This window comes from Accipiter gentilis, chromosome 15, assembly GCF_929443795.1.
Source record: "Accipiter gentilis chromosome 15, bAccGen1.1, whole genome shotgun sequence".
Lineage (NCBI taxonomy): Eukaryota > Metazoa > Chordata > Aves > Accipitriformes > Accipitridae > Astur > Astur gentilis.
Genome location: NC_064894.1, coordinates 12030559 through 12290542, shown reverse-complemented (window position 1 = coordinate 12290542; position 259984 = coordinate 12030559). Strand labels below are relative to the sequence as shown.

Below are 259984 nucleotides of genomic sequence, written 5' to 3'. Positions count from 1 at the left end.
AAGCCCACATATTTTTTCTTCCTAAGTACCTGGTTCCTCGAGGCACTACTGTTCACTATATAGTTTCGTATTTCTTCAACAAAAAGACAGGGTCCTGCTCAGCCTGCTGTACCTTTCACACAGATTCATCCTGTATGCTGTATATTTATATGCCTGATCAATAGTTTTGCACCCAAAAGTGGGTGCTTGCAGTATTTTTTAAATCTGTAAGCTGGAAAAATAAATGCTCCATGATATGACATTTAAGTGGCGTGCACATGATTCTTCAGGAGGATTGAATCTACTGCACAGACCTCATCCATTTGCTCTAACAAAGCAAGAGCAACATTGCAGGTCATGGTGTTCTGAGGAGGAGTACCATGGAGGGAGCCCTGCATTAGGTTTCATAGATATTTGCTGACAGTGGGGAAAAGGTGGGAGTCAGATGGGAACTCTTGGGCTCCATTTCAGTGCAGAGCACAAATTCTTTCGCCCCTCCTTCCCCAGCCGTCACCTCCTTGCACTAATGCCCTCCCAGTCTCTTTGCCCCATCCCTCAGTGCTTGCTACAGCCCCACTTACCACATCCAGACAGTTCTAGCCTTCACTCCTCAGCATCACCCAGAAAGTGCTACCTTGCCCCTCTAGGCTCCAAGTCAGTGTTTGCAGTCCCATTCTCCTCACCTAATGGATCCTAATTCTGTCCTGCTCCCTCCTCCTAGCTGTATTCCCTGCCTCCACTAGGCACCATTCTCCCCCTCTCAGCTCTTTCAGTCCTTGCTGAAGACAATCCCAGTTTGTTGCCCAGCCAGCCCAGGTCACCTCTCCACTTGTTTCCTGTCCCAGTCTCCCTAAACCCTATTTTCTTTACAGCTTTCAAAGTCTGCTCTTCTGTTTTTCCTCCTTGCTCCTACCTCTCCTGTACTTTTTGTGCAGTCCCTATCTGCATCTGATGCAGAGAATGCCCCACATGACCCGCCACGCAGCCTGGGGTTTGAGAATTGAAAACGAGGGGCTTTTTGACCGAGTTAGTTTTCTGCCAGACCACTGAAATGGCTTTGCAGGGGGTCAGATGAGAGCAGTCAGCGCAGTGTGCTGCAGAGGACATGCCAACGCATGGCCAAAGTGACCGTGACATGAAAGGCAAAGGCAAAGGCAAAGCAGCCAGCGCACTGACTGGTTCTAGTCTAGGACTGGCTTAGGCTGCTTTGGCATTACAGCTGAGGATGTCGAGTCTTGGAGCCACAGCTGAGCCCGAGCTAACGGGCACAGAAATGGCGAGGCTTGGCCACGGAGCAAATTGCACTGTGGCAGCTGCCTCCAAACAAACCGGTTGCTCGTTTGAAGTGCTGAAGAAGGAGCAGGGAGCGCACAGGAATGCGGGCATCTGAAAGTGAGACAAACTTAGCTCTGGCTCATCCAGGGAAAATTTACCACTCATGGGGAGTGGCTAAATTACTTTTAGGGATTAGGTTATCTGCTCGCAGCTTGCAGTTTTCTTTTCCAATGGAGATATCTCAGATAATCGGAGGGTTGAATTACTCATGTGACCACAGTCTTGATCGCTTGAAATTAACCTTTAGGATATACTTAAAATCCTCTTTGTCTGCCATGAGGACTTGTGAAGCATGCACCGGCAAGATATCCAATAATTTTAAAAAATTAACCATGACAGGATTCATGCCAGCTTGACAGTTCTGACATGCCTGTTTGCAAACTGATAATATGTATCATAATTATTGTTAACAACAGTTAATATAATAGTGGTTATGTTATTTTGGTATGTTCCACTTCACAATCCCAGATAATTTGCATGCTCCGTGTACAACAGTTTCCTATTGTTACTATTGTATATCTATTTGTGCTAGGTCCCAATTTTCCACCTGCATACAATGGATCTTTCCGAACCACAATATTTTGTGTTGGTTCACAATTATGTCGGGCATCTTGACATCACAGCAATTAATTGAAGAGACGCTTCAAGGGGCCTGGGTATCCTTTAAAGTAGGGAAACCACAGCACGGCTGGAAAACTCTTCTCCCTCCGCAAGGCACGTGAAGAGGCCGGGCAGAGCGGACCCGCAAGTGCGGTTCCTGGAGCGGGACGTGCTGAGCGGGAGAGCCTCCCTCCGGTCCTCCCGCTCCGTGCTCCGGCTGCTGCTTCTCTTGTGTGGGTCTGGCAGCCGTGTTGTCTTCAATGAGCCGATTCAGCCAGTAAAAATCAGCTCAGAGAAGAAAATGGATATTTTTCAGCTGGGTGAAGTTTCGCAAGACACATGATAGCTCTCTGCTTCCAAAAGGGTATTGCCCAGCTCCACCATGATTTTCCGTCTCCCAGCCAGAAACTCCTGCCACTCGCTATGCTGTCTTTGGTATTTGTTGGACCTTTACCTGAGCTGATGCAATTCACTAAAATGGCACAAAAATACCTTCAGCAAAAAGTTGGGTGATTTCCTGCTGGTTTAGTGAGTTAAATTGGGCAAAGGTCCAAAAAGTGCCGGGGCAAGGAGGGTGTAGCGAGACTAGCTGTGTGGAAGCAGCGAGCTGCTCAGTCAGCTAAACTGCTCTGGTAGATTCCATCCTGACAGAGCTGCTGGGAGCATCACTGCCGAGGACATCCCACAAGGAAAAATCACACTTCACTTCCAGCTGCAGCACGTTATCAGAGCAGATAGGGGGTCTTGGCTGCAGGCAAAGCAAGGGAACAGCTTCCCGTAGGCTGAAGACTAAGCGAGGCCACAAGAATTGTTTTCTCTGTCGCAATAAAAACAGTGCTGTGACTCCTGAAATCAGACTGATTTAGGAAAGACAAAGGAAAAAGTGTAAAGTATTTTGATTTATAAGCAACGGATGCATGCTAAATGAGGCTTCTATTCCTTTTATACAAAGTCCTTGCCTTCCTAGTCTTGTTCCTATTCTATCTCCTCCTCTGTATGTGTTAATTGTTTGTGTGGAAGAACTATTGGATATTTACCCCAGAGATGGGACGGTACCTATGAAATCAAGCCATAATTTTCTTTCTCCTTATATTAGAAAGCTTCAGTTCACAGTTATTAGGCTATCATGTTTTTTCTCCTGTTCTAAGAGAAGGCACCAGTCTTTCAACATTTTATGCCCATTTGCAAATTCATTGAATGTCACCAGTAGGAAGAAAACATTTATATTTAGTACCTTCATTTTTTTATAGGTTGTGCCTTGGGTTATGATTATGAGAATGTTGTATTATAGTCAATCTAAATTATAAATCTACAAAATGCAAAACATATATCCAAAACATGTTGTTCTGGTCTTTTTTTAAAAACAAGGTCAAAAATACTGTGCTGATATTTTTATTATGCTAAACAGATTATAATGCAGTGTTAGACTGTTAAAAATACTGTTACTATATGAAGGAAATACAATCCAGACAACATCATGGTTCTTTGGGAAGAGTGAGAATTGTGCATATATTTACTTGTAAGTAAACAAGAACAAACTTCGCAGCTGCTAATTCAATTCATATTCCTGGAATCAAGCTGTAAACAAATGCTTGTATTTTTGTTTTAGAGGGTGGATGAGGTTCGGTAGCTTTCCATTGGTCTACAAGAAGGAACATCTGTTGTGGCCATAAAAAACTTGATGATCAAATTTACCACATCCCACATTAGCAACATTAGGCATTTAGGTTGAAATCCCGATCAGACTGAACTCGGTGAAAAGTTTTGCTGTTACATTCAGGGTGGCCTGGATTTCAAGCCAAAATCCAAAGCTTTAAAAACAATAGCACAGTGAGTATTAAAAACAAAAGTAGGCTGTTGCTGTGTGTAGGAGCTGTACACTGACTTGCTTCAAGTAACATGCCAGTCTGGTTTACAAATAGCTTTATATTGGGAAGTATGTATCAAGACATACAATGCTGCGAAAGTGGACTGTGTGTTTAAAAACAAAGCGTGATAAGGGTCTCTTTGGTCAGATCACAGTATCAGTATCACCACATTGAAGAATTTTAAAGAGCTCAGGAAGAGAAATGGCTTAAGTCACTGAAGCATATTGTCTTCTTTAACCATTAATGGATCACGGATGCCGCTACGTCTTACCCATTTCTTATCAAGGGAAAAGAAATGCAGGTAATAGGTGGATTCAGAAAAGTAAGGCCTTCTCCCTATAGACATATTGTTCCCGCCACTGAAGAGTTAATCACAGAGCGGTCAACGTTTCGTTGTCCAGAGCAGACTGGACGGACTGCTGCTTCACCTTCCCTTCCCAGGCACCTGCGCGCCAGCTATTTGACTTAATGGTTAAGTCCAAATGCTGTGAACCTGCGCCCCAAAGGGCAAGGTGAAGGCCATGCGTAGAGCTCGGACACGCGCACCGAGAAGGCAGCTGTGGCTATTTGAGACGCCGCTGCCCCCAGCCCTTTGTACCTGCCAGCGCTGCCTGCCCCAGCTCTGGCGGCGGAGGGGACACAAGCGTCTCTGAGCTCTTTCCGCGCAAAGTCCAAGACCTCAACTCAAGCTGCCCCCACCCCTTTGGCATTCTATACTTCAAATACTGGACTTTATCCTGCAGCAGCTTAGAATTATCTGTGTTTTCAGTCTGCTGGCTCCGCTGTGTGGGTGGTATCCTCTGGGGGAGAGGCAGTAATATTTTAAACCGACATTGTTATTTTCAAAACAATCACTTTCATGCACCATTAGCCACAGAGGCTGGTATGAGCTTTGCTAGCATTGGACTGGTTTAACAAAACAGTACTTTTCTATCTGGTGCAGATTTTCGTTCGCACTCTGTAAGCTGCAAGAATGCAGAGAGGGCTTAGTTGTATGCTGTATTTTTGCTTTTTTCTTTTTCCAGCTGGGGTGAGATATTTTAACAAGAAACATCAATCAACTCCAAGAAAAATTTGAAAATTGCCTGACTTCAGCATTGCCAATTAGGGCAGGTAGCTGCTTAAAAGACAGGGCTAGATAAACTCGCATTTCTTTCTGTGGTTTGGCTCTCTGAAGAGTTAAATAAAACTTATCAGCTATTATGGGGCTCCTTGAAGTTTGCACAGCAGAATGTAAACAGGGAATTAAATCTCTGGTGTTACTGATATCCAATACTCTTAATACGCAAAACTTACTGACTGCTTGCTCTCTCTTTCATGCTCAAATTTCTCTAGTTTTGTAAGAGCAAGAAGTGTCAAATATCAGAGATTTTACCTTGGAGAAAAATGTCTTGAACCCCTCCCACTCCTCCAATAAAAAAATCCTGCCTCAATTATGCCCTTTCATTCCTTACACCATTAAATTTACGTATGTATTTTAACCTCTAATATGGTCAGGTATTTCACATTATACTATGGTCAACTCTTATATTTGTATCCTATCTGTAGTAGCAGCATCATTACTCATAGCTCATAATGCTATCCCAGCTTAAAAAGATTTGTGATGGAAAAGGCCTGATCACATAGATGTCCCATCAAGATACTTGATGCTAAAACAGGTCCATTACTGACACTATGAGCCTTTATTTGTTATATTTGTTTAATTATTATATTATTTGTTATATTTGGTTGTGTCTTGGATGCCTAGTTCCTTTCTCCCTCTAAAAGGCAGATTTTGCTTATTTAAAGGCGGATAAATTCAGCAATTGTTTTCATAGCATGACTTACTAGCTGGGCAATAAACACAAACAGCCCAGAGTGAAAGGAAAAAGTGATTGTAAGATGCGAATGGCTTGAGTCTCTATTACTCCCAACTCTTCTCTATAGCCTGAGCAACAAGCTACCTCACCTTTGGGAAGGACAGGAGCGTGCCCATCAACAGTTACTGCTGCCTTTCCTGCTGTACATTCACTGGCAGACTCGTAGACCACTTGTGTTGTGGACAGCACAGTAAAACGCACAGAAAACAGGCAGGCGTATAATGGTGAAAAACTGTGGGCACTTTGCCCATCGTTGTTAACTTCCCCCCCTACTGCCTGCAAAAGAGGGCTAATCCATCTCTGTACTCATGAGAACAAGTGGTTTCCCTGTTAAATCTCTATAGAGCTAAGGAGAAAGTTGAAAATTGTTACACAAATGTCCAAACATTTAATTGCTTCTCTCCTCTGCCAATTTTAAAAATGGTTGGTAATATTTTTAATATTCATGACAATGCAAATGTAAGTGAAAAATGAAATCTAGACTGCTAAGCTTTTCAAAGCAATGAAAAAAAATCTGATCTTTCCTGATGTTAAAATGCCCCTTTACTATCGTATGTATGCCACTAGCTATTTACAATGACATCCTCTGCTGTTAGAAACAAAGTTTAATTCTGCTATTGATTCAAACAGAACCACTGTCAGGGCCCAGCTCTTTTATTCTCTTGGAGGAAGAAAGTATTTTGCAGCTCTTACAGATCTTTATTTTTAATCCATTGACTCTTTGAAGTATTACAGCTGTTTGTTCATCGACAGTATCTGTTTGTGGGTTAAACAGACAGAAGATGACTACTCAAGTCAAACAATTCAATATTCAATTTTCTGGTTTTAAATTTTAATTTAAATATAGATGGAGATTTTTATCTCATTAAAAATTATGTGAAAGCCTCTAGTTTGTTTCATATTTGCAGATAGACAGCAAAATTATGATATATTTACAATCCACAGGAATCTTAAATGGATTACTTCTGTTAGGCATCACAAATTACTATTAAGTACTTTGTTGTGGATTTAGTGGTACTGAGGAGCTATTAAGGCAGCAAACCAGTCACTTACTGTGTCTAATTGCAAATCTCTTTACCCCCAAAGCTTTTGTTGTTATTAATTTTTTTAAATCTGAAGTATGATACATTGCATAATCGTAAATACACTTGTACTAAGTGTTGAAATTTTCCATAATACCTTAGGAAATTACATTAAGAGTCATCATTTTTGCTCCCATTACCAAACAGATTTGTACCAATCATGCAAATATGAATGCAACATGCCTTATGGGTGTTCAGTAATAAGGATTATTTGCTTAAGAAATTAATTTCAAAATAAATATTTGCAAAACCATAATTCATCTATTCACAGTGGGAATATACAAAGCAGTAACACGCTGGCAGTAGCCATTGTAACACACAATGGGTTTTTTTTAGTCTTTATTTAATTTATGTGATATCACAAACTTAAATAAACACTTACAGAGTATGTTTGCACTCACTGCATATACTCCTGGGTTTACTGCTGACAACAGCAGGTTTACAGGTACAGTGAATTTGCAGATTTGTTTGAGTTTATATCAGTTTTCTGGAAAAAATAAGCAGATAAGTGAAAAAGGAAAAAATATATTTGTTTGCAGAGCTATTAAAAAGAATCATATTTCTAATTTACATTACTATGAACTTTGCTGACCTTGTATATATGAAGAAGTCATGAGAATGCAGTTGGATTTTTTCAGGTCAATGTAACACACATGCAGAACTTTGCCAGAGTTTTATGGTCATTTGAACTTGTGCAGTCATCATTGTGAAATGAAACAAGTATGTTATTCTATTTTTAAAATCCAAGGGAACTAGGACATCCAGTATATCCAGACACCTGTGAACAAGTACTGAAAATTGCAAACAGTTGTGGTCAGACTGTATTACTGAGCAAGCTAGTCCAATCCATTTTGGTTTCAACTAATGGTTAAAATGATTTTGAGGTGAAGTCAGGCATTGCCCAATGACATCTGGCAAACTTAGGTAATGTGTTCTAGTTATTTCTAGTCCAAGAAATCTTGATCTTTAGTTACCTGAGCCTGTTCCTCGTTGCCTAGAGTTAAGCTATTTCTTTTGGGTTTAAGCACATCACAGAGACTCTGAGTTGCAGTTTGATCAGGTACTTAATAACTTTATTGCCTTTTCATAGTTTATTATAAATCTCAGATCTGGTCTGTGCATTTATACTTTATAGACATCTGACTCTCCTTCTACTGTCCCAAAGAAGGAGGTGGCTCAACATTACCAGGCGGAAGATGGGTATGCCTCAAACAGCATCTAGTTAGTAGCAAGGTGGTCAGGCTCAGTTCCTGTAACTAAAAAGTTCATCTCTTACATTCTCATGCACAATGTTCATGCACCAACAGGTATTTGTGTGCTCTGTAGTATGTTTTATGGATGTTTTGTATCACTAGCATGTGACCTCCCCTCTCCTTATCAGTGCTGCTTACTGTATCACATACTAAAAGCACTTGTTAGGACTGGTGCGTGATGCCAGTGATGCATCTCCTATTTACTCCAGTGGAGAGGTGCCTTTCCAGAAATCTGCCTGTGGATAGCTTGAATGCCGTCATTTCAAATCAAGAGCAGTATTAAAAAAAAAATCATCCTTGCAGTGTGTGGGTAATCCATATGGAACAGGTACGTGGGAGAGAGCTGAGGGTACTGTGAGAGGAAGGTAGAGAACTGTGGACATGAAATGCTCTTTATTTCACATGCTCACCATTAGAGAACAAGAGAAGCAAATTGAACTGGAGCCTGACAAGACCCATTGTATACCTAACCGGGACTGATGGCTTCCCTAAGCTTCCCTAAGCTTTCAACAAGGCTGCCGGAGCAGCAGAAAGCAGACGAACGTGAGCGCGTCTTTGCTGAAAGCAGTGTTGCCCAGGATTCACCATTAGCAAAAAAATCAGGCCCTTCTTGTTGCATTCCCTCCCCATTCACTTATACTCCCCTCTAGGATGTAACTCCAAGACCTGCACTCAGTTGCTAAACATTATCTGACTGAATGAGCTCTTGTGATTAGTAGTCTGGCTACGTACAACAGCTAGGTAGAGCAAAAGCGTTTTAAAAATATATGTTAAACTGCAGGATACTATAGGGAATCTGGAAACTTCTGTGGCTCTTAAGTGTCAACAGATGGCACAGAGTGACCTACTTTGGAATAAATAAATAAAAAAAGAGAGGCTAAAGTTGCTCTGGCAAGGAGTGCCTGTGTTGGTACTGGGAAGCTGCAGCGACTGCCGAGCGCAGGGGACTGACAATGGGGTGCCTTGAGGCTGCCAGCTGACTTCCCAGCCCAGGCATCATTAGTATGTGCTGGCTGATCTGTAGCCTACTCAATATGTGCCAGTAATATTAATCTCGGTTCCCTAGCAGCAGGTGCCTCTATCATAAGACTCTCTAGCATGATTACTTTGCAGATTGGCAGAAAGTCCGAGGTTTGAGTGACTCGAAAGAGCGAAATTAAAATTCCAACCCTAGCGATGTCTTTTCTGGAATCAGGCTGGCTATTGATTCTACACTATCACATTTTACTTCTAATAGATACTTCAGAAAAAATGACTTCATTCTCCAAAGAAAAAATATGGTCCAGTACTTCCAATCAGCACCGCAGACACAAAAGGATCTCCTCTTAGCGTTGCTTTAAGGTATACACCATATATTAGTACTACTGCTAATTTCAATAGGAAAATCTCTGAACTGTGTTGTTCCTATAACATCAAGTGTCCTCATTGTCCTCACCAGCTATTTTGTAAATTCCACCTATTTTCACTATTGTATCTGGCCTTTTTCAGAACTTCCCTTAAACAAAGAGCACATAAATCCTTCCAAAAGTATAAAGGAAAATTAAACTTGGATAAAATTTTATACTGTGAGACTCAATGTACAGACAGGTCAGGTACTTCACCCAGCTCTGTTTGTTGAGTAACACGGTTGTGAAACTCACGGTACCAGCATGTATTCACTTCATTTTATGGACAGCTAATGCAAAACTACTATTTGCCACCTGGTGAGCTGAACGAGATATCTCAGACCTGCTGAGCATCCTTTTTGTAGAACAATATAACAAATTAACTATCCAGTATGGATCATTTAGTTTTTCTCATCTGTTCAAATTTTTACAATTCAAATCCATATAAACATTCAGTTCAGTTATGAGTACAGTGTATGTGCTTGGCTGTCTGTGTGTAACATAAGGATATTCTTTCCCACCAATCTGGGACAAATCCTCTCAAGGGACACTAGGCTAAATACCCATTTGTTTTTAGATGACAGTTGCAGACTTAAAATACTTTACACAAGATCCATTATGATTTTTTAATCCCTCCTGCTCATTCTTAAACATTTTATACCTTTCAGGCCCTTTGACTCAAGATGCAGAAAACAGGGACAGATTGATGTCAAAGCTTTCCCAAACCGTTAGCATTATGGAGCTACATTTAAACTCTCTGACAGGGAGAATCCTGTATGACGAGAAGAGGCTGTCCAACCCTCTGCCAGGCTCCATCTCAGATGGTCAGAATTGGCCCTGAGTAACCTGGTCTGGCCCAGTAGCTGACCCTGCTGTGAGCAGGAGGATGGACGTGAGGACTCCTGAGGTCCCTTCCAGCCTGAATTACCTTATGGTCAGGTATTGGGAACTACTGTTTGCATTAGGCTTTAATATGGCGAGCCTTAGCAAAATGATTTTTCTGGAGTGCCCAAGGCACTTTCCAAACCTCCAAACACTGCATAAACAGTGCGGATGGAGATCAGCAAATATATCTGCAGCTCTCCCCATGGCATTGGTATTCAGCTTACACGAGAAACATCTCAGATATCCCACCTTGAAACCACATGCCTGCCTGGAAGGAGAAGAAGAGATTATTTCCTCGAGTAATTCATAGATATCCTCAAAATATACATCTCATTTCCTACAACAGCCATGACATCTCTTTCTGCTCTCCCATCAAGCAGACACAAATCCTCACTGCCCACCCACAGTAGCAGCACTGACGTCACCTCCTTGGCTGGGGAGGGTTAGAGACCGTGAAGAGTTCGGAACTAGATGGCCTGCAGCACACGACATCTTTCCTCCTGCCTTGAAAGACCGTCAGCCCTTTGCGTGAGTGAGTACCGCGTTGAGGTGATGGTGGAGGAACAACACACCCTGCTCACAGGGCAGGTCTTGCCCTAGTCCGTGGGGTGACCATCGTCTGTCACGTTTGTCTCCTTAGTGCCCTTTGGGGGATGCAAACTATAGGTGGGGGGAACCAAGATGATGAAGGTGTAGACAGAGAATCCCTCCATAAGGAGAAATTATTAGTAACTTCATGGTTAACGTGCAAACGTGGATCTTTGGTGAGGCCCTGAGCATGAAGACAGGTTCAGCATGTGCTTGATTTTGTTATGAATTGTCACATCAGTAAGTCCACTCACTAACAGAAAAAATAAGGATGTGTGAAAGTGTCCATAGAGTTAGGCCTTAGACTTTACGGTGACATTTTCTGAAATGGATTGCACGTGGTATGCAATTTTTGCACTTGCTTTCTCTTGGCAATGCCTCTCCCAGCACTTCGCGTGCCCCCTCCTGGGTGCTGCAGAAGCCCTGCTGGCTGGACAGGAGACCCACGCTCACTTAAGTGGCCAGGGCAGGAGAACTGTCTGGAGTCAAGGTCCCAGGGTGAGGGGCATTTTATCTCATTCAGTATTATAAGGGATTAAATCATTAATGAAGCTCTATTTAGCTCCATGGCTAAGGTGGCCTTAAGTTTTCATTTGTTACATATCTCTTTTGCTTTTAGCTCCTGCAGATTCTGTGCTCGTACAGAATATTCAGTTTGCATGCAGGATGTAAAAAAGGTCTTATGAAATTACTTTGAACAGAGGCCTAGATTCACAAAAATATGTCAGTAGCTAATTTATTCTGAGGAGATGGTGGGGGTAATACAGTCTCTTAAAAGTTTTCTTATATTTATTCTGCTGATGATATCACTTGACTCACAGTAATATTTTTTATTCTTCATGTGACTAATTTTGTAGCACAAATCCAGAGTTGTCAGACTGCAGAAATTTGAATGCAAAGAAACTATTGTTCAATAGGAAAAATGGTGGTGTGGTACGTAGATATGAGACCAAGCTACTTAAAAACTTCAAGAGATTTCAAAATGGAAAGCAATAAATATGAACACTCTTCACAGAATTGACAAGATAGTCTAAGGCTGCATGCCTAAGATGTCATTTCTGCAATTAAAACCACTGCAGTTTTACTGAAGAAGTGCTGTAATAATACTGTGTCTGTTTCCCCTGTCAGAGTATAGATGACGCTCTCAGAGCCAGTCTCAGTTCCACACCAGATCACTTCCAAGATGCTGTCTGTAGATCAAGAGAGTGATCAAGGACAAAGCCACAGTCAGAGTCACTAAGGGAAAGGTCAAAGTCTATGGAAAAATCAGGGTCAAGCTCAGAACAAAGGTCCTCCAGTTCAGGAACAAAATTAAGATTTTATTCTTCAATGCTGAGACCTCCGTCCCAATCTCCCCAGAGAAACACATGGACATTCAAACTAAAGCACAATGTAAGGAAACATTACAACATCCAAATTCTCTCTTACGCTGCAGCTCTCAGAGTGTCTGTCATGAAACTGGTTACTGACTGGCATTTGAAGATGATTGACACCTATTTCAAATGGTTAAATTTCTCAGAAGTATAGAACATCATAGATTATAGAGGTGTTTGAGACTTAGTAACCTTATGATAACCCATTCGCTGTCTTGAAATGAATACAATGAAGAATCTCACTTAGATTTGGTAGTTCATTTGAAGGGGATGTCCTCTTCTCAGAACTCTAAATTTGGGCTTACACTTAAGTCTTTCCACTGGCAAGAGAAAATTTGGCCTGACCCAGTGATGCTACAAGAGCTCCATTGAATGAGAATGACTGTTCACGTGAGGAAGCAGAGTACAAGGAGGACTTCAGGTTCTGATGTCCTGTACCTAGATGATGTTTAGGTGCCTATGACATTGAAGCGATGTCACGAGGGCCTCCAGAAGAGAGCTGAGGCTAAACTGTCAAGTCTTGCAAAACCTGTCAAAAGCTTTGCCAATTCCAAAAAATAGCTAGCTCGCAAAAGGCCAGGCTGAGTAAGTCTGAAATGTGATTTGTGCTCTGAACTTCAATTACCTCATCCAGGTTAGATGAACAGTCAGGCTAGTTTCACAGGGTATTGTTAAAAAGCTTGTGTTAAGCACAGTGAAAGGTGATGCACAGGTAAACCAGACATGGTATCCATCTGGCACCTTGTGTAGAAACTCTATTTAAAAAGTCAAAATTAACTAAGAAGTGTATTTACGCATATAAAGTAAAGTTTTTCTGTAATGAAACCTCACATGTGTCTGAGCACATCACTTTTACATATTGCTGAATAATGTCTTCATTATATTATAACCGTATTTTGAAAGTATGTTGTGTTAGAAGGCAAACATCTATACACTGGGAAAGAATTTGTCCCAGTGGCAGATTTTATACTTAACCTCACCTTGGTTTTGACTAACTGCATAATTATTTTTGGAGAAAATGAGGCACATTGGACTCTTCTTCAGTTAAAATTATTAAGGACGTTTTGATAAGCTATAATATTTTTTGGTTTTTTTCTACGTAAAGGAGGATTTTCAGGTGTGATAATGAATGGCTTTTAACTGAAATGTGTTGATCAAGATGGTGTTCACGATACAGTGTGGGCACAGTCCAAGAATACAATTTGATTAGTTCTAACTTCATATAGAGTAAGATGGCATGTTAAAAGTAACTTGATTTCAGCAGTTAGGATGCTTTTAATAAAAAAGGGACTTTGAAAGGACTCATTCTTTTTTCTTCAATATTTTTGCCAGTCAAGTCATGGCTTTCTTTATGCCATATAGGTTGCCTCTATATTCATGTAGCAGTTAATCTTTTTTAAAATGAATTTGTCACTTTATGGACATCTAGTCTATGGAATGTACTGTTGCAAAATATCACTGAAGCTGAAATCCACCGGGCCTGAAAAGTATTGCAATTTATTTATATTTATGAATACCATAATTAACCAAATTTATTGCAAATATTGCAAAAAAAGAAGAGTTTGAAGGAGAGATGAAAAAGCATCAGATTTTATACCATTCTCTAAGAGCTTAGAGGAGATTTCTTTGGAGGTAGATGACCTGATACCCATCTCCTCTATGCTGTGACTAGGTTAGTACTGAAGATGACAGGTACCAGCCTAAATAAACTAGTGACATTCTGAGAAACAGAATTATTTAAAGTGTCCTCCAAACATGTAAAAATAGTTGCTGGAACTGAATGTGCCCCTTTCCGTTTGCTGACTGTTAAGTTGAGGCTGAGGTTAGACATTGATGTCTAACTTTTAGGGCCTCCATTTATGGCATATTCCACACTGTGTATCCTATGATAAAAACACAGGACAGAGAACAACAACGTGCAGTTTTACTCCTAGTTATTGCAACTTCCTCCAAAGTTCATGAGTTCACAGTAGGAAATATGTTCTTTTATATTTTTAAAACCCCAGGGACACAGTAATTAATATGTCGTAAGTTTGTGTTTTACGAAATAGACTATCTGCCAAAAGCACACCGGATGTTTTCTTTTAGAAATTGAGGTTTCCTGCCTAATCCATTTTGTCTTACTCTTCCAGCTGCCTTTTTGTTAAAAGACAAGCTGAAGAAAAACAAAAACATTAACTTTTAAAATTTTCTTCTATTCTCTCGTTTGCTATCTTTTCCGTGTTCTAACGCAACAGTACAACAAATAATTCAACAATATTTTGACCTAATAAATTACTGCCTGATGTTCACTTAAAACTTACACTGAGCCACGAATACAGATTCAGCTGCTGCTGGCTGTGTTTTCCGTCCGCAGAGCCTTTCCCCAAAACTGCCTGACGACATCCCATAGATGATTTTGACTCACTGGGATCTCACAACGCCTCTGCCTAATGCAGGTATTACCAACAGCAGGTATTAGCAGTGGACATCAATTCAGTGAAGCAGCAGAGTAAAGCAGATGGGGAATTTTTAAGAGTGGTTGCGTCTGCGTGCGAACTAATGAAAAATAAACACAGGGAAGGATTGATTTAATCTGTTTATGTAACTCACTTCAAATTCACGTGCAGTTAGGCCCTCACCAGGAATTACTCGAAGATTACACCCTCCAGCTACCTAGCACAAGCATGGGTTCTGGGCAAGGCTGCAGTGCGGAGTGATGGGTGCTGCTCCCCAAAGGGGACCTGTCGGGCCCCCCCTGCGAAATGCCAGAGCAAGCCACTAGAGGGAACTCGGCCTGTTCCCTACGAGGCCTTGGCTCTGGACATCCCCTACTACTCCCTTACTCCGACCTTTACTTTTCAGCTCTGTGCAGGTGCCTGCTTAAAGCCGTATGCCTACGCTTTAAGGACACCTGCCACAGTAACTCCACCTGTTAAAGCAACGTACCAGCCTTCTGCTGTACCGCACACGCACATAATGCGTTTCATCTTTTATATTAGCGGTAGCGTAGGTTTTTAACTTTTTTAATTCTTTTCTTTCCTCACCATTTCTTTGTCTATGTGGTGTCAACGCTCCCTGGACGTGCACCAAAAAGTTACGGAGTGTGCTCCGGTTACTAGTGGGTGGGTGAAACACATTCCTTGCATTTCTGGCAAGAAAGGGACCTGGGAGTAGGAAACTAAGGAAGGGTGGAGACTTGCTAGAGGTCCTTAAAAGGTGAGATCGGGGGGGCCAGCTATAACTGAGGAAGACAATATGGAGAAAGGCTTCTAAGTGAGCAAAGAGCTCCTTCCTTCCTTCCTTCCTTCGGTCACCACGTACCAGCTTTCTGCTCCTTCACCTTCTTCGCTGCCTTATGCCTGCCCCGAGGGAAAGCACCGTCCTTCACCGTCCTTCGGCCTCAGCCCACGTAACCACCTCAGTGATGATGAAAGTAAGCAAAGCCCTTCCTAAGAAAATTGTGACTAAGCTGGCATTTGGATCCAGACTGCAAGACTGGATCAAGATTACTTTTACCCCCGCCCCCATCTCCACACTGTGTCCCTACAGTATTTGAAAAGTAGGGCACGTTTGTGTTAAAAATGATATAAAAATGCGACAGTTTGGAAGAGTGCAAGTAATCAGTTACAACAGCAATACAGGTTAACTCTTCAGTGTTGCCACAGGGGGAAGGAATGAAAACAGGCTGTCTTTGCCTGTACGGAAGTTTCTGTTTCATTTCAGGGATATTTAGATGGGGAGGCTGGCCTCTCACAGGGTGCTACTTCTGGGGCAGTGAAAGGAAAACCCCTTTTTGTTTCTTCTGAATGGCCTGAAATATGCTGACATTGCCATCAAATCCGGCACGTTTCACAGAATTACAGAGGGTGGTGACTGTGTGATCCAGATGGGGGGTCACCAGAAGTGGGGATTCTCGCCTGACCCCTCCCTTCACCCCAACACTTCCTAAAGGCAGAAATATCAATGCTACTCGGTCATTTTTGTGTACCCGGTTATGGCTTTCCAGAGCTTCAACATTTATCCTAAACAGCATGGCAGTCAGAAAAATAAAGAAAAATAAAAGAAATTAAAATTCATTACTGAAAAATAAAGAGTGAAAAATGAAAAGTCTTGAAAATAGGAGTTTATTTCTGCACAGGCATAGTTAGTTGATCACAGTTACCTGTGTGGACAAAGTAATGTCACCTGTGTTGCCATTTTCTCTTTATGGCAAGTTAACTTACATGCAGCAAGCACTCATGGCTGCTGTTGAATTTAATTTCTTTTACCATAAATTTGAAATTCTACCCTTTGCCAAAATGGGAGAAAACTCTACAGGTTCCATGTTAAAGCCTTTGGCATATTTGTTTTCATTTCTGCAGAGAAAATGTAGTTTCAGCACAAGAGCTCAGAGGACATTGGAAATAATTTTGAAATCGATCAAATGCATGTAGATAGACATGTGGTAGAAAAGCAGCAGAATAGTAAGGTATTATGAGAGAACGATTTATTTCAGTGAGGGAGGAAGGGCTATAATTTGCCATAAATGAGGACTATGGATGGGGACTGGGGGGGAAGGCCAAAGAAATAGGTGACGCAGGTCAGGAGGAATATAACAAAGGGATGGGGGCACTGGCAGCAGCAATTTTAGGGCCCGGGGTATGGAGAGTAAGTGGGCTGACACCTTTCTCTCACCTGTATCTGGCTTTTAGATGCATCCATCTCCCCTGCTCTGCATATATAGTGGGGTCTGTCTTGAACAGGTCTGAACCTTTCCCCTTGGAAGTCGGTTATGATAGCTGTCTCGGGGACTAAAAGATTTTTTTACCAACATATGACAGAAGATGTAGATAAATATTAAAGCAAACAGAATCTTACCTGTGATCTACTTTGTGGGAAGGTGGACGGGTAATTAACTAAACTGCCATGCGGGTAAGTAAACTTAGGGAACCTTTCCCTGAAAAGGCAAGTCCCTTACCATTAAATTGGTGAAGGAGACTGGGAAATGAAGAAAGGAAATTGATACAAATGGTACAGAGCATCACCCTGCAGATGTGAACAGACCTTGCAGGCTTTGGGATCTGTAGATGTTGAAGATCATAAACAGTATGCTTAGTGCATATGTGGCCCGTATAATACTTTTTTTCTTTCTGTCCTAAAATATATGACTCAGTGCTTTGGGGAAGGCACTTACTAACTCTGCCATGGTACCTGAGGGAAAGCAGACCTTGTAGGTACTGAACCGATCGGGTACGTGGTAATGAATTAAAAAAGGAATATAAACTGTAAGATCCTCTCAAAGGAGTGGTGTAAACTCTTACCTTAAATCGCCTAGGACACAAGGAGGTCGGAAACGTACAGCTAACCACTGAACTATCACTGAACATGCAGAAAGGCACCGTCCTGCAAGCAGGAGGCTGAGGACTTTTGGAAGCACGCAGCAAGCAGGCTGCACTTGTGTCAGGCTCTCGAACAGTAGACCTGGCCTGGCAAATTAGATAAAGAGCCTCGGTTCATGAGTCTCAGAGCTGCAGACTGCGTTTTTTTATCTTCCTGGCACGTCCTCCTGGCAGCAACCAGCCCAGGTCAGACCTCTCAGCCTTCCTGACCTCTGAGGAAACAATCCTTCAACTCTTAATTGTTTGGGTTTTTTGAGTTCTGTTTGGCAGATGAATTCCGTGGTATCTGTGCAGACCAGCTTATCAGAGTCGTTTTTAGTCCTCCAGGATATCGAGTGGGGTATGTTATGGTTATTGAAGCTTGTGCTATGTGCTTGCCAGGTCAATTCGTACCATGTTGACAGAAGAAATCTCAAGAGAATTATTGCATCTTGTAAACATCTAGCTGTCCTTTAGAAAAAAATAGATTCTATCTTGGAGGAAATGTACCCTGAACACCGCACATAAATGTGGCATACTCAAATTAATTTTTCAGGTGAACAAAATTGTATGTATGAACATTTGCAGGGAACTGAGGGAAACTGAGAATGATGAAATGCATTTAGGGGGAAATACAAGAAAAGAGAAACTTGCAGCTGCAGTGAAAAGTAAAGAAAACAGATAGTCGGGGCAGGTGATGGGAGGGCTTGAGGTCTTAAGGACTGACTGGTGGTAGAGAGAGACTGGGTCACTCATAAACTTCTCCTTCTGTCCTCCTGTAGGAAGATCCTCTCTCTTGGGAAAGACTGGGCCTCTTTCCATCTTCCAGGATCTAAGGACAGCCTAAAGATAAAGCAAATGTAAACTCCAGAACCTATGAGGATACTGTGGACGCCTGTGGCCCTCAGCCAGCTGCTGGCTGCAGCACATTTGCACAGCAGTGGAGAGCAGCAGCCGACAAGCAGAAACTTTTGACTTATCATCAGCCTTCCCGCTGCTGGCTGTGGGTAGAGGACAGAGAGGATGAGCTGAAAATGACAGTGGTGTGTATAATTATGTATTGTATCAAAGGGTCAAAAGCAGGGGTGGAGAAAAGTATAATAGTCATATCTCGTGTGCAAGTTACTACAGCTATTGTGTAATAAAACCGTACACAACACAAAATGTAAATGCAGCCTGATTTATCTCCCCAGCCCTATCAATGACCACAAATGCCAAACACTTCAAAGCAGAACATTATATTCTTTGCGTTTTACATACTACACAGTGGGATGAGGAAGACTTGCAGATCACACAGCAGCCATGTGTTCTAGCAAAGGAAAAACCTGGCTGGAGCTCCAGAAACTGTGGTTCTCTCCCTGGGTTAGTGAACAACCTGCTAGTTCGCTTCTGTGTGCCTGTTCTTCCAGCTGTAAAACATGAAGGCTGCTACCATGCACGTACATACTTTATCCGACCACTTCGAAAAACCTGTGGAAACCTGAAAGCGGTAGGCACTTGTCCAGCATTTTGTGACACCTAAAGTAGTGTTAGCCATTAAGAATGCTGTGCCAAAGGGCAATTTCTAGTAATTAATAGGTACTGATCAGACAGAGAAAAAGTCAGTTACAAGACTTGCCAGCTCCTATTGTCTTTCTCTAGATGGTCCCAGTCAAGAATTGGTAGCAAATTGCATTTCATCTAGTCACTAAAATTCCCTAAATTTGCAGCAACATCAGAGACTTTGGGAGATAGTTGTTTCCTGCACTATCTCTCCTTCCCACATGATTCAGTGGCAAGGTCTATGTTGCTTCTTATGTCTTAGCTGACCTTGATTTTCAGGTTTTTTTTTCTACCTCTCTCATCAATTATTTTTTCCTTATCACTCCTAGTACAGGGCACAAAAATGTATCAGCACTTTCTTTAGTGCTTGCATAAAAGTAGTGTCTAAAATTTGCACAAGGTCTATCAATTTACTACTCCATTAATTCCTACAATGACCTATCAATATTCTAAATATGACAACATGCAATTTCTGAATATTCTGATGCTAGGAATGCAACTTACAAAAGCTTCATGCTATATATATATATATAGGCAAATTACAGATCTCAAGCTATATATTAAGTAAGGGCACACCTTATTCTTTCTTGTGCAGCTATGTCACCAGGCAGTGAAGAACACAAGATTCAGGTGAGGAAAGAAAACAGGAGAAAGGCCTGACTCTATATGCTAAGACCTTTACTGAATGTAGCTCTAGGTCTTGTTTCAGGGAATAAAAACCAAAGTAAATTGTATTTTGATGGCCACTGCCATCACCACTTACAAGGACATTTGCAAATTAAGGTTCTTCATAGACCTACCTGATGAAAGCACACTGCTCCATTAAAGGAGTAAATGACATCTTCCGTAGAAATAGTATGTCCTCAAAACTTCATGCTTCATGACCTTAAGAATGGCAAAACAGCAATGATGGTTACACCACTTCTTGAAATATATACAGCCATATACTGAACTACAACTAAAGAGTTAGCAAGAAGTCCTATAAATACAAGAACAGTCCTTGATCCGCAAATACTTCCTCTTTCAGGTATAAACTACAGAAATCACACCAGTTTGCTCACCAGTGGCAACCTACAGTGTAAGTACCCATAACCAGTGTAATTCTCAAGCTGAAGACAAGGGTTTATGAACCACTTGGACTAAATGACCGCATCTGCCACACGCAAGCCTCAATAAGTGTAACTTGTAGTAATGTCACTGGACTAATGTTAAACAAAAGTACCCATGCAGCGCTTCCAGCAGCGAGGGCTTTGTAAAATCTAAAGGCCTATTTTCTGGGAGTTGAAAAAATGAGATTTTATCACCTCATGGAAAAAAAGTTAAGAGAGGAATGCTGACTTCAACACAGAGGAAGAGGTACCTCTGCTAGGACCTGTTTGCTGTCCAAATTAATTCCTGAGGGGTTTTTTTTCAAATTCAGCTGCATTCTTGACCTTCCATCTTAGCTCCGATACCGGTCTTCTACACCCTCAATGCAAAACAAAAGGTTCACAGCCTCCACATTGCTGGTAACATTCTGTTGCTCAACTTCAGTAGTTAGGTCCTTTTACTGGATAATGTATTTCTCCTTAATTGATGGGTGTTCCCTTCATGAATCTTTTCCATTTAATCAGCAACTAAACATTTCCTGCTATCACAAATATTTAACACTCTTGTTCCTGTTCAACAAGGTAGCATCAGTTTTTCACAGTAAATGTTAAGATTTTACAATCTGTTATCTCTTACTCGCTTACCTCCTAGCCCCTGTAGGGTAAGAACTTACCTATTCATAACATAAAACATTCTTAGAAATTACAGCAGAAAATAATTCCCCTTACCTAGTTCAGTCAGGCATATAGTATGAAAAAAATAAAATTAAAGAATGCATTGTGAAATCAAAATTCAAAGAGTACAAGTGGTTGTGGAAGAAAATAAGGAATGTGTTTAACTGCATAATGGAAGTGTCAAGACTTTCTATGCAGAAATAAAGGTAAACTTACTTCCAAAATTACAATGAAACCAATCTATATCAGGCTTCATATAATTTACAGCCTTTGTATTTGATCTCAAAACTGGGTAAAGCAGAAAAAAAATCCTTAAGTGCAGCAGCTATCAAATGCTTTATAATGCAAAAGCTTAAAAGATACCCTCTGAAAATAGTTACAAGAACTGCTTAAAATGACACTACTTGGATAAAATATTGATCAGCTGAAATAAAATTCAATTTATGGAAAAAGTTACAGCCTCATATACAGACTACTTAAAAATTTAGCAGCTTCTCTGAAGAGATACTGGTGTAACGGAGTTCAAATGCACACGGGATTTCTAGCTCCTGTTGCATTAGGACCCAGAAGCATTTCAGCTTCAGTAGAGCACCAAGCCAGCCATTGTTAATGAAGCTGTCTAATGGGCTGAAACTTAGCCACGCATGAAAACCCAACAACAGATACTTCAACAGCAGATACTTCTGCGCTCCATGAAAGCTGATTTTTCGGGACCATCATCACATAACATTTAACTATTTAAAAGTAAGCTGATAGTTAACTCGCAGTTGATTCCCCTGCAGCTCTGCACAGTATTGCATTAAGATTTTCTGTTCAAGAGATTTTCATTATCTAACCAAAATGCAGTATGATCAGTTTCCTTACTCTGAAGATTTAATAAGCAATTCATTTAATTCCTGTATAGCAGACACATGACCAGCTGATGATAACACATCCACTAAGTTTGTTCATTTTCTTCCTTAAAGGCTGTTCATTTCAAAGGACTTTATATTACATGGCAAAGAAGTCCTCCAAACATGACATTAATGTTTATCTTTCATTTACTGGCTCTAAAACAATAGTACGTTCATGTAAAACAATGCCTCGCCTTCAGGGAACTGAGATGAGAAATCTGTCAAAGTGAAGGAAATGCTGAAAGTGAAAAATCCCTGTAAGAAAATACAGTAGAAAGATAAAGGAAAAAAGTGGGAAAATGGCAAATTAAGTGCAGAATACAGTCCTAAGAGATGACGATGCCGATTTTTCAGGCGATCTTGCTGAAGTATATACTGCACGTACGCCAAGTTTTCAAATCCATTAGCCAGGAAGGGACTCAACCCAAAGATCTTAACAAGACAGAAACATGAAGTGTCGCAACACTTCTGCCAGAAGCTAAATTAAGGTTTTTCCTGTGCTGTTTGGAAAGACCAGATGAAACACTATCTTGCCCTGAAAACCTTTATGGTCCAAGGAGGTATCAAAAGTTTTAAATTTTCAAGACTTCACAAGTCTCAACAGCTTTAAAAGAACTGGCTGAGGAGCCAAGGACTATTGGCACTTAACACTTAATGGATTTTGTAATCCCCAGGGATGTGTCAGCAAATCAGGGTAGAAACAAAGAGGTATGTTACCTTGGCAAATTTTATGTAGGATCAGATTTAGCATTCAAACTACGTAATGTGATGTCAGCTCCAGGGAGCAGGGAAGGAAAGAAGGTGATGGTAACAGATAACAATCAGGGAAAAAAAGGATACCTCCTTTTAAATAATGCCAACCTGCATGGCTGATGGAAACTAGCTCTTGTCAAGCTAGTTAATCAAGATTCAAGACAATCACAAGTTCAGCTGACAAAATTAACCGTTGCCTAAAGCTATGGGGAACAGCTAAAGGCATTTTCCTTTGCACTTGATGACATTCAGGCAAAAGAAAAAAGGAAGGGGAAAAAAAGAAAAAGCACAACATCAGGTCAATATAGCATATACCAAATATAGCAAATGGGGACTTACAGTCTAATTGAGTCATCCTTAGTGAGATTCCACTAGAATTTTTCTTTGCCCCAATACCATTTATTAAAAAATTAAAAAACCGAGGATTTTTGTTCATTTTTAGAAGGCCAGCTAGGACACACTGAATATTTAGATTAGGCAGCAAACCGGGCTGCTGAAGCCATACGTTACCTTGAGCATGTCCCATCATTAATCAAGCAATCCAAGTCTATCTTGCAAGGCAGCGAACCTGCAAGTCTTTGGGGTGGACCAAAAATTTTGTGTTAACTCTTCGTTAGAACATACATAGTTAAATATCCTAGTAGCATTATAATGAAAAATTTTGCAACTATATAACTAACTCCTATAAACAAAGCAAAGAAATTCTCCCTTAAGTTTTTGACCAATCTCAGTTCAGGGCTATGTTAATGGGTACTGCCAATTGCCACACAGGAACAAAGTGACGCTATCAGAAGCGGTAGTGCACATGGTACAAATTCCTATGTATCCTTCCTAGGACACTAGTGCCCAGATAATTGGTTTGGGTTTTTTTCCAGTGGATCCAAAAACTTATAAATGCTTCTCTATCTTATGTAAATTTCACACTATTCCCCACTTTATTAATCTTAATACTAGATTAGCAAAGTAACTGCGAATCTGTTATCTCCTCAACATACCTCTGAGGCTAATCTATAATACCTTAAGAATTCTGGATCAGAAGAATACCATTTCCAGCATAGCTCTCAGCAAGAGACCAATCTGGTAAAAAATATGAAGTTTAACTTCCCCACCGATACCTTTCTGCTGCTGCTACTTTTCAGTATCAGCTAGTTTAATAACCACTTACTATGAAAATAGTTAATGAGCATTGCAGCATGAATGAGTGTGTAATTGCCCAACTTCCTTGAAATCTGAATTTTCCAGAAATGGAAGGATAAAGGAAAGACAAGGATTTCTTAATGAGCGATGGAATCTCTTAAGTATTTGGATAGTTAAAGGCTGAGAAGGACAAAATATTCCTACTGATGTACGAAAAAAGTTCACATACTTGACACACACACACACACACAAAAGAAAAAACAGAGACATTATTAAGGGGAGGCCAAATTGTTTTATTTAATTTTTCAGTGACCAATTGGATTTTTGGCAGAAAGCTCTGCTCTTTTCTTTTTTTTTTTTATTTTTTTTATTTTTTTTTTAAATTTTTATTTTTTCTTTAAAGAAATTAGCAGTGCTCAAATTGATGGGTTGGAATTTTACTCAAATTCCAGTTAATTTTAAAAAACAAACAGATGAACAGGAATTCCAGATACTGTTTCCAGAGCAGAGAGCAAAACTTCACATTTGTATGAAAATTCCATGTTTATAATCGATTGGGACACAGAATGTAAAACTATTGTCAGTAGTGCATGAATAAAACATTCACATTTGATCTGGAACCTTAAAATCAGAAAGCTGTACTCTCCTTCCAAAATTTTCATTACCTTGTGCAAATGAAGTCAAGTCTTCATGTGTCAAGCACACACTTAAAATTGTCCGTATTTTATATACAAGACATCTACCATTCAGGCAGTGCAAAATACATCCTTTCATAACAAAACTAAAATGTACCTCTCAAAGTATGAACAAGAATATACACATAATACATGATGTACACTATTTACACAACCATAAAAAATATAATACAAGGATTTTTTAATGAGATTATAAGACTTGACAGTCTTTTGCTATTTTTGTTGCAACAAGGCATGTTTAAGTTTCCTGGATGGAGTTTTCTTTGCCAATTACTCGGGAGATCTTGGAAACTACGCTTGAACTTTTAGGAGAGTTTTCAAATGGACTGCCATCAACTCCCTGTTTTGGTCAGACGGTTCAGCTGTGCCGCCTACCCAGTGGCTGGGAGGCTTCGGAAGGACGCTAGGAGATGGTGGGTCGCTAAATTTTGCCCCAGCGTAATTTTCTTTTTGGCTCGCTTGAGTTAGGGTGACAGGTTTCTTGGACTTGGCATTTCTGAAGTTCTCTGTGTTTTTAAGTGGCTTTTTCTCCTGCTTCTGAGTTACCTCTGGCGATACGGAATCTTGCCAAAAGTTCTCTACCTTTTTTGCCGAGGTGATCTTTGTCAGCGGCATGTTACATTTACTCTTCTGTCTGTTGATCTTTGGTTGTTCACACAGGTGTAAACCGTGAACAGGCTGGCCGTAGGGGATGGCAGCCTTCTCAGTTTTTCCCATCTTGTTCTTTAAGAACTGCAGAGACAAAGAATCCACGTCAACACACGACCCCTCTCCTCAAGTTGCCTCCGGCAGCGCACAGGCACGGAACCGCCGCCGGGGCGTCCGCTCGCCGGCCTCAACACCCGTTCCCTCGCCGCCCCTCCGCCGGGCTCCCGAAGCACCGCACCGAGCCGCTGGGGGCCGCCTCACGCAGCCTAACGCCCCGACCCGATCCGATCCGACCCCCTCCTAGCTATCCCACGTCTTCCTCAACTCCTCCGTGACCAGGTACGCGCTCGCTGCCGGCGCCCGCCAGCCGCAGGGCGGGCAGCACAGCCCTCTCGGCCGGCGGGGGGCTCACCGCCTCCACAGCCGCCGCCGCCGCCGCCATGGGGCGCTGCGCCCCCGGCACGTCCCGCCTGCGCGCGCAGGGACGGCTGGCCGGCGGCCAGCAGGCTAAATCCGGCTGTTGCTGGGCGCAGCGGCGGGCGCCCATTGGTGGCGCCGAGCAGCCAATCGCCGCCCGCGGTTTCTCTCTTTCTACGCCCACCCCCCCCTCCGCCCCGCCCCGTCCGAGCCGGCGTAACGGAAACTCTCCCCCCCCACACCCCCCCGCCCGTCCACAGGCACGCAGGAGGCGAAGGGAGGGGGCGAGCCGCTCGCTGCCCCCCTCCCGCGGAGGGAAGGGGGGGGCATCGGCTTGGCGGCTCCCGGAGCGCGGGAGAAGGGGATTTGGGGGGGGGGGGGGGGGGGGGGGCAAAAAGTGAGCAGAAGTGGCGGAGCCCCCTCTTTACCTCCTTCCTGAGGGGTTTGCCGGGCGCGGGTCTCGAGGGGACGGGCGCGGGGGGCTCCTCCGGGGGGGTCGTTACCATGCCGGGGGCGGCTGAGGCCGTCGGCGCGGGGTGAGCGCGAAGTTCGCCCGGGCCGTGCGTTCCCAGCGGGGTCCTTCTCCCCAGGCCGGCGCGATGCTGTTGGTACTGCTGGTAGCGGCTGGGCAGGAGCCCGGCGGCGCTGGGCCGGATCTTTCCCTTCTTCCGCCGGACTCTCTTCACCGCGGGCCGCGCGCTGCCCCCCGGGCCCGCCGTGCAGCAGCTGGGCTGGTTCTCACAGTTGCTGTCCCCTCGCCGGAGGCGCTGGAGAAGAGCGGAGGGCAGCCGCCGGGGGTCTTCGGTGCCTGCCGAGATCCGAGCCAGGAAGGGCGGCGGCGCCGTGGTGGTGACCATGGTGGGACGTGGGTACCCAGAGCTGTAGCGGGGAGAGGGGTCGAGCCCAGGCGGGGGTGAGCGGGTCGGGTCGCTGGCGAGTGTCTGCCCGGGCTTTGTGGGCTGAGATGGTGGCGCAATCGGATCCGCTGCTAGGAGAACATGGCGGGGGAGTGAAAGGAGCAGCCAGCGGCACCCCGGTGTTGTTACCCGAGCGGGGCACGCCCCCTTCCGCCCCCGCGCCAATCGCCGTGCGAGGATGGCGCGGCCGGCACGCCCCTTCACCTGGCGCCGCCAATCTCGGCGAAACGGTGGCCTCTCTGGCCCCGCCCCGGCCAATCGGAAGCGACACAAACACTTGAGGCCGCGCCCGCTCCCGCGGGCCGCCCAATGCGGGCGGACGCGAGCAGCGGGCCCGCCCCCGTCTCCGAGTCACGGGCCCGCAGTGCGAAGCGAACGGACGGGACGGGCGGTTCTCCTTGCGAGAGCCGCCGGCCAATCGGGCGGCGCACAAACAGCGGCGGCCACGCCCCCGCCCGCTCCGCAGCCAATCGAAGGAGACGTAAACAGGCGGCGGCGCGCCCCCTGCTGGGCGGCGGAGCGCCGGCGGGCACGCACGCACGCACGCACGCGTCGCCCGCCATGGAGGTCCCGGCGCTGCGGCCCGCGGCGGCCGCCGGGCCCCCGGCAGTGGCGGCGGCGGCGGAGGAAGAGGAGGAGGAGGAGGAGGGACCCGGCCGTGAGGCGGCGGGGCGGAGGCGGGACGAGCGGAGCCTGGAGGCGCTGAGCCTGGCCGCCGGCGGCGGTGGCGGGGCGGCGGCGGCGGCGGCAGCGGCGGGGCGGCAGCTGCCGGAGGGGCGGCGGGCGACGCTGGCGAGCGCCCTGGAGCTGGAGGGGACGGTGCTGCGCGAGGGGCGCCTCACCCAGTTCGTAGCCAACAACCTGGAGCGGCGGATCCGGCTGAGCGGCGCCCCGCGGGGCGAGCCGCCGGCGGCGGCGGCGGCGGGGGGCGGCGGCGGCGGCGGGGGCGGGGGCGGCGGCTCCATCCCCGCCATCGACCCCGGGGCGCTGCAGGACGTGGTGGCCCTGGCCGGGCAGGTGGCGGCGCAGGTGGACGAGCTGCTGCGCAACGTGCACTGCGGGCTGCAGGCCCTGACGGCCCTCAGCGTGGGCTGCATCCAGACCTACCGCGACGGGGTGGAGAGCCTGGGCGAGGCGGCCGACCTCAGCATCCGCGCCATGTACGCGCTGGTGGCTCGCTGCGAGGAGCTGGACCGCGCCATGCAGCCCGTGCCCGCCCTGGCCAAGCGCATCCGCGACATGAAGGGCACCCTGGAGCGGCTGGAGGGGCTCTGCAAGTAGCGCCGACCCGACCCGACCCGGCCGGGGGCCGGGGGTTGGGGGGGTGTGTGTGTGGGGGCGGTGGTGGTCGCCGCCCCGCCGCTCTGGCCGCTGCCGCCGGCCTGCCGAGCGAGGAGCTCGCCGGGGATGGGAAAGCGGGGACCCCCCCCCCCGCCCTGGCTGTGCCAGCAGCGGGCCCGCTGGGCCTTCGCCGGGGGGGGGGGCTCGGCCGCTCCGAGGAGCCCCGGCCCGGCGGCTGCCCGCCTCAGGCCTCTCCGGTAGCCCCGCCGGCGGGCCCGCACAGGGCGGCTTCGGCTCTTCGCCTGGACGCTCCCCCTCCTTCCCTCCTTCCCTCTGTGCGTGTGTGTGTGTGCCCCTGTACGTGAGCAGCCGACAGCTGTGGCCAGTCCGCTGGCCTTCGTCTAGAGGAAGCGAAGTTTTTGCAACCGATGAAGGAAAAAAGGCCCCGGTTGAAATCGCGGGGTACACGGCAGGCGGTGCTTTTTAGCTTCAGCTCCATTAAAGAATTTGGATCCCACATGCCTTATGCTTTCTATTTATTGAGGGCTAGGAAAAACTAACCAATCTTAACTAAAAGCAGCCGTCAGTATTATTTCTTTTTTTTTTTTTTACCAAATTTGAAATTGTTGTGAACACTTGCTTGATGCTTAAAGGCATACGTGCTTACTTGTAGTTGACTTAGTGCCTGACAAGTAATTCTTACTTCTGCCGTTACAGCAAATAAACACGCAGAACGCTGCTGTCTCTTACAGGGCACAGTTGTAAGAGAAGACAAAATTTAATATATATAGCAAAGACACTTGCTTTCTGCGAGGAATATAGAATCCATGGAATATAATTGAGATTCAGATACGAACAAATCTATATGCAAAGTTCTAAATAAAAGCCTTCGGATAAAATAAATACGCTTTGCCTCTATTAGTTTCTACAGTTTTCACAGTGTAGAAGTTTAAATGGCCTCGCTGTGAAATAATCCTGTGATTTTGTGTGGGTCTTTTTTTTCAATTGGGAAAGCACCTACTTAATTAGATGAGGAACATCAATATGTGATGACATTACATGGGTGTATGACTGACATAAAATGGGTGCTCTGGGAGAATTTGTTTGTATAACTTGAAGCTTTTGTATATGCATCACTGTATGCAGAAGTGATTTTGCTGTATCAGTAAGTACTTCCTCTGAGGCCTGAGAGTAGCCGAATTCTCTGCTCGCTATGGTTCCTATGCAACTAGCCTCTTAGGTGATGCTCTTAGCAATCCCATTTAGGTCACGAATGTGTCTGTAACAAGCTTTCAGCAGAGAAATGATCACTGTGATCTTATGTATACGTGTATAGCGCTTTCCGTGACCAGCGGCTCCTAAAAGCCTTGGAGCAAAGGTAGCTTGAAATACTACGCAAGTCCTGTAACTTTTGGTTGAAGAGCAGATGGGTTTATGATGGGTGCAGCTGCTACCCCACCATAATCTCATTAAAAACACCGAGAGAGCGGCGGACGCTCTGATACGCTGTGCTTCTGCGTGCAGGCAATACTGAATTGTAACAAAATGATTTGGTTTTATGCCACCCTGGTTTGCATAATACCAGTCTCTGGCCTGTTTTGGGCTTCTGAACATGGCCATGTCTTTCCCTCAGCGCAGGGATGTATTTCACCTGTGGCCTTGAAGCCCGGGCACTGGGAGAAGGCTGAAAGTGGGCTGTGCCCAGGTCACGCTCTTTGTGGCCAGAGCTCTCGTGGTACTGTCTTCTGGGAAACAGCTGTGGCTCCAGAAAGGGACCAGAGGTCTAACGGACGTTAGCGGAGAGAAAAAGAACTTAACGGCCCCTGCCCATGGGCCTGGAAGACACTAAAGGTTTCTTAACACCACCGCAACAGCTGTGCTCTTAATATTTGGGGTGTTACTCTTGGGAGAGTTTGAACTTCTCTGTCACGGGGATGCAGGAGTTTTGCTAAGTATGTTTTGTATATGTCAAGAGTGAAAACCAAAGTTTGACCTTGCTTAACTTGTGAGTATTGTTGAAATGTACAGGAACGACCTGCAAGCTTATTTGTATAGCCACATATGTACAGCTGCATATGTACCTTCGTTCATACAGGCTAAGGTGAAGCCTTTAAAGCATATGTGTTTCAGCATGCTGTTGGTTTTAGATAGCATTTCATTTGCAGTCCCCTACATTGAATGCTAATTCCCTGCTAAAATTGTCAAGTCTGTAGAATAAAATGTTTACTTTCATATTTTTGCTAGTGATTAGTTGTTGTTGAAGTGTTTCAGTTCCTAATTATTATTGCCTTTCTTATTTGGTAAAATAATTTGAAAGCTAATTTAAACTCTGCTCCCGCATCTGCACAGAGACCCATTAATGTGATTGCAGAGCCAGTTTCAGTCTAGGACCTCGGGTAGTAATTTCTGACAATGATGTCATTCATGTGATGAAAAGGGGATGACTAGTGAATTACAGGCATGAAGGAAGCAGTAATTACACTGTTTGGTTTTGGTTTTTACTGTCTGTCTGAAAGCTTCAGCTTGTTTGAAGGGCAGACTTAGCCGAGCTAGGTGAAGTAGCTCCAGTTACCAGGTGTCTCTGCCTTGTACATTTGCCGTCCTGGGGCAGGCATGGCCGAAACGATGCAAGCCTGTTCTGTGCCACCACGGTCGATGTTGCTGTCATCGCATGGCTGCTGTGGTTTCCAGCCCCCTGTCCATACCGGCCTCCATTGGTGCAGGAATGGCGACACTTGCCAGCGTCTGTGTGCCAGCCCTGCCATCGGAGTCCCATGGGAACCGCTTGTGAGCTACGTGCAGCTCAGTAGTAGCCTCTGGTCAGCCTGGTCCTTCTGCAGCCAGAGACTTCTGTACTGCCTTTTTGATCCCAGTCCAGGCTTTCTTCTGCATATCCTGTGGTAATTCTGGCACTTTCAAACTTGGGGACGTTGAGCGTGAAAGCTTTCAGGTTCTTTTAGCCTTTTTTTTGCTTAACTGATCAGTGAGCAGAGTAAAAACATGTTTGGATTTTCCAAGACCTTTGAATGGGTTTGCATATATTTTCTTGCTTAGTCACTCAGCTTTACAGTTGGTCTTGTTTTCCTTTCCTCGTCAACTGCCAAGTGAACTTTTGTTGTAACGAGACGGACAAGGTCAAAGAAGAAAACTAACAAAATAAAATGACGTGCAGAGTACTAAGCAAAGCCAGATACAGAATTAGCCGTGCGCCAGGAATGACTTCCCTGCCTTGATAACCGCCAGTGACTCTGTTAGGATTTAGGTTACTCTGTTAGGAATTAGGTTAGTTTGGTAATTTTTTTTTCCTTCAGGACAAGTGTCAGATCTGACTATAGAAACCCTTTTTCTGATGAAGTTGTTGGTTCTGCTTCATTCCAGGCTTTTTCTTCCTTCCTCCCTGGGGTTTTATATTCCCTGACTCTGAACTGATTCCATATCCATGCTATTTAAAGGACCTTTGCCAGATAAAAGCTTGTTACAGCTGAAAACAAGAACCAGTCACCCAAAGCAGGAATGAACATCACAGACATTTTACCTTTAAGGCTTCTTTTCCGTGTTATTTAATTGCATCAGTTATTCAGTAAGTAAATATATCAACTTTTTGTGTGTCTTGCTGCTAGCCAGACACTAAAATACATAAGTCTTTTGGCTGGAATGTCCAGATTTATGGCAGTACTTACTCCCATGAGTAAGGTCTTCACTGAGTTGCCAGCATAGGGAACAGCACGTGAGTTGAATCCAAGAGCATACCTCTTAGCATTAAAGAGGGAGCTATTTTAAAATGGTTTCAAATAGCATGGCTGTGCTACCAGAAGACAATAAACTTAATTTTAAAGCTTCAAAATTAGCAGCAGCTTTCCAGAGGAGTTAGTAGTTCAGCTCTTGTAGCAAACTGTGTGAGCTGAAACTGAAAAGTCTTAAAGATAGAGGCCTCTTGCAATAGGTGTCATCCAACGTTAAGACAGGTTCTTGCTGTCAGATGCCACATACCTCATCCTCATCAATGCTGGTGTGTACACCTGAAAAAAACCCTTTAAAAGATCAGCAGATTGTGTCTATGTTGCTGTCACAACCTGCTTTTATTGCTAGGAAATTGCTTTGAGAAAAGGACATTCTTATAAAAATCGTCTTATAAAAAACATCAATTAGTACGTTTTTGTGAATATTGTCTCCACTTCTGTCCCTACCTTGGCCCCATTCAGGAAACATTTCCTGGATCCTCCTGCCATGCATGTAAGAGCACACATGGAAGAGAGAGATTTGTGACATTTCTCTTTTAGAAAGCTTAACACAGTTATTGCATCAGATGCAGGAACTGAAACTCAGCTGGGTTTCACATTTGCTGCTCCAGCTTAGTGCCCCGGGGAAAGCTTTTGTCATCATTATTCTTTGCTGTTCAAAGCTCCAGAAGTAGAGACGTGATCAATGGACTTGGGCCCCAAGCTTCCACCTGAGAAGTCAAGATCCTCCTGCCCCCTGTTACGACAATAGTAGCATTACACCCTTATCTTGTAACAGGAAAAATGATAAAGAATTGAAATTCCAAACCTTCCTGCAGTTCTGGTTCCTTCCTACTATTTATACACATTAGAAGCAATGCAAAACCCAAACCTAAATAAAAAAACATACCCCCCCGCCACCCCAAGACTGCTAATTGATGCTCTTAGGCAGTTTCATAAATAATAATAGTTGTGGCTGTGAAGGGTAACATGCTTGAGATGTCTCTTGCAGTAGTGTTGAATCCTGGTAAGACTTAAGAGAACCCGAGTTTAAAGAAAATAAAATACTACATTTTAATTATAATATTGATAGGGGTGGAGATGGGGCAGTCTACACAACACTTGCAAAACCAGCATCTGTTGTTCGTTAGCAGGGTTGGACTGCTGTGTACATCGGTCATGATGCAGCAACATTCATTAATTGGGAGAGCAGAAAAGCAGAGTTAAAACTATCTTGATTATTTTCCTAGATTACAGCTAGAAAGCGCTGTCACTGTAATTGGTTCCAGAATTTGAGTTAATGTCGCTGTTCACAGTAATGAAGTACCTTTGTTAAAAGTTGATTTTTTTTTCAGAGAAGGGTGATAATTTATGTCAATATTTCTATTTTCATGAATGCTAGTTAGAGAGGGAAGAATCCGAGAATTTTGTCCAACAGTGTATTTCTTGTCTCAGTGTGACCAGCCATGGTTTTTCCTTGTTTACTTTATGGACAGTGCTGGAGAAATTCCCAGCACTGAACTTGCTTGTAAGACAGAGAGCCATGCCCAGTGAATTGTTAGAAGCGCTTTGTTAAGGACAGCTTCCTTGTCTGGAGGTACATGTAAATGAAGGGGAAGAAAATGCCACAAACTTGCCAGGCAATAATTTCTAATTTTACAGCAATGTAATAATCCTGGGTATCTGGCTTGTCACTGGGATCGTTTGACTACACTCGGTAGCAGAAAATCCAAAAAATCCCAAGTTGAAATCTTAGCTTTTTAATAAATGAGCTTGCTTTCTATGGCCTAATATCAGCAGTGACATTTACCAGCCATTTTCACTCTAATGAGATTTTTCTTGTCTGAACTTGAACTGTTGCCATTCAAGGGAATGCTAACATGAAAATAAAACTCCTTTAAAATCAAAGTATCATTTGACCTTGTTCCTCTTTCTGTTTTCACTGCCTACGCGATTTGTTTACTCGGTGGATTTTTTTTTCAGGCTGGGACTTTCCAGTGACGTGTCCTCAGCTGGAAGGAGAGGGGAGTTTCTCACTGCTGAGCAAGATTGGGATTTTCCATTTTCCAAAACTTCCCGTGTGCCATTTCTGGTTGATGACATGGATCTAGTTTGGTTTTGTTTCCCTCTTTAAAGAAAGAGATGTGCAACTGCAAGTCTTTCATCTCTCCTGCTCCGATGTCATCGGCTTTCTTCCGTCTGCTGAGAGCATTTGGATAGTTAGAACAGCCCCTGTCCCTACCCCGTTCACCATTTTCCACAGCCACCAGTTGTGCTGCATGTGCCCCCTGGCAAAACCTTGTTCTGGGCCTCATCAGTTCTCAGCGTTGTTATTTCATCCCACTTATCTTCCGTCTTCAGTTGCATGACTTACTACATCAGTGTTGTTATCGTACTACCAAGGCACTACCCTTCTTATTTAGCTCAGTTACATCCTCCTTCAGCTGCCCTTCTTGTTTTTCATTCATATTCTGCCTCAAATTCAAAATGTTTACCCGCAAGTTCTTGGCTGCCTGTTCTCTTTTGATGTCACTCATTCCTTTATTCTTTACAATCTCTTAGTAAATTACCTTACCCTTGCTTTCACGGTGCCTGCCTTGTTGCAGTCTTCTGCAAAGCTCCTTGTATCCAGAATACCAACTCTTGTTTTTAAATCAACAAGTTGCCTTGGGACTTGGCAACTCAGAAACTACATAGATAGTGGATTTCTACTTGCTACACTAATCAGAAGTCATTACAGAAAAATTCAACATCTGTAACAGAAGAGAGCTAGGTCTTATTACTCGTTTCTGATTTCCTTTAGTAATATGCCAACAAATGCAAATCAAACTGAACAAACTACTTGCAAAATAATACTGGTGTAACTGTGTGTGCTGTGATGTATCTGCTAAGAGATAACTGCTGCTTGCATAGGCTCTTAAGGATGTGCTTATAGGATACCAAATGCCATGTGACGTGGAGAGGTGATGCAATATTTATAAAATACATGCAAGCCCCCAAAGCAAACTATGTTGTTTTTCCTTTTAATCATAGTTTAAGTAAATACTGGAGTGAGACTACTGCTAAATGGAATTCTGGTCTCCCTGCCTTCCTTTTTTTGGCATGCACACACACAGGGCTCTCACTGACTTTACCAAGAGCTGTATGTATTTATGTGGAAGTTATAAAACTTAGTAGGATGTGTTATATTTATTGCTTGCAACAAACCTTGGAAAGGAACAGTGGTAAAGAAGGATGGGCTTGCACATTAGGAGTACAGGATATGCCAAACCAGATCCTCCCATTTGTTCACCAAGATTCACGTGTACGTACTTTAGTATGGCAAATAAATTCCTTCTTAACAAGATTATTCTTCCCTTACTTTCAGTGATGCACAGTCAAATGCAAGTCATAACCAAATTCTACATGTGTGATAATGTCATTTTAAAACAAAAAATAATACTGAGCTGTACTGAGTTGATGAGCTATAAAAAGCCAAGCTTAAACGCTGTTAAAATTCAAGTTTTAATAAAGGTCAACTAGGCAGTTCTTGATAAGTATGTACAACCTTTTTATTAAACTACCTATCAGCGATGATTGCAAAGACTTCAGTCCAACCAAACACCAGGGGCTGTTTCTTACACTTTAACTGACCCGTAAGTGAGCTAACTGATTTGGACATTCAGTAAAGTAGGAGTCATGGAACACGTTTCCCCTATGTGTTAATATTAACCAGAAAAATTGTGTAACTTGTTGATGACTACGGGAATATACATAGCATTGCAGAAATTTTTGGTTGCAGCATTCATTCATCAGCTTTTACGGTTGTGAAATCACATGCACTGAAGTCTTTGTCTTTGGTTATTTATGAGCTATGCTTGGAGATAGGGATGAGTACTTTGTCTCAGAAATAGACAAAACAAAGACTGGGACAGAATGACATTTGTTTCTCTGCGAATCTGCAGGTGAGACTTTGATTTAAATGTCTTGCTGATAACCGTTTGCACAAAACTTTGGAAACAAAAGTTTGCTGGGCTGAACATAGACAATCAACTTCTCGTTACACAATGTACCTTCAGCAGCATGACTTGTCACGGCCGCCTGCTAGGTAGTATATCTTTAACATAATGTATTACTTCTGTCAAAAGGCAGCTGGATGATGTAAACACAGGGGAGTCATATGAAAAAGTTTCTCTGCTATACCGTTTTATTTATTAGGATTTTTTTCTTTGGATCCTTTTTCAGTTATTAGTTACCTCGGGGAACGGCACAACCGAGCTCTTTTTTCCATTCCCAGCTTTCCTTCTGGTCAGTGGATCATTTTTCTAGATTGCACTGCTGTTTCAAACTACCTCCAGGAAAAGTACATCAACAAATACACTTTGTGCCTACATTGTGTTGGCACAGCCAGTGTGCTCGTAGGCTGAAATACTTGTATTTTGGAAACCTATTCAATAGCAGGCACAGTTGAAGGTGAATCCTCACTGCAGAAGAGCGTTTTTTTGTGAGTTGCTGCAGAAGTGGCATGCCCGTAGGGCAGAAAAGGATCAGAGATCCCACAGGGGGATCTGCAGGTCTGGCTCCTAGTTGCTTCTCTAGAAGGAAGAAGAAAGAATAAATAGGTCAGGTGGTGGGTTGCATGTATCACCGTGAGTCTGCAGGGCTGACAAGTACCCACTGCAGCCACTATCTCCTTCAATGACATAAATTACTTTACCTCTGAGGTGATTAATGCTGTCGAAACAGGATACACATTTATTTGTCGTGCTTTCGGATGCCATGGTTCATGTAGAAGAAAATAACATTTAACATAAAAGAGATGATGAAAGTAATTGAACCATCCTTTGTAGCCCACACCCCATAAAAAAGAGAAAGCAATTGCCAGTTTTTGTACATGTGGTTTTGCCACCCAAAGGTAAAAAAAGCTTCTTTATGGTGACGGTGGGTGTCAGTAACAGATGGAAAAGAACATAGCTAGATCAGGAACAACAGTGGATGTCACCATAGTTTGCTGACTATGGTTATCCCAGACCCGTCCTGAGTTTTAACTTTGTCTTTTCCACACTGGAAGTCTTAAAAGGTACAGCAATAAAATTCACACATGGTTTTTCTGTTACAAGTATGAGTGAAATGTTTGTTTCAAGGTCTGGGTTAATAAGGTCAGTTGTGTACTTTTATTGGTTCAGCTTCACACAGTAAGCTGACCCAAATTTGCTTCAGATCCTTGGTAGATCACAAATCTAAGAGAAACTGAGGCCATGTTTTGATATTTGCCGGCAATGCCAGGCGTGCGTTAAAGCAGCCCGAACAGCCCCTTCCCTGCCCATCTGCTCCTGACCATGGACTGCATTTCCCTCCGAGTTTATCTGTACTGCTCAGGCAGCCACAAAATGAACCAGAGCGAGGAACTTGACCCAGCTGAGCCCAGCAAAGAGGGAGGGGAGGCTTGTTTGCTTTTCGTCCGCACCGATTCCCCGCCTTGTTTCACTGCACGGACGGACGGTTGCTCAGCGCAAGGGAGGAATCGAGGAGAAGAAAGGGTGTGCGAGCCTGATGCTCACAGCTTGAGATAAGCGCAGTGCTCGGGGAGGGCTTGCAGCTGCTCCCACTCAAATCTTGTTGACCTACAGCCCACAAATCTGTGTTGCTTGTGCTGGTAGTTGGGCTGCTCCCAGGAAAGGGGCCCATAGCTAGAAGCAGGGTTGTACTGGAAATAGTCATTAAACCATGCCTTGGATTTTAATTTTATGCTGTTAGATGGATAAAAATTCTTTTCTGCCTGGCTGAAACTTCAGCTACTGAGTGGGTAAAGCAGATAACCTAGCAACAGCTCTACCCGTTTCGAAGCTGGTACAAGCTGCAGTGTAGAGAATAACAGAAAATAATGAAGTGGGTTGTGTTTCAGGACAAAATGCCTTGTCTTTTCATTCTAGCTGTTCCCTCTGTGGTAATCAAACTTTGCATCTGAGATACAAACAAAACAGGCTTCCTTTTTCAAACCAGCATACCCTTGTGTATAACCAGCATCGCGTCCATACTCTTTATACTCATTTGAGACTATCTCTGTGCCATCGTTCAATAATTTACATTTAATAAATCACTTTAGTTCTGTTCATGACTCTCTCCTGTTGTGTACCAACATTTGCTGGCACGTTTTTCTAATTCTCTGTTAGAGAAAATGTATAGGTAGGGCCTGAGTTACAGTCCACTGTAACGACAGACGACTGATAAAAGTTTCACTGAAGTTTAGAAAGCTTAGAGTGTGTCATGTAGCAGTTCTCTGACAAAACATCCAATTATAGTAAAAAATACAATACTAAACTAATTGTAGCAGATCTAACTCTGAGTTCATAGAAAGATACGTGGAGATTTTTCTCCCCAAAGGGATTTTTGAAAAGCAGTTTCTGTAGAGCAGAGGTAGATACAGGAATTCACAAAGTGACTTCTCTGAAGAAGCAGCGTTAACATTTTCCAGTAACAGCCTGCACCCTTACAGTGCTTAAAGATTGTTAGCCAAACCCCAACAAACTAGTCATAAGTGTAGGAAATTCATTTCAGGCAAGTACAGAGTCATCTTCATACCTCCTTCCCTCTCTCAAGGACCTAATCTCTCTGAACAACTCCCTAAAAGTCCATCTGGACAAGGACAGTTTTATACCCATACTGAGCTGTATTGGCAAGGTTTTGGTAGTGGGGGGGCTAACGGGGCTTCTTCTGTGAGAAGCTGCTGGAAGCTTCCCCCGTGTCCGACAGAGCCAATGCCAGCCAGCTCCAAGATGGACCCTCTGCTGGCCAAGGCTGAGCCCATCAGCGATGGTGGTAGCGCCTCTGGGAGAACAGATTTAAGAAGGGGAAAAAGTTGCTGCGCAACAACAAATGCAGCCTAAGAAAAGAGTGAGAAGATGCGAGAGCACCAGCCCTGCAGCCCCCCAGGTCAGTGCAGCAGGAGGGGGAGGAGATGCTCCAGGCGCCGGAGCAGAGATTCCCCTGCAGCCCGTGGGGATGAAGACCCTGGTGAGGCAGGCTGTCCCCCTGCAGCCCAGGGAGCTCCACGGGGGAGCAGATCTCCACCTGCAGCCCGGGCAGAGAGGACCCCACGCTGGAGCAGGGGGATGCCCGAAGGAGGCTCTGACCCTGTGGGAAGCCCACACTGGTGCAGGCTCCTGGCAGGACCTGCGGCCCCATGGAGAGAGGAGGCCACGCTGGAGCATGTTTTCTGGCAGGACTTGTGACCCCGTGGGGGACCCATGCTGGAGCAGTCTGTGCCTGAAGGACTGCAGCCCGTGGAAGAGACCCACGCTGGAGCAGTTTGTGAAGGACTGCAGCCTGTGGGAAGGACCCACGTTGGAGAAGTTCATGGAGGACTGTCTCCCATGGGAGGGAGGGACCCCACGCTGGGGGAGGGGAAGAGCGAGGAGTCCTCCCCCTGAGGAGGAAGGAGCGGCAGAGACAACGTGTGATGAACTGAACCCAACCACCATTCCCCGTCCCCCTGCACTGCTGGAGGTAGAGAAAATTGGAGTCCAGCTGTGCTCGGGAAGAAGGGAGGGGTGGGGGTAAGGTGTTTTAAGATTTGGTTGTATTTCTCATTACCCTACTCTGATTTGATTGGTAACAAATTCAACCAATTTCCCCAAGTCAAGTCTGTTTTGCCCATGACAGTAATTGATGAGTCATCTCTCCCTGCTCTTACCTTGACCCACAAGAGCCTTTTGTTATATTTTCTCTTCCCTGTCCAGCTGAGGCAGGGAGTGATAGAGCGGCTTTAGTGGGCACCTGGCACCCAACCAGGGTCGACACACCACATGAGCGAAGGCTTGAGTACAAGGATAATAGCTTTTTTTGTGTTAATCTTAACCTAGTTACAGCAGGTAAAACCAGCAGTGGAAAGAAGTGGCATGGACTTCAACTGGAGCTGTATGAACAGCAACGGACCACAGGCACTATGTTTGCTGAAGCAAAGTCCATTCCGTAATGTCCATCATGAGTTCTCACTGTGCTATGAAGCCTAAAATGGTGAGAATGTGAAAAAGAGTATTTCAAGGGAATGACAAACATATTCCAAATAAAAAAATAAAAAAATCTTTTTCTTTCTCTGAGGAATGCTTGGAAGACCTGAATTTACAAACTATACAGTGTCATTGTCTAAAATGACATTTCCCAACTTATTCTCAAGGTTCCCTTAGATCGGTGATGCTGTAGATGTATATGCTAGGATATTCATCTTGCTCTCTAGTTCTTTTTGAGTGAGGCTTTTTTGGGAAAGAGTAGCACGTGTTCTTGTACAGCTTGTTCCAAAATGCATATGGAGAGAAAGCAAAACTACTTCACAAGGGCAACGTTTGAGCATCTGATTTTATATATATATATATGCATACATATATTTTACCATAACTTAATTTGTATACAATATAAACATATATTCAGATTTGATTTTAAAGAAGCCTGTGTGGCTGCCAGGCTGATCCCTTTGCTTTAGTCGGTATTCCTTTCCTTTGCCTTTGGCCGGTTTCTTGGGGTATTTTCAGGACTGCAAACACCTCAAGAGAGACACTGTGGTCTTCATTTACATTTGTACAGTATGTTACGCATATTTTGTATAATAAAGCCATATAAATAAAAACAGGTCTGTATGTATTTTCTCAGGTACTATATTACAGTTCATACATGTATTATTCTTCACAGACTTTATATTCACGCATATACATAGTATACATATCTGTAGGCACAAACTTACGATGCAGAAGATCTGAGAGAGTGGCTGTGGGTAATAATCTTTTCTTTGCGTGACTGATCACATGAGAAAAAGATTTCTGCCAGTATAGCGACCCAGAACTTGATCATCACGTATGCAGGTTTGTAGGCTAAACCACTGACCCTTTCTTGGCTATTTCAGGCAGTAGAGGAGCGATAACCCTCTAGCAGCTACTGACTGCCCTAGTCTGCCTCCCGCACTAGCCAGGACCTCAGTTACTGCACTAGTTTTAACCACAGCCTCCATTCAGGGCAAGATTTTTACTAAGGTGTCCACATTCAGGCAGTAGAGAAACTAGAAAGTGTAGCAACAGAAGGCTGTTTCACTTTGTGGAATCCAGTCACTCTCCAGCCCAGCTCCAAAGACTATGAGTCATGCTTTCCACTTACATAAATTGGATTGAGTTTCTTGTATATTATGCCATACTTACTTCTCCCTACTGCTAGTCATCTTCCATCATGAAATTTCAGTTGGTTGATTACTTTATCCACACTCAAAGCATACTACTACCATATGATTTAATTTTATGTAGTAGATGATATATTCTTAAATGTTACATACGTGTTACTACATGGGTATTTTTTACAGTGCAGAGTTCCATTGAAAATCAGCCTTCACAGCTGATGCAAGTAAGGCCTTGGGCGTCTCGGTCAAGCTGTAAGAACTCTAGGGAGACCGGTGCTAGTCTCCCAGGAATGACAGGCATCTCGCTTATAAGCTTGCTGTCCAGCTGCTTATCCGTTACACCAAGCACACCGTGATTTCAGCTGCAGAGGAACAGCAGCAAGGCACCTTGTCTTTCAGGCCTGCAAGTCAGTGCTTGAAGTCACAGCTGTCGTCCCTCTTCAAGAACAGCAACCCCCCTGGACAGACAGACACCTTCTTCCCTTTGCGCAGACACACATCCTTCCGATTCCTTCCCAGAGAGATCTGCTGAGTAAATCACCTGCTAAGTAAATCATCTGCCGTATCTGCACGTCAGAGCTAAGACTGTTCACGTCCCCTGTAGCGGTGTGAGATTTACACGTCATCGTTACGGCACACACCTGTGGTGGTGTAGTCCGATAGCTTATGGTGACTGCCCCAAGCATGATGATACCCAACTCGGGGACCTGGATTTAAAGCAGCTCCATCGCAAGCTTACTGAGTGCTCCCTGCCTACACAGAGGTTTACTCTACAGGTTGAACTAATGCTTCAATACCGTAGAGGCTTGAGATGAAAATGTTGTATTCCCAGAATGAAGCTCTGAAGGAAAATTTAAGATTTAAAGAAAGACTTGAAAGCAAGATGCTTACATTGCATCCATTAGTCTGTTAGTTTTATTACTCTTAAAGAAAGAAGGGTGTAGTCTATATTCTACTGAATGTCTGGGCTGTATTCTCTTGGAAATTTTATTAAGCACTGTATCATAACCTCGCACTAGGGAATGACTATAGGAGTTGATTTTGCTATTCCATGCTGTTTCCTGTTTACTTTGGACAGGAAAAGCAACTGTACTTGAACTTACATCATTTGGAGTCTGTGAGGGCATGGTGCCCCCTAATGTCTTGAAGACTAAAGACCGGTAATTTTGTTGCTGACTTTCTCTCAAAGCTCTCTATAGGAAGAACGCTGTAAACGACATTTTATTTTCTCAAATATATTGCAGCACTTAAAACGTTGCTTCAACATCCCTTTTTGGTATTGTATACACATAAGGAATAAAATAACTTTCTTTTTAAATCTTGTTTTCATTTTCAAACCCGGAAAAATAACTTGTCTCAGAAGTTAGGTTCTTAATTATTTGTTGACATCAAACCAATAGGCATGAATTAAAAAACGTTGAGCTCCTAGCATTTATTTTTGATTTGAGTCAGTGCATATTCAGCATTTTTAAATGCAGAAGCCTACACATATATTAGAGAACTTAACCATAAGCAACCATAATATTAACTTTCACTTAAAATGTTTTCATTGTACTGTTTTTTAGTTGTTTTTTTTTTTATTCTGATACTAATAATCTAAGTACTATTGGCACAAAATACGACTACAGTAACAAAAAAGTTAAAATATTTATTCAGATTTAGACCGTACTCACTCCTCCCCACAAAAGCTTCATGCATGCTGAAAGTAAATCAGTCATAAAGGAACACTGTACTAGCCATCCATTTTGTCGTAAGTCAGTTTGCCGTCAACATTAAAACCAGTAAGCAAGGAATGAATTAACTGAATCAGTAAATAAAAAATAAAAATATATTTTGCTATGTGCAATATACGATAGCTTACAAGTTTATGGCATCAAGTTTCTTTCCAGATGAACACCTATTCCATGAAGTGGAAAAACAATACTGTATGAATCATGTTTGCATACAGTTAACTTCTTTCACAATTACTTTCCCTTAAATAAATCCTGTCGTAGTCTCAGTTTAGCAAATAATCCGTTTGATCTGTTTTTTTTAAGAAAATGTATTTCCTAGATAGAGTTGGAAATGTCTGTTTCATAGAACATCCTGAAGGATGTTTTTATTTTCTTATTACATTCATTATTACTTTACAAACGCATGGAAAATAATGTTATACTGAAACAGAACAGTTGTTGACCTATACAAAGATAGAAGAGGGCAACACCACGCGTTCTTCTTTTAGGCAAAACACCTAATTTATCCATTTCGTGTAGAACAAGTAAATTAACTAGCTACTTACAATATTAATATATGACATTAAAAGTGTAAAATTATTAATCAGAAAAAATTTGGGTAAACGTTCAGTCTGTAATTAGGAAAAAGAGTTAAAGAGTGCATGGGGGCTTTGGTGTGTGGGTTTTTTTTTTTTATGGTTTTAAGTCAAGGGAGAACACAAATGCAGCTCTCCACTACCTAAAACAATGTGGCTGAGCTGAAACCAAAGAAGTCAAAATACCCATGGCACAGAGGATGAGCCACATCCTGGGAGAACAACTTCATGATCGTAGTGTCCACTCTGCCAGCAGAAAGATTTACATTGGTGAGCAGAAACCTCAGTAAGGATACAGGTATCTGAATACCTCTAGGTAAAAGAGAATCAGTATACGGAAAAGAGAAAATGTTATTGTTGCAAATGAGATTTTGTTACACGGCTTTGGTTTAGCAGCAATTTAGGATTTATTAATATTTTTGAGATAGATCACAACATTAGGTTGCATGACTTGTAACAGTACTTAATTATGAGCCAATTTAGCAGAAAGATTCAATGGAATTTGTTACAACCAAATTTGAGAACTTAGTTAAAGATTCGAAAACAGCAAGGATCACCCAAAACTTACAAGAGGGTTGGAGGTTAAATCAAATCACGCACATGCACAGACAGATAAAACAGTTCTGAATGACACAGGCAGACAAAATAGCTCCAAACTAAATCACACAAAGACAGGCAAAATACTTCCAAACCAAACTGTAAATCCTCGTGAAATCTACCCTGAGAGCCATCTCAGCTCAAGGGGGAGATACTGGGTCACACAGCCTGCTGTGGTCTCAGTCTCTGGGGGGGGTCTCTCCTTGGATGGCTATTTATAGGGTCTTGAGATGATTGGCTTTGGTCATTGTTTCACATTCTGGCCACAGTCATCCTGATACACCATTCAGGGAGCAGATGGCCGGGGTGTGGCCAGGGGGTGCCTGGCACCCATAAATCTCTGCACTTGCAACCCAGATAACAGCACAATGGGAGGTTTTCCCAAAGCATGCATGGCTTATCCTGAGATCTCAGAGTGGCTCGAGGGGCTGCACCACCACAGTTATATCATAGACTATTAAACCACTTGCAGTTGCTTTCTCAAAGCAATCCTTGAAAACAATGACTACAGCCACCCACATGTTCCTTGTTCAAACACAGCATGTTGGCTTTTGACAGTCACATGAAGACTCGAGGAACCGGGTGTCCTCTGCTGGTACATCAGGAAAAAGTCATCTTAATGTCACAAAGTCAAGCAGGAAAGTATGTCCAGTCACAAAGACTGTTTGATGTCACACACAAACCATCATCCTATCACTGCGTAAATTGTCTTTAAGTGTCTAACAAGGCAAAGTCCAGTGCAAACTATATATGCATAACACATAACGTCAGCTGTAAATAACCAAGTTCTCCAGACCAGGAGGACACCTCACCAAGGCAGCACCAGAGCCAAGTTAAGAGTAAACAGTCACTTGCAATCTGCATTGTATCTGTGAGAGGCAATGTAACAACACGTTCTTAAACGTGAATACTCTACTATTCTGCCGGAGAATACTGGTCTTTTGGGTGACTGAGTTTTCCCCATGTAAAATTTCCTAAGGAATACAATGAACAATGATGACAGAAACAGGGATTATTCCCTGCTTCTATATTCCCTGTCCTATATTCCACCTCTTAATGTCATATTTAGAGCATACTTACTCCTAAAATCTAGATGAAAACCACCATGACGCTGTCACCATCAACTGATCAACAGAACACCGCTCATCTTGCTCAATAGCAGCTGTGACACTGTTTTCTTAGGAAAAAAAAAAAAAGGAACCACCTGCTTCAGCATTTCTCACTCAGCAACTGGCTTCAAACTATCATCGTGTTTGGTACTTTATGTGGAGCAAGATGGTATGTGGCAAACAGACCTAAGTGTCACAACTTCGTGTGAACTCCAGTGTGAAGGTGCTCTGCTGAATGGCTACTCACATTGCGCTGGTTTGCCAGAGGGACTTCCTCAACCCTGCTCAGCCAACCCCAGAACTGCCAAAAGGCTGAACTATGGATGATGCCTGGCTAAGCTCATTTTGGCTGTATGCTTCATTGTAACTCCCTACCTTGTATTTAGAATTCCAAATATTTTATTTGCCTTGTGCATTGCTAAATAAAAACAGATGTGCATATCCTCCCAGTTTAACTATACATCTTTACACAGTATTTTTGCTCTCTGTTGTTTTAAAAACATATTAAAATCTTAGAGCTAGATGACCAGAACAGAGATTATTGCTCATTCATGATTTATTTTTGTACTCTTCTTCACCTCTGCAAACGGTTTCATTCCTAATTTTGCCATCCTGCTGATGTTACTGTACGTTGCTCCTAATTTATTGAAATCAGAAACTGAGTATCTTGCAGTTGTTCTTTACTTCTTGCTCTTTCTGAACACTCCCTGCACTGGTTTCACTTTCTTTTCTAGCTGGTCTTCGGCACCACCTGGTGTCTGACTGTCGCTTGTTTGTTCTGAAAAGCAAAAATCAGCACCTTATTTCAAACATCAGAGAGTAACGTTTTAATGGAAGTGTATTTAACAGTTAGGGAAAATGACATAAATAGTCTTTCACTGTAGCATGACATTTAATTTTAGCTAGAATGAGAAGATTAATATCTGATGATGACAAAAGCCTTAAGAGGACAAAACTCAGAAACTTCTAATGTAGTATGAGAACCTAATGACTCAGATATGCAAACTACTTAACTGACTACCTCAATGAGAGGATATGCTAGAGAAGAAACTGTGTCTAATAAAATCTAGAGTGATAAAATGCAGCAGGAAACATAGTCACTGTATAACGAAGTTTGCCATAAATTCTAAACAGATCAAATTACTTCCCTTGTATTCACCTACTGACTTACAAAGGCAGCACACCTGGCCTATGGAAAAACAGAAAATCCAGACAGAACAGTACTGAAATGTAATTAACTGGAAAATAAGCTAAAAAAAAATTACAATCTCCTGCTGTTGTTTCCTCATGCTTCACTGAAGCCACCTGTACTGGTTTTGGCTGGGATAGTTCATTTTCTTCATAGTTGCTCACAGGGTGCTTGCATTTTACATTTGTGATGAAAACAGTGCTGATAACACAGGAATGTCTTAGCTGATGCTGAACAGTGCTTGAACAGCATCAAGGCCTTCTCTGCTTCTCACATCACCCCACCAGTGAGTAGGCTGGGGGTGCACTAGAATTTGGGAGGGGACACAGCCGGGACAGTGACCCAAACTGACCAAAGGGATATTCATAACATATGATGTCATGCTCAGCAATAAAAACTGGGAGGAGGAGGAAGAGGGGACATTTGGAGTTACTGCATAACCACTGTGAGTGATGAAGCCCTGCTTTCCTGGAAATGGCTGAACACATGCCTGCCAATGGGAAGTAGTGGATGAATTCCTTATTTTTCCTTATCTTTATCTCAACCCACGAATTTTCTCACTTTTACCCTTCCGATTCTCTCCCCCGTCCCGCTGGAGGGAAGAGTGAGCAAGTGGCTGTGTGGAGCTTAGCTGCCTACTGGTGATAAACCATACCACCACCTTAGGTATTTCTTTCACGTAGGCAAACAGTGCCAGGCTACAACTTTTCAACCGAGTCCACATAAGCAGACCACTTTAAGCCCACAGAGAATTTTCACAGGGATTCCGTACAGAAACACAGTTTTTGTTACGTGAACCTATCTGCAAGCCTAATCTTTCCGGCCATGCCTTTTTACAAAAGAAAGAGAAGGCCCAGCGCAGAGGCATCTCTGCTACACTAGCAAACCTCTTACACACAGACTACGTCAGTTGTGCTATTAGCTGTAGCAGGGATCCATCTATTTCCACCTCCAGTCCTGGCTATAAGGGAACACCCAGGGAAAACTAAAAGTGGGGCAAGCACGCCTGTCCAAGCCTCCAGCTGTTTTCAGCTCAGGACGTTTCCCCGCTACTTCGGTAGCCTTCAGCTGCCTTCTCTTCCAAGTACCTGCCCAGTCTCCCCTGCAGCCCTCGCAAACTCTCCACATGCGTGGGAGCCTTTGCCAGCAAGCCCCCCAGCTCCGGCTCCTGCCGCACAAGCGGTCCCTCCACCTGCTTCCAAGCCAGCGCCAGCGCCAGGCCTCGCTCGGCGGAGCCGGCGGCAGTCCAGTCGGTGACCACCTCTCCTTCCAGGCTGAGGAGCCCCCGTCTCGGCTGGCCTCTCGGAGGGAAAAGCCCTCCTCGCTTTGCACCGGGAATCTTTTCCCGCCCCAACAGGCCTGGCGTCGGAGGGGAGGGAAACGCAGCTCAGCCGACACCTCGGGCTCGTACAACGAGCCGCACAGCCCGGCACCGCCAAGCACTCCCTCTCCCGCACTCCCCCAACGAGCGACGGGCCCCTCGGCCTCACACCCGCCGCGGAGTCCTCTCCCCTCACCCCCCTCCCGGGCCCCACGCCGCCAGCGGCCTTCCCCGGGGCAGCCGCTGGGCCCCCCCGCCCCCGGCACGGCTCAGCCCCGGGGCCCGGGCCCCGGCCCGGAAGCGGAAGCGGCCGCCGCGGTGCGCTGTGGGCCGGCGGCGGCTGAGGCGGAGCTGGGTCTGAATGAAGGCGCCGCGGGCGAGGGGCCGCCGGCGCCGCTGAGCGCCCCGGGGCCGCGCCCGCCCCGCACCCCGCGCCCCCTCCCTCCCCTTCCCCCCCACTCCCCGCCGGCGGGCAGCGGCCGCCCGGGCCCCGCCATGTCCTACAACAAGATCCCGCCGCGCTGGCTCCACTGCCCCAGGAGGGGGCAGCCCGTGGCAGGTGAGCGCCCGGTCCGGTCCGGTCCGGTCCGGCCCGGCCCGGTCCTGCCCTGCCCCGCGGCGGCAGCGGGGAGGGTCCCCTCCGCTCCGCTCCGCTCCCCTGCCCGCCGGTCCCGGCCCGCCACCCCCTGCTCCGCTCCTCCTCAGCGCCGTGGGGCGGGCGGGGGCCTCCTCCGGGCCGGCCGGGGCTCTTTGTCCCGCGGCCGCGGGGGGCGCCGGGCGGCCCTTCCCGCCCCCCTCCCGAGCTCCCTGGGCCCGGTGTTCGTCCCGGAGCTGACTCGCCGTAGGGCGGTTGTTTTCCCTAAAGCCCGGCCCGCAGCGGGGCTTTGCTTTCAGCGCGGGGGCTCGCCCGCCCGCTCTTCGGCTGGTGCAGCCCATTAAACCGATTCGTCCCGGCTCCCTTGCAGGGGTACAGGCCCCCTCCTGCTCTTGGGAGTCTTCATGCTGGGTTCTTGCTTCGCACCGGTTAGGTTTAGGACTGAAAACTTGCCGTCCGTCACGTCTGATGAGAGAGACGGCAGCTGGACGTGCAGAAGCTGCCGTACTGGAACGTACCTCAGCCCTGACGAGTCCCTTGTGCAGCCTCTTCCTTGTTGTTGTTTTTTTCTTTTTTTTTCCCTGAAGGCTCTGGTGTTTATTATCAGTGTTGATGTTGGCCGACTGACGGTGATCTGTCAGTCACTGGCGTGTTCCTAAGCTGTTTAGCTGGAGGATGAGTTCAAGTGTTGTACTCCGAGGTTTCATGTGTATTTCAGGTTTTGTCAGTGATTGCTGTCATCTTGGATGCTCTTACTCGTAACATGCTGTCTGTCTCGATTGTTGCTAGGTATCTAGCCTTGCTGGCATCTAGTGGCAGCGAATTAGGTATCATGTAAACACATGCTTTTTGATTGTGAGTTAACTACCATACTGACCTCAGATGCATGTTTCCCCTGCTGCCTGGTTTGAGATACAGTAAACAAACTTTGCTCTTTGCAGTTTTCTCAAGTTCTTCTTTCCCTTATAAGGTAAGCTAAGGTAAGCAATTCCAACCCCCAGGGTTTTTTTCAACAATATTTTCTAGTTTTCACTCCTTTCATCTTTCTTTCTGTGATAATTTAAAGGTATTTTTTTTTCAAAATAGAGCACTTGCTGCTCAGCATGCTATTCTAGATGGCACTGTGCCATGATTTGCTTAGTAGTTACAACTCCTGTGTTTTCTATCCCACGTTTCCACATCGTATTACGTTTTTTTGGCGGCAGTTGGTTATGGAACTGAAGACACTGATGACTGCTTACAGGTTTACTTAGAACCTGGTGAGACATCTCAGTAGGCTTAATCTTCCCATCAGTATGCGTTTTTTGGCATTTATCAGTATTTAATTTCAGTTGTTCATTTTGTGGGTTACTGCTTTCCCTCAGGTTCCTTATATTTCTCTGAACTTGACTCAATTAAATAACAGCATTGTATTGCTCATCTCCATTATCTCTTTTTCCTGATCGCTGGCAAATGCATTGCTTTGTATCTAATAAGAGATTTGATAGCCTAAGTTGTTAGTCTTTGACCATGACAAAAGTAGACTAATCACTCTTTATTCTTTGTTTTTCTTCTCAGCAAGTTCTTGATCTCTAGAAGTTGTCGCTTTGTGTTTGTTTGTCTTTTAAGCAGTGGCTTCTCAAAAATAGCAATATAGAGTAGGCAAGAATGCAGGTCATCAGCATGTCATCTGCTGTGCCATCACTGCGTGTGTGTTTGTTTATTCAGTAACTGCAAGGTAATTCTTTTCCATTCTGTGCGATCATGCACAAGAAGTTACTGCACAAAAAAAAAAAAAGGAAAGCGTGTGGTTCATTTCTTTGCCTGCTTTATCTTAATGTATTATTACATTAGTTCACCTGATTTTTAGTTTTTTAGTGTGTACAACTTACCAAAAGTCATAGTACGCCATCAGGCTTCTCTCCTTTTTTGCTGTTTTACATTCAAAGACATCTAACAGTTTTGTTGAGAGATAATTTTTAGTGTATTGATGTTGGCACTGTCTCCGAGATGTATTATATTCTAGTTTTTATTAGCATTTCAGTCAAATTTCTAAGCATCTGTGTATAACTTTATTCCTATCTGATAGTGTAATAGTAATGTCGCTGAACAAGGTTTGCCTGGCTTCTATTGACTAATATTCATCAAGTGTTTGGTCATGACCCTCTTGTCTTATGGTTGTGGCATCTAGAATTTCTAGGTGACCTCAAATACAAGTACTAACGAGGCCTGGAGCTCTTTTGTTGGTGAGATTGGCTTCATTCAGGTTAACAGTAGCCTTCATTCTGAACAAGGTGCATTGATCTATGTCTCCCATTATTTTCCAGTTTACTTCTTTAAATACTGGTGTTTTTCTGCCACTTTCTGGTTCTGGCAGTTCTTCAGGATGGCACATTTTTACATTTATTGCATTGTGGTAGCACCTCAGTCATGTACTTGATGAAAAGAGCTTTCTCTGAACTCTTAGATCTGAAGTGATCAGGTTGCTTCAGCCTTACTGCCTTGGTATCACCATCTCTGCAGGTACCTACGTTTTATAACCGCTGAAAACCCAGTCCGTTTTGGTTTTGCCATGGAAAGTGTTAGCAAGATACTGAAGAAAAGACATGAGAAGTGTCTTTCAGTCTCCTTCTGTTGATCTATGTCAGTTAATCCAGTTCTAGACATACCTGCAGCATGCAGAACAGTGAGAGATTATTAAAAACATCCATATTGCCTATGGTTGTAGAGTTAGCACCTTAAATAGAAGAGCAGTGCCCCTGGTTCAGGAAGTTGCTCAGCTATAGCTTGTTGCAGTTGGGGAGTATAATCTGATGATGGATTGTCATTGTCATTGTTTTACACTCTTTCTTAGGCAACTGGCATTGGCCTGTTTTGGTGATGAGATACTAGGTGAAATGGATGCTTTGACTCAGCATAGCTGTTCTTGAAACGCAAGACTCTTACTTTTTAGGGTGTTGGTTTTTTGTGTTTTTTTTTTAATTGTGGATTTTACTTTTTATTTTGTTCAAATTTCCCTTTCTTAACCTTGGTCACTTTACACAGTCTAGCTTTCCTAATCAATGCTCAGTCTAAACATACCATGGTCATACACAATTAGTGGCTACTGTTACTTACTGAGTTGATAGCTTCATGTCACAGAAAATTAGACTAAATTAAAGGTAACTTTTCCACTGGTATGCTGTAGAATTTTGAGATGAAAAATGTGCCAAAATTAGAGCATGTATATGTAGGAAATGTGACATCTTATGTTGTTTACTTTGATTTCTCTCAGATTTATCCACTTGATGTTTATGTTCTGACATACTGGGCTCTTATTTTTAGATTTTTTTTAACATATTTTTCAGCCTAAGGAAATGCCATCTGTTATACAGGTAACTAATTTGGAAAATGGTTTTTAATACCCACTTTCTGAAACTATTTGACAAATTTGAACTTAATTGTGGAAGTCAAGTGTCAAGGTTCCAGTAACATTTTGAAGTTAATTTGAAAATACGATTGAGGAGTTCCAATTATTATCCTAATCTAGTTTAGATACACTAATGACTTGGGATGCTTTGATGCCCATGTAAAATATCACCTTGTTACTGTCAGATCATCTAGTTCAACATAAAGAATTGATTATTTAATCTTCAAATACTTATGCATGGAGGCTTAAGTTGAGTTGCAATCAGTTTTTACTACATCACTTCTTCAGCATAAGATGTAGGGCAAAACTCTTGCAGAGATTGTAGCTACTGCTTCATTTATACTCGTGCATATTACTCAGGTTAGAAATCTTTCTTAGAATCAAAGCTTAGATTTTCTGTAGCTTAATGACACTTGCTTGAAGGGGACTTACATGCATGTGGGGAAGGATTTTCAAGCTTCTGTACAAAGACCAAATAGCAAATTTGCCAGGTAGGGCAATTTGGTTTTCTGTTGTAAGAGGAACACAATATGAGTTCGCATCCAAGATCTTTAATACCTGTGTAGCAGTCACAATTTAGAAAAAAACAAGAATGTAAACTAGGGCGATAGTGCTTACTGCGTAGGTATAATGTGAAATTATATTGCAGAGAAATGTAATTTATTTAAAAAATCCAAAACAAAACCCAAAGGGAAAAAACCCCCCACCAACAAACCAAACAAGATCCCAGAGCCATTGTTTTCATAATCTGATTACAAAATGTTCCTAAATCGGAACCAAATTACATGAATTCAGCTGCTCTCTTCTAACCTTGGCAGGCAGCTTGTTTGCTGCCATATAAGCTCTGTTTCTCAATGATACCACCAAACTGGAATTTGTAGAAGTTGGGTACCTAAATACTTCCAGAGATCTGGATTTGATCTTTGGAAGTGATAGTAAATGGGGTCTATTAAACTACTCATCATTTCCACAGCTGTGTAAAGGTGTTCAAATGCTGCAGGGGATGCTGACTAGACTACTTTGTCTGTCTTTTCTTGGTGGTGAACAGGAATGTATTATGGTTGCTCAGGATGAAATCAGAGTGAAAATCAGACACTAAATCAAGGTCCACTACTGAGAAGAGAATGAACATGTTTGTTCTCTGTTCTAGAAGATGGAGAACAGGAGAGTCTTCGGTGCGATTGTACTGTCTCTAATCGAATGCTAGAGGAAACGATCTTAACCTCCAGGCACTGTTTTCCAACTCTACTCTCTTTTCCCAGCTTCTTGTAAAGGATGGTAGTTTTTTATGTATCCATTGACTCTTTTGTCAGTCGAGCTCCTTTTCTTGAATGCCTTGGCTAAAAAAAGTTCAGTTACATTCTTCATGTTCTGTAATGGATGAATGGCTGTATTGGGATAGGTGTGGCAAATGGCAAAGTTAAAAATTTTCAAGCATTCTTGGTGTTTTGCAAAACGTATGGTGAGGATAGATTTTTGCATTAAAATAATCCAAAATTAGGATTTGCCTAATCAGTCTGTACAGAGGAAGGTTACAAGTTAATGTGGAAGGGTTAATAGTGAGCGAGAGAAGCTGAATGATAGTGTTGAAGGTGACAAGGAACACAAAGAAGCAAGAAAATTAAAGTAGATGGATCAAGAAATGGGGAAATGGAGGGGAGGTAGCCAACCCAACAGCCATGACCAGGGAGGAAGATATATAACTGGTGGAATGAAAAGGCAAAGGGAAGTAAAGTGAAGTTAGGAGTTTTTCTAATGGTCAAATAAGTTGAAGGGACTATAAATTTATTACTGTTTAATGTGTATGTTGACTATATGACTGAATAACTAAAAGGATTAGCTGTAAAGCTTGGAATGGTTTCAGACAAGTGTAACAGTGAGGGTGTTCCTCATGGTGTTCATTAATGTCAAACCTGAGCTAACAAGTTGCGTAAAGCTTCTCAGTTTCTGTAACTATCTGTCTTCTGTGGTTTATAATGTCTCTTTCCTAGAAGTTGAATGCTTATTTCAGACTATATAAGATGTTTTAATAGAAGTTAAGGCTACAAAGAACTCTACAAACTTTGACTTATTGAATAGAGAAACCTCTCAGCAGCATTCATTTAATAAAAATGGTATGCATTTTTCTATTTTTACAAAGATTAGTGAGCTTCTCTCTCAAAACTTGATTTCTAGCTGGATACAATGGGTGTTTTAGTGTCTCTTCATTCCGTGTGGTTTTGTTTTGCTGAAAACAAGACTATTTTGTTTCTTTTATTATGAGGAAATGTTCTGTCTTGATGAGAAAGCAGTATTTTCCTGAGTAGTTTAGAAGAATTTTTTAGGATTAGTGCTGGGTGTGCTGGTTCACTTGAGGATCTGAAACTGAACATTTAAATACTGCGTAAAGAGTAGTGGATTGTGGCTGTTACTCTGCATTACACAGCTGAACAGATGCATCAGACAGTTTAAGGAATAGTATAGAAAGGTGTTATGTTTTCTCTTAGTTCAAAATATCTTGTGGGTATTTGTGTTTCTAAATAGGAAAAGCTTTTTAGAAGTTACTGAAGTTTAAAAAAAAAAAAAAAAAATCGTGTATAGAATGAACTGGTTCCCCCCCCCCCCCCCCAGGAAATAGGTAAGTTAAGTGCAATTAGAAGCATCTTAGAAATATTATTCAACAACATCAGGATCTAGCAGTACTTTTTTTCCTGGAAGATTTATGTCTGGTGCTCTAATTTGGAGTTCTTCCTGCATTGAAAAAAAACATTTCTGCTGCTCTTCTGTGCTATACAACTACATGGTTGCATTTCCTTTGGTTTTAGAAGGGCTATCTTTTTAACAGCACGGGAACAGTTTTATTAAAAAAAAAAAAAGGGGGAGAAAAGTTCTGGGGCGCTATTTTTTTTTTCTATTTTCTTGGGGGAGGGTTTATTTGATTGGTCTTGGGATATAATTCATTTACATATTTTCAGAGCTGTTTGGAAATGCTGAGGTTCTCCCAGTTTTACTCCCTGCCTGTATCATTAACCTTGGTGTGGCTGGGCAGTTACGCCAGGTCTCTTTCTTACTGTTGCTTTGCATTCATTTTCCACAACTAACTGCGCTGCAGGATCCCAGGTACGTGTGGGAGGAGGTGTGCTGCTTCCCAGGCAGATGTGGTGGCAGTGACCTGGGCTCTAGGTTTTTCTCTGTTTAGAAGCACAGGAAGAGCTGTTGGGTCAGTACATGCTGCTCAAATACCTGTTCCTGCTGCACTTGGAGGGAAGGGCTTGCCTGTAGCTTGCTGGGGGTCAGAAAGAGCGAGCTAGAGATCTCTGATGAGATTATTTCAGATATTCTGTGGTGGATGTGATGGATGAAAAATAAAATAAATACTAAAAAATATTCTGTGTTTCTAGGGAGGGATGGATGTAGTCCAGGAAGTACTAATTCTGGTCAAGTGTTTGTTGTGGTTTTGTAACTTCCCCGATGTCTGAATAGCACATAGGTGTTGTGTTTCGGAGGGAAGGTTGACACTGCCGCAGAACTCTTCCAACAAGCCTTAAGGAGCATGTCAGAAGGATCTGTTGTGCGTAGGTGTTCTGGATCAAATGCAATTTTTTTTGCAGTGATCTTTACTCTGTTTTATGTTTGCAGGTAGTCAAAGCTGATATTTACATGGTTGGGTAACAAACTGTCATTTAAAATGCTATTTTCATGTTTTTAACTGTAACGAGTTTAAATTTTCTCTGTTCTGTTGTGCACTATGACTTGGCAGCTTAAACCACATTAAAAGCCAGCTAAAAATGTTAAATTACATTGTTTTAGATAAGCTGACCTGACCTGTATTTCCTTTAAACTTCTAAACTTACTTGTGAATTCTGAGAACTCATAACTAAAGAATATTCCAATTCAACTGTTGCTGATGCTTTTCCTGTGATTGTTTTTCATTGAAGGTGAACCTCTAAATCTGCTCAGCAAGTTGCTTTGAAATTGCTAAGTTCTAAGTGTACATATAGATGAGTATATGTAAAATACTGCAAATTTGATTATCTTTCATAGGGAAGTTTTTACCTTTGAAGACAATGTTAGGACCAAGATATGATGAGCAGGTTGCTGAAGAAAATCGTTTTCACCCGAGTATGTTATCCAACTACTTAAAGAGTCTGAAGGTAAAGTTAAATTTTCTAGTAATTGAAACATTACTTTCATTGTTAATGTTTATTCAAATGTTACTTTTCAGATTTAAGAAAAGTGGTTGATGGCTTCCTTTGAGACATCTGTACAGAAAAGTTATTTTTTTGTTTACATTTTCAGGTTTTCTCTGCAACTTCTAAATTTCCAAAAGTACTTTCTTATAGGTAAGAATTGTGCAAAATCTGCCAGCTCATTCACCGTATTAGCAGCAAGAATCTCACTCTTCTCTGTTATTACTGTTGCGTCTTGGAGAGATGTCATTGTAAAATTCAGATAGTCAATGAGTTTGTAGTTTTACAAATGTCTCTTGTGTATGGATATGTTAAGTTGCAATTTCGTTTATAGGAGTGAAAGCATTTAAAAGTGAAAGGAGAATTTCATAGAACTCTTCTGTAGTTTCAATGCATAATTTTCTTCTTTTGATGCATAGAATGCTTTATGGTATCTAACCAGTCATACCCAAGTATGGAAGAAATTGATTTATGGATTTTATCCAGTAACTTCTTAGTGGAAAAAAATGCATTAAATAGACAAAAATTTTAGGAGGATGGACTGGGACCCAGGAAGGTGGGTGGATGCCTTTATCATTAGGTTACAGAGTTGTGTTTCTGGCTTATTTCTTCATTCTCTGTTTCACTCATTTCTGTCTGTCCATTTCAACTTGCATGTTGTTCTGCACTGTAGCACAGCTTTGACAATAAAGGTGGGGAACAGGACCTTTCCAGCCTTTCATATAGGTCTGTGAAGTGTTGTGCCGAGTCCAGTGCATCTGGAGATGTGGGAAATGGGATTTTGAGCCTCCTAGGCAAAGGGAGGCCTACAAACTAATTCTTTTAATCTGTTTATTAAACTGTTATATAAAAGGTTAGCACCACTTTTTTTTTCTCACTGTTTCATGAAACTAATTATGCTAGTGATATTTTTTCCTGTGGTTTCTTTTTTGTTGTTTTTGCTGTTGATCTAAGTTAAATTAATTCTGAATTTGTTTAACAATATCAGAGCTTAAACATCAGAAGAGTCAGGTGACTAAAATATGGGAATCTTCATTTTATGAATCTTATTTAGGCTTATTTAGGTATGAACTAGATGGTGAGCTACTCAGTGTAGCAGTGATAGAAGTACCTGTGGGCTAATGTGATAAGAAGGTACTGTCAGTGAGGCATATGTGCCTGTTCTCAGGTGCTTGAATTGGTAGGATTTTTCTTGTTTGAATTCTTGGATCTATGCATAGAAATTCTACTCGAGTTCCTCTTTTATGCATTATGTTGGTTTTGACTCTGACCGGCTTTAATGGGCATACCCAGAAATTTTCCAAAACCAGTCTTATTCATGGTTTAAAGTAATTTAAAATTCTGTATATATTTTGAAGTTAGAGAACTTCAGAGACTTACTCAGAATTTTTATTTGCTTGTTAGTGGTTTGTCACCAAAAAAGAAATCATGGTGAGCCTTCATAGCCTTTCCACTAGGCACATCAGTCAGTTCTGTTGCAATACTACAAATTCGTAACGTCTTGAGTGACATCAGATGATTAGAATCTGATAGTACAATTACTATCAAGACAATCCCCACTTACATTTCGGTAATTTTGGTTAACAAGCAGAACTCATAATTTCTTTCAAACTCCCTGCTCTCATCATATCTATTATATTGTCTTGAACCCTGATATTGTTGCTAAATGTTTCCTATTTGAAAACACAGTTTTTTATTTGCCGAGATATGCAGTGGATCACTGAAGTGCTATATTTGTAGAACAGCAGTTTACCAACAATCTGGCAATGAGATGAATGTGCAATTGAGGAGAACTTGGATTTTCCCAAGGCAAAAGTACCTCACTGTGAATGGTTCTAATCATTTTACTGCAGTGTGTTTTACTGCTAGTACTTTGCAGAATGAATCACTTCTGAAACCTCGTTATTACTTAAGTCCATATAATTTATCTCCCAAATAAGAGACTTCAGCAGAAACTTTTACATCTGGAATTTGGTAATAGTAAGATATTGATGGTACCACAGGTTTTTGAATGTACCAGTTCAGCATTTAAGACAGTATCTGTCTGGGAGGAACTTTCTTGAACAAACTTCCTGTGTGATTTCTTTTTCTTATGGAGCTGGTTGCTGAAAATCTGAATGGTAGAAACTGATGTGATAAGGGATAGCAACCCCATTTTTCTGATTGCCAATATTGACATAGTATCTTAATGGTCTCATAAAAAATTTGCAGGAGCAATTGGTGACAGTGTGAATAATTTTATTTTTTTTGTTTCTTTCTTGAGTAGGTAGGTTAGTACTGTTTATAAAAGGCAGTTTTATTTCTGTTATGAAGAGCTAGGACATCAGTTGACTCAAAAGAATGTTTGGGCAATTAGTATGCTCAAGTTACAATATTCCTATTAGGAAAACTAGTTTTCAGCCACATTATTGTTTTCACAGATAAATTCAATCACTAGTTTAAACTATTTTCCTCAAATAAGAAATGCAAGGAAAAAAATCCTGGCATTTGAGAGAATTCAGTGTATTGTAGTATGCCCTCTCCCTCCTGGGGAGGATGTTTTCAAGTTCCAGCTTCTAATGAGAAACTTCTGGGGTTATACAAGGGGAACCTAGCTAAGCCCATTTAATTGCACAGCAGCAGAAGAGCACATGCATAAGGCATTAATAGCTGGATATGTGAGAAAGTGAGGAGGAAGGCTTTTCTAACTGTAGGAGGACATGGAGGGCCTGGCCAAAATAAGTATGAGTAGAATGGAGGTGGTATGAAGATCTTGGTATTATTGTATGTAGAACATGAGCATTTCAAGCTATCGATGAGCTTTTTTTCCTTCTATCCGGTCATCTTTTACAATTAGAAGCAAGAAAAATAACTACTTTCAATTGTGTTTCAATGTGGTGTCTAAGATTGTAGTGTTGTAACAGTTCTTGTAAGAAATAAATGTATGTTTTAGTGAGAAGTTGCTCAACAACTGAAAATTAGTCTTTCTTCCAAAGCTGTGTCATTCAGTGGGTGTGGTGGACTGAAAGATGTGATTCATGCAAAACATTGGCCAGAAAGACATTTTTTCCAGTGGGTAACTATCTATTTTAGCTTAGATAGTCTTTAAAAAAATCACCTTCTATTAAGAACTTTCTAGGAGCCAACTTAGGAGAGCATGACTGAGAGGATGACTGTAATGACTGGTGTCATGTCAGGGTTTCAAGCAGAGCAAAGCCCCTACGTGATGAATGTGTATGTACTAGAATCTATTCTATAGGTGAGAATTGTCATCATCAGGACAAGCGTAGTATAACCCCAGTTCAGTGACTGAAATGTTTCGATTCCTGTGGTACCAGTATTTTTTTGCATGGATTTTTGGAACATCATAATTGTATACTTGATTATGTTACATAATCCCCTGGCTGTTTAAAAATTTCTTTATCTTCTTCTTTTGCCTTGCACTCTCTAAATTGTAGTGTGTTACACGCAGCTAATCCCATGAATTGAGAGCGCAAATGTTTATGCTTTCTGTAAAGCAAGGAAACTGCTTTCAGGCCTTATATGCTTTATATGCCCTACATGCTTTTATAGCTTTGGCTAAATTATATCGGATGCCTGTTTGGTTTACTGCTCCATGAAATGTGTGAGGAACAGTGTCACTTCACAAGATCTTCACTTATATATGATTGAAATGATTCGTAACAATGGCAAAGGAATAGCAGGCCAGAAATCCTGGAGTCCTGTAGTTCAGAACTTCCTCTCTAGTAGACACTTTGCTATATTTCACTCTCCTATTCAGATTAAATGCAACATTTCAAATGCTTGGTGACACTTCGGGTCTGAAGTACGTTTTAGTGTTCTTGTGGTTTAACCCCAGCCGGTAACTGAGCACCATGCAGCCGCTCACTCGCTTCCCCCCCCACCCAGTGGGATGGGGGAGAGAATTGGGGAAAAAAAAAAAAAGGTAAAACTCGTGGGTTGAGATAGGGACAGTTTAATAGAACAGAAAGGAAGAAAATAATAATAACAGTAAAAAATGACAATAATAATAATGAAAGAAATGAAATATACAAAACAAGTGATGCACAATGCAATTGCTTACCACTCGCCAAACAATGCCCAGTTGGTTCCCGAGCAGTGATGCCCCCAGGCCAGCTCCCCCCAGTTTATATGCTGGGCATGACGTCACATGGTATGGAATACCCCTTTGGCCAGTTTGGGTCGGCTGTCCTGGCTGTGTCCCCTCGCAGCTTCTTGTGCTCCTCCAGCCTTCTTGCTGGCTGGGCATGAGAAGCTGAAAAATCCTTGACTTAGTATAAACACTACTTAACAACAACTGAAAACATCAGTGTGTTATCAACATTCTTCTCATACTGAATCAACTGTTCTAATGGCTTCTACATGTCAGTCAGGAAACTGAAATCTGTAAGCGAGTATGTTCAAAAGAGTAATTTCTAAAAGTTGAGAGAAAACCATGTTGAGTATTCTTTGAGCTTAAAAGCTTTGCCATAAAATTAAATTTTTGTGCTTTCAAACATCTCAGTGATAATTCTTCATTGTAGCAGGAGTTTGGGGAAGTTTGGAGGCTTCTGGTGGGAACATTTGAAGCTGCTGGTATTCGAGAACACTGGGGTTGGGAACTGGCTTTGACTTCTTAACACTAAAATGGAATGGTATCTCTTCTACTTTTGGATGGGAGGATGTGAAACTATGTTATGCAAATCACTTGAATTTATTCTTGCAGCTCGCCTTTAACAATTCGATATATAAAAGTGTTACCTTTTAATCTGTCTTCAGGCTATTACTAAAGGTTGTTTTCCTCACAGTTTTTTTTCCCTTTCTCCAGATTGTTGGATGATACAGTATTTTTTTCAAGAGTAATTCACATTTTGGAATGTCTTCTTTCTTACTAGACTGGAACTGAATGCAAAAACCTTTACTTTAAAATGATGTTTTCATTAAATCTTAATCTTACTTTGAAAATATTTTTCCCCTTAGCTGAGGACATCTTGGAAGCGTTAACACCTAACCCCGTATTGTACATAAAAGAATAGGTTATCAAGCTGAGCTATGTAGAAGTTGGGGAGAAGGGTAGTTAGGCTGCCATTTATGTGGCTTCATAGTCTAGAGCCCTCTGGTGAAAACACACCTGATTCTCATATCAGTCTTTTTTTTGCCAACTCTAAGCACACTGCTGATAGGGTGCAGAACACAGAGGCAGATTCTTATGTTTCTTGGGGGGCATGGCATGTTACTGGAAGATACTCTGTGGATTCCTGTACAATCACCTAGAAGTACTGGTGTTGGCATATGTCATTCTCTGAACAGTTATTTTGAACTGGTTTATGTCAGTGTCATAGTGTTACGGACCTACAGTGTATAGCACCTGGAAATTCTGGGTTGTCTTACTTGTGAATTAAGTAGTCTTTGAGATATTTGCTAAATACTGTTGAGAATGGAGGGGGAGGAAAGTAATCATTGAATTAATTGCCTTTCATATACTTCCTACAGCATTAATCACTGGCTAGTATGCTGTCAGTCTGTATGTTTAACAGCTCGGTTGACACTAAATATTTGAAGTTTCGGGTGATGTAACATTGTTTTCAGGTGGACCCCTACTGAAGTAGATTGTATTTCTGCAAAAACACACTAATAAAAGGAAATAAGGCATTCTGAATACAATAGACAAAGTTGAAGTAAACAAGGAGAAATTCAGAACTGATTTGGGTATTACACTACAAATGCTTAACACTGCTGATATAACATGATGCTTTTTAATATCTGATAAAGTATTATGAAAGTATAGAAGTATTATAAAAGTATTATGAAAGTATATAATCAGCACTTGGAATACCATGGATAACTACCTCTGTAGATAATTGGAAATCTGTCTTTGGGGTCTACTGAACCAAATATCCATGTGAAGCAGCTGTTTCTGAACTGTATTCCAGTTATAATTGGAATTTATCTTTTCTGAATTGTCTGGAAACAGTGTTTTAATTTGTAATTCTTCCAACTGCACTGCTAAATTATTGCCAGTCTGTTGACCTTAAGGTGGATAAAACCTAATCAAAATCCCGTTTATGAGTTTGTGCTGGAGTATTATATATATTGAAGATGAAGTGTTCTTCTGTGGTTTTGCATGCATAACATGCTTCAGTGTTAATGTATTTTTAAGGGCACTATTGATGTATCTTTAAAAAAGACAAAGCTATAAAACAAGAATTTTGCTAAACTACCACTCTTAAAATGCCTTTTAAAAAGACATCTGGTTTCATGGTGAGGATCCTACTTGAAAGCATGACATTCAGCATTTTGACCAAAAGCAATTACTTGCACTTATAAGGCAGGAAACCAGGAACAGCTTCAGTACACAGGTGTGTTAGTGAGCTGGTTTTGCACAGTAATACTGGGAGGTTTATGGTTGGTGGAAATTTTGTTTAGACCAAGGATCAGTAGGATGCACTTTGCTGATGTTCTCTGTGTTGGATGCCACCTAGTGGTATTTCTGCTTTCCATCTTGCTTTTTAAAAACAATAACTTCCACAAGGCTGCTTTAAAAGACCTATTTTACAGCTATAAAAATCAAAGACTAAAAAAGTAAGTTCCTGCACAAGGGGACGCATTAGGGTAGAGTGGGCAAGGGAGCCTGAATTAGGTGCATCCTAACATCTGAGTGGTTGACACTGCCAGCTTACTTACTGACAGCATCTTTGAAGATCTCAAGTTGTTTCACTTAGTAGCTTTGAATAAAATGTTTCTGAGAATTTAAAGGAATTTTGGTTTAAATTTGAAAATGTGTTCATTTGGTTTGCATTCTAATGGATGGGTAAATTGAGTTATTTTTTCTGAGAGTATACTTACATATAAGTCTCAGTAGTTAATTTTTCTTATGGTACTTCCTCTGTGCCAGTGTTTAATATTGTTCTACCTAAAGTGTAAGAGCACCTGATTTTACCTTATTTGTCTTTTAACATGTTAAAAGAATTCTTTATCAGATACTTTCCTGCTGTTAGCAGCTCTTTCCTATTTAGAAACATTGATAGGAACAAACTGAAGTTTTTGAATTGATGGCTAGTGCTTATCAGACACCAGCTTTCACAGAGAAACACAGATGGCTGTGATGGTGGTAAAATATAGATTTTTGTGAACAAATGCAATATTTAAGAATTTTTGAACTTGCAACTGTAGATTGCTTTTAATTTGGATATTGTTAGCCATTGAGTGTTTATGCACTGATATTTGAACCATATATATGTTTACTTTTTTTTTTTTTTTTTTTTTTTTAAGGTTAAAATGGGTTTACTGGTAGACTTGACCAACACCACTAGATTCTATGACAGGAATGATATAGAGAAAGAGGGGATTAAATATATAAAGCTCCAGTGTAAAGGGTAAGTTGCCTGCACTTTTTTAATATTTAGCTTTTAATTTGAAAGATCACACTGAAGTAATTAATCTTTTTCTTTATCTCTTCTCTTTGCCCTGGCTGTCTCCTAATCTGTGTGTTCTTGTGTTTTTCAGGCATGGTGAGTGCCCTACACCTGAGAATACAGAAACATTTATCCGTGTATGTGAACACTTCAGTGATAAGAACCCCTCAGAGCTTATAGGTATGTCTTCTTATATCCATTATATCCATCTTATATCTATCATTAGTTTTTACTGTTAATTTATTTCATATTTACTCATAACTGCAGCCTCTTATTCTTAAAAATCTAAGCAAAGGAATTTTCTCAGTATTGTTGATGACTGATCCCACTCACTCTCATTTAGCAGTTCCTCATTTTTCACTCTCCTTTTGCAGTTCCTCTACTTGGTCCACCAACAGTATTTCAGAACCTGAAATATTGTTATGGTCAGCAATTTATATGGTGCATGGATAGCATGGTGATACCCTATAAATAGCAGACCCATTTAACTGGTATTTCATCTTTTAAAATGCCATTTTTAGTGTTGAGTCACTTTTTGACTTCTATGAATTTTGGAATGTTCTTCCATTATTTAGATTGTTTCACCTCTATTAGGAAAAAAAAGCCAATTAGAAAGAGTCAGGAAGAAAGTAATGTGTTGACCACATGTTTAGGCTTTCATAGTAAAAGAAATATTGAGATTTTCCATTTCATTTCCATGAATTGCTGAAAAGTTGTTTCTGGTTCTGGACACTCGTTTCCTCTGACAGAGTATCAGAGGGACTGGTGTGGACGATGTTTTTATCAAAAGTGAAAGCAGTCTGCAGCAGTGATAGTACTGCACCCTGTGTGATCTTTCCCTTCCAAGCTGTTGGTCTCATTGCTGAAATGCTTCTTATCTTTGTCTTGTGTATAAAATTATTGACTTAACCTTCTTGGTAGCAGTAACAGCTGCAGGACTTATCAATAACGATTGTGTGCAATTTCATTTCCAATGTCAAGATTAGATATGAAAAGAGACTGAAATGTGAATAAGTGAACAAAATTTTCTATTCGGCTAGAACAGTATAGGATGGAAACTAGTTCTGCAACTTGAAGGACTGGAGTATGCCTGCCAACCTTAAGGAAACAAAATGCAAAAATTTTCTTAAGCAGAAAACAAAGGAGAAATGATTGCTGGGAACAAATTCTGTAAGAAAGCTAAAATTAATTTCATTTGATAAAGTTACACTGTTTTTAATATTATTAAAAGGTTAGAATGGATGAATCTAAGAAATTCGTGGTAGTTTTTGCCTTGCTTTATTAAGAATGGAAGCTTGGTGGGGCGGCCGACCCTGATACAGTTGATACATATTTCTGTTTACCCATATAAAGTTTCTGGTTTTTATCAGAAGTATCAAAGTCTACTCTTTGTAGGCATTTTTTGGATCTCCAGTAAAAAAATATAAAATACTTGTAGTGGGAGCATATAGAAAAAAAGATAGATATTCACGTTTTGTCTGAAAAAGCATCAAGTGAATTGTTGCTAAACTTACTTTAAGTAAGTTTAAGAAGTAAGGAAATCAGTAAAAGCTTAAGTGACTTGCTTCATGGTGTCAGGTGCCAGGTCTTGCACTTGGGTCACAACAACCCCGTGCGGCGCTGCAGGCTTGGGGAGGAGTGGCTGGAAAAGGACCTGGGGGTGCTGGTCGACAGCCGGCTGGATACGAGCCGGCAGCGTGCCCAGGTGGGCAAGGCGGCCAACGGCATCCTGGCCTGTGTCAGACATAGTGTGGCCAGCAGGAGCAGGGAGGTGATCGTCCCCCTGTACGGGGCACCGGTGAGGCCGCCCCTCGAGTCCTGCGTTCGGTTTTGGGCCCCTCACTGCAGGAGAGACATGGAGGTGCTGGAGCGTGTCCAGAGAAGGGCGACCGAGCTGGTGAGGGGCCTGGAGCACAAGTCCTGTGAGGAGCGGCTGAGGGAGCTGGGGCTGGTTAGTCGGGAGAAAAGGAGGCTGAGGGGAGACCTTATCGCGCCCTTCAACTACCTGAAAGGAGGGTGTAGCGAGGTGGGTGCTGGTCTCTTCTGTCAAGTCACAAGCGATAGGATGAGAGGAAACGGCCTCAAGTTGCACCAGGGGAGGTTTAGATTGGATACTGGGAAAAATTCCTTCACCGAAAGTGTTGTCAAGCATCGGAACAGGCTGCCCAGGGAAGTGGTGGAGTCACCATCCCTGGAGGTATTTAAAAGACGTGTAGATGTGGCGCTTAGGGACATGGTTTAGTGGTGGACTTGGCAGTGCTAGGTTAGCGCTTGGACTCAGTGATCTTAAAGGTCTTTTCCAACCTAAACGATGCTGTGATTCTATGGTCACAACTGAAAAATATGTTACTAATAAGCATAACTGTGTTTGGTGTTAGTGGAAACTTTAATACTCGGAGATTTATAATTTAAAATGCAGTATGAGGAAGAGGCAACATCCTGCCTGAATCCGTGACATTTTTAATAGCACAAATTTTGAGACCATCCACTAGATGGTGCTGTTGCCTTGAGAGAAAGAAGTTCCAATGCATTTGACTCTTCCCTCCTTTCACTGGGGATGAAATCAGTAAAATAGAGGCTGAAGACTTAATTCTTTTTTTCTTACATTGAAAAGATAAGTAATTCAAGGTGATTACACTGTTATATACTTTTCTTTTTGTAGTTTGTTGGGTTTTTTTGTTTGGTTGGTTTTTTTCCAAAATTTGTGTCTGGTCTTAGCACGATAACAGCAAATTTGAAATGGAATTGTGGTCTGTTGACACCACTTTCAAGTTTGTGGTAAGGTAATCTGGATATGATTTTTGTGCCTGATGGTGTGAAATGAATGTAGTGCTTGCTAAATCCGCTAAAAGTACGAGTATTGAAATTGATTGTATTGTCTCCTGATAAGCATTTCAGCAGTCATAAAAAAATACTTTGAATCTTATCTGTATTAGCCTTTATGTCAGTTGCATTAAGTTAGTGCTCTTGAGTTGGGATGAACTGAAGCATCCTGTCCTCCTGTTGCTAATAATTTGCAGATATAATGTAATAAATTGCTTTTTAGGCTTATGTGCCTTATGTGACCTGGGCTGCCTTGATGGGAAGGGAGATAACTCTTCAATGTTAATGATGAAGGTAGAAGGATCCAAACACACACATGTGAAACTAAAACATGTTTGTTAAAACTACTTGGAAATGATGATGTCCTTTTCTTGTCTTGTCTAGGTGTCCATTGCACACATGGTTTCAATAGAACTGGATTTCTGATCTGTGCCTTTTTGGTCGAGAAGTTGGACTGGAGGTAACTTTGAATGTTAATACCTAGGGATTTGTGGAGAGTGACCAAAGGCCTCTTCAGTATGTTTCATTCATGGTCCTGACAGCTATCCTACTGTATTCACTGTTTGTTATTTTAAAACTGCCTACTAATCTTGACCAAACAACCAATATTAACATTATTCATATCACCCCTTGGTAGCTTAGCTTGTTTCAGTCAAGCTTTCCAGAAGTCAGCTGTACCTGCTGTGTGTGGGCTTTTAGGAGTGTATATATTGTACTGTGTCCCTTCCCCGTGACACAGCCCACATTTTGAGTAAGAATGTAGAGCTCAGAGATGCCTGAAAGGTTTATTTCCCTTACTCTTTCATCTTTTTCATGTAGGTTTGCATGTAGGCTTTTTCTGGCTTTTTTTTGAGTTCTGAAGTGATTAGCTAGAGCAAAGCAGAGTGACATACTTGCTTTTGAAGGGTTGAGGGGAGACAAAGTCCTTGTTTCCAACTTGTTTGACTAAAGTCTACAGCATGCTTCTATACAGACTCACTGGGTTTTCTGTGATTTAAAAATGCTGGTGCCTTCATAAAGAGTAGTGATCTTTTTCAAATAACGTTAGTGTACAAAAAAAATTGCCTGTACCATGCTGGTGGGCATGACTTTTGCATGTTTGGTAGTGTTCACGAAACACTATTTTCTTGCTGATGGGGTCCCATGCAATGCCTTAAGCATTCTGATGATATTTCTTTTATGGTCCTGTAAGTGAAGAAAATTCTACTCCTTTTGCAGGATTTTCTTATGTCTGGATGTAAAAGTTATTTGGTGCTTAGCATGTATGTGCAAACTGTTTGCAAAGAACTAGGTCATAGTTGTCTGGAATAAAGACATTGGCGTAATGGAGACAGAACACCATTAGTAGTGGGTGGCTGAGTCTTGGCAGAATCTTAGCTGAGCATAGGAAGTAGACATGGATACAAGTATCTTTATAGTATGATTCTGGTTGTTCCTATGAAATAGCAAATTTGTATGCTTTTAATCTAACAATTTAAAAGCAGCATGCAATAATTAGACTCAGAATTGGTCCTTTGTTCTGAAGAGGAAATGCACTTGAATCTTATTTGAATCTCCTGCTTTTATGCAATGTTTCTTTATTTTCAAACCTCTGTGGGAAAAGCCTTAAAACTTAACAGCCATGTCTTTTTTTTTTTTTTCTTTCTTCATTCAGGTAGTTAATTTTATCAAGTGTGTTCATCTCTGTCAGATTTTTTAACAGAGCACCCAGATATCGCCTGGTAGGGAAAAATGTCCACAGCTAAAGAATGAATTTTGGCAAGGTGCTAGTTAATGCTAAGCATTGTATCAAGATAAATCCAATTTGCTGTATCATTCCTTAAAATAAGGCACTGTTATTTGCTGATGAGAAAATAAGATTTTCCTGATGGAAAAATCCATCCATATTCATTCCTTAAGCATATGATATAGGAGTGCTGCTGATGTATTTTGAACACTGAGATGTATTTTATAGTTAGTTTAAAGAAGGGTCATCCAGACTAAAAGCTCTCCAGCTAGTGATCAGAAACCTTACTTGACTCGCTTTTTCACAACTAATTTTTCTCAAAGACTGCTATGATTCTAGAACTTGCAAAATATGTTTTCTTTCAGCTAGATTTCTGTGCTTGAAGTCTGTGCTGCCTCTTCTGGTTTTCATTGCCATCTATTCCAGAATAGTATAGAGTTCTTCTAATCTCATCAGAGACAAATTTGAGTGTCTTTCAGGCCCCATCCCTTTTGGTTTGTTTTGTCCTTTCACTGGCATTGATTACAGAAGATGTGAAACAATTTAAGAAAGATACCAAAATAAAAAATGTCTTGTGAGGAAGAAATCAGGAGTCTTAGAAAACAGAATGGGGAAGAAAGCTCCTTCCAAATAACTCAGTTTCTTAAACTGTCATTTCTGAGATCTGATGACTGACCATCTGATAGTCTCACTCTGGAAAATGTTTTGTTTTCTTCTCTTACCAAAGATCAGAAGAGAGAACCAAACTTGCTGGTTCTTAGGAAGTGTTTCTGTCTATTCTGGGAAACGTGCCTCAAAGTTCTCAGGCTCCTTCCCATACTGTACAGATCAGACAAAAAAATGCCTTTTGTATTTAAATTCTTTTTTCCATTTTAGCTATATGTTTTCCTTGTTCCAGTGACAGGCTATTTTCTTATCTGAAAAAAATTCTTTTCACAGCATGTAATATGTGCTTTTGTTCCAGCTTTAAGGTAAGTGCTTGTCGAGAAGCCTAACAGGGATATGTACCTTTTGTGATTTCTCCTCTCTTTTGCATAGCAAGATTTCTAAATGTTGGTGCATGGAGCATTACTGCTCCACCACAGTCATGATAAATTGAAGACAGAATTATTAACAGAATAATTTCTGTTAAACATTTTCATAGGACCTATGAAAACAGCAACAATAAAAACCCTTGTGCTGTGCTTGCTGTTGTATATTTTGGGGTGCTTTCCAGTTGGCTAGTAAAGGTGCATGACTGTTAGTTTTGGTTTCTAATTTTTTTGTGATCCAATCTCCAGTTTATTAAAGCACTTAAGATTAAGTGTTAGCTGCATAGTAAAAGGCTTCTGAATTACAGTTTTTTATGAGAAACTTCTGGAAAGAGAAGTAATTGCAAAAGATTAGGATGCTTTTTCCCCACTGTGATGGCAAAACCTACAATGAAAGGAAAGATAATTCTCAGGGGAAAAACGTAGCCATATTTGAATTTCAACCCTTGCATTTTTCTTCATTGAATTTGTTCATCTTTTTCTTTGTTTTTTTTTTGGTCTTAATTCAGTCTTTAAGTACTTACCTACATGTCAGCCATTCCTTTTCTGTAGGAATAATAAAGTTTTACTTAGGTGACCAGCAGACCACTATTAGCTACAATAAGGAGATGAAGCTGTGCAAGCTGCAGTTACTTCTGAGAACGTACGCAGTACTTACATAATTATGCACACTCTTGTGCAAGAGCAACTGTTGCCAGGCTGATCTAAGCGTGATGTTTCAAATATAATTAATGTTTTTGTAATTACTGGTTTGGAATTTGTTTTAATTCTCCATCCCAATAAATCTTATGTTTGGTAAGGTACAATATGACTAAACCATGTAAATTAAGCATCCAGAGTAATTTTAAATTTTTATTTGACAGTATTGAGGCTGCTGTGGCTACTTTTGCTCAGGCTAGACCACCAGGTATTTATAAAGGTGACTATCTGAAGGAATTATTTCGTCGTTACGGAGATGAAGATGATGCACCATCACCACCTGAGCTACCAGAATGGTGCTTTGATGATGATGAAGAGGAGGACGATGATAATGGTAAAACAGGAGGCCAAGAATCAGAACCTGGATCATCAAGCTCTTCCTTTGGCAAGAGGAGAAAAGAACGCCTAAAACTGGTATTTTTGATTAAGAACTTAATATTCTAATTGGTAAACTTAATTTCATAAACTGATAGTCATCAGTTACTACATAATACATGCTATAGAAGTGTCAGTGCTCTTGCAAGTGAGGACTAGTAGTATTGTCTCTAACCAGGAAAAACTGGTATATTCATTGCAAGCTTTCTTATGTTTCCTATATGAACCTTGAAGTTTTAACATTCAACACCTCAACTATTCCAGTTGTAAAAATGATTTTAAATTTTTCTAATCTAACTTTTTTTTAAAGTTTGAGTTGAGATAGTAAAGTGCTCTTTAATATTCACTCTGTCTTTAGAGCTGAAATGTTATAGGGGGTGTCTGTAAACAATTTTTACTTTTTTTTTTTTTGTAGCCATGTGGATGAAATTCAGAGTTAAAAAAATTCAGTGCTCATTTTGGTAAATATTCTTAATTTTGGAAATTTTGGAGAGTTGAGAATTGAATTACAAAAAGTAATAGAAGCTTAGAAATTCCAAGACAGCTTTGAAGTTATATTTTGTTCAAAGCTGTTTTAACTGTATAATGTTAATAAATATGGTTGATCACTTATCATGATTATTTTGACATACATCTGCATAATTCTGATGAAATAAGTTACTGTAGTTACCATAGTACAGAACTAATACTCAAGTACAAAGAATATACTTGTATCATCTGAAGACTAATGGCTCGGTTCTCTCCAAATTCCTGACTCTTTTTTTTTTTTTTTATTTGTAGATAAAGTAAGGGAGAATGTTGCTGAGTGCAAAAATAGATTCAGTTCTTTTTGCATAATACTGAATTATTTTACTTGTGTGCTGAGGTGTGTTTGTTTGCAAACACTTGGAAATCCTCATATGAAATATGCTGCAAAAATGTATTTTGTTGTTACTGCAGCGGCTCAACATGGTTTACAGATGGAAGAAGTTAGCCTGAAAGGAATACAAAATCTAGTCCAAAGAAGCAAGATGAACTTTGAAAACTTTCAAATAGCCCATCAGCTGGAATAAAAAATTGCCCACACTGTAAAAATCCATAGTAAAAATATACTCAGGGTTATGACCACTACCTCCGTTAGCCTTGCAGTAAAACGTTGATAACTAAAAAAAATTTATTTGGGCTGGAACCTCAAAACTGTTTTTTTGACTTGCCTTTTGATGCATTAGCAAATTTGGTGTGATGGTGAGGTCCAATGACAGCCTCTTTTCAGCAAGTATAAAACTAAACTGCTCTGTTTAACAGGTATCATGATACTGGCTTCCCTGGCTTTTTCTTATCTGCCGCCATAGTTTTTTTGAAAGCTGGAAGCTAAATTATACGAATAAGCATATTAATAACTAAAAGTTAATTATGAGTTAAAGAATTTATGAAAGAAAGAATCATCTAGTTAATATGCATATTCGTATAATTCAGTTTTGCAGCTCTGGAGGAACATTCTTTGACATGAAGAGGAGGAACGGGGAGAATTCTTTACCATGGTTCTTGGCTGGCAGATTGGACTGCTTCTTAACTCAGTAGAGATGGATACAATCTATTTGTGATTCCTTGTAAATATGCCATCTACAGGGGGAATGATTATCAGGTAAATACCTCTTGCTCAGATTTTCTTATTTTACTGTCTAAAGGGCTAAATTTTTAGCATTATGTTGATTTCCTGCAGCAGATGTTTTCAGCCTTCTAATTGGACTCCTTCTCTAAACACCTAGGTGTAGACAGGATCAAACTAGAGGTGGCAGTGGTGATAGTGGTGTTCTGAAACGTTTTCATTTTGATCCAAATCTTTGTGAGGACAGAAGAAAAGTTTAGGGATAGAGGAGGAGACACTTTCTAGGCATCTCGCTAGGGTAATGAATAGTCAGAAGCAGCTGCCAAGCTAGCCTGTGAAGTGAAGTTAGCTTGCTGTCCATTTCAGAAATTCTTTCTTGGATGTGAGAAACTTCACTGCAACACCTTTCACTAAAAATTCTGTATTTTGATGTCAGAAAGTCTTGACTGCCTGTCTTTTCTACACTACAGAAACTGTGGGAACCGTTAGAACATAATGCCATTACAGTTTTCTTTGTCATCATCCGAATGTAGTTGACAGGTAACAGCAAATCTGTTTGCTGTACTCTCAGATGCTACACAGGAAATCCAAACATGTTTTGACTTTGTCAGTGCATGCCATGATAACTGTAGCATCGAAGCAACATTATTAATTGACACTTAGAATCTCACTTCAGGAAAAAAAATCTTCAGGAAAGAAATACTTGCTTTTGCAGATAGGACAAAAAGTTACAATTCTGAGCCAGAACCTTCAAACTTTTCATGGGTCAGTTGAATCTTTTGCTGTTTATTAAGGAATGCCATCTGTTTTAGTCCCATGTAAGCTGCATATTTCACAGGCATTACAGGGCGTAATACGTAGTGCTTCTAAAATGGATGGTTACGTCTCAAACAGTCTGGAAGAGATGCTAGCTGTTTATGATTTTCTCTGTGATTTTGAGTGCAAGTGTCTTGTGGTCATCTGTGAGACAGAGGTGTCCTGGTTTCAGCTGGGATAGAGTTAACTGTCTTCCTAGTAGCTGGTACAGTGCTATGTTTTGAGTTCAGCATGCGAAGAATGTTGATAACACACTGATGTTTTCAGTTGGTGCTCAGTAGTGTTTAGACTAAAGTCAAGGATTTTTCAGCTTCTCATGCCCAGCCAGGGCACAAGAAGTTGGCACAGGACACAACCAGGGCAGCTGACCCAAACTGGCCAACGGTGTATTCCATACCATGGGACATCCCATCTAGTTTAGGAACTGGGAAGTGGGGGCGGGGAATTGCCGCTGGCGGGGTGTCGGTCGGCAGGTGGTGAGCGATTGCCCTGCGCATCATTTGTACATTCCAATCCTTTTATTACTACTGTTGTCATTTTATTAGTGTTATCATTATCATTACTAGTTTCTTCTGTTCTATTAAACCGTTCTTATCTCAACACAGGAGTTTTACTTTTTTTTTTTCCTGATTTCCTCCCCGATCCCACTGGATGGGGGGGAGTGAGTGAGCGGCTGCGTGGTGCTTAGTTGCTGGCTGGGGTTAAACCACGACAAGAGGGAAACTATTAAACCTAATGGTTGACATAGTTAGCAAGGATAATATTAATTATTTAACTGTCAAAGTACATTGATTCCAAATATTAGTGACTTTGTGTTTTTCTGCCTAACTCCTGTACTTATTGTTCCGCCCATGGGCGTCTTGGTGGATACAAGAAAAAGATATTTTCTGATTTTGCAGTAGTATTTTATGTAATTAAATACAGGTGTAATTTCATTTTAGCTTTCTCTTTCTCCACATTAAATGCCAATTTTTCACTTTTTCCCTGTACTCCATATTTTCTATACTTCTGACAATTCTTGTCATTCTTTGTATTCTGTCATGTTGACTCATGTTTTTCTAAGACTGTGGTGTCTGTACTTGAACACAAGCCTCTAGCTGAGGCCATCCTAGTGCTTAATAGGGAGGAATTAATTTCACATGTCTTAAGGCTAATACTTCTGTTTATATATCTCAATATAATTGAGTTTTACAAGACAGAATAATACTAATTCAGCTTTTGGTCTCTTGCTGCCTCCGTATCTTTTCCTCTAATTATCTACCAGTGTGTGTTTGTATAATTGCTTATTCCTTATTAGGTGTAGAACTTTTTTTATACTGAATTGCACAGTATTTTTTCCAGCCCGTTCTTAAAATTAAGGATAACACTGAATTCTACATCACAGTTTGTATCCCTGTTACTAAATTCACAGATGTCACCAAAATAAGAATATGCTAATAGAAAATTTAGGGAGAATAAATTAATTCTCTTGTACCTAAACCAGACCCCGCAGATCCTCCTCAATATATTCTTCCATTTTGTTAGTGAAACACTAACTCCTCTGGACCTGGTTTTGAAACAGGTCGCTCTTCTGTTTTGTAGAAGTTATATCTACCCCATGTTTTCTGAGTTCCTCTATGAGAACAAGACAAGCAAATAAAAGACAAGCCAAGACAAATGCCAGCATCGAAAGATGTGATATTTCCTGCTTTTCCCAATTCCGTGAAGCCTGTTTCATCACCAAATCCAAATGTTTAGTTGAACACCGTTGTTACTGAGTGACAGTCAGCATGATTTTGTTGTATCTTTTTTGCTTGTACATGCCTAGAGGCAGTTCTTGTGATTTGGTCCTGTATATATCTAGGTATTAAATCTAAGCTGATAAGTTGAACTCCCTGGCTTTCCTGTCATCTCTTTTAGAAGATGCGGACTCTCTCTCTTCCTGACACATTTTGGAATGTTTCTTGTCCTCTGGAAGGCGGTCTTTGAGCATATTGGCACTCAGTCAAGTCTGAGTAGCTGAAGATGGCTATCGCCCAGGCCTGGTGATAGCCGCTGGGGTCAGGGAGGTGTGTGTTTGGGGCTGTTCCCACTCACCGACTCCTTCAGATGGTGTTCAGGATCTAAGCCAACACAAGATAATACACATTGCCGCTTCTCCTTCAGCCGAAGTGATGGGGGGAGGGATACAGTGGCAAGTGGGGAGAGCTTGATTAGTACAGGTGGTGTGAAGATTGTGCAGAGTGTAGATACTAAGTGCATGTAGTTACCTTGGATCCATTAGGGCTTCTAACTCTTGCTTTAGTAGCAGCACTGAGGACTTGAGGTGCTCCTGCTGAGCTGAGTGCTCTGGCATCTCAGCACTGTGTTCTCTAATGTCCTGTTTCCATGCTGGGGTTGTTAGCTCAACAGTGGTGTAGAAAGAGCATGGATCTAGCTCGGTTTTGCCACCTTATCCAAGAAAGTGTCCTCATGAAACTTGGAGTGTTGAGTTAGCCAAGCATGGATGGCCAAGTGACTTGCCTTGTTTTTATAGTGCTGTGCCTTGGCTAGTGAGTATATTTGAGTCAGATAATCCGCAAGAGACACTTTCAAATGGCAGGCACCAAATTAATGTTTATGACTTTCTTTTCTGGAAAATCTTTCCTGTTGCCTGGCTTTTGCTTTAATCTTAGCAGTTGTACTGCCATCACATTCTGCCATTATCCTGAGAAGCAAGGCAAAACCATTTTCCTTTATTTCGTGGTGCTCTTAGCCACTTACTTGGTATTCAGACAACATGCTGGCCAGACATGTGTAGCTGTCTGCCTCCCTTGCCCAGTCACCTGTGTGCTGTTGCACCTGCTGGTGCCCACATAAGTAATATAGGATAAGTGCTGCACCAAAAGGCTGTGGAGCTTGAGGTAATTAAGGTTATGAACTAGTGTATTTCTTTAGGATGTACTGTTCTCAGCATACGATTTGGCGATGCAACTGAGCCAATCTTAACTAAATGCAGGCTGTACTGAAAACTGCAGTCCTGCTTTCCCTGCACTCCTTGTGTTCCTTCTGCTTCCCTTGTGCTGGCACTAGTGCTGACTTATCCTATGGTGAGCTAGTTTAGGATGCTAATTTGGCAGAAAATTACTAATTTATGTTGTTATTTTTGCCAGCTTAGTTCCTAGACTTGCTCAAGAGTAGAACAGTTGAGTGCCATGGTGTGTGGAAAGGGAAGGGAGCGAAAAGGCTCCTTTCATCAGTAGTATGCAGCTAGATTTGTTAAGGCAAATTTCAAGCATTTTAGAGAACAGGTATGAAACACTTTTATCTTCATTTGCAGGATTCATAGCTCAACAGATGAAACTTCATGCTTTGATCTTCTTAGTCTGCATTGAGAAATTATTTGAGATGCTGTTGAAATAAGTCTGGTAAATTTGGGATCTCTATAGAAATCTTCAGTTATGTAGCTTTGTGGATCTGATGGCTTTAATGTGTTCTGTTGTGTGGAATTTGTTTTTATTCCACTTGACATCAAACTTTTTCTGGAATATACAAGTTATTTTAGAGTTTTATTTTCAGTATTGGTTTACTGATCTTTACAGGCTTTTCTGTAGCATTCAGGGTAGCGCCTCCACTTTAGTAAACTGTTTTAGATTGAGAATAAAATTATGCAAGTATATTTTTACACAAATATTTTGTTACAAACCAGCTGTTTGTGTTTTCTCTTTTGTTAAGAAGTTTGTCTTAGATCAACTGAGAACCCTTGCAGTCTGCTGCTGCATAAGTATGTTCATTCTTTCAATTGTTTTTCCTGCAGTGTAAGTTTAAGTTTTGAGACATATAACATGGTAGATCACCTAGGTGGAGGTGAAATCCATGTAATTGAACTTCTTGTACTGGAATTACCATCTAGGTCTGATAAAATTAACATATTTAATAGAAAACATACATCTCAAAGATTTGGAGGGAGAAAAGTAGGACTTGATGTCTTCATCTGCTGAGATTTATGTTTAAAAAAACCCCCACCAAACACCAAAAAACTTGTGTCTAAAGATGTTTCCTAGTGACTTTAGTTCACTAATTACCAAGCTACTTGTTTTATCTCACACGTTAGATCTCTACTGTTAGTGAACAGCTCTTACTTTCCATGAATCAAGGAAAGCACGGAATTGTTGGTCGAGAAATACTATATATGTATTTAAAATTTTTATTTAACACTTCATAGGTCAATTTTGCCCTTAGTTTCCAGTTTACTTATTTTGAGGCCATACTTTCTGGCACACTTAAAAATGGTGTCACAAAGAGTTTTGTGACCTTTAATGCACAGTGATTTGCTCCAGGCTTACAATACTGTTTAGGTTCAGATTCTCATTCACAAATAGATGTCTTACACTTCCTTATTATTGTATAATATTTTGGGTACTAAGGATGATTAATTTGATCCCTGCAAATTCCATATGTGACCAATTTACTATTAAATACTTGATACTGATGTACTTTCTTTTTAAATAAAAAAAATTGTAGTCACAAATGAAAAAGAATGACTCAAACTGATGCTGTAGCTTGACGTGGGAATTTTCTTGAGAGTACTAGCTAAACAGTGCCTATCTCTTACCATTCACCTCCTTTTTAATTTTTTTTTTTTTTTTTCTCCCCCTAAATAACTCATTTCAGTTCCTGGGTTCATACTATGGCTCATCAGTGAGTTTGCTGACAAAGCTGAGCTGATGTATCGTGGTATTTGAGGGTAAATCTTTAAGGAATATTTAAGCTAGTATTGCTCTTGAGGGTCAAGTTGTAAAACCAGACTTAATCTTGTATTGTCATGTTCTGATCTGCTTTTATGAGGGCTTAAATACTAATTTTTAATTTTTTTTTTTATTTAGGGTGCAATTTTCTTGGAAGGAATAACAGTTAAATGTGTGACCCAGGTGACAACACAACCAAAGTTAGGAGGAATACAGCAAAAATGTCAGCAGTTCTGTGGATGGGAAGGGTATGAGAACATTTAGAACTTGTTTATTTATACTGTCTAGAAGTAAGTGTTATGTTTCTAGTTCTGCAGAAGGAAACAACTCGTTATAAAAATGGAAAAAAGGTGACTATTTTTGGATGAATTGTTTAAAAAAAAAAAAAAGCAAGCCTCAAAAACATTCGAAAGTGAAGCAGATGGGGATCTTGCATTGTACTGTGAAACGGAATGATCAACTGTTGATATTAAGAAACAAGGTTCTAGAACTGCTTTTCCATTGAGATAACAAAATGTTTTCAGATGAGTTGTTGCTGTTCAAATTCCAGATGTAGTCTACTCCAGGTATTTGTGTAAAATTTAGTGCTTGCTTAAGCCATAGACTTATTTATACAGTTGCTATGACACTTCAGTATTGAGGTATAATACTTGTTTTTATAGCCAACTTGGATTTGTGTCCAGTGTTAATGAGAACATTGATTTTAATGTCTCAGATTCTGAACTCCTCCTTTCCAAAGTTCATGATACAGGGAGTTGCTCACAATGCTTCCTAACTTGCTGATGCTTATAGTTCTTCTAGTGCTTGTAATTTTGAATTCAAATATCTCTTCCTCCAAAGTTAAAAATTTCAAGTTCCACATAATTTAGTGTTTTGTCATAAACAAATACCCTTCTTCGTATCAGATAGGCATTTGGTTCCTCTTGCAAAATACTTTATTGGAGAAGATGTTCTAACTCAAAGTTAACCTTGCAGCAAGTCTGGTACAACATGTGACCTCAGTCTAATGTAAAAAATGCATTGCCTTGTGTGACTATTTATTGCAGAACATTAATAAACATCGTTCAGGTTTTTTTTGTTTTTTTTTTTTAGGTCTGGATTCCCTGGAGCACAGCCTGTTTCCATGGACAAGCAAAATATTAAATTTTTGGAGCAGAAGCCATACAAAGTTAGCTGGAAAGCAGACGGCACTCGGTAAGTTCATTTTAAATGAAAAAGAAACACACAGTAAATTGGGTAGATGGTTTGTATTTTCTCAGGAAAGTGAATTCACTTGTACAAAGGACAAAGCATGTTCTAACAACAAAACTGACTCCAGAGATTAATTTTTTTGCTGCCTAGTTACCCAACATTAGCTGAAGTTCGTGGCCAAGTTTCTTTTTAGCAGCTGTTCTTGCAGACTGACTGTTAAATGCATGTACTTTTATTCTTCTCCATAACCCTTGCCTGTCTGTCAGCCAAGACTTGCCACCAAGGTCTTAGAATAATCTTAGATAACAGTAAGAGTTTGTTAAGCTAAAGAATTTGTTTATAAAAGCTAAATTAAAACTTCTAGTTGATCCTTCAGAAGCTGGCTAGTATTGGAAATTTCATAGTTGTTTTTTTTTTATTTGTACTGTGATCCTTTGTTCAAGCTTGTAGTTCTGGTCAGCCAAAGAGTCAATAGTTTCATCTTTCCTCACCAGTTCTCTCACGTTCATTGCAGGGGTGACTTTTTTTTCTAACAGACTACAACCTGATGGGATTGATGTGTTGAACCTCTTCAGTGTTGTTATTTCTGGTTTGAAATGCATCCTTGTATTTTATTTCTCCAGTATTCTCATGCTAGCATTTCAAAGTAGGAGAAATACCATACATCATCAAATAGAGAATGGCAAAACACTTTCTTTTCTCTGATCGTAACTGGTTATAGATCAGTCTTAACTCCATGAAACTCATTTGTCTAAAGATGTGCACCTGCTATCATTGGGTATCCTTTCATTGCTTTGTCTTGTATGAAAAAGCCATGTCCCACAGGGTCTCTTGCCTCTACACCCAGCAGCGAGGATGAGATATAGAAAGTATTTGCTATTCACATTGAAATAAACCCCTAAATGTTAGGTGCCCCATTTCCTTGTACTCTTGCAAAAGATACACTGTGGCTCTTCATGCAAACAAATCTTTCCTGAGTAAAATTCCAAACCTCCAAAATCATACTTTTTTTCATAGGACTGAATATTTTTAATAGGTTGGAACATTTGTGAAATTACAACCATTTTTTGAGGTTTTAAAGTCATCGTCAATGGGGATTGATACTATAACCTTCTGTTTGTCTTCAATATTTCTGGTTTCAAAACTAAAAACAAGAATCCCAGATATTAGTGGAAATGGTTTTAACCTATACTACTCACAGCATTCAAATCACAATCTTCTATTTTGTTGTGGGCACTATCTTGAGGTAATTAATAATGTAATTTCTTACATCATAGTCAATAGTGTCTCAGTACCAGGAAGAATTTAAATTGTGTGACACGTTCATTTCAATAGCTTGATTTTTATTTCTAAAAGATGTTCTTTACATACAGTAGTATTTAAGCAATTGTAATCTGTGCTAAGTGGAATGACTTTAGTTTTTATTCACTTAGAGCAAATGAATATATTTTTAACCTGCTTTAACTTGATCAGAAAAAGTGCAATTACAATGAACGTACACATGATAAGAGGAGGACTGTTATGCTCATTTGTGCATGGCGCTTTAGACTAGTGAAAGAGTGCAGTGTTCACGTGTACAAGTTAGAAGGCATCAGTTGTGTGGATGAAATGTACGCTTTCAAAAACAGGAGGTAAGAATTTTTGTTTTCAGACTGGAGAAGTTAAAATACTGGTTTTGTGTATAGATATGGGCAAAAGAAGTTCTGTTTTAGCAGTGCAATGGAAAGAATTCTCCCTTCCATGTGCTGAGATAACAAAGTTTTGATACTAAATAAACAAGCAGTGTAGACTGTCTTCTAAAGTTTGCCTTGCATTCTTTATTTTGTTAGGTTTGTTATCTTTAGTAGTAGAAGGGAGTATCTTAGATAATGAAAAGCCTGGAAAATATGGGGAATTGGGTGTCTTATGAGAATTACCAAGTGGCTCCACATGGAGTCAGTCAGGATTCAGCACAATTCAGCCAGAACTAAGCTGACTCCTCTAAAAAAAACCAAAACAAACAACCTTCAGGTGTCTCTCATCTCTGGAATTTGTACTTCAAGGGTTTACTAGCTCAGGCAGGGCAGGGTGTGAAAACAAAGTAAGCTTGCACTCAGTATGGCATGCAAGCATTAAGAAATGGGTGGGAATATTTGGCTTATTAACGTTGGCTGGCTGTATGCACAAGCACTCGGGTAACGCGATGCAGGCGTTCTCAGGGTGCGAGGTTACAGAAACATGGTGTTGGGAGATCCAGGCTTATTCTCAGAGCAGTACAGCACACTCAAAAGCTGCCCAGCCTAAACAAGTAAACTCAGCCAACCTAAACTGACCATGCAGAGAGCCAAATGGGAGTCTTTGCATTTATTATGCCTTTAATCCACATTCCAGATATATTGCCCATGGACTTGACTTGTATAACTATGAAAATATGTCTACAAAGTATTAATGTCCTGTGCAGCTCAGATACTGGTAATCCTTGCCTTTTTTCACAGCTTAGTCCTTGAGGAAGCCTTTGTTTTAGGGATTGGTTTACACTAGTATTTTAGTATGTATTAAAGGCAGTTTATGGAAATGTTTTCATATAATTTAAGCCTATTGCTTCAAGAAATAGTAATAGCAGAAAGTAATCCTGTTATTAAAATAATTTCTTTACAGAAGGCCATTTGATATTAAAAGAAAAAATTGTTTCATCTGCAGTGTCCCTAGTGTGCATTGCTGCTGAAGAATAATCTGTTCAAAACTGTGGGTCATTAGCTAGTACAGATTGGTATGTCTTAGAACAAATACTAAGATGCTGTAAAATTACAATTAGTGCTATTCCATAGGGTTATAAGCTATTTTTCCACATTTCTTTTTTTGTTTGTATTCTCAATATGAAGAGTCTTTCTTTGTCATATCTTATATTACCCATTTGGAAAATTGAAGTCTTATGGAATATTCTTATTTTCTTACTCAAATGCACAGGATGCATACATTCTGAATACTAGAATAATTACATAGAAAATAGTAGTGCACGTGGAAGACTGCCTTTAGTGAAAGAAATTAAAGTGCACATGTAATTTCTTGTAGGAATTTTCAGTATTTTGGACATCCTATCCTGTGTTTTTAGAGTTCTAGAATGGTGACAAAACAGAATGGATGAAGAATAAAACTGAGGGAACTAAACAGTTCTCTTAAATTTTCTCAAAACATAATAACTTGTAGTTGATGATGGAGATACGCAGACTGATAGGTATATTCAGGGAAGAAAATGGTGCTACAAAGATCCAGTGTTAATGAAATTTGGCTGAAGGAATCTTGTGAAAGGGAGATTAAAGATGAAAACCTGAGCTATCATTTGGACATTTGGACACTGTGCATGATAGCTACCCTAATCAACAATGAAAAATGACTATGGCAGTTTTTACATTGGATATGCTTCTAATTATTTTGTTGTTTTCCAACGATCTGGACTCCATATGCAATTAAACAAATTATCATTAATTATTCTGAATGCTTGTGTTGACAGGCATGACCTTCCTGAATTTAATATTAAGACATCAGGTAATGGCGATCCATTTATGGGTCCCCTGTTTACTTTATCTGGAGATGAAACCCCTGTCATCAAATATCTCTGAAGTGTGGTTTAGATGCAGCAGTCTAGGGTTTGCCTATTACAAAATTACTTGGCTTGCATGCATTTGTTTTTTTTTGTTTTGTTCTCTCTCTTTGCTTAAAAAAGCACTGCTGTTTCATCGACCCAATCAGACTTACAGAAAAGCAGATGCTTAACTAATAACTTTATATTATACTTTCTCACTTAAATAAAACACTCTTATCTCAGTTAATGGCAGTATTTGCTCAACTTAGCCGAACTTCTTAAATTTCACCGTTGTTAAATACCTGCATTTTATTCCTGCAGTTCTCTAGAGGTTCCATAGCTGAAGCCTTTATTTGTAGATTGTCTTAACTGACATGTAGCATCAGTAATTTCATTGAGGACTTTTACTTTTCTCCAAAAGCATTTGCTACTCCTAGGTTTTAACTGGAGCTGAATTTTCACTCTTCTGGTTTAAGAGCTGTGGTGTTGGTGGGGTTTTGTTTTTCAGTGGTAGAAGAGTGCATGTTTTCTTGCTTTCTTAGTGTTGTTATATTTTTCTACCTGTAACTTCAAAAAAAAATATTTCCCATCTTGTGTTGACTAAATAATGTGAAATTGATTTTTTAAATTATTTGACAGTGATTCTATAAAATGCTTTGGGAAAATTTACTGGAGTAGTATCTTACTTCTGCAAATACGTGGGTTCTGAGTCTGCTTGGGGTCAAAATTCATCCTTCTCCATTCTCTTGCAGCTCCGAGTTCAAAATCTTTTGACTTATCCTTGCTTAGTCTGTCCTGATTCGCAGAGTTTGTGCCTACACCATGGTCTTGCTTGTTCTGTGCCTGGTTTCCAGAGCCCTTGTTCGTGAGCATCATCAAGGCACAACTCCTTGTTCTCTCTCCAGCTTTCCTTGTGGAGAATGTTTGCTCCAAAGGAAAATGCAATGTGAACAAATACTTCTCCCCTCCTGTTTATAAGTGCCTATGTGTAAAGATGTGTACGTTTGCATTTCAGGTTTACACAAATGAACTTTAAATTAAAAGAGCTTTGAGGCTCACTTAGCATTGGCTCCCTTTGGAAAATTTTTTCCTTTGTGCCAGCTATTTGTGTGTATGTAAATATTAGATGCAATTCACTCCATTTTGGGGGAAAAATCACCTCTAAAATCATATTGCTTTAAATTATTATTACAAAAAAAAATATCACTGAATTCTGCAGCTATTCTTACTGCTTTGGTGTGAATTCTATTCTGGATATTTATTGGAACAGTTGTCAAACCTCTGGTGTCTTAAAAATAATTTTAATGCTAACCTATTCCTAAGACACAGAAGTCCAAAGGGCAGATTTCTCACTACTAAAAATCATGCCTTTTGGCTTTGTTGAGATGAAATATACCTTGTGTGTTAACAGTAGCTACAAGGTATGTACTGCTTTACAAATGTATCCAGTTTTGTAGTGCTGTGTTTCTGAAATAGTAGTTGCTATCTGAGTAAGCTAATTGTAACAGTATGTTCAAGGCGTACTGTATGACTCTGTGTTATCAACTTTGTACTGTAAAGTGATTAACCCAGGTGGTTAGCTGCTTGCTGTATCCCTTGATATGTATCTCATTAATACTGTTTGTAGCAGATGTTTGTTCTAATGAGTGGAGCTGAATGTTCAGACAGGAGTAGGGTTGGTGAAGTAATGAGACACCAGTTTTGAAAAAAAAGACTATTACCACTAAGAATAATAAAAAGCTTTAAAACGTCTGTGGAATAATTCAAATTAATACAATCAAACAGGACTAGGTTTTATAATGGTAAAATGTGACCTGAACCAAATGCAAGCTATTAAGGGGCGTAAGTTATTTTCCTACATTTGTATGAGTACCTTTTTATTTTTCACATCTGTACACATGCAGTTTTAGTAAAAAATAATAAATATGATCATAATACTATGGCTGTTCAATTATGGTAAGGCAGCTATTTACAAAAATGCAGAACAGGTAGTTCTTGCCAAAGGCTATTATATTTGAAAAATATTCATGCAAATTTGATGGCTTGCAGATATCTAAATGCTAACAAATAGATACAGAATGTAAAGCAGCTCTTTGAGAATTGCTGCTAATTATCTAAAAGGTGTTTGTAACAAAATAGCTAGGAACATCTATGAAGTTAGGGGTTTTTTTTAATGATTAGCAAATTACATTTTAGAAAAAAGGCTGGTTGCCTAAATAATTCTCATTTTGTTGGTAACATAATACAAAATAAAAATAGTAAAGCTACATTTAACTGTATGATAAAACTGGTGGCCAAATTTTTTGGATTGTTTTTATGAATCAAATAATGTTGATTCATTCAAAGCATGTACGTTACTATCTTATCAAACTTATGATAGCTTCCTAGGTTTCTTTACTTTAGCTTTTTGTACAAATGGAAGAGAATTTTAAAATTACTGGCAGTTGCAGTATCTTCAGAAACTTATTTGTGACCATTACTTGAAGGAAGTCTACTGGGTGTGTTTTAAGATAACTTTTCATGCATGTTATTAAAATGTAAAGAAGATGAGGTAGAAGTTTCTTCCTGAATTTGCATGGCTAAATACTTTTTCCTTTCCCTATTCTTTGATCTTTTACATGATGAGATGAAGCTTACATGCATAACTGAGAAATTGCAGATTCCTAATATGAAGTTATCTAAAAGTCATTTGTGACAAGAGTAATTGTGAAAAGGTGATCATTGCTAAAGAACAGCTCTAAAAAATGGACACAACTGAGAAACAGATTTTTTGTTTTATAAATTAAGAGGTAAAAGAAACTAGCCCAAAATCAGGTGGCAAGGAAGAAAAAAGGTAGCCTGTCTGCAAAGGATTAAAGAAGAGACAGTTGAATGGGTTCATGGAAAAACCATTATCCTTGAGAGACAGGAGGAGGTTAGAGAGAAAGTTGGGATAATAATGAGAATGAAGGAGGACAGAGAAGATCGGAGGGTAGTGCTAATCCAATTGAAAAGCAGATCTATGCATTTGAGAACTCATTATTAAGAACAAGAGACTGGCTTGTCATGAAAGCAGATCTAGAGAATGGAAAGATTGTCTCCTGGGAGCAAAGATATTAATGTGGAGTCAAACTTGTAGCAGACTCTGTTGGGAATGAGAAAGAAGCCATAGATTAATTTTCAGATTGGTACAAATGACATGACCAGATTCTCATGGATGTGGAATTTTATGTGCAGTAGTGGAAAATGCCTGAAGTAAAGGTTTACACAATTGTTAGTGGATTCTTTCCTAATTTAGAGGAGGGAGACAAAAATGTAGGATGTTGAGATTTGACAGATGGCTTTGGAAATGGTGCTAACAGGAAGGTTTTGGGCCGTTAATCACTGGAAAGCATTTGTGAGTAAAGAGCTTTTCTCAAGGTGTGAACGCCCCCTTTCTGGGCACCTTGCTTTCTGACCCTAGATGGCTAGTGAATAAGTGAATTATTATATATTGTGTTTCAAGTGTCTTCCCATTTAGTCATGTTTAAGGTTATATATGTTTATGGTCTTGGGGTCAGGAAGGAGCATTTGCCTCCTAATGGTAGAATGGGCTGAAGAACCCACAGGAGAATCATCTGGGCACTTTTAAACCACACCTTCCTTTCCTTTCCCTTCTTCCTCTTCCCACTTATCTTAAGGAATAGACTTAAATATTTTTCAGTTTTGCACCATTGCTTGGTAATGCTGTGTATCCCTTCTTCTGTGGTTGGGGCATGTTTCTATGGTCTGAAATTTTAAAGGGCAGAAATATTCAGGAGTTTGGACATGTACCAAACAGACTTTTCAGGACCAAATTGATGATTTTTAATAGGAGTGACAGGTTTTGTGAACAACCGGGCTTAACTCAAGTGGTTTGATTCCAAGTTAAATGAGCTTTATTCAAATCATGTGCTTATGTAACTATCAACAATGGGGAAAGCCTCAACTGTTGAGTGCTAATTATACATTGTTCGTGTGTGGGGGACAGCTACTCTTCAGACATTTGTTATTATTTTCATTGAATATCTGAAAGTAATAGTTGTAAGGGTTTTTCTGTTATTCCCATGAAACTGTCAAAATGGGATGGTATTTAAAAGGAAGATTTGGAACAAAAACCTTAATTGAAAGGGTAAAGTGACTGTTGCTACTCCCCTGTTCCTAATGCTGCACTGTTTTATTGCATGCTACATTTTTAAGGCCTTGGGAAGGGAAATGCAGTTTTTGTTTACATGGCATAGTCCCTTGTGTTCCTTCTTTGTAATTATTTTAACTAGTTCTTTAAGAGAAAACAAGCTTGCCCATTTTTAAACTAGTTTTGTAGTTCTACAGCTGCAAGAACCTTGGTTTAGGATGAGTCTGGACTCCATGTGGGATTGATTTCCCTGAATTTATTTTGAATAATATACTTAATTGGAGATAGCATATATTTTGGCTGGAAACTGAAGTTGTGAAAGTTATTGAAATGGTTGTAATAAAGCTTTTCCCCCCCTTCCAGTCAAGATTAAAAGCTATAAATAGCTTTTATAGACTACAATACTCATCAGTTGTTAGGAACCTGCAGTTTAGCTTTTAAGTGTGTAATGATAATGTAATGTCAACCTTCTGCAAAAGTATATAAAGGTCACATATACGATTCTGGATTATAATGTATAAACTGCCTTTCTAATGATTATTAAAGAGAGCAATTCATAGATATTAGGCATTCTAAGCAGCATTCCTCTTAATTTTCTGAAAAAGCAGATGCCTAATTCATGGTTTTATTTTGTGTGTTTAGGTAGGAGGGGAAGAGAAGATGGGATGGGGAGGCAGGAACTATGTGTTTTGAGACTAGAAAGTTGGGGAGTTAGTAGCTGAGATGTGAGTCTTTGCTCAATCTGCATCTTAATAATTATCCCTTTATAGTTGTGTTGGGCAATAAATTTGAGATTGCAAGACTGATATCCCACTGATATCCCAAGCCTGTTTCCCACAACATTAGAACCTATGAATATTGTATGCTTACTTGAGATTATATTTGAGAGTACAAGAATAAAACTTTGATAAGTTGAGGTAAGATTAAGGGCACTTTCAGCATGTTTAGTATGTCCCCTGTCTGAAGGTAAAGACATTCTAGCTCAGGGTGAAGAAGCTTTGGCACAAGGTGGCCTCATCATCTTCACCTGTTGACATGTTGTCAAAGGGCATGTTGTCCATTTCTCCTTTTTTTACCTATTGTACAGGGAATGAGAGCATGGCTAGACTTTGGCTAGCAGACTGACTCTGACAGCAGAAAAGGAGTTGTCAGGTTTTGATAGCCAGACTCATGGGTGCCACCAGCTAATTCATCGGTTCTATTTAACTATATTGATTATGAACCAGGAGAGGTCTCTCTTGATTGAGAGACTGTAGGTCAAACGGGGCAGCACAGAGTGTCATAAGGTGTTAGACTAATATCTGGAACTACTGCGTATAAATGTTGTTACTCCTGAGAAGTTCCCACAAGGCACTGTTATTTAAAGTAGAGATGTATATTATAGACCAAGTCTGTTAGTTTCACAGCTGTTGGGCTAGGTTGAAATTGTTTTTTATCTTAATGCTGTGTTTGGAGTGGGTGGTTTGGGGTGGGGTGGTGGTGGGTTATTTATTTATGTGTTTATTACTAAGGCACATCCGTATCACTTTGCTGCTTCTCCATCTCCTGAAGTCTGTTTTTTAAATCATTGAATCAACGTAGAGGAATGAATAAAGAGGTGTGACAGAACATGTCATCCCAGTCTGGATCCAAATTGACTTGAATGGCCAAAGAAGGCATTCTTACTCTAGGTTGTGGTTTCTCATTTCTATGTGCCTGCAACAGTGTCAAGACTCTGAAAATAAGTGAGAGAAGGAAGCTGTTGTTCTTGTGTCCCTTTCTTAAGTAGTTAAGGAGCCCTGCTGATGTGATACCATACAGAAAGTATATTTTGTGAAGTACCAGGCTTGATGCTTCACAGTTCTGAAGCCTTTTGACTGCTCATGAGGTTTTATGGTCACAATTTTGAGCTCTTTGAAAAGTACTACTTAACTGATTATTCTTGTATAACTATTTGAATTTTTGGACAGATTGTCTTCTAAGCAAGGTCTTTTGTTTGTTTATAAATAGTTAATGCATTAAAATGCTTATTATGTAGCTTGTGCTATGAATACTAATCTTAGAGTATTCATCTGTAGTCTTAAAATGTTCTAATTAGATCAAGATAAATGGTGTTCCTGCGTGTGTACCTGATGTTCAGGCAACAGCTATCAGTGATTACTGGTTTATTTATTTATTTTCCTTTCTCCCAGACCACTTTTAATAGTGGAACAGCGCGTCCTTTGCTGCTGGTTCTCTTGGGGGGAATTACAGGCACATCCATGAAGTGTAATGGCTTACGCTTATTCAGGGTAGAATGACATTCAGTTTATAAAGTTTAACTGTACAAATATCTAGGGCAGCCCTTTCCCTTGGAGCTGATCTTCTAATCTGTGAGGACGAATGGCAGTTGTGCTCTTCCATGGCTTGTGCCAGTGATGTAGACAGAACTGACCCAGCATACAGCATAAATCAGTTCAAAGTTAAGGGAACCTCCTTTTTCAAAGCTGTAGTTTTTCTTGACTGCCACGTTATGGGCCTCCATGAGAGATGTTATGGTGCTCTTGCGTGGGGAAAGAAGGAATGTAACTGCTTGTCATCTGATGCTAAATTCATTCATTTTTCTTTCTTATACCATTGTGTAACTGCTGCTTTGCATATTTTTTTTTAGCCCATTGCTTCAGGCATGAATTTCCCTCTAAATCTCCAAGATATTTTCAGAATAAATTTTGTGGAGGAGGGGTGGAGTCAAACAAGTTCAAGCAAGCTTGAAGCTCAATATCTACAATAAATAATAATAATAAAAAGTTACGAGAGAATTCAGTAGTTCAGTCAAGCTTGAGATATAATTTGTTCCATTAATCTTGTAGCTTTTTAAAAAAGTAATCAGAACATTATACTGTATAGTTGTTTGCCAATAGTGTTCCTTCCTCTAATGTAGAAATGTACTTTGATATGTACTTGACCACTTAGCGTCATTAAAATTTGGGTGAACCAAAGAGAATCTAGTATTTAAAATAAATCTGTTAGTATACAGATTCTGTTACTGGGTCACATCTTTTCTAGCTAGTTAACAATTCTTCTTTTGTTTTACATCAGATTCATCATAATGCACTATAAGAACTCTTCAATATATAGTAGTTGTAGATTAATTTACCCGTTGTTGTAGGTCAAATAATGATAACAAGACAACTTTAAATTTAACCAATAAGGTTTAATATACTTTTCGAAATAAAGAAACAAAGCTCCCACACCACTCTAACTTAATTAAAACCCTGGAAGGCAGTCAAGAAAAACATTGTAACTGGATAGTCTTTTTTAACCTTGCTAAATTCTAGGTTTTACCAGCTCTGTTGCAGAGTTTCACAGTCTAATAATACTTTAGATAGAAAATGTAGTTTTACATGGGCTTTGAATTTGCCATCTGTTAAATTAATTAAAGGCATCTTTATCCTTGATTAATAAAACAGGAAAAACTAAAGTTTGAACTCAGTCTAAACTATGATACTTTATTAGGAGAAATTATACCAGTTTCCACACTTATGCATTTTTCCATGCTCCATAGTATTACCGTTACCTTCTTTATTCAAAAACTGACTTCCCTATTAATACTGGTGCACATAGTATCCCAGGTGAAGGAATACCAATAAGTTATATAATGATGCAACATTATTTCTGTATTATGCACCATCCTGTTATGTGACCTAATTGTTTATCTGCTGGGTTTTTTTGACTGCAGATGCATTTCTGTGCTCTCCCTGACCTCTAAAAAGTAGCTGCTATGTTAGCTTTCTCAGCCGACAGTTAATTTAGAACCTTGTAAGGTGGGGAAGTGTGGTTGTATCTCTCTCTTCCTGCCTGTGTCTTGGTACCTTTTGGATATGGAAACTTGCATTGTTCATTACTGTAGTTTGGGTCATTCTGAGGATTTCTGTAGTAAATGTGGTCATCTGCAGATTCACTGCATCACTTCTGATGATTTTCAGGGTCATAACAGTCACAAATATCTTCTCGACCTTCGGTTGTCAAGGGGAGCAAATGAAAAGGGAAATTTGCATTCAGAGTTTAAAGGAGAGTAGTGACAGACAAGAATAAGAACAATAATTTGATGTTGAGTGAGATAATCGTGGAGGAGACAGATGAGTAGTAAAGATTATGGAGACTGAATACGTGTATAAGCTATGGGGTATCTGTTATCCTACAGTGGTAACTTGCACAAAGTGTATATATGCGGGGGATACCACCCTAACAAATTTTGTGGAAATTAAGTTCTGTGGTCTCAAATAAGCAGGATGAATTGATGAATTAATTCATCAATACCTGGAGGTATTTAAGATACGTGTAGGCATGGCACTTGGGGACATGGTTTAGTGGTGGGCTTGGCAGTGTTAGGTTTATGACTGGACCTAATGATCTTAAAGGTCTTTTCCAACCTAAATGATTCTATGATTCTATGAATATCAAAGTTAAGCATAGCCCTTTCACTGTGATATATGAGGTGATCAATAAGACAAGAAAATTATTTTTCCATACTAGCATCAAGTCAGGGCAGCAGCAGCTTGAACAAGTGATTAAGAACATGAAGCTGGACATTGGGAACCTTTAATTTCTCATGAAATTAGACATTGGTGTAGCAGATAGGCTAGGATAACTTTCTTGACTGTAACATGAGTATTGGAAAGCATTAATTGTTTAGGAAAGATGCAAAATAAAGTTTAAGGGATAACATTTTATTTTCATAATAGCTGAAGGATAAAAAAATGTTACAGAGTTCAAGTTTTTAAAAAAATCACTACAGGATTGTTAAGGTAAACTTCTGGGTTACTGCTGAATCTGCTGCAGATACCCAACCTGATCAGAGTTGCCACTGTGAGCACACTTTAACATCTAATGTAGGTTAAGTGTCTTGATCTCCATTGATGTAGTAAAAGTTTAGCCAACAGAGTTATTGAAGCGTGGGGAACAATTTATTTCACCCTAAAGTAGACGCCTTACAATTATGGAACTTGATCAGAAGCTGAATTCTACCCTCTTTCAAGGGTGGAGAATTGGTGGAGGATTTTGACCAGTGACAAATCCAGGTGCTTCGGAACGTAATAAGAGATACATTTACTTACTAAACAGCAGCCTAGTAACACAGTATTTGAATATTAAGAAAAAAAAAAAGTCTTGATTGTAGAAGTTAAGTTTGGGTCATTGATGAAAAGGCTTTGCTTTAAACTTGGAACATTATGATTGTAATGAATGAGAGGTAAAAGTAGATCAGTAATGTAGGTTCTCTCTTTCTAAAATGACGGATTTGGATAAATTAAGGGAAGTAGTTAATGGAATCAGAAGGACTGAGGAACACAGTCTTTATTATAGATGAGGAATGGCATTTCCTCTGAGTTCAACCATTTTGGTAGAAGTTTGTATACCATGTAAAAGGAAGGTAGTTTTTTTGACACAGGAATAGTGGTGGATCTCATGCTTCTGGACTTTGACAAAATTTTGATTTATTATAGAGACTGAGGCTAATGAAGATTGCTAGAATTGTAAGATACCTGAAGAATGGATTGAAAGAAAATGGCAGTGGAGGGTTTTGGAAGAAAATATATAGAAAGCCACAAGTGGAGATCCTGAATATTAATTTTATATTGTCATTAAGAATTTTGAAACAGAAACTAAGTATGTTCTGACAAGCAAATGAGAGACACAAGCCACTGAATTCACTGAGGAACAGCATAATAAAACTGGAAGGATTTTTAGTTGTAGAAAATGCAAGGTCACGAATAAGAAATATTGGAGCTGGAGGCTGTTAGTTGGAAATGACTGTCAGTGAGAATCTAAGGGGGGTTTAAGGTTTAAAATACTGGGGAGACTGTTGATGGCAATTTAACCTAGAAATATGTGAGAGAAATAGAAAGCGTTGGTATGGTCAGAGCAGACTAACTTCCAAGGGCCTGTGTGTGTGGTGTTTAAAAATTTTATTTAGAATTTGAATTATCAAGTCAAATACATAATTCTACAGCTGCTTCTGTGTCGCAGTGTTTCTTGCTGGCTGATAGGCTATGTATTTGTGCAAGTGAAGATGCGTGTACAAGTTTGAAAATGGTATTTGTGACAGAGCTGTCAGTGTGCTGATTAAAAAGACGTTTTCCTTTTGTTTACACACTGAAAATAATATGAGTCTTCACATAACTTCCTGTGTTAGTGTCCCTGTATCCAGGCTTTGTCATCCTTCAGGAGACACAGGCTGAAGCAGTGACCATTGCCAGCAGCAATTAATACAAGAGAAGAAAGCAAGCTGAGCCTTCCCTATTTGTCGGGACTTTAGGGCGTGTTGCTCCATCTGCCACAGGCCAACTTCAAACTCGTCTAATTTAAACTGTTACTCTAGATCCAGCACAGTCTGGATTCAGGCCAGGACATGGAACTGCAGCGGCTTAGTGACACAGATAGATGATCTCCTACTGTCAGTGGATAGAGGGCAGTCATTAATTTTCATTCTCCTGGCCCTTTCTACAGTGTTTGATGGGTCTGGCCAGAAGTTGATGCCGTCTTGCCAGGAGGGAGTGGCAGGGTCCAAAGTAAAGTGCTAAAGTGGCTTGGCCTCGTCCTACATGATCGATCTATGGTGTGGCGACGCGCTTGTGATTTTGAAGAGTTGCCAAGAAATTGAAAATGGTATCTGCAACAGGATTTTGTTGTTGCCTCTGAGTCAGCGAACATGTTAGTGATGCTAATTGCTATTCTGAGTTGGGTAATGCTTATTTGTGTGGGAGGGCAGCTCTTTCACAAGACTGAATTCTAGGCTGTGTAATGAACTCCCCTGGGAACGGAGAGCTGCCGTGTATTTTGCGCTTAGAGTTGATGATGGAATTTCCTACATTTTGCCTTCTTTAATGTGATAATACAGGCACAAGCATATTTAAAAAGGAAAAAAAAAGCGACAACGATGATACTGTGTTGAAATAAATAATCTTCTTTGATATAGCCTATCTAAAGAAATACTGTGGGGCAAAGAAAGCTCCTATAGGAGCTGAATTTTTAAGCTTCCTTTAAAAAAATATTTCTAATCCATTTGCTACTTGTATTTTTTTTCAGAAAATTAATTTTGTGTTGAACTCAAACTCAGAATTTGAGGTCTCAAAGTTTGAGGAAGCTGTGCTATATTTTTTTATTATACTTCAGGTTTTAAAACTCCTATAAAGTACAAAATTAACATATATAACCTTATTGCTAGGATGGTTGCTGGGATTTTGGCTGAGGGAAATGAGTTAAATGTAGGTAAGGCACATGATAGAATTGAAGTCAGTGGCAAAACTTCTTTGACCTTCTAGGAGATCAATTTCACTCTAAATGTGCTTTGGCAAGCACTATGCTCAATGTGAGGTACTGTGTTGGGGAGTATTTTCAAAGCCGGTTTTGTGAATCCTAATAAGCTGGGAAGGAGGATAGAGGCCACATGCTCTGGTGGGTGCAGTGTTGGATTTGGAGCTTGGGAGACGCAGTTCTATTCTTGTTTCTGACTGAATGACTGTAGGTTGAGGGAGACCAAGTAATTTGCCTTATTTTGCCTTAAATAATATTTTCCTGAAATGTACTTTCAAATTTAGTGGTGAAGAATTCTAAACATCCACATAAAGGAGAAACCTTAGTTTTTAAGTTACGAGTTAGCTCGGGTCAGCTTCAGAATTGCGTAAAAAACCAACACCAAACCACCACCACCACCAAACAAGCTAAACTAAAAATGGAAGTTTAATAAAATCATTCTTCTTGCATGTATTTTGGGCCCAACTGATGTAGACTGCATGAACAGGATATATGTGGAGGCAAATGAGCCTTTGAAACAGTTGCCTTTATTTGGGTATGCTAAAAATAATTGGTTTCTGAAGAGAAAACTTTTCAAGATGATATTTGGTGGTTGACATTTTTTAAAGTTTAAAGATTAAAGTTATTAATACTCTGGTAGGTGATTTGGAGATCTGCTTGTCTAATGCCAAGAGCTGTAACTCTTTGCTAATGAAATTTTCATCCTATTTCCTGAATTATTGTGTTAATACTAATGTCCAATTAGAATTAATAACAGCCCTTGCCTCGGGACCAGAAGCGAATGAAAAGTAGCTTCTAATGAAACTTTAGATTTTAACATTTCTATGACTAGATATTTTATCTGCTTGTGAGATTAATCTGTGTGGACACCATGACCCTTTTTTCTTTGACTCGCTTGTCGGAACTTTTGTTGCAGTGGAAACTGGCTGTTTTGTAGGGGTTGGATTGACAGTTTGCAGAGATGATGATGTTTGTCGCTAAAACACAAGTCTCCACTTTTGTGTACAGTTATCAAAGGTGAATGAGCCGTTCTGTTACTGCTCTTGTTGCTGCTCCAATCTTGCTCTTTTATTCACTTGTCTTGTTTTAAATTCAGATTGAGCCGTCTGATACAGGACCATGTCATCTTGTGTACTTGCACAGAATCTAATACAATGGGGCCTGGTTACTAATTGGAGCTTTTGGGTGCTCACACAATGGAGATAATAGTAATAAATGTACAGCTCTAATAGCAAGTAGTGTTCACAATATGCAATACAATGCATGATAGTTAAGCTCCTACGTGCTGTTTTAGTTCCTGTTGAATGTATTTGAGAAATCATCATCTTTCTTTACCTATGCTGTGTTGCCCAGAGGCATCCTCTCTATTTTGGTGTAAGTGCTTAATGCTGCTAATACCTTAATTAACTTCTTAAAATATAACTGGTCAGAACACATCCAAATAATATTCAGAAATATACTGATCAGCAGTCTACAAGATTTCTCCAAGAAAGCTTGAAGTGTTGTCGGAGAACACTTAAAGCCTTATATTAAACACATGAACTTACGCTTTTTGAGTTAAACAAGCAAACAAACAAAAAAATCCACCCACCCAACCAAAACCCCTCATTAATTAATAAATTCACTTTCACCAAAAACTTGGCATGGTTGCATATCTCTTTTGCTTCTTGCACATTTTCAGTTATCAGCTGCTCATAGAACTGGTTGTCAGTCCATCCTTGACTAAATTTCTTCTGTCTTATGTTGGTAATAATTAGAATTTTGACAAATTCTGTTGTTTGGACCACATTCAGAGTTGGTGTTTTTCAATAGTTTATTAAATCGGGGGTGGAGGTGTTTTCAGGCATTCAGCTTAAAAAACCCAAACAAACGAAACCCTTTCAAAACAGACATATCTGGGTCAGGCTAATTTCTTTCTCATGCAGAGAGCTTGTTCAGCTTCTAAGTTAGGCAAGTATATTATCATGAGACCCATGACAAATAAGTCTACATTAAGGTAATTTATTGTCCTGAGACCAAATTTATTTATTTACTTTTTGTCTTCAAAGTAAGCACATGGTGTTTCTTAGCAGCTCTCTTAAGTAAGATATAATTGTGATTCCTGGTGATCTTTGACTGGAAATCTTTTGCATGCAGTCATAAGACTTGCCATTGTCCCTGTAATTTAGAACTTGTGGTATAAACAGCTAACAGTGACAAATTTTAGAAAGAGAGAAATCATGGGAGAAGAGATGTAACATTAATGCCGTGGTTTGAAAGAGGAGGAGGAATCTCACCACTAGTGGTTGGTGGGCTATCCAGGTACCAACTCTTAAGTAAATTTCCGTAGTTTTTGTTTTGAGTGAAAGTTCTAGAGAAAGTGGTGGTGTGTTAGTCTTAGTTTTGATGTCAAGTAATAGATTTTGATGAAATCTTCTGTATGTTGTCTGAACCTGTAGATGTTTTAGGTGGCTGAAAACAAAGCTTTTAGCTGTTTGTGGTTGCTTTTTTTTAAAGCAGTTGTAGGATCTCTTATTGTACCACATTTGTAATGATGATGCAAATATTATTTTTTTTTTTCCCCAAGTGCTAGATCTCTTGAAGCATTAGGTACTATTTTGTCATTGAAGCAAGTTACAATGAAAGCATGTAGTTAAAACAGCAGTGAATATGGGAGTGCAGAGATGGCCAAGTAAGGTTATTTATAAAATTAAAGTAGTGCACATAATTTTTTTTTTTTGTTACTTACACACCTCTTCTTCCCATTGTTTCTTTAATTTTTGAGAAGAACACAACATGCTCTTTATAATTAGTTTTAGTTTTGAATAAGTTTACATGGTGTGAAAAATGAATGTTGTCTGTATATTATTCTTGATTCTGAAGAACTGGCTCCAATTTATCTAGTTGAATGTATATTGAATTAATTTTTTTCATAAACCATCTCACGTGCAGCTTTCAGCTCTCCTAATCTTGCATTGATTTAATCTACTCCTCCCACCCTGACGAGGTTTTCTGCTCATGTATGTCTCTTTTTTTTTCTTTTTGTTTTTTTTTTTTTTCCCAACTGATATGTAACCTCTTGAAGTACTCATATTGTTTGTGGCGAAACACTAGTTAAGCTGATCTACCCTGAATTATGATTATGTACATAATGCTGAAAATATTGAAGTACTCATATTGTTTGTGGCGAAACACTAGTTAAGCTGATCTACCCTGAATTATGATTATGTACATAATGCTGAAAATATTTATTTAAGGTGCATGGGTGATACTGTGCTCCTGTATTCAGATCTACTGATTTCTAGAGGTAGGATCTGTGCACACAACAGGACAGCTGCCTGTGTAGACCATTTGCCTGCAGGATTTCTGGGGGATGCTTGCTGCTCTGTTTTGAGAGCAGAGATCCTGTGGGCATTACTTGTAAAAGCAATGGTGAATTTTAGAAAAGACTACTGATAGCTTGTTATTTCTTCATAACCAGGACTTTCCAAGGAGAAATGGATGAATTATGAAAAGTACTGTCTTTCCCCCCCCTTACACGTATCCAAAGATTTTTACAAGTATGAGAAGATCTTTGCTGAATGAGTCTTGAAAATATGCTTGCTTGCTTTCAAAATATTCTGGTGTGGATGGTGAAATTCCTGTAATCTTTTACTTTTAATTGAGTGTTTCCCTATTCTGTGCCATCAAAGAAAGTGTACTGCAATCCAAATGGGTTAGTTGCTCTGGGAAGATTTATATCCCTTTCCTATTTGTATCAGAGGCTATTCAAGAACATTAAATGTTGTGAACTCTTAGAATCATTGAACTATCTTGACAGTCGATAGTGCTCCTATTTTCTTCTCTTTTTGGGTTTCTGTGGTTTTGACTTTTCTCAGTAGAACTTCTGTAGTAACACTTGTGCTTTTAGCACATCTGTGTGCAAGGTGAAATGAGAGGATCAGTGAAAGAAAGCTTAGCTTAGGATCATGGTCTCGGTTTTGGTGTAGACCACCAACACCGTTAGTTATGGCATGATCAGGCACAAATTCAATTACGGCAGCTCAGGTAGTAATTAGTAAAACCGACATAACTCGGGTTTGACTGAGACACAGAACTTGGACTTACGTTTGAGTCTTCATGTCAGCTTTGTCTCATATGCTTATTATTTGCACTGCTGTTAAGCCATGCTGTTTCCTGTCTGATCATTCGCTCACATCTTGATAACTATATTGTTCTTTTTGCCAGTCTTACTAAGTGCAATCACATCTTGTTGGTTCCAAAAAGGCACTTTTCTGGTCTTTTTTGCTTTGCTAACCTTCTGAGCCCTGCAACAGTTTCTTTCTTCCTTTACCGTGTCAGATTCAAGCTGCTAGTCTCCACTTTCAGCTGCCTGTGGTATATGCTCAGCACCATTATTACTTCTCAGTCACGGCCAAGATGTTGACTTGTTTCACCTGGCCTTTGACACTAGTTTCCACCAAAATTTGTTCAGTTTATTTTCCCCAGTCAGAAGGTGTGCTCTCCTTGGCTACTGCACAAGTTTGAGAAGACTTTGTCTGCGCAAGCTGCCTTATTATTTTTCCTGAAACTCTACTTTAGTACTCTTATTGCAAAGATCAAAGAAAACTTCACAAAGGTAACTCAGGTGTGTTACAGCTATCGTGCTGTTTAGCGTCGCTTGTGGGTTTTGTCCTTTTTCAGTACTCTCTTCTTTCTACTCGTTCACTGTTTTTTCTTGTATACAGAATGTTACCTCTATAGAGCGGTCTTCTCTAGGATTAGCACAGAGAGGTCTAATTAATGACTTGGTCTCCCAAGTACTGTTGTAATGTAAAGAAATTTTTAGAAAATTCAGATGTCTGCAACTGAACCAAGCTCACAAGTTGCTGGTGGTAGTGTAGTAAGCTGTGGGGTTTTCTGTGTGTGTAATGTGAGGGGAATGTACCTTGGCTAAATTTGTCAGTGTTTTAATGAAAAGTGGCTCAGTAGTTGGCTGGGACTTTGCAATACTGCAGTGTTAGATAACTAGCAATAGACAGGAAGGGTGTTTCTTTTGAATGAAACTGCAGATCTATATCAGGTAAAGTTCTGGTCCACATAATAGAGGAAAAACTGGTATAAAAGATCTTTTAGCTGAATCTAACTGAATTAGTTTCCTGTATTTCTTACAGCATTAAAACCTGTGTTATTTTTAATAGATTTTCAGGCACCATTTTATCTGGATATAGCAACTTGCTTATATGTATATAAAAATATTCTGAACTTTTATCTTTGAAATATTTTCTTTGTGATAATTGCATTGAACTAAATTGTCTGCTTTCCTGAAGCTATAGGTTTAAACTTTTAACTGTAAAAATTTCCTTCTAAAATGCTTTTTTATAACATCTGTCATGATTGCTTTTTTAGCATTTAATATAAATCAAAATAGTAGAGATTAGAGGGTATACCTTTAAGTATAATATCTTAACATTGCCGTTGCAGGTACATGATGCTGATTGATGGCAAGAACGAAGTTTATATGATTGATAGAGATAATTCAATTTTTCATGTATCTAATCTGGAATTTCCTTTTCGTAAAGATCTTCGCACACATCTAACAAACACTCTTCTGGATGGGGTAAGAAGCATACTGTGTAATTATTGTAATAATTTCAGTGCCGTTTGCTTTTGTTCAGAAACAGGGACAAGTTTTTAGGCCTGTATCAGTGAATGATGGGATTTCAGGAGTAATACAGATTCAATCACTGTCTGAATATGGGAATCACACTTCATAAGTAATTTCTTATCTACAGAACAGCAGTGATGACTGGTCTGGGGGGAGCTGTTTGTCTTTGAAATAAAGCAAGCTATTGAGATGACATTCTCTGAATATGAGAAGAGGCTTGAAGAGAATCTAAAGAAATTATTGCAAAACCTCATCTCTTGTTATAGCTTTATATTTTGATACAGTAAACATGGTCAATATGATCCAGTTAATGTAAATATTTCTAGAATTTGATAAAATTTTTATCATCTTTTGATAGACTCATGAATTGATGTCTTTTCTTCTGTAGCCTTTATTTTCAGCTGATCTGAATTGTTGACTGATTTAGAAATGGCTTAGTTACATTTGTTTAAAACGCTTCTAAATTGTCATGCTAATTTAAATTATTTAATCTTGCTGATTAACTTTTTAAGCTAGTTGTAAAAAAAAGCTGTAAAACATCTGTATTTGTTGTTTGAAGGCTGGCCTGGAGTATTTTTGGTAAACTTTTCAGAACAGTAGCCACAAGAAGAGGTTATTAATTTCTTGACCTTCCTATTTTACGTGAGCCAAGGAACTTAATTAGCTCTTACACTAAATATTTGTCAATGAAGATGAATGCAGTTTCCTGTCACATTTCAGTAGCATTGGAGGCTCTCTATATTGCTGTAACTCTTGCTTGCTGAAGTACTGAGTATCTGAGATGATCTTCCATATTGGTCTTCTGAAGCCTAATGGACTTTTCAGATACAGGAGACCATATCGTCATTGTTAACTTTCTCAGGCCTTTGTTACAGTCAGTATCTTTCTTGAAATGTCACTTCTGTGAATGATGTGTCTTACTGAACGCACATTTGCATGTGAAGCATGTATAAATTGAACCTGTGAGCGTAAGTATTGCAAGGAACAATGTACTGTCTCGGGGACAGAGAGGCAGATAATGGAATATTTTCCACCACCTCTGCTTCACTGAAAAATTGAGAGCATAACTCAAGAAGTGCCATGCTGTCAGCTCAAAAGTGGTTGCACAAGCTTTCACGTCTGGTAGGAGCTTCTTCAGCCAGGCAGCTTCCTAATGACATACATAATAATATTCTTAACAACATAGATGAGGTTCCATACTGTTGAGATAAAAAGTCTGGTAATATTTTTTTATTCCCTGCTCTTTCTAAGGCTCTTCAGAAGGTAATGGCTTGCCAGTGTCCATATGGTACAATCCTAGGTGTTCTTCAGGGAAACTTCTGCTTGGTTTTTTTTGCACTTCAAAACAGGTGATTTAGGGTGGCTAATATGTACATGGTGGAAGACAGGGATGCACATAGCTTGAGATATGTGTATAGATGTGGCTGTGGGGCGTGAGAGAGTGGCTCTGATCTGGTGTGTTTCCCAGATTTATAGCTTAGGTCTCTTAAGAATAAATTAAGTTCCCCGAATTACCCAGGACGGGAACTATAACTTCACTTAAATGTTTGTAAAAGTTTGACTTTTATAGTGCATTTCAATATTTCACTTTATTGGCGTAAAATTAGTCTTACCGTGATTTCCTCCCGCCCAGTTCTTTCATGAAGTTGAAAGCAAAATGACATTAAATGAACAAGTATTGGTTGAATGAGGTACCTCGAGATAAAACTAAAACCTTTCAACGGATAAATACTTTACATAGTACAGATTTCTAAGTTTATTTAAGTATGGTCAGTTAAAAAAAAAAAAAAAAAGCTGTTGATGGAATACTTTGGAATTGAAATTCTTTTCAACAGGTTTGAGAATAAAATTTGCCTATTATTTTGAAGCATCAGAACAGCTTAATTTTGTAATTGAATATTTGTTTAATGTTGGTGCCAAATGATAATTTCCATGACTGTTCCTTTACTCTGGATATATGCATGATTTCCTTTTTCTTTTTTAATCCATGGGAAGAAAAATTTGGCTATTTTGTGTTAACATTTTTTGCTAATTACTGCTGAAGGGCTGACGTTAATTCTTTAATTACAGGTTGAAGTAGTTCATACTTACTGCCCTTGAAGTAGCTTTCTCTCGAATGAAAGTGTAGAATGAGGTGGCCCAATTGGCATTGCTTTACAGTAATCTTAAAAAGTATGAGAAAGGAAAACAAAACAGAGATATCAGTGCCATGCAGCAAAACAACTACTGGTGTTAAGAATACAAAAGATAGGTAATTTCCCCTAACTTTATTTAGAATGACAGTGTATATAAAACTTTCATAAAGGCAATTTCCATGAATTCAGTGATCTATTAACTTGCTTTAAGGCTTCTGGTGTAAGCCTTTCATGTGGTTGTCTTTGAGAATTTCAAATGCGTTTACAATTCACTTCAGGCTGAAATTAACTCGCAAACGGTTCTTACTATGATATGATCCGTTATATCTTGGGTGATGAGAAACCTCCTGCAATACTCTATGCTCCTCTCCAGCTCTTCAGTTGTTATTGTTGTCTTAGCATGGAAGAAGGTTTTCTGCAAAGCTCATTAAAGCTAATTTGAATCTTACCTACAGGTGACTAGTATAATATGAAGTATTCCTTTAGAAGCCAAGTGTTTTGCATGCATACTGCTATCTGAGGGAGTACATAGATTTTTGTTGAAGTGTTTTGGTTGTCATGCAAGGAGACTAATTAGTTATTTTCAGAAACTTTCTTGGCATTCTGCTTAGCTTTGGAACAGTTGAGTACAAAATGTAGAGGCATTCTTAGGCTTGAAATACTTTTTAAAATTTAATACAATTTTGTATATATTTTATTTATATATAAAATATTGTTCACACTGGAAGTCTTAGGAAGGCCAAGGACTTCAAAAGTGGAGAGTGAGATTGAGATTATTTTATGTTTTTGCATCAGTACAGACCTCACTTATTTGTAAGCTCTCTCGGAAATGGCATAACTTGCAACTTCTTGAGTTTGCAAAGGCTGGTACTTTGTACAAAATAGAATTAAAAAACCAAACAATCTCTTTTCATGCCTGAAATACAGCAGTGACTAGAATTGTGTTAAAGGTAAATGGACAAAGGAAAGGCAAGGCACAGGAGGAAAAGGAACAATAAACAGATGTGTGATTAGATCTGATTTCATACTCTGTGTCAACAGAAAATACATTCTGCAAGTGGCTGGTAAAATGAGATCCTTTGCTTTGTGATTAAATTTTGTATTATTTTAAGTCCAAGTTGCTTGCTAGATAGGCGATTCAAGGTGGGGCGGGGGGGAGAAGTTCATGAGCTACCAGTCCAGCATTGTTGTTTTGGTACTTGTCCAGCTAAAAGCTCTTAGCACAGTTGCCGTTTCTAATATGTTGTAAGACTATGCTCTGCAGCACCAGAAGATTAAGAAAAAGAGATTAACGCCAGCACAGTTTTTCCAGATTACATTGAAGAAACTGGCCATTAGACCTTGTTCTGCAAGCCAGCAGGTTAATCTAATACCTAAAATAGCAGCTAATGGAAAAGTGGTAAAGATCATACTTACTAGCAGTGGTAATCTTAAAACACACAATAGCAGCTGTAAATCTACATGGGGTCTATGAAGGGAAAAGCATGGATGCAGGTGCATCTTATGGATACTTTTGTGTTCTATTATCATGTCATATGAGTAGGTTTGGGTTTAAGTTTTTATTTATCTAAAAATTGGCTTAAATATAGCCTTATAGTATCAGGTTATTACTCGTATCAGAATGAGTGAGCTTGAATGTGATCAGTTCTCAAATACCACCTTTTCCCAACAGTCTCTGAACTTGCCTTTGAGGTCTATTCCCTGAGGTATTTTTCAATTCTTATAATTTCAAGGAAGATTCTGAAATCAGACTCTGAAATAAGAGTATTTCTAATCTGAGTTGTTCTTATGATCACTTTACAGCTTTTGCCTTATGACAGTTGTATTGGCGTAACTAATGGAGCAGTGAATGTTGTTGTCATGATGGGGATGAGTAGCACAAGAATTTGTCATCTCTACTTCTAAGGCATATTGTGCTGTCGTTTATTTGTTGTCGTAGCTGGGATTTCAGTCGGGATGTGAAAAGAGAGAACAAGAGGCAGGGGAGGAAGAAAAGAAGTGAGGATGTGAGGAAAAAAGCTACTTTGACCTGTAATAGAGTCAAAAAGATTTATACATGTCTGAAGTAGGGAAAAAATTTCTTTATGAAATTAATTCTGTGTTAAAACTGAACATTCCAGAGAAGGTTTAAACATCATTCTCTGTCCTCTTGGTTGTATTTTCTAATTCTTCTTAAACTGAATATGCAGAGATTCAGATTTTGAAAATTAGGCATAAAATCTTGTAATACCAAACACTGAAATGTTTTCAGGGTTTTGTATACAAATGCTAGCTTTGCATCAAAGCTGAGGCTCTGAATATGCATGCTGAGCAAATGAGTCCTTAAACATGAAATATACGTTCAATTAAATGTATTTTAAAAATTTGTTTTACCTGCTAATGCGATTGAAACTTAAAAAAATATGGTAGCATTCTTTTGTTTCAGTTTTACTTTTCCTTTAACCTGATTACTGATTCCAGCCTCAATGATTCTGTGATTCTATCAGGAATTCTGGGTAGGTTTTTTTCCCTTCCCTGCCCTGCATTTTATCTTTACACACTCTTCCATGTTTGAACATCGTACCTTCTTTCTCTCTTAGGATGTACCTGCTCCATCTGTTCTTGCAGTTAGTTATAAAATTTATTGTCAAAGAAGGCATTGCAGTGTTGCATCTGCCCTTCCTTTGATACCTCACCGGTGTCTTACCTCAATACTGAAAAGTAACAGAATAGCATTTTGTTACATCACTTCTGTGTAGACTTTTTACAAATGTTATTTGACAGTACCTGTGACTAATTTTAGAGTTAAGAATAAGATATTGTAATGTTACAAAAGAATGTTTTTCACTCAATGAATTAATTTTTTTTTTTTTTTTTTTAAATGAAGTGAAAAGATGTATAAGGTCACTTTGGTAGTCTTTCACAACACCTGTGAATGCTGCATTTGGCTGTGAAGGCCAAATCTCCATCTCAGTGTTGTGTTCACAGAAGATGCGATTCCAAAATATTAAGTAGGCAACTTCTAGTTCACAATGGTTTTTGAGAACAACAGGTTCATGTCTTCTAGTTTAGTTTTAAATGCTTCAAGCTTTGTGTTTTGCTTTAAAACAAATCTATGTTTCTACAACTGCTTTGATTATTTTTCAGAGCCAGATGCGATTAAATACTAGGTACAATTCAAGAAGCTTGGTATGTGTACAGACTGAAAATCTGTCATATTGAGACTCTTGTTTGGGTTTACTTTGTAGAAGCTATGGATTCTAGGAGAAGTTAAAAAGTTCTAAAACATAAAAATGCTACTGACCTAGCAAGAAACAAACTACAAATCAAGTTGATTTGATGTTAGGTTCTCTTTTGGTATAATTCTTGAGCTCACAATTTTGTTTTCATCATGTTATAGTGAAATTTTTTCACTTTTTCCTATTGTTTTATCTTGTATGTGTGAATTTGGAGTTTTAACTTGACACTGACAGCAAAAAATCCTTAGCTGATACAACTAACTTATCCAAGAATTGGGCAGGGGCAGGGAGAAGCTTGATTGCATTTAGAGAAGTGAACATTTCAAAGTTGTCTCTGAAAAGATCTACCAATTGGTTGACTGTTACCATTTTCAATCATGACTAATTTGTATGAAATTAAATATTTTTTTTAGTTTGATAAACTAATAAACTATGTCTAATTCATATCATAGGAAGCCTGAGTTAGAGCTGTAAGCACCAGCATGTAAGATGTATATATTTTTGTATATACCATTAAGTTAAGCAAACACTTTTGTGTTTGGATGTTGATCATTAATAGTCTTTCCTCTAGCTGACATTTTCAAGATGGTTTACCAGTATGTATTGAATGTTAACTAATTTCATGTGCTACAGATAGGGTCTGTGATATTTCCTTTTGAAGGAACCCTACTGTTTAGTCACAATGCAACATTCAAGTAAATTGCAGTTGTCACTGCTGCCTAGGATGCTGTTAACGTGAAAAGATCCAGCCTGAGCATAGAAAATGGATGTTAATGCTTGTTCTTTGCTTACTTTCTGTTGTACTTCTTATTGTAGGCAAGATTTCCAAAAGCACTTGCTTGACTTAAGATCGCAGTTCTTACTGAGGTTTCTAAAACTCGTTATTCACTTAAGAAAGGTAGTGATTTTGAAAGCTGTGGGGAAACTAATGTATAAATGTTGCAGATCAGAATGTCAAGCCTTAGCACAGCTTCCTGGCTTCTTATTGAATGCTTCATGAGAGACATTTAAGACCATAATAGTATTTTTATAATCTTGACCTACTGTAAAATCTTTTTTAATAATAAAAATGTGGCCAGTGTTTGATTGCATCACACTTACAGGTACGTGCACTAAGTATAAATGTGTTGACATTCTTTTATATTCATGAAATAAATGTAAATGTAATCTCTTTTCTTTTAAGGAAATGATCATCGACAAGGTTAATGGACAAGTTGTCCCTCGATACTTGATATATGACATTATTAAGTTTAATGTAAGTACTTTCAGTTTTATTGCTTTTATCATTAGTTATTGATTCTCATTTCTGTTTTAATCTTATTTGTATATGTAAGAGCTTCAGAGTAAATTTAAACACCAAAAGTGTTCGGGTATTTTGTAGCTCAATAACAAGAAATTAATCAGAATTAAGATTGAAAGCAGCCTTGTAATGGATGTTAATTTATTTCTACCTGCTCAAGAAAAGATGGTGGTTTGAAACAGTCTGCTAAACACTGTTGGAAAATTTCCTATTTCTAGAGCATGGTTGAACTATTTAGGCAGTGAAATTGAGAGGGGATGGAGAAGTTAGCCTGTAAGTGGTATATTTGTTACCAGAGCATCACAGTGCTTCATGTTAGGCTGCTCCATCACCTCTTTCTCAAATCTATCTTTGAAACCAGGCAGCTGGTCCTCTGTTAAGTCCTGAATAGCAGCCTCTTCTGTTTACACTGGCTGTAGGGCAAATATGTAATAAAGAAATATATTATGGAAGTTGTGGAAAAGGAGAAGCCTTTGTTGAAAGCTAGGAATGAAGTCTTTTTGGTCACAAGAAAGCTGTTAAACAGTACAGAAAATGAGAAACTTTTTTTCTTTAAAGCAGCTTTCAAATATGGTAAAGGTTTGAACGTCACCAACGGGCTCTTATATGTTATCTTTTATAGATTTATTTTTTTTCTTGTATTGTTCCACCAAAAGTCATGATATATGTGGAATTTGAAGTTATTTACGGTTTTTATGGCAGGGTCTCCTGCTGAAGATTATTCGAAGAACTAACCTTGACAATGTGTTCCACTTGTTAGCCCTTATTATGAAATAAATTTTCTAGTAATTTCTCTATTATGTCTAAGAAACAGAAAATGTCCTTCAGGAAGGATCAATTTAACCATATATATATATATATCTTTTTAAAACAATATTTAAAATAGTTTTGTGAAAACAAAATATGTACTGGTTTTGGTTGGGATAGAGTTAGTTTTCTTCATAGTAGCTCATATGGTACTGTGTTTTTGCATTTGTGACCAGAACAGTGCTGATAACACCGGGATGTTTTTGCTCTTGCTGAGCAGTGCTTACACAGCCTCAAGCCCTTTTCTGTTTCTCATGCTGCCCTACCAGTGAGGAGACTGGGGGTGCACAAGAATTTGGGAGGAGACACAGCTGGGACAGCTGACCCCAACTGACCAAAGGGATATTGCAGACCATATGATGTTGTGCTCAGCAATAAAAGCTGAGGGAGGAAGGAGGAAGGGGGGACATTTGGAGTGATGGCGTTTGTCTTCCCAAGTAACTGTTATACGTGATGGAGCCCTGCTTTCCTGGAGATGGCTTAACACCTGGCTGCTGATGGGAAGTGGTGAATGAAGTCCTTGTTTTGCTTTGCTTGTGTGCCCAGCTTTTGCTTTACCTATTAAACTGACTTTATCTCAACTCATGAGTTTTCTCACTTTTACCCTTTCAATAATTTCTCCCATCCCATCCTGGGGGAAGTGAGTGAGCGGCTATGTGAGGCTTAGCTACCTACTGTAGTTAAACCACAACAATGTGTTTAAATTTAGTCACGATACCTGTGACAAAATAGGCCATGGAAAAACACTTTAGTATCTGCTAATGCTTCTGGAAAAACAAAATTACTCTTTCGGTGTTCCGAACAGGACGAACAGTGTTAGTAAACCACAGTGCATTTCAGACTTCTGTTACCATTGACTCTTCCAGACTTGAGTAAGATACTACTCAGCTTGAGTAGGCCACTCAGTGTAAGTAGGAATTGCAACTGTAGGCATGGTACTAGTCACCAAAAATGACTTTGGTATTGTTGGAAATGTTAGTCATTCTGTGACTTAGGACAGCTGCTTTTAAAAGTAATAGTTTGTGGAGAGTGCATGTTAGATTAGGAATAGGAGCTTTTTGTTAACTCATTTTGGTTCTGCATCTTGATGATCTTTTCTTCAACCTTTTCTGAAAAGTAGGTGTTAGTTTCCTGGATCCCTACTATGATTAGGAGTTTTCAGTAAGCAAAAATTCCTTGTAGGCTTCTGAAAAATATGATCTTCTATAACCACTCCTGGGTTCTCATTTTTCCTTTACATTTTCTTACCTATTCCTCTACCTGTGATTCTGTGACTATTTACCCTCATGTCTTTACATGTCTCTGCTCTCACTTTGTGTCTGACCTGCCATTCACTCCTGTTACTCTCCCTTTGAAAAATAAATGTGAGGTAAGAAGTGTACAGTCTCCTTCCCTCAGTTTGGGATATGCGTATACTGTCCTAGCAAAATAACACTTTTCAAAAGTCATAATTATTTTGGTGAAACATTTTTGGGGTGGAAGGGGAGGAAATGCTCATTTGTAGTGACGTGTCCAGACTTAACATGAAGAATCCCACTTGGCAAACAGGAAAAATGATCGGGGGTTTCCAGAGGGTTGTTAAGGTTTGGGAAAAGTCTGCTTTTGAGCAGGGCTGTAAATGCTTTAAAGCTTGTTTGGTTTTTTTGTTTGTTTTTTAAATGCACTGGGAATGAGAGAGAGGAGTTAGTTGCAACGTGATACTATTCTAGTGTCAGGGACAAATTAAGATAATGTTATCAGTATGAGTGCAAGCAGGGCTTCAGCTGCAAGAAGTCATTAGCAATGGTCCTACTACAAAGATTAAAAAGCACAGCAGTTTTTAGGTTAATTTTAGAAGCTTAATTACAAAAATGGGCACCCAAGGATGTTTGGCTTGGCAAGAAATGAACAACAGAATTTTATCACCAAGAGAGTAAATGTATTCAAAACTTGTAACTGGCAAGAAAGGATAAGTTCCTTTCAGGTTGTGTAAGTTAGATTTGTGTAAATTTTCCTAGCAGAGCTTCAAATCAAATGATTACACAAAGCATCAGTCCTGTTTAAAATCAAAACGTTCCCCCTGCTGAAACAACCCCCCTGCTCCAAAAAAGACCTCCAAACAACCCGACAGCTGTATGAGGTGCTTTGGAATTCAACATTGCTCGTTTTGATCTTGAATGTAGTTGTGTCTTCTGAAGGTGAATGGTGGAGTTTCTGTAGTCACTGTCTGTCATGTGAGTTACAAGGTTTCCAGCATGTTCCCCATCTCATCCTCCACAGCGACTCAGCGTACTCTGCTGTTAGAGATGCGACATTGCAGATGGGGAAATGTGAATACGAACCCTGTTGATGAACACCTTTGCTCAGGCAAACCTCACGTTTTAGTCAGGTCTAGTGAACTAGAGATATTTTCAGCTGACCTTATTCTTAAATGCTCAACCTGTTTTGCTAGCTAAGGGTTACAAAGTTTTCTGGCTTTGTCAGAATATTCCTTCTGAAATATTACATTCACGAATTCCACATTAAGTCCCAAAGACTTATGTGTACTATTGATACTGCTGAGAATGTATGTGTTAGGATGGCCACACTAACACAAAAAGACAGGTTAGTACTAAAATAAGGTATTATTTAGTTTTTCAGAATGCACCATATATTTATAGTAAGATATATGTCAACTTGCACCCCTCAGAATGACTGTAAATGGTACAGTGAAAGCTGTTAACATGTATACAGAAAAATCATGGAATTAAATTTTAGATCACAGTAAAATAATGTCATATAATTAAAAACTTCCAAGTGTACTGTAATATCACTTCGAACTATTCTCAGTATATTTGGCCAGCATTATTGTCATGCTTCAAATTTGCAGTGTGCTCCATTCTTCTATTTATTTTAGTTCTTCATTACTTAGGTTTTAGGGGGCTAAATAGTGTTAAAATTCATGTTTGGAAGTGTAGCAGTTGAGACAGGGCAACATTATCTCTGTTTTATGCCATCTTTCTCTGGCTTTTAACAAGAGGACATGTAGGACTGAGGACTGATACCTAAATGAAGCCAAAAATGTGTAGCCTGGCTTCTCTGTGTCTATGTTAACTAAATGCCATGACCACTGTTGCCTTTTATGAACAGAAATTTTGAGAGGCTACATTTATTCTTAAAGCTGTATGCTTAAAGTTTCAGCCTAAACCCCAAAGATCCCAAATTATAAATAGTTGTATTCAATTTGGCGCATTTGACAAGTTAAGTGTTTTCAAGACCAATGTCAATTTGAGATTTAAGAGGAGTAGTGGTCTGCTAGTAACAGATCAGCTGGGAGTAAAAGTAGCAGTTTTCATTTTGTATACAATACTATGATTTTGGGAGAACATCATGGTGTCATGGAGCTCAGTGTCTCAGTACATCAGGGGATCTTTCTTCAGACGTAGTCAGGATTTCACCTGAACATGACCCAGAGGAGGTAAGGAGGTCCCCTTAAACAAGGATGACGTGTTCATCAGGAGAGGATGGTAACAGAAACTTAACAGGGAGTAGAGGCTATCAAAATGAATGAGAGAGAATAGTGAGGAGAAAAAAGAGAAGGTGAGTGGGCAAAGACCTACCTTTTACAAATTTTAATCCACGTTGTTATCGGTGAGGCTTATTGTTACTTAGCTTTTTGATTTTGCTGTAGCGTATCAGGAATAAACTACAGCAGCCTTTTAGAAAGAACCAAAGGAAACGGAGAATAGACTGATTGAAATATGTAGTGTATTTGGCTCCAAACGTCTACACAGGAAAAGTCTTAGGAAGAAGGAAGAATAAAAATTGTGTTTTGGTGATTGGGAGAGACCTATACTGGAGTTCTTAGGGAAAACCTGGAAATAATCTAGGCTGTCTCTTTCTGTGATAAATTTTGTATTGAATTCTGATGTGTATCACCTATAGCTGCTGCAAAAATCAGTCTTCAGGGATGCTGATGGAACCCTTCGACTTCTGTTTCTGTGACATGTAGTTTCTAGAAGCTTGTGGTAACACATCCCTTTGTGTTACAAGAGATGCCTATGTCAGGAAAAACAAATGATTCTCCAGAAGAATTAAAAAAGGTTATTTTTTTATTGTCATTTTCTTCAGTCTGAATCATGATGTTCATTATTATTAATAGCAACTCAAAATATGACATTGCTGTCTCACTGCTTTCATCTCACATGCTAGAAACAAATTCATAGAAAGAAAACTATATGCTAGTGAAATAAGCCTGCCTTTTGACCTCAACTCTTTGAGGAAACCCAGAGCAATCCCCGCTTTTTCTTTTCTGCTTGACTTGGTTCTTTCTATGAAGAGCAACTCAAAGTATATGAAATCATCTCTCAAAGCCCATTCTGAGAGGCTGCATACGTGTAAACTAATAAACAAAACTGTGCAAAGAGCAGGATCCCGCTACTGAAATTTTATCCTCTTTTTAAGTAGTTAAAATGGTCCCTGGCACAGTTTTGGCCCTGGCTGGCTACAGTGCTCTTGAGCAGTTCTCAAGAATAATTTAAAATTTAACATTGCTCAGGGACCGTTTTTGTCAGGTGTTCTGAGATGTTGTCATCCTTTTCTGGAGAGTGAGAGTATGAACACGGTCAGACAGCTGGTGGCTTCAGGGGCAGAGATGAGACCTTTGCCATGTTGATTCACCAGTGTAGATGTACCCAGAGTGTCTTCTAGTTCACTGACTTGGGGCTCACCTCTCTGAAGTTCAGAAAGTACTGTTTTATGAAATGTCAGGTATTCTGCTAATAATGTGCCTTTAGGTGCTTAAGGCAGAGGACGTGAAGGCCCCTTACACTGAAAAGAAGAGAGGGAATAAGGTGGAATAAAAAAATACTAGGATATCATGACATACAGCAGAATTCTGCTGTGGAGGGTAAAAGATGATCCAAAAGCATAAAAACAAGTATGCCACTTCTGCTTGTCTATGGAGGAGATGGCACCAATATGGGAAGGATGTCATTATCATGTCAAGTCACATTGACATGTGAAATGTTTCTAGAAGTCAATTGTAACACAGTCTATCTTTTCTTAACAACCTAAATGGATTTTTTTTCCTGAGAAGAATCTTTTCTCATTGAAAAATGACAAAGCATTTCTTAAAAATGCATGTATTTTTTTAGCTTTTTATAGGCTAATTGAGGGGGTTTTGTCCACATTTATGTCACTTGTTATGTGTGCGCTCTGCACACATGAAATCTGGATCTTTCATATTCCTTTGAACATAAAAGGCTAATAGCACCCAACATTCCTTACGGTGTTTAGTCTTAATATGTACAGAGCTAAATCCCTGCAATGACTGTTACTTTTCAGCTTCCTGATTTGTGTCTGTATGTAGTTGAGTTCATTATTACAGTAACTGTAGCTGTATAGCACTACCTCTTTCACCTGGATAGTGAATAAAAAGTTGAAATTTGGTGGGTAATTCTAGTGTAACAGAGGAAGCTCACAATAGAATAATTAACAGTCCCAGAAGCAAATACAAGTAAATCCAAATCCCTATTAATCAGAAACAATCCACAAAAGAACATGTCTTCATTTTCCAGTCATCTTTGAGACAGCTCTTCCTGAGAAACCTTGTTTTGAGAGGCTTTTTCTTAAATCATATTCAGTAGCTATGTGTAAATGTATAGACACTAGACTTAAGCAACTCTTTTTTTCCTTAGTTAAGTAATAAAATGTAACACTGGTATAATGTAGGATCTAATTAATGCATTCTTAGCAAAGATGCTGAAAATTAATAGTACTTTCTTTTTTCCTTTCTAACCCTGGCCTTTAAATTTTTAAACTCTAGCCAAGTTTTCGTGAAACCAGATTGCAATGGTAAGAATAGACTGAGTGCTTGAAAAAGAATAATGTTTTTAATGTTCAGAAAGGAGATAAAATTTTGATTAAATTTCCTAATATTCTGTGCATTAAATTAAGTCAAGATCAAGATTTCTTTAGTTGTCATTATGCATAACAATGTTATAGCCATTAGATGAAATTTGTCATGGTAAACAGATACACTGGTAATAAATCCTGCCCACAGCCACTGTGCTCATTGAATTCATGCATATGAAACTTTTTTGTTTTAAATCCCTGTGAAATATTACCATGTCTGGCTTTTCCATTACAAACCTCATTTTAAAGTGATGTAAAGCTCATAGTACATGCTGTCTCTCATTTATTAGCCTATTGACCTTATCTTAAAAAGGTACTGTGAAAATTTTGAGGGCACAATTCAGAGATGCAAGTATTTAATTGCATCTTTTCTGTTTACAAATGCACCTGGCTGCCAGTCACCCTTCTGCTCTTACTTTTAATTCTGAGATTATTCTCAAGTGGTACCACGTCAAAATACGGATTTAAAATGCTTTCAATACAAATAGTACTCTGGAGAATAAGGATGCCGTGCATGTGTTTACTCTTGCACCCTTTCTATTATTTCTTGTGAAGACATACCTAACACCCAAATATTTGTAACAGTGCTTTTGCTGTGTGTTACATTCTCAAAATCAGTGTATATGGCTTCATTCTGTCATGGCTCAGAGGTGTCAGGTAAATGAAATACAGGGCATCTACTCAATTGTGTCTCGCTTTGCTTTCTGGTGTCACACTGGGAGAGATGCATTAAGATTGCTTTCTCCTTCTCCTCCCATTTTTATAACGGAGTTTGAGAGCAGGGGCAGCTTGGCCAGGTAATGCGTTTTAGTATTCTGTAGGCTATATGGATAGGGTAGCATTACGGAATAGGGAGGACAACAAAGTTGGGCTAGGAGAGCTTGTAAGATGGAATCAAACACAGTAAGGGAGTGATGCTGCAGAAGGCTCTGTGGAGATGGATGGACAGAAATACATCTCAGCTGGTTGTCTTCTTCAAAGTCTTTCTTGCCTTATTCCCCTTCCCTGTTGGTCATCTTTCATTCATTATTGAAAACCTGACTTGCATGGCTGAGCAGCAAAATTTGCAAATCTCCTTACCTATTCTGTAAACTTCCAAAGAGATAATTTGTGCTTTCTTCCCTGTTGCTCCTTGTGCTTGAGTGAAGTACATATACAACTGAAAAGCAGCATTTTTATGCATTCTTGCATCCGTCTTTTAAAACTCTCCTTTGCTCTGATGCCTCCAAAAAGTAAATTATTGCTGAAGAATGATAACTAGTACATGCTGACCAGGATATCTTTGGTGTTTTTGTGTTCTTCGTTTTATATTTTTTGTCTAACCAGCTGCTTGTTGTTGGGCTGCATTCTTTAGCATTGTAATTAGTTTGAAGGTTGACTGTTTTACTGGCTGGTTAGTGTGTGTGAAAAATACATCTGAATTCTTCTTTTCCCTTCTATCTCTAAGTTAGTTCCTCCTTTTCCCAACCCAGGGGGCATTATGGATCGCAGTGAAAGTGGTTTGTTTTCCGCATTTTCCAAAATAAAGAATGCTTAATGGAACATTATATAAAAGCAAAGGGAGTGTATTAAATTTTGTCATGTCTTGTTTTATTCCCCAAAGGTAAATGTTTCCATACCCTAAGATGAAGCATGTGTCATGAGAACCTTTTTGAATGGCAGATTATCGCAAGTATGATTATCAGGGGAAGAGGTACAAAGTGTTACTCCTGGGAGAGATACACGTGAACAAGTAGCTCTCCAAGAGCAGCTTTAGAGGTTGCTGTGATACAAAATCCTTTATATTTTTCAGGTGTTTTGAGTTCTGTAGGTTTTGTTCTTTCTTGCTTACTCCTATGTGACACTTTTTCAGCAAACTATGAAACTTGTTAGAAAAAACACAAAGCAAGACTTAGAAGTTTCAGTTGCATTGTAAATGAAAATAACACTGAACTATTTCAAACCTTATACAATTCAGAGAATAAAGTCCACAAACTTCTTGTTCTTAGAAGGTCTCTTTAAAGAGCTTTTCTCAGTATTTTTACTGAAGTTTTCTGTCTCTCACATTTTTAGCCTTAAAAGACCTCACTTTTTATTTGCAATATTTTTTTATCTTCTTGTTGTGCTAGGAACTGTAACATATGATTAAATAGAAAAACTGTCTCCCTCAGCTTGCAATTTATAACAGTCATTCCTATAGGAACTGCCAGGTGGACTTAAACTGAACTTCTGTCTCGGGCAAATATTCAGATCTCAAGAATCTGGCAGTCATCACAACTGAAGTGGAAAGTGTGAAAAACCTTACAGTGGGGCAGGTTTTCCGGTTACATTATCACGACCAATTTCTTAAGTACTGGGAAGGAAGTCTAACACAGGACTTTTTTTTGGTCCAGTATGTTTCAAAACAGGAAAAACTATAGGCAAAATCGAGGATGATTGGGGGGATATCATATGGAAGCAGTGGGAGTGTGTTCAAATGTTGTCATGTCTTATTTCGCAACTTAGTTTTAATTCCTTGTTTTCTAAAATTACTGTAGCTGTAATATTTAATATTTTCAGTTTTCTCCCTCTTGCCTTCCTATCTTTCTCCTGTTTCTAGGGGAAAAGAACTAAAGAAAAAAAATAATCAAAGTTAATCAGAAGAATGTACCAAATCTAAAGTAACTGTATAATTCAAGATAGGTTTTACGAAGGTGAAAGCAGGACCTCTGTAATATTTTCTTTTCCATGGCTAATATGTTTGAATAACCCCAGTGACTGTTGTGGTCTAGGACAGAAGTGAAGGCGATATTTTCATCCTTTTTAGCATATTTCTCTTATTTAAAAGAAATATGAAGAAAAATGCCACTTGTCTTTTGAAATGCGTATAACAGTAATTAATCAGTATTTCTTACTCATAAGCTAACCATGCACACAGTGAACTAGATATCTTAAAGACAGATTGTGTACTGAAGTTATAGATTTTTTACAAGTCTTAAGGAGTATAACATCTATTGCAAGCAGATACTTAATTTTTAGTTCTGTCATGGTTTAGGAAAGGTAGGTGGTTCTTTTTCTAAGATAGTATTTGTGAATCAGTGCTGATTGTTACTATTTTTCCTCTTTTCTAGTTTTTAGGAGACTTTATACTTGCTGCACTAGGCAGTCTTATTTTAAATACTATGAACTTATTTATATTCTAAAAAAATCAGTGCCACAATATTTTCTAATATGAAATGCTCCGAATAATGTCTTTAAGATGTGGGAGTTTTTCCATGGTTCTTTAATTCACTGGAGTGATAGTTCTTTGCAATAAAGACAGTTCTGTAAAAACTCAGCAATAGCTATTCTTGTGAAGAGTCACTGTGAGTCTACCAGTCCTGGCTGGTAGAAACAAAGAAAGTGTGAGGAGGGTAGAAGCAGAAAGAGAAAATACTGACTGAACCATGTAGTATCTGTTGCAATTAAGGTAAGGATGCCTCCATGCTATGTGCAACAACAGTACTAGGAAAAATAATTGGAAAAACCGGAAGTAGTAAAGGCCTGTGTTCAATATTGGACTTTGCAGATAGCCTAAATTCATTGCAAAATAAATTATTTAAATTTATATTCCCCTGGGAGAATCATGTGCAGTCTTTTTGTATATAAATATCTGATGATGATGATGGCGAATCTATTTTCTAGTTATGGTTTATTAGAATTATGACTTTTACTTCTGTAATTAAAATGGGAAGTTCATGTACTCCTCAGATTGCTTGGGGGGAGGCAGCCAGTCTAGACAGAACATAATTCCTTTTGGTTTTAATCATTTACATCCCAGTAAAATCCCCTTATTGAGTTCTGTTTTTGAAGGCTCAGGAGGATTTATAAGGATTATAAAGATCCTAAATGAAGCCACTGTACATGTAATCAAACAATGAATTGGACTGAGTTGTCCGTGCTCCCGAAATAGCCGCTACTAAGCTTTTGGTGCCTAACTGGAGCTTTGTTTTCAAAAGAGAGGGCTTAGGTGTTCTTCTATGGTAGATGCTCATTTCCATGAATCTGCCTCTGTATTGCACAGCATTAATGGTGAGAATCATAATTCAGTCACTTCAGCTTATCATAAATGTTCTGCCTTACATGTGTTACCTTTACACTGGTGAAGCAAACTTCTCATCCACTTGTTAGAAGGTTTTATGGTTTTTATCTTGTATTTGTATTCTCTTTTGAGCAATCCAAGGAGAAGAAGAGTGAGAAAAGGAGCAATATTTGTAGTACGATCTACTTTTTCTGGTTTGATCTTATCTGTTTAGTCACAGTTTTGACAGTCCTGCTGTTTCATTCAAGTTATGTTGTTAATAAAAAAAATAAGTGTGGAGCTGTATTTGTATGTTCTATTAGGCCTTGATGTTTATGCATGGGCTACAAACTTCTTTCCTTTGTTGATTCATACATATTTGAATTTCTTTTCAGTGTGGGGTTTTTTGATTTTTTTTTTTTTTTTAAAGGAAATTCAAATAAATCAATACATGTCTTAAGCAGTCTTTTTAATAGGTCTGATTCCCCAAATCATTTTAGTTCTGTGGTAAATGAAAATGATATTCCATTGTATAAGCTGACAACATATAAATAGTAATTATGTTCCTGCAGCATGTTGGTTGAATTGTTACAATTGAAACAATACTCCACACACTGTACCTCACTGAAGCCAAGAAAATTTTAGAAACCATTTTGAAACTGCTAAGTTCCTTGTCATTCCCATATCTGTTTTGAATATTTGAGTGATAAAAGTTAGAAAAAAACAAATTTAAAAATGTATTTTCAGATTATAAATGTTGTCTTGCCTTTTGCCTTTTAGAAATTAAAAACTTAGGAGTCATAATTCTACAAAATTTTTCATTTCTCTAATACTTTGCTTTTAGTCCTGTTTTAGAAAGAAAACATTGGAAATGAAAAAAAACCTTTTAGGTGATTGAATATAATAATAACCTTATTTGGAGGATGAAACAGCACCTTCAGATTGTTTTTACATAAAGCTATGTTTATAAAAAAAAAAAGCAGCATCTATCAAACCATGGTCAGAAGAAATACATGCCAGATCATTAGTAAAAAATGCAAAATATTAGACTGCATGGTCTTCAGAAGATGGGAGGACTAATAATGGGCTTTCATTGGAAATGCAGATGTCAGCTGTGGGTGCCTTGAATTGTCAATAATAATGTTAAACACAGGGTAGAATATCAGCCTGAGCTTATTCTTTATTCTCTCGAAATCATTAAAGCTAAGACAGTTGTGACATATGTTCTGCTATGGCTCAATAAGTGAAGATGTGTGTGGAACGTATATGTGTGTATGTGCTGAATTATTCATGTCTAAGTTACTGCTCTGGGGAAGCAAATGGAGTGTGCTTTGCTGGCAGGTAGACTTCGAACCATATCTCATGGAGAAAGAGAATAAACATTCTCAGTTTATCCTGGCCCAAGCTAGTTATCACCTGTGTACACAGGCCCAGGCATTATTTCTCTTTTTACTATAGCTTCACTGGGAAAATGCCAGATAAATATAAAATTCTAAGAGAAAGTACTTTTATGGGATTTAGCACCTCAAAACCCTGTTTTGTTATCTGTTCTGCATCCACCTAGGTAAAGGACTTTCCATGTAAGTCTCACTGAATTTACTGAGCTGTACTCACAAGGTCAACCTTAGAGGCAGGGGAAGGGACACTTTAAACCTGGAGGGTGATGGTACCTCCTCAGGGTTACCTTTCTCCTTGCGTGTCTTGTTGTTGTTGGTTGGTTGGTTGGTTTTTTTTAGTTCCTTTCAGCAAATAAATTGCCTTCCCCCGCCCCCTTAAAATAATGGATATTAAATGAGCTACAGACCCTGATTTTTTAGTGTTTTTAAACATGTATTTCTTTTGTGGTACACTAGGTTCTTACGTGACTTACTATGTATGGGTTCTGTTGGGAAGTTAATTTGAAATGTTGTAAGTTTAAATTTAGAAATGTTCAACCCTGTGTGGATTTCAAAGTTCTGTAGAAATCTCATTTTATGTTTTGAGGATGTGTGGAGGATTGTGTTAAAATCAAAATCATGTTTTAAAGTGTCACATCAATTGCAAACCCACTTCATGCTGTGACCTCTTGGTGCAATGCACAGAGTTTCAACAGGTGAAGGGAATTCAACTGCTCAAGGAAGAGGTGTTGATTCAACAGATGACTCCTCTCTTGAGGCTTGTCTAAAGGATATTTTGCTTCAGGATACATTTTAATTACTGTGAGGGGGAAGTGTAACTTTCTAACATAGATGGGAAACACATGCTACTTGTTAATTTTGTTTTATCCTTTGCTAACAAACTTACTTTAGGTTAAAAAAGTCTAGAACAGAAATTATCTTCTAATGTAGTCCAGTAACTACACTGTTAGGCAGTGGTGACCCTCATCCTCCTCAGACAAGTAAAAACTTACATGTTGGAATAAAATCTCAAACATCTGAATGCTTAAATTAATAAAACATCTATATTGCCTAAAAACATACTAATATTTGTTGCCTGGGTTTAGTTTATATATACATCAATGTCTTCTTTTTGAACAACTTTTAAATGTGTGCTTTATATATGTCGTGGTTTAACCCCAGCCAGCAACTAAGCACCACGCAGCCGCTCACTCACTCCTCCCCCCGCAGTGGGATGGGGGAGAAAATCGGGAAAAGAAGTAAAGCTCGTGGGTTGAGATAAGAACGGTTTAATAGAACAGAAAAGAAGAAACTAATAATGATAATGATAACACTAATAAAATGACAACAGCAATAAAAAGGATTGGAATGTACAAATGATGCTCAGTGCAATTGCTCACCACCTGCCGATCCACACCCCGCTAGTCCCTGAGTGGCGATCCCCACTCCCCCCAGTTTATATACTGGGCATGACATCACATGGTATGGAATACCCTGTTGGCCAGTCGGGGTCAGCTGCCCTGGCTGTGTCCTGTGCCAACTTCTTGTGCCCCTCCAGCCTTCTTGCTGGCTGGGCGTGAGAAGCTGAAGAATCCTTGACTTTAGACTAAACACTACTTAGCACAACTGAAACACAACTGAAAGCATCAGTGTGTTATCAACATCCTTCTCATACTGAACTCAAAACACAGCACTGTACCAGCTACTAGGAAGACAGTTAACTCTATCCCAGCTGAAACCAGGACAATATACTAAATAATCTCGTCCTGTATTTGTCAAGGTCTGCAAATTATTTATTGCAGACCCTCCTACTTATTTGCTAAAAGCTAGGATTTTACCACTTGAAGGTTTTGGATCTGTCTGGGATAAATACATTGTATATTAACAGCATTTTTTGTAATTACAGCAAGTGTCTAATAACAAAGAAAAAGCCCTCCTCCTCCAATATTGCTTTTATTCAGTACATCCTTGATTAAAATTCAATGTTATGTTAATTTTTTTATTGCTAATGTTCCGTGCTTTTGGGAGAATGAAATATTCCTTAACTTCTTAGTTTAGCTGGCTGATGCAGAAGTTGCTTGGCAGCAGCATCTGTGTTTTCCCATCTCATATAATCTTCTGTCGGCCTGACTCTGACCTTTATATGATGGAACCTAGTGGTAATATACTCACGTGCTTGACAAGCTTTGAAATAAAAATATATGATTGACAGAGCTGCAGGAAATAATTGGTTCCAAGTAGATGTGAGAAATGAAAGGATTATTTAAAGGAAAAGAAAGTGATTCAGCTGGTTTATGATGCATATGAAGTCGTCTCAGCTTTTAATTTAACTATTAAGGGATTGAAATAAATTTAAATCACTATGTGAAAGCATTTTTGAATGAATCATTGTAAAGAAGCTCTCTAAATAACTTTACTGCTTATTGGAAGCTCAAATATTTGAAACATTAATGAGTTCCTTTGCTCTTTCAGACCTACTCATAAAATGTGGCTCAGTGGAAAAACTACTGTAGGGAAGAGAACATGTGCACTAGATCTTGCTGAAATTTACCTAGAGAACAGTTTATGGTGTTCTTAGAAATAATAGAAAATATGTATACACATTTCCCAGGAAATAATTCTTCAATCAGTTCTTCAGTCAGTTGTTACTGAGGGCAAGATGTGTTTTCTATGTTTTAATTAGATATACAAACCAGGACAAGCTCAATCGCTGTATAGATGACTTCTTAGGTATGCTGTACATGGGGGAAGAAAGAAAGGAAGAATGATTCTCCAGGATTTTGTGTATGGCCCTTAAAATTCTGTAGATCGTGCAGCCGTATTCTGCAATGAATCAATAAAGAATGAGCCGCTCTCTTACCTTTTAGATTTTCTCATACTCTTAATTTTCCATTCATTTGAATGGCTCTTTACTAGTAACACCTCCATGTATGGAATGAAAGCGACAGTGTAGGCAAAGTGAACGGCCAGATAGGCTTCCTTCTTCTTCACAAGCATGGATCAATGACCAGAGATTAGGAGACATTTCACCCATGTTGTCACTGGCTTTGTGCAGAATGTGCTTCCCCACGAAGAGATGGTGGCTGTGCTGCCTCTCTTTGTATAGTTTGAAGCCGAGTCCTGTAAGAAAGTGGTTGTGGATTAATGTGGTATGGGAGCAACACATAGTTCTTAAAGCTGTTGCAATGAACAATTGAGGACTTCTCATAGAGATCTAGTAAGGAAAGAAATATGAGAGAAACTTAATGCCTTTCTGGGAGCCCGAGATGCAGAAGATTTTGGTGAAAGCCAGGATGAGTTTGGGAAGAACTTGGTTAAATTCATGTTGGTCTAAAACTAGCATTCTGTTTTTCTCCTATTTAAGATATCTGTGCAGATACTACTCATTCTCTTACCTTTGTATGCGTCACCAGGAGGTCATTTTGCCATTTATTTCCTTCGCATTCTTTCAGATTGACCAGTTCTGATTCTATTTGATGTGTGTTAGATCAGGGCTTTTTTCCTTTTAGATTCTCTTTCCATTTCTCTTCTATCTGTGTTTAGTACAGGGAATACCTGGTTGCTGGTTCTCCTGCTCATTGGTACCGCTGCCATGATTAGAGTCCTATGTTTTCCCAGTTTCCTGTGCTCATTGCTTTCAGCTTTTGAAAAATTCTGGTTTTGAAGCCAAAGCTTATTTTCTGTGGACTGTGAAAGGGATGGTTTTTGAAAATTACTTTTTTGTGTGCATGGGGTGGCAAAATGAGGGATGATCTCATGCAAATAGCCTCCAATGCTTTATCATCCTTGTAACGATGCGGATCTATGAGTTTTGTGCCTTATTGCCATGAAAGTGGCATGTCTGAAACTAACTTCAGAACTTATAAGTTGACAGTTGCTTATTTCCTCTTAGTGATATCCACAGTGTGTTTTCCTCTCTGTCTAGTGCTCAAAATATAATAAACTCCATTACAAGCAATTATTAATCTGACAAACACACAGTTTGAATGCTCACACTGGTCTGGTGCAATGCATCCAATGTATAAAGAGCAATGTAAAACTGCTGTTTTATTTCAGGTCTTGAGAGGTCAGAGTACACTACTGACACTTAGAGAAGGGCTTTTACTACCTTTTGGTGACCAAGCCATCACATATCTTGCAGGTTTTTGCAGCCACTGTTCAGTGGCACATTTTCCAACTGCAGCTATATTTTTCTCTTTTCTGTGACAGAAAAGTGAACATTTATGTAATTAATGCTTCTTTCAAGGCATCAATATAGTACATTTAAAGGAATGAGTTGGCTTAACTGTGTAAATCGCATTGTTGTGTTGTATTAGAAGTATTATGAACAAAATAAGCTAAATGATTTCAGAGGAAAACTATGTGGAAAAATATGTAGCTGCTATATCCAAAGTTGTAATTAGGGAATGTTTAAATTATTTTGCTTAACTTTAAAGTTATTTAGGTATTTAACTCATATATGCTTGAATACGTAGTTTAAGTTTTTATCTTTCTATGAACTTTGATTTGATTAAACCTGTTGCAGCCTGTGACAAATGGTTAAAAACCGAGTATTTGGCAAAAACATGTAATGATTTAATAATATTTTTATGTATTTGTGTGGTTCTAAATATTGTGTAAGAAAAACTGAGACTGTTGAAATAATTTGGTGTTTGGTTTTAAACTGATTTTTGTAACTTGGCAGGGACAGCCTGTTGGAGACTGTGATTTTAATGTTCGACTTGCATGTATAGAGAAAGAGATTATATATCCACGACATGAAAAGATGAAAAATGGTCTTATCGACAAAACACAGGAACCATTCAGTGTTCGAAACAAACCGTTTTTCGACATCTACACTTCAAGAAAGGTAAAGTTTATTTCAGTTGTTTATGTTGTGGTCCTGAAGGCAGCAAAGCAGTGTTGGCTCTAGGTTTCGCTTAGCTTTTTTGGCTTCCAGTGAGTTCCTCTGCTAACCAAGTGTTCAGCAATGCCTGGGGGGTGATTGGCAGTTTGGGGTACTCTGAAAAGTGGTTTTAGGCTACCCATTCCTTCTGAATTAGTGTTTTCCCATATTTAAAACCTGTACTTTGGCAAAACATAATTCTTTAGTTTCGTAATCTTGAGTGATGATATAGAAGTTAATAGCTTTAAGTCTGAAATGTCTCTGAGCTCAAGGGAATGCCTGAGAGCTATGTTGTTTACACTGTCCTCCTTCATAGGTAAGAATATAATCTTTTTACTTCTAGTCCCCATTTGGCCATAGTATAAGAATCATGAGTTGTGCCTGAACTCCCACTTCATGTTCAGCAGTGGTTACTAAGAGCCTATTCCACTTAACATCTCCACATTTTACTTATTAAAATACTGCCCTAGGTCTTCTGAAGTAATGCATATGACTTGCAAATATATATATGAGTTCCTATCCTTCATTGTGCACTTTTCAGTATAGACATATCCTAACATTCTGTCAAACACTTTTATTCTCTTCTGTGAGTTAAATGGCTTCTGGATAATACTTTCTTCTAGAGGAACCCGTTTTTCTCAGCACTGCTGTTAGAGGTAGTCTCGTGTCTCATCAACACACAACAATGAACATCAGATTGCCAGCTTCCATTTGCTTTTGTCATTTCCTTGACCCTGTAGCAGGTGATGAATCTTGCCCCAAGAGGAGCAGTAATTGTACTTTGGCTAACCAAGAGTGCCTGAAAAGTAAATAAGGAGATAAGGCATAAGCTGGACTTTAAAAAAAACAACCACCTGGCAGAGAGTAGCAGTCTTTGGAAAGTTTAAATCTTGAACAATTCTATGAGACGTTTGTGTGGATAAAGCACTTATAAATGTTTTGATTGCTCCTCTCTATTTGTGTTGTTGCATTTTTGGGTTGTTTATTTAAGATCAACATTGTAGATTTTGAAGTAAACTTTTCATGGGGGGGGGAGGCTCTTTGTCTAAGACATAACTTTGAGCTTCAAATTAAAAGAAACAAAAAGGAACACATCTTAAAAATGGTTTCTTACATAAATCTATAGTTTCTTGAAGTGTTCTGAAGTTCCAGGTTATTCAACCTCATTTAAAATCACAGGAAGAACATGGTTGGAAGCATTCCTAGAAAAATTTCTTGGTAAAACATATCTGTAAACAAATCTCATGCTAGTTATATCTAATTACCAGCACATGACTATTGAAGTGATCCTCTGCTTCCCAAAACCTAGGAAATTGAAATTATGCTCAACAGTTTTCTTTTTCCTGTCCAAAGGACAGTTCTGAATTGTCCATATGCATTCCAGTGTATTGGATTTTAACAGTTCTGACTGTGGCACTTTTTAAAGTCAGCAATGAAATAGATGCTATTTACAGGTCTTTCTCTGTCTATCTGAAAGCTCTGAACATAAACTCTCTAAGACATTGACTGTCTTATTACCCAGCAGTAAAGCATCAAATATGTTGGTGAGGAAAAAAATTTATACATGGCTAGAATTTGTTTCATAGTAGACTTATAATTGCTTTTGGTGCTAGTGCTTGGACAATATTTCTTTATTTTGTGCTTGTCTTTGCCATCAGATTTGATTAACTTGTGAATTATGGAATGAAGCAGTTATCTGGCCAATTTTCTTCATTTCTGTGAATAATATTCCTGTATACAGCAGTTGGAGATACACACAGAGAGCAGGAGGGGTAGAGTTACTGGCAGTCCAGAGCAAATAGCCAGTGTTATTTTTCTCTTATTTTAATCATTTCAAACATTTATGATTTATCTGCTCTGTGCATGTATTAGATCAAATTGGTAGGAAAATAAAGCAAGTAAGAGTAATGGCCTGGGTTTTATCAAACTATATGTTTTGAAAGATTATTTCTTTAGCTAGGCCTCTTTTTGTCAGTTAACTTCCCCCCCCCCCCCAGTTAGAGTGAGTAAAAGTTAATGGCTGGTTTGCCCTACAGTTATACAGCACATTTTCTGAGGGTTCCTTTTCCTCTGAGAGTTTTGCCGCTTTTTTCTGAGCGATGAATATACCCTTGGAACAGATGCAATGGTGACTTCCGCAGTTTGAGAGAGCAGGACATCTGAAAGTGTGAAGCATGGCTATCTCTTTGTTTTTTGTTATTCATCTCAAGTTTTTAAAAAACAGTATTTGAAGGTATCAGTAAGTCTGCAGTACCAGGTAAAACTCGAAAGACATTGGAACTGCGTTTGAGGTTACTGTGTTGCAAATGCAGTTCAGTCAACAAATTCTCACCCTAATGTGCTATTGCCACCTTAAAAACGTCTTTGAGACAAGAGTATCTATAAGCTTTTAATTTATTGGGGTATTTGGGTTTGGTGTGTGGTTTTTTGTTGTTGTTGGGTTGTTTTTTGGGGACTTTTTTTGTTTGATTTTAGGGTGGTTTTTTAAAGTGGTAATCAGGGCAGACCCTAAAGCTTTGTGCATTTTGGGTTTGAAATAACCATAGGTTTTAAAATTTTGTACAATGTACTTTACAGGTTTTAAACAATCCTCATCCTCATTTGAAGTCACTGTTATCTAGTGTAGCGTGTTCATTATACTACTTTTACAACAGAAGACTTCTAATGAGGCTTTAAATCTGATCATTCTTTTCAATAAGCAAGAAGTTTTATGTCAATATTTAACAATTGTTTGTATGCCCTATGATAACTGTAAGTAGTTTTAGGTAGTACTACCAGCATTGATGTAGAGGTTTATCTAAGGCAATATTGGTAGACATATAAGGGAAATCATTGTAGTTTCAAAATATATTTCAAAACTGTATCTGCTCAGAAGAATGGTATTCATAAAAATATATTCTCAAAAGAGTAATATTTAGGCTAAGAATTATTGTTGCTCTTATTTACCTCAAAAATGCATTTTTTGTTTCATTACTTGTGTGAACTTGATGAGTGTGATTCCTGTAACACTTCCTTAGGATAATGAAAGCAGGATTTAATCTTCATATTCATCAGAACTTCATGAACAGAATTTTTCATTATATGTGGTCAGAATAGACTATTGTTTTGAAGCATTGCCCTATTCTGAAAGATGACTATCTAAAAATAGTATTGCTTTGCCCAAAAGATCTTTTTTCTATGTTTATTCAGTCATCTCTGCAACTATAGCAACAAATGTACTCATAGCGATGAATACCTCATTACTATAGCTGAAAGAGCAAGCTGGGTTTCCTTTGCATCAATGACAAATGTCTTGACAGGGTTTAGCAGCTCTGTGTGCAGCACAGCAGGGTCTGCAGGGAGACAAGGAATTCCTTTTAGCTTCTAAGTCTGCTTGTATTCAGATTGACTCACCATACCCATCAATCCATCTTCAGAGATGGTGGCAGCTGAATGGCTGCTAAAGGACTGACAAATGAGACCTGCTTAGGCAGATCTTTTCCTTATGTTTAATTAGCTGTTTTTCTTGTTCTTCTCCAAGAACAGCGGGATCCTTTCATCTTTAAAAAGCATCTAACGGGATCCTTCCTTTCTTGACTAGAGATTCTTAAAGATTTACACCCTTGAGTGGTCCCAGAAAAGCTGTGTGTTTTCTTAAGCATAGGTTTCTTCTCTACCTCCAGTTCTTGTATTTCACTGACAGAAGATGTAGCTTCTCAGGTCATCCCCAAGGCTTGTTACGTTCAAAGAAAGATCAATGGACATGGCAGTCTTTGGCAGCAGGTAAGATGGATCTCTGATTGCACTACCATATTCAAGACTGAAGAAGTGGAAAACCCATGCCACTGGTCAGAACGTGTTTCATCAGAATTCTTGGAGTATGTCTTGGACTGTTTTTTTTTTTTTGAAGCATAGCTGGGTTTTGCTTAGGGTCAAGAAGAGAATCAAGTGTACTTCTGAATTACCACAGCTGGAACCACACATCACATCTTATTTTTGTTTTGAGAAACTTCAGTTTCTGAAATGTTTTCCCAAGACGCAGTTTGAACCTCACACAAGTAAATATTGTAGACTTCTCCCTTCACAGCCTCCCTCCATCATTCCTTTCTATGACCTGAGTTAAGACATAGTGTTCCAAATTGAAAGCTGTCATTGGCCATTCTTGTTACTAAAAATAGCATGTATCAGTAAATGTGTATTAGCTTGGGTGGATTGTAGGAAGATTACTCAAAAAAAAGGCCAGGAGTCTCAGCAATATATTTGATAGCAGAATAAGTGGCTAAAACTTTTAATTATACTGGGAAAAACTAATGTTGTCCATATAGGTTTAGTTATTTTCAGTGACAATGTGGAAGTAATTACTTGAAAGAGCAGTAAACCTTGTACTGCGTTATATAATATGTCCAATAATGAAATTGTTCTTAGAGTTATGGGTTTGGGACTTTAATACCAGAGTTAAGAGTACTGGCTGGTTTTTTTCCTAGTCTGAAAATCAATTTACTGTGAGATGAAATGCACTTTTAAAGTACAATTTTAAAGTATGGCAGCATTTATAGTTGTGCCTTGACATTTGTTGTTGGTACTAGATTTTGGAAAGAAGGGCTATATCTTTACAATGTTATATCTTTATAATGTTGTCTTGAAAGTTATCTTAAGATGTTTTAATGGACTTTTGTTTGGTTTTTATAAGACTGAGTTTTGGTGGTAAGAGGAAGAAAAGAAAGGGACAGTCACTTGGGGACGCGTTGTGTATTCTTAGAATCTCTCAAAATGTTAGCTTGTTGAATTTTGATATTGATGGAGAAAGCAGTATCACTAAATTTGCCTGCCTGTGTAGTCAAAGAATCATTAAACGTAGTTTACTCTTTTAGTGTTACCTGGGAACATGTACTCTGTGAGCGATTTTGCCTTTTCATATAACTTCCAAATTCTTTTAGAAAGATATTTTTGAGCGATGTTGAATCTTTGCTGTTTGTCATTACACTTGCGTGATTGGTCATTTTTGTTGCATAGGTTGCTTTCTTTTCGTTTAAGAGTGTGCATCAGAATTCAAGGAGATGACAATGTCAGATCTACTAGCTCTCCCACCCATCATGTAAGGGTAGCAGCAGTCTGTGGAAGAAGCCGTTTTAGGCTTCCTTGATGCTAAAGTATTAAAGACTAGTGAGGTTAATGCTTTATATGCTGCATATCCTTAGCCTTAGATCCATAGCCTTTTATTTATACAAATATTTTAGGATTTTCAACAAGGACATTATCTTCGTTATATTTAACAGGAAGTACAGGTACATAGAAATAATTAAACACTTGGAAATGGTGCATGTCTTGACTTTTACTGCCTAAACCAACCCACAGTTCTTTTGCAACACTTTTTGTTGTGGACAGTCCCGGCCTGGATGTCATCACTAAAACCTTTTGTCTAGTGAAAATGCTGTCTAGCAGGAGGAGGAAAAAAGTTCCTTTCTGTGCAGTCCGTGATCCCATGGAGAATTGTGCCCATCACTCTCAGTGGAACAATAGGGCTGAAGGTTAAACAATGATACAGGTCAAATGAACAACCTTTTTCAAATGTTAGCACGCTGTATGTCAGTGACTTGTCAGTTCTTAGACTATTATCTGGTTTTAAAATGACAGCTTGTCCTAGAGGGATTAGAATGAAGGTGAGTAATCTCTGCTAGAAGATTAAATGGTCTAGGATCTTCTCGAAAGTTTTCAGTCAAATCTGTGAACTGACAGATGACTTATTTTGTTCTCCTGGTTTATTTGACGTTTGGATTTTTATTTTTATTTTTTTCAAACTGCTTTTGTTGTAGCTAGGAGAGGTGGAATGTTTAAAAGTTTGTGCCAGTAAATGTACAGCTACTGTTGAGGTGGTTCATTTTGGAAAATTAAGTGGCTGTGGACCTCTGATAATGAAGAGATTGTGTAAGTACATGACTTGCTGATGTTGGTGTGAAGTATTTCACAGGCAGCTGAGGCAGCTGTAAGGTAGTATTTGCATGGCCTGAAAAAATGAACCCTGATAAAAGGCAGTATACGTGGACATAGCTCATCCATGTCTGCCAAGAGAGCTGTTAACCCAAAACTAACTGACCACAAAACCCTGTCTTGTGTCGCCAAGTAGGCTATAGACAAAAATGTGGAGAAGGTTTGCAGTCATGGAACAGAAGACGAAAGAATTCAGTGGCAGCAATGGCAGCAGCAGAAGTGTCAAATAATCTCTGCCTGATTATTGGAGATTGTGAATTCCACATCTTGGTGGAGGGGGAATGTTACCATCTGTAGGGTTTTTAATGCCAAAAGACTTGTTTCCTCTGGGTTTTTTTGTTGTTGTTTTTATTTTCTCTGCCTTAAGTAGTAGCTTAAAGGGCTTACCTTTCAATCCTGCATTTCCTGACCCAGAGTTGGCAGTTGCTCTTCAGTGACTGGCCTACACTGTAGTCCTCCCTCCATCTGTTCTTTTCCAGGTTTTTGGCCTGTTTATCATCGCATCTCCTTTTAATTACCTTCTAACCCATCTCCCCTCTACCATTTTGTTTCTGTTTACTTGTATTTCTTTACTTCGTATATTTCTTCCTCCCTTTGTCCTATCCCATCTCCCCCAAAATGGAAAGTCAAATGTTGTAAAAGCAGTACTGGCTTATTCCACTCTTGGATGCTTTTATGCTGGTGGTTATCTTCACTCAAATCTTCTTTTTGGAGTACTTTTCCTCCTGTAAATGCAAATAATGGTTGACCTGAGGAACCTAATAAAAAAGTAGTGAATAAGAAACTGGAATGATGTTACCTTATGCTTATATTAGAACTTGAAATCTTCACTTGGCAGCTGTCCTGTATCCTAGCATGTAGTACTTCAGCCTGATTTCTCAAAATTATTTTACCACGTGAATTTTAAAGGTAAGGACAGCCAACCAGACCAAGTGGAAGCTTTGTGAATTGTAACATGAAATAGATGTCCAAACCTGGGCTCTTGAGCTGAATGTAGGTTACTACCACTTAAAATCCAGTGCTTGAACTGGAGCTATTTCACGCAACCAGCTGCAGCACTGGAATGACGTGGATACTGTTCGGTAAACATAATTTCTGGCAGTGGGGGGATGAGGGTAGCAGGGACTTTGTAGGCCAGGGCTGGTGGGGTGTCTACCTGCCTCTGGGTGTTCCTTTGCTTTCTGTGGGACAGGGAGGCTGCAGTTACTTGGTTAGATTTGGTTTACACCATAAGTTTTTTCCCTTGTAGTAGGGAAGAAAAACGACTCAGCTATGGCTAATTTTTCAGTCTCCTTGCTCTGGTGGAGTCACTTGAGGAGACCTGTTCATGAACAAGAATCTGTGTTCATTTCCTAGAGTTAACAAAAGAGGATTAAGCTACTTGCTTTTGATTATTATTATTTGTGATGTTGAAGATCAAGTATAGTATTTCAGCACAGTATAATTTTGGTTAGGGAAAAGGGGAAATAGTTTTTTGCTTTTGGTTTACGAAATTATTCATACATTAGTTACATTTCACATTTTTTGGAAAATGATCTACTGAAGTTAAAACAAACAGTCTTGAACATTTCCATGAAGGATTATTTTCATAACTAGTGGCCCATGTTAGATATTTCTAGTGTTACAAATTAAATTAATGTAGAAAAATTCAGATGTGGAATATATAATTATATACTGACTTGCCAAACTATAGTGTGGGAAAGAAAACAATGAAACTAGTGGAAAAATAAAGGCATATGGATGAAGCATTATGCTTGGTACACATGGTAAGTTTAAACGTCAGAACAGTACATATTCAGTTTAGCTTTTAACATTTTAACTTTAGCTTTGAACTTTCTAACATTTTTGTAAATTATTTTTTCTGCATTTTGTGCAATGGAAATAATACACCTTTCTAAGTAGGAAAAACATCTTTAACAGTGATTTCTACTTTCAGTTTTGTGGTGTATTACTAAATCGGAGAACATGCAGATCTGTTTGGACCTAATTACCAGTTGGTATCCCAGTATGCGCAATTGAATTGGTATGTTTGATATCTTCTGAATTAGGTAGAGGACTCAGCTGTGGTGACTAAGTGGGTCACTCCACTCATTAATTGAGGGGCAACTGTTTAATATTGTCCGTCGTGCCACTTCACAGCCTGTCACTTTCCAAACTGCCTTCTGGCAATACAGCTCCGCAGGGAAGCCATCAGCCTTCTCGTATTGGAATGATGTTCAAGAGACATGCGCTTAATTTGGATAAAATGAATAAAAGCACAAAGAAAATTGTAAAGATGGAGGTGAAATTTCAAGCAATTTATTATGATACAAGATTATAGGACATCCCTGCTAGCTCTTTCTTTTCTTGTGATATGGCCAGTTTTGCAAAAAAAAATGTAAAAAAGTAATCTTTTTCTTTAAAACCGAGAAATAATAAAATCTTAGCGTTTTACTGTTATGGCCTTACAGTGGCAAGTTTTAATTTCAACTTTGTAGCAAATAAAGCCCTCAAGTGCCGTTGCATAGCAGAAGAATCAGATGTTTTTGAACATCCAGAATATAATGTTAAATCTTAATTTTTGTGTTAAAATCACTGCATCGGTGCCCAGTGGAATACATTAGCCCAGTTTGAATCAGGCATTGTAACAGTAAATGTATGAAGACTTTATGTTCTTGAATATCTATTTTAGGTCTAATTGAATTATTGTATATACAAATTTGTCTTTGTTGATGAGTCTTAGTGGAAATGCTTAATAAAACATGATCCTTAATTATCTGATTTAATTAAAACAGGCTTGTCCATGTTCTTGACAGCTAGAGACTGGATTATGTTGTGGCAGTTTACATAGGGGCTGGATAACAGCTAAACTCTATCAAGCTTGTAACACTGGAAGATCATTTAGACAACAAATTAAAATGTCCTTGGCCCTATTGCACTCAACAATGTTGTTTTTTCCTTTGACATCAGAAGAACTTTTGAATGTTGTATTTGATCAAACTCAAGAGTATTAGGGACCTTCTAAACATTAGTGGGAGAATCTTGCTCAGTTGGACATTGGGTAACAGACTTCACTGAGTATCTGCCATCCATTCAGGAATGTCACAGATTGTAGATTTGTAAACAGGTCACAGAATTTGCTAGTGGCACCTATTAAACCTCCTCCAGCTCCAGCAGGACTCTAGTCTCAGGCAGGTGTGCCCTGCCAGGTAGGACAGCATGGGGAAAGTGATATGGACAAAATCCCAGTCCCTAAAAGGAAAAACTGAAGGTACCTTGCAGGTTGAAACAGAGAGCTGGCAAGAGCACAGTAAATTAAATGGCCAAGCCACGAAATGTATCTTCATCAGGCAAAATAAATATGAGATACTATTGCTATTTGGCAGAGGCATTCCCTCACAGCCTAGAGGAATCCATGTTTCTCCCATTTTGAAGCTATCACAAAAGTCAATTAAAGTTTCTTGAAGCAGCCTATTTCTCTTACTTGGAAGAAGCATTTGAAAACATCATACTTAATTGATGTCAATTTCTCAATTGTGTTTTTGAGAAGAGCTTGACAGTGAGAAATGCCTAATGCTTATTTTGAATTCAGGAATGCAGATGTGCTGTCAAATTAAGCATTAACACACATAGTGCTCATGTTATTCTTGGGTATTGTTTTGAATATATTAAGTACATGACCTTTGGAATTGTTCATTCAGAACGAGCAAACTGGTGATAGCTCAGTGGGACGCTTGCTGCAGCGTGCTCTACATTTTTCTAAAATGTCTCTATCCAAATAATTAAGGAACATGGCATATAGCTAGTGTTAGTAGCATCTTTAAAGACTGCAGTTAATGAATTAGCTACAAAACCAAAAGGAGATTAAAAAAAACAAAAATAGAACCATCAAACTTTATTCTCTGCCACCTCCACAATATATTTTATTGTTGTTCACTATAGCATTTTTTTCCCTTGTGGCTGGGTAATGAAATCAAGCTAGTGCAGTTCTTCCATCTTCTCAATATTGGAGATTGCATCCCATCACAGGCTACAGTAACTTTCAGCTAATTGTATATCTGGAAGTGGCTTTTCTTTAAGTCTTTTAGAGGGGTAGTAGAAAAGATTTAAGAAGCAGGTTTCAGAAGATGATATATATAATTTGTCTTGCTTTAAGTTCTCTGTGAAAAAAAGCAGACTGTAACACTCCCTTGTGAAACTGGCAGCAGTTCTAGTAGGAGCTGAGAAAGCTCTGAGAGTCCAGTGTGTGCAATAACGTGCTTTTTTCAGAGGTGCTTCAATCCTGACATGAAACAGGTTGCAGATAGAAGGAATGACTCTCTTTGGCTTTCTTGCTTGGAGTTGTTGCTCGTTCCCCATCACATGAGTATAAGCAGGAATTTCTATTGCCTTCCTGTTCTGGATAGACTCCGATAAAGACTTTTCTGCAGAATTGTTCTAAAAGACAATCAATGAAGAGTGGTGTCATTAGTTAGAATGCTACTGCCCAGGCACTAGTAGTCTGGGTCCTCGTCAGTCCCTGGCTATGAAATTATATGGGCAAATGGTTGGGGAAGAGACTGTACAGTAGTTATGGTTCTTTGAACTATGATGTTATTTATGGTCCATGGCCTACTAGCATCAAGTCTTCAGAATACTTGGCTTTTACATCAAGACATCAAGGAGTCTAGGAGCCTTGCACATCATGCTCTTAGCCAGAAGACAGAACACATGGAGCTGAAGTACAGACCGCAAGTTACGCTAGTGGCAGTCTGAATCTGCATCCTTTCAGCTTCATCCGCTTAGAATGCAAGAGAGCCATCAAATGAGAACATATTTGTAATATGCCTGAGAGGGCTGTTGAAGCTGTGGTAGCTGTGACGTAAAGAAATGTTTCTTTCAATGCTCCTGCTGAGCTTCTAACTACTTTTAGACCAGAGGAGAGTACAGAGGTGCCGGAGCAAACCCAGGTAGGATTAGGTCACCTTCCTTCCTCTCTGTGCATGCACCTGCCTGTTGCCATTTCATGTTGTTTCAGCCTTGCTGCTCCCGCTGTTATTAGCGCAGAGCTCGTGGAGGTTCCGTGGAGGTGCGCGGGTGAGCTCCTGTCCTGCTGCAAGAGCTGTGAACGGGCTGTACATGGGAGAGGTGACCCACGGTAAAGCTGGCCACCCGCAAAGTGCTGTGAAATACTAGGAAGTGGGCCTACTGCGAAAAAGGTTCTTCTTGCCATCATCTGTAATTGGAACAAGTGGGAGACTGTCAGTAAACCTCTTTTTGTGGAATATGAATTTCGGGTTCATTGTCTTCTAACAGTGTTTTGCTACATGAGCCTTTAGTTAGGGCCGTATGTACTTGACTACCATGAGCGATGTTTTAAAGGGTAAGACAGTGTATTCTGTACAGGAATGCTTGCTAAAGATGGTGAAGGAGTGTAGAGAGGAAGCTACCCATATTTCTCTTGCAAAAGAATTTTTGTTACTAGAGACTTGTCAGTCTGTGAAGCTAAACTCAGTATTACTAAACGTGCCTTTGGTCAAGCTTTAAAATGAGAAAAGCCCGCCTTGCATGCTCGCTTTTTTGGGCTACAAATTTCCTATCTTCAGCAGGTGTTTTTGTGCTGGATTCTGGTCTAGTGTGTTTAAAATTACTAGGGTGGCTCCCTCATGGAATTCTTAAAACGTACTTAGTGACCAGTTGTATCCACTGTGCTTTTGTTGTGGCTGTTGGCTATTCCTACACCTAACAGATGGCACTCGCTTAAACTGACAAGCTGTGGGATAGCCGAGCATTACTAATAAAACCTATCACATGTTAAACTTGACCTGACATTAATCAAGTTTTGAATGCTACAAATGATTCATGGATAATAATTAGTCTCTTGATCATATTAGTGAACATCAGTCTCACATTGCTGCCATTATCTGCTTTTATTCTTATAGGGAACAAATCCATTGCAGTAATTAGGTGTTTTTAATGTCTTTTGAGCCAAAATGTTCTGTATGATTAACTTGGCAAAGAGGTGATTCTTAGTCTTTCAGTATGATTGGTTTCAGAGCTTCTAGTAAATTAACAAACTGAAAAGCTTTCTGTAAAATAGTATTTTATAAAAAGTATGTATTTTTTAATTTTATCAGCTGAGAAAATTCCCATGTGTCTTTATGCAGTTATTTGGTATAATTTCATCACAGTATGATTCAGCGGTTGCCACAGATGACACAGTTCAAAATAGTGGTGATTTTGTTAAACAGATGAACCTTTGGAGTTTACTTTTACTCTGCTTGTTTAGTCCTGAGTTATAGGTTAACATCAAGTGCTTTTGAGATATATGTATTCATACAGACAAAATAATGTTTGCAGCTTTACTCTGTTTATATCTTGAAGTAGCATCTTGAGTGGATGGCTGTGGGAAAGCTAGGATTTTGAGCTTTAAGCATAAATTGTTTTAAAGGATTTTCATCCAATTTGAATTATACACTGATTTTACAGCCCAAGAGCATGAAATTTCTTTTTAAGTAATGAGCAAGTGAGAAGTTTATACTTTGTGTTCTTATGCAGTTAGGGCAAAGTAGATAATTTCACTGGTTTACTGAAAATGTGGCAGTTATTCTTCACTATGTGTTGGTTCTTAATTAGCATATAAAACTTCTTTAAATAGTTACTTCTTAGGGAGTTCAGTTTTTAATTTATTTTCTACAGTTTTTGATCTTGCTCTTCCTTTATGCATATTTTAGACCGTTAGCATGGGCCAGGAAATATTTTGTAACTTCATGTTTTTTTTTTAGTGTATTAGCTTAAGAATACTTAGTATGAGCTGTGGTTTTCTGACTGTACTCTCAGTTATCATGCTGCATTTCCTTTCTTGCTTTTTTGTTGCTGGTTTCCCAGCAAACAAAAATTCCAAATCTTTAAGATAAATACAGCCAAATACAATGGATAAAGGATGCATTGTAGAATTGGACTTTACCCTGCTGTAAAGATACACTTCAACTGATACTGTTTTAACCTCATTTATTTGACATAAGTTAGCATATCATATTTTGATTAGGAAATTAGAATAATGCAAAGGAAACAGGATCATGTTAAATTATTGAAAATCTACTATTCAACATTTTTGTAGCTGATTTGGAGGAAAAACATGAAATCATGTAAATGAGAGATGGATTACTTGTGTTTTTGTAGGGGAACTAAATGTTAATGTTGAAATGCTAGTTACAGCTTTTGGAATCACAGGGTGCAAGCAGAACTATTTACTTGCACGGCCACGTGTTAAGTCACGCTCCTGAGACCATGGCCCTTGATTTCAGGACCTTCACAGTTACTTGGAAGGAGCCACTTTGAGTCAAGCAGCCAGTTGTAATGAGCCATTGGCTGGTGAAATACTTTGGCAAGTGCTCACGTATCCAGAGATCTTGAAAGGAGAGTCCCGTGGAGGAGAACAAGGGAGTGCATTTTTTCTTGCTGCTATGGCCCTTCTGGAATATTCTTTCTAGTCTAGCTGGGATGGTTTCAGTTGATGAAGAAAATTGTGAGTTTAGAGGAGACATTACTGAAATATTTGAAGAGTTACATCTGCTTCCTTGTGAAATGCTTGAAATGTGAAGCTTGTTTCTTTGCCCAAAAAAACACTAACATGACTTGGTCAGTGTCTAAATAGAGGAACAGGGAAGAAGAGTTGAAGGAAGAAAAAAATTGCCGAGAAATAGGCATTAACTTTTTAATTCCACATGCGATACTTCATTGGAACAACTTAACAAAGATTGTTGTTCTCTGTCACAGCGTGCTGTAACTTGAGACTGTACAGTTTTCCAAAAAATTACTTGGCGCTTGAGCATATCACTTGAAGAGGAACTTAAATATGCGTGAGAGGAAAGGGTTTTGTCCTCATAGCTGTCTGAAAGTTAGTCTGAATTGGTGATCCAAGCTATGTCTGGTTTTGGGCAGGGAAGGAAGGAAGCAGTGGAATTGCCAGAGGTATGTCTTTGATCCTCTCCCATCTCCCCCCAAACTGTTAATTTACACTAGATTTGTTTCAGTCAGCTGTTTTGCTTCAAATGCTAACACTAGGTGAGGTGAATGGTATCCTGAGTATGAACAAGGTAAAAGTCTTGAGTGGATTCAGTTTGAGCGTTTCGGGTTTTTTTTTTTTTTTTTTCTTTCTTTTTTTCCCCATTTTTCAGAAGGTGTGTGCTCCCTTTGATTCCCCAAATCATGTGTTCCCCAGAGTCACTAAAGACGGTTCTGAAAGTTTTACCATGTGTTTGTAGTAATTTCAGTCCACAAACCAAAATCAAAACTTCTTGTAACATTTTATTTTGGGCTCTATTTCTCTTGAAATGCAAATTAGCCAACTTTTATTTGTGGAAAGTTTGAGATTTTGAGTTTTATTTTTAAATGATATATGAAACTCCCCCCCGCCCTGCCCCAGTATATAGTTACTCACATGCTATTTGAGGCCTTTTTGCTTTGAGACTGAAAGCAGCTGTTTAGTTCTTGATACCTTCTCTGCTTTTAGAAACAAAACAAACCAAAAAAGAAATGATGCTGCAGGACAGGGGAAACTGGAAAGATTCTAGGGAGAAGGAAGGAGCAGAGAATACAACTGTAGCTTAGAAGGACCAGCTTCCTTCAGCTGACATCAAGCTGTGTTTGATAATATTTTCAAGCATTGCACATTACCCTGTGTATCATATCGAAGGAAGCTTATACCCCACCAACAGCATGTTTTACTCTTTTCCAGGAGGCTTCCTTTTCAAAACATAATGTTTGAAAGCTTGGAGTTTAGAATGTTAATAGTTTGGATGATGGCTCCATCACTGCCTGTTGCTGATTCACTGATTTTGGGAAGTGTGATAGTTGGGATGAACCTGATCCAGACTAATTTTGCATTATTTTAACTTAACTGATCTTAACGTAAGAAGTCAATTCTGTAGGATTTCTGATGTCATTCAAAAACAGTATTTTGGAAGATATTATGTATTAGTTTATTCTCAATATATTTTTCTGCTACCCATAACAAGGGAGATCCAGATTTCAGTTCTGATTTTTAAGCAAAATAGTTTTGTTAAGCAGGGTTTTGGTTTATTGGTTTTGGGTTTTTTTTAAACTTGAATCCAGGGAGGCTACCTGATAGAAATACTGGTTTTATTACACAGGTCTTCAGCTGGATTTGCGATTTTCTCTTTTTTCAGAGACTTCTGTATGTAATAATAGAGATTAATTATTTTATCTTGTGGGTTAGCAAACATATGATGAAAATCCTTCTCTTAGTAGCAGACACATTAAATTCAGGTACGTTTTATTGAATGTTGTTACCACTGTACATTTGAAAGCATTTGTACCTCCCACTTTGGATGCAAAACTTTTTCTGCGGTGTCTTAAATATATCAGCAACCAGTGTTAAAGTAAATAATTTTTATATTGAGCTTGGATAATTAAGATCTCATGAAAGAATGTATACTGAGATGAGACAGGGCTATTGAAGAGGTTGTCATGTAAATACAGAAAAATACAGAAACTGGCAAGCAAGATGAAACAAATTCATGTAAAAATAAACCAGGAGTGATATCCTGTTTTAAAAACAGAACAGTCCATCTCTAAAACAGAAGTGGAAGGAGAGGAGCCAGAATAATTGTTCGCTTTTAAAACAGGTGGCTATTGGTGCTGGGAACTTCTGAATCTTTTTCAGAAGACTGTATAATAAGTTTAAAGAATCTGCAGTACCTGTACAGAGATTTATGAGCTTATGTCTGTAAAACTTGTCAGTTGTCAGGATGTGAGAATTGCTTTGTAGGCTGATGGTGACGGCTGTCATCATCAGAGGAAGGGATGGTCCTTTAAGTTGGGATGAAACCTGAGCCAGTGAAGGTGTTGGCTCTGTGAAGTTAGGAATGACAGTAGGCTCATGTCTGAAGGTGTTTTCCGTTCTAGTTAACTGACAATTCAATTGGTAATTTGTTTGTTACTAATACTTTTGAGTAAAGTATGTTCCCTTTCACAGTTTTTTGCCATGGAGTGAACAGGTAGATGATCAGTAATTTGAAGGTGGCTCTGAAAAACTGCTTAGGGGCTGGTGCAGGCAGAGTTGCTCTAGCTTGACTTAAAACTGAATGAAGCGTATAGCAGTTGTGAAATTGAAAAATGGAAATATATTTGTCTTGTATTATAAAATTCAAAGGGATTTTTTTTCTGTGTCTCCAAGTATTTCAGGAGGCTAACAAGCACTATCAGTTTTGAATCAGAAATTTGGACAAAATGGTTAGGAATATTTGCGTGTTGTGACACAGCAGATTGATAATAGTTGTGTGCAAGGACCTTAGCCAAATTATTTTGTAGAAAGTCAGTATGACTTTGCAGACTCATTATTATGTTTTGGAATCTACATAACTCTCACAGCATGTTGTGTTTCCGTGGGAGTTTTTTTGTAAGGGAAAGAAAAAGGCACAGTAGTACCTACTGGAGTTTTTTTTATGAATAAAGTAACATCTGAAAACTTGTCAGAATCACGTGGCTTGCCTCAGAATTATAGAAACATTGATAAAAACCTACTAGTGTTATGTGGAATCTGTATGCACCGAAATTTTCTTCTCCTCTTGCTGGAGGAGCCAAGTGATTTCTTTATTGATAAGTATAGTGTGGTTTTTCAATTATCCGCTCAAGAACTGCTGACTGGTTCAGTGTTCTAGCAAAATCAGCTTCAGCAGGTTATTAGTGCTGCTTTGGTGACATCCTCATCTCAGTGGTTAAAGAGCAAGGAGAAATTGTATTATTCGTCATACAGCTCCATTCACTCCATGCAATTATACCATTCTTTTCATTAGAGGAATATTATTAGATGTAGCAATAATTTTTTAAATTGGATTTAGTTATAAAGTAAGAAGAGAAAAGTTTTAAATAATACACTGTAGTACGAGTATATGTTTTATTACAGTTTTCAGGGGGAAGCAGGAAGCTGCAAGAAGTGAACGAAGGGGTTCACAGGTGGAAATAGATGCCATGAAGCCACAAGGAATAGCATGTCAGAAGAATTGGCTTGCATGCTTCATTTACCCATCTTTTATAAAATGTCATTGAGATGCATTGCATTTTATCTGATCCCTGGCAGTCATCCCAGCCAAGCAGGTGTGCCATTTATCATGGTGCCGATTAAAAAAAGACTGTACTGTTCAAGTTAATTAGAAATTTTAATATGTGTGGAAAGTTGAACATCTTTTTTAAAAGATGAACCATGATATCTGCATTTTAAGTTCATAAACCTAAAAACCTTATATCAACTATTTTTTTTAGTGTCAAAAATACTTGCTTATATGTCAAATGTTCCTTTTCTGCTCATTCTTGTGTCATTCCAAACTTTCTGCAATATTCAATGGGTATATATTCTGCTGTTCACAGGCAGCCTCTAAATAGTTTAATTCTCAAGAAAATATGTATGGGAAGAAGCTCAGAGAAAATTTCCCTCCTTCCCACTTCCCTCTCCCCCTCAAATTGCTAATCCTTTCTAGTTAGAATTAGTTTGTAGAGTGTGATCAAATACTTGTAATTGACCTAATGAGAATGAAAGCAGCATAACTGAGAATCGAAAGCAGAATAATGGGGAGTACAAAGAGGTTTAGTTATCTGTTGAGGCTTGCTCTGGTTTTAAAATCTTTTTGTCTTTGATATCTAATTAACACATCCAGCAGATGTCTTCGTGAGGACACTGTAGACCTCCAAAATGAGAACGAGTTCAAGTCTGAAACTGGGTGTCAGGTTGATAAGAGGGATTCCTTTGCATTTTATAATTTATAATTTTTCCAGTGTACTCATTGCTCTGATGAACCAAAGAGTAACAATGAATTTATGAAAGAATTTGGGAATTTTTTTCTTCTGGTATTTTGAGTAGACATCTGGTAAAGGATGCATTACATGGTGAGCCTCAGCTGTAAAATTCAAAATGATAGCAGGTAAATGCAAGCTACAACTTCAAATTCCAAGTATGGGCTTTCTCTACTGAAAAATTGAGTTTCGCTGGATGATTTCTACTTGGAATCAAATATTCTTAAAGTATTTTACCACTTGAGAGTAGTCTCATAAAGTGTGTTTTTGCAATTAGGTTGAATATGTGAAGAATAGTGAAAGCTGTATTTGCTGATGCAGCTATAAGCACAAATATGCTAATGACTGTGTATAAGGAAAAAAAGTAGGATTTTTATAGCAAAAAGATCAATTATTCTGTGCAAACAGTTACGTGTTTAAGTGAAGTATCATGTTATATTATTATTGTTTGAAATATTTGGCCATTGGGCTTTTGATCCATGAACCATGTAAGTGCACTACTTTGAGTTGTACAGCCCATAATACGATACAAATGTTAATTCTCAACTCCTTTCATATTTTTGCCCTTTACTGACTTCATTTGAATAATTTAGTCTGTGGGCCATTGAGTTAAGTTGAACTACAGAAAGGAAATGGTACAAAATTAACAGTCTAGGCCAAAATGTTGCTTTCAGAACTGACTGTGTTTTACTGAGTTCTGTATTTGCTATGTTTATGACCATGTGGTTACTTACATGTCAAAGTTTTTTTTCAAATGTTACTAAAACCACCTGCAACTTCAGGGTAGATTATTCATCTCTACAGTAAAACATAAATTGAAATTAATAAAGAGGTATTTTGGTAATTCTCCTAATTTTTGCTATTAGTGTAAATTGTAGTTCTCATTGGTTATTTGCTTATCCTTAGGCAAGTCATAATTTAACATGGAAGTGTATCATCAATTCTCATAACTGTTGACTAGCTGGTTTCATTAGTTTGTTTAGTTAGGTGTTTTTTCTCTGGTAAATGCATCTTGATGGATGTATTCACCTCCATATGGAATTTACAGGCGTTGAAAATATAAACCACAATATTCAAGATCCAAATTAATTCAGACAGTTTTTGTGCAGTAGCGTAGCTGTGTTACTGGGTTATGGCCTATTCAAGGGAGTCTGCCAAACATGAATTTTGAATGATGCCCTGAAATACTTTTACGTACATAGTTTCAATCTAAAGTAAGTGCTACTTGCATGTTAAAGTGGCAAATGTGTTTTTTTACTTGGCCACAAACGACTGTGGTGTCCTGTATCAGAACTAATTTTTCTTCATCTTTTAGTGTATAGAATCATCTTGGTTTCTCTGTATTTCTTTTTGGACAAAGGCATTTTCCTTGAGTAGAACTGTAAGGATTCGCCTCCCTAAAACTTGTTTCAGCCTTGAGTGTTCTTTGTAAAAACTGCTAATTTGTTGAAGCTTTCTATGTTGACATTTCCCAGGCTCTAATGTTGAACCATAAATAAGCAGTTTACTAGCAAATGATTGCAGTAGTAGCATATAAACTGCTTTGATGTGCAGGCTTCTAAGTGAAATATTTCTCTATGGAAAAAAGATTTCTTTGCCTTTTGTTCTACAGCTCCTCGAAGGAAGCTTTGCCAGAGAAGTTAGCCATGAAGTGGATGGACTGATATTTCAGCCTACAGGAGTAAGTAGCGTAAAAACAGATTTTTCTTCCTTCACTCTCAAATGAAATTCTCACCCTCCCTCCCCACTCATCGTCCCATCTGCTACCTAATCTTTGTTTCGGTCAGGATTACTTTGCAGTGTTGGTTCTGATTTTTCCAGTTCCTCAGACTACTGAAATTCAACTGGTTGCAATCTAATTTGTAGTATGTGTGACTCTGGATTAATCCATGGTGGTAGTTTTTCAGGAATCAGCTCATGTTTTTTTCGTATGTGTACTATCATGTGCTGCTAAATAAGGGAGGATTTTTTTCTGACTGCGTGAGTTCTGTGAATCTTTCAACCATTGATTTGAGCTCTTGGATTACTTCTCTTTCTCAAGGATGTTCATATGTTAAAATTCTAGTAAAATTTGTGACTCATGTCTTTTTAGTGCAATTAAGGCGTGATATATTCTTGTACCATGTCTGCCAGTATAAAGGTATATGACTGGGCTGGGGAGAAGTCACCAGAAGAGCTGCAGACAACCAGACAAACTAATGTAAGTGGTTCTCAACCAGGAAAGGTGGCTCTAAAGGAAGTCAGTAGCATGGCCTTGCCCATCCTACTATTGCTCCTGTTGACTCGATACAATGGATACACTGCAATGTGTATTGTACGTTGGCACAGATAGTGACTGTAACATCATCCATGTCGACTTTTTTTTTGGCTTGTAAAACAAGGAATTGATTTTGATTATTATTTTAAATTTGACAGATATTTCTATCTTTACAGTTACTCACAGAAAACATTTGTATTTAGTTTTCCAGATAAAACAGTTTTTTTCTGGTCTACCTCCTATATTGTTGATCTTAGCAAGGGTGATGACACTCTCATCTGGAAATAAGATTAACCTCTCTGTTGAAAGCTCTACATCAGCTAACCACAAACTAACTGAGCAATTACACCACTCCCCTCCCTCCCCCCCCAGTATATAGCTATTTTGAATTCAAAGCAGAACTACTAGGGTAAAGAAAATTCATACTTTCGTAGGAAGTACTTATGATGTCTTGGAATGCTGTTAAAATCTAAAGGAATTGTAAAGGCATCTCAGAACTATTTTCCTGAATATTAGAGGTTAAGCTATGCGGAGTTACTACAGCTAAATTTGAAATTACCTTTTCTAGTTGAAATGAAATTACTGAAGAATATCTCTTTGCTGTTGTTACAGGAAATTAATATCTGATATGTTTTGTGTTTCTAGAACTTGTGTTTTCTGATTAAGCATACTGAGAAATTTATAACCCAACAAAAACCTAATTTTGTTGCATAAATGCTTATAAAGGTTTTTCATCTTTAAAATATGGGATAGATTTGTTTAGTCTAATTTAATGTTTAAATTTCAGGGTTTATGGAATGTTTATTGCACCTGTTATTAAACTGACTTTCCTGGATTAAGCAATGTGCAGTTTTCTCAATGGCTATTGTAGTTGAGAAAATATAAATAGTATATTTAGAGCAAAAGAAATTATTGTAGACCTATTAATTGGGAAATAAGAATTAAAGCTAATTAACTGAAAAGGGTGAAGCTGATATAGATAGCTGATATTGCTTTTTTATTTTATGTGGGGGCATAAATTAATAGGCAACAATACAAGGGCAACAGAGTATAAGAATGCATAAATGATCCCTTGAGAATACTAACTGAAATAATTTTTGGTTTTGTAGTGTAGTTGCAGTTACATGTGTGATGTATTACATCTTTTCACAGAGAAAGACACCTATCATTGATCGGGCTAGAGGCCTGAATTTTGGTCATTGTGAGACTTAGACCTTTGTAAAACCAGTTTGTCTCAAGTGAAGAGACCCATTTCATATCCAGCAGAAAACAATTCTTAACACCCATTTTTATTGACATATTTGATCTTGCAGGAAAAGAGACAGACAGAAATGATGCTGAGTTTTAGAAGATCAGGGAAGTTTAAGAACATCTTTTGTGAAGTCCTGAAGTCTCATGTGTGTTTTGAGGAGAAAAAAGCAAAAGTAGATAGGAACTGGAGCAAAATCACAAAGAAGGATAAAGTAGCAGCCTAGGAGGATGAATGGAATGTGAGCATTTACAGACAGGAAATTTTTAAGGGGAAAAATACCCACACTTTCCATACTTTTAGCAGATAAAGCAGAATGCAGAAGTTAACTATTTAATATAAAGAATGTTGAGCTTATTAGTTCGGTCTGTTTTGAAAATCTTTTCTGTTATTCTCCCCCCCACCCCTCAGATTTACTCAGAGGTGTTCCTCTTGCTCTCTGGTCTTAAACACAGGCATCTAGACCTGAGTATATGGATATATATACAGGCAACACTGGTACTGGGTGTCAACACAGGTGGAGAAAGAATATTATATTGTTTTGAAGTTAATTTTAATTCTGACTAGTAATAAAAATCAAAGCACCTGAAATGATTTGTGGATAGGAATTATGCTTTTAGCCTCTAAGAGCTCTGGATTTTCTTACTTTTCTCTTGGGTTTGAAGAGATTTGGCACCAAGTGCCTGTGAATTAATTCAGTTTTGAGAAATCAGCATGTTTTAATGAAAAGGGATTTGTGAAAAAGTTTTACTACCAAATCTAGGGTTTCAGTTAAATATAATAGGGTTTATTTTCTTCTGCTAGTCTTCCTATCTAAACTCATATTATGAATAGCAAGGTTCTTGTACTGAAGCAGAAATTGTTTTGCACTGTGACTGGTGATGGTAGAAACAATGTTACGGAGTAAGGAGATTGTTTTCTGCCTGTGCAGGTTATTTTATTTTTGCAAGGTCATGCTAACTGAGCATTATTATTCCTAACTAATTCACCAGTTACTTGAGTTACTTATATTTTTTTATTGCCCAGGATATACAAGTGCTTTAATTTCATGGTGACAGTTGAAAGCCAATGGCTGAGGCCTCCCTCCTTCTTCCCCCTTCCTCCCTTTCCACAGACCGAAAGCTTTCACAGGTCATGAGAAGAGCATGTTTAGTGGAAATGATGGAGGTTTTTGCTTCGTTTATGATTTAAGAATGCTTTGTAGGTGATTTGATGTGATGTGTGCTTCATAGTGCCCCCCTCTGCATCCCCTGCATTAACCTACCATTCTCTAACAACTCCATGGTGAGAGACAAATACAAGACAATGTTTTCTTACTATTGTTTCTCTTCTTCCCTTTGTACTCTTTTCCTTTCCTCTTTTCCTTTTCATGCATCCTCTCTATCCAATAGCCCGTTTCCCACATTCCTTTTGATTTCCCTTTTATGTCACTTCTCCCTAACGCTTCTTTTCCCTGCATCATTTTCTATCCATTTAAGATGCTACCGATATAACTCCCATATGGCTAAGTCAGCTCCATTCCATCTGATCAGCTTTCTGATCCCTCTACATGTAACAGGTTGGCAGAGCAGGGACCGAAGCTAAGTGCTAATTAGAAGGAGTGAAACAGGCCAGCAGGAAACTTCATGGACAGGTATGTCACCCTGAGATCATGCCCCAGACAATGAGTGAATTAGTTTGCAGGTAAAAGCCAAACACCTTATTCACAGATTCTGAATGCTTGTGTAAAGATTGGAAGCTTTCAATCCTTTTTTCTAAAGATTACTTCCAAACAGTGACAACTTCTTACATTTGTTTTAGAACACTTGCAGTTTGCCGACCTGTGTGTTTTTAATGGAAATCTCAAAAATGGTCTCTTATCTTCTGATGGCAGAATTGGCTCTCTGACCTATGCCCACTCATCAGTGAAATTACTTTTGCTATCTGCCTTGTAAATCATACCTTTGCTAGATATCTCAGACTGTTTAATTTTTATGCTAGCAATCTCTTAATAACCGACTTTCTTGCTGGCTAGAACTATTATTTTCCCTTGCTTGGGAAGAGGATGTAGGAATTATTTTCTTACTTCAGCCACCTAAGAGAAGGCTTGCTGGCCATCAGTTAGAAAGGCCTAAGGACAGGTTTTGAGCATCTGTGGAAAGCTTGTATCAGAATTTATTCTCTTCTGTTCCATCTTTTTGCCTTCTGAGCTCTGTGATGTTATTGTGTTGGCTCAGGCTGATTTCTGATTGGTTCTTCTCTGTGCTCTTATTTTGGATGAGGAATAACGTCCAGTTGTTTGGGTTTGGGATTTTTCTGGGGAATGAAGAAAGGCAGCTGCTGAGCTCTGTTCTTCTAAGATAAATGTTATTTTAAAGAATGGTTGAATTATTTAACACACAACTCTCCATACTGAATACTAACAAAAAGCTTAGCCTTTAAAATGAAAGGAGAATAATGAACAGGTTTTTATTACTGACTAATATTGCATGAGTTTTTAATATATCTTCCTTCCCCTCCCTTGGCAGACTTAGTGGTGATCTGAAATGCTTGGTTGCCTGCTAATTATTTGTGCTATTCCCATTTGATAATAGGCTGTGTTATTTTCTGTGATTGTAAAAGTTCACCCCAAATCACTGAAGTTAACACTGAATGAAATAACTCCAGAAGATACCACCAAATAAAATATCTCTGAAAGGCCATGTTTTGTTTCATTAAGTAGTGCCAGTTTCTCCTAAATAATCCTACATAATTGGTAAGCCTTTTCTTCCAAACAGTATGTGTTTTGTCAAATGGTCTGTGAATTTTTAACTGCAGGCCAAGTTAGTTGCTGGCATAGTTTTGAAACTCAGACATGATGTTTACCAGTGATGGCGCATCAATTATTGTTAAGTATTTCTACTGCAATAGCAAGTAATGGCTTCAGATAGGCCATGATAACATAAATTCTTGCTGCTAACAAACATACAAGTTTCTGGATTTAGCTTTCTAATTTTGTAGTGATTCTTATAATATTTGGAGGTAATGGAAGAGAATAGACTATTTCAGTTGGAGGGGACCTGCAACGATCATCTAGTCCAACTGCCTGAGCAATTCAGGGCTGACCAAAAGTTAAAGCAAATTATTAAGGGTATTGTCCAAATGCCTCTTAAACACTGACAGGCTTGGGGCATCGACCACCTCTCTAGGAAGCCTGTTCCAGTGTTCGACCACCCTCTTGGTAAAGAAATGCTTCCTAATGTCCAGTCTAAACCTCCTCTGGCACAGCTTTGAACCATTCCTATGCATCCTGTCACTGGATACCAGGGAGAAGAGCTCAGCACCTCGATTCCTTAACGTAGATGCTAAGACTGCCTGATTTTTTTCTCTCTAGAGTTTGCAGCAGAAGCGAAGAGAATCTGGAGAGAATAATTTTCATCAGTCTTTGTGTTGACCCACACTACTAAAACCTTTCACGTATCTTTAGTATATCTCTTTGCTAAATATGATTTCTTCTGTAAGAGGAATGTTCATGACTGAATCTGTTACTAGTCAGGGGATGCTGTTGTCATGTCAGTGCACAGTTTTTGTGCTGTTGTAGGTTTTTCTTTAACAGAGAACTTGCTGTCAATCTCCTGAAATGCCACTGAGCTTTATAACTCTTTTCTGCCTATGAATAGTTGTTATATTCAATTTCCATGGCAATGTTCCTCGCAATTCGTCTCTTAAATAGCTAGTCATATCTCAAATACACCATTCTATCATATGCTTTATGAACATACTTAAATTTATTAGCAATGCACAGTATTTCTTCGAGAGTTTTTCTGTGACTATACAAGTAAAATTTTCAAGTTTGTCTTTGGTGTCTTGAGGTGATTTGTTTTCTGCTTTTTTTGGAAGATCAGAAAACTAGAACATTAAGAAGAAATAGCAACAGAAATGCTAACTTAAACACCAATAAGTAAGGTCTAATTAAATTATTTAGAGCTCATTTAATTAAATCATTAGACTTCTAGATAAAAGTGCCATGATCTTTGAACGTAGTAGATTTTTATGGTTTCCACTTACTTTCCAAGAATGTGAGATAACTCACATCTTAGGAAATTTGAACATTTCTTACAGGTACAAACTCCTAGCATCCACACTTGACAAAAAAATGGCCAAAAATGGGGGGGAAGTTATGAGTCATTTTTAGCTCTGAATATAGTAAGGTAATGGTGTAGCAAAAGATTTTCTTGTTTAACTTTCTGCTCTTGGTCCTCTAGTACATTTACAGATGCAAATGTATGTGCTGTTTGCCAAAATTGTTTAACCTGACTTCCTTTTTATGTCTCTCTGAATAGATGTCAGTGCCTTGAGTCTGATTACCTAAGGCAAGTGTTAGTTCTAATCGGCATGTTATCTCATTTGTTTGCTTATGACCTATGCCATCTGACGTTCTCTGATTTCTCAGGCAATGAATTGCATTTATGGGAGCTATCTAAATAGGTTCTTGAATTTCTGTTGCGTAGTTTAATCATCCTGCCTGCCAATGGCATTAGGCAGAAAAGATCTTACATTTTATATTACGTGTACTAGTCATCCTCAGGATTGTCAGTTGACATTAATATGGTGGTGTCTCTGCATGTGTTGTTTAGCAGAAGAAAAAATGCTTTTTCTGGATGCTACCATTCTAAATGTTGGGAAAACAAAGATGTATTTTGTATTAGGGTAGGCAGAATCATCATTCATAAAGGCTTCCAAATATGATTTTTGCATAGCTTCTTTGTCTCAAAGCTAGGTGCCAAGGAGCTTATGTGGTAGATCAGCTTTGAAAAACCAATAAAGCCATAGAAGAGGCTGGATAGGGAAGTCTAGAAGAGGTTCTGCTTCAAATCAGTGAGAACTCTTCACTGAATCATCTGAGTAGTTCATTTGGCTCCTGATGCTTAACATAGGCTAATGAAGTGGTCACTTGTCTCCATGGCAGTGTTCCTACTCATCCTGAATTTCACAGCAATCTTTCCAGGATTGAGAAGTTGATAGATCAGGAATGGCTTGGAAACTGGAAGATAAAATGGAAAGTATTTTGTCTACACTCTCTTTTCTTTGGATCCTGGAATAGCTATCAATAAACAGGACGCCTCATGTATGATTCATCTATACCCTTTCTATCAAACTGAAAAGATTTAGGAAATAGTGGAAGAACTACCTTGTGATTGTTTTCTCCCAGTACTGTTTCCTGTACATGCCAGAAGAAGACAGCCAACAGACCTCTTAAGTTTCCATGAAGATCCTTTGTAAAATGTTCATGTTTTTTATTAGTCAGGAGCATAGCAGTAAAGCAAAAATAGTGATTTGTACCAGGATAAGGCAGAATATTTAGATAGATCTTCATCCTGCTGTTTTAGTGTAAGCAGTAGCCCAGCATTTCAGGAAAATAACATATGTACCTAAGTTTTGTGAAAGCAGGGTGGGTTGCTTTCAGAGGAGAATCAACACTTGCATTGTGGTATCTGGATGGTCAAAACAGTTGAAGATACTTTCTTTAAAAAGCAGATACATTACCCTGTTATTCATAGTTTGAAATGTTTACTGATTCACTATTCTTATAAATAGCAAATTTGAAAATGGACTATCAATATCACAAAAGGTAACTGAATTTTTGTAATTACAAAAATATATCTGTTAGGTGCTAGCATGTATTATCAGATAAATCATTGAAAGTAACTGTGTATATTTGGTGACAACACATTTAAAGTAGTCATATGCACTGTACTATACAGAATGGTATGCTCTGCAAGGGTCAGAGGTGCCTGTGGAATAGTATTCTGTTTTGAGAAGGTACAACAGAACACAGTTGCGGTAATTCTATCTCATTTTGGCTGCCAGTAACTTAAGTTTCAGTTGTAATTGTACTCCCTGTTCCCTTCATCAGCTCTCCTAGTCTTTGACGTTCCCCAAATGGTGAACCAAGTCCATTAACATATGATTAACAGTGGAAGTTTTGAGCTTGAAAGCTATAAACTGCTTTTAAGAAAATTCCATTGTCTTCCACTGAAGTGTGCTGAATAATTTAGATGTGATTGTATCATACAGGTTATACTCTTCTAAGTACAGAGTTAGAAGGGCAGTGCTGGATTTCATGCCATAACTGTACAAGTCAGAGAAAAGAAACTCGATGAAAACTACTTACTTAATTAGTGTGGATATTCCTAAAGCAAAAGCTTATTTTCTGCTAATGCTGCTAGTTGTGTTTCTGAAATGAAATTCTCTTCTCCATGTTACTCCAGAAGCTTTCCACTGAAATGGGATGTACAACTGCGACATACCTGCTGGTTCATTCCAAAAGGGGAAAATTAGTAGAAATCTTATCTGGTAATATCCCAGATTTCCAAAATGCAGATGTTCTGTGCACTTTGAATTGTTCATTAAAGCAACAGTGAGGATACTTGTTAAATCCTATCTGAAAGTTTTGACAAGTTTGAACTGACAAACAGTAGGTTGCTTGTTTCCAAACAGTGATCACTGGAAATCCCGAAAAGATCTTGTATCTGTATATTCATTCAACCACTGAAACAAAACATGTGTTTTATGCAACACAGGCTTCTCTGGAGAGAACTTTTAACTTATGACAGCAATTAAAATGTGTGTCTTAGGGACTTGTCAGATTGTGAATTGATAGTGCCATTCTTACGGGAAAAAACATGGCTTGTTCTGTTGGTAATGAGGAAGAGGAACAACAGAAGAATAGAAGATAATTCTAAGTAGTTTTGGAAACACTCAACTGTTTAACAAATGTAAGTTGATCAGAGGATCCAGTGCTCATAGGATGAGCTCAGAACAGGTGAAAAAGATTTTGCTATGTCGTTAACAAAACAAGAGTTTCAAGGTTGTTCTTTTGTCTTCATGTATAACATGTAAAGTTCCAATTTTCTATCTAAATCTCTTCTACAAGATGTCTAATGCATACTGTGGTGAGCAAAGGTGATGCAAAAATGAAAGTTCAGTTGGATAAAAAAATGGCAGAGGTCAGTTTTTTCTAGTTTTTAGGCAGCATATTTCCTTACAACAGTCTTAGCGTCAGCTCAAGTCAAGCAAAGCAAATTCAGATTTGGCTTTTTGGGGGTTGGTTCCCTCCTGCCTCTCCCTTACACAGCTGGCTTAAAGGCCAAATATGGACAGTAGACACAAGCGTTACTGCTTTGTATATTATTTACAGAATATTCTAAAAAAGTGTCAGTTTTAGATAATACAGATTTTTCTGTTAGACAAATAAACATGTATGTAGTGGACAATACCAGGTATATTGTATTTCTGAAACCTTCAAGGATGTTTTTCAGAGCACTAACATGCTTTTGGGAGAATGTGTTTAATTTTTTCAGGAGAATCAACAACACTCTCTAAAATATAGAGCACAGTAGTATTTCCATGTACTGACTGTAGAAAATATACCTCTCCCTTCTATTGATTAGGTATACAAACAGAACTAAAGATTTTCTATGTAATTTTTCAGATGAGGGATATTGCTAAAGATTTTTTTTTTTTGCATTTTCAGACAACTTAATACAGTCATGATGTTTTCATCATTGTTAGAGGATTTGATTAAAACTTTACATTTCATTAAAATATTTGAACCAGTATAGAACATGAGTGTACTTCTCATAATTTGCATAGGAACCAGAACAATTAGGTAGATTATTTTTGTGAATATTTGTTCACATTTTATAAGACTTCTGCAGGATAAGCTGTATTTTCTATGCTTGCTGTACCTGTTCGTGCAAGACCTGGTATTTCACTTGTGAAAATATTACAGGAAAATTTTATTTATTTTTTTTTTACCACACTTGCACTGCTGACCCTTTTCAGTTTCTGGATTGAAGGAGCATGTAGCACCATGTGCCTTGTATCTAGTAACAGCCAGATAAGTGAAATTTAGCATTGGTGATCAGATCAGAAAATAGACTAGCAAGCATCATCGTAGAATAAATTGGGATAGTAGTTTTTGTCAGTCATGAGCTGCATACAGGTAGTTCACAAACAGGACCTAATTTGTCAAATAAATTGTTCATTGAAAATCATTCCCATGGCTCCGATTGCTACACAAGCTGGTCTGTCTCTGGAGAGCAGCTACAATGCTAGTAAGAGTCTTCAGCTGTTTTGAGAATTTTAGTTGCTGGGTTGGTTGATACAAGGCAGGTAACAAGGATTGCTTAGCTGCAATTATGAATGGTGCCTTTTTATTCTATAGTTCCTTCTGTGTGTTTCATGCAAGATGCTATTGCACATCTGGCAATTGTTGCATGGAGTCAGATAGTGTAATGGGAACCAGCGGTAATATAGTTATTCTTTATGGTGCCATCAGTGTCTTGGTTTTTTTTCCTGAAAGACAGTGCTACTCAGATTTGCTTTATCGCAGTTAATCATTTTGCCCTTATACTTGTGTTTGGTTTTGGCTTTGATACTCCATGCTTGTGAACTATTAATGTTTTTTAATAAATCTTTACAGCTGCTAGATAACTGGAATGTTATGGAACAAAGACCAAATGAAAACTGGAATTAAGTTAATACCTTGTCTTGGAGCATGTTAGAAATTAGGGTGGTTAGCTACCATACCAGGGATGATGTTACCATGGAGAGAGCTTCTGTTTCCATGACATTTGCTTGCATATTTTGCTAGGCCTTCAAAAGAAGTAGCATTTTGTCCTCTATCAAATTTGGTGGGTGTTACTCCATTACTTCTGAAACCCTGCAGTGTCTTACTGCAAACGTATATGAATTAATTTCTTAGGAATATTAATGGTGACTGGGCTGACCAGGAAAAAAAGTTATTAAAGCTTCTAGCATCCAGAAGGCAAGGGTTTTTTATAATATTTTTAACTAGATTAGATATTCCAGCTTGATTTTAACTGGATATATGCTGCTCTGCTTGTATACATTTTGGTTAATGAAAAAAGCCTACAGCTAGTAAAGAAGTAAGGTAGAGGTTTAGTGGTTTTAGAAAAAAGTTGTGTTTAGCTGTATAGCTGATGGCTTTATACTGTGCAATCTGCCTTGTATTGGAGTGGAATTTTGGATAGCAGTAAAATTTTAAATCAAGTCATGGTGCAGCTCACTGAGAATCAGCTATTGGCCTGGGGTAAATTACAGAAGCCATTTTTTCTTAGGATGAAAGAAGTGCTTTTGAGATGCAAAACTCTTGTTAGCTATCCATAAAGGGGACTTTCTTTACTAACTGTTATGGCAATATCATGGTAATCTACAGGCAGCTTTTGCATTTCTCCTGCGTTGAAAATTTCTGACTGTGGTCACGTATAGTCACAGTTATCTTCTGCAAGATTGCACGGGTGGGTATGATCCCCAGGTGCTTGAGTAGAAGGAGTTAAGGAACAGTATTGGTTGCTGAACGCTGTTGGGTGTCCTTATTTTCTTCTGTACAAAGGGTGCTGGGGGGGAGGAGTGCAGTGGGTTAAACACCATTCAGTATTCTTATGCCACCCCTAAGACAAAATTGCTTGCCTTCTGTTCCTAATGAACAGTTGACTGTTGTTCCCTTTGTATACCACTCTTCTGTTCTAATTAATTTTTGGTGTCCTGGAGTGTTTTTTTAAATGGTCTTTCTCCCCCCTCCCCCCCCCCCCAGTTGTGAGTGGGAGTCTAAAACTTTGATCCTTTGTGATACCTTCTTGGAGCAGATTATTCTGTAATATGTCTATTTGCAACAGTTACAAACAATTATCAGGGCTTGAGCTGATACCCTTTTTGAAACCCATTTTTTCAGAGGTTTTCCCAATTTCACATTCTGAAAGCACAAATACATGTATGCAACTGAGGGAGAAATGTTCCCAGAAGCCTAAAAACCTACGAATTGTCTATTAAATGCAACTGAAATTTTGGTCCACCTATTTTAGTATTTTGGTAAATGAGGAATGGTACTTCACTAATACCCTCCCCCAACTTCCATCACAATTATAATCACAATAATAGCTTTATTTTAGCCAAGATGTCTTTTGTTTCCACTTGAACTGAATTTGTAGATCTTTCTGCCAGAACCAGTATCGCTGACTCTCCATCTGCTAACCATAAGGTTCATGTTCTTTGTCCAGGCTTTAGAATCATGTCATTTCAACAAATAGCTTATTAAATGCTTTTGGTTTATAGAAGTCATGTTCTCCTTCTGTTGAGGATGTAGTATGCAGCAGAAAATGTTTTTACAAGACAGCTCATAAAATGAGCATGGTACTTACTGTTCTTGGTGTCAAGAGAGATGTAGCTCAACATGAGTCTCTAATCCTTTTTGGAGTACCTGCTGGATCGATGACAGGTGGACTTGTTCACTTTGCAGCCATCTCTGTACCTCTTCTCTCACTCACTCTGCTATAAGAAAATTTTTGAAGGGTTCTATTAAAGTTCTTTCACAAATAGGATGGTGCTTCACAGAAATCTGGTTTATTGGCTCAGAGTTCATGCTAGCTTGCTCGTTATTATCTCTCTGCATTTTAGTAACACTTACATTGGAATGATAAACCTACTTTATCTTGGAGGTAGGAGGAGATATGTAAAATACCTTCCGAACGTCCTCACAGATTCTTGCTTGAACCAATGATGGTATTTTTTCCCTATGTCACTCTCAGTTGTGATGGCGATACTAAGCTTTATGTTCTAGAGGTTAAAGAAAAGACTATTGTCTTTTTATGATATTAGCGAAAAGGATGCATGGAAAACTAAGTGAGTTGAAAAACTTTTTAGAGGGATATCAGATATGAAAAAAGCTTTCAGATTTGTCTGCCGCCTTCTCCCAGAATTGTCCAGTGACTGCACATCAAACATTTCAGTGTTCACTTGATGGATGCCGGTGAATTGCCCCCATGAGGAGCAGTTCTCTTTCTTAAGAAACACAATTCTATCTTTTAAATACATTCTACATTTGTTTGCGGAAAAGCTGTGCTTAACCACTCTTTTTGTTCCCCCATCATTGCTTGTAGCACTGTTAAAAGCTGTTAAACCTGTTGACGTTTTTGCAAGTGGTAATTGTCACTTACCCTCTCCCCTAATTCTCTGCACCTTCAGCTGCTTGCCTATTCAGAGCATAGCTACATAAACAGTTAGTTTAACGTTTGGTATAATAGAAGGAGAGGAAACATTTAAGAGAAGGGAAAGGAGATATAGTGATAGAGATGGGGAACTGTGTGAAACCCTTCTGCCATTAACAGAATGAAAGTTCCCTTCCAGTAGCAGAGGAGTTGGAAGAGATTCTTCATGGCAGCTGCTCAATCCCAGTATTCAAACCAGAGGTCGCATGTTGCATGTCTGGTCAACATTTGTGTGGTCATGCTCTGTAAGAAGGGAGGGGTAAAGAAATCTGATGTGACCAAAGCTATTGTTTTGTTGTGTTTTTCACATGGTTACAAGACAAGATTGACAACCAGTATCAGAACCACTGCTTTTCATGGGAGAATGTTGCTCCCTGAGAAGGACAGCAACTAATCTTTACAGTAACTGGAGTTCTTCGAGTGACTTTTTTAAAGTACAACCTACACTTATTTTCCCTTTACTTGCAGTGCTCAGGAAATAGCTACCCTATTCAGCTTAACCTATGCTTACCCAGAGCCACTGACTTGCTTGTTCCTAAGTCAGAACTACAAGGACTAATTTCTCACAAAGAGTGGGCAGGACCCTTTCATTTTCTCCTTCGGCATGCTATGTTTTTTCTCCTTACAGGAGGAGTTTTCCCTTCTCATTATCCAAATTACTGTCCTGGAAATGCAGTTTTAAATTGTATTAGTCTTATAGCAGACTTGAAAGAGAAAATACATACTGATTTTTTCGATGTACTTTTTTTTTTTTTTTTCCACTTTGCTTTTCATCTCCAAGCACGTCAGCTTAATACTTGCAAAGCAGAAGCACTGTGAAGCATATGCTGAGTTCTACTGGTTGGATTTACTCTCATGTTGTACGAATGTTTTCTTGTGAAACTAAGGATGTAAAAATTATGGGGTTTGCTATTTTAATCTACATAGATAATGATGCATTTTATATGATTAAAACTCATCATTTTATAATTTATATATTAGAATATGTAGTTGAAAAAGCTAGTTGCTGTTGTTCCTTACAAAATACTGCAGGATTCAGTATTCCAAGCAAGACTCATAAATATTTAATTCAAGGAGATTTGTAGCCCTGTAAAATGTAATAAGCTAGCCCTTAATGACAATTTTGTGTAACATATATTTGGCAACATGTAGAAAAAATCCTGCTGGCAATTCTGTGCATCATCTTTGATGCATATCTGTTCAGCTGTAGGGGTTTTTTAGCTCTAGAATTAAAAAGAGAAATTAGACTACGTCTGAGACCAGCACGCTGCAATTTCTGAGTTTGTACTTGTACGTTTCTCCTTATGTTCAGATTAGCTTAAAGCTGTTAGCCCACTGTTTGCCACTTGATGTAAGACTTCCTTGGTTTTTTTTAAAGATTGGCATTCCTGAAGAAGTATTTTGGAATATGTTTTTGCATCTTTCTATTTAGGGTTGGTAGTTTTCATTAATCTTCATGAGCTCTAAAGTGGTTTGCTGAAATGTTATTCCTGGTATACTGATTATCATTGTAGCTGAAGAAAAATGTCAACAAAGCCAATGTTATGATGAAGCCTTAAATTTACAGGTTGTAGCTCCTGCAAATGTGGTCTCTAATACTGATAAATTACCCAACTTCCAAATTGGGTTATCTTAGTGAGTCAGCCAAGAGCACTGCTACTCAGTTCATGGAGATTCTTTTGTTACACTGGGGATGCTTCTGCTGTCAGACTTCAAGCACTGAATACTTCCTGCTGATCCAACCCAACTTTTGTGAGATTTCTGGGAGCCTTTGATCACAAACTACCCATCCACAAAGAAATAAGTCCTCTGAGATACTGACTTCCCTCTCTGTCAGGTGTAAATTTAAGTGACTACACTTAAGCTTGAGTTGGGACAAAGGTAGTAAAAATGAAAGGACAGAAGGTGAAGAGAGATTGGGGCCATCAGGCTTTGAGAAATGAGAGAAGATTTAGGCTGATACATACAAAGCTTTAAACATGTAAAGAGACATGAACAGTAAGGTTCATAAAACAACTGATGCAAAATTAGCACTTTATGCAATACAAATTAATGTTTTCTCTGGCATCACTGGCTTCATGGAACTAAGGATATTTTTCACAGTAAAAGTGTGAAAGGAAGGTTAAGAAGGAAGATGATCACCCTAAGACTCTTTCAAAGATATGTTGTGTCACTAGGGGAGAGGAGAAGAATAATAAGCATTGCTCTAAGGAGACTAAAAGAAAAAAACAAAAAAAGAGTAAAGGACCGGGGCCAGGAGAGCTTCTGTCTTATCTTGGTTGTCCCAACAGTTTACTTCAGACTCATCCCTTCATCCTTTGTCAGCAACTTCTGTGACTGTGAATTAAGAGGTAATGTCTTAAACAGCCCTCTGGAGATGAATTTTTATAGAGTCATGTTAAACATACATTGTAAAGAGAATATTAACATTTACAATTTGAAGTGTTATCAACTGTAGAATAGTTTTTAAAAGGGTATTGTTTGTACACACAGAAAGCATCAGCTGAGCATTGTCATGGTATCTAGCAATACTGTTGTCCAAAGGTTTTTCTATTTTGTTTTCTAAATTTCAAGTACTCCTGACTGAAAATAATACGAATCAGCTAATAAATAAAACTGAATTAAAATTGCTCCTGCCTTTCACAGTCCACGCTGTGGCTTGTCATTGCAAACATTGCATTTCTGTTAGATTTATTAATACCTAATTAGGTCTGAAAGAAGAGCAGAAAAAAAAGCAGCATTAGTGGTCTCAAATGTTCTTACTTAAGGAATGTTTGAACCTTTCAGATATGTGGTAATATAATGACTTGAAGAAGAGTGTCTGAATCTGAAAATACGGAGAGCAGGGTATGATCTAGTACTTGTAAAGGAAGTGCCTAAGTACTACATATATTCAGTGAGGAGGGGCAAGTAACAGGGAGTCCTCTCCTCCTCAGTTAGGTATATAAACACATGCAGAGCTTCAGATACTCATCTTCCTCCATTTGCCACGCAGGAAACAGGTGCTTATTGAAGAGCTGCTTTATTAAGTACCGAGAACTCCCATGTCCCTGTTGTGCCTAAGTTAGGCTGGATTTCAACCACATTCTTCAATGATTATGGCCTTCTGAAAAATAATGAAAGGTAAACATAACCTTTGGGCTTAGCGCCAAGCTAACTCCTGTAGTTTTCAGCAATGATTGTGTTGAAATCTTCACGAAGAAAAGGGTTGCCTGATCACGCAAGAGGAAGTATCTGATAGTTTGGGGAGAAAAGGTGGATGGAAATGAACAAAGATTGATTTCAGTACATATTTCATAGGGCCTTTTAGAGATCAGGGTGAAACTAATTTAGCCTAACTCTCATCAGTCTTTCTGGACAGTTGTCTTAAGCTATTTAGCTTCTTACATCTGAGTTTCTAGAGGGGTAGGCGGTGGGGGAAATAAGCAATGAATGGCTGAGGAAGAATTATGTAGACTTGATCTTTTCCATTATATCAATTTCTGCTTAAGGCTGTTAGTGACTTGTGAAGCTTAGTTTGAAAGAAAGTTTCATCTGGAGAACTAAATACAATAGTATTCTGTAGTCGCTTTGGCATCCTGGTGACAGCTTGCACTGTGGTTACACACTGAGGCCATCTCAGTTCAGCTTAGTGAGACAAAGTGAAATAAAGAGAATGAAATAAAGCAACAGAAGGCAAATTGAAGTATCTTGATTGTTTTTATTATTGTGTTACTTTTTCCTAAAGGCTTACACAGCACATATTTAATGAGGTTATAAATACTAGGTGGTAAAAAATAAGAAAATTACAGAATAATCAATAGCAATATAAATCTAATATCTTGAGTGGCAACCATGGACCATCAGCAGTTCCTTTGATCGCAAGGACTATAGCTCTATTGTCAGGACATTTCTTTTGTCACAAAGGTAGGAGTATGTAGCTTTTCAACAGTTACCTTAATTTACCAAAAGTAGAATTAAGAATCAAAGGCAGACACTGGTTATTCCATCGTGGGTCGTGTATATATTAGTCAACAATTTGAAGCCTTCGGTTTTGCTTCAGACCAAGTGTTGGAGTTTCTAGTTCCAGATCATAATATTAAGTGAAAGGATGAATACAAACAGAAGTGACCGAGAATGGGTTGCTGCTGCTTAGAGTAATGTGCTGGGGGTGGGGGCGGGCAGGAAAGAGCAGTGAGTAATTTTGTGGCTGCTACGTTCTGATCGCTATAAACATGGATTTTTGGCTGTGAACCGAACTGAATTTATCAAATATTAGTAGGATTAATATGTAAATTATGTTAGTTAAGAAGAAAATTTCCTCATATTTTTCTTCTTGCCTAACGGAATATTGAGAAAAACAATTAGTATAGTTGTGAAACAAGATGTTTAATGAAGCTGGAGGCATAAAGCTAAATTAAAGTGCAAGAGTGGAAGACATTTAGCCCAATAATTACCAAAGAAGTCCAATATAAATATTGCATTAACTTGAAGTTCAGAGGTGCTTTTGGAAAAAGCAATCCAAAAATATCTATTAAAATATTAACACATTAATTTCTGCATACAGGTTAACCTTCTAAACCTGATTTGCATTCAAACATTAGAATCCTTAGTATACAAAATAATCTAACACTATTTAAATGAGTGCATATTAGTAGCATGTTTTGCTTTTTAGTCTGCTATGGCAGTTAAGCTTAGTATTTCAGAAGTCATTTTGATTATAACCATTTTCTTTATACTTCATATAGTTTCAAGTCACATTTTTGTAGGAGACAAGTTGTGATACAGTAGCATTTTCACAATAAAAATTGCTACTTCTGGCTCACTGGTGCTAATGTATTAAAAAGTATCATTCCTACTTTAGTCCTTTAACTCTCTAAAAGGAAAAATTTCTGGAATACACCAAACTGATTGTGTCTTAGAACACATGTTAATTGTAATTTTTCCTTATTTCACTTTTTAAAGTGGAGGAATGGAAGAATTGAGACACATTTGCTTGACTACATGGATTTAAAGCAGCATGGTGACTTCACTATCAAGTAATGAGTTTCTTAAAATTTGGCTTAATTGTGGACATTAAATGATTTGAGCTTAGTTAAGGAACCTGTCTTTTCCCCATCTTTTCGAGCCTCTGAAGTTATTGTCTACAAATTTGCTTTCTATGATGTGACAACATTACACTGTATAATGTTTGGGATTCGTTAACAGCCTTATTTTCAAGCTGATCAAATATTTATTGAACATCAGTGTGTCTCTATTCTGATCAAATTACTGAACCAGGCAAAAAGCTGCTGTTTAGTGAGGACTGTGGCTCTTTGATTTTTCAGGTGGTTTGAATCAGTAATTTACAACACTAAGCATTGAAAGCAGCATTTATTATTTTCTTTTATATTTAGTTAAAAGAGTTGGGGTTTTTTAAGGGAGGAATTTGCTTTTTTTGTCATCATCTTTTAGTTAGGGCATCATGGCCATCTGTCCATAGTCAGACACGCAGGTTGTGTTGGGTGAAGGACTTGCTATAACATGTGTAAACTGTTCGCATGAAGTTGGAAAGCGTTTGGATCATGTTTTGGAGTGGTACAAACTTTGCAGCCATTTTGTGTTCTTATGTATTTTCCATTCAGTGTTTAGACTCTTCTGTTTTCTCTCAACTATGAAAATGCCTTTCACAAATGACAGGTGTTTGGAAAGTACTAGTGTTTACCCAGGAGTTGTCTTTTAGTCTGATCACTCTTAGGAGTACTTAAAAATCACATCTCTCTGTGTTCCCTTTATAACAACAGGGACAATTGACTCATATTTATAAAAAACTGCCTGCTTTAAAATTTCAAGAGTTTATGCAGAAATTATGCAAACATCTACAGGAAAGAAAGAATTTGACTTGTTTTTCTAAAGAATAAAGGAATCCTAATCACCTTTGAGACACTGAGTGCCATTGAAGAGATTCCACGAAAGCATCTTTTCTTAGCAGAATCTATACAGTCAAGTTAAATGCAACACATCTTTCCCTTGCTGACCTGCATTTGTCAAAATTTCATCTATTGCATTCATTGATAGAAATTTCTTAGATGCCTCTGAATTCTTCAGACTCTCCAAAGTTGATCAACCAATATAATTTATACCTCAGTTTTAGCATCTCGTTGTTTTACTGCCTTCTTATAATCATTTTGTGCTGCTCCTAAATGCATATTTTAAGCACCCAAGTAAGTTTCTCAACCTTCAGAAATAATGAGCACTTAAACATTCAGTTCAGTGGCTGCTTAATACAGTTTTGTAGGCTTGAAAGCCCTGCATATAAATAACTTTTCCTATGTGGTCAAAAACATGAGTTGTTTTTTTTATAAAAGGCATTCTAGAAATCTAAATAAGTTGTCTCAACTGGGTTCACAGGTATCAGACATTCTGTTAGTAAGACTGAATTTCTCCGAACTATTCATAGGAAAAATGCTTTGTCATGGGAGCAGTCACAGTTATGTTTCTAATTGGAAACGGTTCGAAAAGTTCTCATCCTTAACAATCATGGTTAGCTCACATTAGTCCCATTAGCTCTTACAAAGCTAAATAATGTTTTCTAGGCTGCAGAATTATGGTGTAGAACTTGATTTTAATGAGGCTGATTTTTCCTCTGTGATTCAGCTGTTTCTTTGTGAAGCTGGTTCAGAGTCTTTGGATGTACGCAATGGGTGGCCAAGTGGTACTTTGTGAACGGTACAATGGTTGTCCTAGGAAGGAGATGCTGGACAAGGGCCGGACGGGATGACAGTGATGATAGGGACAGTGATGGTTATTTCTAGCTACTTAAAGAGTGGAGCCAGGCGAAAACTAGTGTGGCCAGTGTCTGTGGGACAGCCAGGGACCCTTCACATGCTCAGACCCCAGTGAGAGAATTTCTAAGAGTTCACTTTCTGACTCTGAGGTATGTGGAATGTATTTGGCAGATCCTGACCTCTATACAGATTTTGGTGTGTGACAAATAATCAGTTGGGCTAGCTCTGATGTATTTCAAATAACAACCAAATATGGTGGTTTAATGCAAGAGTAAACAATAATATTTTTCTCTTACTGCCTGATAATTTTTGGTCTTAGTAGATAGTATTGTCCTGGCGTTTTTTCCATTGTCCATTCCAGATTAACGGATTAATTTAGTCTCTTTTTCTGTGTATCAGTCTTTGTAATCACGCACCCTGTTGTTTGAACCTGGAGGCTTTTACTCTTGGACCTTATACTCCTTTGTCTCCTAGATCATCAACATGCAAAGTAGCTTTCCCTGTGCATATATGATGGGTAATCTCTGAAGCTGATTCACTGATCACCAGTGATCACCACCAACCTCCATAAATGCCATAGTGTACAACACAGTTTGCCTTCACCTTTGAGGATCTGAGTTAGGGATGAGTCCACTACTCTCAAAGCAGTCTCCTCAAATAACCTGTTTGCCTCAGACTTCAATAAGAAAAGCTGGACTTTCTGCTCCTCAACCAGGGAGTGTTGTGGTCCTGTGATCAGACTAATAGATCTCTTTCTTCCAGTTCTCAGTGTCCTGCTCAGTATACGGCAAGAACAAGCATTAATCACATTTACCCATCAATGACCAAGACATTTCTGGTGCCACATTCCCTTTTGCTTAGTTTTTACCAGGCAAAGAAAATAGTATACGTGGGGAAGAACAAGAGGTATGGCAGTGATGGTCTGTGAGGAATATGGGGAGGGTGTAAGTTGTATGGGTGCTTTGAGGAACAGAAGGAGTTGGAACTGTGAAGGGAAGCTGGAAGGGACAGAAGGCAGAATACTTTAAGAAGCTAAGAGTTGCAGATTAATTGCTGGTGGGATAACTTATTTCCTCAAGTCGAATTTAATGTCTTGTGTTTGGGCGTTTTTTCCTTCTTTTTTTTGGTGCCAGATAAAGAAGTATGTTATAATGCAGGGTTTTAATTATAGGGTTTGGATTTTTTTTGTGTGCATTTATGGTCGTAGTCTTACTATTTCTAACTTTGCCAGCAGACTTATCTATTTTCCCAAAAGTTCAGTCATGTAGGCCAACCTGGATCATTTGGTCATCATTATGATTGTGCTTGAATACAGCCAAATGTGGGCTGTATATCTAGGAGCAAGTGTATTACAAGTGTATTAAGTCCCCGCTAAAGGCGTGAATCATAGAATGGTTTGGCATGGAAGGGACCTTAAAAACCATTTAGTTCCACCACCACCCCCACCCCCCCCCAAGCCCCATCCAACCTGGCCTTGAACAGTTCCAGGGATGGGGCATGCACAACTTCTCAGGGCAACCTGTTCCAGTGCCTCACCACCCTCACAGGGAAGAAATCTGAAATTAATTATTTCAGCTAGTTATCAACAGCTTTCAATGCACTGCAAAAGAATACAAAGTACATACACACTTTCTTTTGTATACTGCTGTATATGTAAGCATTGAAAAGAGTACTGTAATAGTAGGTTAAGTTCTCTTGCCTACTCTTCTAAAGGCTTTTGTGAAATTACACAATGAAGATGTGTACATTAGCCAACTTGAATATTAACCGTGCAGTGAGACTGAGACTTAGTCATTTTATCTTAAAAAAGGGGCAGTAATTACATGGAGAGCTGGGCTTCAGTCTAAACCAAGGCATTAACAAGATTCAGTGTAGAAATAAGCCTACATTTTTAAGCACAAGTGTAATAAATGGCTGTGGTAACCTCCCTAGATTTATGTTGTGATTTCTTCATCAGTTGGTATCTTTCATAAAGGTGTGCTGCAATTTGAATAGGAATTATAAGCTTGATATAAACATTATTGTAGTATGAATAGGAATTATAAGCTTGATATACACATTATTGTTTGAGTTTCTCTGTCCTACATGCAACAGAGCTGACTCAGTGAGCCTAGTAATTGTTTCCAGTTTTAAAAATCTATGAATATACAATTGAGTCAATGGTTGCCTTTCATCTTGTGGTTTCTTGATCCATTGATGTGACTTACATAATCTGTCAACAATGTTAGCAGCTTCTCTTTTTTCGGCTCATCTCTCTATACGGTCGCCTGAAATGATTGAGTATAATCGGTCCTTTTGGTTCTCTAAAATGATCTAGGGTCTGTAGTGCAAGAAAATAAAACCACATTTGGGGTGATCGTTCTGTCTTTATGTTTACACAGCTGAAGGCAAACTATTAGATTGGGTAGGGCAGCAGCTGCCCTATGGATATTAAGAGGCCTCAGAATTAAGTAGAGCTCTTCAGAGAAAACATTTAACCATTTTTTTGAGAGGGAAAGAGGAGCAGATTTGTTGTTGTTATAGGTTTGCAGTAGTTAACTTTTTCCTTTCAAGTGAAAGCTTTAGCATCATTTTGAATACAAAGTTACTTGTAAACAATTTAATTAAAACACAGAAGAATACTGGTAATGGAAATGGGTGGATTTTGCAACAGAACAAATATTTCTTATTGTTTGTGAACCTGAAGCATTCTAGAGGGTTTTTTAAATGCTTTTAGTGTCTTCATCCTGGTAAGGAAGTCTAACTAAATATCAGGATATCATTTATGTAATAATACAAGTTTCTTATTGGTGTTAAAATATGAAATAGCAAGGTAACTTCCTTGAAATTTAAAATTATTAGACAACTAAAGAAATATATTTAATATTTATATTTCATGTTTAAGGATACTTAATTGCAATTTATTGCATTTTCAGTGTGGTTAAATGCTAATGTCATTTCCAATGTGGCAAAGACACCAAAAGAACTCCAGCAGATTCCCAGTAGCTCTCTTGGTTAACCCCATCCCCTCCTACCCCATCTGCCCTCACTTCCCAGTGGTACTCTACCTGCCATACCTCATGGGCAAGCACAGTTCTTCTTCAAACAAATCTTCCCTGAGCCTTTTGTGCCCTTTTTTCAACCTTCTTTCTGAATTGGTGTGTGCCTGTGACGCCAGCTTAGCAGCTCTCTGGATATCTCGTGGGTCTAGGTCTGACCAGTTTACTGGGGGGAGGTTACGGCTGACAAGTAGCAGCACTGTGCCGTTTAGGAGAAAAGAGCGGGCTGGGTTATTTGCTGACTTCCCGTCATTTGGAGGTGGAAGGAGTGAGGGAAGATGTGGAGGAAGGGAAATGTAAGGTGGCCTGTGTTAGCTGCTGCTGCTGCGCTTCAGGAGGATGGTATTTCATAAGGGTTAGGGAGGTAGAGCTGGCTGATCAGGCTTTGTAGCATAGTAAGGCACCCGTGTCAAGGAAACCTTCTCTTCCTCCTCTTGATGAGGCACGAACTTCTCTCTTGGTCATCCCACCACCTCTTCCTTTTCAGTCACTAGGAGAAATGAACCATTTGTTTTGTCTAGCCTTTCAGCTGAAGTTACTCAGTCTTCCAGGTGGGTGTCTTCACGGTGAGTCAACAACACCCCACAGCCCAGACTGCCTGCCCGGAACACAATCCCAGAAACTAACCCCGCTCTTCCTCCTACAAAATACTAAGCAGCAAAGTCTATCCCATGTGAAAGCAGCAGCTCTTTGGAGCGAAACTTCATCCTCATTATGGGCTGATGACATCCCCATTGCCCAGACTTTCAGCTTTCTGCTGAACCACCCATTGAATGCAAATGCTGAGAAGATGCATGGCTTTAGGGAAAACCAAAGCCTGTGTGGGAGGAATATCTGCAGTAACAAGAAATGTGTCAGCAAAAGTTCAGATAATGGAACTTTGCTCTCTGAGGGCCAGCCTTTCTCTTGACCTGTAGGTAGAGGGAAAAAGAGTTGCCCCCTCTATGGGCAGCTATGGAGGAAGGGGGCAACTAAACTTAGTACTTTTGGGACAGGGCAGGGGATTTGGGTTCAACATGACTGGCAACCCATCAGTTTGCCCTGCTGTGCTAAAATGGCCTATCAGGGTCTAAAAAAACCACCCCTACCTGTGGCTTGAGTGGACCCACTTGAGCCTGTGGTGTTGAGCATGAGGTTAGGAATTGATGAGATTCGGCAGCCTGAGAGGGATGCCAGACGATGTGCTTTCTGTTAGGCTGTCTTCAGTGATAATTCTGCATCCCAAGGTGTTGGATGTGCACCTGAGTTTTAGGTTCATTATTGTGCTCTTGCCTGAAGTTCAAGATCTCCGTAATAGGGGTACGTTTGCCATGCTACTTCTGACACATTTGTTGTCCCTGGCCTTCATCCTCTGGAGCTAAGGTGGTACTTATTGATAGTGCTCTGGTACAATGCAACACTCCAGAGGTGAGTAACCTCTTGACTCTGCCAGTTATTCTGCTGCTGGAGAAGCTCTTGGTCCACTAGCACAGGCTGACAAGTACTAACTGGCCAAGCTCAATCTTCTAGGAGACTGAGGTGTTTGACATGGCTATTGGGAGAAGCCCTGACTGAAATGAAAGGTTTTGAAAAAGAAAGGAATGATGAAAAGAAAGGAGCTGGGGGTTTTCCAGGAGAGAATGGCCACAGAAGGTAGGGCATTTATTTTAATAATAGTAATTAATAACAAAATAATAATACAATAATACAATAAAATAATAATACAAAGATAGAAGAAAAGTTGGGTAGATGCTGAGTGAGTAGCAGAGCTGTAAAAATTTGAGGGCTGGGGGTTCATAGCCAACCTGAAGGCGCTGACACCATTATTTCTTTAAAGTAGCATTTCAGGATGTTGCGGGATATCTTCACAGCTCAGGTTCATCTGTGGTAGGTAGGTTCTACATAGCTTTGCCTAGGTACAGCCTTTGCCTTGGGCTTTAGTGTCTGTATTGTGGGGTGAAGTGCATTAGGTGTGTCTCTGAAGTGAAACTTCAAGTTTGGTTTTATGTAAATGGAATCCAATTTGCACACACCAGAGCTGTCCAGCTATCTTAATCAATGTGTACTAAGTACGAACAACTGGGGGCTTTGCTTTCAAAGTACATCACTTTTGCAAACTAAAATGCTAGTGTAAGTGCACCCAATATGGCTGCTAAAAGAACAAGCATCCAAAGAGAGATTACAGCTATGTAGAATAATTTAAGTTGGAATGGACTTCAGGAGGTCATCTAGTCCAATCCTTTAAAGCTATTTGAGGTAGTTTCTGATTTGCCAATGTACATTTTTGGTGTGGAGTTCTAATTTCTGTGGTTAGACTAGGTTGAAAGGTTTCAGACTGAAGCATGAACTTTGTATTTGAGATGATAAGGGACCTGATAAGTTTTAGAAGTAGTCGTGTACATGCCTATTTGTCGGGGGGTGGTGGTGAGGATATCATTGCTATGAATACTATATTTAAAATGCTAGGGAGTAGTTTGATCTCAGACAGATTGCTTCACATTTTGTTTTGGAATTAGAATATAGAATAACTTCAGGCAGAACAGGTCTGCAGTATGCAATGATTCATCTAAGGTGAAGTTTTCACATACTTAACAAGCAGAATTCTTGTTTGGCTCCAGCTCATGTTTAAAGAAATTGCTTTAGCACTTAGCATTCAAACTTAAGAACTTACTACTGCTGTTATCATGTGTATGGACTCACCCGTTACAAAAATTAGTCTCCTCAGGGATTATTAATGTGGCCTTTGGTCGAATTGTCATTGTAAGCTAAATTTCTGTGAATTTCTGTCTTTTGTGGTAACAGAAGAAGTCTGGGGGCTGTAAAACTTGTTCCTGATATAGGCTTTGAAATCTGATTGCTTATCTAAGCCTTTAACTGCTTTGGAAAGACACAGGTAAATTGCCTGTTACTTTTACCAGGTGCTCAGTGTTAACAAATCTGCTGTGAATGGTGTTATCTGACAATGGTCAAAACTAAGTGTAATAGTAAAAAATGTATTTTTATTGCCATCACTTTCTAGGCAAAATCTCTTTGGCTAACTTCAAGTGTGGTAGAGATAATTTTTCCTCAATTTTTTTATTAATGGGACAAAAATGTTTAGCTGAGGCTTGTTTCACACTGTGCTGGTTCTAGAGGTAAAGGCAAGAAAGATAACTCCATCTTAAAGAACAAATCCTCCCCCACTCCCCTTCAAGCAAGCCAGCCAATTAATTTTATAATTAAACTTGAGTCAAAATTGTGGAACCAGCAGTGCAATTACAGGTATGCAGATATATCCTGTCAAAACATTGCTTTTCATTACTGATCTTGGAATACTTGTTCCTGTCTGTTGTGAAGTTCATTTCGTATTGACTTTTAGGAGAGTGTAACTTGTCAGTCTTGGAAAAGAGTTTGAAAAAATCCTATAGTAGATCCTATGTGGAATATATATACACAGGTGCCTAAGCATATGAGGGTAGAAAATACAATGCCAATTAAAAAAACTGAGGGTGAGGCAGGTGTCATGGAAGATCAGGGAAGAAGTAAGGCCTGTAAGCTTGATGTCTGTGCTGGACAAAGGAGTAGAAACTATGATAAGGAATACAGTAGTTTATACCTGGGTAGACATGATACAGTTGGGGAAAATTACGTGCCTTTTTGAAAGGAAGATTACACCTCTCCAACCAAGAGATCAAAAATCATTTGAGTAGGAGCATATGGTATTCTCCACTAAGACTTCCAGAAAGCCTCTGTCAAAGTTTCTAACAAAAACCTCTTGAAACTAAAGCAGATGTGGCACTTAAAGGAAAAGGTTCTTGCACAGGTAATTGGTTAAAAAGTAGGTGTCAAGGGATGGGGTACTGTTCAATCCTCACCAGGGAGGGGAGTCACCTGTACTGTGCATAAGCAAGTTGGAAAATGGGATGAACTATAAAGTGACATTTTCTTGCTGGATTAGCAAGGACTGGTGCTAAATGTGGGGAATTATAGTAAGCCCTTACAAGATTGGGTGGCTGAGCGATAAAACAGCACATAAACTTCTATGTAGATAAATGTAATGTACATGGAGAAAAAAATTGTAACTGCACATGTAAAACGACAGCATCTGAGTTGAGTGTATTTGCATGCATATAGAAGCATATGAACCCATGAGTAGCATAGAAGCAGTGGGGTTTGATTGTTCAGCATCTCTCAATATGAGCCCTAGAGAGTGCAAGTCTTTGAAACCAACAAAAGCTGGTTCAAAATAAACAAAAGGTGGTGGTTTTTCTTGCAGTGCAGTCAGGCTGTGCATGAAACATTGTGCTGCAGGCTTTTACAGCTGGTAGAGGTTTACATGGTCTTACTGGGGAGCTAGACGAGCTCATGCAGGGGAAACTGAAAATCACTATATGTAGGAATCACATTTGAATCACATCCACATCAGGCAGTCTCTGAGCTTGAAAATGGGTAGTCTCTCAGAGAGTAGCAGTAGAAAATATCATATATGATTGCCCTGTTTTTCACCTTTCCTGAGCACATGCTGTTACCAGAATCAGGAGATTAGAGCTCTAGTGAGGCCATTCTTAGGTTGTTATATAGATCGGATGCAGCTCTTCCTCAGGATTTCAGTGCTGTGACTCAGAGAGGTTGGTTCTTTCTTTTCACGTCAATAGGAATTCATTTCCTAAAGGAGCATCTAGCGTTGTCAGGGTTTATGTTGCAGGCAGAAGTAAATAGAAATAGGACAGAGTCTGCAATCCTCAGAAAAGCCTTTGGTCCTCCTTTAAAGGCCTTTGAATTTTCTCACATTGCTCAGAAGAAATCTTGATCTTTAGTTTTCAGGATGGGGCATGTATGTTTCAATTCTATTATCTGTTCCTCCCTGTCGTGGTTTAACCCCACACAGCAACTAGGCAGCATGGAGCCCCTCGCTCACTTCCCCCCCACCCAGTGGGATGGGGGAGAGAATCTCTATCCCAGCCAAAACCAGGACACTCCAGAAAGTAAGACTCCTGTTCATGGTTGGGAGGAAATGTCACCGTAGAATCATAGAATGGTTTGGGTTGGAAGGCACCTTAAAGATCACCTAGTTCCACCCCCCCTGCCATGGGCAGGGACACCTTCCACCAGACCAGGTTGCTCCAAGCCCCATCCAACCTGGCCTTGGACACTGCCAGCAAGGATGGGGCAGCCACAACCTCTCTGGGCAACCTGGTCCAGTGCCTCACCACCCTCACAGGGAAGAACTTCTTCCTTACATCTCATCTAAATCTACCCTCTTTCACTTCATAAATATTTACTTATTTATAAATATTTACTACTCGTGAATGCAGAAGCATTCCAAATTTACCTTTTGACACAAAATATGGGGCGGTTTTTGACTGATACAAAAGAGAAAATTTCCTCTGTCTTGAAGACTATTAGCCTGTCTTTATCTTCTTTTTAAAGGATTGATAAGGATGGTTTGGAGCCATATGTTAAACCATCTGAGATTGTTTTCTGTCAATTAGATTGGATCTAGTCTTAGTAGCGCATAAGGTCTCAAAAATATGACCACTGCTTAAAAAGAAATTGATTACTTGAGTATATATTAATAAATCCATCATTGTAAACGTTCCAGTAATCTTGCTTGGAAGATATTTGCAAGTCAAAAAATTAGAAGCCACGCCACACAGAGGCTTAATACAAGATTTTAGGGTTTATGTATGATTGACAAATGTCGCTTTTATGGAATGGTTGAAGACCTCAATTGTGCTAAAAGACTAAGAGAAACCATTAAGATGAATCTTCTGTTCCTTACAGCAAAATCCACACCTGTTCCAACAACTTCAGCTACTCAGCTTTACCCTGTGTTTCTTCATACCTGCTGTAGCAGCTGTTTCATAAATTAAATTTTCATTGTCTGTGGCGAAATTTGTCACAAACTGAAGTGTTCCCCATAATTCTTCTTTGACTTAAGTAGTAAATACCTAGTAGTAGTATTTGTCTTTGGCCAAATTAGAAACTGCAGATGAGAGACAAGATAATGTCTTTGTGAACGCTGTATTTTGTCCTATTATTCCTGGGACATATTTTTTATTAATAAAAGTTATGTAGAATTTAATTCCATAATCTCTCTATATCGGGTATAAGTACAAGCAAATGGCAGGAAAAGTTAACTGAAAAAGGAATTGCAGTGCCAAACTAGCTTTATCATAGTTCTCATACTCAATGCACACAACCAATTGAATATATAATAAAATAATAAATACTTTTTGTAAAATTGAATGTAAATAATTCAGAATGTATTTAAATACATAATGTGTATATAGAAAAATGATATATAAAGGTTATGATCTGAAAAGCTTAAATGCTTTACTGAGCATCATACTTTGTATATTCTGTTTTATCTATTTGATATCAGTTAGTATGTATAGCACGAGTCCTTAAATGTTAACGCCATGCTGCATGATAGCAGATTTTTTGTTTGGGAAAGTAGAGGAAAGAACTGAGGAACAAGATAAATTTCATTACTATAAGAATTTAAAGTGAGATCCTTGGGATTTTAACATACGTCTGGCGAATGGAAAATAACCAGAGAAAGGAGGGAGGGAATAGCAGGATGGTGGCAACTAAAGGAATATTTCTTTACTGCTGAGAGATTTTCTGGCTTTTGTAAATTGCTTAAAAAATACCTTTCTAAATCCCATTTTGGAAAGGTGTACAGGCAACCACCTTTCTTCAAATATCTGCTGATGTTACAGCATGGAAACCATATGAAGGGGAAACAGGGTGGCAAGTAAAAAAAGAAAAAGCCCATACTTTCATGACGTTACTAGCACGCTGTATCTTACCAGTTTTCTGATTCGAGTGAAACAAGGATGTTTGCTTTGGTTTGGCAAGAGTTCCAGATGTGAGGGACCATTGAAGAAAGTTGCTTTCCAAGGGTCAGTTTTCAACTAGAAGATAGCTGGGAAGGAATACAGTAAAAGATGTGGAAAGGAAGCAGGCGTAGATAAGAGGTGTCAGAAGCAGCTCCTGTATGTTGCCCTAAGGACAAGGATAAATCATTTACATTTTATTCAGATGTTGAGGAGAAGATTGTGGAGAAATTCAGTGCAGAGCTGTGCATGATTAGAATAGTAAGCTGGGCAAATACTGATGTTTGGAACGGGTTTTATAATGCCCTCAATGGGAACCAGAACGGAACGCCTGAAGCTGTCCCTCTCAAATGCGCTAAGGGCCGTGATCAAGAAATAAGAGAAGGCACTCTAGCCAGCCACTTTCAAATTCCAGAAGAAGCTTTTAGTAGATTATTTTTGTCATGTGTAGCAGAACTATGGCTAAAAATGTTTGGAGCTAATTTGGGTTTCCTTTATGTGAGCTTGCCTTTACTTACTATCTAGTAAAAGGCACACACCATCTTTTCATCAAGAAATGATAAGCAAGATATGCTGCATTTATTTTGGAAAGAATAACTTCACATTCTTAGATTGGAAAACAGAAAATTCTTCATCTGCTTTTGTCACTTTAGATCTAGAACTGTTAGGTTTATCCTGAGCAAATTTTGCATTTTGCAAATATTTAAGACAACATGGGTGCAATGTGATGCTAGTGATCACTGTGTTACCAAAAGACACTGGATGTTCTTGGGGCTTTTTTAGGTAAAATTGCGTAAATTTTCTCATTGTGGATTAATAAATATCTAACAACTAAAATTGCTCATTCTGTCCATCTCCAAAGGATTCTTTTACTTTTGCCCTATTCATGTTAATTATGATTTTCTCCATTGCCATTAAAAATATTCTAGTAAGGAAAGGGTTAGCAGGTTGGCTCTTACTATTAGCTGAGGATGAACAAAATGGCAGCTTAGTAAACTGAAGCAGACGATAGAAGAGACCATGAGAAACCAAAGCTCTAATTTAAGAGAAAATTGCTCCTTGCAACTTTTGGTTCAAGTGTGTACCCTTTCTCTTAAGCAACAGGTGTTCCCTTATTTATGTTCTCCTGTATGTCATGATGTTCTTTAATCTTTACATAACTCAAATTCCTTTGGTACGAAAGAACATGTTTCTGATGAGCTTTTGTGACTGCTGGCTTTTTCATGTTGTGTCAGACAACAGCATGGATAACAAAAATATCATTAATAAAATTGTTCAAAAATGTTGAGATGATCTTAGATGTATCTTTTATGTATGTCCTATCAGTGTTTTCATTTGTAACTGTGCTGTCTTATTTTCTTTCATGAAATTTTCCATTAGCCAGTGAGAGATAATGAAGTATGCTAATTTTTATTTCCATTCTCAGCTTTTTATTATATGCAGTAGCTTGGCTACAGTGCTAAGCAGTTTTAAAAGGGAGAAGCAAATAAGCTAGTGAAGCACAACTACCTTGGTGGTAATGGAATTCATTGTTTCAGTCACTAAGTATTGTAATTCATTAGAGACAGCTAATATAGTCTGAAATGCTGAATTGTTACTTTTAAAACCAGTGAAAACCAATAAGCATAATTAAATTGCTTTTTAATTTTCTTCAGAAATACAAGCCTGGTCGATGTGATGATATTTTGAAATGGAAGCCACCCAGCCTGAACTCTGTTGATTTTCGTCTAAAGATAACAAGAATTGGTGGAGAGGGGTATGTAATCTCTTCCCTTTTTTTATAACACTCATGTGACTGTCCTGTAGCAGTTAATCTCTCCTCTGATATTTCTTGACACTTCCTGGGGCTAAGGCTTTCTATATTTTGTAGAATTTGGTCATTGAAAATACAGGCAGCTGTTGTAATCAGTGTTGTACTGAACACAATGGCAGATGCTTATAATGTAAATCTACTCATTCTTAAATTCAGTTTCATAACATTTCTTAAAAAAATTAAAAAGTCCTATTTGGATTTGGCACTACCCCTTATTTTTTTTAGAAAATAGGCAGGCTGTATTATCTTAAGTTCTTACATAAAATAACTATTTTCCATTTTTATGCAACATAACAACAACCTAAGTTTTCTTCCGTTTTAGAATTCTGCACAATGACAAACAGCACTTGTTTTCTTGAAGAAAAACAAAACTTAACATTTTTACTCCACAGGCATTCTTTGGTATTGTCTTTAAAACCATTAAAATCTTAAGCAAAAATAGTGAGTTCTAATGGCAGAAGACATGTAAATCTTTATAGTACATCAGTTCTACATACTATTTGCCTAGTTCAGTCATTGCACATATTAAAGAGGGGCAATTTGCATGTTCAGTTGTGCCAGGGAGGGGAAGGGGAAGATTGAGTCACTAGATTAAAGCTTGCCTTGGAAAAGATTTTGTTTAAAACAAATTTAATTGATTTTTAGGTTGCTTAATGTTTTAACATCTGGGACTTATTTCAACTGACAGTTTGAAATACTGACGTTTAGCTTTTCTTCTTCTTGGTGCCACAGGCAACTCAATATGATTAAACAATTAATTAATATATTGCTTACGTATTCCAGAGAACTAATAATGTTCCATCTAACTTTTAGACATTTGCATGTCATGTTAATGAATATATTTGGTGAATAGAGAGTACCTTAAAGATATGGGGTTTATTCTGCAAAATGTACTCAACTGCTAACTTCTGAGCACTTCATGATGTCTGAATTATCTATTCAGATTTTTGTGTTTGAAAATGCAATATTAAGTCCTCGGTAATAACATAGCTATTTCAGAGAATATACAGTAATATTTTGACTTCAGATAATCAGCTCATTACAAACATTTCAGGTTTGTTTGGCTTTTATTTAAATCACAGAACAGTGTAATATGAAAGATTTCTGTAAAAAAAAATTTACAAATTACCCATTATTTGATAGGAATGTTATTTTTATTACAGTTTTCTTATTACTTCTGCTGGAATTTATAAATATACAGTAGTAGCCTGTGATTCAGAAGCAAAACACAACAGTTTTTCATTTCACATTAAAAAAAGAGTATTTGCTTGATTAGTTATCACTGATTTCAGCTACAAAACTGTCAGTGCTGTTGTGCTAGGTTTAATATATTACATCATAGATTATTTGATCATAACATGAAAAGGCTATAAAATATGAGCCTGCAAAAAACAATTTCTAAAATGTTGGGCAGTTAGTAGCAAGTTATTAAAGAATGCCTGATCCACTGTGGAATTGGAAACACTTTCTAACATTTAGAAAAGTTCTGCTATATTCCAGCTATGTGCAAACAAATAAATTGCTCGTATTGTGGAAATAATTATCTGAGTTAGTCTGTAAATACTGTAAGACTTAAATATGTTAATGTTTGTGTTCCTCTCACATGCACAAAAGAAAAATAATCCTCGAAATCTGACATGTGATAAATAAAATACAATTCTTCCAGATAGGTTTTACTTCATCTCACATAACGGTTGACTGCCATTAGGTACAGAAATGCATTCATCCAGCGAAAAGAAAAGTTAATGAAGTACTGGGTGGAAAATAATAATTTGCCATTGTTGGGAGAGAGGTATTTATGTTAAGTAATGACCTATGAAACAGTAGCTTCTGCCCAGTTAAACACAAACAATGAATGAAATACTCCAGGTTTAACTGCTTTAGTTGTTAATTTGAGTATCCAATTTATCGCATGGTAAAATCTCAACTCATTTGAGGAAACATCAGAATTATACCAATTTTTAAGTTGTTGACTAGAATTTTAAAAGAAACATCTCTAATTTTAGACTGTAAAAAGGCAGTTCCTGAGTTCTGAGCACTACCATAGTAAAATAGTTGATTTGTGATACAACTAAAAATTCTGTTTTGATAAACTGAATGTCTTGCTACTGGCAATTCTAACACGACAGTGTTAGGCTTCCTGCCTGACACCCCCCCTCCCCCCCAAGATTAAAGGCAAGCATTGATTGATATTGGTTTCAACCTTTTAGGTAAAAAAAGTTTTCTTCTTCAGTAATCCAAAAAGAAATCTGGCATGCATTTGATAGCAGAATAATACAGATGTGGTTAAAGTACTGTTACAGAATTTGTGTATTGTTTTGATACAGTTAAGCAATAATATTTCCATAAATAGAAGGTATGGCTTTGTATTGATCTCTATCTATCTATTTCCATAAATATTATTGACAAATATATTACTGACAAATGAGGAGCCAAAGTCAAAGTATTGATCTCAAATATTTGACAGCTTGAAACAATGAGAACGGGGATTGTCTGTAATTTCCCAAGTCCTCTGTTCTGATTTACAGGCTTATCTTTAAATCTTGAAATGCAGATGTATCTAAAGCTGTGCTACAAGTGTGTGTGGTATTGTCACAGTTTACAGCCTAGTCAGTAGTGATACAGGCTGAACCTGTATCGCAAAACTCCAGCCATGCAGCCCTTGTATTTATAGTTCCCTGTTCACTTAAATAGTGAAAAAAAGCTGATAGGAGCATTATTTATTCAGTAGTATGAGATTAGAGCACTGTCAGCTGTTGGACATGTCTTTTGGATAGCATATGTAATTGAGATCCTGAACAATTGTAAACAATCTTGTGCATTTTTCGTGTGAATAAAGGAGTTACCTCTAGGGAGTTTGCCAGATTTTAGTATGATTATTTTCCATCTACCTAAAATTCCCCTGTGTTTTTAGTTGTGCATTTCCATCCATAGATGAGTCTGCAATAGCAATGTTAACTGCAAAATAGCTGCTGTGTTTCACCCCAGATGTAGTTCAGTTACGGATGAATGACCAGTTGTTTTTATCTAGGGTTCAGTTATTTCACTATTGATATCAGAGGCAGTTTTGCCATTGAATTAAAAAGAAGCATTGGTTTTTTGATCTATGAAGTACTTTTAGAATGAACTTCCCTATAAAGATGTAGACTGCATAACAAAGAATAAACATGAAGAAAAAAAAATTAGAAACTATTGCATCCCAAAGAAAGGCAGGGTTTCTGTAACCTCAGTGACCTAATCCTGACACTCCTGTTCAGTGTGCATATTTGAAAGAAATTGCATTATTGCACCTTAGTGAGTTACAGCTTATCAGCTGAGCCATGGTAATTGTCCCCTGTGTATTGTCATAGTCCACCCTGTCCAAGCATCAGGATGATGGTTAGATTAACTCTCTTTATGTTGTGTTTGCAAGAATTCCACTCTCAATCTCTTCTCATCATATCAATATTTTATAAAAAAAAAAAACAACAAAAAACAAAAACCAAAACAACCAACAACTTATTAAATCAGCTAAACAAGAGAGTACTTTGTTGTTTATCTCCGGTGAATCACATCGGCTGAACTGCAAAGCCCTCGCATGATGCGTGCTTTAAAAAGGTAGACCCACTTCCTGAACTTCTCTATCATTTCAGATTTACTAAGATAATGGTCTCACAACAGCACTATGAAGTGGAGCCCTTTGATCATACCACAGTATCTTGTATTTTTCCTAAATTACAATGATACTCATAGAAAATAAAATAACAGGGACTGAAGCACATCAACTGTATTTCCAAATGACCTACGAGTTAAATGACCTTATCAGAAGAGAATGTGGAGGACATTTAATAGCTGTGTGCAGTATCTCAGTTATATTAGAGAGGACCGTTTTTAAATAGTAGAGATGCTTTCCCAAAATGTCTGACTCTAAGAATATTTCTTAAAAAAATAAAAACCCCAAACCAACTCTGAGCCTTGTTTAAATGTCACAAATATCAACTGAAAATGTCTACGTAGTGCCAGATTTGTGGTAGCTTTCAAAACCAGAATTTTGTAAATGTCCATGCTTCCTTTTACAGTTTTTTAATTAGTCTGTGTAAGTCCCTTTAATTTTATCTGAATCAGGCATGCTAAAATCAAATTAGAAGCAAGGCTTTGGTTTTATTGGCTTTGAATGAATATCTTACTGGGTCAATTTTATACCATTTAAAATCACAGACTAATATAAATTTTATATAGAACCTCGAAGTGTTGGAAAGAATCAAGAATTTTACTCATCTTCTAAGAGAGAAATAGTAATAAAGGCTTGTTTCTTTAAAAAAAAAGTTAGTGATCTGAAGTAGACATGAACTCTTTGTTAGTAGCAAGTCTATATTTTTTTTTATTATATCCATGATTAAGTAGACCACATGGGGAAAAAACCCCAAACGAACAGTGTTTAGGCAAAGTTCGGTTTAGCTTGGGCATTGTCAAGTAATAAAAAGTGGAAGATAAAGTACAATACATTCAAGGACAGCAGGGGCTTCAAATCTTGACAGCAGGGGCTTCAAATCTTGGATACTCTGGTAATTACAAATCAACAACCAGATAAAGATATCATGACTACAGGCAAGCGTCTGTTTTCCTTTTGTTAGATGTGATGTTGCCCTTTTTGTTCTGTAAATTAGAAAGAGCTTCTGGGGGGGTGAGGGGTGGAGCGGGGAGGAAAGCTGCAGCTGGTTCAGAATAACTGTGATGTTCTTGATTTGTTCTCATATACCTATGTTGTCTGCCACAGGGTGGCTTACTCTTTTTGTAAGCTGGTCTTCCTCACGCTTCTGCTTTGAAAAAAAAATCGGTAACTGGCTAAAAAATCATGAAAGTTAATTGAATCAGCTAAGGTCTGCAGAAGTGACATGGTAGTTTGTTTGGCCCGTGTTTTGTTGCTCCCTCTTCTCTTTCCATTCCCCCTTTTATGTGATCCAGAAATTGTCGTTTTGGCCTGTGAGCTCTTTGCCTTCTCACCTGTTTGCAGAATGCCTGTTGTCAAAGAGCACAAACTTTTTCTTATGTGTGCCATCCGTCACAGAAGGGAGCTTTACAAATAGTACCCAGGCGATAATAATCCCATATTCCTCTAGTCTCTAAAGATCACATTCAAGATTGAGGCTGTGTTGCTGGTGAGTACAGTGGAGTTATGAGGCAGAATGCAGATGATGTTGCACAGCAATTATGGAACAAATATGGACAAGATGTTGCAAATAGATGCAAAGATGCAGTGTTGGGATGACAGCAGGAGGAGTGCAGGTTTGAATATATTAACTGCATTTATGGTTGTACTGTTGTTAAAGGAAGCATGTGCTTTGAAGTTGCTTCCTTTTTATGGAATCGTGAGAGTTGCAAATGAAAGTAAAGCAGTAATTTGTTTAGTTATTACCTTCAGGCATTCAGTTGTTACCAGAGTAGGTCTTACCAGTTCTGAAGAAACGTCAGGGCAGGGTTATACAAACTGACAGAGGGAGGATGTTATGTGTCGAAAGAACAGCGTGGTGGCACGGGGAGGGGAAGCACAAATACTACCATGGTAGAAATAGGCATGTGCAACTGCCACCATTGGCATTGTGATGGAAACTAGTAGATAGACATTTTACCTAGGTATTAGGCTGTAAGTATTTATGCTATATTGCTTACATGAGGATATTTAAAATATTTTTGTTATGCTTCAGTTTTTAAAAACTATTTTCAAAGTAAGGCTTTGAATCAAACCTCTATTTATACTCTGGTACACTGAACATAATGTTGTACCTTCCACAACTAATACTCAGGATGCTCTTGGAATTTCTAATGTTGGATTTCAAAAACGAACTCAGCCTCATCTTTTTATATGTTCAAGTGGCAGCCTTGGGCAATCTCCATCTGTCAGATAATTATTCTACTTTAGATACTCATTTCTGCAGATTTTTAAAAGCTTTGCCTCATATCATCCTAAAATTATCTATCTGCTTGCAAAATGGAATGTAAATGTAGCCTTGTATGTTTATAGACCCTGTTCCTTTTTCTTGAGCTAGCTGCTACCTTAAAGTAGTCTTTCCAGTTGCTTGTGTCAGCTATCATAGTGATTATCCACTCTGTTAAGGATCCATTTCTATCTGTAAGTAAGATCAAGAAAAGCTCCCAAATACCATATGCCTCTCAAATTTTCTTATCTCCCATGCACTTCTCTGTGCTATTTTACATTTGGATAGATATTTTATTCCTATTTGGCCATGTAGCTGAGATTTCTTGCTACTAGTGAATATGGAAGTTGAGGGCTGATGCCATCCCCAGCTAAACAACCGTAAGGTGGTAGAATCTGAGAGAGGAGCGACAGGAGCAGGCAGTGGAGAAATGATCTTGGGCTTCAGGATGGCTTTGGCTTTTTCAAGGAACAGGTAGGTAGCATCCCATGGCAGGTCCCCTAAAGCGCCTAGAGGCCCAGGAGAGCTGGCTGATCTTCAAGGATGGCCTCTTCAAAATGCATGAGGACATACTTTCCCCATGTGCAGGAAGGCAAGTAGGTACGGCAGACAGCTGGCTTGCTTGAATGGGAAATTCCAGAGTCAACTCACCCGAACAATGAAGTGTATGAAAGGTGTAAACAGTGACAAGCCTCTATGGAGAATATAAAAACAGTGTTTGGGTGTAGAGGGAAGGAATTAGGAAAGCCAAAACTCAGCTGGAGGTGAAGGTAAGTCAAGGACTTCTATAGGTATCTTGGTAATAGAGATGGAGGAAAACAGCGTGCTGCTGATGCAGCACTAGACATAGTGACAAGAGACAGAGGAAGGGCTGAGGGGACACTCTGTTGCCTTGGCTTTGGTCTTGACTGGCACGGTCTGCTCTCAGGCCTCTGCGGTCCCTGAACCTCATGGCAGAGTGCAGGGAAATTAATTACCACCAGCAGGTGAGGAAGTTCAAGTTAGGGACTACTTATCGGGGTACCTGAGGGCAAAACTTTGATATTGGGGCAACAGTTAGCAAGCAAAGACGGCCAGCTGATAGCTGGGCTGCAGCGGGAGCAGACGGTTCTTTGCCTCTGTTCAACATTTGTGAGACTGCATCTGGAGTACCGTGTCTAGTTTTGGGTTCCCCAGTATGAGAAAGACCTCGATGCACTGGAGCAAGTCCAGTGGAGGGCCACCAAGACAGTGAGGGGATTGGAGAACACGACGTACAAGAAGAGGCTGAGAGAAAAGAGTTTCCTCTGTCCAAAGAAGAGAAGGCTACATAATACTTTATTGCTGTTTACTACTCCCTAACGGCAGGTTGTAGAGAAGATGGAGCCAGGCTGCTCAGAGATGCATGTTGAAAGAATTAAAAGCAAAGGACACAAATTGTAAAAGGACAGGAGGAGAAATAGTGTGAGAAAGGTCAAACACTGGAGTAGGCTGGCAAGTTGTGGAGTCTCCATCTTTGGAGGTATTCAAAAGTTAACTGGGTATGGCTGTGAGCAACCTGATGTAACTTGGAAGCTGACCCTGTCTTGAGCATGAGGCAGATGACATGCAAAGGTCCTTTCCAGTCAGAGTTATTTTAAGATTATCTGCAGATCAGATGTTAGTTTGCAAATAATATGGAACTGTTAGGCATTTAACTACTAAATATTTTAAAACATTTCTGTTTTTCTTTCTTCATGCCTTCTTTACTATAAATAGAGATTTTTCAGAATAATTACTGTACCTATATTTAATTTACAAATTGTGGTATTGTCCTTTTAGAGAAGATTTTTGAGCTGTAAAGTAAAATAACGTGCATTTTTCATGAAGAAGATTTTGACATTGTTCTTTATTATATGCTGTAAAGGTTTGCCAGATACACAATTTAAAAACTCTCTAATTTAAGTAGGGGAAATGTCCATCTTCCTTTTGCCATAGCTTGAACAACAGATACGCTGCTCTCAGACTTACTGAAACTCAGTTGTGAACGTATTTTTCTTTAATGCCAATATGCTTAATGTATAGGAGTTATTAGAGAATATTCTTGAACATCCTACTACATTTTTGCATGTAGTAACTCTTCGGTCTCCTTCAGACAAGGAGTATTTTCTAGATTTTGTGAGTATGCCGTAAACCCAGAATATTTTTTCCTCTGTTAATTGCCTACAGTATGAGTTATTATGCAGTTGTTTGAGTTTTTTTAATTTGTTGCTTAATGAGATTTTATTCTTTGATTTCTTGAGTTTACAGACTGGCATTTAAAACCATGTTTGGAAAAGAGCATTAGTATAGAATTATTACAGATCTGAAAACTAAGTAATTTTCCATGGTGTTTGGAATTAAACAAACATGTATTTAAGGAAAAAAACCTCAGGTCAGATGACTTCTTTGCATGCTGTGGTGTGTTTCAAAGAAGAAGAAAGCAAACTAAAAGGGGAAAAGAATTATCACCATGGTAAAGTAGAACAAACAAGCTGGACAGCCAGAGATACTGTACATGTTGTGTACTCTTCACTGGTCTTACTCTGAACATTTTATTATTTCATTTTCTGATAATACCAAACTCACAAATCATAAAAGAACAGATATAAGTACTAAATAATGAATAAATTAAAGATAAAAAAATTTCATGACAGTCATAACTCCAAGAGTACCATTCAGTTTGCTTTGATACCATCAGAATGTTTTGAAATTGGTTTAGGAGTTAGAAGCCCAGCTTTTTGTGTCTTCCTGAATTCACAAGTGCTTCAGAATCAGCAAAACATGTCAACAAAATAAATGACCCTGATGCAGGTTGTTTGCATTTCTTCCATGACAGTGTTATCAATACGGTATGCATGCAATTGTGGGTTTCTAAAACACTGGGAGATTATCAGCAGTTTCACCTTCCCTGTTCGATAGCGAAGAGAAACTCTTGCTATATGCACTTATCTTACAACCTCAGAGACTTTAGAAAAGAAAGTTACATAATTATTTTTTAGAATAATTATCCCATATGTCTGGTTTTGTAGGGATTCAAGTTGTGATGATTGATTAAAAAAAATGATGAGTTCTTAAAAATTAGCATTTTAAGGGACATTTGCATTCTGAGGAAATAAATTGGATTTTTAATATCTGTTACTTTAATGACTTAGGATCTGCCACAGGCTTGGTAATTCACACTTACCATCTTTTTGGCTAACATCCAGCTTGTAGTTTTTTTCTAGGAAAAGATGCTTATCCTATTGTAGAAACACATTAAAATCAGTGAGGCTATAGGTGCATGTATCTGTCTGTGGGAGACCAATTTGCATAATCGAGGTCTGATGAGTCAATGGTAATGAAGAATCAATGTTGTTACCTACCTAAACCAGTAGGGAAAAGAATAGTAACTACTGGGTATGAAGCTTGTGCGCATACTGCGCTTTGACAGGGAATATCTAGTGCTTTGTAAAAAGCCTGTAATAGTTTTAAGTAGAGATTTGGTTCCATCTGACAACAGATGTAAGCATGTCATCCTACTAGAGGATCTTAAAAAGGCCAAAATTCCTTATTTTCACACACTTTTTATGCTTGCTTGCTTTTTACAAAACAGTCTTATGACAGTGAGTGTGAACTACAAACATGGTTTTGTACTGAATTCTGTCCTGAAATCAATTTCAAGGCTTTTATCTTAAACACATGGAAGATATGTTCATTCACAGGACCTACTTCATTTTTAGCATCATTGTACATGTGAGAGAGAAGCCTTTATTTTAACTCTGAAACCCAGATTTCGAAGGTTGTGAGCTGCTTCAGCTTTATATGAAATGAATCAGATTTTTTTTATTTATAACTATACATACCTATAGGCATATGTGTGTGTGTATACACACACAGGTGACAGCTGCTGCTTTGTGTGGTAAAATTAAAAACACAAACAAAAATGTAAAAGAATTCCCTTGGCTGTTATGAATCAAAACAACTCTCCTCTTCTCCTCCTCATGTTTACATGTGGGAACCCTGTCATCCTTTTGTCATAGTTCTCAATTTTAAAGATTATCCATTTTATTAAATCAGACTTTGCTATTTCCAATTTTTAGCTCTTTTCTTAAGATAAGTATATTTCTTAACCGGACAGTCTCGACTTCTTCTTTTTGTTATTTTTCCTGCTTAAGCTATATGGTTTTCAATGCCATGGCTTCATGGTTTTAAGCTAGGTAACTAACTGGTTCTGCATCTGTACTCCACCAACCAGTGTTCCATCGCTGGCTCATGAATGGTAGAAAAGTTGTATATGTCTAACAGAGAAACAAATGCCGGCGTGTTCCTCTGCTTTGTATGTATAGGCTGAATAATTTTTTAATTACCTACCTGCAAAATTTATATATATGGAGATACAAAAGCATGTGAAAAGTATTGGGGGGTTTAGGGACAACTCTAATGTTCCTGAAAGACTAAAAGCATCATTATTTGTAAGCTAGTCATCCTATCTATTGTCAGACTTCCCCATCACTGAGAGATATGATGGTAAGAAATTTTATGTTACACAATTTTAATGAGATCACTATTACATACTCCCCGAAAGCAATGCATATATCTATGTCAGTTTTCAAGATGGAAAGAATGAATTCTGAACTGAAGAGAAAACTCACTCAGGGCAGCATGGTGTGTTGGTAAGAAAAGGACAGTCCTCAGCTATACCCAGCAGATGGCATTTTTCCCCCTTATAACAACTAAATATTTTCAAAGCTATAGTCTTTGGCTATTTTCATACTTAAAGCCTTTTTTCACAAAGTGTTAGAAGATTGGACTGCGAGCAAATACTTATCAGTGGATTATAAATGAAATATAATGTGTATATCTCTAATTACAAGATATAGAAGATTGGAATGAGGAAACAGGATAGTGAACTTAATTATTTTATTTTTTTCTCCCTCAAGTCTGCATATCAAACCCATCATCTCTCACAGATGTTTATAAAAGCACTTCACTCTTTTGGTGAATGTTAAAGCATCAAATCTCAAGTGCTCGGGTTTTTAATCTTTTTACTCAGGAGTACAAAATTCTGCTTGAAAGTGGATATTCAATGGTAGGAGATCACTGGATTTGGGGAGTAGAGCAGGATAGATGGACTCAAAAGTGAATTGAATATCTCCTAACGAAGGCTCTGAACTATTCTCTCCCCTTCAGAAGGGAAAGTTTGCTATGAGCATCATTAACCCTTCTCAACTAATGTATTAATCACATTTCTGATTTCTTCATTTGTGGTGATAATGATCTGTACACAGTTCTGATTCAGGATTCTCTGTTGTTCGTTCTGCTCTCCTTCAAGAAGAGAAGCAGAAATGACCCTCAAGCCTCACTGAGCAACATGTTTGTGCTTAGTTTCTGCACAATACTCAACTTCGATAAAAATCTTCACGCACTGCTTCTATGTAAGGAAATTGTGTTTTGAAAGATGAATTGCTTATCATGATAAAATAGAATAATGTTTTGGTTTTAGAAGAGACAATGGTATGGCATGCAAATGCTTTCTTCCAACTGAGATAGTCATAAATGCAGCTTATTTTAACAGCAGAAGTATTAAGCTCCAGTTATTTGAATTATGTTACTAAAACTAGATAATCAAAACTGGTCATTTTCCTCTTTTACTCAGCCTTATAATAGGGTATGATGAATGGTTTCTGCACAAACAGTGATAATGTCTCTGTTGTTTACCTTAGTTTCTCTTGCATATTAAATATAAGAGGAAGCTATTACACAACTTAAAATTTTTTACATGTATTATATGCCAGTTGTTTATTTGTAATATTCAGAGACATGCGCTATGGAGGAATTTTCCAGGTGTCTTCTGAAGATGATATCCTGCCTTTTTCAGAGAAAAAAATAAGATTCTTTGATGTTATTTGGTTGGCAAATTTTTGTGGTTTGATAGAGCCTGTGTCAGCAAAAGGCACACCTATATCCAGTCTGTGGCAAGAGGAGTGTCCAGTGTTTTACACTTGCAAAACACTTTTATTTGAGTAAAAATAAATTGGTCACACGCATTTAAAGCATGGCATAGTCTGTACCAATTACTTAAAAACTGACATCGTTGACAAGTTTACTAGACAAGCCTGAGCAAGAGGGATGAACCCTAACTAGCGCAGAAAAGAACTAATTCTGAAATTATACAGCATTGTCTGTTCTGTTGCTTTCTGTTGTATAGACTGAGGATCATTCATTTCCCAAAGGATTTTATATAGCATTTGGTCCAAATGTTTGTGTTTGTTGCTGAAAGCTGTGTTATGGAACTGATGATTCTTTTAAAATGAAAGTTGCATACAGAAAGGTTTTTTTTAAACAATCCAGAAATCCAGAACGTAAAGATACTATAGATGTAGACTTTGCAGAGTCGCTTCTCTGTTGCAGTTTTTTACCAAGTTAATATTTAAACAGTGCCATCTAGTTATGTACTCTTGGTTAATGTGGAAGATATATCTCTATTATTGCTCAACCTAAATTATTCCTTTGATTCACTAAATTTGAATTTGTATGAATTTCTTGCAAGACATAAAGTGCATAGAAGATTTTTTTCTGACAGTAAAAGAGATGGATATGACAAAATGGCAAGAACGTGGTGGTAATTTAAAGTTAATTCTTCTGATGTAATAGCTCCAGGATCACAATTATATTTTTTTTTAACTTAAAATTAACATAAAAAAAAGGGGGGTTTCTGAAACTCTAAAACAGCAATTCTGTCATCAGAGAAGTTGGCAGTTTGTTTGGGTTTTTTTGACAAAGCCTTATCCTGAAGTTTAATTACCAAGGGGACTTGCAAAGACAGAAATACAGAAGTTACGGAATGATAGTAGCAGTGAGAAAGGATGAGTTGGAGGAAGAAGTGGGGCAGAGGAAACCTTAGTTCTAGACAGCTGCTTTCTCTACCCTTGTTTTAGATAATTGGTTCTTTATTTACTGGTAGCTATGACAGCTTTCTACTTCAACCTTCCTGTACTTAAAAAACAACAACAAAAACACCCCCCGCCCCGAACTCTGAGGTTCTGTAGATACCAACCAGTCTTCTATCAAAGGTAGGACCACTGATAAGCTTAGACGAAGGTGGGTTTTATTAAAAACTGATGAATGGAGAAAGGATAACATATAGTGAGGAGAATAACCATTGTTTCAACTGCAGTGAAACAGACCAACTTAGATCTACAGAACTGGCTGGGATATTGGGACAGTTGCAGAAAAATCTGTTCGTGCCATGTGTGCAAGCTTGAGAAAGTTGGGTAAGAAGTAATTTTGCAACTCTCAGAAGCTCTGAAGTATGACGTTGCACCCTCTTTCCTCACTCAGACTTCTTTAGCCTGGATGTCTTCATAACAACTTAATGAACAAGAATTCTCTAGCTTGTCTAAAAACCCTTCTTCCTGCATTCTGGTCCTAAGGAAAGCAATTCTCTTTTCCTTTGTTTTAGTTTTCAAATGTCAAATACAATAATTACATTTTATCTTGGCTTTGAGTGATTTATACCTCAATGAATGCCTGTTTGCTGTCTGTTAATAAATTTCCCTTGCCATAATAACAAGGTGGTATTGAAAGTAGCTTCAAAAAAAGGAATGGCCTATTTAATTTTTAAACAGATAAAGGATTTCTCTGAAGGAACAATTAAAACTTGATTTTGCAGCATTTGTATTAATTGTTGTCTGATAGATGACTGGTTCAGGAAAGTAAGTGTGAGCATATAAAGTAAACCTAGAGTTAATTCTTTTTCTGTGCATTTTAAATCACTTATCCATAAGTCTTCTTCCAGTGTAAGTGCTGGATGTGAAAAATTAAAGCAATATTCTGAATTTGGAATTATATGTATTGGACAAAAAAAAGTAGAATTGTAGGAACTGTCAAAATAATCACATTGTCACTAGTCTGTGCATGTAAAATGCAGCAGAGGAATGTTAGGGTTACAGCCTAGCATCCAAATGAAATGGAATTCCTTCAAAAAGAGTTGACCCCAGGGGCTGTGCATTACTTGTGCTGGGACAGGTAGATCCAGAGCACAGATCTGTAGTAGCTAAGTAAACGGAATAACTGTGACCGCTCCTAAATTGCACTTCACTTAAGAAACCAGGTTGTAAAAGAAGATATGAAACACTTTGTTGTTGGGTTTCCTAGCTGGTATAAATCTTGACAGCAGGGATGTGTTAAAATGTAGGTTTCCCATCATCTGTTACAGGAATGTGTGCTCTACCAGTTTGCCCTTTTCTTTCTGTGTCTTCTCATCTTCTGTGATACTGTTCCCAGATAGACTAAAGTTTGTGTTCCTGCTAAAGTTTTATTCGTTCTCCTTTCCTTCTCTCACCTGTATTTGCATGTGAGTCTTTGGGTTGGTTTCCCAGTAAAGGTGATTATTTTATATTTGCTGTCAGTTGCTATGCCAAAGTGATTAAAGTCCTGGTTGAAATGCACAGGATTTCCATGTAGTAGCTGAAATTGCATTCCTGTATGCCGACTGATAAGTTTCTCTCTCTGATTGTCTGAAGATGTAGGTAAGACTGGGTATATAGGAAAAGGCAATAGCTTATGTTATTTTGTTATGCTTATCGTATATATTTTAAAAATAGCCACATTTTGAGACATGAAAGTCTTTCTTCATAGTCAAGATTAACTTGCTTGTTCCAGTCCTTGTTTTTCCCAGCTATATCACTTAGTCTAAGAAAACGTACTATTTTTTCCTAGAGACTTTGTCTTACCTTAAATCAGACCTGAATTAAGTTCACAGTGTTTGTAATGAACAATGTGAATTTATTTTTTTTCTGTAATACCTGTAATTAATTTCAGTTAGCTGTATTACCTAAAAAGGCTTATTATCATTGCAGGTAGCTTATAATACCACCATGAGGATCTTTTACTTGCGAAATAAAAATATACTGAACCACGTTGCGCTAATTTTTTTAGGAGGCTTTTTTGGCAAGGGTAAATTATAGTCTAAAAGGACATGCAAAATTGCTTGCAGTAAGAAATTATGTCTTGGAGGCATATTGCAAAAAGGAAAAAAAAAACCCCTGCTTTACTGTACATTTGTTAATTAATAACTTAATAATTTACGTTACATAAATCTTCTCAGAAATAGATGAAAGAAGAGACAGAGCAGGTCATCCTGTTACCAGTTAAATCAGTAGTTATCAGCCAAGGACTGGAAGTAACTAATTTTTTGTCCTATGCAGTTAGCATTTAATCATAATTGTGCTTTCACTTGTGCCCTACATAATAAAAATTCATCATTCAGGGCAGTAAATGAAAAGATGCTCTCTTTCTGTAATAATAATAATAATATAGCAATTGTTATGAAGAATTCAATTATTTTTTTCCCACAGTACATAGGAAAGATACATTTTTTGCAAGTTACTCATCACCTGAGGCCTCTTCTTAGAGAGCGTGTCACAAAATAGGTTAATAATTTCAAGCAAAGTCTGAAAAGCTGGCATTGGAAAAGAAGAGACTAGAAATACCAATAGTGTATGAAGAGCTTGCAAAATGGTTATATTGGACCAAAAATTTTGTCGAAGCAGCTCCCTAGAATGATGACGGTTCCCGGTCCTATTCCTCAGCCCTTGTGCAGGCAAGCAAGCGGGTCTGGCTGCATGGGACTTCTTGGGGTGTTTGTGAACTCGGATGTGACTGTACCCCAAGTGCCTGGGAAGAATGGAGCCTGGCTAGTGCCCCGTGTGCTTTTAGTAGCTGCGTCAGGTTTGTATTGCCGTGGACACCATGGCTGCTCAGGAGGGACTGCGACAGTAGTTCTCGACCTGGGAGCTGTTGCTTGTGAAGCAAACGCTGTGTGTGGAGCGGAGGCACCTCAGAAGGGTTTTTTGTTCCTAATCCATTTGCTTGTTGTCCTCTGTTTCTTAGCACCGTCCAAGCTGCCAGCAGGCAAGTGCATTCCCACTCCCCTCCTGGCCAGTCCAAGAAAAGTATGCGTCCCCTCTCTGCATTTGGGAATCGGGATGAATGGTGCTAAAGTTAGGAGAAAGAAGAAGGGGGAAGAGGGGCGATGTATTGGAGGGAGGTAGTCATCTTAAAAAGCCTGTACAAAACAAAACCAAGGGACAGCTGAATGTTAAAGTCAGAAGTAAAGGAAAGAAAGAGGAATGGAGAAGGGGATTACTGGAGGAGATGTGGCACTTCTGAAGTGAGGCAGAGCACCCTGATAGCAGAGCGGTGATTTCCCTTACAGAGAAAGGAGCCTTATGGGTAAGGATATGGATTTTTTTTTTTGAGCAGACTAATACACCAGAAAGACAGGGCAGCTTTACTGCAAATGCCTTCTAGACTACAGGTGCAATAATTGGTATTACAGTGTTGGCAGTTGGTATTAAAAGGTAATAGTCCTTTCTTTTGTCACACTCGGGAAAGTACTTCAGCTGCATTTCATAATACTTCAGAATGCAGAATACTTCATTCTCTGTTTATTAACTACCTGAATAATGTCTGTAAAAGAAATTTCATTTAAAAGTTCATATAATGAATGTGCTGAGGGACTTAATTTTATAATGAACTGAGGAGCTAAATCTTGCACCATCCATGCGGAAATAAGAGTGAATCATTCAGTAGAGTTCATGAAGTCTCTGACAGCCTTCTAGTCTTATTTTGGGTGGTAGGTTTGTTCATAGGAGACGGGTGTTCATGCATTCTGCTGGTGGCACTTGTGTCTGGGTAGATGGCAGCTGGGTGGGTATCGCTCCTAATTCCAGACAAACAATTTGTTGTTTGTCACAGGCTTCACTTGAGGATTGCAACCTGCATAGTTCCTCAGGAACCCATAGCAAAATGGTTTGTAGGCTGTAATTCAATAATTTCTGTGGTTGTGCATGATTAATTAAGAAACTACCTATTTTTAATAAATCATTAGTGGGGAAATGGGAAGAAAAAGAAATCCGTTGGAGTGGCCCACCGTGCATATGGCTAAGAGTGCTCTTTTGTTATGCCTTCCCATGGAGGATCTTTTAGAAGAAGGTGGGAATTTTCATACTGATTATATCTCTGATCCATGTCGACAAGTGAATTTTATATACTTTACTGTTGTTAGTCTTCTAGATATTTTTATTATGCACCTGCATGTTCAGCTCCTGTTTCTCTTGCACACCAGGGCAGCGTCAATGAGCTCCAATCTAATTATGTGTTTCGCGGTGAAGTATTTATCAGATTTGAATTCTCCCTCAATCAGCGTAATTCAATCACCCCTTGTTCTTTTGTTATGAGAAATGAAATATGGAACACCTGATCAATCTGTGGTTTGCCCTGCATTGTCAAAAGGATACCGGTACCAACTGATTTACTCAGGATGCCTTATGCTGTACTTCAGAGTGGTTTACGGTATTTTCTCTGAAAAGCTTTTGCATCCATAATTCATCAGATTTTTGATACATGGTAGAGTCACCTCCGTGGGATACAGAAGTACCTTTTTCGTAATGCAGAGGAATTCTCACTAAATTTGTCCAACCTGCAGAGTGGCCTGTTTTCTTTTACTTGGAAGTGTTAGCTGCCAAAGTCTGGGACCGCCGTGAGGTCCTGCCACCACGGATGCAGCATGCAGGGCACTAGGAAAAGCAGAAAACTGTTGGAGCAGCTGTGCTGACAAATGAAGGGCAGAATGGGGGAGACTACAGCCAGATGAGACCACCCCATCACAGCTTTCCTGCCAATTCTTTGTCATGGTTTTTCAGCAGTAACAACCTGCGTTAAAATTGCTGAATATTTCAATTTCCAGCTCTGCTCTGATGATTTGGAATAGTTGTGCGGGACAGAAGTTTGGTTTGTTTTTTTTTTTTAATTTTAAAAATAGAATGACCAAAGACAAAGGAATGACAAAACCTCATGTGGACAGAAAGTTCAATAAGCTTCACAGTCAAGCCTTTGAATGTTAGGAAATAGCAGAGTTCTAGTTGCCAGGTTCATATACATTATGATACATTCCTTAATTAAATGGATAAGTACCTTTCCCTAATTCATACACACAGGAGCAAATACCTTTCCCTGCACAGGAGAGTAATGGTATGGTTGTAAGGGTGATTGTAGGTATGGCATCAGCTTCCTTTCAAAGTGATGAACTTTGTAATCTAGCTAAAGTTGCCAGCCTTTGCTTCATACTTGCTTCATCAGCAGACTTTTTCTGTTCATGACTTTTTCAGATTACTAATAAATATATTAAACAGTCTGTTACATAAATTGAATAGTCACTTGGCCTTTGCCAAGATGAAAACTGACCATTTATTCTGCCTGTCCAGTCTCTTAATCACGTTTGATCCATAACAGTAAGTAGCCTTTTCCATATAAAAGTACTTACTGCCTAGTTTTATTTTTTAAAAAATAAATTACTGTGGAAGACTGTAACAGAAGCCTTTTGGCAGTCTGAATCGATTATGTCAGTGTGGTGCCTCTCCTGTCCCCCACTCCTTTTTAAGCACTCTTTCATTAAAATGATCAAAAGAGAGGCAGATGCAGCCACAGTGTGAATGCAGGGGATGTGCAGCCTCCTAAGTAGCACTGCCATGTGTGGCCAAGGTGGGCATGCTGAACAATGCTGTGCTAAGGGGTAGGACTCCGAGGAGTTTGCGGGAAATTACCCTATTTGGGTGTTAAAGGTTGACATGGGGTTTTTTAATAGCCATCCAGACCCTCCCTATTGAGAAACGCCAGAAATCTTGGATATGTTGCATCAGGGTTTGGTGATTTATTTCACCTTAATTATGAATATATCCCCAGAGCTTTTCTTTTAGTACCTGTATTTCTGCAGGCTTTTTATTTTGGTAACTGAAAATAAGTGTTCCTGACTAGGTACCTTTATTTTTTAAGTAGGTACAAACAAATCCATTAGTTTTTCAGCAGTCTCCCTGTCTTCCTTAGTCGCTCCTTGTATTTCCACATAATCAAGTGAATCTACTGAACTTTTTTTACCAGTTTTGTACTTGAATATACTTGAGGTTTTTTGCCATTATCTCATTTATTTCTTCTATATCTTATTTGCTGTTAGAAATCTCTTTTTCCTAAGTAGGTCCCAAGACGCTTATAATGTCTTTGTTTTGACTTTAAAATATCTGTAATTAGACTTATTTTGTTGAAGTCTCCTGGTGTGAAGCTTCATGTTGTGGTGTCAATTCTTCACTTAATTCTGGGTGTTGAATTTGCTAGTATTGTGGTCTCTGTTATATTTTAAAAGGTGGCCAAGGTGAAAGGACCCTACAGGGTCCTAGGCTAGAATGTGGATTTTACAGTGAGCCCGCTGGAGGGCTGCGTGAGTGCTCTTGCTTTGTCATATGTGGATAAACCTGGGCAGAGTTGCAGCACAGCCTGTGTCAGGCAGGTCTTTCAGCAAATTGGGACTTGTTCCTAGTTCGTGGCCTATATTTCAGTGAGATGAAAGGGATGATATTCAGAAAGAAAAATTGACGTTTACTATCAGAAATAGATTCTAATAGTGAAATCTCTCAGACTACGTAATAGTCTCCCAAAGGAAATGGCAAGCAGCCTCATTTTTCAGGTAATTTATGGCCAGCCTGGCCAAATTGCTCATTACACTACAGGGAATAATATTCCATTGGTGGAGGAATGGGCATGATTATTTAATGGGTACTTTTTGTTTCTACTTACTTTTCCTTTCTACTTTTTATGGATAAGCTATATGTAAATGTAGTCAAAATGCTTTTTTATGTGATTTGCTTGTAAGGCAAAGCCTGGACAAACCTGAAAATATTATCAGTGCTAGACATAGATGCAGCAAACAAAAGGAAGTGCTTTTGGGAACATCTGATGTTGTGATTTTATTTATAAAGTGCCAGAATATTTCTTAAACAATCTTCCTGGCTCTAGGAAAGCATTCATGTACACCCACCTCCCACCCCCCCGCAAAAAAAAAACCCAAACCCAAACCAGCGGCCGAACGCTTGTTCAAAAATAATGCAAATTAAACCCTCCTAACTCAAAGTAAACCTTGACATTGGTCAGTTCATTCTTTTTGACCATGATCTAGAATCACTTGTAGACCATTACATCAAATATGAGGTGCCTTCGTTTTGCAGTTTTGCGCTCTGTAAATGTAATTTCTATTGTGTTTGGGATATAACAGTGGTAACGTTATTCAGTGGAAGTATGTCTTTCAGGGATCAGTTACTTCCTAGATTCCCATTATGAATAGCCAATGACAGTGATTTACTGTAGGGAGTGAGGTAGTTCAGTGAAAACTTTCAAGTATTGCACATAGAAACTTTTACCATGAAGGGCAATTAGCACATAACATTGATATTTTTGCCTGAGTTGCATGTGTTTCAGAAAGCAGCATGCTTATTAATACGACTAATAACACACACTGTTGGAGTACTATTGCGGGAAGGCTGAGGGTGTTAAATTCAAGTCTGCAGTTTGTGCTATCCACTGCATTTTCCTCCATGAATATTACTTAGAATACAGTTTTATGTTAATTGCTGTCACCATTAACTTGGCTTGGGATATTCTGCAAATTCAGAATTCAATGAATTAAAAGGTCGTGCTTACATTTCTGTGGGTTTTTTATTGCAGAGATATATTTAGCATTGTAAAATTTACAGTCTCTTTTCTAACACTTGATTGTATCCCTTCCCAACCTTCCCTCCTTGCCTTGAGTTCAAAGCCCGGGTTTTTTGCATCTTTACTATGTAACCAGCCATGCATAGTATCTCTTCCAGTTCCCTCATAGCTTTTTTCAGTTTGTGCTCTAATTTGAGGAAGAATGTCCTAAATCAGATACATGGTCTATTTGCCTACTGTTTACCATGGTGATTATATTAGAATAGCTTTTATTTGTCCGTGAAAAAAAGTTTTGTTGACTGATGATTAAAAAATTTTGTTATAATATTTTCATAGCTTGAAAAGTGGTTTGATAAATGTGCTGTAGAAAGCAGGAGAGAGCTTTTCTGTCTTGCCTATGAAGCTCCTGCTTTACTACTGTTAGTATTCTGTGTGCAAGGTTCACTACTGCTTGTGTGAACTCTCAGGTTCTTTGGCTCTTTATACTTTTAGAACGAAATGAAATGCATGTTGTTTGCAGACCATATATGCATGTCAGTTTAAGTTCACAAGATTATCTGTGCACTGGTATTAACCTTTTCCAGAACTTGTATCCTTTTATATACTTTTATATTTTATAATACCTAGTGTAATATATTCACTATCTTACTCTTAGTCTGTAAAATAAATTAATGAAATAATTAATGATCTTGGAAAAAAAAAAAAAAAGAATGTAGGAAGTTAATTCTTTTGACCCTAACATCAATTTTATAATTCTCTATTTATGCTTTTCTGATTTTCTTCTTGCTTTTTCTTTCAATTTCATATTCCTAGAAAATACATAATTAGAGTAGAAAAGCAATGGGGAGCAATTATCATAAGCAAGAAGCAAAATATAATTGTAGTGTCACTGTAGTAGAATCCAAGTTATGGTTCAAGAGACTACTTAAGAAACTGCTTCTCTTCCCATGGTTAAGATATTGCAGCAGAGTGTACAGTGTTCCCTCACAGTTTAAGTGAACACAGGGTAAATACAGAATATTTATTGTATTCTTCAGAGGACAGCAGCAGCAGCATGTGAATATGGGGTCATTTCTGTTGTGCCATGGTGCTTTGTTTGTGCTCATGTCATCGTGCAATAATGACATACTGGGATAATTTCTTTGCATAATGGAATATAAACTTTGTAAAATTATGTATAAAAGTTACCTTTATCTTCAAAGGCATATGTGAAAACTGTTCAAATAATGTATGAAAATACAGGTATTGAACTTGCAAAGATGTTGCTTCCATTCTCGGGGCTGTTGTTCTTCTATGTTTGTAACTGATACGTCATTTCTGCCTAAAATGTGCAACTGCATTCAGAGCAATTTTTAGAGACAGTAAAAAGCACTTATAGAGCATACCAGTGGAATTCTTTGTATGTGCTTATCACGCAAAAGGTATATTTTAAAATGAAGTGTAAAAACATTCAGAGCATAGTTATTTTAAATATGGGAGTTTGGAATGTGAGTGTGGTCACAGCAATTTTCCGAAAATTTTACCTGACTGTCCAATTTGTATTTTAAGCAGGTTGTTTTCCATTTTTGGCCTTAATAGTCCACTAATGCACATGCTGAGATGTTCTTATCAATAAAGATACGGATGTGCAGAAGGGTCAGTAGCCCCACTGAGTGTCAGGATTGTTTTTTGTTTCAGTTTTGCTTCACATCTATTCCACTCTTGATAAGTGTCTTCTCAGGATTGAAATCTTTTCACCAGCAACCTCTGTGACGACTGCAAATGTCTTTCCACAGCATATGAAGGATGAGGTTGTTAGATCAGATCCCAGCCTCGTTGTAGCTATTTGGTGCTGCTTCTGACTGTAAAATGGAAGTAGTCCATGCATCTTAATCCCATTGTCTCATCAGTGGAATTGGTATTCCTGTTTAGTCATATCTGCTAAGGTGAAATCCCTTCCATGCAGACACCAAGGGCATTTCAGGTATTGGTCCACCATTCAGATCAACCAGAAAAAACCCTGTCCGATCTGGAGAGAGTCCTTTCAGGTAGGAGAACAGACCCCGCAGCAGGAGCTGCCCCTTTTCCTTTGTTGAAAGCAGTCAATTCCATCTACACCATCATTAGAAGTACAGACAGATATGCACAGCTGTCAGGCTGTGTTTTGGAAGTTTCTGCAGTCATAGATGCACTCAAATACTTTTCTGATTATGCGATGTAACAACAAAGTCTTGTTACATCTAACGAAGTTTTGGTGGCAGGCTGTAGCACTTAGCGAGCTCTTTAAACACAAACTCATCTAGATCAGGCTTTTTGGTGATTGGAAGAGCTAGTGAAAGAAACAGGCACCAGTCAAGAATAAAACCAGAAATACTGAATCTAGTGATTTGACTTATGTGGAGCGATGAACTATTCTTCAACCACGATGTATGTCAAGATAAATTTTAGGATTGGCTAATATAGATACTGAAAGATCCTATTTGATAAATTGTCATCAGTTCTGGGATTTTGGTGAGCATTCTTGTGGAAATTTAAGGAAGAAGTTACATGTTCTGTTTCAGAGGGGTAGTGAATAACTGAAGCGTTGCTGTAGGCAGCTCTGCATGCCTCCCACTGCCTATAAAAAACCAGACAACTCAAGCCCATATGCCTGTTCATCGGTCATCATTTTCCTTCGACACATTCCACCTTTCCAATGCCATTTTCCTTACCTCTTTTCAGCCCTTCTACTGCACACATTGCATTTTTTCACTCCAGACTCCCTGCTTTCCAAGCCTGTCCGACCTCTGTGCTGTCGCCTAGAGCCGCAAGTCTCAGTCTGCGTTCCTGCACGATATGCCACCGGTCTTGCAACAGAGCAAGCGCAGGAGCTGCTGCCTCGCACAGGAGCAAGTTACCGCGTTCAGCTAATCTGCAGTAACTTGCTCCTGTGAGAGGTGGCGGCTCCTGGCTCCACCCTGCTCCTTTATTTTTCTGCATGCTGCTTTCTGGAAACCTCCTTCCGTAGTCTGCACAGCAGCACTAGGATCCGTATAGCCAACTGGTTTGCGTATGAACTGGTCAGAAGTTACGTTTTCAGCTCCACCGTTTGCACGGCCCTGTTTGATAGCCCGAGCGGACTTGCAAGGCAGCCCTTGGAGTCTGAAGGGGTCGGCGTTTGGGGTTCAGGTCAATCTGAAGTGGTGTCCTCAAGGTGTACCTCCCAGCGAGATACAGAAGAAGTATTTGACGCCTGCTTTCTGCCCTCACAAAGTACTATGTAATGGCTGGAGCGTTGGTGTGTCGGTGAGCTGTGCCTGAGTCTTTGTTGAGAGTATCTTGAAATACTCACCTGCATCTTAACAGACAGCTCTTAGGGAGTCACTGGGAACAGACCACGTGCGGAGCAGAGGAAACGATCAGGCTTCTTCGAAATGTGCCGCCCTCATAAAGGCCATGGCCAAGGGTCGCTCCACTTCCATGGCCGAAGGCGGTAGGAAGGGGGCAATGGTACTGGGACTGTCCCAGCGCCCACAGCAAGGTCAGCTGTGCTGGGGGAGGGTGAGCTCTGCGGTACGTCAATCTCTGCTGCTCCCGTAGCCCAATCCGCCCGTCTTCTGCAGCCCAGAGCTCTGCCCCGATGTTTCCAACCCAGAGGGCAGCTTTGTCACTCCTTTATACCTCTCTCATCCCTCTTGTGTTCCACGTTCCCTGCCATCTCACGCTGCCTTATTCCAAGTTTCCTTTCACCCAAGCTCTTAATCCTGTCTCGTATTTATTTGCATTTACCCCCCTCACACCACGTTTTTTGGATCGCTGTGCCTGACTGTGCCTGTTCCTACAGTCAGCTTCCCCCACAAGCAGCAGTGCCTGGCTCCTGCAGCTCGGATTTTGAAAACGTTCGGTCCGTTTTACATTCCAGAAACGGCCACATCTAGGATTCTGAAGGCAGAAAATAGGGGATTTGGTAGTAACTGTATGGCAGCATTTTCTTGGTACTGGAAAGGCCTTTAACACCTTGACACTATTTTGGCAAAAGTCAGGAATGGTTTGTCCTGACAATTTTGGGGGTTTTATGCTGTTTGCACGGAACACAAAAATAACAGCCTGAATAGGCACATCGGGCTAGAATTCTGCTTGCTTGGGTGTATAGGACAGGAGTGTGGGGAGTGTAATGTTATGTATGGACAGCACATCATAAAGAACCGCTGCTTCTTGGAGTGAGGTTTCTTTCCTTCTACTTAGAGAAAAAAGATGGGAGTTGTGTTGATAATGTATTAAATGGAAGAGGCTACAAATAAAATACTCAGCAATCTGTAAGCTAATATAATTCATTGGGGCAACTTTGTATATTGCTACATATTTTCAAGTAAAAGTAAATATACGTATTTACATTTTTGACGATTGTTTCTCATAATTTTAAGGTAATTATTTGAATGTGAAATTCAAAGATGGTAATTGCGCTGTGAAACTGTCACCAGTGTTTCAGAGGCTGGTATTGATTTTGGCCAATTACAGGTGATGTCCAGCCATTAGCAGGGTTAGGTGTTGAGTACTGCTGACAGTGTTTTGAGAATAGAACTGTGCAAATGTGAAATTAGCTAAGAAATAGAAGACGGACGTTTTAAAAGGGCACATTGGCATAGGGAAACATAGAAGTGCCTATAACCGAACCTGCCTACCATTGGAAAGCCTTCAAAGGCAAAGGGTAGTTGAGAGCATTGGGAAAGAATATTTGTATCGATTTGGACATGTTGAAGTTTATGGTATAAAGTTAGTTGTAAGTACTTAAAAATGCAGCCTGGTGTTGTGGTAAAGAACAACAAGAATGGCTGTGTAGAATTTGAACTTTCTGATTGGTGAGGAGTACCTCTTAATGGTAATTTAGAGGTCAGTCGTGCTGAGTTCCTGTGGGTGAGATGGAGATTGGCATATACTCCTCTATCTCACCCCTCTCCTTGATGGCACACGCTTTTTTAATACGGCCACTGGTGGCTGCCGAGGGAGCAGAACCACTCTTGCGGCAGCTTGGCCTATCCAGAGCCTCAGCGGTGACTCTCGCCACAGTCTGCTTACCTCTCCAGACTCTTCTGTGTGAGCTCAGTCTCTGAAATATGGAGATAATGCTGATAAGAAAGACCCTGAAATAAAAGAGTTTATGTTAGTCATGAGATTCAGGGTTTTTTAATTGCTCAGACCATTTAGAGGCGGAAAGACAAAGTGTTTCAGGACATTAAATTGTGATCATATTGGGATGCTTTTTGCAACCTCATTGAGTGCTTATATGGAAAACTGACTGGTTTTGCACGTTGGTGATATAATTTGAACTTAAGAACCTGAGAGCAATGTGAAAACTAGAGAAACAAAGAATACAACGTTTTCTTTAAGCAAGAGAAAGTTAAAATAACTTTCTATTCCCTAAAAATTTTGCTACTACTACATTGAATTAACATTGCCTTTTTGAAGTGCCATGTGACTACAAATAAAAAAATTATAAGTAAAATACTTTTCAGCCAAGGCAGTGAAAAGTGAATAAATAGTAATAAGCGTGTACTGTGTCAATATCAATCTTACTAAGGAAGCCAATTCTTGCAGTTCATTTGCAGGTTTTGGGCGTACATCAGTGATAGCAAGTTAAACGGTGTAGGCAGCTGTGTGGTCTTCTGGAAAGACCAGTCTTAAGGTTCCCTAGGTGTTTGCTACTTCTAACTAAAGCCATCCTAAAGACTCAGACTTTTAATGCTCCTGCCTTTCTATCCGGTAAAGAAAACAATGTGAAGAATAACCACGTTGGAATATTCACACTGTATGTCTTCTCTATTTTTAGGTCCCTTACTAGAAATACAGCTGGTGGATTCTTTTTTTTCCCTTTTCTGCCTTACAAAAATTATGTGCAGTTCTTTTTAAGAATACTTTTTTTGCTTTAAGGTGCCCTCTCTCAAATATGGTGACACACCCTGAATCCTTTTTTACAGATTCTCTTTTAACTTTTTTCACTAATTACTTCCCATATGTTTCTTTTCATTTAGAAAACCCTTAAATATTTTCCAAGTTTGCTTTATAGTCCTGGGAGAAGGTTTGATCAATATGCTGGCTTCTCCAACTCCAGACACCTGAGTTCTGAAAAAATTTGACTCGTTGTGACTGAAAATGAGTTTGATATGCTTATCCTGACTTCCATATACTGCAGAACCGGTGTGAAACAGTACAGTCTTCCCAACAGAGTCCAGCACACTGATGGGCAAAGGGAGGAGGCTACTCGCCTGTCCGTACTGTGACTGATTTGCTCCGATCCTTACTGGTCTTTCCTTCCTTTGGGTATTTCTGTCACTGCCCAGGAAATTTCTGTATACCATATCTAATTACAGAAGGATTTTTTGAAGACGATACACAGTTCGGCACCACATCTTACTTAACTGTTTTATATATGTGAATGTTTAGACTTTGTCATTTTGCTGAGTTCCACCAATTACCGCTGCTGGTGAACCAGTTTAAGGTCATATATATTATATCGTTGTCAGAACTGGGAAGAATCAAAATCATACTAAGAGGAGTACATTCTGTGGGGTCCAAACGATTTACTGCCATCTAAGTTCCTGCTTTCTTTTCTTTATGAAAACAGGCCTGGTGATGGTAAGATGTTAGTTGAAAATCACAGCTGGTTTATATATAGAAAAAAATATGTAACTCTGTATGAATTAAAAGTTTATATATGCTTAAAAACATAAGACTGAGAGACACCTCAGTGTCAGACTTAAGCAGAATAATGCCTACATTCATGCTTATTTCTGGTTATTAAATTTAATTTGTATGTGAGGCCTTATTACTAAAGGGAATGAGATGTAAAATTGAAGGAAAATATAAAATAGCAAACACTTAATGAAAACTTGGAGCTACTGAAGAGTATGATGGGTTTTGAACATCCGTTTTAAACAAAACAGAAACTCTTTCAAGGGTTTGTCATCAGAAAGTTCTTATTATGGGGCGCCTGTATTTCAGGGTAATGCTTTTGGAGCCTGTAGAGTGGAGGGAATGACCACTCTGCTGCTGCTTAGGAAGAGGAACATCGTGATTGTCCAGTTTGAACAGTACAGTGCTCTCCTACCCATTTTGCTGGCCAGTGATGTTCTTGTCTGCCTGTTCATAGCAGCAGCACCCTAATGCTCCTCTGGGATTTGGAGTTTGTGTAGTAATAACATTGACTTGCACAGTATCTGCAGAAATCAAACTAACTTGTTTCCAGGAGTACCAGCAGCCGTTTGAGTCAACTTATCCCGCTCTCCCTCTGGATCTTGGTGCTGTATGCAGTGACTTTATAAAGAGTTGAAGAGAACAGCAGGCACAAACTGCAGCTGGGGCTCTTTTTTATGTTGGAAGCCATTAGACAGTATTGCAGAGATTCTCTGTTATTTCTCTACTTGTATGATGTCATTTTTGTATTACTTGTGCGTACTTTTATTTGCTGTAATCTGTTTTAACTCTTAGGCCTGCTGCTGTGAATGTGTGTTTATTAGTCTTTTCTCTTGCTGTCCCTTTGTCTCTAATGGTCTCGTAATAAATAGAAAAGGCACATACCTGCTGTTCTTCCATGTTACTGAGTGACATCCATCACAAAGAAGCCTGTGCAATGATTTTGTTGAAGAGCTGCTTGCACCATAAACAGAAATTACCAGTGTGCATTCATCTTTAATGCACATCTTTTCTTTTTTGTAGTAGTTAAATAGAATTGTGTAATCAGATTTCCAAAGGTAGCTCTTGCTATTGTAATGAAGCTTGTTACCCTGCTACTGTTCAGTAACAACTACTGGACATGCAAAAAAACTTATGAATGTAAAGTGATATCTCAAAAGATTTTTTTCATTTTTTTTAGGCTACTCACCCAGAATGTTGGTCTTCTTTATGTCGGAAACTTTGACAGACCTTTTGCACAAATTAAGGTATGATCAATAAGCTGGGGGGGGGGGGGGGGGCGTGGCTATTTAAATTATTTCACTTCTGTATGATTTAAGTCTTGATTTAGAGAACTTCAAGTTATCAGTACAGCGTCAGGAAAAATAACGGAAAATAGTGCTACTGTGATGATACTGGGTTTGCTCCTAGTTACATCTGTGTACTTAACTTGCCAAAGAAGTTTAGTTTTTCCTATCATCCTTTGATTAATTTGGACTCTGGTTTAATTATCAGAAGGAAAATTTTCTTTTTAGGTTACCTTGTCAGTGACATTTCAAAACAAAGCCACTTTTGGAACTCTGTAATTCTTTAAGTGATCCTTATCAGGGAAGACACTGCAGTAAAAAGCACAGATTGTTTTCCCAGTATTATTAGATTTATTATGAAAGACTCATACAATTGGTAGAAAACAATTTGTCTTTTATGACTTATTGTTTCTTTTCTTTCAGTTGAACTGTAATAGTTTCATGTTTCTAATTGCCAGTTGCTAATTATGTCGTGTCACTTGCAAACAAAAATGTTTTGCAAGAATATATAGACTGATTTTGATGAGTTTCACTGGGATTTTTTGTAGGACAAAGAGAGGGAGGCATTAGCATGTCAGCCATTACACTGGAATGTGGAAATGCGGTATCTGTTTTAGAATGCTGAAATGTTCCCATGTCCCAGATGATACCTGTAATTATTAGATATTCTGCACTCTTGGCAGCATTGTTCCCTCCATCGTGTGCACATGCTTGTGCCTCTCAGAATTTTAAAAGCCTTGGTTTTGTTTTACATCAAAATGAAACTTAATTTCTAAAACTCAGATATGTTCCTTTGCCATCCCTAATTACATTACTAAAGAACAGTATGCCCAACCATATCTAGCAAATACTTGCTTTTTGTAGCTTAAACATTAGTACTGTTTTAAAATTACGTTAAAATAACAGATGCATGCTTTTCCTCTTCCCTCTTCCTTTTCTCTCTCTCCCCGGTTCCTATATGTGTATTATTCAGTTTGGCTAATAATCAAACAGTTTAAATGTGTCTTATATGAAATGTCTTGCCAGAAGTTTCATCGCAAATAAGCTTGTATGTTTTTGGTGATAACTCTTCAGAGTAGTGTTTGTTTAAGTGCTTTATAAAAGTTCTCACACACTGTTCTCCCCTTCTAGTCGAGGCCCTATTCCCACCCTTACCTACCCCATCCACTTCTAATAATAAGCAGCAAAATGGGGAGGTTTTCCCCATGGCTGGGAAGTGTTTGTAAGTTCACTGAGAGAGAAGAGGCTTATGCTCCACTTGTTTCCAGCCGCTTGTGATCAGCAGTGGTACTTCTCCCATCACTTGCGGCCAGGGAGAGGTCCTTCTGCTCACAGGACAGCTGCAAAGCAGACGCTGTGCAGGATCAAACTGCAAGACTGAGTATCATATCGCTAGCAAATGCTTAGGGAAAGAGTGCAAAAACAGGACAAATACAAAGTACGCAGCCAGTTTCCTGCAATTTGCATGCAGGGCCTTCTCTGCTGAAGTTGTATCTGCATCCTGGTGCTTAATAGACTCAGTTGGACCTTCTTCCCTGAATGTGCCTAAGGGATTTTCCACTAAATTTTCAACATACAGGGCCATACTATCACTGTGAGTTAAGGTAGTATTTTATTTCTTCTAAACCTGTTGCCTGATAATTCATTTTGGTTCAACCTAAGCCTTATGTCAGGAGAAATGGTAAGCAGTCATTCTCTATTCCTGACTTTATCTTCTCTTCCGTATTACCCCAATCTTGCATTTTCTAGGCTACAAAAACTATCTGTTTACTTACTCCATGCATCCAACCATTCAGTATCTCCAGTCAACACCATTTCTGTTCCTTGTATCCTTCTGTATTTCTACTATTGCCTCTTTTAAGGTAGAAAATGGCACAATATTCAACATATGAGCACAATAACGTTTTCTGTTCTGTTTGCTGTTCTTACCTTATATATGGTACAATGCTTGATAAATATCTGACATACGTTTAATTTGAGTGGGTGGTTGTTAGACTTTCTGGTAATATATCACTGGTGTAGTCTCATCCTAAATGTTGTGTTTTCCACAGAACAGGTAATGTGGATATTCAAAATAACTTTCAGTTACTACCTAGGAAGAGCAAAGCTTATTATCCACTAAATTACTGTAGATTACATAGACATGTTTGAATAATCCTGAAATGATAAGCTAATTTGTCTCAGGATCATCTCTTCTGTGGCTTGTATTATCAGCTGCAATTGGGAAATGGCGTGCAGTTAACAAAAACAATGCGCTTTTTTAATTGAGGCTCCTATCTGATTGCTTGGAGGTTCTAGAAAGATGTTGACTGCATGACAGCAGGAGAAATTGGTATAGAGTGATGGGGTTACACCCTCTTAGAGAACTTCACCTCCAAAAATGGGGAGTAATAATTCACCTGAAGAGTTGGTGCTGCAAAAAGAAACGTATGTACTCTGGACATATACAGTGCTCTTTTGTAACTGTTGATACAAGTTGCTTTCGTTCTTACCCCAGCAGTTTTTCAGGTCTTTCCTATGCCGTTGCCAATGATTCCACCAGTTAAAAGACCTGTGAACCACACTTGATCTTGGAATAAGGCAGAGTCTTTGTAATCTTTTAGTTCAGATGGGCTTTCGCTCACCATGTGATGGATTGGTCTCTCTCGTTATATAAATTACCCACTCACGTTCATTTGCAAACACCCCAGGTATTATGTATTCTATTAAGATATGGCATTTCTTGCCAAACATGTGCATTAAGGAATGCCCCAAACCACTACACTCCTCTGTCGGTGTGGATTTATTACTCGAAGTGAACCATTATACTGCAGTACTTCCAATGCATTTTAGTGCACTTTCAGTTGGACAAATAGGAATGTTACCAGGCCTTTGAAATATTCATAGTAAACATATAAACTGCCATGCTAGCACTCATAAATTCATGTTTCAATTTGTGTGCATTTACAAAACTGCAAAGAGAGAAACTCCTTGTCAAAGTATCCCTTCCCAAAAGCAAACAAGCTTGATTTTCCAGAACTGTGCGGGAGATAATTGCACCAGGGTCTTTGATGATGAAGACTGTAGATGGCAAGTCTGGGAAGAGATTTTGAAATACTATCGTCTCTTCTAGGATGATTTTTCTATGTCTGTCTTTCTCATATGCAATAATTCATTAATATTTATATATATTAATATTTATAATGTTTCTGAGGCATAGATGAACTAGTAAGATTAACCAAAATTACCTGATTTTTTTCTTCCTCCTGACTTGCTTTCAGTGGTATCAGCGGTAATGCTTGATAGATGTTTGATCTCTGTACTTCGTTATACGAAAGAAATGTGAAGCATTCACTCCTCAAGCTTTTGAATCCTGTATCTGGTAGCAGACAGATTAGAAGAAATGGAAAAAAGTATTTTCCTGGCTAGAGGGATCTGCCTAGAACTTTTGTTTTCCAGTTATGTGCCAGTTCATAGATACTGCAAGATTTTGTATGTTGCTGCTTTGAACAGAGTTCATGATACAGAACTTTTAAGTTATCACATAGTGGGTTTGTATTTGGTTTTGATTGCTTTGTACTAGGGTAACGTTCAGTGAGTTTCAGTAAGTTTGATGGCTTATAAAAATAATGGCTATTTCAGTTAGCTGATGAGGGTACTAAATTAATTAATGATTTGAAAGTCAAATTTGCTGTGGCAATGAATTCTCATTTTATTTCCAGGAGACTGTTCTTTAAGGTTATGTTGAAGGAATCGATTTCATAGAGGGTAGTTCCTCTTAATAATTTTATTTGGTTTCTAAATTAAATTATTCTAAATTATTGTTTAATTCTAGTGTCTGTTCAAAGGTGTTGTAGAACAATTTCACCATAAATGCTTACTCTTTGTATCTTTTCCCACTTAAATAGCTTTGTTAGTAGTAGTAGCTACTCTCACATACTTCTGTGTTCATTCAAAGAACTTTGGAGCAATTCAGTAATTTGCAGCTTTCTTTGGATCTTAAGTGGTCGTCTTTATTAATATCTCTTGGAAACTGGATGAAACAAAAAAAGTTTCTGTAAGTGACAATTTTGATCAGCAAGGTAAAATATTGACATCAGTTGGAATTAACTGGTGAACTTTCTTAAATCTATTTATATTAAATATTGTTAGAATTCTTTTACTAACAATGAAGCTATCAACACAAAATATTTATCATAGAAATTTTGTGTTTATTAAAAGTAACTAAATCCATTGTCCCAACATACTTAATAGTTACCTGATGGAAGGGTATGTTACAGGGGTTTTAACCTCTTTGCAGAACAGAAGTCTTCATAACATATATGACACATTGTTTTTGAAATAGAGACTTGATCAATGTAGATTAGAATGAAAGCTTAGCTACACTATATCCAGTAATTATAACTATAAAGAAAATGATACTGCTTAATCAATTTATTAGGACTGAAAGTTTTTGCAGTGCAGTTCCTAGTTGCTTCTGGGATTAGGGGAAGCTGTTCAGTACACTGTGTTCTCCATTATTAATCAGTAATGAAGCTTCTGGCAGTCTTTACTATTGAGCTAATGACTAGTTTCATTTTGGGCTCTTAACACATTAAATTACCATTTAAATAAAGATTAATTACTGCCGTTTTATTTTTAGTATTTTAAGAGTAGTTATTAAAAAGTTTCATAATAAATACTACTTTGTTCAAAATAGAATTGTTCGATTTAATAGAATATGAGGACAGTTACGGTGAAAAGAATATTTTGGAAATAGTGGTGTGTTCTTAGTATTTTGTTGCTATGGTAGGAACCCAGCAGAAAGTTTCTGAAAGTTTCAAGTTTGCTTCTGGGGGATTTGCTGCTGTAGTTACAGCAGTCTTGCTGTCAAGGACTAGCAAGGAACCAAGCTCTCTGCTCTGACCTGCAGCTCAGTAGCCGTTATCTGTGATTTTAGTAAACTTGAGAACAGTGGTGCTGATTGCTGGGACAGCTAAACATACTGCCTGCACTCCGGGAATGCAGTTTGCTTCTAAGCTATTATTTGCCCATTTTGCCTTGGCAAATACGCTTTTAACTTAAAACACGATAAAGCGTAGTGGAGTTCTGCCAGAGAGAGGCCTTGCAGCGGGTAATCACCACAGAATAATTTCTCTGATCATATCACATCAAAACCAGTAGACCCTCCAGATACAAATCCATCCACCTTTACTTGGAGATCCTCGGGCAACTTATCAGTGCCGCAGAGAATTTACTGTAATGTTCCCAAGAGCTGAAACATCTTCAGCGGAGCTGCTTTACCTTTGTCCAGACACAGAGGCTGAACTGATGTCGGCGAACCAGGCCAGACCTCCTTCATGACTCCTTCAGCAATATCAAACATCTGCAGGTGATTACCGAAGTGATTGGCCACAATTTACCAAACAATCTTTTCCTGAAAGAAGAGGGAAAAGGAATGAATTGGTGAACTTGCTGCTTTCTTAAGCTAGGATAAGCTGCTTATTTCTCGACTGAGGCTGGCATGTTTTTCTTCCCCGAGTGACAATGACTTCTACTACCAATTAGGGATCCCAAAGGTGGGTGGGCTGCCACTGTCTAATCACAGAGGACAGATACGGAGCACCTTGTTAGGGTACAGCTCTTCAGACTACTCCGAATGTAGGAGGAGGATTAGGCCAACATTCCCCGTGCACTCAGTAGCTGTCCTGACAGAGCTCCACAACAACCACCACGTGGTCTGTACAGTCTCTTGGCAAAACACGTGGGAAAGTTTTCCCTCTGTGCCTGTTGGCAGCCAGTAAGAGAATGTTGGTGCCCTAGTTATTTGATGCTTTGCTTACTGGACTTTCATACATATTGACAGAGGTTTTTGTGTTCATTGCCACGGCAGAAAAGGATTTCTTGTTTATCATGGTGAAGTCATAATCTGACTTTTGTTTCTGTTCCCTGTCTCCCCTTCTTATTATTTTGTGCTGTTAGTGTATTTTGTGTGATGTGAATTGCCATAGAATAAAACATAAGGATATCATGCCTTCAGCTTGAAGAAGACAACAAACACAGCCCTAGAATCTCTGGAGTGAGACGTTCCTGAGAAAAAGGAAATACAGATTTATCTGTAGGTGGTTGATTCTGATTGTTCACGTTGAAGACAAATGATTTCAAACCGAAAGAGACACCACTGGGTTGAATAGATGCTTGGCAAATTAAAGAAGAATAGTGGTAACTTCCTTGGCTAGCTTAGCAAGGTAGTGTCAGAGAAGGATTATTTCATGTTCATATTAGCAGAGTTAACACAGGTGGTGAGGGGAAGAAGAAGAGGAGAAGATTATTTTAAAGTAGGAAAGTAATGATAGGAGAACAAATGGGATATGCTGGACAGAAATAATTTTATTCTGAAAGCTGAAGAATACTTTTGAGAGCTACAGATCTAGATCCAACTTCCACTAGGAACAAACACCTTTACAGTGTTGAGAAGGAATGTGGTAATTATATGATTTGATGACTGTGAAAGAAGAAGATAAACTCAGATAATCTGAGTCCATACATTTCATTAAACACAGTCACTCTGAATTAAAACACACAAACTGAGGATAAAGCTGTATAATATTCCACCTCTTCTGAAGTTCAAACTATATCTTTAGGATAAAGTAATTTACATTAATAATCTATACTTATTTTTGTTAACAGTCTCCAAACAGAACCGGTGAGTGACTCTTAACGTTTTGTAGAGTTTTGCGGGATGTTACATTAAGATTTTCACATCCTCTTGCTAGGTGTGGAAGCTGCACTGGGCATTGCTGGAATTGTTAGTATTGGGCTGTTGAGAAGCTGCATAAAGGAATCCTTCTCTTCCTTTTTCTTATTCTGTTTGTCTTTTGTTGAAACCACCTGTATTTGTGCATCAGGCAGAAGTCAACACATGGACAGTTTTAGCACCAACACTTAAAAAGTGGGGCTGATTGCCAGGTGATCTTTCAAAATAAATTTCTCAATGGAGTGGGAATTTAAGCTTCGTTCCTAATGTTTATTGTTACAAGATGATGATGTACAGTCTTCTCATGGGAAGTCATGCAATGCTGAGATGATGTCTTCTCGTGCCTGAACCTGCCCTCCTTTTCCACTCATTGCTTTCTTCTGCACTGATTTCACATAAAGGACTGAGTCAAATTCAACATCTTAGTTTTTATCTTCAGGGTGCTCGCATGGTCTGGGATATATGAAGTTACCTGGCATAGGGTTATGGGCTGTGTTTGCCTTCTTCAGGAATGCAGGAAGGTTTTATATTAAAAATAAAGTTAATTCTCAGCAGTGAGAGGGTTTTCAGGAGGGCTGCCTAGGACTTGAAGTGAACCTGATGGAACCTGGAGTAGTTAAACATCTCACAATCTCCTGTCCCAAGTTCAAGGTGCTTTTCTTTGACTTTGTGGCCTAAACAATAATCTGAACGTACTCAAAAACAAAATTCTGAATTTGTGACAGCAGTAACAGAAACTCTGAGAGGTAAAAACTGCCCTACCCACACAGTTTGTATCTTCTAAAGAAGATGAGGGAGGTGCTAGAGAGAATTTACTGAACAAACTGCATGTTAGAAAATGTTGTAAGGTGCTAGCAAGAAATGACCTACTGCTCATTCCTAAGTTACATGTCTGCTAAAGGTAGCAAATTTAGCTCATTTTGAAAATAGGATACTTTTGAGCATTATTTCGAGAATTAATAAGGAAAGAAAAAAACCATATGGCTTAATTGTTTACCCCTTGACTTCTTTTCATTTCTCTACGTCTTAATGTTCTTTGTTGCAGCTTTTCTCAAAAGCAATTGCTAACTTTTAAGGGCAAGGGGTCTTGACTGCCTGTGTGTTTGTATAGTCCCTGGAATATTAGAGCCCTCAGTCCTGCCTGGGAATGTTAGACACAAACGGTATAAATGAATAGTAATATATTTTATGTGTGCATTTATATTACACTAAATGCCAGCATACAGTGAGCATATTTACTCTCTATAGACACATTGAGGGGAAAAAAATACTAAAAAAAAAAAAAAAATAAAATCTAGCCGTGGAACTGGTGATGTAAACAGAAAAAGAATAACAACTAGAAAATCTGCATGAGCACTGCAAAAACTGAAGCAGTGATTTTGTATGCTGTCACAATTGCTGCCCCTAAGAACAAAATGTTAATGAGCTATAATTTATAAATTCGCTCTGTTCTGATGGATCAGATAGTCCCCATTTTGCTTTTTGTCATGATTCTGCCTATGAATGCAGTTAAAAAATTTGTTCTTTGTAAAGCGTGTGGTGTTCCATAGAAGTCCACAGAATTAGGAAGATTACCTCTGCAGTTTTCTGTTGTTGCTGCCAATAAGATAGAATAATTGGTGCTTGGTTTTAGACTATGATTGGGGGGGGGAGTGGGGGGGTGGGCAGCTTTTGTTATTTCAGCTCCTAGTAGTTTTTTTGAAAATCAATTCAAGTTTGTTCTTGCTAAGCATAGGGTAAATTAAGCCTTCTGGAAAGGTTAAAATAACGGCTAATTGATTGTAGATCTTAATTTATTAGGGTTTTTTTTAGTTTTCTATTTACTTCTGTATTAACTGTTAAAGAAAAAAAATCTTCAAATGCTTTTAATGAGTATTGTAAAAATGAACAGATTGCCGTTTTTTAAGCCTTCCATTTCCTGGGCTTTGGAATACAAATACATCCTAGCAATAGAAAATCAGTATGATAATACCTCGTTTCTCAAAAAGCTTAGAAAAACAAGTGCTGACAAAGGAACCTCATGAAGTCCAAGAGGATCAAAAGCAGGATCGTGCATCAGGGGCAGAGGAAGCTGGAGCCTTAACTGGCCGTGCAGCAGCTCTGCAGAAAAGCGCCTGAGGGTCCCGGTGGCCACAAGCTGAACGTGAGCCAGCCGTGTGCCCTTGCACTGGTAAAGGCCAACCGTACCCTGGGTTGTGTTAGCTAGAGCATAGCCAGCAGCTCAAGGAAAGTCGCTGTGCTCTGCTCCGGCATCTGGGAGACACGTCTGGAGTAACCGTGCACTGTTCTGCGCTCCCCGGCGCAAGAGAAGTCACCTCGCTGGAGCGATTCCTGCGGGGTCACTGACAAAGGGTAGAGCATGTGGCCTGTGAGAAAAGGTTAAAGAAATTGTGTTTGTTTAGAAGAGAAGGGAAGAGGGGGGACTAATTGCAATCTCCCATCACCTGAAGTGAGATGGCAGAAAAAAGAGAGCCAGATGCTTCTCGGAGATGCTCAGGGAGGGAGAAGAGGGAAAATTCCAGTTGGATGCGAGGAAAAAATGTTCATGGTGAGGTTGGTTGGGCACGGCAGCAGGTTGCCCAGAGAGGCTGTAAAATCTCTGTCTGTGGGGATTTTCAAAGTTTAACTGGAAAAGGCCCTGAGCAACCTGACTAACCCAGCCTAGAGCAGGAGATTGCATTGGGTGATGGCTGGACATGCCGTCTAACCTGAATTTTTCAGGTTCTGTGACATTCTAGAGTATAAGCAGTCACTACTGTGAAATATAACTAGTTCTTAAGGATATATAAAACTGCATCATTTAATGTTTTTATTGGGAAATTGTACAGTTGGATGTTTCTGAGCCTCTGCTGTTACTGATTGAATAGAGCTTAATTTCAGTCCATAATATTAACATAGAGTATATCAGTCAGTTTTTCCTCCTTGATCTTTCCCTATGGCTGTGACCATAACTTACAGTATACAAGGCTTTCAATACTTTCATTCTTAGTATCTCGGGTTTTTCTTGTTAAATGTTTACCTTTGTAAGTGGCTGGTTTTCTCATAATGTCAAAAATATGGAAAGATCCATCTTTTTTTCCATTAAGAGGTAGAATTGCATTCCCTTCCAGAGATCCTATGGTCGTCTTTCAAAGAACATACTGTGTTTTCTTCACTAAAATGTTTGTTTAGTAGAAGAAAGTTTGTTGGTTTTTTTTCCTTTGAAGTCATTCTGCAGCTATTTTCACGTAATGAGCCAGTATGGATTTTTTAATGGAGTGTGTGGTTACGTTGAGAATAAAGCGTCTGTGGCTTAAACTAAAAATCTGTGAGCATAACTGGAACCGAGAAGCCCGTGTTCTCAGGAATGCCTCTAAAACTTAAGAGGTTTATAGATTATTCAGAGCCATATAACTAATTTAAAAAGAATGATAGCAAAGAAGAAAAGAAATGGGAAGTGGCAGCACTGGCTAGATTAGTAGCAAAGCTCAAGAGTAACAGACTGGAGAAAGAGCAGCCAGTGGGTAGCTGTTGGATGTAAACACACCGAGGAAACTTTGTAATGCGTGAAATGGGGTTTAACTGTTGTGCATAATGGATATTAGTAAGGGAAGACAAATGTGTAAGAGCGTACAACATGGGACACCCAAGCACTGCAGAAACAAAACGTGTGTGTGCTGGGAAGACGTGGTCCTGCTATCTAACACTGATACCTTCCCTTCTCCTCCAGTCTTGTCTGCGGCCCCTGTTCCAGCAGCGACACTGACCTGCAGGGACTCTTAGGAAAAGCCTCCAAAATTAATCCCCAAGACCATTCGTATTTTCTTCTTCAGTTCCTTTGGTTGGAGTAATTTTGTCCTAATACCTATGAGATTAAGCCAACCAGCAATTTTTTATCGCATTAGGGATGGTTGATTTGGAGTTTCCTGTCTCGTTGCCTTTGATAAATAATGATATTTGGAACCAGCAGTAGCTAATATATGTGTCATCAGACTTTAGTTTTCATTATTTTCTTTTTTTGTCTCAACATTCCTTCTTCTTGAATTCACTTGCTTTCTTACCTTCCTGGTAATTTTCCAAATATTTAGTGTTGATCCCATACAGATACTATTCTGAGAAGTATAGTCATACAGAAAACTGCATTTTCAAAGTAATAAGCAGATTGTGCTTACAGTAGCTTTCCTATGCCCAGTGGTATCAAAACATACTATGGTAAATGTGAGCATTAGGACATGTGGATTATGTCTCATTAAATAACACATTAATAGACAGATGGTTTATTTTCCATGTTGAAGAGATGGCAAAAGAAAAGGGTTAAACTGTGTCTCTGAACCGTAAAGTTACTGCTCACTACCAGCTAAAAATTGCTGAGAAAGATACTGGGAATGAAAGGTTTGTTTTAGCAATAAATGAGCATAGATATTGCAGATATTTCTCATCTGCATTGCATTGAGCCCTCATACTTGTCATGGTGGAGTAGCTGATCAGGTCATTGTAAACCAGCCAGATTTCTTATGCTATAGTGCAAGTTGTGTTTTGCTATTGTCCTTGTCCTCTTTGTCCCATTGTTCTTTCCCAGGCTTCAGTGTCAGAGAGTGTTCTGGCTCCTGTACGTGGGTGATTTGGGGCTGGCACCATCTTTTGTTTTGCTTTCTTATGTTTTACAAAAATCCTCTTGCAGAAGAGGATGATTTGTCCATGATGATTTTAAGCTCTTGAACATGGTAATTTGTTGCTGCTGCAGCTGTTCCCATGTTATAACTGCATTGTCAAACCTGGTTTGGGTGTGCCTCTGCACATAGAGAGCGTAATTTGTTCTGAGTAATTGAGGATACCTTGATAACAACAGCTGTTTATGGAGCCAGCTCCTGTGCTTGACTGAGTTGCAGCAGGGACTGTTTTTTCCTTTGATATAGACATCCCCACGCTTAGTTTCCATAAATGCAATTGCATTTGCATTTTCTTTTGACTAGAATACAATACTCAAACGGTATAGCGGCATGCTCAAGCTTCTCAGAGTTTTAGGCAATTCAGGAAACACGTAGATAATTGTCTTCTCAGAGAAAGTAGATCTAAAGTTGTGTGCCTTTATTGTTTCCTTCGGAAACTATTCTTTTCATGTCATATTTATCATAATTGTTCTTTATTAATCTGTTCTGATTTTTTAAGTAAGTTCTTCGTCTTTTCTTTCTGCATTAGACCTTTCTGCATTAGAGGCTTTTGTTGGTACTGTAGGCAAGTGAAATAAAGGCAGTAGAACAGGTAACAGTCAAAGAGAAAGAATAGATTAAAAAATAGTGTCTAAATAAAATTATAAAAATCAGTCCTTATTAGAAATTTGTTTTAATCAAATGAGACAAAAAAAGGTATTTGGGCAAAGTCTTTTAGGTCTTTTTTTAACCATTTCTTAATTTTTTATTGTTTTAGAGTTTCACAAGAACATCAGCTAAGATCAGTCTTGAAGGGGGAAGAGAAAGCAAATTGTTGTTGTAAACAATTTATAGGCAGAATATATCTAAATTTGTTAAGCTTTTTAGAGGTATTTTGAGTCTAAACTGAACAAATGAGGTTGAACTTGATAAATGAGCTTGAACTTGTAGTACCTGTCTGAAATGCAGATGATAATGTCTTTAAAATAAATTACTCATGAATAAATCAAGATGTTGAAGTTGCAAAGGGTGAGAGATGATATAACAGAGAAATTCTTTGACGAGGAAATTGTTTCTGAGACCTTTCTTTACAGTATATATAAAATGCATAGTGAACATCATGAATGAGAAATTTTAAATGTCAGATACTGATAAGATTGGAGAAAACCAGTTGACGGCAAAAATTATCGTATTGAGAGGTACTGTGCTGGTTTAGGGCTAGTAAAAGGCAAATGCAGATTAAATTTAGATAAATGAAAAAGAATAGGCCTGTGAACAATAACAGAGAAGGTAGAAGAAATATCAAATGAGATAAATATGCAGGATATCAGCTTACAAAGGAAACTGGGTTGTGGATAATATCCTGTCTAAATATAATACATATAAAGGAGGATAGTCACACAAACTAATTTCAGCCACTGTATACCCCACAGGCCGGCTCTGTAGACAGTGGAAAACAGTTGAATCCAAGCGTGAATCTAGGAACCTCTAAGAAAAGCGTCTGATAGTTGCCTTGCTGGGTCTTTTAAATTGCTTTCCATAGGTGCCAGTCTCTCTCAGTGGATTACATGCCGAAACTAGCTCCTAAATTTTAAGTGCCTAAAGTGATGGTGCAAATACTTGTTTTGCCTGTCTCCCTGGACTTTTCCAATTATGAGATTAAAGGCTGGAGTAAAACCAGATTCCTATTGTACAGCTGTTTTAACTGCTAGTGAGCATTTCCAGTATAGTATTCCCCACAGACAAGCATTGTGGCTTAAATGTCACTTCAGCTACTGCTAATAGATTTCCAGACATGCATTTTTTCCACCATTTCTATCCCCAAATATAATCTGTAAAACCAGGTAAGTCCTGCAAGCTTAGGCTCTGTTAGACCTCTGACGAGAAAGTTGGTGGCTCTTACAGAAGGTTAGCAAATAAGGAGGAATTTGGAATTAAACTAGATTGTGCCCATGAAAGGGTGGCCTGCAGGCAGAGAGATGAGATTTCATACTAGTAAAAGTAGAAGGATGCTTATCTCCTACACCAGGAAATGATAAATAGCATCTGTACAATTTGAAGAATGCCTTTGATACCTAGAAGGCTGTAATCCTAGGGGAGAATGAAGCTGTACAAAGACAGTAAATCCAGTAAGATGACTTCTTTTTGCATTCTTAATTCATTCCTCTATTTGTATGATTTACAGTGAAATAATTATTTTTTTCATCAAATCAGCTTTCACAATTTTCATTGCAAGGCTCACATATACCTCTGCTTGGCAGGATTCCAGAATGATTACAGTATTTGTAAAATTTCACATCTGAGAAATAGAAATATATCCTAAAAGTCAGCTGAATAATAGTGATCCAGTATCTTGTTATGTAATAGTCAACAAAACCATTATTTATTTACTTTTTGACAGTAGTAAAACTGCTGCAGTTTTAGCTTTCTAGCATAAAGTGAGAATAAAAGTGAAGAACGACAGAGCTCAGCAGTACTATTATATTTCAGCAAATTGAAGTTTTCAAAATGCTGCTTCTGCTTCTTTCCAAAGGAAAAAAAGGTTGATTGTAGAGAAAATAGCATGTTATATCTTTGGGAAAAATAGTCTACAAAGATTTGAAAAGGAAAGATCAGAAATGTGGCAGCATTGTTAGAGTCATTGTGCAGACGTTTTATTTGTATTGCTAAGAACTGTAGAAGTTTTCATTTACTGGGGAGGAAACTGTAAATATGCAATATTGCTTTTTATGTTACTAACTCCATTGAGTTGCTGTTTAATTGGTATATAGAAACATTTCTGCCACTGACTTTACAACCAAATGCTATAATGAAATGTCACTTCTTTTCAGAAAAATGTTACTTTCCCTTGATTAGCTGAAGTATTAAATCTCTTTCGGTAAATGAATCTATTGATTTTAGCTTAATGTGTTGTAATAAAAAATATTTTAGTATGTTCTTGGTTGGAAGATTCATGTGATGCTGTACTGGATTCTGGGGACAGGCGCTGATGTGAGATTTTTATCTATTTTTCATGCGTGAAGCAGGGGAGTCAGCACCGGTACAGAAGGGCAGTAAAGACCTGGGTTCTGCTGGAGGACAGTTCTTGCCCTTAAGCTCTGCAGAAGTCATCCACGGGCTTTGTTTCACTGGCTCAGCCAAGACCCTGACAGTGCTCTAAGTGGGAGGGAACGAGGCTAGAGCAAAATAGTGCTGTAAAGCCTCTTGATCCAGCTGCTCAGTCTGCTCGGACTCAGGCAGTCTTCCAGAGGTGGTTAATATCGACCATGGTCCTCACTGCCTTGGGGAGCTGCCCGTGGCCTATGTCTTAATGCTGCACCACGCAAGAAATAAAATGCCCAATTAGTGTCATACGTTAACCTACCCGGTTGTAATTTAGTAGTAATACAGACAAATGCAACCCAGCTTCTGCTTCATTTCATTAGTGGGTCATGGTTAGCCACGCTTGGTTGCTGACCATTGCAGGAGCAGATTAACTAAGTGTTGTAGCATTTCTTCTGTACAAATACAACCTCTGAAGAAACCTGTGGGATGTAGGGAAGAGGCTGGTCTATAATAGAAGAAGTGTAAAGGAATACGCAAAAGCAGAATTAGAGACAAGAATGTTTTTATTCTTTTACACAATAACGCAAGATACAATTACTGTTTTTTCCTACATTGTTACATTCTCTTTCTACCTGTTACGCTCTGGATGCCATTAATGCATAGAAAGAGGTTTCAGAGTAACTTAACTTCAATAGAAGGAAAATGAAGGACGTTTCTGAATAATTTAGAAGGATGTTTATAGATCAGTGAGTCAGAGGTTTTGGACTTACCATACTGAAGCTAACACTAAAGCAAACAGACCCTGAATTACTTAATTACTAGCTCGCTAATATTTCATTCAGAACTTTAAGGAAAAAATCTGTAATCAGTAATTAGTGCTAGTACTTATAGCAGGAAACTACAAAGCAAGGCTTTCCGTTTCAGTTCATGGATTTCCCCACTGTGTTCACTCTTGCCTGACAAATCAACTCCCTTTTACCTTGGGCTTTTTAACTGTAGAATTATGTATGTGAAGCTCTTCTATCTAAAGCAAACTAATGAAGTTGGTTTAACGTATAAAAACACACTTTGAGATTACTGAGCAATAGGTTACAGAGTTGCCATTGCCGTTACCTGGTTTTTCTTCCTCTTATCTCTTTCCAGCACTGTCTCTTCTTCTAGAGAAGAGAGTTTATTTTTTCCTGGCTGGAATTGTTAGTGATGTTGGCTGGCTCTAGAACAGGTTTATGATGTTATTTGTAATGCTGTTACACCATGTGAAAAGCAGAACAAATGCTTCCAGCTGGATTTGTTAGAGATCTAATGCTGTTTCAGTCCTGGGCCTCAGGTGGGGGACGACAGCTGCTCAAACACAACTGTAGCACTTGGGCAAAGCGCTCAAATTAGGCTCTGAATTCTGGGTGCCGTGGTTTAACCCCCAGCCAGCAGCTAAGCACCACGCAGCCGCTCACTCACTCTCCCCCCATCCAGTGGGATGGGGGAGAAAATTGGGAAAAAGAAGTAAAACTCGTGGGTTGAGATAAGAACGGTTTAATAGAACAGAAAAGAAGAAACTAATAATGATAATGATAACACTAATAAAATGACAACAGTAGTAATAAAAGGATTGGAATGTACCAATGATGCGCAGGGCAATTGCTCACCACCTGCCGACCGACACCCCGCCAGTCCCCGAGCAGCGATTCCCTGCCCCCCCCACTTCCCAGTTCCTAAACTAGATGGGACGTCCCATGGTATGGAATACACCGTTGGCCAGTTTGGGTCAGCTGCCCTGGTTGTGTCCTGTGCCAACTTCTTGTGCCCTGGCTGGGCATGAGAAGCTGAAAAATCCTTGACTTTAGTCTAAACACTACTGAGCACCAACTGAAAACATCAGTGTGTTATCAACATTCTTCGCATGCTGAACTCAAAACATAGCACTGTACCAGCTACTAGGAAGACAGTTAACTCTATCCCAGCTGAAACCAGGACACTGGGGAATTTAAGAATCATCCCATGCAGAGGTCTTCACAGGCCACAGTTTTATGACAGTTGGTTTTTTGGAGAGGTCATCTGGTTAGAAAACTCAAGAGACTTTTCTTGGCTTTGCTTGCCTTAGCTCTTGCAGGCTAACTGGGTGAAGTCATTCTGTGAAATAAGAATGAAGACTAAGTATTGTCACTCGCTTATTTTGTTACTGATCTACCGTACAGTAATGAAGTGTATGAGCAAAGCCATGAAAAGTGTCCTCACGTACAGTGGGCTTTCCCAATTTCCTGTCTTCCAGGGCCTTTGGCAGGACCAACTATCAAACTGTTAATTATCCCTGTTGTCAGCACTCGCTATTCAAAGTTGTAGTCCTGTTTAGTTGATGGTAAAACAGAAACTCAGATAAAATCCTTATTGATTTGTCTAGAAACACTGCTGCCCAAACAGACCAAAATGTTCATAGGTTTCTCAGACCACACCTGGCAAAATCCATAAAATCCTCTGAAGCCAGCTGTGTGTGACTCTTCCAAGTCCATGAGTATTGTCCATTCCTCTGCCTCGTGATTGCTGCAGTCTGTCACCCCACCCCACACCCATTACCCCGGTGTCCTGGGAAATCTGGCTTCCTAACTCTGCAGATTCATTAATAACAAGAAAGGGAAAGGAAGGAGGGGCTTGCAATGAAAGGTAAAGCCGTAAGAGCCTCTCTGTAGCCTCATTTACTGACAAATTTGTGCCATTGATAGATTAGCCCTTGCTTACCTTTCTTTTAGGACCGACCTCATCAGCTGGCAGGCACCATAAAACTATTTGCTTTGTCTGACCACAATTAACTTCCCTATCTAGCCCCTTCCATTCTGTAACCCCACAATGATCAAGAAGACCTGCATGCTTAGATTTTAGATTATAGGTCAGATCATACTGAACGTCTTTAATTGCTTTTGAAGAAGGAGGAAAAAAGCTTTCTGTGATTTAAGCCTCAAAGCCAGTTAGGCTTTGAAGTTTAAGGCAAACTGTTCAAGAAGGGGAGGGAGTTCAAGCCAGCTCAATGCTATAAAGGCAGTTAAGAAGTGAGTTAGGGCAGTTGACTTTCACTGCAGCAGTTGCTTTGATCAAAGCTAATTTTTGAAAGTCCGCGTTAAGTGTTAAGTCAGCAGCCATTAATCTTTTTGTTGTGATATATTATCAGTAATGGAAAAAATAAAGATTATTTTCCTCCTAATTGAAATCTTAGAAGGATGAAAAATACAATGAAAAATCCCTAACATGGCTTTTGCAACTTTTTTCCCAACACATCTTTGCTTTATAATTTGGATTTTCTAACACTGCTGAGTAGATTATTTTGGTTGTTGATGTTGTTTGGCTCTTCTTGGCTTTGTGTTTTGTGTTATTGCAGTATTTAATCAAGGCATTTATCAGCTCCCTCAAGTAGTTCTGGCAGTCACCTGAAACTCATCCTGTGTCATTGGCTGCAAAAATGAAGGTTGAGTCAGCAAGGTTGTGAACTCCGATCTCAGTGATCAGGTGTAAGAATGCCCCCTCAAAATGGCGAGGTTTAAAAATCACTGTAGTTTGAATTTTCGAAGACAGGATGACAAAAAAAAGTCAAAGTTCTTGCTTTCTTATATAATACAAATCAAAGCCTGAAAATTTTCTTTAAAAAATAAGATGTTATTCTGCTGAAGAGACTTGTATGATTTCAAGATCTGGCAGTCTTTTAAAAATGCTGTTACACAGACCATATAAAAGCTACGATGAGCAAGACTGAGCTCCCCTCTCTTGCTCAACCCTTTGGCTTGTAGGAGACATGGTTGATGATAAACCATTCAGTCTAGTGAAGTGGATGGGGATTGTCTGAATTTTTATTTCCTACAAGTCCTGTAAACCTCTGTATGTTCTAGTATCAGATTTGTAAGTAACTAGGAATTGCCTCTGAAATGTATGAAGAAAAAGAAATTTGCTACTTTTTGTAAATATGTCCTAGGCAAAAACTGAAACACATGTTAAATATAGGAGATTAAAAGCAAGTTTTTTTCAGTTCTGGTCTTAGTTTATGCGCACATTCTCTCTGTAGAATCTCAACGTTTTCAAGTATTAATAGGATTTCTAGATGTTGAAAACATTTATAAATTTATAATCTCGCTCCCTACCCCCCACCTTTCTAATAATGCTTGCATAGCATGTTTAATAATTTACATATCACTTAGATACCAGTATTTGATAAAGTCAGTACACCAAATTCAGCTTCCAATGTTACGTGTTTCTTTGTTTGACTACTATAGTGAAGAATATGAAGTAAAATTTTGATTATATCTTTCTTAATGTTGTTATTCAGTAGTGTTCTGAGGCAAAGAAATTTGAACCATGGGGAAAGCAGAGCTGCTAACAAACCAGTTTGGGCTTTGTTAGGCAGTGGAGTAGGCATATGAATATATTACATATGATTATCATAAAATTATGGCCTGGAAATTGAACAGTCATGCTGCTGCATTTTAGACAGTACATTTATAATAAGCTGTAATAAAGTAAACAATTTGAATGGATATAAGAAGAGGCATTACTTGTGATCACAAATGTACATTCAATTCATGCTTTTGAAGCTCTGTTTAACAAAGCAAACAAATTTCCTTCCAGCGTTAACACAGTTGTTCTCAGTGGTGAATTTTGATTTATGGGGAAAAAAACTTTAAGCATATAAAACCGGCTGTTTGGGATCTAAATGGAAGAAAAGAATATGATTCATAATGGCTGTAATTTGAAAACTGTGTGTTGTTACAAGTAAAAGTGGGTTTAAAAGACTCACTTGCAATTACTTGCTACTTTGGATTCTAGTTTAAATTTCTTTTGGTTTACTCTGGTATCATTTGGTGTTTTTCTGAAAGAGCGTAAAACCACAGTTTCTAAGAACATTTCAGAAGCCAGATAAGCAATGACTAGAATTAGGTTTAGGGCCCAATCCTGATAACACTAGTGCAGGCTAATTGATCTTATGAAGCCGCTCAGAGGTATATAACTTAGAAGGATAAGAGTTTGTAGAGCTGGGGCCCACATGAATAGCGATCAGATACTATCTGACTCGTAAAAGTAGTTTTTCCTCAGACGACACAGAAAGGCTGCTGGGAAGCTCCTGATAGCCCAGCCCCAGGGAGTCTCCCTGTAACCCATCCCCAGCAGCGTGACAGCAAGCGACAAAACCCCTTATAGGGTGTAAGAAGTACAGATAAAAAAAGATTAATTTAGTCTCCAACAGTAGCAATAGCTTGGGTACAAAGAAAAGATTAAAAACAGCCATATGAGAAAGTACACTGTAAAATCTATGTGTGATAAACACAAACAATTGTCAAAAGAGCCATCATTGTAGAGGTGAAGTCCAACATGTGAAGGGCAGAAAATGGCAGAAAAACTCTTCGCCCTATTCTGGCAGTCATCTAGGTTATCTTTCATTTATTTTGAGGTATAGAAATAGCATTGCCAAAGGTTGTAAAATAGTGATAGCGTTGCTTTGTCTCTGGAAGATATGTTGGGGTTTCTACTGATAAATTATTAAAGAGATCTCAGCTGCCCTGTGTCACAGGATTTCTTGGTAGCATGAGCGTAAGTACCTGAGGGGTAATTAAGATCGGGTTTAGAGAACCTAATGGGAGATAAATGCTTTCCCTGTTGTGTGACCACAAACCATCTCTCTCTGTTTCCCCATTTGCAAACTGAGAATAATAAACCTTATGAAATTCATAATTTATAAAGGAGCTAAGTGGTGTTTTCAAAGTATATTCTTTACTATTGGTGTATAACTCTTGTCTCCTGGATCTTTGTGTCATAGCATGCAGTGCTCTCAGTTTGGGGCTGGCTCCCTTTTGCAAAAGCGGTCCGAGTGAATAAAACACAAATGAGGGTTAAGATTGGCTTTCACAAGCTGGCTCATGTCAAGTAGAAATACAGTCCTCTCATGTCAAGTAGAAATACAGTTCTCAAAATACATCAGGGTGTGGGTGAAATGTTTCCTCCCAGAATCATTTCTACATTATGATTGCAGCTTTTTCTGTCACGTTGCACTGTATATCCTTGCTCTGTCTTCCCCTCCTGTACAGTTGCTTACCTTCATGGTGAGGGATGGTTTTTTTCAGAAACCTCCAGTAGATTCCTTGTCCTTCAGGGAAAGGATTTTTTTCCTTATTTGTTTTTGCATAACCTGCTGAACAGTTCTGTGGTTTGCTGTGGCATTTTACTAGTTCGCTTGCATCTGCCTGTTCTTCTTTGGTGCTTTGACAAACACCCTCAATTTCAGTACTGACCCCAAGGATAATTAGCAGCACAGTTATTCTTGGTGTGCCAAATCCAAGGTGTCTGTCTCTGGCCTCTGCAAAGTTACCCAGGTGCTTGCGGTGAAGCATTGTTCTTAACCTCTTCCTACAAATTCATGAGCTGTAGAGCAGGTGAAGCTCTGTACCAAATACACATCCTCTCTACAGTAAGTTCACGCTGACGCTCGCTTTGAGAGCTCTATTCCTGCTTTCTTACTGCCTGCGTGTTTACTGCAGTTCCCCCATCCACTAGAGTTTCTTCCTCTTTCATCAGCACATGCTGAGGGTCAGAATGACATGAGTAGCTTTTTTTAATATGACTTTATTTAAGAACTCATCACAGTGGAGGTTCATGAGTCCTCAGAACAGAATTCTTCCATTTCTCAGTTTTTACAGAAGATGTACAGAGAGATCTTTTTTCTTTAATCCATAGACCTGTGATAATTAGAGTGCCTGGGCAAGGGATACTGATCTAGGAGGGCAACCATTTTTTATTTTCATTTAACTGTTCAAGATGTGTATGGACCCTTGGATCTCTGTTTCCTATTCTTGACGATGATTAAAAGAAAATGGGTTTTTGAAAAGCTTTGAAGTTCCCTCAGGGGTTAGGTGGAGATGGCAAAGTGTAGCAGGAAGGTCAGCTGCTCTTTGAGTACTGTAGATGACTGAGTTATAATGCCCAAAGGTGTGCAAAGAGTTTGTTGGTTTGCTGTGACTGACCAGGTTTTCCCTTTGAGTGGAACGGGAAGTATAGAAGAAGAGTATCGCATCATTGAGCAAAGCATTTGTGCAAACACAGATACATTTCCGCATCGTGGTCTTAGTAGTTACTAGTTATCTGCTTTGTTGTAGATACCAGTGTTCCTCCAAGAGTACCAAACAAAGCTCAGAAAAACATTGGTTTCTTACAGATAGTTCAGGTGGTGTTACAAAGTCAGGTGTGCAGGAGACCTTCCAAGATACATTAAGAAATCTATTTCCAGCTGGCACTGAAAGTCATTAAACTTGGAAAATCGCTGATAAGAGGAAGGCTTTTTATTTCTGATGTTTCTATGAGTCAGTTGTCAGGAAAACCCCAGGAGTCCAACCCATTCTGTATATCAGAAAATGGTATCCATATTTGAAATTACTACATGTAAGAATGAGAGATTCTGTGAGAGAATACTACATGTTAAAAAGAAAGAAGAAATCATGAACTGTGAGAGCTAGACACTGGAAGTAAAAAAAAAAAATTAAAAAAAATCTACAATTTAAAAAAGCCTCACTTGTTATTTTGAAACATGATTTTTCTTTTGGGCTTCTTCCATGATTTTCAGTGCTTGGTGGTTTAATTTGGTGTGAACAAAAATGTTAAAATTTTTACATTTTTTAATGTTCCTTTCCAGGAATGAGACCTCAAAATTGGAGCATTTCCATTTCCTATGTACACAAGAAGTGGTGTAGTTACACTTAGAGGGCTTCTTTAATGTTAAATAAACATATCAACTGCATTGTGTTTACCCAAGCTGATAACCATTTGTTGGGTGATATATTACTTGAAAGGAAACACAATCAGTATGTTTGATTTAGCAACAGAATTGGTTACCAGTGCTCTTATTTTACTTTCAACAAATCTATGTTTTTGATAAAATAATCTCTTGAATTGTATTAAGAAATGGATATTAAGCTACATTACAAAATCTTTTTTGGCTTGAACAAAAATGGGAAGCAGATTGATTAACTTCTGCCACTTTACAGTATTAATATTTGTGGTCCTGTGTACACTAATGGTAAGAACAGGCATTTAGTAACCATCTCTTAAATTTTTATAGTTCTTTGGGAAGCTTTACGGGGGAAAGCATGAGATACTTTATGTGAATGGGGAAAAAAGTTCTTTAAAAGCATCTGACAAGGTGTCCAAGAATTAGGAAGAAGCACTAAGGGAACAACTTGAGATCTCTATTAGGTGCTGCGTTGTGCCCTGTAAGTGTTGGGGGCTCGAATAACTACACAGCTACTGACTGTCTAGGATGTTCTTAGTCAAATCATCAGAATTCCTTATATTCATGTCCTCGTCTGTAATCCCATGTAAGAGTGCTTTCCCAGGATAGTCCTTGCCCGTCTGCACATTCCTCTGGGAAGCTGGGCATGGACTAAAATCACGCACTTTGAAGCTTTGCTTTAGGTGTATTCTCAAGATAAACGGGAGCCCTGTTTCTCACACCTCATTTCCTCTCAATTGCCTTGGTTTGACATGAAGGTCACTGGAGTTTGCTTGTCACCTTTAAGTCTTCAGTCTTCAAAAAGATCTCCTTCTGAGTTTGGCTTATCTTTATATCTTCAGAAGCTGTTTATTTTGTTACTGCTGCTTCTTTATTTTTTCTGTCTCCATGCTATTACTTCAGGAAGTCTTGACCCCTCTTCTTTTCTTCAAATTCCCATGTAATTGTTCTTTTTGTTCCCTGACTGTTGTCATTGCTTCTCCCTGGTCTTCAGATGATGCCCTTACTGCTATGGAGTCATAGTACCTGTGGGCAGGTTAATTCTCTCTGTTGTCTAGGACATTCCACATTGCTTGAGAAGTTCAGAAATAAAGTCTAATTGTACTACGCAGTTGTGGGCAGTTGCAGCATTTGAGAGTCATGCAGAAGTTGGGATTTGAGATGTGCTATGTTGCTAGAGAGGTTTTATTTCCTAAACTGTCATTTGTGGCTGAATGTATCCCAATACCCTCAGGACGAGGAGTCATATTTTTTGGACAGTTCTTAGAAAAATGCGGTTTAATTTTTGCAGTATGGCTGACTAGAGAAGCTGTGGGCTCCAGTTCTCCTCCAGTAGGAGACTGGGAAGCAACCAAAAGGTTTCTTCCTCGTGAACACAGAGCTGATAATTTATTTTGGGATGCACTGCGTTCACTTGTTTGTTTGTTTCGGCTGTGAAAATGGATCCTAATGGAGAAAAGTTAGTTATGATACCACAGAGAGGAAGAATTACTTTCCAGGCCTCATGTGGCAGCTGTAAACTTTTCTCCCCTCCAGGCATTGGAACTTGTGTTTAAAAAAAGAAAACAAACAGTTTGTGTACTTTAGTGTATCAAAAATGAATGCCTTCATTGCACATGCCAGCTGTAAAAAGAAAAGGCAGATTCTTCTTAGAAAATAGAAAGCCATTACATTTAGAATCTATCTTGCCTGTGTGTTTTGGTTCCTTTTTTAAATTCTGTATTTAGAAATAAAGATCTTTTTAATTCCATAAGATTTCAATTGCTGCTTTTGCTCATTTCTCCTCTCATGGAAGTTAGCATTTTCTGCATCTACTATTACAGTCATTTCTTCTGGGATCTTAGAAATAGGCTGATGACTAGGGATGTGGGATAAGCAATAGAAATAGGTGAACTGAAGAATGATTTTCTTTCTATAAATGTTTGGTAGTAGAGGGGAAAGTGCAACAAAAAGGCATTTAAAGAGAGAAAGGATTTTAAATAGAATATGTTAAGATTTTGCTTACAAACATCGCTTTCTTTAAAGGGGATTATTTACTGAGCTAAAATCATTTCAATTGCTTTGAAAAAAAATGCATAGGGAAACATAGGGCTTCTTTCAGTCAAGTCTCCATTTATCTAAAAGCTTACCTCCTTTTTTCTTTCTAAAGAACATGAATATGGGGAAGGTAGATGCGTTTGAAAGTATAAGCTTGTCCATTGTAGACAAGCTTCCTGAAATATTAACTTAATTACCTTAAAATCTAAATTCTCATTGTCAATACCTCTTATGTAAAGTAGCAGCTTGCCCAGGAATTTCATTCTTCTTTGGTATTAAGGATGATGAGACTAATGTTTGAGTGAAGTCTGATGAGACTAATGTTTGAGTGAAGTCTTCACAGAAAACATGCATGCTTCAAGTAAATGAAAGAATGACTCAACAGGTGGAATGATAGACCAGTCTGATGATCAAGTGCACTGTAGAGATACACAGAAAAGCCTTGGCCGCTGGTAGTCAGCAGAGATAATGCAGGCATGTTCACGGGAGTAGAGCTAACTACATTCAATGTAAATGGCTTCTCCTTTTTTTCAGCTGGATATATAGTTTTTTTCACATTTTGCTCTAAATTAGCATAAAATGTGGCTGCATATAAACACACTGTTGTGATTCATCTCAAAATGGCTCCATTATTCTGCCAGGCAAGATAACCTGAGATGGGTTAGTTCTTTTAATGTATTTTGAATTTCTTTCAGAACATAGGGGATGGAAGGAGACTGGAAAGTGGGAGATTTCCTAAACCTTAACTGTCATCATTTTTAGCAAAAGGAATAAGCTTACTCCACCAAAGTTTTTCCTAGTGAATAGCCCAGATGATGATGATGGCAGTGGGAAGCCTTTCTCAGCAGGGAGAGGAAGATAGCTGTCATCTTCATGTAATCTGACATTCTTAGGCAATGGTCTTGTATTACATCCAGTCTGATTTGATAATGAACTGTTGCTGAAATGGGGACGCAGCTCTTGCCCACTTTTTTCCAATCACATCTTGCAATCTAGCAGTAATGTAGTGAATCAACTTCCAAAATCAAGCTTATCTGTATTTTTGGGAAGTTATTGCTGTTGGGCAAGTAGACTGGTTCCTGATAACTAGATTGAATGCACTCAGGAACAGCTGGTGTTCCTGCTGAGGAACAATTTCCTTCCTCTTGAAAAGAAGTTAGTGTACAGGTTGGTGTTGGTCCTTGCTCAGGACACACTTGTGGCCCAGACCTGAGATACTGTTCGGATGCACACCACCTCTGACAGCCCCACGTCCAAGACATGATCCTCTGGGCTTTTCAGACTGGCTGTCTGAAAATAGGCTAGGGATTAAATATTTAATTAAGGGAGGCTCCATGGAGTCCTTAGTGTGGTGGGAGTTTCTGTCTCCCATGGAATTTTATCAACAGTATGGCAGAAGCATTGACACTGTACCAAAACCATTGCTGCCGCTGAGTCTAAGCATTTTGGTTGAGAGCTGCCATCATTCCTAAGACACTTCTCCCATTTCCGTGAAGCACTACCTAGAAGGAGTACTTCTCAGGAAGATAAATGATGTTGGATTATTCAGATATTCCTGCAGACTGTAATACTTAAGGGGGAGAAGGAGGGATGAACCCCATACTGCAAAGGGAGAATCAAGACGACGCTGCTCTGAGCAGCTCAGAGTGAATTCCTAAAGGGAAGGAAATTCAAGACAGTTAGATTTGACAGTTTCCCTGTCCCACTTCAAAGCTGAAATACCAGAAAGTAGCATGCAAGTCATAGGTAGAGGTAAAGTCTGAATTGTGGATACAAGGATCGCTACGGGCAGTCCTGTCCATAAACAATACCCATTTAGAAGTCTACCAAGATGCCATAGTAGAAAACTATTTTTAATGCTGAGAAGTATGTTTCGCTCAGAGTACTTGTAGTCTTGATTAAATGCCCAGCAGTTCCTAAAATGTTCATTAATATTACAGTAAGTACATTTTCAAGACTGAGGTCACTTAACAAAGTATAGGGAAGAGTAGGTGTTGTATTTCTTCCTTTGTAAAATAATTACTACAACTTGCCGTTGTCAAAGCCTATGATTGCCAGTTTTCTAACGGGAGAATTCATTTAAGTCAGTGCTTTGGCAGGTGTTCGTGTTTTGTGGAAAGATCTATCTTCCAGATTGCTAATGAATGGCCAAGCAAGTATCTAGATGGTTAATAATGCTGCTTAATTGCCACAGTCAGATAAAGCTGCCATCTAATTTATTGCTATTCTGAGCATCTGAACACTAGAAGAATGATAAACCATGAGAAAGCCTTATGAGATGTTTGGTTAGTTGAAGTCATTGCCTGCAGTTTTATATATTTCTCTCTCTCAGGTGATCCTTCTAACATTTCCCTGCTTTGACAGAAAATCAGACACATGGTCATACACCCTTGCTGCCCCCACTTCCACTAGGCAGCTGTTTTCAAAGTAATGTACCTGCCCAAGGCACTGCGCAGCCAAGAGTTTCTTCCTGGGTTTATGTATCCATAGTGTACTAGAAAAGGATGTTGTGTTTTTCTGCATACACCTAATGGAATATAAATACGTCCACAAATGCGTGTCAGTCAAACATCTGGACTGCACATAGCTTTTCAATGCAGATGGAAAGAAGCGACATGCTGTGCAGAGCATGCTGCAAGGGAAAGGATTGCTGATCTGGGCAATCAGTTGATTTCATCCAAGTGATCATCAGCAGATGCAAGCTTCACTTAAGGATTAAATGATTTTAGGAGAAGAGCTCTTTGCAGGTGATGGAATGGATGGAGGAATAATGTGTGACACCGAAATCTGCCCCTGCCTCTGTCAGTCCTGCAGCAGGAAAGGCCTCGATTGTAAGCAGGTTTGACAAAATTGTCTTATAGAGCCATGTTCACTTGACAAGTAAAATCCCAGGGCTCCCTGTCCAGGAACAAACACAAGTATTCAGGGTAAATACCAAGAAAAATGTTAGGATTCTGCTTATCAAATTAAGGATAAATCCTGTACCATGCAGTATAGGAGGACTCAGTCCATGCTCAGGACCTTTTCATGAATTAATTACTTTTATCTGGGAATTAATGGAAAAGAGGTTCATGGGCTTTTCCACTGTATGTGCTATTAAGCTGTCTGAAGACAGTTATGGCCTTTTTCAAATCTGCATCCCTCTGACAGTAGTAAATTCCCATGTCACCGCTCAGGAGCAAGTAGACCACAGAGGTGAAAAATTATGCTAATGAATTGCAATAACCAGTCCCTTTTTATGAGAGCGCTTACGCATAAGATCCTGAATCCAAAGTGTTATATCACCTTGTACAGCTTTTCATTGGTAACTATAGCAAACTAAACGCAGCAGCAGTTAAATACAGTCATATACTTCTGAAGAGGCCCTTTGGAACAAAGTGAAGTATATGGGTAAAATTGTTAAAGCGTTAGATAATGTTCTGGGGTTACCATGGTTACTTGAAAATTTTGCATTGTATCATAGATTAGGATGCATAGGATGAAGTAGCCAAAACAACTAGGAAGTCCAATGCATATAAACTACATTTCCAAACCACACAGGATTGCCAAATAGAAAGACAAATAGCTCAGGGTATTGGCTGCTGACAAATCTATGAATCAATAAAGGGAGGCCTAACCGAGATTTAGAACATATTTGATTTGAAATCCTGCATTATTTTGGAGTTACAATCTTAATTTTTAAAGATAAATTAATTTAAAAAAGAAGAAAAATCCTCAGTAATGTAAAGAGTGCAATGATTTTCCATAAGCTCTTTCTGCTATTGAAATCTGACATTTGGCTTTGGGACCTTCAGCAAAGAAGGTTGATGAAACATGGATAATACATTTCATGCACTTACGCTGGCAGTAGCACTTACACTGGAAGCAGTTTATTCCCATGGAAACCTATTTGCATTTGGGCCAGTAGTGACTTTTTTCCCCCTCTGTTAGAGCTGCTGATGTTTTAGCCTAATGTAATTGCTGTATATTGACAGCAGATTTGAAAAGTATTTTTAAAATGTTGGGTAGCTGAGCATATGTATAATGGAGATGTAGTCTGTGCAGTTTTCCTCTGTAGGATGGAGGCATATTGCTGAAAAATGCAGGGCAGCTTTTGATCTTCTATTATTTATCCCTAAAAGAAAGAAAAACATGTGAGTTAAAATATGTTCATCCCAAACGATTTACTTTTTTTTAAACAGGTGACAAAAGAACTGAAACAGTACGACAATAAAATCATAGAGTGCAAGTTTGAGAACAACAGCTGGGTCTTCATGAGACAGAGAATAGACAAAAGCTTTCCAAATGCCTACAGCACTGCCATGGGTGAGTAGAATAATTTGCTTTAAAAGTCTTTCAGGCTCAAATTTTAATTTTTTAACTCTATTCTAGTTTAAGGAAGAAAGGCACTCTGTGTTCTCATTTCTAGTTTGAATCCTGGCTTCTCTAATTTGCTGTAGTAATACCTCATCTTTCAAATGCTTGTCATGTTTAGCTTTTTATAGAGCATGAATCTTTTGACTTCAGGGTTATTTGATGAAGTCAGTTAAATACTCTGATGCAGTATTTAACAGATAATGCAGAAACAAGTGCCTAAGTCTTTGTAGAACTGCAAAAACTTTCTCAAAGAGAATTTAAATGGTAGGGTATGCCTTTTAAGTGAGACCCGAGAAAGTTTTTCTTTACGATAGCATTGCAACAGCAGTTGACTAACTAACTTCAGTTCCTAGCATTGCGTTGGCTTGTTGGGACGTAATGCAAACTGGCACACTATGAGTTGAATTTGTTGAACAAAAAATCCATTATAATTTCACCACTATTCAAAATGCCAAAACCTTTATTTGGCAGATGGGCTAGAAAATTAGTAGGAGAAAATGTCATCTTAAGTTTCTACAGTAGTCATACAAACAATGAAGAGGGAAACAAATGAAAGGTGGGGGTATATTCCTGCAGAATTGTGAGACTTTTATGTTCTTCTACCAGAAAAATATTTTGCAAAGTATTGTAAATTAAATGATGTTGTTTACTTTCAGGTGAAGTGTAAGAGTTTGAATAGAAGTGTGCAAGGCCAAATAACAATAGTCATATTGATAACTGACTTATGTTAAGTGCCAAAATGAAGTTTAATTATATTTAAGACCATGCTATTTATTCAGGCATGCATAGATGATGTAAGATTTTCTCTGAACCGTTCTACTTGTATTTCTGCCTGAGCAGTGAGTAGATTTTCTTGAATAAACAAAATGTGGTCATTTTGCCAGGAGATAATAAATCTGTTGGCATCTTAAGGAACCAGCACAGAATGTAGCTGAAGTACCTGCTGAGCAGTTCTGTCGGGAAAGAGGAATGGGCCACAAAAGTCATACAAGTACAACGACATCTCTTTGTCACCGTGACCTGAATTTCTCTTCTCTGTTGCACCTTACTGTTTCAATAGTTAGTTTTCCTTGGAGTTGTCTCTTCTTTGAGGAGTGGCATATTTTTCTTTCCTTTGTTCTCAAGAGCATATGTAGCTGCCTTTTTTCGCTTCTCATTTTCTCCATTTGTAAAGCAATTATGTTATTCCTGACTTTTTTTCCTAACATAATGAATTTCCTAAAAATAAAAATTAAAAGAAGGCTAAATGCTAAAGGAAGGGCTGTTTTGTAAGAAATACTTCAAATTTTTCATGGGAATTTTCAGAACAGAAAGTTTTCTTTTGGCTTTGGATTTTTGCTTTTGACCATTTTCAAAATCTGCAAAAGTTGTGTTTTCTTATTTGAGACTTCCGTTGTCCCCTTCTCTAGATCCTTTCTCCTCTGTTTGCTTTCTCTTGATGAAAAATATTATTTATTCTTCCCCATGGTTGAAATAGCAACAAAATAAGTACCTGTCTCCCTCTTTCTTTTGGACTTTGATACTCTTCAAATTGAAAAGAGAAGGGCTTTTTGAGTGATTAAGATAGGACAGCCCTTAAAAGTTGTTATAGGGTTAGACCAGCTGGCTTGTGGCACAAATTCTATTCCTAAACTACTGATAATTGTAATGCTTTCTAACTGCTAAAGTCACATACAGTACAATTTTTAAAGCACCATTTCACCAAAAATAAATGAGATTATTAAAAAGCTAGGAAGGTGTTTTATTAATTATGAAGTAGTGCTTTGAATGGTTCTGGAATTCTCCAGGAAAGGAAAGAGTGTTTTTAAGAGTCATTGTTATTCGTAACGATGCTATATTGCAAGTACGTTTTAAGGAGTCTTAATGTTGTTTAGTACTCTAGGGGGTCAATGGATTGTTTTGCATGAAAATTGCATCCATACTGTGGTTGATCCTTACATGCCATAAATTATCCTCTAATCATTTTGTACTTTCTTCCAAGATAGTCATAGGATTCCTACTTAATTTCTTGCTCTTTATTTTTTTCCTCCTGCCTAAGTCTCTTGGGAGGATTAATTAGAGGAGTATAAAGTTACATAGCAAAAGTATTAAAAATACTTCGTTTGTTTTAAGAGAAGTAAGCCTTTTTATTTGTCCCATAAAATCCTATGGGCCATTACTTACAAACTATGACCTGGGGAGTCATGTTAAGTAATCCAAGTGTGCTTGTAGCTGCATGCCTTGGCCACCAAGCAGCACTATGGCCTTTCCTCCATCATACAGTCTTCTGCCTCATGAAGGTATATGGGTTTAAAAAAAAAAGTACTGTGCATTATGGGTTTATGGTATTTGTAGTACTTAGTGGTGAAAAAAAAAAAGGTTACCTTAATTGAGGTTTTCAATATTAGGCCAGTCTTGTTTCTAGCTATTTGGATTTGATGAGTGTTTTAAAGCCATGTCTCACAAGGCCTTCATTACTGTTGCTTGCCTCAATAGGATGTCAATTCTTGGCATTTTTGTAGTTGCCCCATGAAGCCTACACAGGCATGCCTTTTGTATTTTTTTTGAAAAGAGAGATTCCCATGAGGTAGGGGCCCACTACACTGCTTTGCTCTCTGAGGGACAAAGCAGATACTTGACTCCTGACACAGCCATCTTGTGAAGGTCTGTGTTTAAAGCTGAATACGTGGGACAAATTATGTTACTTATTTTGCAAGGAGGGGGTGAAATTATTGAAGTGCCAGCTGCAACAAATGGGTTTAGTAACTTGAGAGTATGTTTTTTGTTCCCAGCTGTATGCAACAGCATCCAGAATCCAGTCACGAAGGAGATGCTGTTTGAGTTCATTGACAGATGTACAGCAGCTTCTCAAGGACAGACGCGGAAACACCACCTCGATCCTGACACTGAACTCATGCCACCTCCACCGCCCAAAAGGCCGCGTACCATAACATAAGGCTTTGGTCTCAGCGGATAGTGTGTTTACAGTTCTGCAGAAGGTGAAATGCAAGTGTAAAGGCTGGAAAAAAAGAAATCTGAATTGCTGTAAATACTTGGGAGTGTTTTTTTGAGTTTGTTTGGGTTTTGTGGTTTTTTTTCAAATTCCACGTACAAATGGACATTGTTTTGTAACTGATAAATTCCACCTTACCTTATAGTATTTGAAGATGAAATTTCCAAAGCTTAGACAAGAACAGTACCATGAAGTCAATGGAAGGCTGCCTTGTTTATATACGGATCTCTTTTCACCTTTAATTTATAATGTCAGCAATCTGGAACTGAGAAAGCATTGGGATGCTGTACTTTTTAGAGGCTGTGTTTAAAAAAAAAAAAAGGCAGAAGTGGTTTTTTTATTATTGTTATTCAACTGGTTGCAATTTGTCACCCATAGTATAACTGATCATAGTTTCCCTACGTTTCTGAGACTTGTGTTTCACAGCAAACAGCAATGTTGTTTGTGCTCTGTGTTGTTTAAAATCTAAGCCGCCTTAGATTTCACTATTTTCAAAATTAGCTGGGTTTTTGTTATTGAAATATTAAAAAAGAAAATCCTTCTTGTAAATAGCATCCCCTTGAAAGCAAACGTGCTGGGTGTTTGTTTTTTTCCCCTGTTTGAACCTAACACACCAAATGTATAGTGGGCTGATTTTAGCTTTGCCTTTTTAAGTTTATCTGTAGGTAAAGAGTACTCCAAATCCTTAGTATTAAGGTCTCTGTTAAGAGACTGTTTCTAGTACAGGGCTTAGTTCTCCACAGTGATACCATTGTAAATATTACTATAAAAAGTACACATCACTGTGATATACAAGAGTAATAAGCAGCACTAATCATGATGTCTTAGATCCAGGCACAAAATGGCAAAAGAAATGCCAGACAACTCCTGTGTAAAAGAGAAGGTAGTTTCAGTGGAAGAGAGCCACATCAGACAGAAGGTGTCCTGGTTTAGGTAATTGCAGGGCAAAATGAAGCCATTTAGTGGGGTGGATGAGTGTCCCAGGGAACAGAACGCTCATTTTCAAGGGTGGGATCGGCTGTCCTGTGGCACCGTGCTCATCCGCTGGCTGACTTTCTTTCACACCAAATGAAGAAGCGCATGAATACCCTGATGGCTCTTGTTGCAGCACACTGGCAGATGTTCATAATATTAGTTTTGAGAAGCTGCATTCTGGTTGTCTAAGGGAGGAGTTGTTCTGAGCTGGGCTTAATTGGAAACCAAATGCAATTTTAAAGTTTACTGTACATTTATCAAGCAAAGATCGAATTGGCTCTTTCTATAGTTTACTTAATGTGTGAGTCATCCTTTCATTCAGCAATCTGATTAGTGAAGCTCATTGATTTGTTATAACTAAAATGCATTTCTGTTTAAATGAGTTTTAATGCTTGTAAGCAAAATTGACTCCTGCATTATTTTTTTCTATATGGAAGCTTTAGGACTATGCTTTGTGGTGGCTTCTCTAGTTGTTTCAACTTGTTGTATAAAATGCACATGCCATCATTTAGATGGTGTTACTAGTGTCTCTTTCTGGGATATTCCGTATGTGTTTTAGAGAACTGAAGGAGTTATATAAGTCACTTTTTATACTATGGCAAAACTTGAGGGGAAAAAAATGTGTTCATCAAAGTTCTTTTTTTCAACTGTATATAGTTTCTGCATATTATCTATAGAAAAGATATAATATCACCTATGCAAGGTTGCAGAATTATCTCCTAAAAAAGAGCCTTATGAATTTGATGTGAAAACCTATGCAGCCTCTGTGCATCTTGCATTGAAACACACAGTTAATTATTTCTTCGCTCAGTATAAATAATTTCCCCCAGATTATACTTGTCATTGAGATTGTCATAACATAAACTTTGTCATTGATCTCATGGTTCTGTGGCAATTGCATTGTGTATGATGATTACAGCCTTCTCCATGAGGTTAGGACATTTTATTCTTGTAAGGAAGTGTCCAGGTTATTTCCATCTTTCTCCTTCCCCACCCTTGCATCTTGTATTTCAACAAGACCTAGCTTCTGGTTTACCTTTTACTTCAGAGCTGCAGCACTGCAAGCTGTCTTCCATGTGCATTCCACCAAGTCCATGAATGTGTTGTGGCCCTTGTATTTTGACAGTGTCTTTTTTTCTACTCTCAGCTTGAAATGCATATTTTGAAAGAGTAATGACTGAGAAGGTTTAGAGTTCCACGTTCACATTCGATTGTCAAACTCTTCTTGCACTATGGCTTGTAGCTTTTTAGAGAGGCCAATTGCCTTTTACTTTCTGGAAAAGGAAGCTACTGGGGAAGGGTTGAATGAAGAATGAAAACAAATGGAATTTCACTTGGACCAGATGGGTTTAATGCTGTGAGAAATGCAAACCTCCTTTCTCTGGTACTAGATTTTCAAGAGATTGAAGCTAAGAAGCAGAGTCTGTGCCAGGAAAATAATGATGATAAAAAACCCCTAACTTGTCTATTCTTTGGTGTACAGCATGAATTCATCCACTGTTTTGTCATTTGTTAAATATATAATTAAAATCTAGTTTCAGTGGAGTTTCCAGAAAATGTAAGTACATTCCTCTACAAACTGTGTATTAAGTATTTTAATAAAGTCAATGGTTTAAAATACTTTTCCTAAGCATATGTTTACTTTTGATGCCTGTGCTTTCCTGGTACCAGTGCAAGCACAATGATACTGTGGTGTTACTGCTGTTCAGTCCTCCAAGAAAATTATCCACATTTTTCAGAGGTCAGTGGCTTTTCTCTCAGGCACGAGCCCCCCAGCCCAGTGGTGGCCATGATCCGTTATGCCATTTTGAAGTACAGTTTGCTCTTCCTACAGCTAGAACCAGAAAGAAACCAAATGGTGCCTGAAGTACGTATTTTATGACAGGCTAACATTATGTAGCTTATCTATTCAGCGTTAAGTGCAGTTGCATGAAAAGTTGTGCAAGAGGTCTGCATGGGCCTTCCCTGCCGGTTTATCATCCAGCATGACCCTAAACCTGGTAGCCCATCTACTTGGACTTGGATTGTAATAGGGCAGTTTCCTTTTTCAGGTTGCAGCTGTCTAGAGTGCATCTTTCAGGAACTGAAAAGCCCATCTGGATTTTTGAAATTCCGTTCCAATTAAGATCCTGCCTCCACTCCTGGTATGTTCTTGTTACATGTGCAATTTGTGTGGTGCTTCTCCCAACCGTTTCTGATTTTCTAGTGTTTGAGTGTGAATGCCAAACCAGAGCTGGCATTTGAGCACACCTGGGGAGGTATGATAACTTCCCTAACCCCTACTCAGTACTCCCCTCTGAATGCACTAAGGAAGCAGGCTGATGTGCCCGGCTAGCACGTCGCACTGTGTAGTTCGTGTTGGCTTGCTTGTTCACTGGAGCAGTTCTTTGGGATCCCCACTCCTCAGCATAGAAACTCCTCCGTTTTGTGCCTAAGAGGTGTGACTGTATTTGCACAATGTGTAATGCATAATTGCATCTTAGGATCTCAGAATATTCACAAAGGCGTTGGCACAGCAAGCTAATTTCCTAGGATTCATCTGGAGTCAACAGAGAGAGTGAGAGCAGAAGTCCAGTTTGTTCCTCCTGCATGTCTCCTGCAGATGTCTGTCTGTCTCTTCAGTGTTTCCTCTCAATTCTGTTTCAGTCATAAGACGCGTGTCATTTTATGTTATTTCCCTGTGTTATTAGGAGTTTGTAAGCACAGTGTTAAATATTTTTGAGGGTAAATTTCATAGCATTAAAACTCTTGCAGTGATCAATTAAATGTATAATCTCATTAAAAGTATCCCAATTAGTTGGTCAAGAGCTATTTCTTTTCCATAGATTATATTGCTTTCCTTTGGACCTCTAATCAAACCCTAATCGAAGCAGTTCTGTTAACTTGCATGAGAGCAACATTTGACTGAAGTGCCTCTAAATAGCCAGATTGCTTCCATCCTCCTACGCAGTGGCACAAGGCTTGCTCTCGCCTTGCCTGGGGACCGCTGCACGTTCCGAGGTTCACAAACCCTACAGAGTTTACATTTCACCTGTATCCCTTTGTTTCCAGTGTCAGATTTCTGTGACCTGTGCTTACGACGTAGCTCCTCGAGTTTGCATTCCTCTGTTACACCTACCTACCTACCTACTCGCTTTTCGAGTTGTCCCGCCATCACGTGTGAGACTGAGAGAAACCTGTACCTGGTGGCTGGCCCTCCGCTCATGTTCCTTGAGGGCAGTGCTGCACTCCAAGCCTGTACGCTCATCCCCTTACGATACCAGCCTTGACAGTTGATGGATGGGGCAGTACTGCCCCTGTACGTCATGCTTGCACAGGGAAACCAAAGCAGCATCTACCAGCTGTGACAGTATGCATCGTATGAGCGAGGAGCCTTTTCCCTTTCCCACCCTCATGGCCCCGTCTCTCTATTTCATGTACAAACAAAGATAAGTCATACTCTTTGCGCTGACACCTGGTTCAATTAGTTAATGTTTGCAGTGGGGATATAGGTTAGCTCTCTTTCTGCTTCCCTGGTGAGAGTCCGCTGAGCTTCCCAACAAGCCAATATCTCTGTTCAGCTACAGAGATCTGTAGGGCTGAGGCTGGAGGTTGAGACATTTTCAAAGCAGTTTTCCCTCAGTTAGAGCTCATTTTAATCTGGTTTATTTCAATCCATAGTCAGCAGTATGGGGGTAGATGAGCATGCTATAATCAGCACTAATATGAGAACCTTCCAGTGATGTTGGTGCATCCAGAAGTGTGAAAATGTGGAAGACACTCAGTGAACTTGATGAAGGAACAATAATCACTTTGAGGTTTTTTGCAATACTAGAAAAAATAAAATATTAATAATTTTTAATAAAATCAAATTATAGTCAAATTGACTCCCATGATAGGAATTTATTTAATCAGAAATACTGTTCATGTCCCCTTTCTCCCTCCTCCTCCTCCTTTTCCTCCTCCCTCAGTATCTTTGTGTCTGTCTGACTAGCAGAAAGCACACAAATTGGGTTCAGCAGCATTCATCTATGATACTTTGAGAAAATTAAATTTTGATTAACTCTTCTACTCAGAACTTCCTCTAATGTGAGGAGGCAATAAGGTTATCATACTAAATAGGTCTGTATAAACACCAAGTATGTAACATGGGAGGAACAGTATTTTGTTATTACCAAAACATACTTCAAAGAGTTTCTGAACTAATTTGATCATCAAGGGATAGGAAACTTTAATCCAAAAGGTAAAAAAATTCCATTCAAAAAGATAGGATGCTTCAACAGAAAAGACTTGAAGAAGAGTACAGATTTCCTAGGCAGACTGTGCCATGGGTGCGGGAGGGGATGCTGAGTGTTTCAGTGGCCCACAAATCAGTGGTGCGTTACAATGAGAGCAACTGGAGACCACGCAAGAGTACAGAGGATGACACACAGATGCTACAAGTTTGGTCTTGTGGAAGAAAAGGCGTGAAAGGCAGCCAGAATGGGTATCGTCTTGTGTGCCACAGAGGAAGGGAAGAGGTAAAATAGTGGTGAGGTAGCTCTTGGAACAGGGAACTCCAGTGGAATGATCAGAGGAGAACAGACATCAGTGATGCTGAGAAAAGAGAGAGCTTTTTATGTAGAAAAAGATGATGGTGACTGGAGGAGGCAGAATGAGTGAAGGCAGCAAGGGCTGGCATGAGAGGCGAGGACCTACCCTTCAGCCAGAAGACTCGGATGGGCTGCCTCTCAAAACAGCCAGTAGCAATGAGGTAGGACCAAGAGCCAAAGTGTATGGGATGAAGTCCTAAAAGAACAGAGTAACAGGTAAGCCATTTCTCCTTTCCTAGCAGTAATGCTGTTCCTGAGCTCTGAAAGCTCTGGGGTACAATTACACACTCAGCAATGCGCATGCTCCCAGGTCACTGGGAGTAGCGGGTATGTGAGACACATCCCTGCGTCACAGCACAGGGGCGTGGGGACACTTCTGAGCCCCTTTTAGGTATGTCAGTGCTGTATAAACCCATGCGTGGTGCTGGAGTGCCAGGAGAGCTCCTGGTTACAGATTTTGCTATTGCAGCAGCCAGGTATGGCCGTGACCTTCCTGCCGCCTACTCTGTCAGCAAGCTGCATGGGTGGTGCAAATCGGACTCCAGATAGGGTACCATGTGGGGCCAGGGCATTACATGCTCCACTTCCCTCTCACCTTGTACTCTGCCAATGGAAATACATGCGTTTTACCAGTGTATGTGTTCATTTAAGCTGAAGGACTGAGCAGACTCCACGACCGGAGAGGGAAAAGAATAAATTCCAGGCAGCTGCCTCTGCCAAACACTGTTCTGATGAACTCCACAGCAAGAAGTCCCAGAAACAGGCCACAAATGTGTCTATGCAATATTTCTGTTCAAGTGGTCCGTGAGAGAAGCAAGGCTGCTGAGAACCCTGGTGCTACAGGGACAAGGGGACAGATTCGGAGTGGCACAGCAGGTGTGCAAAACCAGAAAGATGTCTCCCTCCAGGGCAGACAAAAACTCTGACTTGTAATGAGGTAAGATGAGAATAGAAAAACAATCTTAGTTTGAATTCCCCCTGTCAGTTTGCTTGGCAGTCAGTGCTATTGCATTGTGTATTTTAATACTTAAAATCTTCTCCTTTGGTTCAGTTTATAGACAATCTTATGCGAGATCTTTTTAGTGAAGAATTCTGGTTTAACAATATGGAGGTTTGAGACCCATAAAATAACTGCTCGGAAAGCAGTAAGGAGCAAAAAAGTCCCTGTTCTCCATCAGGCAGTGCAAACCCCACATCTGAAAGGTTTTCTGGTCTTTAAAGCAGTGGGCTCCTGGAATAATTTACTTTCTTCTGCCATGACAGTTGTTCTTTTAAGAGAAAAGATTTAGTATGTTATTGTTGGGCTGAGAAATCAATCGTATGAAATCAATGATAATTCAGCTGCCAGGTAATACTGACCCATGTGAGTGAGTGACCCGCTGATACTGTGCAAAAATAATCTGTGGCAGGCAAATGCTGAAGTTTGTAGCACTCGTGTTTGGCTTTGTGCTTTTCACAGTTTGCTGCTTGCGTCAAAGCTGTGTGTTTTATCCCTGAAACTAAGAGGAGCCTGTGCCAACCAGTTTGACTAGCGGCTGGCCATTTGCTTTTTCTCTTACAAACGTCAAGCAGAAAACCACAACCTCCTTTGGTTCTGGTATCATCACTAAGTCCTTTTTCAGAAGTGCTCGTGGTTAAATGAGGATGTGATTCCCAGTTGCTGAGCCTGGTGCACTTATCAGAAGTGGTGCTGGACTCTCCCCCTGCGTGGGGCGAGCTGCCTGGTGCAGCCTCCCAGGCACAGCGAGAGGAGTGTTGGCCGTGTTAGGGAAAAAACTGGTGTTGCACCCTCCTTTCCTCAAATATCTGAAACGAACCTTTTGCCATCTCTATCCAGCCCAATCCCCTCCAGCATTAGTAGCAGAAAAAGTAAAAAATGGCTTGAAATTGTTACCGACCCTCCCTTCCTGTGACTAGTCTTGTACCACTGGCTCTCCAGGAAAGGTCTTGTTCTGTGTTCCCTAAATCCCTGGCCCCAGCAGGGAGGATGGAGAAGGCATGCACCGCTACTCCTGCAGCACTGTAGCTGCACGTGGGCAGGCTCTCCACCTCCCTTTTCCCAAGAAACTTCCAGTTTAACCATGTAATCATGCTGGGGCTGGTAATGAACGTGGGGCACTGCAAGGGCTGGAGAGCCTGGATACAGCCTTTCCCCCTAAGCACTGTCCCCTCCTGAAGCTTGGCCGTTTCCAGCGTGGCCTTACAAGAGCATTGCCCCATGGAAGTGGGCTGAGACATTCGGATACTGGCGGGCTTGTATGAGTTTCCCCACTGCAGCTTTTGACCACACAGCTTAGTAATGCTCTTCTCTCCCCCACACCAGGGCTCAAGGCTTTACAGAAGAGAAGGGATAGGTGTCTGAAGGGGATGCTTTGGTCTGATGGGCTGGTAAAACACCCCTTTTTCTTTCCCCTGAGGGCACCACTTTTTCAGCAGGGAAGGCAGGTTGATCCCAGGGCAGCAAGGGAGGCGGTTTAGCTCCAGTGAGAGGCAAAGTGCGTGACTGAGCCGTCCTGACTGGTGGAAATGGGCCAACAGTAGCAAATATGCGGGCACATGGGTCTGAAGCAAAAGGAGGTCACTATTAGCTATAGCTTTGTAGTTATTAACTCCTGTAACTCTTGTATCTCTCCAATTTAGAGAAGCCACAAAACCCTTGACACAGCATAGATGCACAAGTACTAAAGCCTTGTGTATTTGTGTATAATAACTATTGTCGTTTTGGAGTCTGGCTGTGCCACTGAGGCTTCCTGAGGCTTTACAGAAAATTACAGGCACATTAAGGCTTGGCCATGCTGGCCCAGAACTGCAGAGGAACAGGGAGTGATGATGAGGCTTGCAGAAATGGAATGAGAACAGTAGCCTGCAACACTGGGACTCCTCATCGTATTGATGGAGAAAAGAGGTTAGTCTGTATGCCCATGTCTCTGCTGAGGACTGTGTGGCAGACATCAAAAGCCTGGACCATTTGCTAATGATAGCTTCAAAGAGGAGAAACTAGCAGCTCTCGCTAAGTATAAAATGCAAGATTTACTGCATTACGTAGCAGCTCCTGTTAAATCGGTAGGCAAAATATTTTCTGAGTTCATGGAGATTTGACAAAAATACCCATTCCCTAAAGCCAGTTGTGAGCGCAGAACGTTTCTGCTTTCACACACAGTTTCAGGAGGGAAAACAGAACAATTCCTGTACAGGCAGCTGGGTTATGAAAACTGACAGAGCATTGCCTGTGTGGAGAGAGTTTAAATGATGCACAAGGGACTGGTTAGTGTGTGATATGCAAATGCAAATCTATCCGTGAGGCATTACAACTACAAAATGTCTCACAATTATGCTCGTTTCTCAAAAAGTCATTTCGTACTATGGATTCCTCCCCCTCAAAGCAGCAGGGCTTCATTCCCTGAGTGAACTGGTGTTAGTCCTTTACCCACTCTCCAGTGCGCTAACTCTTTTGCTAAAGCCAATGAATTGACAGCTGAAGAGGTTGTCACCTCTTGCGATGTGCCTCAGAACCATAGATTCACAGAACCGTTTAGGTTGGAAAAGACCTTTAAGGTCATTGAGACCAACCGCTAACCTAGCACTGCCAAGTCCACCACTAAACCATGTCCCTAAGCGCCACATCTACACGTCTTTTGAATACCTCCAGGGATGGTGACTCCACCACTTCCCTGGGCAGCCTGTTCCGATGCTTGACAACACTTTCAGTGAAGAAATTTTTCCCAATACCCAATCTAAGCCTCCCCTGGCACAACTTGAGGCCATTTCCTCTCGTCCTATCGCTTGTTACTTGACAGAAGAGACGAGCACCCACCTCGCTACACCCTCCTTCCAGGTAGTTGAAGGGCGCGATAAGGTCTCCCCTCAGCCTCCTTTTCTCCCGACTAACCAGCCCCAGCTCCCTCAGCCGCTCCTCACAGGACTTGTGCTCCAGGCCCCTCACCAGCTCGGTCGCCCTTCTCTGGACACGCTCCAGCACCTCCATGTCTCTCCTGCAGTGAGGGGCCCAAAACTGAACGCAGGACTCGAGGGGCGGCCTCACCGGTGCCCCGTACAGGGGGACACCCACCTCCCTGCTCCTGCTGGCCACGCTATTTCTGATGCCTTGGTTGTGCATTTCCCAGTCTGCAGAGTAGAAGTGGACAGATTTGCGTAATGAACTGTCATAGTGAAAGGCTTGCCTGCTTTTTGCTAAGCTTAGATTCTCACCGTAGTTTTGAGCATAGCTGCTTTCTGGAGAGCTTAGAAGTCACGTGGGCTTTGCCTGCCTTTACAGAAAACAACTGGTTACAGGTCATTCCATAACCCCAAGAAGGTGAATGTTCTCAGCCCATTTATAGCAATGGACGTGTTCATGGCCAGTCTATCAGATCCGAAAGTACTAGTCAGTGTGCAAATGCAGCATGTTTGTCATGCCTGCCACCTGGTTGCAGGAGGACATTGCAAGAGAAACATGGCTAGTACGGGCTATGGACCTCCTGCCAGGGACACGCAATGGCAGAGGGCAAAGCTGACAATGAAGTGAGTGCTGTGGCAATGGGTGGGTAGAGCCATGCATCTCAACAACTCTTTCCAGCTTCCCTGATTTGAAAAGAATTAGTAAGTTAACTTTCAAAATTGCCTAATATGTGGTCATGGAATGGTTTTCCTTGCAAAACTCAGGTCCTTTGTGCTGCAGAAAGCATGCGATGACTTTTTGCTAACTAAATGCTAGCCAGGTAATCTGTGGTGTAAATGATGGTTGGTAATGGCAATGCAATGTCAAACTTATCACAAACACCATCTACTCTTCAGTGGCAACAGTCAGCTACCTCATAGCAGGTAGAATCCAGAAAACCTTTCCTGCACTTTTCATAAGTTGTATTTTTTCAGCTTTGGTAGATATGGCTTGAAAATGGCTTGCAATACTCCGTGTAAATTACTTCAGTGCAGATACTAGAAGTGTTAAGACTCTAGTTTTCAAGTTCCTAGACAGATTCTAAGTGACAATGGAACTCAATTCACATCTAAGGAGTGCCTGTTGTTTGTTAAAGGAAATGGTATCAGACATGTCACATCACCTCCCTGCTACCCAGCTGCAAGGAATTTAGTGGAAAGATTCATTCTGACATTCAGGCAAGTGATCAGTGCTACAACCCCAGCTAGAGGTGGCTTACAACACAAGATTGCACGTATTCTATTAGGCTATGGGCTGCTGGCCAAGCTGTTTTGAATGAGACACCAGCAATTTTGTTTAACGGATATAATGGAAAGTTTTGTTCAGACTTGTTATTCAGAAGAAAATGAACTCCATGAAATGCAGATGATCATGTTGACATGAAGTTACAGCACAGCAAAAGTTTAGTAAGAAACAATCATGATAACTTTCAACAAACTGAAGTGTGCATGTCACAGACTGGTCTTCTCTTACCTAGCAGAAGTGATTCTCATGAAACAACAGGGAAGAGGGGGGATATCTTTTTTTTTTTTTTTTTTTTTTTTGAGCAGGATGTCATGTATCAGCCATGCCAACTGAAACACCAAACCTAGAATTATGGATGCGGGCCACAGCTTGCACTACCACCACTGCTGTGCCAAGCGACACTTGTCCTAGGACTCAAGAAGGCAGGCAGCAGCTGGTGCATACGCTTCCCCAGTGCTGCTCTGGCAGCAGAGGTGCACGTACCGAAGCCCTAGCCTTGTGCGCTTTTTGATGGCAGTGCAGAATTTTCTTTCAGTCCTTTACAGAGAAGCACATTCAGTGTTGCTGGTGTTGAGTAAGGCTCAGAAAGACTGGGACCAGCTGAAATGTAGCCAGATAATGGTTTTTGATACCTGCTTTTCAGGAGAAATTTTCACAAGTTACATGGAACGAACGTCTGTCTGAAGTAGCACTCAGTGAGATCTGACACATTTTGTAACGAAGTGAAGGCATTTCTGCTGCAGTGTGAGATAAAAGCAACTCACTACAGTCTTGTTTGTGTTACTGGCCGTGTTGGTCACTCAGCTAGCTGTTCGTGCACAGGTAATAATAACCCCCCTAATGCTGTTTAAAGGCTCCAGGATATTTTCGCAGAGTCACAGAATAACTGAGTGTGGAAGAGACCTCTAGAGATTGTCTAGTCCAACCCCTTTTGAGGGTTGCACTTGTCATTTTTAATTGCATTATTAAAAATGAAAAAATGGCAGAAGAGGAACGTTAAAGAGTTCTGTTCCTCATTAAAACAGGACAGCTAATGTATATACAGTATGTTCAGTGACAGCCATTAACCAGTCAACAAATCATCATCCAGAATACCACAATTACCTTCTAACATAAATGAACGGCTATTTGTGCAGTGTCAGGGACAGCAGCACATACAGCAGCACATGCCACATGTGCACATGCAGCGCATACAGATTAAATCTGAAAGATAGCATCTATACAAGCTCATTGTGAATGTCCATCACAGCTCAAAGTACTCCAAGCCAATGATCTTTTAGAGATTTTTCATTGGTGTCACAAATGCATTCACTGCCAATAATACCTGAAATAAAATTCTGTGCTTCTGGAGTACTCCCATCCTGGGGTCACAAAGCTACTCATGGCTGCTGGTGTTGGACTATGCTCCCACAAGCTGGTTCTTGTCCTGTTTTGCAAATGGCAGTAAAAGACCAGAGGAGCTACTATATGTAATGCCATTCCCATGGCAAAACGTATAGCCCCTCTCTGCTTAACCGTGCTCCTGTGACATAGTACAAGATCACCCTCTGTGACAACCCAAAATCTTTTCCTGCATTTTCCCAAGGACACAAGGAACTGCATAGAGCCTAGAGTAATTAGAAGATGATTTTACTACAAATATCTCCATTCTCAGTCTTGTATTTAAAATGTTGTAATTTCCCAAATAGGAACCCAGGCTCATTCCTTCATATCTGTGATCATTGCCATGTCTGACTTTCCCTAAACAGGAACTCAAAGCTTCTGGTGGCTCACAAAGACTGCCTGTTTCTGTTTTGCTCAGTATTGAGGAAAAATCAGTTGCTCCAGGTATAACAACCTATCCAAAATCAAAACTCAGTGAAGTAAAGGCAAGACCTTCTATCGCCATATTTTGGACTAGGGCTTTGATGACCTGAAGTAAGGAAGGCTGTCACAAACAAGGTGGCTGTGAAGGGTCCTGTTGGAAGGAAGATCATTCAACTAAGTTCTAGGTGCCATATATTCCAAACAAGATTAGAGGGACCTCACAGGCATCCAGTTGAGCTGGTCTAGATTTGCTTGGTTCCTCCTCTACTCCTCTGGATAAACAGTAATTCAGCTTCATGACATCCATGTGATTGGATATGAGGGCTAGTGTTTTGTATTGCTGTAACTTTCTCAGCACATAGATCTTTATTCCAAAATGCTGGTGGCTAGATAGAATGATGTGTAAACTGAGATCCAGGGAATAAGTCTTCATGCTATAACTAGGAGGACTGCAGACCAAGTTACCTGAATAAATGTTTGCCAATACCATTGTTAATTCTTTAAACTTGCTGAAAATGAAAGAGAATATCAGCCCTGGCAAAATGTGATTGAAGTTGACTGCTTTGATGTTTCTTAAACAAATCTTTGGGTAATTTCTCAACCACATCTGTGCATACTGCATAATTTAATATTTTTGACAACTTCACTGAGTTGCAAATTTCTGTGATACTTGGGTCATAAATTTCACTGGCATGGTTTTGTCACTCTTTAAAAAAAGAGTATAATTAAGCTCCCTTTCGGCATATTCCATGTGTCTGGTTCTGCCTCCATTTTGCAAGTGAATCCTATTTATATTCTGTTCTCTGATGTACTTGGGCAGCTAATCATTCAAATAGCATTCCTATCTCCTTCAAAAAATTAATAATAGAAAAAAAGATTCCTGCTGTCAAGAGATTTAGTTTGAGTTGGTAACTTTGGTTATTGCAGATTAAGACAGGAAGCTGATCTCTGGGTAAGGAAATTTGTTTGCTTGGCACTCTGTGCTGTAAACAGAACTGGTAATAAGTCACACCGTGAAGTGGATCAAATTTTGTTATATCAGAAGAAGCTGTCAGAAGCTGATAGGAGTAAGTCCTAAACTGACTGAAGATCTGAATGGACTGTTTCCTCCCTCCTGTTCTCCTGCACAAGTATTGCATGTGAGAAGAGGCTGTTTTGAAGTTCCTGAACCCTCTTGCAAAGCCTTTGATTTGTTCAATTTCTCACTGTTCTTCCTTTTTGTTTGATAATCACGTAAGAGGTTAAACTAGGACATTTGGTTGCCTCTGTGTAGCAGTCTGCATTTCAAAGGTAGATGGAAATAGATATTAGAAAGTTTTACTGTACCCAAGCTGTATCTTAATCATCTTAATAGCTGATTTTTCTTTCAAAGTGATCACTAACAAGAGGAGATTTTATTGTTCTAGACATGAGTGTTCATTAGAGGTGAGGGGGAAATGGTAGAACCCACAGTTCCCTGTGTAAGCTGCTCTGCAAAACTCTAGTAAGACATCCAATACCTCCTCTGCTGTAATACAACCATCACTGGATAGGGAGGATTTGAATAGCGACTTGCTGAGAGGCCAGCCATTGTGCCATAGAGAGTGAGCTGGATGGATTTTTCACAAATGAGGAATAGAAGGACTTAATAAAGAGTTTGATATATTAATCCCCCCCCCCCCCCCCCCCGGCAAGCTGTGTAATATCCTACTCTGTAGCTTCCTGTGATAAGAGCAGGTTTGGACGGAATCAAAATTCTTTTCTGACTCTGTGTGGTCTCTAATTAAATCATTCATTTAGACTCTCCGGCCTCAACTGACTTGGCTTTTCCAGAAAATATGTCATCTCCCTTCAGCCCCCCTCTGTAGGACTTCAGCCATCCAGAACTTCTAGAAAATTCAGTTTGATCAGTGTTTGTATGGCCATAAAGATTTTGCAACTTTTTTCACGTTCAACAAGGATAGTGCTGTGTTGTTAAAACTACCTTTCCTTGCTATCTTGCCACAGGATTCACTTTCTGGAAATGACATTGTTGGCAATGGGACAGTGGGACTTTGGAAAAGTCATTAGCACAGCCTGCCCTTCCTGAACAAGTATCCCCTTGCAAGCCATCTGCTCAGCTTGGAAAAGCTTTGTTCATCTCATAGGTCATCTGAGGATTTGGGAGGAAAGAACAAGATCAAAATCACCCAGGCACAGCACTTTGTACAAAGCTGACAACCAGCCCAGACCTGCCATCAAAGATGCAGGAGCAGGGACCTTTCAGAATTGGAGTCAAACTGAGAGCTAATGTGGGATGGAAATAATGTCTGCTGCACACACAAACCTTGCAGGGAGGATCCCTTGTCCAGTGAGTTCACAGGGAAACACTGGCCTCTCGGAAAAGAAGAGCCAGACCCTGCAACAGGCAGATACATTAGACATTTTGAAAAGCAGAGAAAAATGTTTTCTGGTTTTTAAGATATGAAAGTTGAATTTGAGACTGGGATTAAAAAGAATTGTTGCAGTTGTGCGTTTGGAAATAAAGGATCATTTCTCCACAGATCTTCAGTGGTCCAGCTCAGAGAGGTGATGTTGAGTGTGCAGGAAGCTGAGACCACAGCTAGTGTTGCTGTTCATGAACACTGAGGACTCAGCCCTTGATGAGGCTCATTTATCCTCTTTCACAGAATGGTGGGATTCCTCATTAGCTGGGTCATTTCTGCTTGGCCTTGTCCTATCCCTCCCCAACTTCTGAAAACGTTATTGTCCTGCTTCTCATCCTAGATATATACCAGACTGGAATATAGATCTTTTTTGAACTCTTCTGAGACTAATACAAAGTATTCCAACACCTTTATCATTGTCTGCTTTTTGGCGAGCAATGAACTTGTTCCCACCTTGTCTGATATTTGAGCTTAGCTTATGCTGCTGGTTAGTAATTCCAGACATTGCAGGAAGACATGCTCAGCCATAGACGTATGCCTCAGTCTGAAATTAAAGCTCAATTTAGTTTAATTGTCCTTGATTTTATCAAGCATACCAAATGACTGATTCCATATGCAGAAAATAAATACATAGACAGCAGCTCAGAAATGTCTTCTTCCTTATGGTAGTGATTTTATATGGTTTTCTGGTCTGCTAAATGATTTTTTGTTTGTTCTGAACCTGGCTAAATCTCTTTAATAAAGGCTATTTTGGTAGTGTAAGAAGCCAGCATATTCAGTGCAAAGGCATGGAATAGTTTCCCAGCACTGGATGAACACAGCTTGGGGTGATGATAGTTTTTGTATTAGTTTGATATTATTTCAATGTTCCCAGAAGAGGCAGGAGATCTGGAGACCTGTGCAGCTTAGACAGGGTTAATGGATACAGCCCAGCAATTAGTCTTGGCCTTGGAGTGAAGGTGACATCCTCCCACTTTCTCTAAAATCATGTGGCCACTTCAGGCTGTTCTGTGAAGATTTTCCAGGGGTAACCTGAACTTCGCAGTACAATTCTGTTCACTCTTCAATTCTGCTGCTGTTATTAATGCTGCAGAACCCAAGAGTGAGGGGGATGAGAAAGCAAGAAGCTGGAGAAGTAATTGCAAGAACTGTTATTGGGCTTTTTGTTATTTTATTCATTTCTGATCTTGTATCTAGGAGCCCCCACCGTGACCCAGGAGCCGTGGGCAGAAGCCATGCTGCAAAGGGCTCTCAGTCTGCTGTGAAAAGGGAAGGGAGCTAGGTAAAAACCACTGGTGCCACTGAAACGACATCACCTGCCTCTTTGGCAGTTGTTCTCGTCTTCCATCACACCGTGTCGAGAGAAATGAATGGATTCACCCTAATGTGCAGCAGTGGAGGGAGAGATTGTAGGTCCAGGGAGTGCCAGGAGTCTACTACTGCTTGGATGGATGTGGCTCCCTGCTGGAGCCTCCAGCCTCCTGTGGGTGCTTTGAAGCTCTCTGCAATATCAGTGGGAGGTATGTGTCCTATAGGATCCTAATTTACACACTCTAAATCCTCCCTGGACTAGACATCATCCTTTTGGTGCATTAGTGTTTAACGTCATTTATCTGAATATGGCTCCAAGGCTACTGGAAGATTTTCAGCTTGCTTAAAGATTTTTACGTCTTTTTTCCTCCTTGTGTCCTAGCCCAGTCTCACACTCAATTGCGTGGTGTCTGACTGTCCTGACCAGGCAGACCCCAAGCATCTTTTCAGTGTCAGAGAAGAGCAGGGAACATCTCCTGCCCTACTGTGTGATACATGTTGAGCGCACGCAGAGAGTATGTGCATGGAGAGTGTGTTGTACTTCCCAGAACCACCTGGCTCACTGTACTTTTGCAAAGCAAAGTCCGGTGTCCAGCCCATGCTTTGGCAGGATCTGAGGACCCTGTGAAAAACAGAGGGAGGAAGCGGGCTCCTGGCACCTGAGGACTTCACGCAGCCCGGTTCTGGAACCCGTCCTTCCCCCACGCTCCCCTGACCTGAGGAGGGAGGAGGGTAATAAGTATCTGTGGTGGCAGCAGCCTGCCATCTGGGAGCCCTCCTTCTCCAGGGCCTCCCGGTCAGTTGACCAGATCTGGGCCATTACGTAATAGCAGAGGTGGCCAACGGGACAGATGGTGGCTGCTGCCGGCCGAACAACACGCTGCTCCGCTGGGGCTTAGGAAAAGGGCCAGGGACCGCCGCGCTTCTCCCGCCGGGCAGTAAACGGCAGCGACCTTACGCTCAGGATCAACTGATCTCCTTTGCGGAGCCCTGGAAGTATTTTATTAGCTGTCTCCGGAGAAGCTTCCTCTCCCAAATAGTTTCAGACAGGATGCTTTTTCACTTACTAAAGATCTGAGGATCATCTCCTCCATTGCTGGAAACTGTCCTAGTTCCTTTGAATCCTGAGCAGCTGTAACAGACTACACCAGAAGAGGATGTGTCTCCTTAGTTTATTCTTAATGGTAGGAAAGAGATGAAATTATCTTGCTAGGAATTGATACTTTTTTTGTTTCTTTCGTGTAAAGAGAAGGAAATAATTTAATACAAGATTTAAAAAGAAGTTTACAGTACAAGAACTACCTCTTTTACCTTCCTTGGTTTTTATAGCTTTGACATAAGACATATGATTCAGTTTGGATTAAAACAGAAATAAGCTTGTTTTGCTCCTACACATTTCTTTAAAAGCCTGCACATTCTGCTTTTGATATTTTTCTACCAGATGATTTCTGAAGGGAATATGGCTGCCTTTGACTTGTAAAAATTGTAGCTGCTGTTGTCAAAAGCTTCAGAGCAAATCTGATCTATTTTATGTGTGTATACGTGTGTGCATGCACACCCGTATGTATTCGTATATAAAAAGCTAACTGGATTGTCAATATACTATTATATCTGTTACAAGTCAGTTATTCCCAGTTTCCTGTTTCCACTTGCATTTTGTGCACTATTTTCAGTCTCTTCTATTTGAAACTTCTGGAAAATGCTACAAACAAGAAGTTTGTTGAGGTTTCTTCCAGTCAGGGGGTTGGTGAGTATGTCCGGCAATGGTCACGATTGTTACAGAGCAGCTTTCCTTACAGATGCAATTATTTGGGTTTGTGCATACAGCAGAAATACCCCCTGGTACGCTTTGTAGTATGTGTCGTGCTTTGGTTATCTCTAATTTAATTTGAAAAAGAAAGCCAAACTGATTTCCCAACTGATGCAAAGAGCAGCCATGCAGAATTCAGCGACAGCCCAGCCCAAAGAAATTCACCTTGCAGCTAGCTCATCCTTCAGCTGTTCCCCGCCTTCACACTCTCCTTTGCCTCTGCAGTCACTCCATATCCCAGACGAAGGAACACCCAGCCCCGTATCTTGGTTTGTGAGTTGTGAGCAAACACCCCAGCAGCTCTGTGTGTCGTCAGAGATTAAAAGCAAGAAAAATTGGGCAGCACAAACAGTCTTTTGAGGCACAGCGGGCTGCCCACGTACCTCTGTGATGCCTTCCAGCCGTGGGCAGAGGCATGGGAGGGTAGGCAGGGTACCCCGGGGCTGCCTGGCCCTGCACTGGCTCCAGGATCATGGAGGCACATAGGCAGCCGCCACAGCACCGGTGTGTCGCTCTCATATCTCACCCCCCCAACACACCCCGCTGTTAATCTTTTGGGGCAACATCCTGCTTACTGTTCTTGTTTGTGCAGTTTTGACTGGCTGCTTGCATTACCCCAAAGGCCTGAAAAGTTATTATTTCCATTGATCGCACCCCGAGGCCTTCTGGCAAAGGGGATGCTACTGTTGCTCGCACACACAGCAAATTCAATTCCCGGCAGCGCACGTGCAAAGAAGCCCGTGCGGCGCAGGCTATAGTCGAACGCCAGCCTCCTCCAGGCATGCCACTGTGGGGTGCAAAGCGAGGTCAGCTCCAGCACTAAGTCTGAAGCGAGATTGCCCCCATAGCAAACTCGGGAGGTGCCCACGAGCAGCCACAGGGCTTTCTTCCAAAGCCACATAGGCGCGATTGAGCATCTCCCTAAAAATAAGTCAGCATTGCTCATGGCAGAGCAGAGCAACATGCAGGCCCAACCAGCAAACCTTCATGTTTCCCTCAGCCTGGATCTTACCTGCCAGGAGATCGAAGGCACCCAGTTTGCCTGAGAGTGCCTCAAGGTGAAATCTAGCCCTTGCTGCCAGGCTGAAAACTGCCCGGTGAAGCAGGAGGGATGCATGACCCCTGGGTGCCAGCGGCGGTCACCCTCGGCCCGCCGTGAGGTGACCTTCCGGAGGCTTCCGCCCATACCCGCCATATGCTGGGGGCTCTGGGGAAGCCGGCCTTTCGCAGAAGGTTGTGTGGGCTCCCTCGGGCAAGGAAACAGAAACGTTAGACAGCTTCCCTCCCCTCGCTATCCCCAGCTGCCGTGGTGGGGACACTCCCTCTGTGGCCACGGCCTTTTCTGACATGGCGGCTTGCTCTGCCGGGGAGCAGCGGAACCAAGCTGTCAGCAGCAACGGGGCACAGTGGAGCTGAACGCATTTGCGGCCAAGGTGGCTTTCATCGAGTTCAAATGGCTTGGAAAATGTGCCATTAGGGACAAACAACTTCCCTGTTGCCTCTCCCCACTAGTCCCCCGTGCATTTGACACAAGTTTTGCACGGTCGCCGCGCACTTAACCTGAGTCGCCGGGCTGCCACTGAGGAGAAACCTCTTCCCCGAGCTGCTGCTGATGTGGGCGCAGACCTGCGTGTGCTAATGCAATGCAGAAGGGCAATGAAGCTCTCATCCGTCAGCCATAGGTACGAATTTAAATTAAACCTCATTTGGCTGGGTGCTCCGTTTTGATTTATTGGCAGACGCTTCTCACCGTTTGAGCCTTGTTAAATTTCTAGCAAACACTTCACTGACCAGCTGTTCCTATTAAGTCGAAAGAGTGCCGCGGAGCGGGGTCATTGCTGCTTCACTTTTGGCGGCTCTCATACGCAGTCCCCACAGAGCTCTCCCGAGGAGGGAATTATACCCATCACACCACGAAACGCCTGGCTCATGCCAGTGAAGCATTTTAGGTTTTGTGCCTCTGTGTCCCCCAGTTCTCACATTTTGTGTGCTATGAATCAACAAAGCACCTCATAAGCTTCCTGTCAACTGATGGGGTAGGATTGTTTTCCAGTTCAGGCTTTTCTTCTCATTATTAAATACTGTTTACTATGAACTGGTCAGTCATTTTCAGGTGGGTGCGGACTGAAATTCTCAGGCCTGCAGTGCAGTCACACACGTTAGTTATTTAGTAGTTAGACTTTGTTTCTATACTTCCAGATCTCAGTGAAAAAACTACAAGGTACTAGTGTTTTACATGCAAAAGAAGATAGTTCTTGGTTTCCAAATACATCTCTTTTAAATACAGTAAAGGTGCCAGAGTTCTGAATTCTCCTTATTTATCACAGTAATACTATTTTACCTTTAGATTGCGTCTCCCTACTGAAGGGTAACAGGGTAGCTCACAAACAACATATGCACTTTAATAATACATCATGGAAACACAGCTTCCTCTGGGGTGGAGAGCAAAACCAAGGAAAGCTCAGTGCATAGCATGGTGGGGGCATGGAAAGAAACTTCGCTCAAAGCAGCAAGAGAAATCATGATACTTATACAACACAGTTAGTACTGTACTGCTGTGGAAAGCAAAAAAGATGCCTGGTTTTTAAAGTTTTCACCAGAAAACGAGTACGTGGTGAACTCTGTGGAACTCAATTTATTGAGCTCTCAGGATCACGAGTTAGGTCAGCCTTGCCAGGAATTGATGCAGTTTGTAAGTAATCCAAACTTGAGGTGTCAGAGCACTGTTATATTTCTCTGATCTCTTTCCTTGCTTTATTGTTTATTCATACAGTGCTATATAGCTGTGCCTGGGGCACGAAAGACACTGCTTGTACCCCCAGAAGTAGCAATTTGATCTAACACTGGGAAGGCTTAAGGGCCTCTGAGGGCTCTCCTTCACACTCCATGTGTGGAGCTAGCAACTCAACCTACATGTTTGTTTAAAAGTGTGTGTTGTATTGGTGTTAGAAAGGAGCTTTGCCCTCCCCTCCCTGCTGAATTGAGTGTGTCATGCAGGTAACACTCCAGTGTCAACTCTGGGCCAGGACTTCTGGGAAGCCAAGTGGACGATTGCCATTCAGTGCTGTGAACAGCGGAAAAGCTGTTCCTGACTCACACTTGGAAAGGGTCCTTCCACCAAGGGAGGTGACACTGTTCTGCTCTTCATTCAGTAAACTCCTCTTACCCATTTGTCTTGAGTGAGGTGTTGGAAGATTTTGTTGAGTCCACCTCAAACCCAGGGTTTTTCTAGAACACGTTTTCTGCTGTTACAGATCCTATATGCACTGAAAGGGTAGCTGGGAACACTTTGTGTTTCCTTTTACCTGTTGACTGAAAAATGAACAGGAATGGATTTTTGCAACTCTGTTACAGGAATCTGTATGCAAACATTAAAATGGCAGACAGTATTAAATTATTTAAAATTTAGACTCAAAAGATTTAAGAGTATGACAGAAAATCCTATGTGTGTTAGAGAAGACGTCACCCCCCTCTGCCCTGTCAGCCATAGTTAGAGTTTGCTAGCTCCCATTAAACTCTTTGCAGATCTGGACTTGTCATCCTCTTTTTAATTCTAGGCAATTAGCAAATTGGCTTAAAAATGTAGCAGCTGTCCTGATGTGTATGCACGCTTGCTCCTGCCTTCAGCTTTCAAGCATCTGAAGGCATCCATTAGATTAGTTATCGTGTTAATAAGTAGATTTAAGAAATGCAGTGTGTTCTCAGCTCTCACTTGGACAAAATCTCAAGTGATTACAGGCTTCTCTCCAGATATATCAGGGAACTGACCTCCACCCCTGAAAGCATAACTTTGAGCTCATTTTATCTGCCACAGAGATAGAAGGGAATCTTAGTGCCCTAGTAGCAAGTAGATTGAAAGGTACTTGAAAGATTAGAGATGGCCCTGTCTGATACTGAATTCCCATGCCTGATGAAGAAAGGTGAGGGTCTTTATCAGAGAAGCTGCATTCGGGGGGGGAGGGAGGTGGGGGGTGGTAGGGGGTGGGCAGGGAACAGTCTTTCTGTATCTTTCTCAAGGTAGCAGAGGAGGATACCTGTCACTGTTATTTCACACCTCCAGCCCATGTTAGGAGCAAGGTTGGCCACACACCACATGGAACCAAGGACGACTGTCTGTCAGTCACATATGAGGGGGCTCTTTGTGATGGTAAGGGGAGCCCTAGTTTAAAAAATCAGCCATCAAACTGAAGGAAAGGTGATTTCCCTGCTTCGGTGTGGAGTCAGCTCCTCTTTGCATCCTGTTAAATCTCCTCTGCCAGAGATGACTCATCCCCGAGGTTCATAAAAATACTTCTGAAGAGCTGGAAATTTTTTCCCCTTTCCTTTCTTTTTTTTTTTCTTTTTTACCTTTGAAGTGGACTCCTAGCACTGAATACATATTTACGAAATAATTCCCTAAGGATATTCAAGAATCCTGCTCTTTAATTCCATCATATTTTTAGCACAAATATAAGTATCCCTGTGACACAGGGGACACCATGTCAGGAATGTGGGGAAAGAACACACTTGCAAAACCTGGAATCATGTTCCTTATTTTTGGATAAAGGAGAGGGATGTCATTTTCTGCTGTGATACCTTGATAAACATTGGCTTACCTAGGATGCTTGCTTATTTCCAAAGAGAGATCTGAAAGAAAGGTCTGAGGACTGATCAGTTAACCACTATCTCATGTGCACATTTTTATATTATACCATGTGAAGAGAAGTCTGCAGTGTCACCTGATGTTTTAGTTCTGGGATCCTTACTGGCTTAAGCAAGGAGAAGATGATTTAAATAAAAGCAATACCAGAAATCAAAGCTTAGGTAAATACCAGTATTTTTCCTCATATGTAGAAATAAACTTGAAGGCTATTTAAAAAAATTTTATTAATACCAAGGGGTGTATGCGACATAAAAGAGGCAGAAGGTACAATACATAACATCCTGGGGAAAAGTGCTGCTTATTTTGTAGTGCCTGACTTTAACAACCATGTTACAGTGTATTAGCGGGATGCTGGAGACTTTTAGACCTTTTTGGGGGGATATGAAAGAAATCAGAATAGAGACATTGACAGGTACTGATGCCATTTTCCAGACTCTGTGACACAAGCAGACTGCTAGGCTGCCCTCATGTTCTGCAAGCATGAGGATAAGGTTGCCACACGGCTGATTTCCTATGCAAGGCTGTGCTGTTCAGCAGATGTACTGGGGCATCAGCTTCCTGCCAGGCCACGGCAATAGAGAAGGCAGACTCTGCCTTGTTCAGGTTTCCCCTGTGATCCTAATCTGCAGCTGGGATTGAGCAGAATGTTTTTATCTCTGTGTCCCAGGGAAGGGAAGGGAAGGGAAGGGAAAACTGGAGGGGAAGGGAAGGGAGAAGGAGGGAAAATTTGTCTAGCTTGACTTTTTTTTCCCCCAAAAGAAACCAACTGGAATTTTATATAATGCTGTCACTTCAGTGGAAAAAGGAAAAGCGAAGAGATAAAAGGAACAGAGGGAAGACAGTCTGCCATTTTGTGGTGCAATATAATGCATGCAGGTATCAGTGCCCTGCCGAGGAAGTTGTACCCCACTGACAGACCAAGGTAGCTAGACACACTTCCCAGGTGCCACCTTCTTGGGCATCCGTAGCAGTTCAAAGCACTGTAGCAGCTCAAAGTGCTGTAGCCTGTCACATGGGCAGGCAGGGCAGAAGCTGAAAGAGGGGCCACTGCTGAGGTGTGGGGTCCTAAGATAAGATGGCTAGGTGAGGACCATCTTCCTTTTGAGTATGGGGTCTTACTAGGGGGACTGTCTCCTGGCTGCAGCCCAGCATGGCAAGCACTCCCCCTGTGCACTGTGATAGTCTGTTAGTTCTGCGAGGTGTTGTATGACATGTGTACACCAGGGAGTGGAGAGATTTGCTCCCCAAGCGTTTTCTGTATTGCGTTATCCTGTGGGGCTGTGGTATGGGAGCTGACTGTGAGTTTTGTGTGCAGGATGAGTCACAGCAGACTCAGCCTGCTGCAGATGGGGGTACTCAAGCAGCCCCGGACCCTAAGGGGCTCTACCTGACAGCACAGGTGATGACCTTAACCATTTTCTTCCTTGTGGAAGTGAACAGCAACCAGTCAAGTGGCATCTTAGGAAGGAGTCATCTCTGTACCATTATTTTGGGAATTAACCAATGGAGCACGTGTCTGTGTATTTTAAATGGCGTAACAATAAAATCTGTACCAAAGAGTTTCTTATACACCATTATAACCAGGCTGCACAGAGCTTGGCAGAGGTCAGGCAAACTGGGAAGTTTCTATTTGCAGATGCCTTATTGATGTTATTCCAGTGCTACTACCATTGTATATTGCACACTCTCTATTCTTCCTAGCCACACATTTAGAAAGTAAATAAGCTCATCAGACACATGTTCCATTTTATGAGAGCAGAGATGCGCACAAGAGCGTGAATGAATATGAATAGCCCTTTTTTGGCATTACCCAAGCTTTGGAGCTGATTTGTATGAGTCAGAAATAAGTACTGTGCTAAAAGGGCTTCCATAAAATACGGATGGTGAAAGAAATGGGGAAAGGAGGAAACATTCCTCTCAGAAAATGGCTGCTCCCTGAGACAGCTCCTCAAGACATGTGGCAAGTTTTCATGTGGGGCCCGGTTTGCATGGCAGCTCTTTGGGTTTGCTGACAGCTCTTCACCCAGGGAGCCATGCTACTACTTCACATTGAACAAATGTCTTCAAAATGCAGCAAAAAATAGACTAGTCTTTGAAAGGGAAAGAAGATGAAAGAGAGTCTAAAAAACCCTCAGCAACTGAAAAATAAAAGCACCGTACAGAGCTTTAATTTTGTTTCTGGTTTGGTTTTTTTTGTTTTGTTTTGTTTTTCTTAGCACTTTCCCCATTTCAAACTCTCAGTCTTAAATAAGAAGGTGGCTTTGAATACTGCATTTTTACCCTTGATAATGAAAATTATTAGACTAGTTAGCATTGTACATGAGCTGGAAAGGACCGTAAGCCTAGTGAGGCAAGGAATGGCCCTAATATTTAGGATTTTACCTGTGTCTGGTTTTTTTAGGAGTGACTTAAAAAGGGACCACTTCTTCTACCGCGTAGGCCATAAGCTTGCCTCTTCGCTACCCAGGCATGGGAAACCACCCATGCACCATGGCACCCAGAAAGCTGTCAGTTGTGCTGGCCTCTCATTCCAAACACATATGGGAAGAGGGCATTTTTCACTGCAGGATTTTGGTGCCCCATGCTCTTTGGTAGAAGGGCTGTTAACACTGTGCAGAAGCCCATAGGTTTATCTCTAGCCCAGATTCCCACCACCTGTCCCAAAATCTAGTCAACTGTGGACATCAGCCTGTTTTTGCTAATGCTTGGAGCTCACTGAAAGGTAAATAAATAAGACAGTCTATTTGTGACAGATGTGAGATTTTTCTCTGCTGGACAGTGAATGCCGTTTTGATAGCAATGCTCAGTTTGCAAGGCTGCCTCTGTCTAGGTGTTAAGAGAGTCTAGATGGTGCCGGTTTATTCTGTCCATTGTATACTCAAACTAAGGTGTGGGATGCCCCATACAGATCTCAGACTGAGCACACTATCACAGGTCATTGCCTTTGAATGTGTGCTAGTGGTCTTACCAACACTGTAGGAGAATAGATCCAAGTGTGCCAAGCTAAGAAAGCCTGGAGCTCCTTGGATTGCGAGGCAGATGTAGAACAAGTTTCTTTTGAAACTGTCTTTAGTAAATCACAGTGAAGTGTTTCTGAAGTGGCATGGATAGAAGAGAAAGCTTGAGCACTGCCTGGACTGACCCTGTCCAAGCAGGGAGAGGAGAAAGGATTTGGATCAGCTCTTTTCCCACCACTGGTTGAGAATGCTTTCTACTGTTAAGATCTATGTGACAAGGTTCAGAGTTTTATTTAGTAAGCCTTTACTCCTTACTTTATTAGGTATGTTTTTCCTGGAAGATTAAACTTGAAAGCAGTGTTCCTACAGGGAGTAAATATATTATAGGAACCAGAGACTAGAAAGGCTTCAGACCTGTAGGAACCAGAGACTAGAAAGGCTTCAGACCTGTACTGCGGTCAGCCTTTGGGGTCCTGCTGCACAAACAGAACGAGCCTTTGAGAGAAATAGTGTGGATTCGGTGTCCAGCTGCCAGATGGGGCGGGGGGGGGGGGGGTGTGGAACTGAGAAGCAGGCCTGGGCCTGACTCTGAACCTGTGGTACCAAAGTCCCGGGTGGGTTAGCAGACACCTCGTGCTCGGTGCGGATCCGTTCCTGTTAGTGCCGGACACCTGATCTCAGGGAGCGTGCTGGCCTCCAAAAGCCAACAGGGAAGGAAGGGGGAATCTGTTCTCAGGTCCTGGACTGTCAAAAATGGATTTTCAGGACCTGACTGCTAAGCTACTGCTTGATATTAAGTGGATTCAACCAGAGGCTCATGCGGGTTTAGACAGCCCTTGCTCCATGGGAGGAAAATACTCACAGTAGGGGACTACAATATCCCATTCTGACACTGTGGCCAGAATGGTGAGTAAAAGACAGAGCGAGTTCCCTGTAGCAAACAGTGGGGATCTGGTGTACTTGTTACAAGCCTCTGGTCCCCCTTTAAACACGGGGTTTATTTAGGAAGTAATTTATCTTTTGCACAGGGGTGTCCACAGTTGCTCAGGGGGAAGGCTTTACGTATTTGCAGATACCTGTGTGCGCGTGGTAAAACACCAAAACATTCCCTTCCTCCTGAAGGGAAAAGAGCCTTTGTTTGAGGAAAGTCCTGGCCGCCAGGCTGTCCCAGACTATGTCACGGCCCCAAGAGCACCACCAGCCCTGCCTGTCCCTGCCCACCCCCGGGGCTCCCCCCACCGCCCTAGGCCCTGGACCCCATCTCAGCCCCCGGGGCCACCGGCCCCAGCCCCAGGGCTGCTGCAGCAGGGCCCACCTCCAGCCGCCCACGGCCCTGCCCTGCCCAGCCACGGACGCCCTGCGCCAGGCCCACGCGTGGATCCACGTCCTGGCCTGAGAGAACGGGCTTTTGGTAAACAGCGAATGCGTTACAACCGGCAGGACGGCGGGCAGCCCAGGCACAGGGTCCCCCCGCTACTTTCTGTCAGCACGGCTCTCCCGGTGGGGTGAAGTCTCCATAGTCAGGGGAAGAAATACCTGGTTAGGTAGCAGAGGAAATGCTATCATCTGTTAAACTCTGAGCGGAAGACTTTTCTCTGAGAGTCGGTTGCCAATCTAAGGCAAGTTGTTAATGAGACGCAGGCATATACCCTCATCCAGATATCTCGGACCATTCTGTTCCCTTGAATGAGTTGTGGCATTCACTTCCAGCACCCTGGAAGGCTGTGTGCTGGGGTTTTGTGGTTTAAGCCTACTGGGCTTGAACTACCAGGGCTGCAGCATTGCCACATCCATTTCATCTGGAGCTGTAATACTGAATCACTTTTAGTTTCCCCCTACAGCCTCATCCACTGGAAATAAGGGAGTGTAAAGAACGTCATTCCTTGTCATTGTGGTTACAGAAAACACTGGAAGTGCGACTGTGAGTATATGTTCTAGCTTCAGAAATCAGGAACAAAACCAAACAAAAACCTGCAACATTTATTATTAAATTTCAATTAAGCCTCCCTGGTTTCAAGCCCAGTTACACAATTTCTCAATGGGGAAGCAGGAGGAAAGTGGATTTATGACTGTTGGAT

General features: G+C 39.4%; 3 protein-coding genes across 4 annotated transcripts; 2 read left to right on the top strand and 1 right to left on the bottom strand.

Annotated features, from left to right (window-relative positions):
* Positions 1 to 16299: 16299 nt before the first annotated feature.
* Positions 16300 to 26401, bottom strand: PNRC1 (proline rich nuclear receptor coactivator 1). Its single transcript, XM_049818362.1, has 4 exons — positions 25823 to 26401; positions 23008 to 25061; positions 19889 to 19973; positions 16300 to 18389 (listed from the first exon to the last, which is right to left on the bottom strand). Exons 1-2 carry the CDS (start codon positions 26249 to 26251, stop codon positions 24621 to 24623), a joined length of 870 nt encoding a protein of 289 aa, XP_049674319.1. The 5' UTR covers positions 26252 to 26401; the 3' UTR covers positions 16300 to 18389; positions 19889 to 19973; positions 23008 to 24620.
* Positions 26359 to 31126, top strand: BORCS6 (BLOC-1 related complex subunit 6). Its single transcript, XM_049818358.1, is given in 2 exon segments — positions 26359 to 26421; positions 26423 to 31126. Coding segments are annotated over 2 exon segments (1233 nt in total). The 3' UTR covers positions 27593 to 31126.
* Positions 31127 to 47297: 16171 nt separating this feature from the next.
* Positions 47298 to 234842, top strand: RNGTT (RNA guanylyltransferase and 5'-phosphatase). Of its 2 annotated transcripts, XM_049817904.1 has the most exons (16): positions 47298 to 47533; positions 54981 to 55090; positions 62378 to 62481; positions 62612 to 62700; positions 65728 to 65803; positions 68964 to 69213; positions 76423 to 76532; positions 77377 to 77478; positions 97884 to 98019; positions 104604 to 104675; positions 121480 to 121644; positions 141032 to 141100; positions 172195 to 172295; positions 200619 to 200685; positions 229081 to 229204; positions 232027 to 234842. In XM_049817904.1, the coding sequence occupies exons 1-16, from the start codon at positions 47470 to 47472 to the stop codon at positions 232188 to 232190; spliced, it is 1803 nt and encodes a 600-aa protein (XP_049673861.1). In that variant the 5' UTR covers positions 47298 to 47469; the 3' UTR covers positions 232191 to 234842. The 2 variants fall into 2 exon arrangements, with proteins under 2 accessions (XP_049673861.1, XP_049673862.1); XM_049817905.1 differs by lacking the exons at positions 47298 to 47533; positions 54981 to 55090 and adding an exon at positions 55243 to 55279.
* Positions 234843 to 259984: the final 25142 nt, after the last annotated feature.

Bases quoted from the DNA above. Each gene is read 5' to 3' on its own strand.
- PNRC1 (XM_049818362.1), bottom strand. From the start codon at position 26,251: ATGGTCACCACCACGGCGCCGCCGCCCTTCCTGGCTCGGATCTCGGCA. The intron at 25,062-25,822 runs GTAAAGAGGGGG...TTGTCTCTGCAG, and splicing joins GCAAACCCCTCAGGAAGGAG to TTCTTAAAGAACAAGATGGG.
- RNGTT (XM_049817904.1), top strand. From the start codon at position 47,470: ATGTCCTACAACAAGATCCCGCCGCGCTGGCTCCACTGCCCCAGGAGG. The intron at 47,534-54,980 runs GTGAGCGCCCGG...TATCTTTCATAG, and splicing joins GAGGGGGCAGCCCGTGGCAG to GGAAGTTTTTACCTTTGAAG. The intron at 141,101-172,194 runs GTAAGTAGCGTA...AATTTTCTTCAG, and splicing joins TGATATTTCAGCCTACAGGA to AAATACAAGCCTGGTCGATG.